The 284,469-nt window shown below is 50.1% G+C and overlaps 5 protein-coding genes across 11 annotated transcripts; 2 read left to right on the top strand and 3 right to left on the bottom strand.

Moving 5' to 3' along the window:
• The first annotated feature begins 58,565 nt into the window (after positions 1 to 58,565).
• On the top strand, positions 58,566 to 68,552 carry EMILIN3 (elastin microfibril interfacer 3). Its single transcript, XM_033003621.2, has 4 exons — positions 58,566 to 58,747; positions 62,414 to 62,536; positions 65,562 to 65,809; positions 66,370 to 68,552. The coding sequence occupies exons 1-4, from the start codon at positions 58,566 to 58,568 to the stop codon at positions 68,262 to 68,264; spliced, it is 2,448 nt and encodes an 815-aa protein (XP_032859512.1). The 3' UTR covers positions 68,265 to 68,552.
• Positions 68,553 to 70,796: 2,244 nt separating this feature from the next.
• LPIN3 (lipin 3) lies at positions 70,797 to 89,759 on the bottom strand. The gene is given in 21 exon segments (XM_033003658.2): positions 70,797 to 71,762; positions 71,881 to 71,984; positions 72,087 to 72,198; positions 72,514 to 72,666; positions 73,650 to 73,736; positions 73,900 to 74,048; positions 74,284 to 74,413; positions 74,678 to 74,739; positions 75,214 to 75,306; positions 75,842 to 75,911; positions 76,100 to 76,193; positions 76,277 to 76,446; positions 76,567 to 76,666; positions 77,523 to 77,907; positions 77,909 to 77,953; positions 78,128 to 78,248; positions 78,694 to 78,801; positions 79,026 to 79,261; positions 80,008 to 80,103; positions 80,440 to 80,640; positions 89,467 to 89,759. Coding segments are annotated over 21 exon segments (2,676 nt in total). The 5' UTR covers positions 89,482 to 89,759; the 3' UTR covers positions 70,797 to 71,617.
• Positions 89,760 to 90,038: 279 nt separating this feature from the next.
• On the top strand, positions 90,039 to 141,763 carry ZHX3 (zinc fingers and homeoboxes 3). Of its 6 annotated transcripts, none has more exons than XM_042800789.1 (4): positions 90,039 to 90,109; positions 108,649 to 108,755; positions 131,497 to 134,420; positions 135,957 to 141,763. In XM_042800789.1, exons 3-4 carry the CDS (start codon positions 131,657 to 131,659, stop codon positions 135,965 to 135,967), a joined length of 2,775 nt encoding a protein of 924 aa, XP_042656723.1. In that variant the 5' UTR covers positions 90,039 to 90,109; positions 108,649 to 108,755; positions 131,497 to 131,656; the 3' UTR covers positions 135,968 to 141,763. The 6 variants fall into 6 exon arrangements, with proteins under 6 accessions (XP_042656723.1, XP_042656727.1, XP_042656722.1 ...); XM_042800788.1 differs by lacking the exon at positions 90,039 to 90,109 and adding an exon at positions 90,119 to 90,773; XM_042800792.1 differs by lacking the exon at positions 90,039 to 90,109 and adding an exon at positions 92,144 to 92,174.
• On the bottom strand, positions 141,171 to 191,819 carry PLCG1 (phospholipase C gamma 1). Of its 2 annotated transcripts, none has more exons than XM_042800786.1 (32): positions 191,556 to 191,819; positions 168,430 to 168,582; positions 167,197 to 167,290; positions 166,581 to 166,628; positions 161,578 to 161,662; positions 160,666 to 160,749; positions 160,307 to 160,329; positions 159,085 to 159,157; positions 157,927 to 158,028; positions 157,027 to 157,145; positions 156,124 to 156,209; positions 155,697 to 155,817; positions 155,094 to 155,262; positions 154,541 to 154,663; positions 153,501 to 153,602; positions 153,080 to 153,267; positions 152,594 to 152,794; positions 152,009 to 152,128; positions 151,538 to 151,718; positions 151,122 to 151,199; positions 150,558 to 150,661; positions 150,209 to 150,305; positions 150,025 to 150,094; positions 149,063 to 149,220; positions 148,399 to 148,495; positions 147,725 to 147,949; positions 146,755 to 146,903; positions 144,770 to 144,884; positions 144,438 to 144,599; positions 144,051 to 144,139; positions 143,279 to 143,466; positions 141,171 to 142,910 (listed from the first exon to the last, which is right to left on the bottom strand). In XM_042800786.1, exons 1-32 carry the CDS (start codon positions 191,755 to 191,757, stop codon positions 142,868 to 142,870), a joined length of 3,849 nt encoding a protein of 1,282 aa, XP_042656720.1. In that variant the 5' UTR covers positions 191,758 to 191,819; the 3' UTR covers positions 141,171 to 142,867. The 2 variants fall into 2 exon arrangements, with proteins under 2 accessions (XP_042656720.1, XP_042656721.1); XM_042800787.1 differs by having other exon boundaries at positions 143,279 to 143,463.
• A 7,534-nt stretch (positions 191,820 to 199,353) lies between these two features.
• Positions 199,354 to 268,071, bottom strand: TOP1 (DNA topoisomerase I). The gene is made up of 21 exons (XM_033003580.2): positions 267,867 to 268,071; positions 267,179 to 267,203; positions 237,571 to 237,673; positions 226,211 to 226,337; positions 225,585 to 225,643; positions 222,741 to 222,836; positions 221,448 to 221,523; positions 220,379 to 220,476; positions 215,782 to 215,897; positions 212,333 to 212,454; positions 211,505 to 211,627; positions 209,998 to 210,185; positions 209,230 to 209,374; positions 208,014 to 208,157; positions 206,648 to 206,833; positions 204,914 to 204,982; positions 204,158 to 204,272; positions 203,326 to 203,453; positions 202,112 to 202,206; positions 201,185 to 201,334; positions 199,354 to 200,772 (listed from the first exon to the last, which is right to left on the bottom strand). The coding sequence occupies exons 1-21, from the start codon at positions 267,897 to 267,899 to the stop codon at positions 200,670 to 200,672; spliced, it is 2,301 nt and encodes a 766-aa protein (XP_032859471.2). The 5' UTR covers positions 267,900 to 268,071; the 3' UTR covers positions 199,354 to 200,669.
• Positions 268,072 to 284,469: the final 16,398 nt, after the last annotated feature.

Here is a 284,469-nt window from a genome sequence, read left to right as displayed (position 1 = left end):
CTGGAGCCATACCACAGCAGGATTTGGCCAATGCCATGGGTCTTGCTGCACTTCACAGAGCCAGATACTACCAAGCCATGGCCATTTTTACATCAACACTATGAACAATGGGGAAAGGTACCATTCCTGGCCTTCTCCACCCCAAATTGCCCATGAAAATAAACAAGCCAGGCAGACTGGGCTAGCTCCAAGCATGGCCCCACACAGCTAAGGGAGCTTTATATCCCTCTCCTCCCGGGGCTGCCGTGAGTGCTTTGCATTCGGCACTGGCTGGGGAGGAGGCATATGCTGCCGGCTCAGCGCTGCCAAACCACATTGTCAACTGCTTCGCTGCTGCCTGTGAATCTTAATCCCGCAGGCAATATATAACCAGCAGGAACTACACCATCTTTGAAGTGCGAAGTGAAATATCAAGAGGAACACTGCTATCTCCTGCCTCTCCAAGAGGCAGTCGCAGGGACTGTCAGAGATCAGGACTAATAGTACTTAGCTCACTTCAGCAGCAAGCTGAATCAAATGATCCTTACATGCCCTTATGTCCTAATGAATCGCATCTGATTTTTCACCCAGCTCCGAGCATGGAGCAGCGGCAGCATAGCTCAGAACTTGCTGCTTTCTTACTCAGATGGCTGTGCAAAAAATCACCCCTCTCATTACCCTTGTAAATCTGGCCTGTGTTTTTAATCTAAACAGCATCTTCTACAGCTCCCACTGCAGATTCGGGTTTGAGCTTGACTTTCAAAGAGAATTGACCTCTCAAAAGCCAAGCTCGGCTGCAAGCATCAAGCTTCAGCTTCAAGACCAAACGAAACCCACCGATTTCACATTATTTCCATGCAAAGCTATAAATCAGCTCAGGCTTGGCTTGACTCTAGGCCAAGGCTTGACTGAAAGGTTCATGAACCTTAAGGAATCTTTTGACAAGCTTGGTCTGAGATTCAAATTTGTAATGAAACCCCAAAACAGTGAAGCTCTGCTAGTTCCACGTAATTTCAGGTTTTGTTGTGAACATTTCATGTAGCTCTGGGGACACAGTTACACCAGCGTAAACCGTTACTCCTTAAAAAGCAATAGAGCTAACCTGGATTTATGCCGGTGTAAGAGCAATCAACCCAGCCCAGAAAAAGAATTATTTTTATTCCTTGCCTTCTGTTTTGCTAGAATCTACCCAATAAAAGTTCTGAGCCTGAGTCCAGACTGTAGAAATGCAAATGCCAGCAGAGCATAAACCCCAGCGTGTGTCTGGAGGAATTCATGTAAATCAACAGGGTTACTCCAGCTGCGTAAGGCTGCGTGTCTCATGTGTGAGTTGATCAAGCTCAGTGAAAACCAACAAGAATTCAAGGACCCCCCCTCCCCATCCAAATCTGCTCATGTGCCCCAAGGGCTGCTTCAAGAAGAGATGGTTACTGGGCAGTTGCCCTATGTGGTGACCATTTCTGAAAGGCAGAAAAATCACTGTGCCCCGTCAGATTGATCTCAAGACAGAGGTTCCCACAGCCCCGAGAGGGCTGGCTCCTGCTCCCCCACTGCAGTGCTGGGCTCTCAGCAGGTCAGCCAGGCTTATTCTCACTGATTTTTCACAGAGCCCCAGCTCTAATAAGGCAAATTGAGTTTGTGCTCTGGAAGGAAAGTGCTGTGGGGCTCAGGGGATGCTGTCCTCCACCCTTGATCTAATTTTATAGCATATCTGCAGTGGTGGGTGAACATCAAATTGCTCCAGAGGGAAGAATTGATGCAAGGTGCTGGGCCAAAGCCCATTTAGCTCTCCTCCGTCCCATCATGGGAACCTAGCTCCACAGGTTCAGCTGGATGGCTGATGGTGTAAGGTACTTCTGCTCCTCTGCTCCCTGGCCTCCTGCTTGCACAACAGAGAAATCCTGGGGTCCAAAACCTGATGCACAAGCAGAGCATGGCAGCCAGGTGGTGAGCTCTATACTGAGCTCTGTACCAGAGCAGTAACATCAGCCCTTTCAGCAGAGCCACTGTGGACGCGTGCTGCAGCAGTGCTTGGCCTGGCACAGGTTACTGCTCATTCCTATGCCAAGCGTTTCCTGCAGTAAGACAGCAAACGGCAGGAATTCCCTGTATTTGCTTATTTTAAAAAGTTTCTTATTGAAAAAGTTTAATACCTGGCAGGAAGCTGGAGCTGTTTATTTACCCAGGGGCTCACAGCAGCCCCAGAGATGTAATGCAAGGAATCACTCTCGCCTGCCTGCTCCCCATCTGCACCCCAGCCCTCCCCAAAGGCTGGCAGGCAGCCCTCCTTTTCACAGCTCATTTTAGTACCCAGAAAGCCATTGGCTTTCCTAGACTAATCTCAGCCTGCCAGATCCTCCTGTCCTTATTTTAATCCCACACCCAAGGGCTAAGGTACTTTGATACATGCTTCCCTCCCATGCCTTGGGAAGGGAGGTCCTATACGGCAGCCAGGCCATTGCTTTGGCAGTCATTATCATCCTACCAGTGCTGCTACGAAGCTGGCTTGGGCCTCTGCCTTCCCTGCTAGGCTCTTCAGAGGTGTTAAGAGGGAATTCCTTGCTCCCTGGCAGCACCCTGCTGACCCTTCACTACACATGCACTGAGATACACGTGTTTGTCCACATCATTGATTTGCTGCCCCTAGATCCGAATAAGTAATGGTGCCCATCTCGGAAGGGTTTGAGGTGTGATCAGTGGGACTTTGGGTGCTGGTTGTGCCATGCTGGCTCCCTCCTACATGCCCTGGGCAAGCTTGGAGCAGGATTTTGGAAAGTCTCCCTGGAATGACTCTCTGTGCTAGGTGTTGAGTGCATTCCCACAAATACTGGGTTGTCCCCTGGCCATGTTTCCTAAAACATGGTCTTTATGTTCCTGGGAATGCTGCTGGGGTGAAGGGACCAACATCACTGCAGGTCTGGTGTTCCCAGCCATGTGCTAAAGGCACCAGACAGGGAGTCAGACACCTCCTGAGAGGACAAGAGTAAGTCTGCTGTGGCCTTGCAGCACTTGCCCAGCAAGTCCAGCATATGCCTTAATGCATGGGCACAACTTCTTCCTCATGTCAGTGGTATCACTCCAACACACAATCCCAACCAGTATGGTACCTGTCTGCTGTCCATTTTGGAGCTTCCCTTTGGAAAGCAGGAGAACACCTGTTGCACAATCTTGGATGACAATTTGAGCTTTAAAGGATCTCCATCTACTTCAGAATCCATCTTTAAGTAGACAGGAGCCTTGATGCTAAAAGGTACCACCTTACTGATCATTAATACAGCTACTTATTTGTACTTATATTAGTTTTCAGCAAAAACCACAACAGTAAAGAAAATCTTAGCTTTTGTCCTACCATGGGTGAAGTCCAGGAGCAAAATACGTGATCAGGGAAGAAACCACACTTCTCAGGGAGTAGCAAGAGCAGGGTTTTTGTGGAGGATAAGCCAGGAGCCAAGGGTGATGACAGCACATGGGGTACCTGCACTGATGGGGTGTAACCCTGCAGATACCAAACACAGCAGGTAGAGTTGGATGCTGGTAACATTGAGAGCCCCAGGGAGTGATGAACCATGCCCAAGATCCATCCAGGGAGCCCAGTAAGAAGACTAGAGAGGACCTTTGACACATAACCAAGATGTGCTCAGAAGCCAGAGCAAGAAGCACACCCCTATCCCAGGCAAGGAAGATGTGCCCTGGGTCTGAGCTTAAATAAAGTTCAAGTCCCATGGGCAGGGGTGTGTGTGGGGTCCCAGGTGAGGCTGGTCAGGGCAGCTGATGTGCCTTGAGGTGCACCTGAAGGTGCTTCAGGGGCACGTGGCAGATGTGGGTGCAATACTGCGGTACCGAGGGGAGGCTAGCCCAGATGTTCAGAGGCGCCAGGTATTTGAAAGTACCTCTCTCCCTCCCTGCCAATAGCACAGGAGAAAATCGGAGTTTCCATCATTCACCCACGTTCTTCTCAGGGCTTTGAACTGGCGTTGGGAAGGTGGTTTCACAGCTCTGCTGTCAGCAGGGAGCAAGGCCAGCCTCTCTCCCCAGCAGCAACACTGAGCATCCACTGCAGCAGACCAGGGTTCCCCAGCAGCAATTCTGGCTCAAACCTGGACCAACGATCCCTGAATTCAAGGGAAGGACTGTGGGTTCAATGCCTTGCAGCAGACACCAGGATTTGGCCCCTGAGTGATACGCATGAGGGGAGAGAGCCCACTGGGGAATACAGAGTTATTCAAATTGGATGCAAGCTACATTTTATCTTATTGGAGTGGGTTTGGGAGTGATGTAATCACTCAGTGTGCTTGTATGTTTGGGATTGGGATGAGATGCTGTTTATCATGAGCTGACAAGTCAAGGAAGGATGCGAGAAAATGATCTGGGACTTCCCATGCAGGACTTGCTGGAGCTGTGAACTGGGGGAGACGTGACTGGAAGCCGTAAGGATTAATGGCCCCTCTGCTGCTGTACAAGGCGCGAATGAATGAAATTCTGTTCCTCTTAGAAAGGAATGCCATTAATTCAAGGGGAGATAGTCCAGATTTTTCTCCAGTGTGATGAAAGCAGAATTTGGCCCTTGATCTTGCACAGAAAGCGCCTGTCTAGCAAGTTTGAGGCTCTTCTTTCCATTTCTCTTTTGTTTTGATTGTATTTTCTTCTGTAGAAACATTTTTTTTTCCAGTAAATGCAGAGAGAAAGGAATAGAGAGAGAGAGAGATAGGCAGGCAGGTTGGTAGAGACACCAGCAGTCAGGAGGGAGGGAAAAACAACTGAGCAGAGGGGAGCTGTGCTGGGAACACAGGGAGCTGCTCCTCCCTGGGGGGGTGGGGGGAGATGCTGAGGTGCAAGGGGTGAAAAGCCTGTGGAGGGGTGGAAGGTCCCTGGCACCTTTGTTGCCTCTTTCACTGGAATTCATAAGTAAATACAGAGTTTATTGAAACTGCTCTGGCTTGCCAGCAGCCCCTCTTCGGTGCTCGGTGGAATTTGGGGCGGGAGGGGACCAGGTGGGGTCTATGTTTGCTCACATTCCTCTTCCTGCACTGGTTTCGGGATGCCGGTGCAAAGCAGGGGATGGTGGTGGGGCTGTGTGTGTGTCTGGGAGGGGCGATGGGCTCCCTTGGCTTCTGGTGCATTCATGCCCCAGTAGCTGATCTGGGATGGGGAGGCGATGCCACGTGGGTGATGGGGAATAGAGTGGAGGGGCAGGGTTTTGTTGTGCAGAGGACCAGGCGGGTGAGCTGGGAGAACCAGGGTTGGCACTGGAAGCCAAGCAGGGATGAATGCCCCAGCAGTTGAGGCTGTGCCATCCCCCAGAAGGGCACCAGGTCCCCGGGGAGCACGAGGAAGCAGTGTCCTTGCTGAAATCCTGTGGGCACACTAATGGAATGGGTTCTCTGCCCCACACGTGTCCAGTTCCAAGCAGATGAGCTCCCAGGAGGGACAACCCAGCACCTGGCCACCCGTCAGCCCAGCTGCACCCAGCCCCTCTCCTCTGGGCTGTGGTCCCATCAAGTTTCCAACTGTGGGGTGCTCTGGGACCCTGCCAGAGCACACCTCACAAGCTATATCTGCTCAGGCTGTCTAACCTGTGGCTTTGCTATCCATCAGAGCAGGGAGCTTCACCTTGTTCCCTAAATGAAGCCAGTGGAGCCTTTTCTTACAGAGCAGCTGAGATGGAGCCACTTTGCTGTGTGTCACCCAGAACAGTGGCAGGCTGAGCTCTCTGCCGAGCTCCACCTCCTACCATGTAGCATCACGTTTGCCACCCACGTCCTGCTTGGAGCTTCTCTCCGCTGGCAGGACGCAGTGGTACAACAGTCTACAAGCAGAAGCAGCAGATGTTTTAAAAAAATAAAGAGGCAGTAATCCAGAATTTTGCTGATATAAACACAATACCAGTACTGAATACAACTGAAGGAAGACAAAAACATCCCAAAGACATAAAACATCAGGCCCCTTGGAGAACCTCCAGGCTACATGTACCAAACTCCATCAGCCTCAGAGAAATGCGTGCTTAACCCCTTTTCAATCTCTGTGGCGATCCAGCCCTTGAAGATTTATGGCAGACTCTGAATGAAGGATCTTCCTTGACTTGTCCTGCTCCTTTAATTATGGGTGAGAAACCTAATAGCCGCCCTGCAGACACCCATCTGACCGTCCCATTCCCCTCCCAACGGGATGTGTGGCCCATTCCTTGCCGTCAGTCCCCATCACCTCCGCAGCTGGGTGCAGGAATCGGTGCAGGGCAGTGAGGGCAGGGCAGGCAGCACGAGCAAGTGGTGTTGTGAATTCCTCTCTGTCGACGCCGCTCATTCCCAAGCCCTAATTACGGCGGTGCTGCAGGGACCGGCCTGGCACGGCTGGATCCCAGGGTCAGGCAAGACTCTGGGGGCCAGCTGCGCTCCAAAGACAGCGCTGATGTATTTTGACAGGACTTAAGGACACCTGCTACTTTCGGAGATTTGTCTCTTTTGCTAGTGAGCTTTTGAATGACTGTGTGTGTGTTGACAGGGGCAGATATCACTGGAGGGTGTTGAGGAGGGAGCAGGAGGGAAATCTCCAGAGAACGTGTCGGGAAGGATTTTTCTTGGCCACTCACCCTACAGTGAGTGATGGGCACCGAGGAACTGGCATCCCTTGGACCTAGCTCACGTGTATTAGCTTCAGTTGCGAGGCCTTACCATATTCTTAATGTCACTTTAAAGCCAATTAGCAGCTTTAATTTATGGAGACCACACACATGCCCAACCCTTGTATTTATGCTGGATGACTTCCATCTTGGAAACTTTCTTGGCTCTATGTCCATCCCCAGGATGTTTCCAGGACTCCACCTTCCCCTGACCAACCCTGTGGCCATGGGGGAACCAAAAGGATTCACGGCCAAAACATCGAGAGGGAAACCGAACTACCAACCTTTCCCATCCATTGGAAGTGTCTCAAGCTGAGCAAAGCACATGGTCCAGGCAAGGGAGGGGGGCGGCTTTAACTCATGAAATAAAGAGCATGTTCTGCTCTGTGGGTGCAATACAGAGAAGGGTGAACTTCTTTCATGCCAGTGCCAGGCCTCATAGACTGCAGCTAAGATGCTGCACCCCAATAGATCTAGTGGTCTTGATGGATTTGCTCCAAACAGACATCAAAAAGAAAAACTGGCTCTGTATGTTCTTTTCACCAGCTTCATTAGAATCATAGAATAGTTTGGGTTGGAATGGTCCTTCAAAGGACATCTAGTCCAACCCCACTGCAGTGAGCAGGGACATCTTCAACTACCACAGGTTACTCAGAGCCCCATCCAACCTGACCTTGAATGTTTCCAGGGATGGGGCATCTACCACCTCTCTGGGAAACCTGCTCCAGTGTTTCACCACCCTTGTAACAAAAAATTTCTTCCTTAAAATCACCCTCTATCCCCCCTTCATCTCTGTCCTGGTTTCCCTAATCTCCTGACCTAAGGGACTGCCAGCCCCGTAGCCCCGTAACCAGCAAGCCCAGACTTGACTCTCCCAGGCGTAGTTCTGCTGGACACATCGTCGGGGTGACACTGTTCAGGGTCCCTGATGCACAGCGGGCAGGGAGGGCAGCTCTGAGCTTCACAGGCCTGTGCAGGAGCAGGGCATGAGAGATCAGCTGCCTGCTTTAGCATGGGCTGGTCCTGGGTGGGAGTGACTGGGAGCCCAGTGAGGTCAAAAGGTGTTTTTCAGCCTGGGAGCCACCATCCCATCCCACACGGTGTTACAGTGCTGAGCTCCCTCCATAAAGTGCCTGGTGGGGGATGTAGAGCCATGTTGGCCAGATCTCCTTGTGAGTTTCCAGACACGTTCTATCTATCTAATCTATCTATCTATCTATCTATCTATCTATCTATCTATCTATCTATCTATCTATCTATCTATCTATCTATCTATCTATCTATCTATCTATCTATCTAATCTACATACCTACCTACCTACCCATCCACCTACCTATCTATCTACTGTCTATATCTATCGCTCTCTATCTCTTTATCTCTAGATCTGCTGTTTTTCAGCCAGTGGGAAATTAAGGCTATTCTCAGCCTTGTTCCCTTTCTGTGCATTACCTGCATTCCCCCTGTGAAGTGAAGGTGCTTGATGTCTTCTCAAAATGTTTCCCTGCCTCTTCAGGAGTTTTTTGCTTGGCCAGAGTGGTGGATTGTGTGAGGAAGGCTGGAACGAGCATTGCTGCCCACCTCCCCCAGCGTCAAAGCCTCTCTGTCTGACTGCTTTCATGTGCAAAATGAAAAGCAAAAATACACCTGATCTATGAACTTTGGACAGGCCCTTTCACCACCTCAAAGCAGTTGACATTATCTCTGGTTTACCTCCTTCCTCTCTTTGCTGCAAAGCCTGGACACTTACGCCAAGTCCAGTTCTCGGCTCATCTGCTCTTTCAAGGAGTTGGGAGGTCCCAAGACCAGTCACTCTCGGCATCAGGACTCTGACATCTGGTTCAGCCTTGTCTATGAGTCACTTGGGGAGCTTGGGAAAGTCATGTAACTATTCCTAGCCAGTGCACCTGACTGCTGGGGTGGCGTGAGTCCCACCCCAGTGGGTCCCAGTTGGCCACCCTTCTCCAAGTCTTCACCTCCAAGCACATGCCAAGCTCCTTGAGCTCTTCCAATGGAACAGGCTTTGCAAATGCCCCACGGGCTGATGTCCTATGGTGGGAATATAGGTGTCCTATGCCAGCAGTCCTGAGGCAGCCCATCTCCAGAAGAGAAAGGTGCAGAGATGCTCCATGTAGTCTTGCATCAGCCATCAAGATTTCAACAGGCACTTTCATGTAATGCCATTTTGTGGTATTTGCCTGCTTCTCGCCTTTGCCCTGTGGTCCACTCCATCCCACTATTTTAGGGAGATTTCAACTATTTTATTGCATTCTCTTCTCAAGACCAAAGACTGCTCACAGCGTCCCTGGTGTTGAGCTGGAGAAACGCCTCTAGTCCCAGCTTTACACCAAGGTTAATGGAGCAGTGCCTGGCCCCATGTGTGTTAATTGTTCACAGACTCATTATTGCCCTTCCCTGGTCTTTGTTCTTTCCTCGGAGGGGCTGGGAGCCATGGACCTCATGCACACTGGGTCCCAAACACAAGAACACTGCAGGAATGGGAGCTGGCAGCTGCCAGCCAGGGGTTGTTGTAGGGGATTTTGTTCCACTGCCTCTGCTGGGGCTTTGTTTTTCCATCTCCATCCAATGAAATAAACACTTGCACATGTTGCGAAGTCCTACGGAAGGAGCTTGGGAACTTTGCTTTTGGTTTCCACATCCTTGTGGAATGGCTGCCCCCACTGGCCTCCCCACCAGCCCAACTCGCTCCAGTGCCACACCCAACACCCTCAGCTGAGCGGGACCTCCATGCTCTCCCCCCAGGGAATCTGGTGGGACTTTTCCCCAAGGATACAATTCCCCCTGAGGGACAAAACCTGGTGGCTGTGGGAGATGGTAGCAGGAGCATCCCCGCTGTGCATGACTGGGGACAGAGGTGAGCCTGATGCCCGTCTGGAGTGGGGTGGGGGGATGAGGAGCACGAGCATGGCAGGAGGAGGAGACCCTTGAAGAAACACCTCCGGGACTTGCTGTTCCTCTCACCGTGGGACCCCAACCGTCCATCCCAGCTCCTTGGCGGAGCTTGAGGCTTTGTGCCCCTGGGATTCATCCAGACCTTTCCCTCAACCTCCCCCTCCCCTTTCCTGTGAGCCCAGGGGCCGTATGGGGAAGGAGGAGAGGGGGGAAAGGGGGAGGGAGCAGTTTTAGGCCCTGTTGCTTCTGCTCACAGACGTGGCAGTCCCCGCTCGCACTGAAGCTCCAGCACTGGCAAGCACAGCCCAGCCTGCTTTTATGTTTCCTGCCTCAGCTCCCAGTCAGCCCTGGGACAGCTCAGCACCAAGGTACTGTGCTGGCCAGGACCCCCACCAAGCTGGCCACACTGGGGGGGATCCGAGCCCCGGGGGAACTGCGAGCCCCTCTGAGCATCACGGGATGCAGGCAGAGTGGGGTGAGAGTGGAGAAGAAGGGCGAGCCAGTCGTGGGAAGAAGAAAATCTGATGCAGTCTCCTGGTGTCCCCTCTCCTGGTGTGGATCAGGAGATGCTCACCGGCCAGGGTGATGCCACGGCCAGCATTAACCCCTTCCACGGGGGGAGCCCAGGAGCGGGGCTGGGGCTTACACTGGCCTCCCCAGCCCCTCTGCTGTGATGATTTACATCAGCACAGCCCAGATCCAGCCCCGATCCCGTGGGGAAGGTCCTGCCCCTCCTGCCTTCCCCACTTGTACTTGGGGGGTGTGGGGGTCCCTGGGGAAGGCTGCAGACCCCAGCAGAGATGAGGGAGCTGGGACTAAGGCTGCGTGGTGCATTGTGCCCACAGGAGCGTCCCAGCAACCCCCAATGCAATTAGCTGTCCTCTGAAGCAAGCCAGGGGTTTGCCTCTCCTGGGACATCCAAATTAGTGTCACCATCTGCAACGCGTCACAAATCAGGCAGCCCTCTCTGCCCTCCACTGCTGTCACCAGAGATGTCAAGGTCTAACCCCGACCACAGCAGAGAGGGTCAAATTCTCCTAGAAGTTGGGTCTGTCGTGACCTGGCTGTTTCTGGGTCCTTTGCTGCATCCCAGGCAGAGCAGCTGCACTCGCATTTGGGGGGGATTCCTGCAGAATTAGGGTCTTCCCAGAAATGGGACCTGGGTGCCACATAGGACACCTAGAGCAGGGAGAAGGCAGACCCCCCATCAAGGAAAAGGCTGGGCTGGGAAATGGGGCAGCAGGTGGCAAAGGGAATAAGTAGTCCAATGTCCCCAGTACGAGGCAGGCTGGTCCTTTTTTGGGTGCTCAGCATTGGAACCCAGTTTCTTGGAAAACTGCAGTTTTCACAGCATCCCTGCCAGGCAGTGGGGAACCAGACTGTGGCCCAGGTGGAAGCCTGCCAGCTCCTCTCCTTCCCTCCACATCCCTGACTCTGGCAAGTGCCACCAGCAAGATACAAAGAACAGACATTTCGTGGCAGAGAGACACTCACGTCCCCGCCGTGTTTGCAGCTCGGCTGCTTTTGCTCCCCCAAACAGGCGAGCCCGAAGCTTCCCCTCCACCTCTGCTGTGTTTCAGCTCCGCTTTTCTGATGCCATATATAAAAGGCAGGACATAAATAAATAATAATAACCAAAAAACTGAAAAAAAATCCCCACACAAACACGTAACAAATCAAAATGACCCCGTCTGTGAATGAAGGGAAAGAAAAGGCGGGTCCCTCCCTGGAAGTCTTGAGAGCTTCCAAAAATAGGCTGTGGCCCCATCCAAGGCGAGCGCAGCCAGGGTTTGCTCGGTCAGCGCCAGCACTGGAGGGGAGCAGTGGTTTCCCAGCCCTGCTCCAGTGCCTGTGGATGGATGGACCATGTCCCCCTCCCACAGGCACAGCAGCCAAGAGCCCCGTGGTGCAGTGAATGGCAGCGTGGGTTGGGTAGTGTGAAATCCCTCCAGTACTCAGGGTGAAATTTTATTTTCCTGCTTACAGCTGAGCAGCCCATGGGCCACAAAACACTTCAAGCCAAAGGTGGGCATGGGTGGTGCCATAGATCGGATGGCAAAAAGGGTCCCATGAGGAAACACGCCCCAAATTTCGGTGCCCAGCTGCCTCCCAGACCTTGTATTGTCTGTTACACAGACCTGGAGGATTTTCCCCATTTTCCCAGGAGTCTCCATGATGTGCTCAGAATGTGCAATTGGATGTTTTCTGCCTCCAGACACCCCTGAGAGCGGTGGCTGCTGGGGGTGGGAGGGTGCTGGGGTGGCCAGGGATGGCAGAGGGACCATGCTGTCCCCGCAGTGTGGGGTGATGCTGGCAGCAGCCCCTCTCCCCACTGTGCATCTCCCCAGGCTTTGGGCTTTTCCCAAGCCTTGCTGCGGGAACGCTCCTCACGCCGGTCGCTGCCTCCCACATCTGGGAACCATGAGCAGAGCCATGGGGCCGGGGATGGAAATTTGGCCTTGGCCTTGCTGGGTCACCTGTCTCAGCCCTGCACCCAGCCTGGGGGCTGCACAAAACCCCCAGCAGACCTTGGCCCCCTTCCCCTTGCCGGAGGCACCTCAGGCCTCCCACGTCTGGGCAGGATCTGCCACCCCTCTGGGCGCAGGCAGGAGGGGGAGAGATGGAGTTGGAAGTCGCGCTGCGCCAGCGGCTGTCTGCGCTCGGGCAGCACAGCCTCCCCTCTCCTGCGGCCGGAGCCACATTCCTGCCTTAACCTGGCGTGCCGCAGTTCAGCGAGTGTGTGCACGAGCGCACACGTCCTCCAAGAGCTCCAGCCGGTGGCCAAGAGGCTCCAGATGCTGGAGGAGCTGTGCACAGCTGCTGGCCAGCAGCGGCAGAGTGGGAAATAAAGAAATAAAGAATTGACACCCTTTCCTTTCCCTCTCCTTTTTCCTTTCCCCTCTTCCAGACGGACAGAAAGGAAAAGCAGCGCCCAAGTCCGGGCTCCCCTTGCTGGCACCATCCCTCTCTCGCAGCTCTGCACTCAGCAGTGGTGCTGCCTGACCCCAGCACAGCAGTGGGGCATTCCTGTGTCCCCTCCATTCTCCTCGGTTCATCCTCTTAGCTCCCAAGGCTGGACTGTGCCTGCAAGGTCACCCCGGGCAGAGCTGCCTGCCTGGCTCGGCGAGGGGAACCAGCAGGCTGTGGCATTACTGGAAAGAGAAAATCTCCCTGAATAATTGAACGGGAGCCTCGTGAGTTGAGCTGTGCAGGGCCTGCCTGAGAAATGAGAGCATGGAGAAGGAATGTCAGGTATTTCCTTCTGCTCTCCAGCACTAGAGCAGCCCCAGAGAGCGGGCAAGGGCAGAGGAAGGGACCAGTCCTGCTTCTCTGCATCCCTTTGCTGCCAGGGAGATCTAGGGTAGCCTCCAAATCACAAGCAAAGATGCAGGGGTGGAAGCAAGACTGTGTCTCATAGGCAAGATACAGATCTGATGCTGTCAGCTCAAACAGGAAATGAAATGGAGAAAAAGCCTGCAAGAATTGCAGGAGGTTTTATTCAAAGATTAGATCGATCAAAACATTTCTGCAGTGTAGGAGCTGGGAAGGAAGCTGCCTCAGAGGGGGCCAAGCTTGGTATTTAAAATGGAAGCGTTTCCTGGGCCATCAGCCCAACGTGCTTGCAGGAGTGGGATGGGGAGGGTTTCACACTGGCATCAAAACCACGGAGACCCACAGACCATCCGTGCCTCCTCGGCTGGGCTGAAGATCCCCCCGTGGGATGTTCATCAGGGATGGAGAGGAATCACTCCTCAAAAGCAGAGGGGAGATGGAGGAATGGAGAAACACCAACCCCCAAAGTTGAATTCAGGTCACGGTCCTGCTGCCCCTTGGTTTTGTTTCTTCCTTTGCGTGGCTTGCGGTTGAAACTCTAAACCGGCTCATCTGGCCGGCCGGCCGATTGGGAGCGGGGCTGCAAAGCTGGATCTTGGCGCAAGCCTCGCATCGGCTCCGCATAACCCCCAGCCATTTGCGCACGATGGAAAAGCACAGTAAAGCTTTTGCTTCCTAGTTTGCATAAGCACCGCTGCCATTTCCAGAGAGGATGGGGAGGATAACAGGCAGCCGGCGGCTGGGGCAGGATGGAGAGGGGCTGGTGCGGAGGGGCAGGAGGGAGAACGGCAGCTACAGCGAGGGGCTGTGTAAGCAGCGGGGTTTTCATCCTGCTGAGAGCAAGAGTTGGTGTGTTTTGCACCCACAAGCACCACTGATGTGGAGATCAGAGGAGACAGTTCAAGCACCAGCAAAGACACTAATGTCCCTGTGCCTGTGTAGGGTTCCCCGCTGCAGAGCGCGGCCAGCGTGGGCCTGAAAATACCCCCCAGCTCCCCCGATTTTCCTGCCCCAGTGTTTCCAGGCTTAGGTGTGCAAACACAGCACTTCCCTGCAGCTGCACAGCAGATGAGCGGTTTGCTCGCTTGTCTGGCAATGCTCTGCTCTGCCTCCAGACACTCCCCGATTACACGTGGTCTTCCGAAATGCAACCAAGCAGCAAAAGAAACGAGCAGCTCTGTCCTTCCCTTTACTAAACTCACAGGCTGAAACTTCATCACCTCTATGCTTGTATCCAGGGGTGGGGGCAGGTCCCAGTTTCACTAGCTCCCAGGAGAAAATTATAAAATGGAAAGCAAAGGGAATAGAACAAAGCAAGAAGACAACCCCAAACTTAAAATCTGTTACTTTGCTTTTACTTTCTTCTTCCTCCTTATGTTTGTTTCTGAGCATCAGTAAGAGGACTGGCCATGCCAGCTATCCCACATGTGAGGTTTGGCTTAAATCATCAGAAATACAGCTGCTTTCCATGAAGAATATTAAGTTTTTCTTAAAAATTTGCAGCTGAAGCTTTTGAGTTTGGGACAATCCCCAAATCCCTTCTGGGGGCTCTGCAGGCCAGGGCACCCACACCTCTTCCTGGCAAGGTCATGTTGGATGAGTCCTGCTCTGCCCTCTCCTCCTGGGCCTCTTGGCAAGGAGGACCCCAGAGAAGTGGCCTCCTTGGGGTCACCAAGGAGCTGTGACATCTGCAGGTGCTCTGCATGTTGCAAAGCCCTGCAGCGATGGTGCCAGAGCTGTTTGCCTTTACTACTCTGCCCAGGACGCAGCTCCCAGCTTCAGCTCTCTATAACCTTGTGCTTTACAACTCAACAGTTCCCACTTTTTACCCTTTCCCAGATTTACTCCTCCCTGGGTGTCCATCCTGCCTGTTGCAGGATGCTTTTGTCAAGCTCCTCACCCCAAGGCAGATGCAGGTGGGGCTGGTCCAACCTTGGACCTGTGGTCTTGCTGCCTCCCCTGTCCCGGCCCCTCCTGCTCGGCTGATATCCAATATTGCAGTCTCTGCTCCAGACTCCTCGAAGGCTGTTTTCTGCCGCTTGTCTGTTCTAATTTGGGTCTTTGGCGGGACGAGTCTGTCTCCTCTCTGGGTGTGGAGCCAGCCCTTGCTCGTGGCTGTGGCTTGGACCCGTCTGCCTGTGGCCAGGCTGCTTGGCTTTGGCCCCGCCTGGGGATGCTCCTGGTCCTTCCCAGGGAGAGCTCCAAACCCTGTGGCAAGAGTGGCAGCGGCAACTCAGCACCCTTTGGCCAGGTGTGAGCAGGGGCACGGCCCCTTGGGTCCCTGGGGGAGAGAGGGAGCCCCCATTGCACCCACCGTGCCCCTGGACCCATGCTCCAGCACGCATAGGGCTGTTGGGGTGTCCACGTTGCCCACCTGCCCTTTTGGCATTGTTCTGGGTTGAGTGAGTGGTGGGGTTTTTGGTGGCAGGGGAGGGGGCTATCAGGGTGGCCCCTGTGAGAAGCTTCTCGAAGCTCCCCCAGCTCCAAGTCAGCTCCACTTCTGTTTGGGAAATTGAGCCCATCAGCTGCGCCTCTGCGATAACGTATTTAAGAAGGGACGTGGTGACGGGCAGTGGGACTGGTGAGGAGGAGTTGCTGCAGCTGCGTGAACACCAAGGTCAGTGGAGGAACGGAGGAAGAAAGGAGGGGGGAGGTGTGCCGGAGCAGAGACCCCCCTGTATCCTGTGGGGAGACGGCAGGGTGGCCCCCCCCTGCCACCCATGAAGATCTACGGTGGAGCAGACATTGATTTATGGCCTGTTGCTCCTGCTCAGCTGATTAAGGTTCTGTGCCCGAAGAAGGCCAGTGTCTCATGGGAAAAGGCAGCCCTGCTGCTGTAATTCAGCGCTGGGAGGATTGCAGCATGCGGGGGAGTCCCACGCTGGAGCAGCTCGGGAAGGGCTGCAGCCGTGGGAGGGAATCCAGTCGGAGAAAGTTAGTGACCCATGACGGAGCAGTGTGGGGAACACTGTGGCCCATGGGAGGAATTCAAGTTGGAGAAAGTTTGTGGAGGACTGTCTCCTGTGAGAGGGGGACCACGATGGAGCAGGAGGAACAAGTTCCGGACACTCCCCTCACCGAAGATAAGGGAAGTGGCAGCGCTGACTGCACCCCCCATTCCCTGCCCCTGCGCCACTGGGGGAGGAGGTAGAGATATCGGGAGCAGAGCTGAGCCTGGGAAGAAGGGAGGGGTGGGGGGAAGGTGTTCTCAAGTTGTGGCAATGCTTCTCACTGTCCTACTCTGTTATGTGTTGTTAGTGTCTGTAATAAATGTATGTTCCTTTTTTTCTTCCCCTAACGAGTCTGCCTTTTGCTTGTGACCATAAAGGGGAATTTTCTCCCCATCCCAGTCCTATCTCGAACCCCAAGCCTGGCTCTCTGTCCCTTCTCATTGCCGGAGGGGAAGGGAGAGAGAGCTGCTGCATTGTGGTTGGCCGCCAACCAGGCCCAAACCATGACAGGCATGAAGACCCTTCCCCTCCTTGCAGCCGAGGCACAGGGCTGAGAAAAGACTGTCCCTTGTGAGCCAGCACCAGCTGCCCTTGTGAGAAGAGCACGTCAGCAGGGACAGGATTAGGCCCCTCTTCCCCTAGCCTCTGCGATCGAGTGCAGTGGGGATGCCTGGTAATTATACAGCCCACTGAAGTGTTGTAATTAGGGTATCGAACCATTTGGCAGCAGGAAAATGAGGACACAAAGCAGAGGAGGAGGCGCTGGTGCTCCAGGTGGACACATAGGTCCAGGGGTGGGGGGAGCTCTGGGACTGATTCTCCATGGCTCTCTCCTTTGGGGGTCTTGGTGTCCCCCCACAGGGTTGCGAGGTTTTTTATCAGTGGGAGCACATCCTTTGCTCTCTCTTTTTTACCTGGCTGCAGGCACGCAGGAGCTTTTTCCTCCTGAGAGCTCTGCCCTGCTTCTGAGTTGTGCTGGGGCTGGGTGTGATGATGCTCACACCTTGGCTGCTCCCATTGGATAGACAGAATGAGACAAAATTAATTATCTGGGATGATCTCATTAAAGGAGTGGGGGGGGAGTTGGGTAGAGGAAAGAAAAGCAGTGGTTCTGTCTGGGGTCCCCCTCTCTACCCAGCAGGTCCTGCTGCCTTCCTCAAGAAACAAGGAGTGCTCACCTTCCCTCCTACAGACCCCAGCTCTCACCCAGCCCTTGGCTCCTTGGAGGAGCTGTGCAGTGCCGATGCCACCACTGCTGGGGCAGGGAGGCATCCCGGGATGAACACAGGGAGGACAGGGACCGCTGCTGCATTTCTCGGGGGAGGGGATGGTGGCTTGTTAAAAAAAAAGAAAAAAAAAAACCACAGAAATCAGGTACCTGCCAGGAAAAAAAAAAAAAAAATCAAACATATTTTCCATCACGTCTTGGCTGTGGAAGTGGGGATGTGACAGCCATGGAAAATGGGAGGGATTAGGTAATATGCTGGGATGTAAATAAATAAATAAAGGAGGGAGTGAAGGTGGGGGAAAGATCCCAGAGCAAAACCCACCCTCCACCCTGTCACTCTCTTCCAGACCCAGCACTCCCCCCCCAGCCCCGAAGCCCCTGCGGTGCCGTAGGGAAGAGGCTGCTCCGGGAGGCGTGCTGTCCCGCCGTGCGCTGGCATGAGGAGCACGTTTTGAACTGTGGAGAGAGATTCTGGGAGCAATAAAAAATGGCTTTGCCTTTTTCTTCCTCCCCCCTATTCACTTCCCTCTCTGCTTTCCCCCCAGCTTTTTTTTCTTCGTGTGCTGCATTTCCTACAATCTGATTTTCTTCTCTCCAGCAAATACAGGTTTCAGGTTCCCAAGCATGGGGCTGCGGTTTGAGAGGAGCAATGGAAACTCCCTTGTGATGGGAAGGGGCCAAAGGCATGGGGGTGCAGGAGGGGAAGGAAAACGGGGCTGTTCTCACTGGGATGTGGAGGCTCATAGGGGCAAGGAGCTAAAAACCTTGTGCTCTGCTCCAGGCATGTTTTTCATTCAGTCCATCCTGTCTGAGGCTGAGGGTGGTGATGCATCTGGAGCTGGTGCCATCTCCCATGCTGGAAGAGGAGACCTCGGAGGGTCCCATCAGCCCAAGGCCACCCCAGGCCCCACAGGTCACCCACAGGAGGGTCTGAGTGGGATTTGCTGGTGACCCCTACCCACCAAAACCTCCATACCCTGCCCGTGCATATCCCACAAGGCACCTCCCTGCCTGGCTGATGGCCAATGCTTCTCCTTTCCCAGATGGCTGGGAGAGAAGCGAAAGTGCTTCTCCCCATTCTCAAGCAAGATCTTTATTTACAGGGACTTTAAATATTTATCTAAAGCGCAGGGCTGCGGTGGGGGTGTCAGCACGCGGCAGCCGGGTCCCCCCATACAGCCCTCACTGGGTGTCTCAGCTCCGTCATCCCTCCTCACCCTTCAGCCATCTCCTGCTCTTTATTTATTTCCTTAAGGAAATCACTGCTGGAGTGGCTGGTCTGGGGGTGACAGGATTCAGCTGCCCACTTGGGATTTTGGCTGTGATCTGCAGGAGCACCTCTCCTTTTCCTTACGGAGGATTAATCCTCCAAACAAGAATAAGCACCAGAATCTCCAGAGGCTTTTTCCCTGGATAAAGGAGCTTTGAGGCAATTTGGACAAAAACTTGAAAGCCATCCATCCTCTTTCCTCTGCCTCTCACTTCCTGGGCATTTAATTCACCACCTGCTATAAAAGTACCATTGCACTGGTTGGGGCAGCCCCTCCTTGCCCAGTATCATCTTGACGCTCCTTCACACTCCTTATCCTGGCTTCTGAGGAAACCGTTTCAACCCGGGGCTTGCTTTCCAATTAACAAATTGTGATCTCCGGCCCTTTGCAGCACCAAAACAAGCAGGTCTTTTCCCATTGCTGCTTCCTCGGTGGCAGCTGCCAGGGCTGTGTTTCCTGACAGCTTCAGCAAGGGGTGAGTTTGCAACCCAGGGTCTGACTGCTGGGTCTGCAGCTGGAAATGGCATCCCTGGTCCCTCATTGTGAGTGTTGGAGGAGAGAAGGGGGTTTATGCCTTCTCCCACCCCTCTGCAGCCCCAGCACCCCCCAGTCCACTCTTCAACCTGAGTCCTCAGCACTGTCACCCTCTGTCAGTATGTCCCCCTGTGCCCTGGGTGTGCACCCCACGCAGGAGCTGGTGGATGGAGACTCCTTCCCAGCTCCAGCCTCACCTTAACAGCACTTCAGGTTTTCATGTTTTCCCTGTTTTTTCTTCCTTCCTCTTTGAACGCTTCTCTTCACAGCCACAAAGGCAATGGGCAAAGGTGCACAGACAACGGTGTGTGCCAGGTCAGACATAACCCAAGGGGGGAACACTTCCTGCACCGTGGGGCTGGGGGAGAGAAGGGGGCAAAGATGCTCTTGCAAACAGGCTCTCCCACAGTGCCTACAAAGTGATTCTCAGAAGGTGGGTTTCACTTCAGATCTGCCCTGCAAGAGCAGTTTGCCAAAACCCTCTGGAGAAGACCCTGAGAAACTCATATTTCTCATGAGTCTCCAGGTTCCTGGAGTGCAGATGTGACTCACCCCCAGCCCAGACCTGAAAGCAGTGCCTGGTCCAGGTGGTGCAGCCCCAGTGTGCAAAACCATCCAACACGCCTCAGTAAAACAGGGTGGACTTCAGGAAAATGACCTTGGTGGAAGTCCCCAGAGGCACTGTGACCCCCATCGCAGGGAGGCTGCCCAGGGCACATCAAGGAGCATCTCTCCCAAGAGGCCCATTGCTGCTGCTGGGCATCAGATGGGAAATGCAGGGACAGGAACAGGAGGTGTCTGGTGGGTGGGTCTGGAGCTGGCCATGGGCTCACTAGGAATTCATTCCCAAATGATTTTCTGAATGTCTTCCCCTTTCCATCACCCATGCAGGCTCCTCCAGTGGTTAGGCTGTCTGAGAGCAGCTCGGCCTGGTGAAGACCGGGCTCTGCCAGCTCACCACAGCCTGTGCTCTCATCACATAAATTATCCAATAAGAAAGAAAAAAGAGTTTCTGGATTAGATTCTGGCATGAATAAACACTCATGCTAGAATTTGCCAGTCTTTCAGGAACTGCAAGTATTTTCCCAGTGTCAAATGTTCATGCAGATAATGTATAAATAATGACCCCGATTATGTCAGATATTACAATGAGCAGAGCTCTGGGCTTTGGTTCATAACAGTATCTGCAAATCAGTGTCTTAACTTTTTGCTCTTCTTGGTAGATTCCTCCTGCTCGAGCGCTTTGAGGCCAAATGCCTGTGTTTCTGGACAGGACTGTGGCAGCCTGCCAGCACCTTCCTTGCAATGGGAACAAGTGGTACATCCCCATGAGATGTCCAAGGGTCCCTGGGCAGTTTCAGGAGAGGTGCGGGGTGTGTGACCTCCTGGGGGGCATCTGGCCACATACCATGGGTCAGGCAAACATGTCCGAGGCACCTCCTGCAGCTCCCTGAGATGGAAAGCCCAGGCTGATCTGCAGCCCAGGAGTTGCAGCAGAGGACGTGGGAACATTGCTGGGTGCAAGGGCTCCCCACTGTGACCAGTCCAGGAGCATTTCCCTCCCCAGGGTGGAGGAGGGACAAGCAGAGCAGGGGCAATGTGGCAGTCAAGTGGATGTGCTTTGGAGAGAGTAACACCATCCCTGGGGCTCCTCCTTCCCCCGTCTATCCCCACACATCTCAGGGAATGGACCTGAGATAGGAGGCGGAAGGTACCCAAGGGAGCTGGGAACACTCCTGGGCGTGATGAGCAATTAAGGATCCCCAATTCCCCTTGGAGCACGTCTGGGGATCAACCTCTGCTCCTGACTCCATCACTCAGCACGTGCAGAAATAGCTCTTCTTCCCTCATCCCAGTCCCAGGATCTGCTCCCCAGAGACACGGGTGACTGGGGAGGAACTGTCTGCCAGAAGCACAGAAAAGCACCAGGTCCAGCAACTTTTCTACTTCTCCAGCTAGAGAAATGACATCCACAGGTTGCGGGTGAGGAGAGCACCAGTGGGAAATAGCAAGGCAAATGAAAACGGAAGCTAATCTAAGCCTCTGTTTTTTCTCCAGATTACTCTATCTATTCACAGTCTTTCTTTGATAAAATTGGTAGAAAATCACAGGCAACTTACACTGCCTTCCAAATGCAAAGGGAGGGACAGAAAGAGAGGCAGGGAGAGAAGGCAGCTCTAGCAAAGACTGTGATGCAGAGGGGCCATCTAAGAGGCATGAACAGAGTAACTGGACTGAAAACTCATCTCTCAGCAGCTTCCATTTGCTTCTTCTTCCATGCAGGACTTTCCCATTAATGTCCAGTGCTTGAATCTGCAAACTATAAAAAAAAAGACGGAAAATAAAGACCTTTTGTTCTCAAGGCTTGAAGCAGCTGGACAACATCTCCCAAGATGATGGCTGCAAAGATGAAACCAAAAGCAGGCACCAGTTTCATGTCAGCCTGGAGCAGTGCCCTGGAACTGGTGTACTTGTCTCATCTCCCACTGTCCCTTCTTCCTCCTGCCCTCAGCTTCTCAGAAGCTGGTTGTGCATTGCCCACTTGGGATGCTTACAAGGTACAGGAGGGACTTCATAACAGGTGGGAAATGAGGATGATAGTAGGACAGCTTTGATTTTAGCCAGAGACTGCAGAATGGGAGAGAGTCTCTGAAAGAAAGAAAGGGAAAAAGAAAAGAGCATTCTTACAAATTTCCAGCAGTTTTTATTGTAGGTGGAACTAGTAACCCCATTTGTAATGAAAGTAGCCTGCCATTTCCAGTTACAAGGCTCTGATTTCATTTGCCTTTAACTTTGTCAGACTCCAACCACTTGGCCCGAACTTCTCTGGGCTGGCTGCACATTAGCCAAAATAACAGCACTATTTGCAAGGTCAGAGTTAAGGAAAAAGCAAAGCATTTTCTGCACAAGAGCTCTAGCAGCCTTCTACTCTGGCAGAGAGATGCACTTAAAGATGCATCTGCTGGCAATGAGATGAAAAGCTACCCTGGTTATAACCTCTGGAAAACTGAAGTCTGGCTGGTAGATATGGAAATAAAAAGGAGAGGCTGGGTTTAAATTCATGTCTTTTATAGCCTGATGTGAAAGGAAATGGTGCAGCCTTGCTCTGAGGCACTGAAGGTGTTAACACTGAGCCCCAGCCCCTGTACAGAAAACAGAGCTTCTACTGCAATGTGGCAACACAATGGCTAAAATCCACACAGAAATTTACCCATCCAGTCCAAACAGGGGATGTGCTTTCCTTCTCCTCACTCTCCACCTTTGGGGAATTGCATGGCAGGAACGAACCCAGCCGACATCACGGGGGGCAGCCGGGACCCAGCCCCGCGTACCCCAGCTGTCTCAGGGGGCAGCAACGTCCTCGCCTGCCAAAAGCTTTTAAGAAAGTGTTTGCAATAATCAGTCACTCTGCTCTTTTATTACTTGCCAGAAGAGCTTTTATCACACGGCCTCACGTGGAATTGTGTTTCAGACGTGTCCAGGTATCATTTAAAACCCTGCTCCCGTGACTGGCTGCCTGGCCATCAGTGTGGGGCTGGGGGAGATGTGGGGACCCAGCCCCGGGCCAGGGCTCCCTGCTCGGCTGCTCTCCATGCAGGGGGAAGGAGGAGGTTTTTCTCAATGTGTTTGAGGCTGGCATGGAAACCCCAAAGCTTTTCTTCCAGTGGGTGAGGATCCGCCAGGCAGCAGATGCAGCCGGAGCCAGATGCCAGCCAGGGAGCTGTGGGCACGCTGAAGATGGAGATTGTTTCAGCATCAAAAGGCAGCAGCAGGCAAGGAGCTCGGGATGAGCTGGGAATGAAGGCCAAGGCTCACCCACCAGCCAAGAGTGACGGGGCCCGGGGTTGGCCTGGCTCTGCCTCCTGCCTGCCCAGCAAGCCCCAGCACAGCTGCTGGTGGGACCAGTGACGTGGCCTCACTGACTGTGAGGAGATGGACCTTGCTGTGGTGGGGTCTCAGGCTGGAGCAGGTTCACTCTGGGGGTTTTCCCCCAGCTCTGCTCTCTCCTGATGCCTCGGAGCGTGGAAAGCAGCTGATGGTCTCTACGCTGGTGTGCACCCCTGTGTGCCCAGGGCAGGAGGACAGGCAGTGCTGCATAGCCCCCCACCAGGCACCCCATCCCTCTGTGGGTGCCCCCCCGAGGAGGATGGGGCAGGCGATGCCTGTGCAAGAAGTGCAACCTCACAGGGCCCCAGGGAGGGGCTCAGGAGGGTGGGGAGCATTCGGCTGGTGGGTCAGATGTCTCATTTCTCCTTGTGCCAGGGCTTGGCCAGCCATGTTCTGGAGAAAGGAGCACCTAGCACCTCCTGCATGTTCTCTGGGGGTCCTCAGGGCTGGCATCTTGATGCAGCAAAAAACCACCCTGTCTTTTGTGGTTGCCCTGACTCCAGCAGATGGGACCCGTCCCGATCCAGCTCCATCCATCATTTAAAAAGCTTACTCACTTTCTTGCAGATAGATCAACAGCAAGGAAGGGAGTTTCCATTATTTTTGTGCCAGTCCAACTCTGACCTGTGGAGGAGACTGATTATTTGTGTCAGGGTAGCCAAACCCCTCCTTGCTTCTGCTGCCTGGGGTCTGCTAGCATCAGGCAAAACCTCCTCAGCTGCAGGGCCAGCTCTGGGCTGGGATCCGCGGTCGGTCGGCATGTGGCCTGGACCAGCTGAGGAGCTTTGGGGGAGCCAGGATCGCAGCGGCGACGCTAGAGAAAATTGCACTGTTAAAAACCTACGGAAGGAACAACGGGTAGATGCTTAGACCGGATCTTGGCCGTGGCACCCAAGTTAGCCCCTCGCCCTGGCCGGCAGCACCGAGGTCTCCTTAGCAACCACACTTCAATATTTAGCACCAAGTGCATGTGCCCAAATGACCTTCCAGGTCCTTTCCAGAGCATTGCTGCTGAGCCAGCTCCAGGAGCACTGCAGCAGCTGAGTCACTGCCAGCTCAAGATTTCCTCTGCTTCTCCCATATGAGCACTTACTGGGCTTGCCATGGCCTGGTCCACTCAGCACTGGTGAGCTCATGGCCAGGGTGGAGCCTTCAGGAGAAACAAGGCGAGATGGCCCGCTGGGGAAGCCAAAGCCCAGAGAGTCCATGGATAGAGGCCATCCTGTTGTAGCCACCAGATGGAGAGGAAGGAGATGTGGTTGGACACGCAATCTGCAAAAGGGTGGAAAACAACAGCAGGAAAGCCTCAATCCCATCATCATCATCACTTGGACAGGGGAGTTGGTAACTGATGAGCACCAGGAGCAGAGATGAGACCTGGGGAAGGTCCATAGACAGATTGCACCATGCCTATGAGGGCAGTGAGTCTGATTTGCAATAAGGAGCTAATGGAAGCTGAGGGAGAGAAAGGCATGGGCTGAAGACTGCTCAGCCAGGATGATGGGCAGTAGCACCTTTGCTTGCAAAGGCTGGGACAGCAGAGGCTCAAGAGAAAGTTGGCAAAACAGAGAGGTTGAGCTTGCAGGAACTCAGCACCTGGACTACCAAGGGATAGAGTGAGTGGTGTAAGAAGGAGACTTCTAGGCATATCTACGGATGACACAAAGATTACTAGTGACAATGAAAACAAGTTGGGGCTCTCAGTCAAGACTAGCCAGAGAGAGGAGATGGAGTGATGTGCCGGAGAAATATGTGGCCATGAAGTACTTTTAGGCTAAGGACTTAGCTGAGAGGATGGGTTTTTTTGTTTGGCAAGTGAAATACAATTCAGTGAGAGTGAGAGCACCAGCATCCCTCTGGGCACATTGCAGAACAGGTTAACAAAGCTTGGGGCACAGAGATGGATCTTGCTGAAGCATTTACAAAATTACCTGGACAAGAAATTTTGGGTTAGCCAATATCTGAGGAAATCGAAACATGGGTTCATTTATTCTGGTTGCCAAATCTTGCAGGGAAAAGGATCTGAAGGCTTTCACCTGAAGCTTTGGGAGACCAGCACCAACTCAAGCCAATGGTTGCTGCTAACTTCCTAAGCTCCCAGACCCACAGAGGTTACAACCATTGCTCTCCCTCCTTCACCCATTTTAGCTATTGCTGTTTTGGGTTTTGGTCACCCCAACATCTCACTCCAGTAAGTGGTTGCTTATTCCAGTTGTCATGAAAAGCAGGCTTGACACTACTCTTTGAAAACCATGGCTTTCCTTTCTTCCTTCTTCCATCCATCCATCCATGCACCCCTGTAGTACCTAAGCACTTTCAAAGCAAATTGTGTTTACTTTCTATAGACTCATCCAGGAAGCCCTCTCCTCCAAGCTCCAGGAGGCTAAGGGGAATGTGCTGAGGCATGTAGCTCCTGGCCCTCAGTTTGGAGAGGTTAGCAAAACCCACAGCTTGCTTCATCATGCTACACCTTGATGACAAAAGCAACCATGGTTTCAGCTAGCCCCAGCCCTCTGTGGTCTCCAGCTTTTGGTGGGCTCCTCCCTATGTACAGAGACGCTGTATAGACATGCTGCTCTCCACTCCCATGAGCTAATAGTCTCCCGCACTAACAAAATGAAATTTTGGGTGCAGGCTGCCCAATTCTCTTCATCTCAGGGGAGCGTGAAGCCTATGCAGACCGCAGGGCTTGGGACCTGGTGAATGCTTCAGCTTTTCCCCTAGCACTGCACCTGCCTTCAGCCTGAAACCTTCCCCTCTGTGCCTCCGAGCATCAGCATGGAGGCACGGTGTGTGCACCGGGAGGAAACAACCCTGCCCCAAGCAGGAGGTGGGGGATGTTTCATGAGAAGCAGTTACAGCCATTCTTGGAGGACTTTGGCTCCAAGCCCCTCTGCCACATTCTTAAGAGAGATCATATCAAAAAACTATTTTTACTAAAAATGTAGTGGTAACAGGCTCCAGATGTCTGTTGTTATGTAATAGGGTTTGTTTTAATGGATCTGACTTCCAGATGTGCAGCTTGGACTCAAGGCGTCTGCTTGGTCCTCGGCGGAGCGGGAGGGAGCAGCCAGCTCTCCGTGCCGTGCAAGAGGGGGCAACTGCCTCCATCGCAGACGGGAACTTTCCTGGCTCGTGTGTGTTTCCTGAGCATTGCTTTTCCTTGTCCTTCTTTCCGGTGCAGCGTTAGTCATCCTGGGCAGCCGCCTCAGGTCCCACATCACATTTTGGGAGGGAGGAGGTCAGCGAGAAGGGTTTTCTCAGCTTCGTGTAAGAAAGAAGGGGGCTCACAGGCAAGGCTGGGGTAAGGAACAATTTCTGGCAGCACTGTGGTCTCCCGTGGGACTCACTGTCTGTAGGCATCACATCACCATCACATAGGTGAGAAATACTACTTGTTTGGGGATTCACAATAACCAGGGATTGAAGCCTGGAAGCTAAAGGGAATTAAGGGACTGACAGTGTCTTGACTTCCCAGTGCCCATCTTGTGCTTTCCCAGCTGTGAGAAAAACTCAGGCAGGATGGATCGTAGGAGGAGGGAACCAGACAAGGATTTCCTCAGGCAGAAACATTTTGGACCTGAAAGTGGAGAGACCAAATGGGGGCATCTGAGGAAAGAGACTGCCACCTTCCCATTGAGCCTGTGGGAACAGCTCGATAAACACTGTTGGGACCAGTCCACAGACTCTTCTGGACCAGTTTCTATGCTACCACTGAAGTTTACCAGCTGAGCCTTGGTTCATCTTGTCTGGTAGAGGTCCATTTCCCTGCTGGAGGCTGGCGAGAAGGTTTTTGAAGGCATTTTGAGGCATGGTGGTTTCTCCTTCCCTCAGTGCAGGTCTGGGTGCTGCAGGCTCAGTGTCCCCCTTCTCCAGCAGTGCAATTAGCTGGAAACATTGGCTGCTCACACCTTTGGTAGGAAGAGCACCAAGCAGGAATGCAAGAGACATCTGGATCCTAGCTGCTGGGTGGACAGGGGGACGAGTGGTGCATGCTGAGCTGAGGAGGATTTGAATTCAAAATATGTGCATCTGTGCCATTGCTACTAGCATCTTCTAATAAAATGCTAAGACTTATTAAGTGCCCAGATGCAGGGGGGAGATTTAAGGGCGTTGCACTTGAACTGGAAGTAAGAGGCTTAGGTACTTTCTGGAGAGCACAGAAATGTGAGTGGCCGGGGCCTGACTCGCCTGAGAAGCAAACATAACCACTACCTGATGACAGAAGGAAAGAGCTGGAGCGGCAATACCAACCCTGTAACACCCCACGAGACAAGGAGAAGGAAAGGTTAGGGGGGGCAGTGACAGATCTGCACCCTGTAGAGGGGGACCTGATCCCTGCAAGATCAGTTCCTGCACCAACATGACAGACCTCCTGGGCTGAGATTTCTCAAGCAGCTCAGGCAAAAGTGCAGCAAGAGAAGCTTCCTTCAGGTGTGCTGAGTCTCAGTTTGAACCTCCCTAGTGACAAAAAATACACAAAGTCTAGTGGGACAAAATCACTGCTCAGCTGGAGCCTGGGAAGCCCAAGGGGGAAAAGAGCTGCTCTGGGTTTTCAAGTTCACATCCTGTCTTGTGCTTGATTTTATCTGCAACAAGACTTTATGGAGTTGGTTTTGCTTTGCATTATAGCCACGTGCTTGTCTCAGCATTTTGATTTTCTCTCACCTCTTTGCAGAGGAGTGCAAGGCAGGCTCTGGGTCTCTGCTGTGCACATGCAGGCTGCCTCAGCCACGGAGTCGATTGGAAAGCCATCTGCTCGCACACGAATGAGGAGGTTTCCATGGTTTTGTGAAAGAAAAGGACTCTTCTTCTCTTTTATTTTTTTTATTTTTTTTTTCTTTCTTCCTATGATGAAGCCATACATGCACACAGATAACAGTGCCAGAAATGTGGTGTTTATCAAAGGTGTATTCCCCACACTGCCATGGGACAGAGCCCCGGTGGAGGGGCGAGAGGGGAGGGAAGGAGAGAGTGGCTGAAAAGGCGTACCCAGCCCAGGGGACCGCTGGTGGAAGGTGTGGAAACAAAGCTGGGCTGGGGAAGTGAATGAATGCTTCAGCCTCCCCCCCAGCACGTCCATGTAAAATGTGGAGATTAGGTGGAAAATCCATATAGAGGGGAAATGTATGCCTTTAGCAGAGCAGGGCTCCAGACAGGCCAGCTAGCTGTTTTGAATGGATGTCCTGGCACACATAAAGTCCTTAGTTTCTTTTCCTACTTCAGCTAGTGTTTCTGCTGTTAACCCTTCCTCTTTGGGAGGACAGTGGGTGGGAGAGATGGGACAGCCCTTACTCTGCTTAACCAGGGCAGCAATGCCCAATCCCTCCAAAAGCTTCCGAAAGTCACAAGGAGGGAAAACATTTTGCGATGAGATGTGAGAGGTAAACATATGGGGCTGACAACAAACAGCCAAGGGGTGGAGGAAAGCACTCTCACTTGTTTTCTGGCTAGCTCCTGGACTGGCAGGGATGAGACACTGAGACTGAATTAACTTCCAGGCTTAACCATTAGTCTTTTTTATAGTGCAAATGGATTTCTCCAAATACCTTTAGATGTCAACGCCTTTGGGGGAAAGAAGCCTCATGTGGCATTCAGGGAGGGTGAGTAAATGTGAAAAGATGAGCATGAAAGAGATATCCAGGCACTTTGCAAACAGATCACCTCTGCAAGTGGTCTGTGCTGGGCACACTGGTGCAGATGCTATCGCCAAGGCTTTGCCTTGAGCCACTCCATCCCCAGGTAGGGCTTTCACACATGATCCCTTGCATGGTAAGAGGGAAATGCAAGGGGAAGAGAAGGGAGTATTGTCAAATGTGGGCTTAGACCAAGGTGGGGAAAGCTGATGTTCTGGAAGATGTTCTCCTGGGTCTTATCAAATGCTCAGCTCATCCAAGAGCCAATGCATCTGAGGTTGCCAGTATCTAGGGCCTGAGCTGCTCAGAGCAACTTGGGAAGGGAGAAGGAAACATCTACATGAGGGGAGAGCAGAGAGCACAAACAAGGGGTACTTGGTGCTCTGCTGAGGCAGGCAGGATCCTCAGCGAGGTCTCAGCATCGCATCTTGCAGGCAAAGTGGGGAGGGTGGGAGGGCCCAGCTCTTGCTCAGATCTGAATGGATCCATCAGATTTCCCACCAGGTACCATGGGGAGTCCTTCCAGCTGGCCTCAGTGAGGGCTGGGGAGCCGGGTATGGGCAGGCCGGAGGACACGGGGTAGGACCTGCAGCCCTGCTGTGGCTCAGCTTCACAACCTCCCTGCAGCCCTTGGGGCAGGATCTCTTGCTGCAGTGCCAAGCTCTCAGCAAAGGTATCCCACGGCTGGGGAGATAGAGATTGCTGACAACTGCAGGCAGGCAACGATGGTTGTGAGCTGGATCCTCCAACACAGGACCTCATCCTGTCCCCAGGTCTTCTCCTGGCCACCAGACAGGTTATGGCCGAGCACATCCCCGCCCTGGCCACCTCTGAACTGGAGGCTAGAGGGATGAAGGATCTGGAAGCCCTTATCTCCTACTTTGCCATAACCGCACTCAACACTTCTTTGATAGATGCATTTTATATCCCTGCCACCCTCTCACATCCACAGACTGGGGGTCCCAGGAGATGCAGTAGCATAGGAGAGGAGGGCAGAGCACGACGAAGGCTGCGTACTGCAGCGTGTTGAAAATACTACTGCTAATTACACAATGGATTCCTTATGTTCCCTGGAAATGCAATATGTGGGAGGACTCCCAGCCAATTCATGTTTTAGGACAAATCAGGGCAATATATTACACGACTCAGCTCCTAAATTTGGTCATACTTTAGCTGGTGTTTTCAGACATTTGTGAGTAAGGTTGGCCAATGCCACAGAGAAAAGTGATGGGGCAATTATCCTAATTAGGAACAAATGCATTACTTCTGCAAGTTATTTGGTGCTTGGAACAAGCCCTCCCTCTTGCGTGACTGCTTTGCACAGTTAACCCCTGCCGAGACCTCCAGGAGGGCATTTTTCTGGAAGATGAGTAGGAACTTCAGTGGCCATGAGACTGCTGGGGTTAAAAGCCATACAACACGCCAAGCTTTCACAGCACCCAACAGCAGCCTCAGTGGCTTCAGTGCTACTAGGGAGCTTTTCTCCTTCACAGGGGTCAAGGACAGGCTGTGTGTCCTGCAGAGGGGTGAGGGACCTGCCCAGGAGAGCCCAGCTGCATTCGAGCCTGGACCAGCACAGCAGCGATCAGCCCAGACAGCATCTTCACCACACAGATAAGCAAGGGTCCTCTTGCCCCATCCCCAAATCACAGCCTGCAGGTGCTGGTGACACCATGTGGTGCATGTGGCCCTGTTTTTGAGACCCTAGAGAAGAACAAGATGAGCTCAGCCAAAGACCTGACCATTCCCAGTCAGCCACTGGCTTTGTAGATTTGTCCCAGCACCCAGGGGGTTTCCTGCAAGGGGAGAAGAGCAGAAACTCCTGACCTTCTTCACCCTCACATTTTACTGTGTCTTCCCCCTTTTTAGCATCATCCCCAGGTGATTCTAGGTAAAGTAAGGGCCATCCTGCCTCTGACTGGAGGCAGCTGGCTCTGCTTGCACAGACCACACAGGATTCACACCTGCACCCACTTGCAGCAGCTCTTTCCCGAGCCCCATGGGAGAGCCCATGGGCCAGTGGTTTAACGAGACATGTTCAGGGTCTTGGGTGGCATAAGTCAAGGAGGAGACACAGCCTCATCCATCCCCCGGCCCCACTCTAGTCCCTATTATGGAGCTCTTAAATGGGCTACCTGACATCCCAGCATCATTTTGGGGCTCCAGCATCTCAGCTGTGTCTGGCTGCTGGCCCCACGGCGGGGCATTATGCAGCAAGGTGGGCTCCAGCACCTTGCTACACCTTTCTGGCAAGCAGCCCTGTCCAAAGACAGACCACCAGTTTCTGCATATCTACCCCTACTCTGTGTGAGTCTGTGGCTCACACTGAGATCCCATTGCCTGTCTGAGCCCCATGGGAAAAGCCAGGGGGGTGACAAGGAACATGGGGGGACTTGCTGGGAGCAGGCACGGCCTGGCAAACCCCTCCCTCCACAGAACTCCCTGGCCCCATCCACAGTGGGTGCAGGGGCACAGGCTGGAGGAGCTGCTTGACTCCAAATCCTTTTTGCTTTTGTATTTTGTCTTTCCTTCTTCTTTTCCTGCTTTCTCCAGAAGGGCCCAGATGCCTTTACTTTGGCTGGGCTCCCTTGGCCAGCAGCCCGCGGAGGCACCAGAAACGCCGTGTGTGAGTGCGTGAGTGTGTGTGTGCAATATTAATACGCAGAAATGGAAGGCAACCAGCATATAAACATTCTTTACCGTTTGGGTCACAGCCCGGGGAGCTGTAAGGGCTTTTGTGCTGAGTTTTGTACACACAGACTAAATAGAGAGGGAGCGAGAAGGGCAGAGAGGACAAGAGGCTGGGAGAGACAGGGTGGGAGGATGAGAGGGAAGGAGGAGCGAGGAGGACCCTCTCCAGCCCATGGGACCTGATGGGAGCAGGTGGGGAGGGTGTTGGTGCATGTCTGGGAGCTCCTGAGGACACCCACATCTCCCCACAAAGGGCTGGGCTGGAGGTGGGGGAGAGATCAGCTTGGGGCCGGTCATCACCTGTGTATTTTTTTTCATTAAAGCAAAAGATAAATAATAATAATGATAAAAGATAAATAATAACAACAAACAGCTGAAGGCTGAAATAACCAAGATTCCTGTGCAAATCTGGTTAGAGGGGCTTAAGTGTCTACTTGGGAATAAGGAGGAGGTGGCTATGCTGGAAGCATTTCTGCAGCCGCCAACGGGAAGGACGGTCTCTCCAGAGCTAACGAGACCCAGCTGGGTCCCGACTGCAGCCGAGAGTGTTAAATCAGAAACTATTCCGTCAACAGCCAGTTTGGCCAAATATGAAACATTTCCAGGGAATCAATGGCCGGTGCTGGTGACGCAGAAGCCAATAGTCTTGACTTCTTTTCCAGAGCCTCCAGAAATACACTCATCATTTTGGACTTAAAGGGACAGACGGCGCATTTTCCGCTCATCTCGGCAGTGTTCGGCTGAGAAATCCACATCCCAGCAGTGAGAGCGGTGGCTGGGCTGGTTTAATCCACTGGTTAATACTTGTGAAGAGCCCCAGGGGCTTTTAGACCTGCCAAACTGCTCCACATGATGAATCCGAACTGGACAAATCCTCCCCAAATGTTTTCCGTCGAGATGAGCTCAGATGGAGGACTTGAGATTCGCGCAGCTGAGCTCGGACCACCGTTGCTCTTGTCCTCCGCCGACGTCTGAGCCTTTGACCCTCACCTGTGCAGAGCCTGCTGGAAGCAAAATGATCAGACCTTGCACATGGGGGTCCAGGAAAGCAGGGGTTCACCAAACCCCCTGGCACAGGCGGGGCTGACTAGTGTCCACCTTTGCACTTGATAACACTTTTAATCCCTTGTTCTGCAAGGGGGAAAGCTCAGCACATTTGGCTCTTTTAGGAATAAACCAGGGGAGATGGTGTATCTCTTCCTCTAGGTCTCCAGCCTCTTGGGTCTGCTCCCACTCCCCAAGGCACTGGGGCATCCCAAACCTTCCTGCCAGCCTGGGTCATGCTCGTCCCATCCCAGCAGAGAAACAGTATTGGTGGCGTATGCCAAGTCACAGCTAAGCAAGACATATAAATCATTACTGTATGAAATAACGATCCCTGGCGATAACACGGGGAAAAATTGGCAAAAAAAGAGTATCAAATAAATGTAAATTGCTTGGACAACAGAACAGTAAGATTGGTGGAGCAGTATTTGCTGCAAATCAGCCTGTATTGCTGTTTGGAGCAATGCAAAACCTGCCCAGCTCAGAGCTCTGCAGTGCACAATGTATCCGTGGCCTTAGGCATCCTTCCCATCTCAGAGAGATCCTTCCTTATTCCCATCTCTCTCCCAGTCATGTCCTCCATCAGAGGCAATCCAGTTGTGCTCTTCCCCCCAGATGGCTGCATTTTAGTTGAGGGCATGCCCACGTCTTCAGCTTTACTCTGTAAGAAGTCTTGAAACCAATCCCTTGCCATGGCTAACCACGATTTTCCTCCATGTAGCCAAAAGCTGCTGACCAGGACACCCCGGAGCAAAGCTGCCCAGCTGCTGGCACAGCGGTGACGTGGTCTCGCTTTGCCCAGGGTGTGCTCAGACATACCTGGGTCATCTTGCTCTGCGTGGCTCACAGCTCCAGCAGATGAAGGCCACTCTGCATCCACAGCATCGTTAGCTGAACGTGAATTCCCAGTTGCGCATGGACTTTAAAGACCTGGTTGGTGGTCTCTTCTGGTGAACATGGCTTTTATCAGGGGCCAGGGAGCTGGAAAAAAGAGCCAAGCATCTTGTTTCTCTTTTCCTGCTGTAGGCAGCCCGCATTCCCACCAGCTGCTCCGGCCACAAAAATAATCCTGGGAGTTCTGCCGTTGAGCAAATTTTGGGAAAAAGCAAAGTAGATGAAGAAGTTAAGCTGGGGTAGGGAGGGGTGCACCCAGAATCTGGGAAAAATTAGAAGCAGGAGAGGAGGCATTTGCAGCTCCCTTGAGAAAGGGGTTCTGCTGGAGCATGGCAAGTGTTTCCCAATGCTTTGGGGGTGACAATGGAGCAACCTGTGTCTGGAGGGCACTGGAGTGACACATGCCCTCGAGATGGTGAGGAACCAGCACGGCTCCCAGGCTCCCTGGGGTGGCTCTGAGCAGGGCAAGAGCTTGGGATTCGGTCTCACCTGGAAAAGGCAGAGTGTTGGCAGGGTAAATTGAGCCAATGGCTGGAAAAGGAGCTTGTGACCACGCTGGGAGGCAAACGGGGGAGCCTGTCCACGAGCCATGTCCCAGCCCTTCCTGTCCCCTGCACCCCAAGCACCTGCACCTACCGCTCATGCTGACGGCTCCCCCTTCACTGTGTTTCCAGAGGTACTTCCAGCATGGAAAGTTCTATTTAAAGGGCATTTTTCCTCTCTCTGTTTTTTTTTCCTTTTGGATGAGAAGCCAAGGGGCTGTAAAATGCGGAGTTTCTCACCTAGCTGAACCAGAGGAAATGATGCTGACAAAAAGTTTAATTTGCCCCACTGCAGCAGTAACAGGCATCAGTATTTGGAGATGGAAAAGTTGGAGTGGATGAGGTGGGCCTTGGTTTGGGAGAAGAGGGGCTTGGCTCCCCCATCCCTTTCCTAAGCTGCAACACAAGGCAGAGCTGGGAAGATCCAGCGGGGCCATAGCGAAACTTCCCCTGCAGCACTTCTGCTTCTGGCAGGTCCCAGGGCCAAGAGAGCTGTGAAACACCTCGTGTCTCCAGGCACTGAGCAGGAGACCTTCCCCGTTTGAGCTGAGCATGCCTTGAGCTGAGCAGAGCATGCTGAAACCATTGCATCTCCCATGGCTTTGGGTCACCTCCTCCCCACCGGTTTCTCCTCCCAGGATGTGGCTGTGGAAGGGTTGCCCATGCAGGGCACTGCAGCCCACAGAGCCGGTGTGGGCAGATGAGGGCTCCTCCATCCCAGTGGGCTCGCAGCGGGCTGATTAACGAAGCACGCACCTAATCAAATCCGGTTTGACTCAGCCCCACATTTGGTGGGGAGGTTAATGAGCTCCTGGGAAACGTCTGGAAACCAGGCAGGGGGCAGGTCTGTCAAAGGCACCAAGGGGGAGGGAAAAAGCATTAATATTTTTCTTCTTTTCCTACTCTCCCTGCTGGCTGGAAATGAATAGCTCACATCAGAGGTCACCATTCTCGGGGGCAACACTGGAAAGTCACCAGGGTCCCTTGGCCAGGGGCTGCCCAGGACCCACCAGCCTGTCTGGGATACAACACGCCTGTGTGCCATACATTGGGGTGATTTCCTTGGAGGATTAGGCTTGATTAATGCTAATTCCTCTGCTCTGCAGCATTTTTCCAGCCTTACCAGCGTGCTTGGTTTTAACACATGCTGTGGGACCCTGCTGTAATGAGTGGGTAGTTTTCCTGGTGGGGCTGATGGATCTCCTCCACTGTTCCTTGCCATTGGGACAGCTGCTTCAAGGGGTGCTTGGGTCTCAAAGTCACCCAGCCACTGGTGGGACATGAGTGGGGACCAGAGAGGGACAGTGAGAGCCCTGTGTCCATCTGCTGCTGCTCCGAGAAGGCAGGGATCTGAGCACCAGGAGGGCAAGGAACACCCCCATGTCCCTGCAGGCACCGAGAAAGTGATGTGCATGGATGCAAAAGTGGTTAGGAGGAAACCTCTGCTCCCAAGACAAGGGAGGTCAGGTGATTGAGAGATTTCAGGGATTTTGGCTCTCCTGAAAGCACAATGGCTGAATGTCAGGTCTTGTGAGGATCAAAGCCTCCCCACAGGGCACCCATGATACCACACACCCCGTGCTGCTCCTGACCCTGAGCACAGGCTGCTGGATGGGGCTGCCCAAACCCAGGGGGGTGTTATCCAGCACGAAGAGCTCTGCTGCCAAGGGCTGAGCTGGGGAGTTAGCCAGGCCCCACTGGGATCTTGAATTTCTCCCTCCCTGTCAAACGGAGCAGCATTAGCGAGACAGCGATACCCCTCCGCACCGGGCCGGATTCTACCCTAGCCCAGCCTGGCTGTGTGGCTTCAGTCAGCCCTTTCCAGATTCCAGACCACTGCCAACATCAGGGTTGCAGTGAAAAGGAGCCCTGAGGCCATCCCGTGCAGCAGAAGGGGCAAGCTGAGAAGTGTCAATGCAAATGCCCGGGGCAAGAGGCCAAATCCAGCTCCAGCTGGAGGTTCAGTTACGTTGGCACCGCCAAGGAGCACAAATCCTGGCCCTCATCTGGCTGCACTAGCCAGCAGGTAAATAAGAGGCATCCCCTCCTCCCTGAGCCTGAGACCTCGATGCTCTGCAGCATTTACAGGCAATGGGGTCTGACCAAATGCTGGAGGTCAGGACCTCCTAGAGTCACTTGTTCCCAATTAACAAGTCAGCTGCACACCAAGATCTGCCAGGTTTTGCAAGAAAGCGGTCAGGGACACACGCAGGTTGGCTGTGCAAGCACTGCACACCTCCGCCGTGGGACCTTGCCTCCGGCTGCAGCCAGGGAGCTATTTCTGGGCCACGGCCAGGCCCCCTGGGGATGCTCTGAAAAGCAGCTGAAGATCCTGGACTTATTTGCACCATCCAGGCCAAATACGCCAGGATCTCCCTCCTGCGAGTGAGCAGATGGACATCTCCCTCTGCTTTGCTTTCATTCTTTGTCCTGGGTGTGTTTTCAGACGGCATAGTCTGTCCTTAGGGGTAGGCCAGGGAAGACGAGTTCAGACTGGGATGGGTGCTGGGGTGTTGTATGCCACTGCCAAGCTGGTAGCCGGGACATCCCCCCCTGCACAGGGCAGCCTCAGCCTCTGCCACTGCTCAAACTCAATGATTCTTCAAGGCAGCTTCAGTTTGGGGAAAATGCTAGCACTTGCCACTTGTGTCACCCTTGTGCTGTGCTCTTCCCATGCTGAGCTCAGCAATGGTCCTGTCACTCCCACAGCTCCCCCTTTTATTCAGAACAAAGCAAATGAATGAACATCTTCAGGTGTTTTAGTTAATGGTACAACCTTGTTTACTGTCCTCTTGGGTATGAGGAGCTCTGCCTTGGCTCTGCACCATCTGGATGATGTGTTAGATGCACCTATGATGGCAGTGGTATCCAAAGCAAGAGCTCTCCTGGAGCAGCATCCTTCCTGCAGGCTGCAAAATGTCTTGGGGAAATTGCCATTGTTTTGCACACCAGACCTCAGAGATGGGGACATTTGCATTCTGACTCTCGGTGGTGAAGCCTGGAAATGCTGCAGCTCTGCCCCAGCAATTCCTCTAAATGCTGTGCTCTTCCAGACTGTTAAATATTTAGGATCTAAGCGTGAGGAGCTTACCTCCCCCCCAGATTCAGAAGCCACACTGATCAGCCCAGCCGGCTTTGTACGCTGCAACACTGGGAGAAAACGGAGATAAAAACATCCTGTAGGGCCTGAGCAGGATGGTGATTAATCCTTGGAAAAGGCTAACTGACATGACCATCAATAACTACAGTAACTTGTTATGGCTGCCTCATTCCAGGAGGATTACATGCCTGAACACTCCTTAAAACATCTAATGAATGTCATTTTGTTTTTACTCTCGGTGCTCATGCAAGTGAAGCACTTGACAGCTCTGGCCAGAACCATGGGGAGAGCTGGCAGGGCTGCTCCAGCTTCCCACACGCCGATCCGCCGCACACCTCCTCGCTGACCTGAAACATCCTCGCTGGGGGCTCCTGCCACCAGGCCTGTCCCACCAGGATCCTCACAGCTGGCCAAGTGCTGGGGGACACCCACCCCACGGTATGGACACCGTGGCTCTTCCCATTTTAGTCAAGCAGAGCATGGGCCAGGTTTTCCTGTCTGGTCCCCATTTTGGGGGGTTCTGTGGCAATCCTCAGGGAGGAAGATGGCAAAGGCACGGGTGCTGACACAAGACGTGTTTGTCTGCTCCACATTCAGACTTCTCCTCCTTGTTCCTACTGAGAACAAACCAAAAAGGCAACAGACCTGCCATTAAAGGCCAACAGCCACGAGCCCTGCAGGTGTCAGTAAGCCAAGCAGAGGTGTGGAGTGTCCAGAGAGGGTTTCCCAGGCACAGCTATGTCTTGGCATGCACCCCAGGCACGCCACTTACCTTGGTCTCTGAAATCCATGCTAACTACAGTTCCTCTTAATTTTTCTGAGGAATGTTCTTTGGAAAGGAAGAATAGTAGAAGCAAAGCTGCAAAAGTCATTTTTTTGTGCTGAAGGACCACGTTATTTTGCCTTTCCTGCACAGACAAGCCATGATGCGCTGTGTCCCGTGGCACAGCCGCGGCAGGCTGGGGCTGGGAGTCACTGCGGAGATGCTCACCCAGCTTGCGTGTACGGCATTTCGGGAGAGGGGGAGAGGGAGCTTTGGCAAGGGTTAGGTACAGCTCCGGATCCCGAGGGTTACTGCTCTGCCTTGTTCATGCTGTACGGAGACGTTATCAGTGAAATGCTGGGGCCAGTGTCAGGTTGTCCAAAACCCCTCCATGAATCCCTCGATGTCAGGGAGGGCTCTGCTTAAGAGTAGCTGACTGTGGTCTCTTGTTTCACGGCGGACACGGTGGTGATTTTCAGCCCCCGTGAGTCACTGCTGGTAGCTGCTCCTGAGCGTGCCTGGGTCTAGCATTTCCCTCTCAGACATGGGGCTCCAGAGAAGGTATTTTTATTTTCTACTGGCAATGCTCTCTGGGTTCATACCAGGCTCACTCCTCATGCCACACGAGGGGCAGCCAGCAGTCCTGCCTCACTCCCCTACACTTTCATTTTTCCGGGGTGCTAGCAGCTTCTTGCCTGCTGATGCCGTGGGATACTTTCTGGGCCCTGAACAAAGACTCTTGAAAGGTGTGGAGATGCTCTCCGGACTCATGCTGCCTGACAGTGGTGATGGCCTGAAGCCATCTGAAGAGAGACCCCAGCACTGAAGGGGACATCAAAGTGGCCCCAGCCACCAGGATCCTACCCCGCTCCTCCCTGCATCCTGCAGTATAAGCAGCCTCACCAGTTAGTTACTGGATTTCCTAAAACACTAGACTGTCTGTGGAGACGCAGCCCGAGCCCAGCCCTGTGCGGCAGCTCACACCTGACCTTCCCTGATTTCCTCAGCCCCGGACGGCTTGGCTTTTCCTATTAGCAGAGGACCTTTTTGCCGCTTCTTGTACTCTCAGCCTCATATTTCAAATTCCTTCGGAGCTGTATCTGGTTTTCATTTAAACATATTACATTTAGAGATATATATATAATACAATGAGAAAGGATTTTCAAGGTAATAAATGGAACATGCGAGCCTAATTATTCAGGATGACCCAATGCAATTCAGTAACTCCAGCGAGTTGTTTATATTGGCAAGATGAGAACAAAATATCATTGGATATGGTCATTACTCTTCTAAGATTTCAATATATATACATTGTCAGGAGTCCCTGAGTTATGAAGTCCTCCTTGCTGGAGGAATAAACATGCTGGGTAGTAATCCTGGAAGCAATCAAAATGCCTTCAGCTCGGTGCCTGCAGAGCCCCTCTCTCCCATGATGTCTGCAGTCAGCCCTGCGCCCGCGGGCTTCGCTCACAGCCCGGACTCACATAGACAGTTTATCCCACTCTGAGGCCATGGGCAGAGTTTGGCGAGTGAGCAGAGGCAGAAATAGGATTCTTGGCATTTCAGGTTGAATTACTGGAGCTGTCTATGACCGGCCCCACTGGTCAAATAGGAAAAAATAACTTGAGGGAGCTGGCTTCGCTCTCAGTATGGCCGGAGGAGACTGAAGGGTGTCTGCTCCTGTGTGCTGGCCTGGGAACGTCCTTCAGATGCTTTGGTTTTGCAGAGGCAGGACTGGCTGCTCTGCGGTTTGTTCAGGACATCCCACCTGGGGTGCTGCTGCCCCCCTCTCCCCACCCTGCTGAGCATGCCGGGGCAGCTCCTCTGGCTACGGGTGCAAGAGCGGGCTGCGGCTGGCTGCTGGGGAAGATGCGAGGGAAAGGGCTGGCCTCCGTGCCCACCTCTTGTGCATACCTTCCCGCCACTTGAGAAAAGCCTTCTGAGCATCCTTATTGCTAAAATCTGCTCATGATCCAGGGAAGTGGGGCACTATGGGGCTGTGGGTCAGGGCAGCACCGAGTGCAGGTGCTAGCAATGCAACAGCAGCTCTCCAGCTGGCCGTGGGGGGCCTCCAACCCTATAGAAACCATTTTGTGATGGCGATACACAAGGTCCTCCATGAAACAGGGACAATGGCAGCCGAGCTGCACCCTCCCAGATCCTGTGCACATCCCCAGGTTTGCCTCTCCTGGGACCCCAGGGACCGTCACAGGGTGCAGGGGCTCTGGGACTGAAAACACTCAGCAAGTCAAAGCAGTGGCTACTGCCTTTGCAGTGACACACTGCCTACCCCATGCAGTTAAACTCCAATGGGGCAGCCAGAAAAATCCTGGCAAGGCTCTCTGATGGGAAAAGGACCCACCCTTCAGCTGGTCCTGTGTCTGGGAGGTATAAATCAGCCCAGAAGACAACATTTCTGTTTCAGGGAGAAGTTAACTTTCCACTGAATGCACTGAGCTGACAAGCAGTGAAGCTTTGGCTGTTTACCCCAGAGCCCAGGCGTCATGGTCCACATGGCTGGAAGTCTCAGTGGGGCTCTATTCACTTTGATTTTACACCAGGGTTAACTAGACCCCAGTAATTATTTCCTTTTAACAAGGCAGTGTTTACACCTATGAGAAAGGGTCAGCTCCTGACTTACTCACTGTGTCTGGAAGGAGGGTATTGCTCATGGCAACTGGAGAGGTGAAGTGACCATAGAGGGGAAGGAAAAGATGGGAAGAGAGAAAGTGGAAATAGGAAAGGTGATCTTCCACCTCAGATGAAAAATATCCCCCATGATCCTTGACTCCACATCTTGCTCCCTCCCCATCGTTTCTTCCACCTACCATGCTGTGATGCAACCTCAGAGTGCACACAGAGATAGTTGGAAGCTGGGATAGGTTGATGGATTTCTTAGCTCTTGGGCTATTAAATGTCTGGACCAGCTAATTTTAAAACAAACAAGCAAAGGCCAAATGACAAATTGTTTGGGACGCCCTTCAGCAAGAGGATGGAGTTTTATGACCGCCAAGGGCACAGTTGCTGCCATTAAATCTGTGGACATGAGGGAAAAATAAGAGCTGATTTATTTGGTGATGGTGAAGAATATTGTCCAAGCTATAATTTATTGATCATTGCATCCTCCTGGTTTTCAAGGCCTCTTTCTTGTGCATGTGGGACATATACTTATTTTTCCTTGCATATGAGGCTAAACACATCGTTGCTCCTGCACGTGAGGAATTTTTGCATGCTCTGCTGGCCATGGCGCAGGAGCCGGCAATGCCAGCAGCCCCCATGGGGCAGGACTGGGGAACAGCTTTCTGTGGCGAGGGACAGGTCACCTCGGTGCTGGGGTTTGATTTTTGGCAGTGGGGCCGGCGAGGAGCTGTGTGTTTACAGGGAATACCAACACTGGCAGGAGCTGCCGGTCCTGTGGGGCTCATCCAGGTCCAAGGTCTACTGGGATGTCCAGCTCCTCCTTCCCACTGGACACCAATCACCAGGTTCCTGCCACGGGCTCCTTCTTCTCCCATCCTGCTCCCCTCGTCCCTGTGACTGCCCTCCCTCCTGGTCCCCAAGGTGTCACGGAGCTGCTTGGAACAATACTGTCCCTGGGGAAGGATACATGGGTCCAAAGCTCCTTGCACACCCATGGTGAGGAGAAAGCAGACCTTGAGGGTGTTTATTATTCGTAAAGGAGAGCAGGATCATGGTGTTCTCCCAGTACAGCACTACCACGGCCACACTGTACCCCGAGCCATCGCCTCGCAGCAGCCCCACTGCTCACCCCAAACTGCCTGCAGCAACACTTCCCAACCACTTCCAGCCACGGGCTGAACACAGTTTTCATTTCCCAAAGCAAATGAGGGCTCGGTGCCTCCCAAGCTGGGGCCCGCGGAGCCCAGCTGCCTCTGCTACCTGGCTCAGGGAGCGGGATTGCTTCCCGCTGCAAGCCCAGGTGGTGGGAGAAAAATTCAAGATGGCAAATGAAAAGAGGGCAGGCTCGGGCCCCCGGGAGCCTCGCTGGAGCTGGAGGCTCTCTAAGCCAGTCCATCTGGTGAGGAGAGAGCCGGGCTCTGCAGGGATAGCCGGAAATAACAGCAATTTATGCAGTTATGTTTCCAGATTTTTTTTTTCCCTAACCATCAAATAATACCATGAGAAAAAAAAAAAAAAAAGAAGAAGAGAAAGGAAATAGAAAAAGCAATATAGGGACCAGAGTTTTTAATCCTCCTTGCGTTCCCAGAGAAATCCAGGGCCTCTTTCCACCCTTTAACTCACTCCTGCTCTCCGTTAGAGCCTCCTCCAGCCGACCCGGCAAGAGGAGCCCAACAACTCTGCAAACAATCTGGGCTGCCTTTGGCCTGTGCAAAGCTATCAAATGCAAAAACTGATCCCTGCAGCTTTAGGAGGTGACCTTGGTGGCCTTTCTGTGGCAGGTGCCCTTTGCAGAGCATCGCACCCCCTCCAGCCTGGCAGCCCAGGGAAAGCGGGAGCCGGTGCCGGGTAATCCTGGCGAGCTGAAGGCTGCTCCTGGAGCAGTGTGGGGATCGTGGCCTCCCACTCTTTCAGGATGATGTTTGCTCCCAGTCAGATGCTGCATTTCCCTGAGGTGTCTCCAGGACTGACTCCCTAGCAGTTATCGCCGCAGCCCCGGTGTGCTGTTGATCCAACGGTAGCTGCAGCCCTACATCACTGGCGGAATTGTGAGAAAAACAACTTATAGAGGGAGGCAAAGCCTCCCAGCCTCTGTGCTGGAGCTGCTCTCCTCTGAGCCCTGCACAGGCTGTGAATATTACAGCCTGTCCCAGAGCCCAGGACATGTTTTGGCTCGGAGCAGAGCCCTGCTCTCCCTGCAGTCACCCACCGAGGGGTGCAGCCCAAGTGCCAGGTGCAACGGCACGGAGATGCTCCGAGCTCCGGGGCCAGCATCCACTTCGGAGGAGAATGCAGGAGAAAAGCAGCCAGGAGGTCAGCGAGGCAGAGCTCCCGGGGGAGCACAAAGTCCCTGCGGTTTGCAACGTGGCTGCTGCTCATTTGTTTTCTTTGATTTGGGAAGCAAAGGCTGGGGGCAAAGGTGGGTCACTCAGACCACCCACAGCCCATGGTGGTGACAGGGAGCAATGGGGCCAAGAGGAACCCACCATCCCCTTCACACCAGAGCCGCAGCCAGGCCGGGGGATGCAAAGCTGATGAGCACAAGCTCACCATATCCAGACAGCAGGGCTAAATCCGGCTGTGTGACAATACACTACGCAGACTATTTTTCCTCTAGCATCTGGAAATAAGGTGAATAAAACATTTTTGGGTGGACTGAGGGTTCCTATCACACCTATCTGTTTGGGAAATGAGGGAGATGATTGATAGCTGCATCCTCCCATTTGTCAGGTAGAAAATGAACAATGCCCAGAGAGCTGCTGGGGCTCCTGCCTGAGACACAGATGGACCACGGTATGTGTTCCCATGCCCAAATCTCCTTTTAGGAGACCAGTGAGAGAATTTGACTGAATGAACATCCCAATGAATGCCTCCTCTTAAGGCTTCTTTCTTGCTGGGGGAAGAGGATGTGGTACCTGACCAGGCTGTCCCACATCAGCAGGGAGAGGGGGCCCTGGAAACAATGATTTCCTGCATCAGCCCTGAATTAAAACAGCAAATATTTTCTCCTTTTTTTTTGGAACAAAATGGGAAGAGGGCTGTGCTGCTTCCAGGAGAGAGCAGCGCCTTTCAGCGTGCTCATGCATCAGTTGGACTCGATGCCCAAAGCGCAGTGAGGGGTTTCTTGCATCACCCAAGCCTGCTGGACGGGGGTCCCAGGGGACAGACCGGGCTCAGGATGAGCCAGCCCCTGTCAGCACAGATCCCTCTTGATGGGAGCAGGCAGAGGACATGCAGCCCTCACACTGTGCAAAGAGCAGAGGATCTCTCTTGGCACTGGAGCTGCTTTCCCTTCCCAGAGTAAAATGCCCAAGTACTTGCTATATTTAGACACCAGAGTTTTTCAGGAAACAGAAAGAGGCTTATATGAAACTCCATGTTCACCTCTGGAGATGGCTCCTGGCATCCTGACCAGGGCTGGCCTGAAAGCCCATCACCGCGCCAGTGCCAACCCTACGCATCCTCCCTGCCCCTCCAGCCCTTCCCGCAGGCATCAGGGGACCCCGAAATGCCCTTGGACCATGGCAGGCTCTGTGAGCCCCAGAAATCCCCCCTTTCACAGGGAGAAAGGCTTAGAGAAGCTGGCAGAGGGCCAGTGCTACAATGGGAAAGAGCAGCGGTGCCTGACTCGGGCTGCCACCGAGCTCTGGGAGCTAGGGCTGCTGGTTCTGGATGGCAAAGGGCACAGAAGATGGCAAAGCCATCCCATAATAAGAGATTCTCCAACTTTCCTGATGTTTTTCACTTGACAGTGAGAAAAAGAAAAAAGATGCCTTTTTTTACTGATTTATTGTTAAAGGCTTGCCACAGCTCCTGGCAGTGCCCAGGCTGGGGTCCCCGTCCCTGTCACCCACCCACGGCTGTGGGGCAGCCCTCCCTCCAGCGCTCCCCTTTTCCAACTGGATGGCTTCCCAGCAAGGAGCAGCAGCAGAAATCTTGGCTTCTGGTGGGGAAACGCAGCCAGCGCTGGGGAAGGGCGGGGAGGGAAAGCGATGCATTTCCAACGCTCAAGCACACCATCCTCTCAAGCATCCCTGTAATTGCAGCCACATGCTGGCTCTCACAGCCCTCGCCTCGCTCGAGCCCCAAATCCCCTTCTCCACTCCTGGGGCTGCTGTACACACCCCCCCATCCCCTCCCCCCCCCCCCCCAGCCCAGACATGCCTTTCATCTCCTGCTTTAGGCCAAGAGAGAGCTGCACCCGTTCTGCATCATGGACCTGTAAACCCAGTGGGGCTGGAGGAGAATTTCCAACACACACTTAAGCTGCAGAGAAAAATGATGGACCCTGGACTATACTGGTCCCCAGGCCCTTCTCTCTCTTTCTTTCCTCCCTCTCTCCTCCAGCATGAATATTTATCCCTTCGCCTGGGCTGCCTTCGTGCTGGCCGTCGCCATCAGCATTCCTGCAGGAATTCCTCCTTCTCCCACCGCTGAGTGCAGCCCGGGGCCGGGGCGAGGGGGAGGCAGCCCTTTTCATTTCCAATCCCCCCATCCTTGATGGAGAGTAAACATTGTTCCACTCACAAAGGCGGGTATTGTAACGGGATGGGGGGGGGGGGGGGGGGGAAGGCAAACGGGAGGAGGCGCGGGGGAGATGAAGTGCGAGCCGGAGGGAGGGAGGGCACAGGAGAGCCCCCTGAGACGAGGGTGAACGGGATGTGAATATAAATTCTGTAAATATTTTCTTTAAGGTGCTGCATATAATCCCAGGAAATAGATCCAGTTTCACGGAAGAGTGGAGAAAGCGGGACTGACTTTGCCACAGGTTTCTCCACGCTGATTAAAACCGTGATGGAGAGGTGTGGGGGAGCATCCTGGGCAGCTTGGGAGAGCACCAGGACCTCCCCCTGCCACCTTCCTGCCTCTCCCTAGGTCCAGGCACCAGTCAGACAGTGCCTGGCCCCCCATGCTGTCCCCAGTTGTGCTCCCCAGGCCTTTCTCCTCCTGGATAATGCGTGGCCAGGCTGGGAAAGCAAAGAAAAATGGAGTTTGAGTCCCACAGCACAGGGTTTACTGCTCATCAGCCACATCACCCTGAGCCAGGGACAAGCTCCTGAGTAGAGGTGGAGGCACGTGGCACACAAGGCAGGGTGCAGGGGCACCTCAGCCTGGCCATCACCTGATAAAAGTCAAGCATAAGGCTTGAGATTTGTTTAAAAGCAACATTCCCAGTGATATATGTGAGCACTGCTGGTATATCCAGCACCAGCAGCAGCTGTGGGACAGCTCCACCGGCCCCACTCCTGCCCAGGAGCTGTTGTGTCCGTCCTTTGCTCACCCCTGGACCAGCTCCCCTTTGCCCAGGGAGAAGACAGGAGGAGGTGGGATGCCCTGGACCAGGACTGGTGGCCATGCTGTTGGGGAGGGTGGCTGTCTGCCCCCTGCTCGATGGGGTAGGGGCTTTCCCAGCCCTCCCGCGGAGCAGCCTGGAGCAGATGAGCTGTTACCCCACTCCGGTCGGACAAGCTGTTGTGTCTCCTTCAGAGAAGGATTACCAAAACATCCAATTACACTTTCCTTTCTGCCTGTCTCACCTCCTTTTGATGTTTGTATGAAACAACTGTGTCCAGAAGCCAGGATTTCCATGGACACTTGCCTTAATGGTGATTCTTCACTTGCCCAGCTCCATCCCAGGAGCCCAATTTACCCTCCTGCAATCTCAGCTGCTCTCCCCACCCCACAGCCCGCTTGCCTTTGGGCATTGAGCAAAGCACTCACTGCCGGGCAGCAGCTGGGGTCCTGGCATGGCTGGGGACCATCGCTGCATCCCATCGCTCGTGCGGGAGCTCAGCCCGCACCCCTGCTTCAGGCCTCTGGGACAGGGGATCTCCTGATGCCTTTGACACCCACAGCTCTCCCGCAGCATCCCCCAAAGAAGGGCAGAGGCTGGCAGGCCACCACATCTGACCTGCTCCCTGAGCCACATGCAAGCGCAGAAGTTCCTAATTCTAAGGCACTTCTATGAATTAAACAATTATTCTCTATAATTATGATTTTTTAGCCCTCCTTGCTCACAGGGGATCCCTGCCACCACCAGCTGGTCCCCGCATGGTCCCAAGGGAATGGATGCTGCGGCCACAGTCCCCTTTCACCCATGGTACCATGAAATCTGACATTTGCTGGTCGGGGTGAAGGGGAGGTCAGAAAGTATAACCACATTGCAAAAGAGATTAGACCCATTCGGGGAGGTCCCAGGGGGCTGCACAGCAGGCTGACTCAGAGGTGTGCCTCACCCTTTCACTGCCAGGAGGATCACGGCACACTTGCCTCATCCCTCCTTCCCCAGTCCCCGTCGCTGGCTAATATCTGAGAGGGGACGTGGGGCTCCACAGACCTTTGATCTGCTCCAGCACAGCTGTTCCCAGACCTTTATATCAGGGATGAGAAATGCGACTGAGATAACTGACAGAGTGGACAGAAGCAAGTGTGAAAGCTTATAAATAAATATGACACAATAACTGTGATCATGGCTAAATAAGTTTTAAATTGAATTGATGGTATAAATAGAGTCAAAAGCAAAAATACCACCAGCAGGTGACATGGATTTGAGGTGGGGAGTGACTGGTGTGATGCAGGTGCAAACATGGTGAGGTCCCATGCGTGTTCTAACTGCCCTGTTCCATCCCTGCTGGCTGTCAGCCATGGAAGTGATTATTTCACCTGCTCCTGCTTTGGGGGGGTAGATGAGCTACAGGCGGTATTTGGGAATGAGTCCTCCTGAGGGTGAGTGTGCCCATGAAAGGGGAGCTGGGCATAGTGGGATGGGGAAAAACCTGCGGGACCCAGAGACTCCCCAGTCCTTCCATCTCCCAGATGCTCTCCCATCCTTACCTCCCTTCGGCCCCGCCAGACCTGGAGGAGCTGGACAGGGTGGGATGCACAAGCCCATCCCTTGAGGGGCATGAAGAAGGTCGAGCCCCTGTGGTGGCCCAGGCCCCTCTCGCCACCCCCCCAGAGCCCACCTGGGCAGCCGGCAGCCTCGCGTGTGGCCTCCAAGCAGCCATAAAATGGGGTTCAAATTTCACTTTCAACGTTCCAAATATTTTCTGCCTTCCCTTTCGTTCCCGGGCAAATGTGTTAACTCTGCCTCCAGCAGATCTTGGCCCTTCGTGGTGCTGTTTATGATCCTGTTTGCAGCAGGAGCTGGGCATGCCTTGACTCCCTTGCTGGCTGATGCAGAAGCCGTGCGAGCTCCCTAAGCCAGTCACTTTGCACCTATCCCTCACATTGCAGGTACTCAAATGCTCCGGACACCCCAATCCTGAACCCACACAAGCATTAAAGAGCTGCATCTGGTATAAGCCCTGCAGCTCTCATGTAGCTAGGTCATCCTGCCATGTCCTTGGCCCCAAAACACAGGAACCTGCCCCTCCTGGCATCCCAAATTGCTGCTGCAGTGTCACCTTGGTTGACTTTGCTATTCTGAGCACAGCAATTGGGCAACGCTCCAGAGATGCTCAGCAAACATTGAACACTGAGATCAGCCATGGGAGATGCCCATGGGCACAGGGACGGTGCTGCTGTCTGAGCCATGCCACAGCTCACGCTGCCAGCCCCCCTTGGTGCCAGCGCAGGATGGGGCCAGCACCACGATGCTCAGCAGCACATGGGAGAGGACATCCCACCCGTAGCTGGTGGAGCAGAGACCTCTTCCAATTTTATCCACAGAGGATTTGCCCAGCTCAGATTCACAGCAATCCTGGAAGGGTGGAGAACTTCCCCACCCTCTTCTCCCTCTTTTCCACCTTCCTCACCACGAGCCCAAACCCAATCTACCTGCAGCAGTCTCCCTCCCGATTAATATTTGGGAAAACACCCCCTTGGCATGAGAGCATCCAGCTGGGTTCAGCTCAACACGGAGGGCTGGAGCAGGGGGGAGAAGGGGGGGAGCATGTGTGGGAAGGGGCGAGGGGCTGCAGATCAGGGCTGATATGGCCTGGCATTTTGGCAGAATTTTCTAGGACAGTTTGTACAGTGTCTTCCCTATACAATGGTTATGTCTAGCCACCGCGCTGCAGCTCTCATTTCCATGAGCAAGGAATTCAACCGAAAAGTAAACAGGAAAAAACGTTACATCTCACAGTTTATAAATATATACGGAATTATTTAGGCAGTCAGGCCAATTTGCACAGATGCCGCATATATGCTGTGACAGATCTCTATGTTGTTTTGGAGCCACCCCTTGTGAATGGGAAACAGGGCTGGTTTCTCGCCATGTCTGCATGAAATATCAGTATCGTCCTGCAAGCTGGCTGCCAGCAGCGAGTGCTACGGCTCTTGGGAACAGCGCTATGAGCTGATGCGAGCTATTTGCACGTAGTGCTGAGAGACTTGAGCCCCCACGTTTCCAGCTTGGGTTGCACGAAGCCTTTGGAAGAGTCAGGGGAGCTTTTCCTGAGGACTGCATGGGGATTTCAGCCTGGGATGTGTCGGGGTGACGGTGGGGTGGGGGCAGGACCTGCCCTGGGGCACACACCTCCACGAGGGCGGGGTGGCATTTTGGAGCCCCAGCTCCCCATGTCTGATGGGCTGAAGCTGCTGATTCCCAGGGCTTGGGGGCAGAGAGGGGTGCAGGCAGGGCAGACCTGCCTCTGACTCCACGCAGGGCACCGAAAAACTGCAGCCCATGGGAATGAGGGACCTGAGCCCCCATCCCATCAACCTCCTCCGCAGTGAGCGTCCCAGGGCGGGTGCCCTGAGCCCAGAGCCACAATTCAGATCAAAACGGTGGCACCGGGCTTTTCCCAACAACGTCCCTTCCTCCCCCTCTCACACCCGGCCTGAGCCTGAAGGTTTATTCAACCTGACAGCCGAGTGACTTGATCGTTCGAAGCGACATCTTAATTACAGGACATCCTCCATGGTGTTTTCTGGCTACAGACGGTAAAAGAAACTTCTCTTCCCCGTCTCCCTCTGCCCCCCCAGCTCCGCCGAGCCGTGCCGAGCCACAAGAGCTGCTCAGACAGTGGGGATATTGTTTTGGCCATTGCCTGAATGGCCCAGCCTCCTCAGCTGTAAAATTACCTAGAGGATAACTAAACAAACCCCAGACAAACACTTCTTTAAAGGCACTGCTTACTTTGCAGCAGCCATTTCCCCCTGCCCACCACATGTGCTCACGCTGGGTTTTCTTTTCCTCCCTCTCAAGGGTGACACAGTTGCAGTGCCATTGCAAAGCAGTGCATGGGGAAGGGGGGGACGGCGAAGCGTGGGGAGACACGGGGGATGCCGTGGGTTTTTCTGGACCAGGCTCTGCTCAGCTCCAGCCCCAGCGCAGGGCTGCAGACCTCGTGATGCAGAGGCATCAGGAGCAAACAGGGAGGCAGAGACAGCGACTTTCTGGGCTGGTCCGTGTCGGAGCTGGGAGGAGGTTAGTGCTTCAAAGGGTTCAGACCTGACCCATTGCCTGGGAGGACTGGGGTTTTCCCCCAGAATAGCACTGCTGGGCCACAGGGAAACTTGTCCCACCAGCCTGGTCCAAAGTCCACTGAAACCAGTGGAAAAACTGCCCCAGTCTCCAGCAACATGCACGATCCAATGGGATTACTGAGCTCCTGGAGGCAAAATCAAGCGATACGGGACAATAAAGCCCCTCTGGACTGAGCTGGATGAATGGGGAGGTCAGGACAGGTCCCCTCCAGGAGGTTTTGCTGTTTCCAACTATCCCTCATAAATAGGAGAAAAGTTCTGGCCAAATCCTCGTTTAGAGTCAATCTAAGCATTTCCTGACTCGGTGTTGATTTCACAGATTAAAGCTGGTCAAAAACAACCTGGTCGAAATCCAGCCAGCATTAATTTTTGGAAAAAGACCTTGAGGAATTTCATTCGAGTTTGTTCTGAGGGGAGGGGCTGCGCTTTTCCCACCCAGAAGCTTGTTTTCTTTTGAAATACGTGCAATAAACACATGAACGCTGAGCCCCAGCTACAAACAAAGAGGCTGTCTTCTGCTGCAAAGGCATTATTTTTTGTAAAAGTAGGGGATATTAGTCAATCTGGGGTTGTGCTTTTAATTCCAGGTCTGCCAGTGAGCCACTAACCTAAAGTATTACAACTGCACCCAAGTTTCCATGTTCACATGAAGGCTGCAGTAACAGCCTGGGGTTTGGCACAGGGAAGCAAGACAGGAGTTTAGAATCAAAAATCTGATTGATCCCAAAATACAGAGGGGGAAGGATGTTAAATAAATCCCTGAGTATTCCTGCAGCTGGTCAGAGGGAGGCTTTCCTTTCTGGTCTTGTTGACCCATTCAGATAGAGCGTGCCCTCTCAAAGACACGGGTGGAAACCCAAAACACAACACCACAGTGTGTGCTCTGAAAATATGTGCAGTCCAACCGAGGCAGATCCCAAGTTTTGGCAGATTCCTAAGATCAGGAAATTCCTTGAGAGTTCGGGAAATTCTCCAAGACTGAACCCAAGCTATTTCACTTGCAGAAGATATCAAGTTCTCCTCCTCTTCTTTTTTTTTTTTTTTTTTTTTTTTTTGGTGATGGGTCAGTGGGACCTTGGCGAGCACACGTTGCTGTACAGTGAGAAAGAGGATTAGCAAAACACTGCAGAAGGCCAAACACAGATGCAGGGCCCGCAGGAACAGCTGCTTGCAAAGGGAAGCCGGTGAAGTCAAATATCAGCCATGAGGTCCCAGCTCCAAGCAGGGCTGGAAGGAGCCCAAGCTGGTATCAGTTACACTTTCTTCCCTGCTCCTTTGCCTGTGCATAAATAACCACCCGTTATTTATGACTATTCACAACGCACACCCTACACATGTGACTGTGGGATCACCTCAGAGGACAGGGCAGAGCTGTCTGCAGCAGAGGGACATGAAGGGCCCCTCTTAGATCCCCAGAATAACTCCCACTCATCCCCTTGCCTCAAGCGACATGGATAATGGCAGGGTTTCTACCCAGCTGTTCCCACATTTGGTATATCGAGAAGTCACCCGGTGCTTGGGGACACGTGGGAGCCGCGCTGCCCGTGGTTTGGAGCAAGCAGCTCTTGACTACAGCCAAGGAAAAGCAGCCCCGAGGTGTGAGAAACCTTCCTGCTGCCCCAGGACTCCATCTCTGGGCAAGATGTCCACAGCTAGGCAAAAATAGGCACAAAATAAGAGAATCAAGTGTGTAGGATAACTTATCCCACGTGGGCTCGTACAGTTGCTCTCCATCATCCACGCCAGAAGCACACGTTGCCACTGAGACCACCCTCATCCAAGCAGGCTGTTGGAGCAGCCAGGAAAGCTCCTTGTGGCTCCTGCCCTCAAAATGCAGGAGGTGGGGGAAAACAGAGGACAACTCTCAGGCTGCTTCTTTGCAGAGCCCTGCAGCATCCCCCGTGCTTGGCCATCACCCTCTCAGGCCCATCACGTGCAGAGAAACCTGCATCCACAGCTGCCTCTGAGGTCCAGCTCTCTTGCTGAAGTCACCCCCAGCAGACCTGACTCCCCACCTTCACCTTGCCTGCAGGGTTGGGTGCCTGGGGGCAATCAGCCCTCCCAAGCATCCCAGCACCAGCACTTCAATGCTGGGCAAACTGTTTGCCTTACAGGAGTGTTGAAAATAGTGCACAAAGTACTACTCAAAGGTTACACTTAGCTCAACCATGCTGTGGTGCTGGGTGACTTTTTAAAAAGAAAAAATCAGCAAAGAGGTCAGTTTGTGCTAACGTGCTTCGGTATCCCCCAGGTCCCAAAATAAAAGTATTTTCTTTCCGCTCTTGTGGTATTTTTCTTCCACTGTGTGCAGCAATGAGGTCACCATGCAGAGGTTTTGTGGCTAAATTGCTGGGTTGCTGCCATCATCCTGTTCCCAGGAAAGGCAGAAGTTGACCCTGCTGGACATGAAGCCAAGGAAGAACATGGATCTTCCTGAAAGCCAGAGGCACAGCTCTGCAAAGGACTTGGCCAAGCCCTGGAGAAGCAATCAAACATACCCATTCTAAGAGCATTTCTTTAAACCGAAATGCCAGGCTGCTGTTCTTTCCACTTCCAGTGAAACTGTTTCTGGCACCAAGGCCAGTCCCTAGAGGAAAGCATTCATGCAGGAGAGGTGGGAAGGACCATCTGAAGTGTAAGTGCTGAAGCACTGCAGTGGTGTGGAAATGATTGAATTATTTCAGTAGCACATGAAGTCATCTTCTCCTGCTGAAGACCACCTCTCTGCAGCCCTGTGGCATGCACCAGCTGGGGTGCAGCCCAGAGCTGCTTTGGGAGAGCCTTCCCCAAGCACATCCCCCGTGCAGGTCAGGCCAGCAGGTAGCCCTGAAGCCATGCAATTCCCCCAAATCCAGAGCTCCTCAGGCAGCGCAGCCAACAGGCTCTGTAGGATAACATGTTGGCGTTGGGGGATGAACTGGCACCAAATCCCTCTCCTGGAGCTGTGGGATGGGCAGCTCAGGCACCTGATCACATAGGTGACCCTGCCTGGAGCAGGTTGGACCGGGGAACCCCTGTGCTCTCAGCCAGGCTGAGCAAGCCCATGACCTGCTGCCAGAGCCCTCTCCAGCAAAGCCAGGAGGGACACGTACCTCCTTGCAAGGGTTCATGCTGGAAGGACCCCTCCCACAAAAGCTTCCCAGCCACACCAGGGCCTTGAGCCCTGCTCCTGCCAGCACAGCTCCGTGCCTGACCCAGCCTCAAGCCCCCACCCCAAGGCATTTGCCTCCCCTACCACCTTCCCTTAGCTTCAGTGATATCCTTGCAGGTAGACAGGAGCTCACAAACTTTTTTCTTGCAATAGATCCCTCTGTTCACCCTGGATCTTTACCTGCCTGCAGAGCAGCCCTTTCTCCCATGCCCTGGTTGGGGAAACACATATCCCCTGCCCTAGACACTGCCTGCTCCTCACTCCCAGCCTCTCCAGCCCCAGGCACCCAGTCTTTTCTAGCATTTCCCAGCTCCTGCTCAACTGAGCCCAAGCTGACAGGGACCAGCTGAGATCAAGGCTGCTCCTTCCTGGGCCTTACAGGGCCAGCCCACCCCAGCGCAAAGCCTGGGTCCAGCCAGGTCCCCAGTGCCTCACCAGCAACATGCTGGGGTTTGCTGGGAGGGTGTCACCTCCTCCCTTGCTGGGTCTTCATCCTCTTCACCCTGCATCCATGTGCTGCTGAATCCAGCGGGTACTGCCTCTGGAGACTACTGCTCCCTCTCCGTGGCTGTTGCCTGTTAACTCTCTCTTGTCCCTGGGGTCCTGACATGGCTGGGAAAGGGTTTTTTTAAGCACATCACGTCCTGCTTGCTCCTTGCCCTTGCTAAATCTCCCCTGCCAGACTCCATGTGCATTTTCCTGGAGGAAGGATGCTAACGGATACATAAATAAAGCAACCTGTGTATTCTTCCTGCTCAGAGATTGTGTAACCTGCGGTTGACCTCTCCTAGTCCTCCCCAAACCACAGCCCCAGTATGTGCTGCCTGCCGCCGCCGCCGCCGCTGCTGCTCTGGCATTTTTATGAATGGCCTTGAGCCCAGGGAAGAGATGTGAGCATGGATTTGGAACCGCTCCATCCCTTCTACCGCATGCGCTAATCTTGACAAATGATCAGCGTGTGGCTTTCGAAACCAGAGATAAGGCTGTCTGACCACTTCAAGTCACTACACTTTCCCACGAAGAAAGGGATTTTGTTCTCAGCCCCTGGCCGCAGCTTCCTCCGTAGCCTGGGCAAACCCAAGTGCCCCCCACACCACAGCTTGGGGGGGACACACATGGCAATCACACCCCTTGGGAGTGGGGCCAGGTCTGAATCAGACCAAAACCTCATCAGCCTCCAAACAAGGCAGATGTTGTGACATTGCCTGGGTTTCTGATGCCACCGGCTGGACCAGGGCTGCCTCCTGCCTGCACGCCTGCATCTCCTTCCCATTGAGGCCAGCAGGAGAAGTGGTCCATGCCCAGCATGGAGCTGGGATGTGGCAGAAGCATGTGCTGGGAGCCAGCAAGAACTTCCAGTCCTGCAGCTGAGCCATGACGATGGTATGATTCCCTGAGCTCAGTTTTAGCTGGGAATCGGAGCACCTGGAAGAACTCCTGGCCCTACTGGGGTCATTGCTTTCCTTGGACTGGTACCCCACTGCACTGCTACGGCATTTGGGACATGCATCTTGTCTTCCAGTTTGGGCAATGCAGCATCCCCTTTCCTCCCTGGGGCTGGGGAAGCAGCCGTGGGGTAGCTGTGGTGTCTTCACAGGGACTCTGAAGTGGCAGAGCAAGCCCTGGGTACACCCTGTTGGATGTGGACCTGGGAAAGCTGGGCTTTCCAAAAGGCTCCCTCTCTCACACACAGACCCGCTGCCAAGGGAAAAGGCCTCTGCGAGTGCCAATTCAAGGAATGCCTTTGATCCAGTGGGAATCATTAGGGAGAAACTCTGCCTCTAAATTGAGCTGCTCTCTTGCCTTGCCACTTTGGGAAATGAATTTGTACTTGGAAAAACTCAGGCTGGGAGATATCTTGGGAAGACATCCAATCCATTTCTCTACCCCAAATTGGTCCTGATGGATTTTTTTTTAATCTAACCTTTCCTTTAAAATCTCCAGATGTCTTAATACAGTCTCCTCCAGGGCAATATTCATTTTACTACCAGATATTTTTTTATTATTAATATCCAACTTAATCTTCCCTTGCTGCAATCTGCTCCTATGCCATGGCAACACAGAGGGCAACTGTCCTCTCACCACCCACACAGCGTGGTGGGTGCTTTTCCAGCAGCAGTACCTATTTAAAGCTCAGGATTAAGGAGGACAAGGCTGATCCTGGCAAAGAGCAGGCAGAGTTGAAGAGCCCCTGGACTGTCCTATCACTTTTCCTATCGCTACGCTGGCCCGTGGGAGGGTTTGATGGTGCAAGAGCGCATACCCACTGCGCCCCGTGCAGACACCAAACATTGTACCCAGGTGGGAACGGGAGGTCAGAGGCTGCTGGCTTGTTGACCCATGAAGGGAGGCAATTATTCCGCTGTTGAGGCCATGCAGGTGTTAATTAAAAAGCATGAAAAGCAGAACAGGTCACTGTTTGGTGTCATCCGCTCGTGAAATTAGCCTTGCGGTGGCTCACCCAGCCCTCCCTGGGAGACAGAGCAGGGGAAGACCTGTCCGCAGTACTTCTGCTCTCACTCTCCTCTCCTCCAGATATGCTCCTATTTCTGGGTGCCTTCTGGGTCCTGCATAATGTCCCTGCTTTTCAACTAAATTTCTGCTGGATCTTTAGGAGGGAGAAACTTCCACCTGTTCATTCCTGGCCTGGCCTGGTGCATAGCTGTGCAGGAGTGAGAGGTGCAACCAAAATAATCAACTCCTGGCAGTCCAGGTGGAGAAAAAAGCTCCTTAGTCATATGCCGAGCTGCTGCAGGAGGTGCTCACATGGGGACACTGATGGACACAGCCTCCCAGGCCAGGCATCCTTGTGGGTGTCTCTTCGTAGGGTCTCAGGTTTGCCCAGTATCCAGATTTTATCATCATCATCGGTTCTGATCTGATCCCTTTTACTTCCCAGCCAAGGCCAGGCAGGAAAGCAGAGATTTCCTCTGGGAAGCACCAAGGGCTGTTGCTCCCTGGCCCAAAGGTTACCAGTGAGCAGGTTTGCAGAGCCTTTCGGCAGCAGTTCAGGGTGGCAAAGCCCTTCCATTCTGCTGCAGAGCTCTGTCCTCAGCATGTGCTTCACTGCTCTGGGAGATGGGGCTTGGCACCTTCTCTGTTAACCCTCAGGATGTGACCTGGTAGGAAGGAGTCTCCTGTTTCTTCTCCACATGAGCACTTCTCCAAAGCCAGGATGCCATGCCAGGCTCCACGTGGGCACCTCCTGCGCCCGGGCAGAGCTCGTGGTGCGGCGGGGACCGGCAGCAGCACGGCTGAGCACCAAAGGGTCAAACCCGAGCTGCTCCGTGAGAAGTGCAACTTAACGAATCCCAGTTTCCTGCCACTCTGTGTCTCATGGTTGGATTAGCTCACGGCTAATAAGGCACATGAGAGCTTTTCCCATGGTTTGGGGCACTCGTAATGGCTCTCTCCTGTGTGGATTCTTTGATGTCTTATAATAGAGTTGGTGATGAATCCATTTCCTCAGTGGGGACCCAAGTTTGGCACTCTCTTGTCTACCCAGATGCCTTTTTTCATAAAACAGTTAGACAATAGAATGACAAAATGGAATTCGGTCTCTCTGAGGAGCCTGCCTTGCTATGAAATCTGGCAGAAAGTGACCCAGAGCTTCAAAAGTGGGGTTGGGCAGGAGGGACAGGCAGACACATAGACCCACGCACCCACACAAGCGCGGTGGCTCCCACCTCCTTCCCTTCCACAGCCAGGCTAGCGAGAGCAAACGAGCGTTCTTAACTCTGCCCTGTCGTGCCCGCTTGTCACCGCACAGGCCAGGACCAAGAGCTTTTTCTGAAACGGTGCAACACCAGATGTTTTTTTCCTGAGGCCTCACACACGTGCAGCACACTGTTATTAAAACTGGTTCATACTCCCTGCGCAGAGGGAAAAAAAAAATTAAGGCTGTGCGCAAGGTTAGTTCTCAACTTTGGCATCCAGCATTAAACCATGCAGGCTCGGTCGACTTTTGTTTGTTTTTATAGAGTTGCTTATAGACCGTCCCTCCTGCAGCATCCCAGCAGAGTGGAACAATCCGATGCACCGGCTGGATGAGAAGTGCTTCATGTGTTGCCAAATATACCATGTAAAAACCATAATGCAGCCACCTCGGGGGTGCAGCCTGACAAGCGCATGGCGGCTCGCAGCAACACCCTGCAGCAGACTGAACCGAGAGGAGGGAGCCGCTCGAGAGGATGCACTGGTTCATTACACAGACTTCCTCCTCTTGGTTTTCCACCTGGTCTTTCCAGCCTGCCTTCCCCGGCACAGGTCTCCTGTGGATTTTTCTTCTCCTGCTAATGTTTCTGTATTCACCTCAGACTGAGCCAAAGGCTCCTTTTAACTGAAAAAGGCCGTTTGTCTCAGTATCTTATCATCTCTGTCTCAGTGTCAGCCCAAGCCTTGATGCCTCCTTCCCCCAGCAGCAGGTTTCACTCCCGCATTTGGGATTCCACCCAGCCACCCTTTCTCAGCCGCTTCTTGTTTTCCTTCGAGAGTTTTGGAGAAGCATTGCACGCCTCGCTGTGGTGCTTCCCTGTCCGGGCTGGTTGGGGCTGGCCTCTGCCAGCCAAGGAAGGAGCCTCATCAAACCCCTGCTGCGCTCTCAGTGCGATGCCCGACGGTGTAAATGTCCCAGGGACAGCAGGATGCTCAGCCCAGGCTCTGCTTATATGATAAAACCTCCTGCTCCCTGACATGGCCTCACGTCTGCAGGGCTGTGGGCTGACCTCCACTGGATAGCACCAGGGATGTTACCCCCATCCCAAATTGCCCAGTGCCCTGGGTAGGGGTCCTCTCCCTCTCACCCAACAGCAAAGGCTCCCTGTGGCTCACACAAAGGTTCTCACAGTGCTGTGGTTGATGGTGCGGTGCCTGGGGAGTGCTGTTGGGGCAGGGTAGGGTGCTCAGCGCCCAGCACCTGTAGCTGTGGGTGGGGGCATCGGGGTGCAGGTCAGCAGGGATCTCTGCAGCGCTCAGGAGGGTTAGGAGACCTGAACCTTCTGTCCACAGGCACCCGTGAGAAAATGCCCTTGGCTGTGGGGGGTCCACGGGTTTACAGCAAAAGGCAACTGATTGCCCCCTCTCTCCCGGAGCCTGGAACCGAAGCCCAGATCCACCATGGGGGGGGCTGAAGTCAGCTCCAAAATCGCTATTCCTGCCAAACCCCAGTGCTGGGTTCACTGGGCCCTTGCTGGTGCTGGGTGTATCAGGCTGGTGCCAGCCAAATGACTGGCAGCTGCCAATCTCCAGCAGCAAATTTCGCCTCCAGCCGAGCTCGCCCAAAGGACGCGGTTAAGGTCCCTCCAGTCTTTCCCTTCTCCTGCGCTCCGGGGTGAAGCTGCGCGGGCCCGCGGGCTGGGGGTGCCCTGCGGGTACCCCCCGGCGGCTCCAGACGCCGCTGCACCTGCACGCAGCACCCGGGGAGGGGGGGCAGTGGGAAACGAGGCGGCTTCGGGGCGGCGGTCGGGGTGGGGGGGGTGCCCCTTCCAGCCCCCCCCCCCCCCGGGCCGGCAGCGCTCTGCTCTCCCCCCACCCCGGGCTGCGCGGGTCCGGGCTTCAGCACCGCGGGGGGGCTGCGCGGGGGAAGGGGTCGTGGGGGGGAAGGTTGGAGCGGAGGGTGGTGATGGGGTAGGGGTGGGTGGGGGGGAGGATTGAGGGGGTTTTGCGCTTTGTCTCCCCGCCCGCGGGGCCGGGGGTCGGCGGCTGTGGGAGGGCGGGAGGAGGAGCGGGGCCCGCCCCCGCCGCCGCCGTACAAAAGGGGTCGGGCGGGCGGCGGAGCAGCGTGTGCCGCCGGGCAGGGCAGGGCAGGGCAGGGCAGGGCAGGGCAGGGCAGGGCAGGGCAGGGCAGGGCAGGGCAGGGCAGCGGGAGGTGCTCCGCTCCCCTCCCCTCCGCAGCGCCGGCCCGGCGGGGCCCCGCGGCCGCCCCGTCCCGTCCCGCTCCGCCGCCACCGCCGGGCCCGGGACCATGCGCCGCCGCGGAGCTCTGCTCGCCTGCCTCTCCCTGGGGACGCTGCTGGCCCTCGCCGACGCCAAGGGTGTCTTCTACCCGCCCCCCGCCGCCCCCCTGCCCTACGGCGGCAGGTACAGCCTTTACACGGCCGGCTCCAGCCCGCAGCTCGGCCCCGGCAAGCCCGTGGGCAAGCACAAGTAAGCGACTCTCCGCGCGGATCGGTGGGCACCGGGAGCGGGCACCGGCCCCTGGGTCCCGCCTCCCGTCGGGCATCCCTTACCGGGTACCGGCCGCACGTCTGGGCTCAGCAGGCAGCATCCCCGGGGGACCGGCTGCCGCGGGGACCTCTTGGAGGGTACCCATCCCCCAGGGCTTGCCCGCGGGCATCCCCGAGTGGGCAGCGGTCCCTGGGTACTGGCTGTGGGCATCGCTGGGTGGGCAGCGGTGGCATGCGGGGCAGGGGTGCCCCTGTGTCTCCGGGCACCCCCCCCCTCTGTGTAAAGCAAGGCTGGGGGGGGCGTGGGGGGAGGGTGTGTTTCCAGGAGGGAGAGGGCTGTGTGAGGGGGCACACGTGTGTGCTGCAGTCCCGCGTGGGACAGGGCTGGGTGGTGAGGACAGGATGCCCGTGGGCGTCCGTGGGGTGGGTGCATGTACCTGTTCTGCAGGACGCGGGCGTGGGGCTGTGATGTGCGGGAGGGGAGGATGGCCGTGCGCAGAGCTACACGTGAAAACGCGGATTGGTTTGGAGGGAATTTGCTCGTTTGCTTGTAAAGCACAGACTTACTAGAGTTTAAATATGTTTTCAAGTAACCTGGAAAGCTCAGGCAGGCGAGGAATGTGGGCTTAACACGTAGTATAGACTTTTTCCATTCAATTGCAAAAGGGCTGTTACATTGGTGAGGGGCTCACTTCCCTCCCTGCTTGTTTGCTAGAACCGTTTTGGTTGGGCTTCTTTGAAAAGAGGAGCTTGTGGTGTTATGAACAAGCTGAAATGAATAAAGTAACATTCGAGAAGAACAATACTGGCAGTGCCAGTGAGAGCTTTCCAAAAACTGTAACATTTTCCAGCTGCTCACCCTTAAAACATCAGGCTGGAGCTATAAAACTGCTAGCCACAGGTGGGTAAGAAGGAAAGGGGTTTTTGAGAAAGAGAGTGAGACAGACCCTAACCCAAGTAGTCACAGGTAGGCAGTGTTTATTAGTCGTGGCTAGTAGATCTGCCTGTGTTGTCTACTAGCTTACTTACAGGTTTTGAAGTGTGTTTGTAAGTGGATCCTGGATTTATGGATAGACAGTGATTCTAAATTTCCACATGCACACACACACATGATCTCCCTTCCCTCCAGCTAAGAAGAGTGGCTGGCCCTCGCTCTTGTGTGGCCCTGTGCATGGATAAATGACTCACTTTTGGAGGAGCAGGGATCCCTGCACACTCTGAGCCTGGCAGCCTCTCGCCAGGGCAGAGCCGCTTGCGTCTGGGCAGGCTGGAAATGCCAGTTGCTGCTGGGAGTTGCAGTGCCCATCCCAGGGGAGCAAAGAGAGACGTCAGCGAGGGGCTGGTGCTGCTCCTGGGGGGAGCGAGGGGGATGCACTAGTGTCAGGAGGTCTGTGCTGGGAGGAAGGAGGGAGAGATGGAGTGTTGGTGAGCCTGCTCACACCTTGCCGCTTCACTGTGCGAGCTCCTGCCCCATGTGGGCTGTTGGAGGTGGAGGAGCCTGCTGGGGGCCTCTGAATGGCGGCACTGGGGGGCTTGTGGTGGGTCTTGGCATGAATAGGGGATGGATTTTGTTTTCACATGTTTGCGGTTGGTGCTTGTCCCTCTGTCACTTATTTTTCCTCACTCAGGGTGAGCCAGAGACTTGCTGCTCTGTCGGCAGAGGGTGACAGTGGGGGGGCTGGGGAGGGCTGCACACACCCACCCCCCTGTGCATGCACATACACACTTGTGCACGCTTACTCCCCTAAAAAGGAGACACAGTAGTCCTTCCCAAACCCTTCTGCTTCATCGTGATGGTCCCAGTCCCTTCCCTTGCCCCCACCTGCAAGAGGTGTCTTAATGCCGTCTGGACCATCATCAGGCCAAGCCTGGGAGAGCTGGCCTGAGGCCCTGCAGCTCGTTTCTCTGGTTGGCCCCGAGGCTGCTCTCCACAGGCCATGCAATGGGGACTGGGGCACCCCGGCTGCTCCCCAGCCTGCGCTCAGGCAGCCGAGCTGCAGCAGCCCCAGCTCGCATGGGGAGAGCCGGGTCCTCCCGCCTCGCTGAACATCCCCCCGCACCTGCAGCTCACACCAGCCCATCTGCTCCATCCTGCTGACTCTCTGTCTCTGCCTCAGCTCTGCACTCTCTGCCTGTGCCCTCCTCTCCTCCCGCTCTGCCGTCTGCCACGTCCCTGTGTCCTTAATCCCTGCCTCACTGCACATCCCTGCTGTCTCTGCCCCTGTGGACCAAGTCCATCTGCTCCTGCCAGCAGCCCTGCCTTCAGCTGGAACAGCCTTGGCCTCCATCTCTCCCACCAGTGATCCCACATCCTTCCCACGCAGCCTTCCTCCTGGCCACCTCATCCTCAGCACCAGGGTTTGCTGCTCGGCTCAGGAGAGATCCTGTGCCTGGAGCTGGCTGGTACCCTGTGGCATCCAGCTGCAGGCACAATGTCAGGAGGGAAGAGGCTCTGCGCCTTGCCCCACCCATCCGAGGGATCTGAAGAGGCTCCCAGCCTCCATCCAGCTTGGACATGGGTCGTGTCCCTGCCTCTGTGTTGGAGGGAGCTGTGATGCTTCAGCCCTGCAGAGCTGCCAGCCTGCATCTCCCCTCCCTCTGACTGTAGCATCACACGCTTGGTCTGAGTGTGACAGTATCCACAGCAAGGTCCAAGGGCTTTTGGGCTGGCCCTGGCGCTGGCAGCTCTCCAGGAACTGCAGGAGGACAGACCACCCCTGCCAGATGCTGCTGGAGCTGTTTCTGGGATGCTATTCCCATAACTGCTGTTGCTGCTGGGGTTCTGCTTGTCCTCCCAGCCCGTCTCACCACCCAGGCCACGCTGTGCCAAGCACAGCCCAGCTCTGGGGCTGGGGCTCTGGTTGACCACAGCACTGGTGACAATGTGGCCGTGACAGCAGCAACTGTGCTCAGAACCCTTCCTCCTGCAGCACAGGGGCACTGCAGACCTGCCTGAGGGGGCTCAGGGTTTCTTGCAGACAGTGAAATTGCTGGTGAAAAATCAGAAGGCGAGGGTGCTCAGCCTGTTCCCATCACCAAGACTGATTTCTCAGGCAGGGCTCGACTGTGGAGTGAGCACAGCTGGGGGAGGACTGGGCAGCCACCACCTCAGAGGGACATTGTGGGTGAGCAGAGCTGTGTTGAGGGCGCAGGGGTTTAGCAGCACCCCCTTAACACAGAGGAGAGATACCTGGACTGAGGAAAAGGCTCCTCACTGCTGGGGGGTGGCACCCTGGCACCCGGAGGTCAGCTAGAGGGGCTGGGGAGTGCTGGCACCTGGGGAGGCTCTCGGGGCTGGTCGGGTGAAGGCAGGTGAAAGCCGGGGTGCCTGGGAACACCAGGAGCAAAGGCCAGCTCGCCTGGACCAGGAGCACCTGTCTCCCCTTGCCTGTGCACCCAGCAACAGGCTGGGCACTGGGGGACTTTGCTCCGTCCCCACTCGCTGCATTCCTTCAGGCCCCACTGCTGTCCCCATCCCCAGTGGGTGGGTGGGCGATGCCCTCCAGCTCCTGCTCCCCCCCGCTCCGAGACCTCTGGGGCAGTGTCAGGCAGGGTGGGCAGACCTGCCTGGGGCCTGGCTGACTAGCTGGGTGCTGCTGTCTGCAGGGGCGGGGGGGTGATGGTGTCTCCCTGTGCTTCCCCCTAGGAGCTACTGTGCCTACGTGGTGCAGCGCAATGTGACGTGCACGCTGCAGGACGGGGCCGAGAGCTACATCAAGGCCGAGTACCACAAGTGCAGCTGGGGACCCAAGTGCCCAGGGAAAGTGCTGTGAGTAACAGGAGATGCCGGGGCACGGCTCCCTTCCCCTCCCAGCTTCAGGTTGCAGCTCTCCTCGGGCTCCCGAGTCCCCGTGCTACCCTTCCGACCATGAACCCACACTTTCCAGAGGGAGGTGAAGGGCTTTTGCTGGATAAGGCAGTTGATGGCAAGGTGCTGGGAGGAGGCAAGATGGGGTCTGTCAGGAGAGAGAAGGAGCTCTATTCCTCATCAGAAATAAATCAGGAAATCATGGGAAGCCCGTGGGGTGCATGTGTGCAGGGAAGCGTTTTGTCACAGACCTGCAATCTGGCAGAAAGATGGCAGCTAGGTGAGAGCCTGACCGAGAGGAGGAGAAAATGGAGACCATGGCTGGGGGTGGCTCAGGGCTTCCTGCCCCAGGAAAATATTTGCAAAATTCTCTGTCACCCTTGTCAGTGCTAGAAGGAAACACCCCACGACGCTGCAGCCAGGGCAGGCAGACACTGGGGCTTTGTGCTTCACCACCCTCCACAGCCCGTGGCCGGGGATGCTGCTCCACGCAGAAACGCCGCTCTCCTGCATCCCCCCTGGGCCCAGCGAGAGCAGCAGAGCTGAGCACTGAGGAGAACTGGATGGAGAGGGGCTTTTGGCAGAGCCTGGCACCCCTCGCCCGGCACTGCAGCCAGCTGGGACTCGCCACGTGCCGGCAGTGCCACGGGCTCCACACGCAGCCTCTCCTGGCAGAGACGGGCCGTCGGACCCCCTCGCTGACTTGTTCTTTCCTTCCTCCCATCACAAGTGATTTAAGCAGCATTTGGAGATTTCAGGACATCTTGCAGCCTTTGGCACCCATGGAGGAGATCCCCAAAGCCTCTCCCATCTCTGTGGTGTTCGCTGCTTGGCCCCTCTGGCCTTTCAAACAAAATCAGGGTGAAACCAGGGTGTTTTCTGAGAGCAGCGGGACCCACAACTGATCTTCCTACACAGCGTCGGATGCTGCATCCACACATGAGAGGGAAACATGGTTTTTCCATGTGTTGGGGCCATCAGCTAATGTTTGTGCAGCTGCAGAAAACACTTCCCCTTGCTGCCATTTGGAGAAGGAGGAGAAGGGTTCGGAGGTGCCAAAGGGCTCTGGGCTCCTCGGCAGAGGCTGGCATGACACAGAGAAGGTGCCCTGCCTTCTGGATGCCATCCTCATGCTCACTTCACCCCCTGACAGTGGCTAGCTGCAGGAGTCTCCTGCTGTGGTATGTCCAGGCAGGTTTCTACACACTAAGACAGAAGCAAAAACCATAGAAACTCAGCAGCGTCTGTGAAGAGGAGTAACAAAAAGAACTTGTTCTGAAGCTGTCCCGTGCCTTTGGGAAATTGTTGATGTTGAGAAATTTTGAAGTGATTGAAAGAACAGAGGATGTGGGTTTGCTTTCTCCTCCTGCCCTGCGGTGCGTATGGAAGGGGCTGTATCGCACTGGGATACAGTGTGGAAGTGGTATTGCCTGGAGGCTGCAGCCTGGGCCGGGGGCACTGAGGACCCGGGGCAGGGACACGGATGACAGGGGCTCGGCCCCTGGGCTGCCCTGAGCGATGGGAAAAGTGCGGGTGCCTTACGCAGCCCCTCTGTGCATCACAGATCGTTGTGCCGCCTCCTCCGAGACCTTCGCTGAACATGCTGGAGAAGAACAAGGGCCCGATTGTGCATGTTGTTGCAAAACAGCAGACTTTGAGATTTTCAGGCCCTGGTAAATTCAGATTGGAAATTTCCAAAGGGCAGTTTCAAAGCATTGACGTTTCAGAGGTGGTAAAACACGTGCTGTCTTCAGCCCTTTCCAGCTCGGCTGCTGCGGGCAGCGTGGGTGGTGGTGGGGTCCTGTTCCAGCTCTGCCACCTCACAGGAAAGTGCCACAGAAGAGCTGGGAGCATCCCAGTCCTCCCCACTGGGCTAGTGGGGACCCCAGGTAGAGCGAGAGCAGAGAGGGAGGCTGCTAGTGTCCCCCTGGGCAAGGCAGTGGGCTCGCACCCTTGTTTGCTCTGTATGGGGGGGGGGGGGGGTGGGGATCCATGTTGCAGTGCCCAAATTGGTGATGGAGAAACCTCCCAGGGCATCGCAGCTGTGGGCAGGAGGAGGCGTAAGGAGCCATTGCTCTGTGCACACCACAGCATTGCCCCGGTGAACCTCGCCAGGGCTCTGCTGCCCCACTGCCAAAGCTCTCGCTTGAAAGGCCAGCCCGAGCCACTCAGGCTTCCCATCAAACTGGTGCCCTCCATGCACACAGAAAATACCTTTCCAAAGGTATTTCAACCCTCCTGGGGGCTTCAGGACAGGATTTCAGTTGAGAAGAGGATTTTTTTACCCCACTAGGAAATTGTCTTGATCAATTCAAAGTGTAAAACACACCCACAAGCAACCCAGACCCCTCTTGGAAGTGATCTGAGCTTGCAGGGGTTTTGGAATCACTTCCATAATTTCATCTTGTGCTCTTCTGGGCCAAAAGTTGCCAAACTGAGTGGCATCTGTCACAGTGGTCATCTATCAGGCCAGAGACCAAAGCAATACACTTATAGCTGTTTTTCTAAACTAACAATGGGAAGCCCAGGTTAAAAAAATATCCAACAAAAAACCTCTCCAGAAACCACAGATACATGAATAATGGCTCTGCTCAGATAGTCCCTCCTCACCCCTGGGCAGTTTCTCAGGCTTGACTAGTTGTGTTACGAACCTGTTGGGGAGAATTGTTCTGTCACCATGTACTGTCACACCCACACCTCATGGTCCAGTCCTGGAGAGGGTGGGCATGTGGTTTTGGAATGCTGGTTAATGAGCTGTGCCCCAGGACAGGCACTGTAATGCTACACTGAGCTCTGGTGCAGCAAGAGCTCTTGGAGGAGGTGGGTCATGGGCTGCAGGTGCAGCACACGGGTTTCAGCCAGGCTCTCCCCCCTGTGCCCAGATTTCCCACACCCAACAGGACCCATGACCCTGCTCTTCTCTATTGCTTGGCGTTGCGGTTGTTTCTCTAAACTGTCTTCTCTTTTCCTCCTCTCTCCTGGAAAGGTACCGCACCTTCTTCAGACCAAAATACAAGATTGGATATAAGACAGTGACCGAGCTAGCCTGGAGGTGTTGCCCGGGCTTCATGGGAGAAGGGTGCCACGACACCCCAACTGACCAACCTGGCCTTCTGCCCCAACATCCCAGCCCTAAAATGCCTCCCGGACAAAAGATGTTTCCAATCCCCAGACTTCCTCCCTATCCAAAAAGCCACCCTGACCTGTTTCCAGGACCAAAGAAGAATCAGTATGGTGAGATCTCGCTCCTGCTTCACATCCCCAGGTTACCACACCACTGGCATGCCCTCAAACCTCCTGGTTCTTTCTGTTTCGGCACAGGGCATGAATTTGTCAAACCAATTTGAGTTTTAGAATCTGGGTGATGCGCTTTCTGATCAGAGACCTGACATTTGATGGCTTTGAGGATCACCTGGTTTTTCAATCTGGTTTCTTTCAACATGTGCCGCTTCAAAATTGCCTTTCCTCATTGCTTTAAAGCATTTTTTCATTAATTTTGGGGTTGGTAGATTGTGTCTTAAGATGAAGCTCTCCCGGGCCGTTCTCATCATCTGCTGTTGAACTTGTGAGCAGAGGACTTGGTCCCAAGAAGAAAGAGTGTTTCCTGTTCAGCTTAAGAAGAGATGTAGAGGAAAGGAGGGAGGGTGGGCTGCTATTTCTCTGAAATGGCAATAAGAGGGAGGCAGGAGCTGATGTTAGTATGGAAAAGGACTCAAATCTAGAAGATAGCCAAGGAGGGAAGTTGAAGGAGCACCAGCCCTGACTGTGCCCTCTCTATTTCTTTCCCTCTGCAGGCAGGAAGCTGCCCGGTCTCTTCGGGGACCGCCTGGCTCGCCTGGAGGAGGAGGTGAGGCGCCTTTCCCAGTCCTACGACAGCCTGCACACCATGGTGAGCGGCCTGGGAGACCGCCTGCGGCTGGCCATCCAGGAGGACACCACCAAGATGATCGGCTCCCTGATGAACAGCCCAGGCACGCCTGACTCGACGGTGGGCTTCGGCATCATTCCTGATGGCCTGGTGGATGCGGCGGACAAAGCCGACATCACCACGTACCCTCCCGTGGGGGAGATCCTGACCAAAGTGACGGAGGTGAGCGACGTGCTGAAAACCAAGGCGGATTTGCTGCACGAGGTGCGTGGCATGGTCCTGGACCACGACGGGCAGATTAAGCATCTGCTGGAGTCAGCCCGGCCCTCGCCCCTCACCTCCATCGACCTGCTGGAGGAGTACGTGGACACGAGGCTCAGCAACCTGCGCGGAGAGCTGCTCGATGGCTTCGAGAAGAAGCTGGGGAAGATCCAGACCACGTGTGATTTCCGGATCCAAGAGGTGCGGCAGCAGTGCGAGGAGGAGAAAGCTGCCAACCTGCGGCTGCAGCAGACGCTGGATGGGAAGGAGCTAGAGATCAAGAAAGAAATCTCCCAGCTGGAGACCCAGATCCAAGGGCTGACGGTGGTGGAAAGCTGCTGCAGCAACCTGGACTACCTCACCGATCGCATGAATATCCTTGAGAAGGGCCTTCACAGCATCTCTGAGTCCCAGAAGAACTTGCACTCACGGCTAGATGGAGAAATCTCCACTGTCACCCTAGGGAACCTTTTTGAAGGGCGCTTTGAGGACCTGGAAGCCAGGATCAATGCCACAGAGAGAGAAATGGGGAGCTGCTGCTCCGGTGTAGAGGACAGCATGAGAGGTACGGTGGTGGCAGAGGTGGATGGCATGAGGACTGCCTTTGAAGATAAAATGCAGACCCTGGAGGACAGGTTCATGACCATTGTGGGGGAACTGAACAACGTCAGTTCTCCCGTGGGCATGGATGGAGCAGTGGTGCCCGTGCTGGAGGGGGAGCTTGCCAGCATGAGGAAACAGACGGATGAGGCACTGGAGGTGTTGCAGAATCGCCTCATTACGCTGGAGAGCACTTGTTCCCTGGGCTGCACCTCTGCCTCCAGAGACGTGGAGACCTTCCGGACAGAGATTGAAGACTGCCAGAACAAGAACCAGGACCTGCTCCTCCGGATGGACAGCAACTACGACCTCCTGCGCAAGCTGAACGCCACCATCCTGGAGATCCAGCGGCGAATCGAGGAGGAAGCCTCGGGGGCTTTGCAAGGGGAGATCACCTTGCTGAAGATCAACCTGAACACCGTGAGCAAGTCTCTGACAGGGCTGAAGGACTCTGTCTCCCAGTACTCGGACACTGTGACACACATCAACTCCTCGCTGGATGAGCACGAGCGGAAGATTGAGGATGAGGTCCACTCCATCCAGGAGAAAGTCAACGATCAAGGCTCCCAGCTCTTCTTCAGCAACCGGCGCGTCCTGAACCTCAAGGGAGACTTGGAGCGACTCAAAGCCAGGATCGTCAGTGACCTGAGCTCCTGCAAGAGCGTGGCCCATGACCTGCAGCAGGAGATTGCTCACTTTGATGACCGGGTGGCCCAGGTGGAGGGTGTCTGCGGCAGGCTGGGTGCCGTCACAGGGAGCCTGGACGGCATCAGGGACGAACTGGAGAAACACACGGGCAGTCTGTGGGACTACATGGACCACATGAACGGGACCCTGGCTGCCCACTCTCAGGAAATAATGGGACTGAAGGACAACCTGCTTGACTGCCAAGCCAAGGTCTCCGAGCTGGCGGAGCAGGTCAGCCACTTGGAAGCGCAGGCGGAGGGGAAGCAGCATTAGCCACTCCGCCACGCGCTTCTTCCTTCTCCTCCCCGGGAAGGACAGGATTAACTTATATCACACAGACTCACTCCAATGTGACAACAGTTCTTGGGATAATTTTTTAATGAAAAGATAAATTAAAAGCTGCTACAAACCCTTTTTTTTTTTTTTTTTTTTTAAATCTTGTTGGTCCTATTTTTCCATAACTTTGCCATTATGGTACTCACCTCCTGATGCTCAGCAGCTGTCCCGACCCTGGTGCAGCAGAGTTGCTGCCTCCTGGCCGGGGGCGTTGCTTTGGCTCCTGATGACCCCAGAAGGACAATTCAGAAGGAAGCTGGAGGCGGGAACTTTTTTTTTTTTTGTGGATTTATCAATTCTTGAAGAATAAAACCCTGCAGTTGTCAGCTGAGGAATAGAGTTTCTCTGACTTAAAGACCACCTGCGTCTTAAAATCCAGGGACTGAGCAGAGCCAGGGCTCCATACAGGGAAAAGAACTTACCACAGGAATTGCAGATTTCAAAGAACACACGTATTCGTGCATCCCCCTGGGAACTGCCTTCCTTTCTCCGAGATGGCAGCCCTCCTTGTGTATGGTAAATCCATTTATACTGCTCACTCCTTCATGCAAATGCACATGCCTTACAGAGCATATGAGGATATGCATTAGGAAAACACACATATGCATATATATATATATACTGTATGTGTATGTATATTTTTGAACAATCCACTGTTATGGTGCTCATCTGATTGCAGAGTTTCCCCTTGCTGCCCCACCTCCCTTGCCATATTTTGAAGAACCACACTGAGCAGCTACAAACCGCCGCGGCAGCATTTGGGGGGGGGCCTGCGGCCTCTCGGGGCTGATGTGCTTTGCAATCCCACTTCGCTGTGCTCTCTGGTTACGCCTGGGACTGACACAAAGGGTTATGGAAATCTGGTGTCTTCCCCAAAGAAATGTGTGTCTGTAGGTCTCTGCAGAGACCAAGCTGGGCACGGAGCAGTCCTGGCCTCCGGCTCTGGTTCGCTCCTGTTTTATTGCTTAAACTGTGAACGTGGTTTCCCTCATCTCACCCCGGGGCAGGAGAGCTGCAGCTGCTCCAAAGTGTGAGCAAGAGACTTGCTCTGTGCAGCAGTGCGGGAGCACGGGTCTGTGTCCTCCTCACCTTCCTCTGAGCCTGCTGGGGTGCCGACAGCCCCAGGGACCTGCACAGACATGGAGCACCGGGGAGGGGGAAGCAGGGCACCTTTGAGAGGACCTTTCCTCAGCTCAGTCTGGGAATGAAAAAATTATTTACTCACCTTGACTCTAGTTTCCCCATCAACAGGCGGGCTGGAAAAGGTTGTACATGTTCCTCAGCAACTCCAGTCTTGTCCTACAGAGCAGGCGCCTGGACCACGCAGCTGTTGCACTCAAAACCCACCTCCCCCAGGAAGCCCAGCATGCGTGTCCTCCATTCTTCAGCCAACAGGGACTTCATTACCAGAAAGGATGAAGAAATCATTAAAGAGCCTCCATCTGACCAGCTCTGGCACTTTATAGCATCTGGCAAAACGTGCTCTTAGGCAGCAAAATTTTTTTTTTTTTTTTTTTCCTCCCAGCCCATGGAAGGAGTCTAAATCCAACCCTCGGCGCTTTGCAAAGGGCCAAGGGAGCCCTCACCCCACCAGAGCATCCTGCCCCAGCCCCCTCCCCATCCTCCCACAACAGGGAGAAAAAGGGCTGCAGCAACCAAAGAGAAAAATTAAGCCAAGGACCAGGCTCACCCCTTCCTAGGCCAGGGCTGGGTTAGAGAGCAGCTGAACAGCAACAGCTTCTTCCAGCCCAGAGGGGGCTAGGACACCAGCCCTAACAAAACTAGGACAAGGAAGAAGGAAGACCTTCCTAAAAATGGTGCTATGTTTGGACTATTCCTGACTAGTCACTTGAAGCTACAGCATGTATTTCAGTTCTCAGCTACTCATGATTCATGTTTAAAAAGTGAAAGGAACTTTGTACAAAATAGGGCATTTTTTTTTTTTTTGCTTGCAGAGAGGGAAGGAGATGGCGCCCAGGTGGTTGTCCTTGCATGGGCAGCTTTCCAAGGCAGTTGATAACTGATCCTGTTAAAAGGCTGTGTTTTATTGTTTTTAAAACCTTGTACATTTGTTCAGATTTTAAAGGCTGAAAAGGTGTTTGTACTGGAAAGGAAAAAAATAAAGTATTTCTTGCTGAGGTTTCCAGGATCAAAAGGACTTGTGTGGCTTTCAGAAAAGCAGAGCTAGTATTAAAGCTTGGAGATATATAGAGATGATTTACACTCACACAGAGTGGTCAGGACAGGAGAAGGTGGATGCCAGACTGGAAGAAGGAGCCTGGCAGTGCTCCTGCCCATTTTATTCTGTGTCGCTACAGCTGAGAGCTCCCAGCACAGGGGCACCAGGCTGGCTGAACACACAGCAGTGCTGGCAGCCACCTTTCAGAGAAGTCCCACACCCAGCCTGCGGCCAGGTTGTAGTCCCAGCTCAACCCTGCTTTAGGACAGCTGAGCTTTACTTGGGACACAGGAATAAGCTCCTGCCCTGGCGTGAGATTGTGGCAGGTTACTCATACAGGAGCAATTCACCCCCATCAACACACATAAAACCAGGGTTTTCTTCCTGTATTAAATCAATTTTGCAATATTATCTGAAGGTAGTAGGGAGAAAAAACACCCAAACAAACAAAAAAAACCAACTCCTTTTCTACTGCAGCTGCCCCACAGTCTGAGGAAGCTATAGGTCCTGCCTCTGTCTCCACCAAGACCAGAGCCCCTTAGCAGGGCACTTCACAGGATAAACCCAACGTGGAGCCTGGCTCTCCCTTCCATGCACAGGGCTAGAGCAGACAAGAGGCAGCCTAGATTAAGGCACTGTTTATTAATTATTGCTATTAAAGAACACTCAAAATCCCAACAGCTTCCATCCACTTTAACGAGTTGTCAAGCCAGAGGGCAGCTTCACTCCATCTGCTACCAAACTGCAGTTAGCTGGAATGTCTGGGAACACTGGTCATACTAGAGGTAGCAATAGCTATGCCAGAGGCTCATCAGTAAATAAGACAGTGACCCATCACCACCTTCAAAAAAGAGCCAGGCTTTAAAGGTATTAGGAACATTACGAAGAGACACAGCTTACCAGAAATTTAGTTTAGTAAACAGAGTTTTTTATAGAGCCAGAGCTCCCTCTTACCCCCTTTGGCCCCCAGAGAAGGGGTGTTTCTAGTGCTGAACATGACCCGTATTAGAAGTGCAAAATGCCTGAGCAGCAAACAGGGAGGAGGAGATGCATCTGGAGCATCCAGTCCTGGCAGGACAGACAGGAGGGCCCTGGGTCAGGTCTAATGGGGTCAGGAGAAGGCATCCAAGTCAACAGCAGGCAGTGGAGGTCTCCAATAGGCAAAGTGGCTGTACTCTGGACACACCAGAGCAATGCTCCCACTCTGTCCCAGGGGAGGGAAGATCAGTTCCACCAGCTCCGACAGCCGCTCGTACCTATGGGGTAAGAAAGAAGTCGCATTGGGGTTTTATTTGCTTTTCTACCCCCCGAGATGCTTCTCTGGGTTAAAGCCAGGCTAACCCAAAGGTGCTGAGGACCAAGCATGTTGCTTACGTTGACTTGTGGTTCTTTGTGAGCTCCTGGATCAGCTCTCCCTTGGGGTTGACCGTGAATATGCGGCTCTCCGGCAGGCCCACTTGCTTGTAAGCGTAGACGTCCTGCCCAAGGAAGGCCACCGAGGCATGAGAGCTGCAGGAAGGCACCACCACCAACCGCCTCAGCCTGAGCCCTCCCGCTCTCCCCCCAGGGCACCCACTCACATTGGCTCTGTTCCCAAAGGCTGCATAGAAGGGCAGCTTCGTGGCAAACAGGTTTCGGATGTCCATCAAGCAGGCGATCTTGAACACCTCTGGCTTCTTCTCAATCACTTCCCTACAGCACAAGACACATGCACAGAGAAGAGGTCAGAGTGGCATCAGCTGGCCAGGGCTGTGGGAAGCCAGGCTGTGCAGGGCTCAGAAGTGATTTGAAGGGGGGAGAGAGATTTTGTGCATCAGGAGCTTCACTGTGAAGCTCCAGGGGGGGCAGGCAGTTCCCCTTCTGCCTCCCATGAAAGGCATCCGGCACCAAGGAGGCCAGAAGCAGTTTAAGGTTGTGACATCCCTCAGCATCAAGCGGGGGAAGGGGGGTGCTGTCCCCAGGTCCCCCAGACGGTACAGGACTGGGGAGGTGGAGAGGACACAGTACCTATGGAAAGCAGAGAAAAGGCTGCTGGGGGCAAGCAGGATGGGGCCCTTAGGGAGGGCACAGCCTTGCTCGTTGACCCATTTGAGGTAGCCTTTAGTGATGTGTGCCATGCCAATTGCTCTGGCTGAGCAGTAGAGGAACTTGTAGCCATTCCTAGAGAGAGAACAGGGAATCCCTCTGAGCTGTTGTCCTGGAAAAGGTGCTTTGAGGTGGAAGAGGAAGAAGAGGGAGGATAAGGCTGAATACCTGGCCTAAGCCCAAACCCTGTTCATCCCTTCAGCAAGCAAGGTGGCTTCACACACAACTCACCCTGAGACTGAGGCTAAACCAGAACCCCCACTGCTGGGGGACCCCTGTATCACCCTCCAGGGCCTTCCCAGCAGCTGCACACCCATCCTGGCTGAAAAGTTCCTTTTGCTGCTCAGTACTCGTGCACCCAGGCAGGACCCCCGGGCTGGCACCTTTATCACACGGGGCTACCTGTGGCTTGTGGGGAGCTGGACACGGCCCCTGCAGACCCCCCCAGCAGCCAGCACAGCTGGATGGGCAGCTTGGGCACGGTGCTTTTGTGGGATCGGAGGTGGCAGGATGCAGCCGAGCTGCCAGCGAGGGCAGCACCAGCCCTGCACCCGCAGCCCCCCGGGGAGAGGGAGCCCCGTGTGTCCCCCCCACCCCGGGGCCAGGACGAGCCATCCGCGGGCCCACAGTGCCTCTTAGTGGCCACAGATGCCAGGGACGGAGCTGAAGGCCGGGCTCCGGGGGGACCCACCGACAGCTCCGTCAGGTGTGGGGACAGCATCGCACCCCGGGGGTGGGATGGGCCCCTGGGGGTGTGGGAAGCCGCAGCTGGGCACCCAGAGAGGCAACTGGCACCCAAATGCTGGGTGGACCCCCACAGCGACCAAAAAGGTGTTCAGGCTGCGCTTGTGGCCTCTCAGGTGTGATCTTGTGTGATCTCATCTCCTTCAGTGCCCAGCTACATCTCCCCAGCAAAGCCTCCACTGACACACTCCTCCTAGAAAATTAGGCTATTTTGGCCAGCATCAGCGAGTAAGGAGCACTGACTCTGACTCCCACTCAGCATCTCCTCCATCATCTTTCCACTTCCTCTTGGCCTCACTTGATCTGATACCTACAGGTGGATTTTGTGGAAGAGTTTAGCAATCCCATGATGAGTCCAGTCTTTTCCTAGATGTGGCAAGATGTGCCCCAGTGCATCCGACCTAGAAGGAAAGGGGACCAGGTGAGGCTAATCCAACCTGGTAGGCATCCACCCCCACCACAATGGGGTTTGTGGTTCCTCCTGGCTGCTTAGGTGAGCCTTGAAAGGACACTTTCCCCTAACGTGGGGGTGCAGGGATGCAGGGTGGGAGAAAGGCTCTTTACTTGGTGATGGTGCCATCGATGTCCGAGATCACCACCTTGTCATCCCAATTCCACAGGTAGATGGTGGCCTCGCAGCGGCACGTGCCCTGGTACTGAGTTGTCACGCTGAACGCCACCTCGTTGGGGCCATCCTGCAGGTTCAGCCTTCCCTGGGGCGGAGGGGGAACAAAAGTATCAATTCACACCAGTTCAAGGCTTGCCAGAGGCCAGACTGCCACCTGGCCAGACCAGAGACCCCAAACCTCTACAGGGTGGCCACCCAGGGTGAAATACTCAGATACCCTATAAGCACATGAGGTCAGGAGTAGAGAAATCCCTGATAAATGGGTGTCTCACCCCTATGCACATAAGCAGGCAGTGAAGGGGGAGGAGTAAAGTACATACGATTTGTTCAGAGGAGAGCCGCAGAGATTTCTTGTAGGTTGGCAGAGATTTCTGTGCAGGGGCATCTATTGCTAACATGTCCCCAGGGTGCGGGGGCTCATTGTCACTGGATGACCCCTCTTCTTTCTGCCTATACAAGGAAGGGAAGAGCATGTTGGCTTTACTCTGCAGACCACAGCTTTCCCCATGAGCACCAGGGCAGATCTGGAGGGGACCCAGGACAACCCACCCACTAGGAAGCAGCCATGCAGGAGCTTGGCTGGGTCAGCCAGAGCCTTAACAGAGCTTTCTGCCCTTGTACATCAGGAAGCCTTGGGAATAACTGGTCATTTAGGAGGAGGAGAGATCAGGAGCATGTAGACTCCTAAAGGCAACCTGTGAGGGAAGCACTCACCTCTGCTGAGTGGAGTCAGGCTGCAGCATCCTCACGTTGGCTTTCCCTGGCCTTGACTGCTGCTGCGGGCACAGAGGGGTGTCATTAACTCCAAGTGCCAAGGGCAGGAGCAGGGGCTGCTTTGCTTTACTGCCACTTGGAGCAGCAATACCAGAAGAGAGGTGGCAATGCATCACCCCCCCTCCCCGCTTCGCGAGCCCACTGCCCCATGGAAGAGGAACCACAACCTGGTGCTGCGGTAGGGCAGGGAGACCAGCAAGCACACGTGGTGCCTGGGCTGTGGCACGAGGGGCACGCGGCGAGAGGCCTCACCATGACAAGGTGCACCTTACTGCACTACCAAGCGGTGTTCTGCTGCTCAGGCATTAACAGACCCAAGGGGACAGCAGCAACTTTCAGAAGTCACCTGGCCAACAAGTCCCCCTGGCTGGTCCTCCTCAGCCTCAGGCCATCCCCAGGACCCTGCTGTTGCCAGCCACCAGAATGGTGCCTGTCACCTGGGGACACAGCTGTCACAGCCACTGCTGCCAACACACCTCCTCTGCTGTGAGCTCTCTCCTCCTCCAGGAGAACCACCACCTGCTGCCTTTCTTGGGCATCTTCTCCTTCACCAGTTGGTCAATGGTGCTCTGTCAACATGGCAGAACACGGGATGAAGTCAGTCCTCAGCCCAGGGAGGCTCAGCTGCCAACAGGCTAAGGAGACCCTAGTCCAAGTTTCCTTTGCAAAAATATTCACAGGATAAGATTTGTGACTCCTGCCACATCGTGAGCTGAGATGGTTTTGGGGTGAAGGGTACAATGACTTGTTTCCTTCATCATCTTGGGGGGGGGGTGGGGGGAAGGGATCTTGATGCCTCATGCAGTCCCAAATCCTCCAGACTGCCAGGGCCCCTGGTTCTGGCCAGCCTTGCACAGGTACAGTATCAAAATACAAGATTTTTGACAAGGAAATCTCTGCTCTCCAGGTGTCAGTGGTACCCATGTATCTAAAAGCCACCCTGAGGTCCCTCTGGGGTAAGGACAGACCTCAGGCTTTGTGGGCTGGAGTGATGCCCCAGACTGTCCGCAAAGCCCCAGATAGGCAGCTTGGGCCCTTGCAGCCCCACTGCCCTCTTCAAGGCCTGCTGAGAAGCATGGCCAGTAAATGTGTTGCGCTACTGACCTCAGGAATGTTCCTCTGGAAAGCCTGCAGGGACAGGATCATGGGAGCAGCCACTGCCCAGTTGTAATACCTGGAAGAATCAGGAGGGATGGGATCATTCTGAAGCATGACCAGACAATCCCCTCCCACAAACAGGGAATACTGCAATATAATCATTGTCTGGGTTGGAGTCACACTCCTACAGGAGTGTTTCTGTAGGGACAAAGGGGCCACACTGGTCATCTCAGGATGAAGTAACAGGAAGAACAGGCCACTCACTTCTTGTTGATCAGTATCACCAGGTTCGGGTCATCAATGAGTCCTGGATTCTCAGCAAACTGCTGGTAGGAGACCATGTGCTCCATGAACTTCTCTGGTGGGACAGAGGTTGTGTCATGCCACTGGTGTATGTAATGGATTTCAGGACAGCAGAATCCCCCCTCCCTTCCCACCTACCATGAGAGATCTGCCTGCTGCTCCCCAGGCCCCCGCACAGAGACAGGGCAACTGCAGGCATCAAATCAGAGTTGGAGTCCATGGGGCTGTCAGCGGGCAAGTTGAACGGCAGCTGGACACACAGAGGGTTGCTGGGGTCTGCCACAGGCTTTGAACTCTGCTCTGTGTCACTACCAGCAAGAGAAGAAACAGGAGCAACATCAGGCAATAGCTTTAGACATACCTCCATCCTTTGCTGTAAGGGAACTGCTCAAGGACGTCCAAGCTTGGCCAGCTGGGTCAACCCATACCTCCTGGGGAAATAGAGAGCCACCTGCTCTTCATCCAAGTTGGAGAGGTCTTCCAGATAAACATCACTGGGACCCAAGTGAGGGCTTCTTTTGATGGATCCTCAATGCACAGACAAAAAGGAGAGAGGTTAGCTGAACCACCTTTCCAACCATCTTGGCACCTATTGAGAAAGCTAACAGCATTTTCCTCTAGCATATTCATATATCATATAAGGAAGGCCTATCTTTTCCTTTTTGAAAAGCTACCTTAAATCGACATTAACAGGAGCACTTCAAGACACCTGCACTGGCATGAGACTGCTTGCCAAGAGGACACAAAAGACAGGCCAAAGTCCTGCCTATGTTCTACTATGACAATCTGAAGGTGCCATCTGAAGTTAACACCGTGCAAGATAACACTTTGTGATCTCTCTCTTTGTACAATAAGGAATCCCAAGCATCTCTTCTTCAGGGAAACAATTTTGTTCTGAATTTACGCTGGCTGGAAGAGTAAGGTTGGTTAGGACAGGTAACAACATAAAAGTCTGTAAATACACCATCAGGGAGACATATGCATGCTTTGGTCTGTGTGATTTTCCACCTGACTTTGTGTGCTCAGGATGAAGACACAAGTCAGGCCAGGTGCTGCCAGACATTTCAAGTTAAGGTATGGTCTACACTGCTGAGAAATCTTCTAAGCATGCAAAAGCAGAGGCATCCAAGGATGGACTTCAGGAAACTTATGGCAAGAAAGCCTTCCTGGGGAGCTGGGTGGTCTGAAAGGAAGAAAACCTGAGGAACTTCTCTTCAAAGCAAAGGAGCTGGTAGCACATGGGGAGGGAAAAGCAAACACATACACCTTGGCTACCCAGGGCAGTCATGAAGGAGTTACACTGAATGAACAATCCTGCCCCCATACAAGTCCAATACATCTGCAGGCTCAAATGTGCTTCCAGCAGCACCGGTCACCCACTCACCTTGTCTCCTCTGGCCTTCCAGCTGGGGCTTGGGGCCCTCTGAGCCCACCTGCCTCGGAGCAGCAGCTCCCTCAAAGGGCTCCACATCTGGCTGAACCTCTGGCACAACACTCCCACCTCCCTCCTGTGTCTCTTGTGGGGCTGAGGAGGCCTCCAACAAGCGCTCTGCCCCCATAGCACTGGCCATGTCCTTCAGCTTGGGGAGGCTGTTCTCACCCCAGGGTGTGGGTGTTGGCTCAACAACAGACACAGCAGAGGAACGAGGTATGCCCTGAGGTTCTGATGGGCTTGGATCTCCTCCCAGACCTTTGGAGGTGGCAACAAGATGGGTTGCCTCATCCACTGGGACCAGTGTCGCAGAGACAGCGGTTGCTGCAGTAGCAGTCGGTCTTTGTGGACTTGGCTGGTTCAACTCGTTCCAATTTATTCACCTCAAGGAAAGCAGAACAAAAGGTTTGAGGATGGGAAGTTGCCCCAAGCATCAGGCAGAAGATGCCTCAGAACTCCTCTGAGGGTGCCTGGCCACGGCCACCTCTACCTTCTGCAGGCCTTTCAGACATCCCCCTCCCATCAGCTGCAAATGGAGAACAAGAGCAGGGACTCACCTGAGGGAGCCTTCCCCAGCTCCACTGCATGTGGGATTCAGCCCCTAGAGCAAAACTCTCCTGCTGTCTGATCTCCAGCTCAGAGTCACTTTTGGGAGAAGATGGATGGCTCAGGATGGGGCTACAAGAAGAGAAGGGAATCTGGACCTCATTTACCCTACAGCCCCATGCTTTCCTAACACTGCAAGGACATTTAGGGCCAAGAACCCTGTAAGGTTGGTTTCCCATAGAGTCAGTTCTGCCCCATAAGACTACTGCTTTCAAATGAGCAAGTCCTATGGGAAGCAGAGGCCCAAGGAAGCAAAGTGCTATGCCACTGGCTGTCCAGAAGCAGCTCAGCAGCAGAGGCAGGACAGCCCTGTGCATGCAGGCTTCTTGCATCTGTGACCATGACCAGAAGCATCCCTGAGGGGCTCTGAGCTTTCAGCCAGCCACACCGTACCAGGACAGGAAACCCCTCCTTTCCTGGAGGCCCCCAAATCCCTTTTCTTTACCACCTCCCCAACAGAAGGCACACACCCTGCTCTCACCAAAGCTGAGCAGATCACCTTGGCTCTGCCTGTTACCTGTCCATGGAGGCCAGCTCCCCATCAGAGTAAGGGTGCATCTCTGGGGATTGCAACGACCCAGCTTCTTCTTCAGGGAGATCAGTGAAGGAGAAGTACACTGAATCACTGCAAAGAAGGAAAGATGTCAGTTATGCTACTCTCAGGCACCAGCCTCCCCACCTGGAAAGCTGGCAATACCCAACGTCACCATTTCCACTGGCTTTCTGCTCCACAGGAGGATGGGTTTCAACTCAAAACACCACACTGGTGGTTTCAGTGCTGCTGGGCATCACCAGGCAAACACAGAGCCTTGGCCCACCGGATCACCCTGCCCAGACCAAGCAGCTCACCTCGGGGCTGGCAGCTTGCACAGCTCCTCCACGGACACCTCGCTTTTGGGCTCCTCACAGCCTTCTAACTCGGAGTCCAACGCCTCCTTCCGCTTGGGCTTCCTCCTGCGTCGCCTCCTCTTGCGCGGGGTCACTTCAGCGCTGGAGGCCTCCTGCCCACGGGAGAGCTGAGCGGCATCCTCCGGGCTCTCTTCCCTGGGGATGGGGGACGTGCAGAGGCGGGAGGGGATGCTGCCCTACAACAGGGATGGGAAGAGCCCACCAGCTCCAGCACCCTCCTTTTCCAGCCTGACAGCTCATGGCTCTCGTCTGTGCAACATACGCCACCAAACCCTCAACTTGGGGGTGGTTTTGTGGCTAGGCCCAAAAGGAAAGATTTTGTCCATATGACATGAATAAACAGAAGCAGGGCTATCCAGCCACAAGCTGACTTCTTTAACGTGGGCAAGGAGAGGCAGGCAGGAGATGGCACCATGAGACCAGAATTACAAAGGCTACAGATTGGATTCAGCTCTAGAGCCCTCTCCCTGCTCTCAAACCCAGCCCAAGCTAGCAGCGACCACAAGTCAGTCTGGGAGAGAGCTGCCAAGATTTCTGAAAGCCACAACTAGTCTCATCCCGCTTCCCAGTGGAATGGGCAGCCTGCCACAGCATCTGGCTCACTCTCATCTCTGTCACAAGATCCCCCAAGAGGCCAAGCTCTGAGATATCTGCCTGGCTGGCCAGTAGCCATGCCCATTGATGGAGGCCAGTCTGGGATGCAGATATTCGGTCTAATGCTCCCTCAGGGTGCTCCAGTACTCAGATCATCCACACTGGTTGCAAGATCCTTCAAGTAGGAACCTTTCTGGCACACAAAGCAGAGGGGATAATGGAGCCACCCTAGGGAAGAGTCCAAACCTGGTCCTTCCACCTAAAGCCTGCACTTCCAGGTAGTCACGGGAGAACACAGACCAGCAGCACCTCTTTCTTCATCACCAACCTCATTCTCCTCTGATTCCTGGACGAAGAAGGCCTCTCCATTGTCACCCAGCTTCATGTGCAGGTCCACAGGCTCCCCATTGATTTCAATGTCAACCTGGCAAGGGGCAGAAGCAGCCTGTCCATCTGACCCCGCTCACCCATCAGCATACAGCAAGGCACTTCCCCAGGGAGGGAACAGGTTGGGGTTGCTCAGAGGGCTGACAGCCACCCAGCCTTTCAGGCGAGGGACCTCTCCCAATTTTTCTGGGAAGCACAGTCTTCTTTGGAAGACTATGGGTTTCATCCAGGTGCATCATCTCCAAAAAACCTTGGCAAGCACCCCTTTCAGCACGGCTCCCATTCCCCTCAAACATAAACCCACAGGTTTTGGAAGATCCTAGGTCTGAAGACACCAGAGAGGAAGCAAAGTCCCAGGGCAGGCGCCACTTACCACCTTCTCCTTGGAGCGCAGCACACCCAGCTTCCCGAAGCGCACGTGGAATGGGGAGCACTGGAAGGAGTTATCAGGCTGCCTCACCACGACGACATCGATGCAGCCTGTCAGGGTGGCGGGGTTCAGTCCCCGGTACAGCTCCTTCACCGTGACGAAGACGGTCTCAGCAAGCTGCCCCACGTAGTTCATTGTTTGAGACTGCAAGAGAGAGACAGGACTAGACTCAGGTGGGGAAGAAGGCTCCAACAGCTAAATGTAATGCGAGTTTACTCCAGGAGAGTAATTTTACAGCTGCAAACACAGCCCTATCATGGGGACAGATGAGCCTCTAGGGAAACTGAGGCAAACATATGAAGGGCCTTGATGGAGATTAGCCAGAGCCTCTGTGAGCACCAGTGAACAGCACAGAAGCCAGAGCACTAGTTACTGCATTCAGTTTGGAGGAGAGAGACCTTTACCATTGGGATGCACCACCACACTTGCCCCTTGGGAGGGCAAATACTACCTCACAACAACACTTTGCGATCAAGCTGCCGGCACCTTATTCAAACAAGAATTTGGTTGGCAGGAGACTTCCTGCCCTGCACTGTCCTTAAAACAAAAAAAAAAAAAAAGAAAACCTCTCAGATTGGAGATGTGGGAAGTCCGAGGAGCTGCTGCATACACCATGTGCTCACTTTGAACAGAATCCAAACCTAACATGTCCCACTCGGAGGGGAAGGCATCCCACCTAGGCATTGCCAAAGCAGCCAGACGTGGCCCTTGTTAAAGCCAGAACTCCCTGGTCTCCATGCATTGGCCCCTGCTGACATCATCCATCGTCCCAGGGAATCCCAGCAAAGAGGCTGTGCTGCCTGGAGGACACCCGCACAGCTCTGCAATGCCGTTTTCACAAGGCCCTGCTGCATTCTGAGGTTGCACAAGCTCCTGGTTTTCATTAGCAAGAAGGAAAGCCTTGCCTGCTTCCTGCTCATCTTCTTGCCCACTCACGTCCTCCAGCTGCTCGCTCCCCGAGCAGGGACAACTCCCCTCCGCCGTGCTGGAGAAGAGGCACGGCTGCAAAGGCGGAGATTCGTGTGGTCCACGCTGGGCTCGCAGCACAGCCGTGCCTCCAGCCACACGAGGTGGCATGCAGGCTCCAAACGGCTCCCATGCAGCCCACCGCTGGCAGCTGCCTCCTGGTCAACTCATTGAAATCCCTGGGTTATTTTCTTGCAGATCTGTGTTGGGTTGCTGGCTGTTGGTCTCAGCCTCAGGGCCGGAGGACCTCCTTGCTCCGTTTGCTCAGCACTCGGTGTCAGCAGGACAGCAGCATCAGCAGGACAATGCCCTTAGTGTCAGCACATCATGCCAGAGGCTGAGCCCAGCTTCCTGAGCTGCCAGCTCTGCACCCCACCTTGCCCCAAGAGGAGGGCAAGGACGCAAGGTGACCACTTCAGAAGGACCTTGGATGAACTAAAGGAAACCTCTTGTGCCAGCAGGATCCTCAGCCTAAGGCACAGCGTCCCTGCGGGCTCTCAGCACAATTCCCAGCGCATGCCCATCCCAAGGGGCGGCCGGTGAGAGTTGGTTCCTTACCCAAAGGGACGAGGACAAGCAGGTGCCACCTGATGAGCCCTCTGCCCCAGCAGGCACCCAGCCTCTCTGATCCGTGTTGCACAAGCTCAGCCCTGTCCCGTTCCCAGACATCCTTCCTGGAAGGCAGGCTGCGTGGGGAGACACGGTCCCCGCTCCATGTCCCGTCCCCCTGCCTCTCCCTGGCAGCCAGGAATAAGCCCAAAGCCCAGATCCTCCCCGGGGGGTTGGGGAATGGCAGGACAGTGCTAACCAGGCTCCCGAAGCTTCGGTGCCTCCATCAGCTCTGCTGCGAGCAGGGCCAGGGTCACGGGGCCACCCACCAACCTGCTGAGCCCAGCTTTCCTGGGCATCGCTGCCGCTGCGGGCAGCCCTCCAGCTGCCTTCCCCGCTGCGCTGCAGGGCCTGGCAGCAAAGAGGAGAGAGCTCCTCGCTGGATAGGAGGGGATTTTCAGAGAGGAGGAACAATCGGGCTGGCCCCAGTGCTCCCAGGGCTCCTGGCTGGGGTATCAAGACAGACCTGAAAAACAGCACAGGGAAAATAAACCTGCACAGCCCACAGGGTTTGGGAAGAGTCCCCAGGAACAGCCCCACGCTGAGTGGCACCTTCTCAGTAAACACAGGGTGCAAGGGCTTAATGCAGCGCTGCAGCCACCCAACAAAACACGCTGCCAAATGCCTTGCACCAGCACTACGTCCCCTCTGCAGAGCCAGCGCTCCTCCCTTGGAGTATCTCGTCCTGTTGCCTCAGTGGGCAGAGTGGGCAGCTGCCCCCTCCCCAGGCATCTGCCTGCACCTTGCTGGGGACCCCCTCAGCCCCAGAGATGGGGGCAGTGGGAGGAGGATGGCGCTGGTACAGTTTTCAGCTCAGGGAGTTTAACCCCCTGGGGGTTTCACCCAGGACAGCTGGGAGAAGTCAGGGAACAGAGGGGAAAGGCTCAGACTCCCCACAGCTCTCAGCCCCACTGTGGATGGAGCAAGACCAGTAAGGAGATGAAGAGTAAGTTACACTCTAGAGAGAAATTAATAGGTCGATAAGGCAGGAGAAAGGGTTTTCAAGCCATCCCAAGGACATCAAGCTGCATTCAGTAAATAAACCCTATATAGGAACGGGGCACGCCCACCCTTCAACCTCAGAAACTGGAGGATCACAGCCCTTCACCACACAACTCTAGCAGAGGGCAAAGGGGGCAACACAGCTCGCACCCACCTCTTCAGCTAAAAAGCCTTTCAAAATAAGCCAGATCTCTTGCTGACACCGGCCTGCTCTGCTCCTAGGTGGCGGCAAGCTGGGCCATCCCACCAGCAGCACACCTTTCCCACCCTGCACATGCACACTCCCCACCTGCCACAAAGTGCCCGGGACCTTCCCCATTACCTGGGCAGCTGCTGAACCTCAGCACCTCCTCAAGTTTGGGGCAACCAGCCCAGAAACCCCAGGAGCTGCTCTCTGCCAGCAGGAACACTCCGTCACCCTCAGCTCCTCCTCTCCCTACGCTTCCTTCCTCTCACCTGAGCAAGGGGAGGGCCCGTCTCCCCAACAGCACCCAGTCCCTGAGCTGAGCCTCCCGCTGAGCCTATGTGTGCTCCTGGGAGGGTGGGTGTGGGGAGGCAGCTGACACCCGCACGGAGCAGCTGAGTCTCGTTGCAACCAGCTCGATTGCTCCAGCAGCTCCCAGCAGAGCTGCCAGCTGCCTTGCACTGACTGAGACCCTTCCTCCCTCCTTCTTCAGCCCACCATCCCAAAAGGCCACTGCAGCCCAATCCACCAGGCTGGAATTCCTAAAAACTGTCCTTCTTTTATTTTCCAGGCTAGATCTCCCAGCGTTTAACCCCTCAGGACACAAACTATACAAAGCCCCAGCTCTCAGTATCCCAGGGGATCCTGAGCCCTCTGGAAGACGTGCTTGCAGAGGCTGAGTGTGCAGCTCTGCTGAGAGTTCTGCCCTTTAAAAACTGCCTTGCAATGGCTCATGCAGCCATGGATGGGCTGAGGACAGTCCAGAGGGGGAATTTTCTTGCTAGGGAGCCTATGCCAGAGATTATTCTTCATAGAGCTATAGGGATTGCTATAGGGTCATATGGACTAGGACCATGAAGGATGGGTAGAGCAATAATTGCTGTGTTGCTCGCTTAATTGCTCCTGGATGTAAGATTGGGTGCACCTTGGCCAGGTTCAGGCTGGGAAGAACGTGGAAGATGCTGGTGTGAGGTGCTTGTAGGGAGGAACAAGGCTTCACCAGAACTCAAGGTTTTGGGGGATTTTGAGGGATAATTTTAGCAGCCTCTCAATAACTGCAAACTTTGGAAGAGTGAATCTGGGTGAGTTTATTTCATTGTGCAACCTGGGACTGAAACACCGGGGCCTCTTGCCCAAGCTAGCCCATGTCCCTGGTCAAGCAGGGGAAGGCAGCGTTTCCTACCAGAGCAGCACCAGCTCACACACAGCTAATGTCACCCACCTTCCTGCAAAATCCTCCAAGGCTGCTGCAGTGCCATGGCATACACTGCAGGGAGCCTGGCCTGCCTGCTGCACCTACCCTCAGCACCCCTGGGCGCAGCCTTGGTGGCTCTACAGACCTGCCCCCTCAGAAGGGTGGCTTTCCACCCCCCTCCAGCCCCCCCTGCCCTTCCCCTGTGCTGCAAAGTCCCAGGGTATGGGTATCCTGCACACCCATTTCACCTCTTCACCTCCATCATTGTGGCTTTCTGCTTTTGGTGATTTTGTTGGGTGGGGTTTTTTTTGTTTTTTTTTTTTTTTTTGTTTGTTTGGTTGGTTTTTTTTTCCCCCACTGGCCTTAGGAAAGCTTTGGGACACAAAGAAGCACTGAGCATCATTTTACAGAGGCACCACCAGAGCCCAACAGTGAGGCCTTAACAAGACATGAAGGGAGGGAGTGGGTGGCCAAGCCCCAGGGGCTCCTCTGCCCTGCATTATCTCCAGTGGGATGAGAAAAGAGAGCATGAGTTGAAAGAAAAGCACAAAAAAGCGAAGACTTTAAGAAAACTGAGGCTCTCCAGAATCTCAATGGGCCTGACAGCAGTGGGGAAGTGACGCGCGAATAGCAGTATGCACTCAGGTGAGAAACTGGTGTGTGTGTGGGGGGGTGTCCCCCAAAAAAGTGCATTGGCTCCCACCAGACTATGACTCCCCAAGGGCAGGGAATGTGGCTAGTGTGGGCTCTGCCCCATGACCGCCCAGCCCGCTGTGCTGGTGATTGCCCAGCACCCTCTGTGCTGAGTTTTGGAGTGACGTGGGTCGAGTGGCTGCGGCTCCTGCTCCACACAAGAGCTGGTGGCACTTTGGGGACAGAGGCTCTTCTGCTGGTGTGCACACAGGGCTCTCCCACCCATCGCTCGTGGAGCTGACGTTGCGCCATGAGAGCAGGGAACTCCCAAAGCTGCAGGGTGGCTCTTTAGGACCTCCTTAGTCCCCAAGAAGGGTCCAAACCACCCAGATTGGTGACAGCTGATGGGTTAATGTCACAGCTCATTCCCAGGCAAGCCCTGTTACCTCCCTGTGCCATACTGGTAAGGTTAATGGCAGTAGGACGCACACAGATCCCCCTGTGCCTGTGAAGCACCAAATACAGCCCGGGCACGAGGTCCCAGACCCCACATGGGAACTTCCCTAAAGGCTGTGACAAACCAGCTAAGGAAGGAAGCTTGTTTTCCAGCATAGAGTATTTCTGAGAGCTCTACCCCTGGGTGAAATTGGACTGAAAGCAGCTATTGTGGGTGGCCAGGCATGGCTGCGGTCCCCGAGGAAGGCGGGCTGGCACCAGGCAGCCCCGGCTGCTGACCCCAGCAGGGCTCACGGGGAGCCCGGGGCGGGCGGCTGCCACCAAACCCCACAGCCCCCGAGCAGGTCACCAGGCACTCACACTCAGCAGGGAAGGAGCCCGCTGCAACCTCAGTCCAGACACCTCGGGATGTGACACCTCAAGTGCTGTGTCCTCGTCACGACACCTCAGACTAGTGCTCAGCGATGCCAGGGGAGTGGGTCTCACTCAGGGCAGTGGTTTACATACTGCAAACCCTGGGGCTGTAACACAAACCCCAGGGCTGGAACACAAAAGGACAAACCCGGGCTGCAGATGCCTGGTACTTGGTCAAAAATGCTGCAGAGGACATTTCAGCAGAGGACACCGTTTCTCCCTCAGCCAGCTGAATGCATCCTCAGGTGAGCATGGAAGAGGAAGGCAAAGCCAGGATGAGCGCGCAGGCAGCTCAGCCTTGCTGTGGCTCTGATCCCCGATTCCCTGGGCACAGGGGTGAACACTTGGTGCTTGGGCACCCTGCAGAAGTAGCTTCCTCCATCATCTACCTCCACTGGCTCCTTGCTCATATGGTTTTCCCCACTGGCCCTTACACCTGGCTCCCCATGCGCTGGGCTTTGCTCATCCCCCAGTGCCCCAGCAGCATGTCCAGCTGTGCCATGGCTGCACTTGGCAATATCCATTCCTCCCTCCATGCTACCCTGCAATCCAGCCCTGGGGCATTTTACTTACCTCTTCTTTCCTTCCTTCTCCTCCAAAAAGCTTAAAGTACTTTTAACTGCCATGGTATTTTTTTGCAAAGCCATACAATTATTCTTGGTTCCTGCCAGCTGCTTTTCATACCCCCTCTTGCTCCCCCCTCCTTTTTTTTCTGGAAGGTGAGCCCTGCAGATCCATCACTCCCTGGTCTTCTAGCCCTGAGCACCCCAATTTCTCTGTGCATCCTGCCCTCAGGAGCTGCTCCAACAGGGAGGGGTTTCTTTCCCCTTTTGGGAACTCCACAACCCACAGATGTTTGCAATGAGCCTTTGCAAAACAAGACGGGGTTTTTATTAGTCAACGGAGATGAAAAATTTTCAGCTCCATGCAGTTCCAAAGAGCTCACACCCGTGTCCATTTTGGTGGCATTCATCCTGCATCCCTGGTGCTCCCCCCCACCTCAGATCACAGCCTTCATCCCGCATGGGGCAGTGGCATGGCCAGCCATGCTCTGGCCCCCCGGTGCTGCCTTGCAGGCTCTGCCATGCTTCTGCCAGCCAGCAGTGCTGAAAACCACAATCCTGCCGTTTCCAGTGCCTCACCAGAAAAACTGTCCATCCACTTGGCAGCTGGGAGCACCCCAGGCACTCACTGCCTGGGAGACTCCTAAATTTTCCTCTGTCCCAGAAAAACAAATCGTGTCTTTAGTCGCAGGGTGGGAGAGGGGACAAGCTTGTTTTTCCCCCTCTGGATTTCGACAGCTGCTGCAGATGAGCCAGGACACAGCCAATTCTTCAGCTGCCTCTGAGGTGGAGGTTGATGGGGGTTTTGCCTCCTCCCTCAGTGGTCATATTATTTCTCTGGGATTTTCCAGTTGCTTAAGCTCATCTTTGAGCAGCCCAGCAGTCCCTCATGCTACTTCTCTTTGGATTCCTCCCCCCGCCTTGCTGCCTGCTTCTTCATGGGCCTGGGGTGAAACGCCTGGAGGAAGGACAGATGATCCAGCTGCAAGACCTGGGAAGCTGGCCAACCTGCTTGCCTCCGTGCTGGCTGAGACCTGACGCAGCTCAGCTCATCAGAGATGCTGCAGAGGCGCAAAAACTTTTCCTGGACAGGAGGGAAACTGAGTTGACAGAAAGGGTCTTGCTTTGCTATGCAGACAAGCGAAGCTGGGGCTGGGACAGGAGCAATCTTTCCAGCCGTGGGGCTCAGTGAGTACCTGGGGACACCAGTACGCCCGAGGGCTGGCAGCCCACCTTGCCAAGCCGCTTCCTGCAGCGCCCAAATCCTCTGCCCAGCCCCAGAGCCAAGGAGCCGCGTTCTGCCCCCTTCCCACACTGGAAGGATGCTCCGGGAGACAATTTCTGATGGCCCCTAGCCTGGCTCCTTTCTCCTTGGGTCTGCTCTGTCCTTTAACTTCACCAGGATCTCCCCTAAACCGGGGTTTCCTGAGACACCAGCAAAATCCAGCTGGCAGCCAGCCAGGCTGAGGCATGGCTGCAAAGGTGCCTTTTCCTGAACGCCGTGCGCTGAGCAGGGTGCTGCAAGTCCCAAATGTCAGGTGAGAGATGGTCAGAGCTGTCGAGTTGATTGGGCTGGGCGACCCAGACGCGAGGCTGACAGCTGTCAATCAGCCCAGCAGGTCCCAGTCATCCCCAGCTGAATCCCTCTGCTGTCACCCTCCAGGCAATCCCCACCTGAAGCTGGGATTGTGAAAGGGCTTTCCTGTTACCAGGCCCCTGCTCCCAGCAGAGAGAAGCAGCCTTTTAAGAGCAGGAGGAGCGCAGGGAAGGCTGGCAGAGCTCCCTGCCCCTCTCAGCTGGCTGGACAGGGGCTCCCATTTCCTTCCCTGGATCAACAAAGAGCACCAGAGGCTTGTGAAAGGGGTGATTCAGCAAAAGAGGATGAGAGGAGAAGCAGAAAGAGCAAGTCAGCACAGCTGGATGGGGTGAAAGTCCCATCCCATGAAAGCCATGGGAAGCAAGGCTCACGTGTCCTGCTCCCTCTGGGATGGGGACAATTCCTGGAGGTCCAGCCACTCCGAGGAGCCTGGAGTACAACAGGAAAACAGTGGTGTTGGATTATTTTTTTTTTCTTTCCCATTCCCAGCAAGATCAGGTCAGCCTGGCCTGGCATGTGATGGAGTGGGTGGGAAAGCCATTTTGCATGAAGAAGAGGAAATGCCATCCTCAGTTTCCAATCACAAGCACTGAAAAAGCTGAATTATGGCCACAGGACTGGTTGAAAACTATCCGTTCTGGCATATAAGCATGCTCTGCTGATTTGGCTCCTAGTTTCTGACCTGTTAAAAGTTCACATTTCTTCCGTAAACACAAAGGGTTCGAGCTTACTTAAAAAGAAAAACCAGAAGGCTGCAATTCCCACGCAGTCGTGTGGCTCCAAGAGCCAGGGCTTGCAGAGGAGCCCAGCCACGCTCCAAACCCAGGAGAGCCGACAGCCCTGAGCACCAAACGGTCCCAAAAAATGAAGTGTCTGAACTTGCGATGAGCCGAGAGCCCTTAGCTTCTTTTGTCCCAGCTGCTGATAATCCAGCCAGGACCCACGCTTTAAAGCCAACAGCTTTAGATCAGCGACATCATATTTACATCAATGTAACCGTGAGCAGAGTCCGACCATTAGCTCTGAATCCAGGAAAAGCAGGATGACGTGCGCATTCAGGCAGCTGGAAAATCTTTTATCTTTTGTCCAAAGCTGGTGTCTTATTTCAAGACAGACAACGTTTCCAAGCCACACTTTTTTTTTTTTACAAAAAAAAAAAAAAAAAAAAAAAGCTGGTGTTCTGTTTGATCCCCGACCTGCTCAATAAGCATGCTATCGTTAAATGCTGCCAAAGCCCTCGGGGTGCAGCGGCTGGCCACCCCACGAGCACCTCTGCAGCCTGGGGAGCTCTGCAGCCGCCCCCCCCCGACCCGCAGCAGCCCCCGTCCTGCACCCGGCGGCACGGACTCACCCCACGGGGGGCCATCGGCCGGGAGTGGGAAGGGGCCAGGTGCTCCCAGCCACCCGCGAATCGCCGTGGGCACAAGGCGCGGAGCTGCCCAAGGCCGGGTGGGTTTTCCTTGGCACCACCGGCTGAGCCTGCGCGGCACACGCGTGGCCCGTCACCCTTCCGGCAGCCCCACGGGCGCGCCGACAGCGGGTCACACGGCCCCCGCAGAGCCGGTTCAGCTCCCGAAGCCGGCAGGAGCTGGGGCACAGCGCTGCGCCGGGGCACCGGAGGGTTTGGGGAGCAGCACCCACGCATCCCCCCCCAACCCCACGAACACGCGGGTGCCGGGCGCACGCGCCCCCCCCACCGCGCCCGCTACCCGCCGCGCGCAAGCGCGCCGCCCCGCCCCGCTCCGGCTCCGCTGACGTCACCCCTTCACCCCGCCTCTTCCCGCCCTGGCGATGGAGCCTGGCTAATGCCGGTGTGTGTCGCGCCCGCCCGCCCCGCGCTCCCCCCCCCCGCCCCCCCCCCCCCCCCCGATGCCTGGGCTCGGCGGAGCCCGCCCGCCCGCCCGCCCGCCCCGCCCGCCCCGCGCTCGCCGCCGGGGCCGGGGCCTCCGCCGGACCGCGCCGAATCGCCACGGCGGCCCGGGGACCTGTCGCGGGTGAGTGCTGAGCGCCCGGCGCGGAGGGGCGGCTCCCTCGCCTCGCCGCCGCCGTCCCGCCCGCACCCGCTGCCCCCGGGGACCGCAGACACCCCCTACCCCCCCCCCCCCCACACACACACACAACCCGGGCAGGTGCGGGGGGCCGGGCCGCGGGCCCCCACTCGGGGGTCGGAACACGCGTGTCCTTCCGCCGCCGCCCCGGAGCGCCCAGCCCTGCCGCGGGCCGGGGAGCCGGCGGGCTGTGCTGCCCGTTGCGGCGAGCGGCTCGTCAGCAATTACGATTTAAATTAAAATAAATGGAATTAAAAATCAGCCGCCCGGCCCGCTCTGTGGGAGCTCCGCGTGAGTGCTTGGCTGCGCGGAGCTGCCCTGGACTCGGCTACCTCTCCCCTGGGACGGTCTGCGTTGTGCTCTTTTTTTTCTTTTTTTTTTTTTTTTTTTTCTTTAGTCTTTAGAGGGAGAAAAGTCTTTTTTTTCCAGCCCTCGCTGGCTCCTTGCTTCTGGAACTGAGGGGTGGCTGATCCCACTCGTGTAGCAGTTGGGGCTTAAGAGGGTTTGGTCACTGGTGGGGGGCATTTTGTGGCTCCCGGTGACGGGTTTAACGTGTCTGGCCTTGGGACAAACTGGGATGCGAGCAGGCGGCATCTCCATCTTCACACAGGTAGGAAAACGGTGCTGCTGTTAAGTGACATGCCCGAGGCCGCGTGGGAAATCTGTGGCAGAGCTGGGGCTAAACCCCAGGTCGCTCTCTCCCGATTTCCCACTCGGTGCTTTCCTCGCCTGCCTGGGGACAGTGGTTTAACCTCACAGCCTCGGGCTGCTGGGGTAAAGTCCTGCCTGGGTTGTGCCAGCTCCTGATCGGGGCTTCTGCGGTGGCAGCCGGCCCGGGGCCAGGTGCCAGCGGCCTGAGGCCTTTCCGCTCCGAGCGACGGATTTGGGGAGCGGGGACGTTTTGGAAAGGGGGGTGCGGGTCCAAGGTGGAGAGCGGGCATCGTGTTTGCTTGGATGGCTGGTGTGTCCGAGAAGTGACTACGCAGCTTGTGCTCGGGGCTTTAAACTCTGTCCCCTGGTTCGGGGCATGCTTAGTCTGTGCCCTCAAAACTCAAGCAATGAGGTTTTTCCAAGGGGTCCTTTTTCTATTCTGGTTACGAGATGGGAAACTTTTGGGGGAGAGGTAGGTGATGGGGGTGAGGTAGGTAATGTGTGTTGTTAGGCTGATGGATGTACCTGGAAAAAAAAAAAAAATACAAGCCCTTCTTGAGCCGTGTTTTCCCATTTCTGCTCCCCTCAGAGCAGGCTCTACTCTCACCCACTGTGGGGGGGTGGCTCTGGCCACGCAGGGGGGGTTTCGCTGCTCTTTTCCCTTCGCCTCCTGTCTGCCATCCCCAACCAAGGATTGCGGTGTCCTGGGGAACAATCCTCCACGGATAGGAAGCCAGAAGTTTACTTCATTATCTGGAACAGCTTATTTTAAACTAATTTCTCTTTAAGAGATGAGAAGGAGATTAAAAAAACCTCAGAAGATCAGAATAATTTTATTTACTGTAGAAGAAAACAGCAATTTAATGATAACTTCTATTAACTAGGTTGGTTCCATGACCTTGATGTATTTTACAATTTGGGATGCGTAGCCGAGAAGAGGGAGCAAACTGTTCCAGTCTGTTTATTGTTTTCCCTTAGTTCATCTCACTAACTCACAGAGTGCAAATGCCCACACAGTTTTGGAGCCCTGACCCACCTTTGGGGGTGGGAAAGAGGAGGCTGTTGGATTGCATTCTGCTTCAGATACAGCCTGATCTGTAGCTTGTGTTAATTATATTATAGATGGGTTGGGGTTTAGCATAGGTTTTTCTGATGGGGCTCAGCCTCTGCAATTCCTGCTACCGTAAGAAAGCCGTCGTAACTTGAAGCCCCAGAGTCACTCGTGGGAGCACATCTCTATCAATAAAACCCCTTGTTGCAAAGCCAAGCAAAACCAGCCCCGTGGGGGCTGCTGGCTGTGTTGGGGAGGTGCAGGGACGGGCGCAGGCAGTGCTGACAGCCTGGAACAGGGACACCTGAGGTAGGTGAGCTGGGCTGGGGGTGGGACCCGGCCGGGTTATCGCTGGGGACAGATTTAAACAGCAGCGTGGCTCTGGTTCTCCGTTGCGCGAATGTGTCCCCTCGCTTTGCAGGAAGGTTTTTCTTCTGTTGAGACCTCCTCTTCTTCCCCTCCAAAAATGTGGTGCCCATGTGTATGCGAGCTTTATCATCTGTCTCGGTTACTATGGTGTTACTATGTAAAAACAGCTCGTCTCGTAGCTCCTGGAATTATCTACAACTTGGGTTTACGGTCCAACCCGGGGATGCGGGTCTGCGTCCGTCCCTTGTCCAGCTTTCCCCCGTTTTTGTGGTGGGACGGGTCGGGAGCATCGTTTGCAGGGCCCGGTGGTGGCTCGGTGCCCTGGGAGCCCTCTCCGGGTTACCGGGCACGAGGAGCCCGCGGCTCCGTGCGAGGCTGTCGCCTCGGTGCGTCTCGTGCGGTGTCCGACTGTGGGGCCGTGTCCTGGAACACCCACTCGTGTTCATCCCCTCCACAGACCCGGCCGCCTGCGCCCTGCCAAATGCAGGCAGGGCGTTAGCTGCCCCAGAAAACTGTTGGGAGTGGAAACAAATAACTGAGGGTTTGAGGAAATGTGTGCAAACAAAAGATGGGAGCAGACATCCCTTGCCCTCCACCCCCATGCCACTGTCCAGCTCAGCCCCCCCCAGTTTGTGCAAGCAAACCCCCATGGGCTGCCTTGTTGCTGCCTGCTTTGCTGCAGCGGGTCCCTTGCTTCCCATCTCCTGATTTTTTTTTTTTTTTCCTTTCTGTCTTTTCCACCTGATTTGCATGTAAAAAAGTGTGAGGGAGATTCATCCAATGGAGAGGTCCTTGGTTTGCTCATGTTTAATGTAAGTTATGATCACCCTTGTTCTTGCAGGGAGCTGATGTGGCCCTGAAAAAGAGGGACTTGTTCAGGAAAACAGGAGTCCAGAGCCAGGTCCAAGTTCCCCCGACCCTGCTTGTCCTAAGAATGATTCTCCCTGTGCAGACTTTGAGGTGTCTCTCTCTTTGTGTTAGTCATCCTGGGCTCCTATTTATTTATGTTTGCAACTGAGGCATCTGTTCCAGGTGGAATGAGTCTAGTCCTGCTACAGAGGCTCATTTGGAGAAGATCCTGCTTGCTGGTGCTTGGATGGTTTTTGTGGTGAAGGTCTGCAGTGTCTCACTCTTGCAGCTGTGATGGCTTTTTGTTGAGTAGGAGAGGGGTAATGTTTCTAATTAAAAAGAAAAAAAAAACAAGTTTTGTGCTTCTCCCCTTTGTTTGTTTGGTTTTTCTCTCTTTTTTTTTTTTTTTTTTTTTTCCCCTGAACAAATGTTCTAAATAACAATGCTTAAAATGCAAATGGAGTGACTTTGCGTGAAGTGAAGTCACTCGAGAAGCTCTGGTCGGATGAGGATTGCGGTGGAGTTAGAGGAGCTGGTGATGACACATGGCACAAGAGCAGAGCCGAAGCGGTTGGGTTGTCACCAGATACACTCACAGCCATTGCAGCCGTGGCTCGTCTCTGTGTGGAGCATGTTCTCATGTGTTTCAAAGACTGTGGTTTCTCTTTCCTCTCCCCTTTTAGAGGGACACAGTGCGAGGGTACCTTCTGTTTTTTCTACGTGTATGCTAGGGTGATGTTTAACTGAACTCCTCTTTTGTCTGCATGCGGTTCACTCCTTATTCCTACTTTATTGTTATTTTTAGAAATAGAAAAAATGGAGAATGAGCCTTCTAAACTGTGTGTTCAATTGCAGTGATGGCTTTTGTGATGTTCCTCCTGCTGAAGGCGAGCGCTGCCCTCACCGCTCCAGACAGGCCCCCCATGTGTTTTAGCATTTGCTTGGGGAAAAAAATGAAATAAAAAAAGCATGGTGTTAAGGTTGCAAAAGTTTCCAAGATAGCTCCACCCAAATGCTTTTGCCCAGTAATGCTCAGAAAATCCAATCTGGGTGATGGGGCTTCACTGCCTGCTGTGCCGCTGGGCTGCTCAAGGGGAAAGGGAAGAGCTTTTTGGGTTTTTTCTTCTAATACAGAGATGCTTGAGAGGGCCATGTCAAGAATAGGGTGGGGAATGAACCCTGAAATTTGTTTGTCAGTGTCGTTAATAGAGCCTGGGTAGGACAAGTTTAAATAACGAGCACTTAAAAATTCACTGAGACAAGAGGCAGATGAATCAGTTGAAAGGGGATTCCAGGACGGGAGTTGGTTCTCTGCTATTTGTGTTGGTGTCTTTTAACTCTTCTTCTCTTGAATAGTTGTCTTGAGGTTGTTTTCAGGACTTTTTGTCCTACAGGTAGAAAGGGAATCAGTTTGCTCCCATGAGGATAAGACAGGAGCTTGGTGTGCAGGATGCTCGTGTGTGCTCTGCTCTTGTGCTTCAATAAATAAAGAGTTCTTCATGAAACTTATAAAAACTTCTCTTTTGGAAATAGGACAAGCAAATATTTATCTCCCTAAAGTGTCATGCTAGTATTGCATAAATACTTGAATGGATAGTAATTTTATTTTTCTCTGCTTTGTTTCTTTTTCAGCATATTCAATGCTTTTTCCAGTGGTGTAGAAACACACACATTAATAATTGTATGTAATCAGTCCTGTCTGTTTCTCTTCCATCTGGAAGTTTGTGCATCTCCTATGGACTCGTGCTCTACAGTGCTGTAAATCAGAAGCCATGACACATTTTTCTTTATATCCAGGTGCATATCAGAAAGCAGGGTGGGTATTTTTTGTTCTGCAGAGGAGTTCAGGTCAGTGGTGGGGTCAACTGCCTAAATCAATTTGAAAACAAAACTCACAGAATACATCAAATCTTAACAAAGATTAAAAATCTTTGTTAATCTTAAAAAATCTTAACTTCACTTTCCTGTCCTGCAGCCCCAGTCATGATGATGTTGCTGGTGTCCCTCTGGAAAGTCCAATGGTTGGGTTGTCCCACAGGTGGAGAGTGTGGTTACTGCTGAAAGCTTGTGCCCTGCTGCTTTGTTCTTCTCTCTTCCACAAATAATCAGGAATCAGTTGGTGTCTGTCTGTCTTCAGAGGGATTGAAAGTTCTTGTCTGCTCTTGTCTCCTTAAATTAAACTCTTTAGTCTTACTATTTTAAAAGTTAGGCTTGAGGTCTTCAATACTTGAACCTGTAGCTTTTTATCTCCAGATCTCCTCAGCACAGGAGTAGCAAGGGTCTTTGCTGTAGCACACCAGAGTGCTTGGAGTATATTGTATGTAAGAGGACATTCGAGATGAGATTGTCTTGGGTGCTTTTTGATGTGTAGCATATTTCATGAACTGATGTCTTGGGTCTCTGCATTAAGGATCCAATGATATCAGTGGCTCCTTGTGAAGCCTCATCCAGGCTGCAATGGCTGGAGACCTTCCTGGTGGCTCCAGGTCCTGTCTTAGGGCACTGGTAGCACATTAGCTCATGTGCTAGGCTTTTTCTTGCAGTCTGTGTCATGCCTTTTGGCTCTGGTCAACCCTGTAGAGATGGTCACCTCTAAACCAGCACCTTGAGCATGGTGCTCAGTGGCTTTGGAGACCTTGATGGGTTGGATGTGGCACCAACGGGGCTTCTTGATATGTGGATTTTTTGCAGCCCTGGCAAGATGGGTGTGTTTACTCTTTGCATTAAGGTTAATTGGGTCTTATGTGTGTTCCTACTTGTAGGGTGGTCCTCAGAGGCAATTCATCCTGAAATGTGTGCAGGTGGTTATTTGAGCCTGTTGTGTTGTGCTTTGGTTTGTTAAGCAGTATATAAATACGGACTCCTCTTCTGAAATGTATCCTGTTCTTTCTTTGCTAGGAGTCATTTCCATGTTGGAAAATACTTGAGACAAAAGGAGTGTCTCTCTTTTATAGAGGCAGAACTAATTTAAAATAAAAATCTGGGCAACCCCCCCCTCAGTTGCGCTAGCAGAGGGGAAGCAGACTTGTGGTCTGGACTCAGAGCAAGCAAATGAATCTGAATATTTCATTAAGACCATAATCCACCTGTTAGGCTCTGCTCCTCCGGTTGTGTGTGTACCCTGAAGTGCAGCGGATGTTTTAAATAGCAGCCTGTGCTCCCTGCTCCCATGTCTGGCATTTTCATGCTGCTTTACAGGCAGGAAAGATGGAGACCAAGGGTGATGTAGCAACCATTGAAAGTTTGCAGGTCCTTTGTTCTTAGCTTTTTTCCCCGCCCTGCAGTCAATGTCTGTCTCAGTGACATGGTGGTGTCCTGCTCACCCAGCCTGGGTTGGTGGTGCTGAGCTGTGTTTGCTCTGCCACGTGCTGGCACCGTTTCCGGAGGTTGGAGATTTGGCTGTGGCAATCATGGCACTGCTTATAAAAGCACTAGAAATTAAGATGCTTTGGAGGAAGCATCTTTGGAGCCAGTATACTGGCGGTTAATTGTGCAAAAACCCTCCCCAGTGAATAGTCATTGCTGTGCCCAGTGTCCAGCTGGACCTAACCCTTTCCCAATCTCCATGCTCTCCTGTTTTTGTCAGCATCCTCTTCTTGCTGGTCTGCATGTCCGGATCACAGCAAGCCCCCGATCCCATTCTGCCTTAATTCAGGAGTGCTGGCCCCACCGCCCCACAGCCCTTAGGAGGTTGGTGCTTTCCCTGGGCAGACGTCCACATCTCTGCGTGCCACCCACGGGGACCCTGCTTCTCAGACGATGCTCTCCCCAGCATCCCGCCTGGAGCTGGGCTCCTCTCACTGGGCTAAACTGGGGGCTCTGGGGGTGCCTCTGGCTGCAAAGTAAGCCTCACCACGAGCAACCCTGGTACCCTGCCTAGCCTCACTGCCAGTCCATGCCACTGCTTCATCATGGCTATTCTTTAGGCGTGATTTTTTTTTATTATTTATTTATTGTGGTTTTCAACAGGACGGTTGGAGCTCAGAGGATGGAGGTGAGAAGGTGCCCTTGCTTTCAGGGGTAACCACACCAAATAAACAGCGCTGCAACTCAAACATGAATTCCCTTGTGTGCTCAAAGCCCTGCTGTTGACAGCACTGGCCTATATGCTTGCCTAGGTGAAACGAGGTGGTAAATAGTATTTGAGATTCATGTAGCAAAATTACGGATTTCTCTGCCAGGTACCTTCAAAAGAGGGTCTCCACCAGGGACCTGCGCTTAGCTGGTAGACCTGATAGCTGGAGAACCCGGTCCTTGCCAGTGGGTGGTGTGGGCACGTGTTGCTCTGTCCCTCTCGCTCTTCTGGGGTGAAGATGAAGCCACCCGAGCCCATCAGAGCTGCTGCTGAGGCAGGGGCCATGATGGGACACGTCTGCCATCACCACCTCTGCTCCCCGCTCGGGCAAACCCCGGTTCTTACCTCAGCACGGGAGTTTTGGCACTGCTGGAGTCCTGGGCTTGGAAATGGGGGCTTATTTACCCATGCGTGGGGAGGTCTCCCTTTTTAATTACAAATGTTGGCCAAGGGGAAAAGGGTACGGTTGGTGTGAGGCGGTGGAGGATGGGGTGAACAACAGAGGTATTGATGAAAGTGGAAGCATTGCATTGCCTTCCCATAATGTCTCCTCTGAGGTGTCATTGCTGCTCTGCCCCTTAACACTCGGAAGCGCTGCCTTGTGCATCTGTTCTGCTGGGATAGAGTTTGTCAGGTCCTTGTAGGCATGAGACTTGGAAGAAAATTAAAAAAAAATATGTTGAATTTAAAATGTCATTGATTTCTTTCTTTATTTTTTTTTGGTATTTTTCTTCTAATTTAATGAATTCCCTACTGTGCTGTAAATTCCAAATGTGAATGGGAAACAATCCCACCAGTACAATAATTAGCATGTAACCAGCAGATGAAGAAAACCCAAACTGCTGAGCTGATTGGTGAATGCTGACTATTTTCCGAATTAATTTCAATAATCACATCTCCCATTAAAAAGAAGACAGGGCGGGGAGGAAGTCTTAAATTTTCCTCAAGCTCAATGTAGTGAAAAATGGTATGTGCAATGAAAAATGCAGTGTAGCTGTTCTCCATGTGATTATAAAAAAGAAATGAGGGAGGTTCTTGAAACAGAATTGTAAGTACAAAGTATTGCTAATTTTGCAACCAGGAAGCATAATTCCAGTTGCTTCTGGGGGGTGGGGAATAGAAATTGTAAGTCAAATGTCCATAATTTTATGAATGTATGTGACAGTAAATAGTCTACTGGAAGAAGACATTCCGTTGCAGTGGTGCTTTGCTGCAGAATGCAAAAATAAGTCCACTGGAGGCCATTAATAGTGAAATTTGTTTCTGTGTTTACCATGCAGCCATCCAGCTCACGAATATTTTGTTGTTGTGCTTTGAAAGGATGGATGGAAATCAGCATTTGGGAAGCGGTGATTTCAAATCATCCGGGAGCTGGGCACCCTCTTACCACGGGGATTTGTGGCTGTTTACTGCCCTGCTTGGTTTTTTTTTTTGGCCCATTCTGCCCCAAAGGTGGGTGATCAGAGAAATCCTCTCTTTGTCTTGATGCCTTCATGGTGTCATGTCCAGACAGCACCAGGAAAGATTGCCTCTGCGGAGCTGTACCTGGCAGCTGGTGTAATGCAGCACCTGAATTTACATTCAGTATTAGCAGAGATGATTTAATTTCCTATTGGTGGTTTTCCCCTCCTAGAGCAGCCTTGGTCATCCTGGCCATGGCCACCTCACCCTCAGGACTTATTTTCCAACAGCAAAGCACAGGCGATGCTGCTACCAGGTGTTGAACCAGAGCATCACTTCAGAGATGCTGTTTTATTCCAGTTTAAACTTTATTTTAGCAACATTTGCTAAGTTGTGATATAGCTCAGTGCTTGTAGGCCTGAAAATATTTCATTTAGAAATGCAGGGGATGGTCTGTGGAAACCCCAGCCCTACAGTTGCTGCTGTTAGTGTACCATGGTGTGCTGCAAAGGCAAGAAATCCCAGTGTGTTTGATGGAACAACCTTTTTATTAAGCTGTTTGCAGGATTAGGGCAATTGAAGGTGCGTGTGATGTGAAATGCTCACTCTGGCATCAAGCCAGTGATCTGATGTGTCCCCTGTTTTTGGTGTGGGGAATGAGAGTTGCCTGGGGTCACCCTGTGGTGTGACAGCCAGGAGGGAGACCAGGTCCCAGTGAGCATCCCTGGCATGTGGCTCTCCGGTCCTCTCCCTCCCAAAGGCTCAGGATATGGTGATACTGTCTGATGTTATTTAAAAAAAAAAAAAAAAAAAAAAAAGTCAGGCCAATCCAAGTGCTTTGAAACAGTATTTATTATTTTATAAATTCAAGCCCAGCGCTCTGTGGGAAGGTATGCAAGCGGATCACTACGGTATTCTCTTTGCATATTTTCCTAATGTTAGAGGCAGTCTCAAAGAAGTATTGCATTGTTTCATTTCCCCTCCACACTTCATGTTTTTCTAAAAATAAAAGCTAATGTCAACAATCCTACAATAACGAATGAGTGAACATGCACGTCCTGCACCTGATTAATTTTTTTTTTTGGTGAAAAGCAAGATTTAGCTGGTAATCACATTATGAGCTATGGGTAAAAATGTATCTTTTAAACCACCTTACTGATGGCTTTTACTTTTTTACCTTTTAAAAACGCCATTAATCAAGTTAGAGGCTGAAAATACTCTCGCAAACAGGAGACCAAGAAAAGTCACTTGAGGTGAGTAAACAAGTTGGCTTTTTTTTTTTTTTTTGTGAAAGCCAAGAAAATGGCTTGCTGCCGTTATGTGTGTTAAGGGTACCTTAAATACAGAGTCTCCTTCAGTGCTGACAGGCATCCCAAACACCTTTTATAATAAATCTCTAATTATAGCTTAGTGACTCCATAGGTTCTCTGGATCAGCTTGGGAATACTGCACCAAAAACCAGGGAGAATATTTATATTTTCTGCAACTAATGAGTGAACCAGATTTAGAGCTGGACCTGGTGAGCATGGTACATAGTGATGTATTTATAGAGTATTATAGAGTTGTGCTTGCTGCTGCATGGTACAGCTTTGGGGCTAAACTCTGCATTTTGGGAAATACTTCCTGAGTGCAATGGTGTGGATTCCTGAATCCAGACCCCAGCTGAGCTGGTTGGAAAAGGGTTCGGCTGGTGGCCAGCTCCTGCAGCCCATCACTATCTCCTGCTGTCTGACACTTGGATTAAAGCCCAGCACTCAGAACCAGGGACTTCAGTGAAAATCTCAGCTTTTTAAAGTAAAAAAAAAAAAAACAAAAAAAAAAAAAACAAACCTACAGAGCTTCGCAGTTATGGAGAAAAGCTGGAAAATGGGAGTTCTGGGGCAGAGATGGATAGGGAAATGCCTTCCTCTCACCGCCCTGTGCTAGCCTGATTATTTCCCAGTATCCCAGACCAGGAGCTGGTGCCGTGGTGTTCGGTGCTTGACTTACTGTTTCAGAAGTTGGCATGGCTAATACTGGCAAGTTGATTCTTTTCTCCTCCGTTTATTTATTTCTTCCCCCCTTCATTTTAATACCGTCTCCTGGGAGATTCCAGCTGAAATCTATTCATTGCTGAGATGTTTCTTTTCCCTCGTGCTCTGGATGCCGGGTCTGGTTTGACTGTGGTTTGTTTCTGGTGTGGAAGGGAAGAGCAGCAGGACAGAAGAGCTGTGCTTGCCGTTGGGTGTGCGTGCATACATCCCTGCAAAGATACCCTATAGGTGTTACACGCTTGCGGGCTCAGCCCCTCTTCTACAGAAACAGCAAAGCTCTCTGTCCATGCCACCGGGGCTTGCGCTCCTCCGTTGTGACCTGCTCACCCCCGGGGCTTTGATGGACCTGCCTCGCTGCGCTGCTGAGTCAGCGTGGGGTCTTATTTCCGTTAATATTTCCCTTGCAAGCTTAAGTTTGAGGTTTGTGAGTCAGCTGGTCTGATCTGATGGTCAGGGATAACAGTGGACAGCTTTCTGCTGGTGCAGAAGCTCTTGGAGAGGTCTGGCACGTGCGAAGGGATACGGAGAGACCGCAAGGACGGGGAGATGTGGGGGGGTAAAGGAGAGGAGAGCAAGACTTCCTGCTTTTTTTTTTTTGGCAGTGTTAAATGGCTAGATCGTGGACACATACCCTGTCTAGGCAAGCAAAACGTCCCAGTTCATCTGAGCTCCAAAGTCAGGCGGGACCTCCGTGGCTCTGCTCCCACCCGTGAGGTTGGGCACTGGCTGAAGAGCGCGGCGGCACTGGGGACGGCCGCTCTCCCCTGCGTTGGCAAAGCGTTTGACCTGAGGGTGCTGCCAGGGCTGAGGTTCACAGCATGGTTCCCCCCAAAATACTCAGAAATCACCAGTGAGACACTGCAAAGTCCTGAAGCTGGACCAAATCAAGTGATGATCCATCAAAGGTTCCTTCTGCTTGGTCATCAGTCCTTGAAAATCTGGATCACGTTACACTCCTGCATGAGAGGTGTTCTCCAGAATTGTGTCTAGACACTTTTTTGTTTCCTTTTTACCTTTGATGAAATCTGAGGTTCTCATGACCCTAAGAGCTGAAGTTTCTCCTAGCTGATGCTCCCAGCAAGAGCATCTTTTCTTTCTCTGGGTATTTTGACGCTCATGATAAAATAGCATGGCTTTGGCAATGCCAGTTTGGGTGCTATTTGTGTGCCAAACCCTGCTGAATACGTCTTTTATCACAGATTTGTAACAGTAGCTGTTGGAGGGGGAGCTTCATGGGAGAAGTGCTTTCAGAAGAATGCTTTTATAAAGGAACAGTGTCCTGCACAAAAAAAAAAAAAAAGTGGCTTGCAGGAATAAAAAAAAAATCCCAAGTCCAACATTTTTCTTGTGTTCATGTTGTAAAATTTGCCCATTAATTTGGGTGAATAAGGTTTTGCTTCCATTTCTAGACAATTTTGTTTGTCATCTTTGTACAAACAAGCACTGTTGTGCTCCAGGCATTTTTTGGGGGAAAAGAAAAAGGCATTAGATTCTGACTAAGAAAGGCTGAAATCCTTGTTTTGTGTAACTCTCCCCAGGCTGAGCCCCAGCCAGGTCCCTGCAGGAGCTGGGATTGGGTCCCAGCTGGCAGTTTGCTCAGACAGAGCTCGTTCGTAGTGGGAAGAGCAAACCGGGAGGACCAAAGATGGGTCCGTTCATCTGTTCCACCTAAAGTAGAAGGAGAGTTTAGGGAGAAGACAAGGCAGTAGGGTTTCTGAGCAGCAAATGTAGTAGTAAGGGAGGATGTATAGTGTCTAGGAGTGTGCTCAGCTCTTCTACCTGCTCTGGTTCCCACTGACCTTCCCGTTGTGTCCCCTGTTGAGTTATGAAGTTTCTAGTCTCTTCAAGAGTTGGGTATTTCTCAATGTCAGAAACATAAAACTTGTCCTCCCGTGCATTTGCCTTGCAATTAAAAATGCTGCTTCTTTAAAATAATATTTTTTTTTTTCATGGGAAGACCTGCTTTAAAGTTACATTGGTGTTTGAAAAGCATTTTGGGTGCTGAGTTACAGCCAACACATAAGGATGCTCTTAATGAGCGTCCCACCCCGAGGAGGAATAGCACAGCACTTTGCTCCATTTTCAGTTTTGGTTTGGATTGTCATACACTGTTCTTAAGTAGCCATTTACTCTCTTTCCCATCTCTTTGGCACAGAAACAAGAGAATAAAACATTAGTAGAGGAGTGTGATTATAATCCTGTAAAAATTGACGGAGGAATTTGGCAGTGGTAACAGCCTGTGAATGTAATACATAATATTTTATTCATTTTTTAAAATTATTAGATTTCAAACTGACAGTTTAAATGACAAATCAACTTAAAAAGATATTATGGACAGTGTAAAAACTGACAGTGTGGTTTTTCTTTGCTAACTGTGGAGTTTGCAAGGTCCGTGCACCACAAAAAAAAATAGGATCCTTTGGTTTTAGCCAAGCTGCATGTGGAAACTGAGAGCGATGAGGTCCCTTGTATTAGTAATTTGTATTATAATAGTATCGTCACTGCTGGCTCCCAGGCTTTTTTATACCTGAGTTAACAGCAGTGCTGCCTGTGCCAGAGTGCTCAGGGGAACTTACTTTTGCTTTTGTTGTCCCCTTGCTCCCATAAAGGGTTTGTGAACAGGAGCAGTAATTGCAGCTGGAAGAGGCTGGAGATCAAGGCAGAGAAACTGTCCACATGTTATTGAACGTACTGACTGTTCAGATACGTTACCCAGCATGGAAGGCAGATCCCAGGGGATTGACAGAGTTCCCCATCCCAGAATGTCCCAGCTCACAGCAGGAGCTGGAGCTAACGATGCAGAACCTTCCAGGCAGTGCAGGAATGGAGCCGCAGCTTCCCACGTCCTGCGGGATGCTGTGGGCTTGGGATTTTTGGGTGAAAGCAAAGCCAGTGCTCTTCGGTTTCAGCTGAACTGGATAATCACACAGATGATCAGAGCCCTGTTAGGTCTTGTATAAAACATGTAACAGAGTGACGATTTCTGCTCTCCAATAATAGACAGTAAAATTTAGATATTTGTGTGCCCTGCGGTCTTCAGAGCGTCCTTGTGGGCAGTGAAATGAAAATGAGAGGAGTGGGAGTCTGCTCTGTTGTCTCCTTTTCTTGGAGCGAGAAGCTGAATATCATTTGCCAAGCTTTAATGCTTGATGCTGCATATACCTCTTTTCTTGAAAATCCAACCTGAATAGGATTTTATTTTTGTAACTCTGCAATAGGAATTCTTAGGTTAATGAGAATATTCCATAATTCGTTCTCTTTGTGATGGAAAAAATTACTAAGGTAGATGTGAATTGGACCATGTCTCTATCTGCTTGTAAATTCTTGGAGATTGGGTATAAAACTCATCTCTCTCTAGCTGAAAATAAACATATGGGGGTAGATAGGTCTGTAGTGCAGAAGGCTGGGGGTAGGTGTCCTCTTCTGGTTGTGGCAGGAGAGAAGAGGATGGCTGGAGGAGGTCCAGAGAGTTGTAATGAGATTGACTGGAGGCATAAAACCACTGGTCTGAACAAACCTGTGTTGTTTGGCTCTAGATAAGAGAAGAGGGAGGGAAGAAATACATCTTCAGGTGCCTAAAAGGGCAGATGTTTGCTTTTTGCATTCACAGTGGATAGGGCAAGAGGTCATGATCCTAATATTGTAGAGAAAAAAGTTCAGATTAAATATTGGGCAATACTTTCCCTAAAAATAACAACTGGATTTGATGGTCTGAACAGCTTGTGGAACATCAGTTGTTGAAAGATGAAGATGCCTTGGAAATATTTTTCTAATATTTCTTGATGGTCATTCTTGCATGATGAAGGTGCAGTTTATTCTCCTGCAAGTGGGAGTTGTCTTGACGCGCTCCTGTGCTCCCCTCCTACAGCACTGGCATGGAGTGGTGAGGCCAGAAAGGGTTGTTTTCAGTCTAAAATAAGCAAGAGATGACAAATGATGTTCTGGGGCTTAATTTTCAGGCACTTAAAAAGATTGAAGTGACTAAAGATAATATAAGTTTGCATGTCTCTCTACAAAAGCAGGTGTTGGCTAGAACTATTTTACGTTCTTTGATTCTAAAATAGAATGTTATAGATGTTAAATTGTATGACTTGCCTCTCTCGATGATATAGCCTTTCCAGGACACTGGTTCCCTTGAGTTGGTAGAGACAGGGAGGGGGCGTGGGTGATGTTGCCTTTAGTATAGCTATTTCTTGTTAAAGAAATATCACTAAAGACAAGTTCCCAGCTCTGCGTAAATAGCAGAAAAATAGAAACAGCCGCTTTAGAGATTCTAAATGGTAGCTTGTCAGTCCTTTAATTGTACCTTGGGAATGGGAACCTTTTTAAAACGGCATCCCACGCGCAGCAGAGCCCGTGGGGCGGGATGGTCTCTGCTGGGCTGTCTCGGGAGGCCCCACGAGGCTGAGCAGCGTCTCCTCCACGCGCATCCTTTGCACGTCAGGACTGTGCTCTGCAGTGTCCTCTCTGCACTCTTTCCTCCAAGAGTCTTACCAAAGATGCCAGTCTGACACCAACTTCCCTTTTTTTTCCTGTAGGGAACAACCGTTTTATAGTCAAGAGTGGGGAGCAGATCTGTGCTGTTGATTTGCAAACAAGGTACAAAATCTTAGGCCGAGTAAGAGAATTAGTTTTTCCTTGGCCGCAGCTGTGCATCACTGCACATCACCTTTTTGTTAGATCCATGAAAATCCAGTCAGGTTTCAAGGTATAAATGAGCTTTTTGTTCTGTGGTAGGTAAGAGAGCATCTTTAATCAACTTCAAGACGCAGTGTGAGAGCTGCTAAATCATAACTTTTGTAAACTGGACTGCGATGCTCGTTGAAGGGAACCAGAAGACTTTTTTTTTTTTATGGGTGTCGGGATGCGGAGTGGCACGGTGAGGAAATTGTGCCGTATTCTTGGCTTTTGGGAAAGAAGGTCCCGTGGACCACAGGAAGGTGCCAATCTCTGCCACAGCTGGGGTCTTGCAAAGTGCCTTCATGCCTGTGCTATTTCCCAGTCCTGGGAACAGCAAGAAAAGGTGAAGCATCCCCAACAGCATCCCCTTTGGGGACCAGCAGGCAGGGGAATTATTTTTGTCTTTTTTCCGGATCATTTTCTTCTTCTTCAGCCCAACCTCTGGTGGGGAAGAGTGCCGAGAGCTGGGCTCAGGGCTGCCTCGCCTGCTTGGGTGACCATCAGGTTGAACCAGGCTTTGGTCTGCGAGGAGGTTTTGTTCTGGGACAGCCTTGTTCTCTCTCCAGCTGTTTGTTTTTTTTTTTTTTTTTTTTTTTTTTTTTTAAAAAAGACAAACCAAAAACCAAGAAGAGAGCTAACAGCTGTTGAATAAATAAATTTAAGGTAGGGTTGCCAGGTGAAAGGAAAACAGAATACACTATATTCTTGAGGCTTTGCAGCAGTTTTGACATTTAAGTGTGTAGCCCCTCAGTGGATCCCTGCACAGAGATGCTGCTGGGAGGCTCGTGTTTCTTCCTCCCTTTTCATGAGCCTGCTGTCCCAGCTGGTTCAGGTGTTACGTTTTTAAATCCCCAGGTATATGAGGATGATTTATTCTCTGTGTTGACTCTCATATTTGGGGAATATACTCTCTGTTCTTGAACTGTTTACAGGGTTAGAGCTGCTCAGTCAAGCTTGATGAAACCATAAGACTTGGAAAGGATGGCAATGGGATGGTAACGATGATCAGAGGCTCTGGCAGCCAGAGGAAATCCCAGGGGCAGAGGGACCCGAGTGTATCGTGGCTATCAGATGCTGGGATTTTAATATCTGAAGGAAGTTAGGAAAAAAAAAGCATGCCTTGGTTGTCCTTGTTGCTATTCCAGTTTCAGTGATAAGCAGCTGACGTGTTTGCAAGCGCTACTCGGAGGAAACCCCAACCCCTGCCCCCTTGCCCTATCTCTCTCCTATATCAATTTACTTGAAGCAGCAACTTCAGGCAATTCAGGGAGGAGCTGCCAGGGTAATAGTGGCTCATGGTGCCAAATTTGCAGGGGGCTTGCTCCATATTTCAGAACAAGGTTTTGGGAAACTCAGATTTTTCTCTGTCTCCAGCTTAAGTTTCTATTTAAACCACCTTTAATTTCAGAAAGCGCGAAGCCACTCAGACTGTTGTGATCAAGGTCACTCTTAATTTAGGTACTCCAAGGATCGCGAAATCTTGTCTGTTAGAATCTTAGCCATATGTTGAATCCCTAAAGGATTGTGTGAATGATATTAAACCTACCATAGCAGAGAGAGCTCATATAATACAGCAAGAGGACCAGTAATGTTATTGAAGGAGGAATGAGAGATAAGCAGCTGGGGCTGTGCTGTTATCACTTCATTTGGGAGACTGTAGTGTTGTGCAAGTTGTTACAGGACATTTACACAAATAACTGGAATAAAAACCCACTCCATCAGCAGTCTAATATTTGTTTCTTATTGTATGTTAAACTTTTTCTGGCGTAGAAAAGGTTGTCACCTGTTATGTCAAGGTCCCAGCATTCAACACTGCGATCTTTCCAAGTGTGTTGAAACCTAATTGGTTCAGAATAAGCCTTCCCTTCATCTTAGGGGAGAAAAAAAAAGCAAGGAAAAAAAGAAAAAGCTGTGGCATCTAGCAGTCATTTAAATCATTTTTTTGTTGTTGTTCTCTGAACTCTTGTGATTTGCCAGACTTGGGGCTGAATTTCCCCCCAGTTTTGTGCTCACTTTGCATTTCCTGTGAATTAAATTGGGAAAATAATATGCATCAAATAACATATAGCAAATAACATATAGCAACCAGCACCATGGGTCTGGGGGGAGCTCTGTCCAAGTGTGGCTTTGCAGAAGGAAGCGTTGGGACACCTGAGTACTCAGCGAGAGAAAACCTTCATGCATCCTTCAACACTTGTCCAATTCCTTTTCCTTTTCTTTTTTTTTTTTTTTTTTTCCCCCCCCTTTTTTTAACTCCTGCTGGGGTTTGGTCTGTGCTATTACAGCCAGAGTGGATGCTTCTTGTCTGCAGGATTTTGGATGAGGTCGGGGAGCACCTTCCCACGTTGCAATGCATCTGTGCTAGTTATTTGGTTAAATGTCTCCATACCGCTTATTTATTTTAGTCAAAGAAACTAACTGGTGGTATGCAAAGGGTATGGTCAGCAGGATCCAACCTGAGAAGCAGACCAGCAGGGCTTTGGCAGAGGACTTCAGCCTGAGCACACACGCTGGCTGAGGCACAGGGACACTTGGGACATGCTGCTGGGGGAGGAGAACCTGTCACTGGCCATGCTCGGGCAGGAGCAGCAAACAAACGTGAATTTTCCCTTCCTCTGGAATCACAACAGAATTTTTCTTATTTTTCATCCTTATTACGAGCTCTGGCTCACCTTTTTCCAGGGTGACTCTTTGTTTTTCAGTACGCTGTTTTCTCCCCCGGTCTGAACTTAATCCCAGAAATCCACTTGGCTGGTTATCCCTTTAGACAGTTAAGTTTAGAAATTATGAAATACATCAGGCTGGCTCTGCTGCTTCTCCGTGGATGAGGGAAGAGGGAGTGGATGGCAGCAGAGGAAAATGGAGGGCAGAGAGGAAGCCCACAGCTACAAGCAGAGCTGTAGGTTATATATAGCTGCAGGCTGTGGCGGTGTCGGCCAGGGTGCTGTGATTGCTTCTTTAAATATGTTCTCGGCCACTGAGGTTTCCAGTCCTGTTAACGAACGGAGCCCATGAGCCGAGAGCTGGGGAGCAGCGTCCCTCGTTTCCAGCATGCCACAGCTGGGAAGTTTTTGCTTTTACTGGGTTGAGAGCAGAGCAGTTGGGTGCTTGGTGATTAATTCAGCGAACTTAGTTAACTTCTGATAAATGATGTTTTTGCTCATTGAGTGGAAAGAAAAAAAATCAGAGATGTGTGTTTTGGGATGCTTTGGTGGGGATGTACTGTGGGGGAGCACGGCAGGGTGGATAGCATGAGCTGGAAGACACCTAAAACTGATCGGTGTTTTATTTTTACTTTGAGCCTTTACTAACCACAGGTCGCCTTTTCCTGCAGAGGTGCAGCAGTAATTTTTTGATGTAACGTCTTCTCTTGCAGCCCTGAATCCCGGCGCAGCTGAGGCGACTGCAGGCACTTCAAAGATGCGCGCGAGCGCGGAGGAGGAGCTGGAGAAGGACAGGCCAAGGTCGTGGTCCCTCGCGCAGGTAGGCTGCCGCTGCCGCCTCGGGCTGCCTGTGCAGTGCTTCCGTCTTCTGGCACGTGGGCAGAGAAATTTGGCATATTTCAGCGTGTTGCAGGATTCTCCTACAAAGGCTGTTCTGGCCCGAGGGCTGAAATGAGTGCTCATGGTTTGTTCTGTTAACCTTTGAGCCCTGCTATGCTCCATGGTTGGTACACTTGGGTTATACTCTCAGAACTCTGAGAATGGGGCAATTTTTTTTTTTGCTTCCAAACATCACACCTTGAACAGGACAGAGTTCAGATGTCCTGTGTATTTGTACTCTTCTCCTGGCTGGTATTTCTCTATGCTAGACTACTGATTTATTTTTTACCCCACCCCCTAAGAAGCCATATAACTTAATAAATGTTCTTCTGTCCCGTTTGTGGATGAGGGGTTAGGAGATCGATGCGTTTTCCCCTTGGCTTCTGTGGATGGAAGAAGTGTGCTTGGAAGTAGGACTCCAGTTTTCCATTACGCTGTTCCAGGTTTTTGTAGAAGCAATTGGGTCTCATACCAGAGCAAAGCCGTTTTATTTGTAAGAAACGAAGCTCTATGGTTAAGCCTTAGTGAGCAGACTGGCAGGGAATTCATTGACCCAGCTCATGGCTGTGTGATAAATGACAGTGTCCCCATGGAAATGGGAATTTTCAAACCCTCGAGTGATTTCTACCCAGCTTGTGGCATGCCTGAAGTCTGCTTTTTAGACATGGTTCTAGACTTTATTAAGTAATTGGTGTTGGGAGTACAACAACTGGACTGATGCTGTTTGCTGTAGCTTTCCTGACACACTTCCAGTTCTGCAGGCTAAATCCAGTCTGTTAAACTGGTAGGAATAAACTGATGGACCCTGCTGTAGCACATGATGTGCTGGGATCCACATGCACCCTCAGCCTCCTGAGAGCTGTCCTCCTTGAAGCTGCCTCAATTCACTGCACCCGAAGTGGATCCTCAAATATCTTATAGCAGTAATCTTGCAAACGCAGTGAATGTTGTTGCTTTCTGGGTTGTCTTACCATTACAGATGGAGAATTCAGCAGGAGGAATAGGGTAAAGCTTTTGTACCTTCACTCTGACTTGGTAAACAGAGTCACAGTCTCTTGGGAAGGCAAGTAGAGAGAAGGGAATTAAATTTTGTATTTGCCACTGAAAGACAGTAATAATGTATTTGGATGCTTGGTGTGGAAGGTCAGCGGATAAGTGGGAAGGACTCCTTTGTGTTACATCTGCAGAAAATAATGTAATTTATTACTCAAAGGCTTGCACCCAGAGACAGACCATGGCATTGTAGCAACATGTGTCATCCTCCCTGCCTGCTCGCGGTCCTGCACTGTCACACAAAGGCTTTCCAATATCTTCTTAGGGAGCTTAAAGAGCCGAACTCGGGTTTTCTGCTCTAGGACTTGGACCCTTTCTCTCCACTCCTCCTTTCCCCCAACCCCCTTCTGGTGTCCTCTCCCGTCCAATTCATTTGTTTTTAAAATGATTGTGCTATTGTGTGCATCAATATGCACATAGCCTGTCTTGTTTTTCTTTTGGACTGAAAGTGGAAAGCAAATCTGTTTATGGTTTTGGTGAGCTAATTCTTCCCCACCCTAGATTTTTAAATAGACTCTTTCTTTACCAAGCTTGCAGGTCTTGCAGGATGTATTGAAGTAATGGGAAAAATATGTTGTGTGTTAACCTTCCTTTTTTGTAAAACTGTTTACAACACCCTTTTCCTAGCAGTGCATTTGGGAAATGCATATCTGGATGCTGTAGCAAGTAGAAGACTTTGAAATAAGAAAATGGGAATTTAATGTATTCGGGGAGGAAATGTTTTGTGTTTTCAACTTTCAGCGCTTGGACTGTAGAGCAAAATCTAGTGAACTGCGTTTAGTTGTCCCTTCAATTATTTAACTTCCCCTCCTGCAAACCCCAGTTCTCAGGCTCGGCTGTTCCCTGGGCTGCCTGGTGCCTTCAGACAGGCTCATTCAGAGCCACTGTTGACTTGGACCTTACAGATGAAGGTAAGAGCAGTGAGGAATGCTCTTGGCCTGTAAATAGTCTGTTGGATAAAGTGCTCGGTATGTCACTGGTGTGTTGGAAATGTTATTTTTACCTCTTGATTTCATCCTTCCTACGAATCAATCCTAGACCTGCCTGGTTAGGTTAACAACCTTTTTTACATCCTTGTGGAGGTCTGCAGAGTGCAGTCCTGCTTTGTACGCAGAATTTTCACCAGGGTGTTCTGGCTGCTGGTGGGACAGAGCTTATCTCTGCTATGGGAGCACTAGAAAAGCCCCAGGGACACCAGTGTCCGCGATGTCCGGCCGGTGGCTTGGCTGCCAGCACTTGTGCAGGAGCTCTCCTACAGCCTGCCTGCCCCACTGCTGCACCTCCTCTCCTCAAAACCTGGCTATTATTTATTTGTACTGTAAAACGATGAGCTGCTTGTGACTGGTCATGGGGTGGGAGCTCTGTGTGGAGGTGGCCATTACATGTTCAAATGCATTTCTCCAGCCCAAGCTTTGTAGGGCAGATGTTGGCTTGGCTTGAGGCCTCTGGTTACTCGTGGAACATAAATAAGCAGGGGTAGGATTTCAAAGCAAGCAAATTTTTGACATAGTTGATGTCACGCTTCTTCAGCCCTGTGTTTAAGGCCCATGGATCTGGAGGCCCACAGTTGCTAGTTTGGTCTTGTTGCTAATAACCTACTGGAGGTGCTTCTGCTGAGCTGGTTGTTGCACAGGGCTGAGGGGTTCATCCCGGTCAGATGGTGTGGTTGTATTGAAGACAGGATCCATGGCATGAGAAGTGTGTGGTGCTTTGACAAAACTGGGTGTTCTGCATGAAATCTCTGGTCCCAGCTACGGCATTGAACGTGTTCCTCACTGGGGTTTATGGTCGGGTGTTGTGGAGTGACAGCAAGGTCTTCTGGTGAGTAGCTTTAAAGCAAAAAGGGTTGGGGTAGGGTTATCGTGCTCATATGACTGACATCAGCTCTTCCACCGAACAGCTGCCTCTGCTCTGCCAGTAAAGAAGAGATGAGGAAAAGACATATTTAATTTCCCCACCCTGAGAGAGAAATTTTTTCTGAGAGCAAATGTTCACCTGCAAATCTACAACAGAGGGCAAAGAATTCCCCGCTCAAATGCTTTGCAAAACAGAATTGTCCTTTATTCCTTTTATTTGGTAGTGTTTGGTTTTGGTTTTTTGGTGTTTTTTTGTTTGTTTTTTTTTTTTTTTTCCTGTAAGAAAGTCTTTAATGGAGGCAGAGTTCTCTTTCTTTTTCTTCTCTCTTCCTGTTGAGCTGATGGAGTTTGGTGCTCCCTAGGAAGGTGATGGTTAAAGGTTAGCACCAAACAATGCTCATCGTTCCCCAACGAGGTGGCCGTAGCCCTGAGCATGGAGCTGTGAAGCTGTTCTGGGATCTGAATGAAGTGGTCTACCTCTGTTTTCATTTTCATATCTCCCCAGTTAATACGTCTAACTGTAAAGTTTTCCCAACTTGCAGCTCAGCTGTTTTCCTGATGCCCTTGCAACCCTTTCCCTTATCCTTCCCTTCCTACTCTTATGGGCCTATCTGCTTGGGACATGTATACAATATCAATGTGACAAATTAAATTGCTTGTACACAGAAAGATGAGGCCACTGGGTGCTTAACACTGCATAAACCTCTTGGCTAGACCCGTGCTAACTGTTTTGACTACCCACCCCCCCCCGTCCCCCATGCAGCCCATGTTGTATTGCATGAAGGGCGAACTCCATCCTCCATGGCCCTTTCCAAGCCTACTGCCCAACACTTTCACTGTTTGTCATCAACTGAGAATTATCTGAGCACTCTAGATATCCATGGACGTGGTTTGATTGTCTGTTGTATTAAAAATTGCATGTGTTTATCATATTTGGGTTTTGATGTTCCTGTTTGCACGTGCATGGGCTTCTCCCCGTGCCGGAGGTCAGAGGGGTTTGGGATGTGGAGCAGTGCTGCAGCCTGGGCTCTGCTGTTCCTCCGTGCTCTGTGTGCGAGGTGAGCTGCCCCCCAGGAAGGCATTGGGGTACATGGGGAGGTGGCATTGCTGGGGTGCCAACAGCAGCTGTCCCCATCCCGCAGACTCTCAGGAGCCACCAGCGTGGATGTCACCAAGATGCCTTCAACCAGCCCCACCTGGTGAGGGTAACCTGAGGGTATGGAAGGCTCCTGCGAAGGCCATTTCTAGTTTCTGTGAATGGATTGGGGTATGCTGAGAGATGCTGTAGGCAGATTTTCTTTAGGAAGGCAAAGAACTGTGGCGTGGCCCCATGGGTGAAGTGCATTCGGGTGTTTCTGTAGCAACACAAACTGATGACACACCAGGTCAAGGAGAGGCCTTGTGTGAAGGGAAAGGCTTTTTGATGTTTGGCTCACTGCTAAGGCTGCGATACTCTGTTTCATCCAGAGGTATTTATGAATGAAGATGCAAATCCAAGGTGAAACTGGGGAACGGGTAAGCTCTTGCTCACTGGAGGCCACCCTTCAAAACAAAGTGATTAACTGCAGAGGAAAAGCACCTCCTTATCTCCCAGCTTGATCTGGAACCTTACAAGCACTTTGGTGGTTCAGCTGTCTGCAGCCCTCGGGGAGTTGTCTGTTCCAGCACTCAGAACATGCTGCAAGTTTTATTTTATTTCCAAAACAATCCTTTGAGCATGTTGAGCTGGAAGGGAAACTTGTAATAGTCCTCTGTGCGATATAATTCAGCGTAATCTCTTGGTAGTGCTTTTGAATGTAAACTGGGAGGGTTTCTGACTAAAGGTGACCCATTAAAAGGACAGTCTGATAAATAACTAGAGTGCGGACTCACAAGTCCTGGGTTCAATTAGTTGCTTTGCTATAGCTTCCTGTGACCGTGGGTGAGTTATTTAAAATTGCTCTGTGCCTCATTGCCCTTTCTGTAACATGCTGGTGACAGCATTTCCCTTCCAGCCAGGAGCTGTGGCATTGGGAAAGGCGGTCTGTACCCTTTTGCATAGCCAGTGTGTGAAGAACCTGGATGGAATAGAAAGCATGACCATCTCATGGGCCTTTCTCCCGTTTCTTTGGGAAAACAGAACAGGATGATCTGTTTAAATGGTTTTATAGGTGCCCAGAGAATATGCTCTCTGAGATCCTGGGGCTCCCTGCATAACTGCAGACATGCGCTAGCAAGGTGGTTGCTCCTTGAGCTGAGAAGCCTTCCTTAGCATTGTTTTCAGTTCTTTCTTTAGCTTTAAATCAACGGCCAGTTTGGGTAGAGCAGGTTTCTTGTGCTCTTTTGGCTTCAGCATTAATTTTTCCTTTAATGTGTTCTTCTGCGTTTGCGCCTGTGTTGCTTTTCTGCTTTAAACCTGGGTGGATGCTAGGGAGAGGTGATGGCTTTGTGAATAAAGGTGCTGCTGGCCCACTGCAGCATGTGGACGTACCTCAGGCAGGTTGTTCCATCTCTCCCTGCTTTGGTTTCCTCCTTTACAGTGGGGGGTAACTGTGCTGACACCCCCCCCCCGCTCCCCCCTTTTACCACTTCCTAAATGTCAAGAGAGGCTTTCCAGCATAGCTGAAATGTGCTGAAACCTCCTGGTTGGAAAGGCAGACAAGTGGGAGGGGCAAGGGATTTGCTGGCTCCTGCACTGTGATGTGAAAATTCCTTGCCATTCCCATGGGATAAGGCCAAGAGAATCCTCCATGTGACAGACATAGCCAGGTGCCAGCAGGAGCTGCCTCCAGATACCTGCGTTTCAGGTGCAGCAGAGCTGCAGGAGTGATGCTAAACCGCTGTTACAACCCAGACTGGGAGCCCAGGGAGCTGTAAAGGTTCTGTGATCTCCTTGGGTTAAATTAAGGTGAAATGACACCAAACGACCAGTTAAAATATTTTGCTTGCGATAGAAACTTAAACTTGGAAAAGGATAGTAGGCAATGTGGTCTCCTATTGATAAATCTGTAAGAAAGAAAAGAAAGGAAAGGAAAGGACAGAAAGAGAGGAAAAGAGTCTGGTTCACCACCCAGGTTCCAGCATCGTCTCAGGTCTGGTTATCTTGGATGGTGGGTGCACACATAAGTTTTCTGTCGCCTTTTAAGTTAATCTTACCAGCTGATTAGCATAGTAGACAGAGAGGCAGGTATGCCACAAACACATTTCCATGAGAGACGAGGAAAGGGTGGAGCATGGGTTCTGCCCATGCATCGAGGGGGGATGAGGTGCACCAACCGCCTTGTTCAATTGAGTCAGTGGTCTTGCCTTCCTGCCCCCCCCACCCTTTTTTTTTTTCCTCAGTTTTTGCTTAGGTCCATCTGGTGCTGGTTATTTATCTCTCTTATCAGTCTCTTTCCCCAAACATACAGTTTCAGTCAAGCTACTTTCCTTCTTTTGAGGCTTATCTAAGGAATTTGGCACTACAGCAGCAGGGAAGTGGAGCTCTGCACCCTTCAATACACTCCGCTCTTCCCTGGGCTGCATTGCTGAGAGTAATCACAAAGGCCCCAGCTTGTCCTAGAGGCTTTCTGTGTCGATGAACATTCGAGGCATTGATTCCTTCAGTTCCTTACAACCTCCTTTGTCCTGATGGCATGCAGCCCCTCTTCCCTCTGCTAGAGCCTGATGGTCTGTCCGGGCCTGGATCTGGGAGAGCCGCTGCCATGAGACCCCCGCTCTGTGCCAGCGACCGAGCTCCAGCCGGTGTGGGATGCTGTGGGGTAGATAGAAACGAGCATCTTTGAGATGTGGCAGAAGATCAGGCCTCGTGGTGTTTGTGGGTGGGCAAAAGTGATCCTGGGGAATATCTGACTCTCAGAAATAAAGACAGGTATCTGTATTTCCCTCTGGTCATACAGTTGGGTTCAATGGCTTGTGCGGGGTGTTGAGAAGCACACCAAAGCAACTTAGAAGCAGAGTGTAAATTGGGGCCAGCTCTTTCATCGTTGGTGTGAATATCTGTTGTATGAAATTTTTATCACCTGTGCAAGAAGCATAGCCCAACAGTTGGAAAAATCCATCCCTTTTGGACAGAACCTTTGCTTTCGTTTTGTTCTGCCCTTCCCAAAACCCCAACTGCTTTCCCCTGCAAGGTATCTTGAGTTATTTAATAATATGGGAGGTGGGATGCTGTGAGGCTGGGCAGCTGGCAGCGTGTGCTGTCTGGGGCAGGTAACAGGTTGGGGCTGCTTCTAGACTGGGGCTTTGTAAACCTCAGACTTCAGGTAAGTCTGCCAGCTATTCCCTTAGACCCTGTCTCTAGACTCTGTAGCTGGGAACCCTCCCATAGTAAAACTGTGTTTTGAACAGCAGGACTAACTCTGGTGAAAGGGAAGAAATCAAACTGTATAGGGGATGTGGTGTCTTCAAGCACTTATCCTGTATAACCTACTTCTTTTCCCCTAGTGTGGTTTGTGTGATCCTTATGCTGGGACAATGCATATTTAAAGCTGTAGACTTTTCCCTAAGTTGTGGGTCTTTTAATTGTTCAAGCCGCTTTGTGCACTGGGGAGGGTGAACTCCAGGCTGCCGTGCATGTGTGTGTGGAAGTTCACACGGATGTGTGGCTTCTGAGAGCCTTCAGAGTTGGCTCTTGGAGGATCCTAAGAGGAGATGCTATGGGGAGGGGCTCAGCAAGCATCCCTTGAGGAGAACTAAAATGCCATGGAAGTAAAAGTAACTGCTGGCAGAAGAAAGGAGGGATGAGAAAATGCCAGGCAATGAGGGTTAGCAGCAATTTCCTAACACAGGTGGTCCCTGGTGAATGATTTCAGAACACCTGTATGATCTAGGGGCCAGCAAGTGGTGTGTTGCTCACTGTAACTTGAATATCCTCCTACAAGCAAGGCTTGGCCAGGGGGGAGTTGCAGTCCTGTGGGACATTGCCCAAGATGGCAACTTGTGTAACCTAAAAGGTGAGGGTATCTTCTTCGCTAGCAGCTTTTCACCACTCAGCAGCACTTGCCAGGTGGCAATGAGACTTGTGCCTGATTTTAGAAGGCGGGGAGAGGGTGAAGGGTACAGATAGGAGCAGCTGGCCCTGAATTTTGGGTGCTGCCCCTGGCGATTGCTGAATCCTTCTGATACAAAAGCAGGTGGTCTAGCAGAACCTTAAAAAGAGTGACAGTATACCTCTTTGGTGCTTTGAGCATTGCTGCAAACCAATTTCCCAGCTGTCGCTGGAAGGTATGTACAGTTTTACAGTGTTAATCCAGGGAGAATTTGCTTAACGAACCCTCTTGCTCAGCTGCTCTGACTGATCCTGGCCACTTGGGTAAGCAGCTTGACGCAAGGATTCGTGTGATTGATCTGAAGAGCATTAGCCTTGCGGAGTTTCACTGCAAAGTTACCTTGTCTGCTTCTGACTTCACTGGGGATGAGTCCTGCAGACTGGGAACACTTCTTCCCCTCGCACCTCTGACACTGCAGATATCTATTCACTTAATCTTCTGTTGGTGGGTGATCATGGCTTGTGTATGGAGGGAGTTCCTGCTGTCCTGAGCTTTACCCAGTGTGACACACTCATTTTAGCGCAATATTGTTGAGATGCTTCCAAGTCTGCTCTCTCCCAGCCCGAGGAAGAAAGCACGTATCTGGAGGACCATGTTCTAACATGACTACAAAATGAAAGTCTCCATCATGCCATTTCCAAGCCCCTGAGCCAGCCGGTCATCCCCATTCCTGTATTTGCAGACTGCCTGCTGACACAGCATAAATGTTATTTTTACATTATCATCCCCTGTGCTGACTCCTCCTGCAGTTCAGTTTATCCTGCTGTTTTGTTAGTTATGTTAAATAGAGTTAATAATGTATACTGTGCCATTCACCCTAATGATGATGATGATGATGCATGTTTTAGACTGGTGTAATGAGACCAGCCTTCATTTCTTTCTGAAAAAGGAGGAGAAAGTCTTGATTTCTGTTTCTCTGAGGTTATAACATAGGCTGTGATGCTTTTTGTGGTGTAAATCAGGAATGTTTCTGTAATCTCTGGTACACTTTGCAATGAGAACTTTTCCCTGTTCAGTTGAAGGGCTGGGAAATTTTAGGCTCCTGAAAGACAGCTTTTCTCCAAAGCCTTCAAGTTAAATCAGCTCTAACGAAATGAGAGCCTTCCAATAGGCAAACTGATTTATTTTTTTTTATTGACTCTTATTTCATTTCATTCCTTGGTTATTCCCTTAATTCCATGGAGGGATGTTGTTCCCATTCTGCTAGTCCTGTACCCAGCCTTGTCTAACTCACATAATAGTTTAAGAATGGTGGGATGATTTTGAGAGGGCAAAATGCAGCAGTCGGCTCTCTTTTAAGAAGCATAATGATAGAAAACAGTCACAAATCCTTTCCCTGTTTTCTCCTGTCACTCCCCTTTATGTCACCTGTCTGCATGTCTGATTTGGGCAAATAAAGCAGCTATTAGTGATCTCTATTTGCTGTTGTCACAGCAAGGGCCAAAAAATCCTGGGACCTGTCTACATTTATGGCTTGTTTCTTTTTCTCCCTTTTTTTTTTTTTTTTTTTTGAGCAATTCATCTGGAATTTTAAAAGAGTATTACTCAACGGTCTCTGCAAATTACATAAGTGGCCAGAAAGCTGTTTTGTACCCATGCAGCAGAAGGCTCTAGGAAACATCTCTGTGCTGATAGGCAGCTTTGCCCACCTGGTGAAGAACTGATGGAAGCTCTTTGCTGGGAGTGGGGGGTTGGCCCAGATGTCCTTCAGCAGTCCCTCCCAGCTTGAGTTGTATGTTTTTGTGGCACCCACAAAAGCCCAAATAGGCCACAGCCTTAATTCTGCAAAGGGAGCTGCGCAGAGCTCTTTGGAAAAAAAAGGGGTGTCATTACTTCAAGCTGAGCCAGACACCCACTGGTGGGGACGCGACCGAGGTTTCTACCACGTGGGCTGAGAATATGGGAGCAAGACCCAAACGGAGGTGGCAGGAGCTCTTGGGGTTGGACATCGCTGTCACAACCCAGAGCTGCCGCTGTCCTCTGCAGGCCTGTCCTAAGCAGGCAGTGAGGTGGTAGCAAGCCTCTTTGCACTTGTATGAACATAAAAAATATTCAGAAAACTCATCTAATACAGCTGTTGGAGACGTACCAGTAGCTTCACACCTGGCTGCATGCAGGAAAAGTGGGGCTTTCCTTGGGTTATAATGTCTATGGGTGTATTTTTGAATCCTATGGCCAAGACCTGAAGATAGGTTCAGTATGGCTTGGCAGTAATTGGGCAGTATTTGCATAATGATAGTAATTTCCTTGTTCTTATTTCCTAAATTTGGTTTACAAGACCATGCTGCAATGTGACTTAAAGCTGTAAGTATTTGTCTCTGTTGGCAGTTGGAAATGTAGTATTAGCTGTGACTCTTTACAGAAATAATTGTTCAGTGTTGGAGCTAAATTGAATAATATGGTGGTGTTCGTATCTTAATCTTCCAAATAGCTCTCTTAAGTTCACTACACTGATGTCTGAAAGGCTAAAAAATAATAAACTTCATTGTATAGAGCTTTGAATACAGAGTGGAGGCTTAGTAATTGCTGGCAGTTCATGGGTAGACTCGCTAACACATGGCAAGGAAGCAATTCTCCCAGCATGCCTGAATTTTTTAAAAGAATCTCCTTGTGTCAAGGCCTTGTGATCCACAGATGAATGAATACATCAATATTTTGAATAAAGGCTTGCAGGAGACCTCAATCCAAAACCCCAAACCCTTTACTTGAGCCTGCATACTGTTTTAAAACACGTCTTGTCTTCCTTATCTGTCTGGCAAAAGCTCTTTCCATCGCCCAGCTATTGAGCAGGGTAAGTGGAGTGGGCTGGTGAGCTCGTCTTCCAGCCAGCAAAAGAGACTCCACTGGCTAACTGTTGGCAGAGAACTGAAGTCCTGAGCCCCTGTCCCCTGTAGGAAGGTAACAACCCAACTCCCAACCTTCTGCTCGAGTCAAATAACTTGGTGGTTTGGGTTCTTTTTTTAATGGTGTTCAAAAAAAAAAAATGAGGTCCCTGGGGAATCAAGTGTCAAGGGGAGAGCTTTGCTGATTTTTCTCAGGTGATGTCTATAGTTCCCCTTCAGCCTTGTGAAAGAATTTTTAAATGGAGGGTTGCAGAGGGCAGTTAAGGAAAAGGCTGGTTAGATCAGCAGGCATGAATTGAAAAACAAACAAAAAAACAGGTGAGGGAAAGGGGGAGAACACAATTTGTTTATCACAACTGTACTTGAAACTAATTTTAAATGTCTGTCTGCTGAGAGTAAGGAAATTCCTTTAGCTTCCAGCAGTAAATAACTGGGATGCTTTCAGCTCACAGCTGACCTACAGAGGATGGTGAGTTTTCAACTAAAAAAATAATTGACTCTCCAGTAAGGACAATTCATTCCAAGTGTCACTAAACAGCTGGAGGAACAGAAGATTCCTGACAAGCACGGTTCATATCACAAATAACCCTTGAACTTTGTTCTGTATCTCTGCATACTGTCCAGAGTGTCTTGACAAATGGCTTTGAACAAATACAGTTTTCAAGCCAGAGAGCAGATAACAAGGATTGCGTTTGGCTGGCAGGTGTGTGATTTGGATGCCTGAATCTTGCCTGTGGAGATCTCAAGTGAAATCCCAAATCCATTTTTCTTTTGCTATGAATCCTAAAAGAAATGGTGAGTATTTCAGAGAAAGGTAGAAGGTTGTCCCTTGTGAGCTTTTGGGGGGGTCAGTGGATGAGTGTTTGGTGGTAGGGACAATGTAGTTCTGCATGCCCGCTCTTCTTGGCAGCTGAATAGTGGAGCAGCTAATGTTAGCTGTGGTGAGAAGGACTTTAGAAGCTGGACTTCTCATCAGGCACGTCTCAGCAAAAGGTTTGATCATTAGGATGCTGAGCTCTTAATGGTCTGCCCTGCTCTATGCCAGCAGGACCTACTGGGAAGTGGGGACATCTGGAAGTCTGTCACTTATGTAGGTACTAAAAAAGAGCTGGACTTTTTTTTTTTTGGAAAATGGTGTTCCAGCTGAAGGAGCTGAACATTTTCCGGTCTGACCATACGCTTCTAAAGTTCTTGTGGTTCAACGCTTTAGGCCAGGGTATTGTCTATTTAAGGCAATGGAAGAAAACCCTGTGCCACTCTTGCAGAGTAGGTATGTGAACTGTAAGCATCAGGACCAAATGGTAGTTCTAGAATTAGATGGTGTCCCTGATTTCCCTCTTTGGTTTTAAGAGGATGCAGCATTCTTCACTTACAGTCTCAACTGTTGTGTTGCATTGTTGTATGGGGTTGAACATCTGCCCCTTGCAGCCACAAAAGTGGCTGCGTTCCAGTGGTGGGTGGTTTCTTTCTATTCAGGGATCCTCTAAGGCCTGGAAAAGCTTGAGTTTTAGACATGACATACTGTCAACTATTGCAGATCCCCTTGGCTCCCCTCCTTCCAACATCTGCAAGGCCAGAGTTGGCCATCTTGGTTTGTCCGTGCACCATGCATAGCACAGAAAGACCCTGATCCTACCAGTTGCTGCTGCTGCTGCTGCTGAACAGGGAGTGGGGCCTCACCAGGAATCCATCCATCCAATGCCAGAAACTTTGGTCCCAGCCTCTGGAAGAGGAGAGGGGAGATCTGTCATCAGCTCCCTAGGGAAGGCTGTGCTGCTGGGACCACAGTGCCGGGGTCCTTCCCCACCCAGAGCACCCTCACTAGTGGCTGCTCATGCTCCATGCAGCAGCTCCGCTCTAGCAGTGTTGTCCTGCAGTGTGGCTGGGAAAGGAGCAGGCAGAGCAGCTGTGACAGCCAGCAAACCTCTGCAGGAGTACCCTACCCCACATTAAAAATGGTTGGGATGCTAGAGCAAAGCAGGGGGACGAGGTGCCAGTCCCACACGAGGATCTCAGTCCAGTATTTCTTTCCCCCGGCATTGTGCTGGTGACTGACTGGTGTTTGCTTGGCAAAAGCATTTTGAATATTCATTTGGCTGCGGGATATGAGGGTATGGTAGCTCCTTGAAATCAGCTTAGGGAGGAGAAGAAAGTAAGGCTGCCTTTTTCTTGCTAGTAGTGCTACTTGAACTCTCTCAAATGCATACTTCACACAGATAAATGATTGCGGAGACCTCAGCCTACCTAACAAGCCTGCTCTTGTAAAGCAAAAATTATAGTGCCTGCATACTCGCCTTTCTCATTCAAAAGCCCATTTCTCATTAATATCACTTTATACATATTATTGCAGCTCGAAATGCCATTTTTCTTCTCCCCACCCATTTCCTTGACTGGCTGTGACATACAGGAACTACACCCAGTGCTCGACTCGCCTCTCCTGACCTTTTGTAACTTGGCTTCAAACTCCTTTTTTTGGGTCTTTTGCAAAACACTGTCAGAAGGGAAAAATCCTTTGTTAAAACACAGCCAACTCCTGCCTCAACGTGGAACAGTTTGTTCTGCTAAAAGAATGAGCCAGTTCAGTGAGCAGAAAAACATTGCAATAAACCAGTGGACTCAATAAGCTGCAAAAGCCATCGGCTGCGCGCAAGGTCTGAAAGGACGACTCTGAAGCAGGATCCACGGGGGAGAAAAAAAAAAAATCCACGATCCCAACCTGCCAAACCCTGTTTCCTTGCTTTCAGCTGAAGTATTTTGCAGTTGTCTTTTTGGTTATAGCAACTGTAAGTGGGGGAATGGGAGCTGATGCTGAGCCAGAACGTAAGGCATCTCTTGAAGCTAGCATATTGCAAAAGGGCATGGTGGATGAAGTAATCCAAAAATGCTCAGCTGGGAAGGGGCTGCAGCACTCTAACAGTCTTCAGTCTGTGCTGCAGATGATCAGCTCCAGCGCCCTACGCTTGCTGTCTGGTACTGTTTAGTAGCTCAGTTTAGTCCTTCCCACCCACGTCTTGTTTTAAAGCTCTGGACACTTTATTTCCCTGAAATTGCTGCAGGTCTGTCACTTAATGTACACTCTGTTACTGGTGATCATCCTGGCTCCAGCAAGCGTTTCTTTGTTGCACAAGGGACTTGGATGCTCAGTGAGAAAACCATGTGAGCCTCTAGCAGGCTTTTGGGTTTGTGGTTCTGCAGCAGGATCGTTTCGGTGCTGGTATAAAAGCTGACGCTGGTTTTCTTTTAACAGTAAATATTGTGCTAGCATCTAGAGCTCTGGTTCCCAAATTTGGGGTGCTGGCCCCCAAACAGGGGCACCCACGTGGAGGTGGATGTCCAAACCTGGAAGTGGGGTTGTGAGCAGAAGTGGTTCAGGAACACGGGCTCGGAGGCTTCCCCCAAAATGGGTCCTTGGGACTGGGCATGCGGCAGCGACGCTGAGAGCACGGTGGGCTTCTGCCGTCGGGTGCTTGTACCTGTGAACCCCTCGCCAGCTTGGCCAAGTGTTTCCTGCTGATTTAAAAGACTCGAGTGCCCTTATCAGAAATTTAACGTGGACCAGTATCTATCTATGGTTCTCGTTCTGCTTTGGGAACCAGGAGTCTTTACTCCAAGCTTCCCCACAGTTTTTTTGGCTTGGAGCCAATTTAGCAATTTCAGAGAATAAAAATACAAAGAAGTGTATTTTAGGTGTAACCTACTCCTTTTCACATGCATTCCAAAGGGCTGCGTTTGCCCAAACTGGTCTTGCCCTACCTAAATGATGGTACTTGACAATAAGCTCTAGGTGTTGGATTGCAAGGTGTGTAGCAAGTCTGAACGTGGTGTGGCAGAATATTACTGACCTGTGTGGGGCCGTTTGAGGTGCCTGTGATGAAGCTGCAATCACAAACAGATCCCTGACAATACAAGGAAAAGAAAACCTCTTAGAGAAAGCACAAGGGGCTGAAATTGGAGCTCCTGTGCGTTTATAAACATGACCAATGTTCTCGTACTGTCCTGTTCAGGCACAAACCAGCCCACTGGTATTCACCAGCTGAGCTGAGGTGATGGGAGACCCAGATACCGATGAGCTGAGGGACTTCTTGAAGCTCCATTAATGCTATCTGGTGTCCTCTGCTGGTAGCGTTAACCTCGGAGCCGGCTCTGTCGAGAGATGATTATCTGTCTGCTGGACCTTTTTCTTTGGGGGAGTGCCAGGAATGTTTTGCAACATGGACAAAATGTGAGGATTGAAGCTATGGAGGTGGGTCCCTGGGATGCTGGGACTCTGAACCCTGCTAAGGTAGTGTGACTCGGAGCAAAACTGTAATGAAGCCTCTATGCCAAAAGAGATTATTATTTTTTTGGAAGATGTTAATGGTGTGATTTCATAACATTTATTTTGTGCTTGATCAAATGGATGCGGGCAGAGGAAAAGGAGTGAGTGAATTAATGTTAGTGATGTTCAGACAGAAGCATGCAAAGCTCCGAGGGATGATCAGTGGTTTTGTTTTGATGTGCGTTGTGTTTTGGTTTGTTTTTTTTTTTTTTTTTTTTTTATTCCTGACATTCTCCTGAAATATAGCACACAGGCTTGTCTCTAAGGGGGGCACATTGCCAATAGTCTAAAGGTTATATTATCCTAGTGACCTATTTTTATACTCTAATCGCGTTCTGTTTCAGCTGCCTCTTTCTAGCCCTCCATCTTGCTCAGTTTTGTGCTCATCTGAAAAAAAAGCAGAGATAATTACCGTTAGTCCCCAAGTGCTAAGGCAGCAAGCCAGCCTCTACCCAGGTAACGATGGCAAAGGCGAGTTGCTGCTGTTATGGAAGCATGAGAGCAATCTGAAAACACAGCTTGTAAATGGGTGACGGCTTGAAACAGGGTGATGAGGAGTGTTGAGGGGCAGAGGAGAGAGATCTTCTCTTAAAGGCAAATTTTAAATGGAGAAGTACAGCAGTTTGTAGAAGGGTGAAATTTTAATGAATAGCTCTGTTTAACTAGCCTAAATGGAAAAGACGCTTTTCTACTCTAGGCCTGCCAAGTAATGGAGAATGAATGTGATTGTTCGGTCAACCGGCTTCCACTGCCTTTAGACTGTACCCACATTTTCAAAGCCAGACTTAAGCTACAAAGCACCCTGACCAGTCGACATAAAGAGAAATTGTTCCTTAGTACAAACGTTGACTATGTGATGCTGCTTGAAGCTCAAAACTGCTGAAACTTGTACGTGTGTTTGTACATTTATGCAGTGCGAAATAATAAGATGCGAAGAGGCTTTTCTTGCCTGTGTGGCTTCTCAGGTTGCAGTTATTTTACTGCTGGTTGCTTTCCCTGTTCTTGTTGAGAGCACCTGAATTTTGAGTGCCTGCAGCGTTAGTGTGGTAGCGATCTGCTCTGGAGGGGAAAATCTCATTAACTGTTCATTCATGGGAACTTGCAGTCCCGTACAGGGTTAAACCCCAAAAGAATTAAGTGGGTTATGACCTTGGTCTGGCTTAGGAACCAGGCTCTGGGTGGCAGATGCTACCTACAGGTGCCAGCCCTAGGCAAAGGCATGGCATGGAGATGTGCTGGGAGCCGGGTGATGCTCTGCTGCTGGCAGTGGTCCCATCCCGTGACTTCCCTTCCAGCTGCAGGCTTTGCAGAGTTACTTGAGGAGGATGCTGGACCCCAGCTAGCCGGGATGCCCAGCCGCAGACCGGGAACAGAGGAGCTCAGCCCTGCCAAACCTTGCCTTCTCTTCTCTGTTAGAGCCATGCTGGCACAGCTAAAAGAGAGGTCCCGTCCGCACCTGGGAAGTTGGGATTTGCTCTGAAGAGGTGGGCTGTTCGCTCTAACCTTCTCTGTCTGTACTGAACCACAGGGATGTAGCCTGGAGCGGTCTTTGCTGGGTTGCTGGAGCATGCCCATCCACGCAGTGTGTCTCTGGGATGGATTAGCAATAGCTTCCCTGTTCCTGGCAGGGGAATATGTTCTCGAAGTCTGTTGGTGGTGCTGCTCCACGGCCTCTCCCTGCGCTTTGTTATGCTTTTGTTGTAACCAAAGCCTGTGACTCCAAGTCCATGGTGATGAAACCCAGGTGAGAGCTGGTGTGGGTCAGAATCAGTGAGCCTTTGCCTCTTCTTACCTCCATCTGGAAGGTGCAGGAATCTCCAGCCTTCCTCTCTCTTGCCAGCTCACACCAGGTACCTTTTGGCAAGAAATTAATAAAACTGGTGAAACTCCTACATGTCTGCTCATGAACAGACACCAAATGCAGAACAAATGTTAATACCCAACAGAAGATAAAGAGTCCCGGGATTGCCATGGCTAGCAGTGGCCATGGCCATGGGACTGTGCCCCATGTATGCCGGCGCTCGCTGCTGCATGGACCTGGTTTTCCTCCCGCCCCAGCACCCAGGTAGAAAACCCAGTCCCAGGCTACTGAACTGGCACCCAGTACTGCCCAGAGCAAACTGGGTGCTGTGCTGGGGGGGGACCTGCTGAGAAACAGGGTGGGATTTCCCTCTCGGATGCTTGGTGGTGAAAAGGGGAAGGCGGATCAGCTCTTGCATCTGGGTGCTGCAGAGAGCACCTGCTTGCCGGTGCTGGCCACGTGGGCCATTTATCTGCTGGCCTTTACTTTCTCGTTACCAGTGGGGAGTTGGGAAGTCATCTGTGGGCTTCCCACAGACAGACATGCGCTGGGCCTGGATGGAGGTAGGCCCTAAAGGGGAGAGACAAAAACTCTCAAACATCAACTTTTTTTTTCCTCCTTTGATTTTTTTTTTTTTTTCTATTTTTTCCCCATATTATGCTATCAGCTGAGGCCTGCAGAGTTTCAGCTTAAAAACAAACTGCTATTATTTAAAGTGCCAATATTGTGCTTGGCTTCGTATGAGACAGAAACATCAACTTTGTCCCTGACCTGGGGAGTGTGTCTGCCTGCCTAGCAGGCACCGGAAGTGTTGAGAAAACTGTTATTTTACTTCTATTTTGGTGTTGATTTTTTTTTTTTTTTTAATTTTATTTTTAATTTTGTTTTTTTTTTTAACTGAGCATTCAGTCTTCAGCAGAGCTGCATCAAACAGCAGAACCTGCAGAAGAGCACGTAGCCATCCTACATGTCTGTGTGGAGCCTTGTCCCCAGTGTGAGCGTTGGGCACCCAGGAGGTGGTTGGGCTGGGGCAGAGAAGGGCGACTGTCCCCTTGTCCCTGCGCCGTGGGACCGGAGCTGCTGTGCCCGGCTCTGCGCTGGCTGGCCGGTGATGCTGCCTGGTGGGTTTTCTGGTTGTTGTTTCTAGGCGAGGTTTGCAAAAGGTCACAAAATTTAATCTTCTAACTGGGGACCTTGGCACTGCGCAGAATGAATGTTTTGCATTAACAACCTAACTCATTAATTCACTGAAACATTTAAAACCAAACCAGTTATATCCAGCCAAGCTGGAAAAAGCTGAAAGTTCATACTCAGCAGTGCAGATTTCGAAACCTCCCTTTGTTAATCTCTGCAGAAGTAAATTTTCTGAAATTGCTAAGCTCACTTTGACTGGCCTCAGCATTGTTTTCCTCAGCGGAAGGAAAGCTGCTTCATGGAGGGTTGGCGGTGTGTACCTGGACCCGCCGACGGGGAATCTTGGGTGCCGAGGGGGTAGAAGGGCTGGTACGGGAGGTGTTTGGGGAGGGGAATGCTCAAAGCACCTCTGTAGGTTTGGGGCTGTCTCTAGCAGAAGTGCTGTGTTGTTTTCGTAGGTTGGGATCCCAGATTTCCCAGTTTCCATCTTCCTCCTCTATTATTATTTTCTGAATTGCTAGGGGTAGCACGTCTCATGGTGCTCCTTGTGCTTGTTTGTAAGCTGGAGCTGGGTCGCTGGCGTGTGGCCGTTGTGGGCCTGCTGCATGGAGGAGAAACGGGCAGACGCGGGCAGCGTGGGAGCGAGCTCAGCCCGCGGCTCCCCCTGCCCTCGCCGCTGGCTCCGAGTGCGGGGCTTGCCTCCTCTGAGCCGCAACCCTTGAGAAACTCGTGAGTGGCCACCAAGCTGGCTGTCCCTATAGCCACAACATGGTGGCAGCAGCGGAAAACTGCATCTACCAGTGGAGCAGAGCTTTCCCGTGGTGGTTTGTTTTTTTGAAGTGCTTTAAGTTTGGAGCGGCGCAGACAAGCAATCACAGCGGTACTACGGGGATGGGGAACCACAACCCAACCCAAAGCGTTCACCGGGGTTCGTGCCCGCCTTGTGCCGGGGCTGCTCGTCCCTGTCACAGGAGCGGCGTGTGCGTGGTTGTGTCGCTGTCGTGTGAGCCAGCACGTATCGGCCCCAGGGGCAGATCCTGGTGCTTTAGGTACAAGAGAAATGTACCCGCAGCCATGTGCCGTGCTGGGATCTGACCTGGCCAAAGGCGCCTTTGGGCTGCCTTTCCTTCCAGCATTGGATTCTCTTGGAGCATCACTGGGAGTGAATCAGTTTGACTCCGCTTTAAGTCAGTTTTCCCTCAAATTTCCAACAGTAGTGGCCTGTTTAGGTGCCCAGGTCATTTGACCTGCTTACTCTACTACCTCACTATTAAATTAGCAGGTATAGATTAAATGGGAACCAATAATTTAAGTACAAGGGGTTTGTCTTCCTGGCTGCCAGGTAGCTATTCTGTTCAGATAATGTCTATTTGCTCCAGTTAATCATAAAATAATGTATAGGAAATAAAGTTCTTCACACACGTCTGTACAGTTTGGTCTGAGGGGTTTGCAGTGATGGTATACTGAGCTCTGTTGTAAGGCTGGTTTTTAATTGATGAGTTTTTCTGCCATTAATTTACCCTATCTGTTAAAACAGCCTCAATGACAGAGAAATCAGTGAATTATCCATCCTGTTATATATTAGAGGTGTATTAAAGTATTAGTGCATTCCAGAAGGTGAGCAGTGAATAAAACATGCTTCGATCATGTGGTTATGCAACTGTTCCGTGGAAATGAAACGGACAAACAGTACACTTGATTAATTTTTTTTTCCCAGTAAATTGGCACTGTGATTCACTTCCAGCTAAATTTGCAATCTGTGTTCTCAGGTGGCATTAATATTGGAGCCCCAGCAGGAGAGCTGTGGTGGCTGGGGCCGCTTTGATTGCATTTTTAAGGAAAGTTGTTGGAGAGAGCACGGAGCTTGATGCAAATGTGCTGGTAAATGAAATGCAGAGCTTTTAAGTTCTCTGTAGGTGGGTCTGGCCATTCACATTTACCCAAAATAATAGTGACAGCGTGCTCAGGAGAGGCACTCTGTTAACGTGGCACAATGGGGGTCTTTGTGTATCTCCGTTGCTCTGTATCAAATTTACTCTGTTGACAGATAAAAATCATCTTTTTTATATCAGTCGACTCCATAAACAGTAGGTAAGATCTGCCTGGGACTCGAGCTCTCTCAGTAATGGAGACTCTGGAACTGGATCTCTATCAGGAGTTTGCTGGAAACTAAGAAGCTTGCAGAGGGCTCAGCAGTTTCTCCCTAGCCTGTGCTAGAGCTGCAAAATAAAATTAAGGAAGAACTCCCTTTTACCGTAGCTTTCCTGACGCGAAACTTCTTTCAGCCTTTAAAGCTGTATTTTATAGGCTTCAGGCTGGTCTTATTGTTTTTTCCTAATTGACTTGACTGAGAAAGGTCATCGTACCCTGCTAGATTGTGTAATATTTAACTTAGCATCAAAAATGAGGATCTTGGGATTGGTGTCAAATGGATGCTGTTCCCCTCTGAATAGCAATCCCATTCATAGTCATCCAAGTATTCGACTTGCTAATGCTAATGAATAACTTTCTGGCCCTCTGCAGAGGGAAAGACTAACCATAAAAAGGTGGGATGAGAGTGGCATAAAGCAGGTATTGAGAGCATGCAATTCACACTGTCTAAATCCAGATCACAGATTTAATACATTTTTATTTATAGATTTTTTTTTTTTTAAGTTGTAATTTCTAGCTTTAGCATAGCAAGCAGTCTTTTCTGATGCCAAGTTCAGTGATGACTAACACTATTTACAGGACTGTTTTGTAATCTCAGATCAGCCCACATTAACGGGAAGTTACGTTTTCCCATCAGTCTTTTAAACGGTGACTGAGAGTTGCTGAGGCCAGAGTCGGCCATCCAGGCTCTCCTGTTCAGAAAAAAACTATGTCAGCTCTCAGAACAATTTAAAAAAACCTGTCTAATGAAGTTAGGGAGGTCAGATTGTACTTCCTCCATTTGCGTTTTTGCATTAGGACCTTTCATTCCTCTGTTCTGAAAGCTACCAACAAAAATAAGCAGAGGAGGTATTGCATAAGCACCACAAAGTCATTTGCCCGATCTGCATTTCTCAGTGCATGACATCAGCTCAGAATATCTGATATGAGAAAGCTACTGGTGCACAACTGCAGTAACTGATAGGAATTACCTCTGTGAATCATCTGGTAGGATGGTAAGTTGGTCTTTTTTTGGTTTGGTTTTGTTTTGTTTTGTTTTTGTTGTTGTTTTTGTTCAGTTCAAGTTTTTATGAGTGTTTTTATAAAGCTCCATCGCTGTTACTGTAAATCCCAGGAAAATCTGGCACGGAGTCTTTGTAATATGAATCAGTGCATCCATATGCTTCCAAGTGACCTTGCAATCTGGAAAAATACCATTTTATCCCTGTGCTTAAAGGCAAAAAAAAAAAAAAAGTTGAGTTGCTGTAGAAAAGGTTGACAGAGGGGTTAAGGCAGAAATGTTGTTCTCTCAGATGTGCTGCCTTTCCTGTCATGGGGACTGTCACCAGGCGAGTGACTCCTGGTGCCAGCTACAGCAGACAGCTTTACTGCCCTTGGGTCGTGATCTCAGGCATGGAGCATCCTCTGTGCAGATGGTGAAGCTACATCAGGCCAGGAATAAGGTTGTGCCCCATCCAGCTCTGGACTTCCATAGGCTGGAGCAGAGTGGTAGCTGCTTTAGCTTCAGAAGAAATAATAATAATTAAAAGAAAATTTAAAAAAAAATTTTTTTTTTTTTTCCTTCTGCCTTTTTTTTTTTTAAATGTATCAGGTCTCTGCTCACCCCAAGCCCATGAAAATGGGCTTGCATTGCAGAGAAATGTCACTTTCTTAGGAAATAACCCCAGGGCACTGAGTTGTGTGAATGCCAAAAGCTGCAGAGGTGATGGGAGGGGAAGGCTGGGAGCCAGGAGAAGCCTGGAACATGCGTGTGATGCTGCCTTTGAGTTTTAGGAGCTTACCTTCTCTTGCAGCACCAGACAAAGACTCAACAGCTGCTGTTGAAACAGCAGTGAAGTGTGCAGGGGGTGGGGAGGGAATCTCACAAATGCTTTGTGGGCTTGCTGAGCGAGGAGGGCTAAAATATGTGGCCCTGGCTGCAGCCTCCTTGCTCCCTGCAGCACAGCTTCAGGCGTCTCTGCAGGCAGAGGCTCTTGGCACAGGCACGGTGCTTTGAGCTGGTGAGAAACTTCCCGACAGGATGGTTGGAAAATGCTGTTTTGAAGAAATTGAAAAGTTCTGTGGGGGACATGTTGATTTTTTTTTTTTTTTTTTCTCTCGTCAGTTTTTTCTGATGGAAAGCAGGTGGGTTTCCCAGGGTGAGCCTGTCCTGTATCAGAGCTGGGAGCCTGGGTGCGCAGGGAGCCCAGGCACTGCTCTCTCTGCCAAAACACCAGTGACGGCTCTTGGCAGGGCAAAGTGAGGGGAAATTTCAGTTTTTCCTCCTCAAATAAGAATTTGATGCAGACTGTAAAAGAGTCATGCTTGTGTGTTTGTTTTTAAACAGGTAATTCACAGGCGGTATGTGTGAAAATACAGTAAATCCAGGGTCAAGTTAAATTTTTCCAGTGAAAGAGGCTGAAAATAATTTATCAAGTGAAAAAGTTAAATACCAGGACAGTTGTGCTTTGTCTAATACCAAGGGAACTAACCCCTCCTCCCTTTCCTTGTCCTCAGGTTCAGAGGCAGATATGAACATTTGTCAACATTTGACAACAACTCCTTGGGACATCATGAATTTGCTGGAATCTAGACCACAGAGCACTTGCAATAGCGCTTTTTAAATTTGAATTTAATTTAAGTGAAAGAAAAATAATCATCTGGATCAATTGTAGTGATGGCTAGCAAAAGAAAATCCACAACTCCCTGCATGATACCAGTAAAAACACTGGTGCTTCAGGAGACTGAACTGGATGCTGTAGATGATCGTGAAGGAACGCAACAAGATGCTCCTGCAGAAGGGCCAGCAGCTAGTGATGCTGGTACCAGTAACAGTAATAATGGTGCTTTGTCTAATGGGCACCACGGTATTGCTGATAGCGACACTTATATCTGCAAGTCTTGTGACTTTGGATCTCAAGACGTTCATCACTTCTTTGGGCACTTGGACTCTGAGCACTTAGATTTTAGCAAGGACCCTGCGTTTGCATGCGTTGCTTGCAACTTTCTGGCAAATAGCCATGAAGGGCTCTCGCACCACAATGCAGAGTCACACGTCGGCGAAACAAGCTTCATCTGGAGGGTGGCTAAGCAGGACAATCATACAACTGTGGAGCAAAGTCTCTGTGAGGCCGCCAGCAGCCACGACCTTCCGGGAGAGGTCCCTGAAGAAGGGGTGGATGGCCAGTCCGAAATTATCATTACCAAAACCCCCATCATGAAGATAATGAAAGGTAAACCGGAGGCCAAAAAAATCCACACGTTGAAGGAGAATGTGTCAAGTCAGCTAGGCAGTGAGCCGGAGGTGAAAGAAGGAGAGCATTCATTCCCAAATGGGTGTCTGCCAGTCAGCCAGCCCACTGCGAGCTCAACAAAATCATCTCATATAGTGAATGGCTCCATCATAGGAAACGTGCCTGTTCTGCAGGCAGGTGTTGCACAACTTGTGTCACTGCAGCAGCAACCCCCTTTGCATCAGCAGCTACCTACGTCCAAGTCCCTTCCCAAGGTGATGATCCCCCTGAGCAGCATTCCAACATACAACGCCGCCATGGACTCCAACAGCTTCCTCAAAAACTCTTTCCACAAGTTCCCCTACCCCACCAAAGCCGAGCTTTGCTACTTGACTGTGGTGACAAAGTACCCAGAAGAGCAGCTGAAGATCTGGTTCACTGCCCAGAGGCTGAAGCAGGGCATCAGCTGGTCACCAGAGGAGATCGAAGACGCCAGGAAGAAGATGTTCAACACTGTTATTCAGTCCGTGCCACAACCCACCATTACAGTTTTGAACACACCGCTGGTCGCGAATCCCGGGAGCGTCCCCCATCTTATTCAGGCAACTTTACCGGGCCACGTGGTGGGGCAGCCGGAGGGGACGGGGGGGCTGCTGGTCACACAGCCCATCATGGCAAACGGGTTGAAGGGCACCAGCTCCTCCTTCACCTTGGCGGTGACTTCGGTCCCCAAGCCACAGCCGGCGGCGCAGCATGGCACGGTGAGCTCCAGCAACGCGTCGGGGGTGAAGGTGGTCAACAGCGGCCAGTCGCTGCTCACCGCCTGCCCGGCAATCTCCTCGCAGACTTTCCTGGATCCCAACGTGTACAAAAACAAGAAGTCCCACGAGCAGCTCTCGGCCTTGAAAGGCAGCTTCTGCAGAAACCAGTTCCCAGGCCAGGCCGAAGTCGAGCGGCTGACAAAAATCACGGGACTTTCCACCAAGGAGATTCGAAAATGGTTCAGCGATAGGAGGTACCACTACAGGAATGTGAGAGGCGGCCGGGCCGTCTTTCCTGGAGACAGCGCTCTTGATTCCCTGCCCGAAATAACCTTCGACGTCTCGGCCAGAGGAGCCGAGCTGAGCCCCGCGGCAGCGGCAGCCGCGCCGGCCCCTCACCACCCGCCGCGGCGGCAGTCATGGCACCAGGCACCTGACTTCACGCCAACCAAGTACAAAGAGCGGGCGCCGGAGCAGCTGAAGGCCCTGGAAAGCAGTTTTGCCCAAAACCCTCTTCCTGCAGAGGAAGAGGTGAACCGCCTGAGGGGGGAAACAAAGATGACGCGGAGGGAGATTGATAGCTGGTTCTCAGAGAGGAGGAAGAAGAAGATGGCGGAGGAAAATAAGAAAGTGGAGGAGGCGGCTCGGCAGGAGGAGGAGGAGGCGGAAAATGGCGGTGGGGAAGGGGAGGACTCCTCAGATGAGCTGAGGGCTGCAAATGAAAACGGCTCAGTCGACACCTCCGGCAACAACCCAAACTCGGTGGAGCGGAAAGTGAGTCCCATCAAAATCAACCTCAAAAACCTGCGAGTGACCGAGTCCAACGGCAAAAGCGAGTTACCGGGGGCCGGCACAAACGAGAAAGGGGACAGCAGCTCCAGCCGGCCACCCACCCCTCCAAAAACCAAACTGAACTTTAAAAAAACGGCCCAGCAGCGGCATCTGCTGAAGCAAATGTTTGTGCAGACCCAGCGGCCCACGAACCAGGAGTACGATGCCATCGTTTCCCAGACGGGTCTGCCACGGGCCGAGGTCATTCGCTGGTTCGGGGACAGCCGGTATGGCTACAAGAACGGGCAGCTGAAGTGGTATGAGAACTACAGGCGGGGAGTTTTCCCCCCGGGGCTGGTGGAGGTCAGCCCCACGGGCCGGGAGGTGCTGGAGGACTACTACGAGAAGCACAAGGGGCTGCGGGAGGAGGACCTGCCCGGCCTCTGCGAGCGCTCCCACCTCAGCGCCCAGCAGCTCAAGGTGTGGTTTGCGGTGAAGGCGGAGGAGGAGAGCCGGGGCGCCGTCCCCGAGGAGGGCGAGACGGCGGGCAGCCGGAAAGGGCCGTGCGAAGCCAGCTCAGAGGTGCTGGAGAGCGGCGAGTCGTGGGAGCCGGGCGGCCAGGAGGGCAGCGCCGGGACCCCCGACGCCCCCGGCCCACCGACCGCTGCGCGGCTCGGTAAGGCCCCCCCCCAGCACCGGCTCCGTGGGAGGGTTTGGGCGAGCATGGGGCATGGAGTGCTTACTGTTTGGTTGGGAAACTGAAGCTTTCAGGGAAGGGTTTAGTGCCCAGTCCTGCTGTTTGGGGTTTAACCAAGGAAGTGGTGAGGAACGCCCTGGGAAAGATGGGGGGCTGGAGAAGGAGGATGGGGAGGATCTAGTGAGATGCCATGAGTGCCGCTGCCTGCCTGCCTTGGTCACTGGATGCTGGCTCCACGCTGAAGCCAAATCCTGGCTTTATTTTAAGCCTAAGTAAAACCACTGGAAGTGTCTGGTCCCTTTACCTGCCCCGAGGGAAGGTGGCCCTTGGTTTTATTTATGAAGGGGAGGGGTATTTGGGAAGAAAGGAGCCTACCTGCTGTCCCCCATGCCACTGGCTCCTTCCATGCCTCCCCCCAGCCTTCGGCAGCAGACATAACCCGTGCCTGCTTGTGCAGACAAGAGCCTCCTCCCTTCCCTCTCCTGTCTCTGGCTCTTCAGATGTGAGCATCCTTCTTTAGTTCAGGGCAAGGCTTGGGTGTTGAAGATGGAGGCTGCAAGGAGGGAGAGAACATGAAGGATTGGTGTTTACAGCCGCCTGCCCTACCTCCTTCCAGGACTCACTTTTGGAAGGCATGTGTGTGCATGAGTGTATGGAGGAGAGGAGAGGTGGTTTCCAAGCCCTCCGTGTGCTCTTCAGAAGTGCAGCTGGGGGCTGTTTCCTCCCTGGCAGGGTTCCCACCAGATGGGGATGGCCGAGCACTTGCCCTGTCCCACCGTGGGCTGCAGGGCCCCTCGCCTGCTCCACGCACGCAGCCCCGTGCTGGGCAGCTGGAATCTTCTCCAGCCCCACTGCCTTCCTTCGGAGCCTCCCACACACTTCTGCCATGGCTGCAGGCCTTAAAAAAAAAAAAAAAAATCAAAAAATCCACTAAAATTCATTGCTTCTCTCCCCTGTCTAATGCAGAGGAAGCGGAATGTGGGTTTGAATGGGGCCCTGCCCTTCTTGCAGCTGAGAGGTCTGGATGTGCACTGCCCCATCTGCTTTGCTGGGGAGCAGCTGCAGCCACAGGAGCAGGCTGGGGAGATGTTGCAGAGGGAGTGGTTTGGGGAAGGGTGGTGGGCCAGCTTTTGTGCCCTTGCCAGGGCGATGCTGTGCCCCTGCTAGAGCTCTCTGAGCATGGCTTTATGCCACTGAGAGTAAGGCGGTCCCGTCACCCCTCATGGCACAGGAGCAGGAGGTGCTCAGCGAGGGTGCACAGCTTTGGACCGCCATGGGCTGTGTCCTGCCTTAGCCCTGCTGCTGGCCAAAGCCCACCTCTGCTCCCATGAGGATTTGAGTTTCCTGGCCCCTCTGAATGGGACTGGCCTTGCTCTGCAGTTGACTCCATCAAGGCTCCCAATTTTACCCATCCCAAGGCACTCCTGCACCCCTTCCTCCCCACCCAGCACCCCACCTGGGTTGCAGGCCCCTGCGGCAAGTCGGAACGTCTCTGACACCTCTGTTCTTTTTCAGAAACAGACTGAACTCAAACCACCAGCTCTGGAGGATCTGCTCTTACCCTTGAGAAGAAATTTTTGGTCTTTAAGAAACCCATGGGCCAGCCTGATCCAAACCTCAGGAGCGGGACGTGGTGATAAAGCACTGCCATAAATAAGACCTTTGAGCACAGCACATGAGAGAGCGCGTGTGCAAAAACTGGGCACTTAGCGCAGAGCTCTCGGTGGCCCAGCCGAGGAGATGGCTGAGAGCTGGCAGAGGCGGGGGCTCAGCTCACACCCAGGAAATAGGATGCTCTTGTTTGCTTTCCAGTGGACAGACTTTCAGATTTCATATTCATATACCGATGCCTACAGCTGCCTATACAAGCATAATGAATCTCAGACATTGTGTAAACAAGGTCATTGCTTAGATATGAACTATCATGGCACAATACTTTTTTTTTTTTTTTTTTTTTTTCATCTGTCCATTAAGGTGTTTGTTCTCTAAAGGTTGGCATGGCTGCATATAGGCTCTCCGCCCTTTCTGGTCCTTAAGCCCTGGCAATGAAGTGCTTTGTGGGCACACAAGTGTGTGTGTGTGTGTGTGTTTGTGTTAGGAAAGCAAAGGTATCTGAGAAGAAAACTGCCAATCCTGCATTAAAGTCCACTGGGAGCTGAGTGAGATTATCATCCCTATGGATGAGGTTAGATTTAGCATTGCATACTCTCCAATAAGTAGCAGGTTCCCAAACCCATACAACCGAGGAGATGGAGTTTGGTGTCTTTTGTCCCTTGCTGGATAGAATATTTTCCCCTGCGCTCCTGGAGACTGTAGCAGGCTATTAAATCTCCAAGTCTCCCTTTAATCACTGAGAACTAGCACATAATAATTTTTCCATCCTGACCTGGAATCCTTTTCATTGTTCAGAGAGAACAAGCTGTTCTTCAGAGAACAAACGCAGAGAATACGCAGCGTTGCTGTGAGTGGTTCAAGTCATTGTTGTCTCCAAGGGATCGGCGAGGCAGCAGCTCTTCTGCAATCAGGAAGTTTCCCTCTTGCAGCCCTACATGACAGATCTTCCTGCAGCAGCGCTGGTAACTTCAAGTGTTTGCTCCAGTCCTTTTTGGTTTTTGCCCTTTTTTTTTCCAGTCTATCTGCAGTAGTTCTGGTGAAATAGCAAAATAAATTTCCCAGTTAACCTTCCTGCTTCCTGGTACCTGTACATTTTTAATGTGCCCACGCTGTCTTGGGTGGTTGCTGTGTGATGCAACTACTTGAAGATTTTTTTACTATTCTTTTCTAATAGAAAACAAGGTCTAGAAGGGAAACTCTTGAGCTGAAGAGTCCAGCCAAATGCTGTGTCAAACCATTCTGTCACAAACTAATCAAATCCCAGCTCAAAATTGGTTCCATGTCTTGCCTTCACTTTTGCTCTTGGAAGGCTATTCCAGAACTTCACTGACTTTGAATGGTTAGAAACTTTATTTAAATTTCTAGTTTGAATTAATTTGTGGCTGGTTCATTCCTGGTTTGTTTTGGAGCCAACATTGTCCTTTAACTTAGTTTTTGGTGTTTATCCGCTGATGTATTTATGGAGAGTAGTCATAGCTCCTTACTTTTGCCAGGCTAACTCAGCCAAGCTTTTTCAGTAGAAGGTTTTTATTTAGTGAGAGCTTTTTAATGTGGGAGACTTTATTGTTGGTGGTAAATGATATTTATTAGAAGGGTGGGTAGCAAGCCCCAAAGGATCGGATCCAGAGATTTAAAAAAAAATCTGGTTTAAAAACAAAAAAGCTCTTTCAGAACCTCTTCCAAAGATGGTGTCTGATTTCTACCTTCAATTGCTCTTACTTTTCCAATTCTTTCTTCGTCCCCTCTAAGAGGCCACCTTGTTCAACTGCTCGGAGGTGCTTTATCTGCTTAGTGCTTTGCAAGAGAAGGGGCTTCCTCTTGCCTGGGAGTGAGTGCCTACGTGGTAGGTGCCTGCGCCTGAGCTCGCGTAGCTCCCCTGGCACACGGTGTAACCCCTGTGGCCAAGCACGAGCATCTGCTGCGGGAGAAAATGACCTGCACCCTAAAGAGAGCCGGGGCAACGCGCTCAGATGCAGACACCGGCGCTGCCACCATCCCTTAGCAGTCAGGCAAACCCTCCCCAAAACGCTGCTAGCAGGGGTGGTGTCGACCCGGAGCACCCTGCTGTGACACCAGGCTGCTTAAATCTCTTTCTCTTTAGAAGCACTATTGCCGGTCACGCCGTGGCTGGAGGCATAACCGGCAGCCGTCCCGCCTCGGCCTCAGCCGGGCAGCATCCCCGCGGCTCTCCTCGCGGAGAGCAGGGGCACCTGCACTGCCAAGACAGACAGAGCCCCAGGGGTTCACCCTCGCAGGTGCAATCCTGTGCGCCCTGAAATGTCACAGGTGGCGGGAGAATCTGGGTGGTCCTAGAGCCGGAGGTAGCAGATCTGCGAGTCGTGTGGCCTGAGAGTCTGAGTGTATGTACGGTGTTACCTTCAGAGAACAAATACAGGTAGGTCAATTTACTCTCTAGTGTCTATGTACATGCAGGTTTATTTAAGTACACATATATACAGTTCAGATATGCCATTGATTCTTTATTGCATTAAGATGTACATTAAAAATGTACACTGTTACTAACTACTTGCTATATAAATATGTTGGAAGCGTAGTTTGCCCATTCAAGGTGATTTTCTGTGGGATTTTTGGTGTACACTTAAAGGCCTATGGCTAATTGGAAGAGTGATCCCCGCTCCATCTGCAGAAATGCTTAAGGACTATGGTATGAACTGGTCCCTTCGAACCATTTTTCCATGCACTCGCCGAAATTTTTTGCACTTGGATTGTATTCGGCCAGTTTTCCAGAAAAATTGAGAAGTCTTGTGAGCTAGAGGGAGAATTTCCCGGTGTACACAGAAAAAACAGCTTTGAGGGTTGGAAGCTGCTGAGGTTTTTGAGCTTTGTCTCCGTGCATTCATACAAGCACAGCAGGAGTTTTCTTTCTTTTGGGTCGGAGGAATTTTAAAAAGTGGTTCCATGCAGACTCCCCTCGGATGCAGCAACAGGGCTGGCAAGCCCTATTGCATGGGGAGGGTAAGATTTAGAGTAAAAAAAATTGAAAAGCAATCAAGTTCTATAACTCCTACATTCCTTGTTATCTGCATTTTTTAGTTGACTTGAAATCTCCATGAAAGTATAAGCTGAAAATTATTGAGTGTTTAGCTCTGTGGTCCTCTATTTCCCTATTGCATCATTTTTGAAGCTGAGGAGAAGCAGGTGTCATCTCCGAATAGGCTCAGGTTTTGGTGCAGGACATCAGAAATGCTTTTGCATCTGAAACTGAAAGGAAAAATTAAGGGGTGACTTGACTGTCCTAGCAGCTCTTCTGGTGTAAAGAGGAGGTGTCACCACAGTTCTACACAGTGTATGAATATTTATCATCATCTAATCAAAGATGACTATCTTGACTTGAAAGGAAGGGTGTAAGATAGAGGTCATGTAGCCAGCATCAGTAAGGAAGGGAAATGAAATTCTTCACCTCCATCTGCTGTGTGTGAGCCTGGGCTTGACAGGAACAGTAATAGCCATCATTTTTAATCCGTGTGAATCTTGTTACTTGTGTCTCGGAGGCTGCTTAGATTAAGGACACAATCCAATCACTTAATAACCCAAAACCCTGATTTGTGCCATACCTGGCTCGCTCATGTCAAGGGCTGCTGGTTCTCCTGATGCAAGGAACAGAGTTACTTTATTCATTATCAGCAGGCCCTGCCATGACATTTCAAGACACGGCTCTTTCATGTTTCATTTAGGTAGCTTATTTTTCAGCTCCTTAATTAGCATCCTGGAAATCATTCTTTTTGGTTTGTTTTGTTTGTTTGTTTTGTTTTGTTTTCAGCAGAACACTAAACGAACCATGATTTACAGGCTCCTTTTTCCACTCTCCTGCGAGCCGAGTGCCACTGCAGCCGTGGCGAGAGGAGCGGGCACAGGGCCTTGCTTCGCCGCGTGGCACACAGCGGTCAGCGTTCGCCCGCAGGAATATTTAGTGCAGCTGCACGTCCCCTCCCTGCCAGGCGCTGGTGTTGGTCACCACGAGAAGCCACCAGCCAAAGCAGTAGCTGCTGGCAGCTGTGAGGAGAAACCTGTTAGTCAGCCCACAGCTGAACGCAGAACCTTAACCTGACCGGGCCACGCTCGCACGGATGCTAGAGCTGGCAAGATACCGGCTTGATTACTTTTTGCTAGGTGTCCTGTCTGTTCAGGAGGTGAAGGAGGATGTGGAAGGCTGGTTTTCCATTTAGGGTTTTGGGTATATATATATATATTTTTTTTTTGTAATGAAAAACAACAATTTTTGGTCACAAGTAGAAGTGTTGTATTCTGTCTTCCCTGCAGCCCCTCTCTTAGAGACATTACAGAGACAACCTGATCAGAAGGTGATCTTTGGAAGCTGGGTCACTGGAAATCAGAAAAATGATTTTTCAGCACTTAAGCACAAATTAGAAAGTTAATATGATGCTGCATCTTCCTGTCAAGTTGATAGCGTTTAAAATGCTTGTAAACTTCTCTCCTGTTGCCCAGATAATTTTGGCTTCGCTCTTTTCAAATCAGTCGGTGGCCTGATGTGATTCAGCTCACTGCAGTAACCTCCGTTGTCATTTCTCAAGTCAATCACAAAACCAGCAGGGTAAGATTAGGCAACACTACAAATGGAGGTGGGGGGATGAGACGCTTGCAAGTTGTACCTTTTTTTTTTTGCAAGTTCAGTTTCTGCTGTATGTTTTACTGGCAGTGGTCCCTGCCAGGAATGCTGGATCGGCATCACAAAACTTTAAAGCAGAGCAAGAGAGCTCTGTTACCTAAGCAGTGATTTATTTTTTTGTTTTCTTGTTATTGCCTGTTCCAGTAAAGAGTGCTTTGTTGGCTGACATTGGCCATATTTTGATGGCACAGTTAAAGCCACTTTTCCCCTGTACTGATGGAGAGTGGCATTAGAAGGCCTCTTGCTTACTGGTGCTAGTGAAGGTTGGGCTAGGAATCCATGGCATAGAAAAATTCTTGCTAAAATTGCACTTTCTCTCTGCCCCATCTGGCTCCTGGTGGTGTTATGGGTACGTGGCTGTGATTCCCCTTGCACATACTAACATTGCACTAAAAGAGAGACTTTGGGAACAGCGTGTTGATCACTTTGTTTCTCAGCAGACCACAAAGTCAGCCTAATGGGGTCTCTTTTTTTTTTTTTTTTTTTTTTTTTTTTTTAATTAATGTTATTTAGAAATCATGCTGGTGCTGAATGACCTGGAATTTTTGCTTGGATTTATCCAAAGGAAAATGTAATTGTAGCTGCAATGGGACCTTTCATAAGGGTGGCCGTGCAGCTAGGGAGCAGGGCAAGGGCTCTGTTCTGTAAACCGTCTTTGTACTGGGGAGGTGTGGGGGGTTCCAGTGGGGTTATTATTGTGTTTTTTTTAAGACCACAATTTTAGATGGTCACCTTGGCAATCGTGTGAGACAGGAAATAGTTTTTACTTTTGGTAAAGGTTTTAAAGAGAAAAAAAAGTGAAGCTGCCTGTGATTGTGGGCTGTGGCTATTACTAGGGCTAGGGTAGCTTGTACCTGCTATGGACTTTACCTGCTCTTATTCTGAGGGCAAGAACTCCCTGTAGCAACAATGCCACTTCTGAGAAGTGAACGGCAAGTTTCCCTTCCTTTTGTATATGTGGATGTGAGGGTGGGCGAGGGGAAGAGCTTGCTTGTACAGTTTGTTGAAATGAAACCAGACATTTTTGGTTGTTCCTAAATAAAGAGTGTAAAAAAACGAATGTGAATTGACCTGGTGATGATTGCGCTCAGGTTTGGGGAAGCCCCAAAGCCACGCGGGGTGTGAAATGACCAGGGATGCCCTATGTCCGGTGCCGACACCGGGCGATGGCGAGAGCTGCCCTGTGCAGGGGGATGTTTGCTTTTCCACGAGCAGGGAATGCTCAGACACAACCCTCCCATTCATTTTAAAAGCACGCCAACTTACCTGCGGGGTAAGGCCCCTGCTCAGGTCACTGCTTGTCCCCAGCCCAGTTCAGAAAAAGCATTTAATACCCTTATTTTATCCTTCCCGAGTGATCAACATTGAACCTGGGGCTGCTCCTGGTGTGGTTTTTCCACCCCCCTGGTAGCTGCAAACTCCCTGAAGCCAGGAGGAAGGAGGGAGCAGTGCAGCCCCCCCCCCCCCCAGGCAGGGCTGCACCCCAGCAGCACCAGCCAGCTCTACAGCGGGGCACAGCACCAGACACCCGAGCCACCACGCATGTAATACTGACACTTTTATTGTCGATTAAAGCTAGAGCGGCCTTGTAAATGTATAGTTTCACTACTGGGCCCACAGGCAGTGGCTATACAGGTAGGCAGATGCGATGCCGCCAGGACACAGGCGCTGCCTTGGTCGCTGAAGTCCCCCCTTGCCCGGGGCGCTGGGAGGGCAAAGGCTGGCTGCGACGGGCCTCCGGCAGCCGCGGGACCTCCGGGAATACAGGCAGAGCGGCGACAGCAGAGGGCTGGTTGGGTTTGTTTTTTTTTTTTTTTTTTGGGGGGGGGGTCTCTTTCCTTGCAATTATAGACAGTTTTGTCTCTCACCTCGGCGGCTGGCAGGCTATACGCACCAATGCGCTTCGTTAAGGGCTTGGTGGTGAAGGATGGTGGGTGGTTAGGGTTGGTTAGGGTTTGGTTTTTGTTGTTGTTTGTTTTTTTTTTTTTTTCCTTTTTTTTTTTTTTTTTTTTTTTTTTTAGTTCTCCACTGGAACACCCTTCAGCAGAGAAACTGGAAAAGCTGCCTGAAAGTAGGCCATAGCAGTGCCGTTTCCATAGAAACCAGTTCACAGCGTGCCGTGAGATTCACAAGCACTGGAGGTGCCTTCGCCCGCTGAGATGGGCTACAGCCGGTTGTCCCCGTTGACCCGGGTCCTCCGCAGTACCCTGCAAGGGGGCACAGAGAGGGGACACGGCTCAGGCTGACCAAGGCATGACCAAGTGCAACGCTCCCGTGTCAAAAGCTGCCCCGGGGGAAGAAAGAGGGGGCTCAGCATGTTCCCCACAGCAGGGAAAAGTGCCACTGGCTGCAGCGTGGCAGCTCCTTGTCCCACCCTACTCCCATGGACCCCAAAGCAGTGACTCCCCCAAGGACTGACACAGATTTCATGCCGAAATTTAGGGTTTTCACGCAGCAAACACGGCTGCAGCTCCTCTCTGGGTTGGTGGGAGGCTGCGTTTATTTGCCTCCATCGAGGAGACTAAATGCTGGGAGGGGTCTCACACTGGGAAAAGCTCAACAAGCATGGGCCTACCTTCGCTCCCGGCTCTCGAAGTGGTCAGCTAGCTGCTCCTGCGACATACGAAAGTCCTCAAAGGGCTGCTGGTACCGCGACTCGAAGGACCCCTCTCTGCCTCTGCTCGCCAGCAGCTGGCTGGAAGCATCCCCTGCTCGCTCCCGTAGGGCTGAAGCACTGAAGAGGTTTATTTCGCCATTCTCCTGCTTGGATCAGAAAAAAAAAAAATGCAGTAGTAAAGGGCTTGGGATTTCAGTGTCTTGTAGTAAAGGCAGCCCTGGTGCAGGGCCCCGGATGCCCTCTGAGCTGCCATGTGGGGTGGCCAGGGCTCACAAGGTCTCGGGGGTTTGTAATGTGCAGCTGCTCTGCCTTTTAACAACCATCACTGGCTCCCACCACCATCACTTTAAATGAAGAAATAAATGAAACCTCTGTCTCTGAAGGAGCCCTGCTCTCTGCTGCTGCCAACACGTACGGCCCTGGGCCAGCCGGGCTCTCTGATACTGAGCTGTAACTTCCCTGGAGCGCAGACGGGGACTGGGACGAAGCGGATCTGCCGCCTCCAGCTCTTGCTGAAGGGATTTCCAGGCAAGTCAAACACAGCCCAGGCAGGACCCTGCCTGAATCGCCCCAATTCTCTGCAGGAGGCAAGCCCGGCGCTTCCCACCCTGCCAGGCCTCCGTGCATCACTGCAGCGAAACCCCGGCCGTCCCGCACGCCTCCGCTGCGCCCACCCGCCGCGCCTCAGCCCTGCGCCACAGGCACCCTCTCGGCCACCACCCGGCCTCACCTTGCTAGGGAAAATGTCTATCTTGACGAGCAGGGAAGCCAGCTCCAGGTTCTCGCTGTAGTTGTTCTTCAGGGGCACAGCTCGGAAACCTACAGCAGAGACAGCCCCCGTGTCACTCGCAGCACAGGCAGGGACGTGTCAGTCTCCTGGCACAGAACTCAAGGGGGTCTCCAGACCCCCCAGGTCCCCCCAAGTGGCAGTCGGCCCTGAGGGCTGTTAGCAAATGGCTTCTTCCTCTACCTGGCATTGGGACAGGAGGGACTGAGCCAGCCTAGGGACTGACAGCATCCTCCCATGAAACTCAGCATCTCCTTGGCTAATGATGCAATTAGCAAACTGGTGAGGACCACCACGACACAACCCACCCCGCTTCCCCCACTGCTTTACCTGTCTTCAAGCCTTTCACCAGGAAGGTGGCCTGAGCCAGGAAGTTCTCATCGCTGAACATGTCCTCCTCATATACCACGAAGCGGAGGAATGCAAAGTCAGGGTTGCTGACCTGAAAGTGGAACTGCTTCGGGGTCCAGAGAGGGTTCAGGCCGTTGTCCGCTAGTTAGAAAACACTGCCGTCAGGCGGGAGCCCCATGCCCCCCACGGCTGATGCTGAGCTCAGGGGCAGCCCCCACCCCAGGGCCAGGCTTTGCTGCAGTGCCCACGGCTCCCACCACGATCAGGAGCGGTGGTGCATCTCTCTCCCTTCCCTTCACTAACCCACTCACCCACGATCTCAGTTTTCTGCTTGGCGTTGTCATACTCGGCCCCGGACACTTCCACCTCCACGAAAGGACAAACAATTCCCCTTCCGTTTTTGGGAAGGTGCCGGGCTCCCAGGACCTGGGCAGAGAGCAGGAGAGACTTGGTAAGAGACAGGAGCAAAGGGAAAAAAAAAAATGTGTTTGCATACCAAGACATTTTATTTCCAAATAAATCACCCTGGCTCTGCTAATTGGACAGAGAAGAGACACTGCCAGCCAGCCCAGCCCAGCCTGCCTCACGGAGAGAAACAGCTCCCACCCCTGGAAGCTGCTATGGTGTTACCAATCACCAGTTTGACTTGTAAGCCATAAAAAGAGGCGGCTCAACCTGCCCAGGTTCCTGTCTGCTGCTTGCACAGCCAGGCCTGGGACCACAGCATCTCTCCTCCAGCCTGCCATGCTGGAGCTGGGCTGCCAAGCCGAGCCGCCTTCCCCTGCTTGGAGAGGTACACTGGACACCCCCTGCTTTGCCGAAACTTCTCAACCCTCTTGCTTTGGCTTAAGGACGAAAAGGAGCTTTTCTCCACTGTTGCTCTGCCTCCTGTTCGTAGCACAGTCTGTGCTCAACTCAAATGACAACCTGCTTCCTTGCAGGAGAAAGAAATCCCAGCTCCCTCTTGCCAGTGGCCATATGTCACTCCAGCGTGCTGTCGGCATGCTGCTGTTGCAGGGGAAGGACATGCTGCCAACGCTGGATCATGTGCTTTGAGTCATGCTGGGCTCAAGACGGCTTCTCCATCCATGAAAGCTGGCTTATGGTGGGGACATCGGGCAGTTTTGCCAGAGGATAAAAGGCTGAGCCTGTCTCTTAAAGGAAACGGTGACAGGCTACAGCACAGTGACTCCTGACACCTGCCCATTGCAGCTGCATCCCAGGATGCAGGAAGAGTTTGGAAAACAGGGATTTTTAGGGAGACAGTGGATACACGGTGGATGGTGCAGATGGGACGTGATGGGGTGTTCTCCCTGAGCAGAGCAGTGGCTGTCTGGGGTGGGATCACTCTGGTGAGAGGTGGCCTTAGAGAAGCTACAGTTTGTGCATGCTGCCAGAAACCTGTGAGCACCTAGAGGCAGATCTCTGCTGCCTCCTCCCCAAGGTCTGTTTGAGACCAAGGGCCTTGCAGAAGACTCTGCTGACCCACAGATAAAAGGCCAGCTCAGCTCCGAGACCACTAGAGGTGCCTGAACAGGCTAGTGGGACAGCCACCAGTCCAAACATGAGAGCTATCTGGTTTGGCACAGCCAGGGCCTTCCCATCCCTGCAGGAGCTTTGTCTGGTGAGCTGTCCCATACCCCTTCTGCCATGCAGCCCCATGAGCTGACACGGGAACAGTCCAGCCCCAGTCCCGCCATCCTGGAAGAAAAAGGTTCAACAAGCATCCTCAGTCCATCCTCCAGTACCCCCCACCAGCAGCCCCCCATCCTCTTATCATCACCAGCAGAGCAAGACAGAAATGGAATGAATAGTCCGCTCAAACCTTGAGCATCTTCCCGAGTGGGAAGGGGACACAGTAAGGTTGGGAATGTTGAGTCCGGAACAACTCAGTGACGAGGAGGGGACAAGGCACAGCTCGTGTTACCCTGTTGGGAGCCATCGTGCACTCGGGCAGTCCCGGCCAAGCTCTGGGGACAGGGATGTCACCTCTGCGGCTCGTGGATGCCACCTGCCGGCACTGGGCCCTGGGCAGGAGGGGTCGTGGGGGCAGCATCCAGGGATGCTCCTGCTACTCCTCTCCAGGCACCCAGGGAGGCCGGTGGTGCTTCCCTCAGCAGCACCCGTGGGTCTCCCCCTTCAGCGAGGGCTCTCCAAGCAGAACAGCTCTTAAGCAGGGGCTGAGGGGTTTGGTGAGGAGCGGCTGCAGAGGCCAGAAACCCAGAAAAACTACTGTATCACCCCAAGCTCGGTACAACCGCCTGGCTCTGCCCCCACGCTGGGGTGAGGTACTGACCTCAATGGAGATGGAGAGCGGCTCCACCCCCCGCAGCGTGCTCTTGTCGAAGGGGTCGAAGACGTCATCCCGCATGTTGGTTGGCTGCAGCACGTACCCACACTGGCCGCTGGACATGAACAAGGCCTGGTTCATCTGCATGGGCTTGTCTGGAGAGCACAGGCAGGAGATGGAGGGAGGAGACCCTGTGCCCTTTCCCCAAGCCAGATCACCTGGACTATTGGTGCCTCGTGCGAAGCCCTTTGCAAGGGGACCTGGCCTGTCCCTTGGCAATGCCTCGTGCGCCTTGGCCTCGCTGCAGGCTGTGCACGTGCAGGAGCCATGGGGTGACTTTCTCATGCACAGTCTGCTCAATCACCCAGTGCTCCATGGGTCACCCCCCTTTTTTTTCCCCTCTCTCTCCTTTCAGCTTTTCTTGTGCTGGCTCCTAGCATTTGCCAAAATGCACTGTGAGATGCTCGAGTTCACAAACGAAAGAGTCAGTGGGGAAAAAAGAGGCAGGCAGTTTTCTAGTGGGTTGGTGAGCTAAGCAGGCTCACATCAGGGTTTGGCAAGGGTCAGGGAAGAGGAGAAGCTGGACTGCATGACAGGAGCAGGAGTGGAAGCTAGGGAAAGGTGAGCAGAGAAGCGAGCTTGACTCAGACCCTGCAACCATCCAGTGTCCCAGGGCTGGGGCTACACCGTCCCCTTTGGCATGTCCCCTGCCCACTCTGTCTGCTGCCAAGGACCTTGGAGGAACTCCTGCTTCCTCTCTGTTTCATCATGTTCTCATGGCACCACAACCTCCCGGGTCAGTCCAGCCCTCTGGAGCACATCCCTCCTGTGGCAACCACGTGCCTGGACATAACCACCAGCTCCTGCTCCCTGCACCCTGCACAGAGACGGTGGACCCCCCTCCTAGACCGCCCGTTTGCCAGGATGGGGTTAGCAGGGGTGCAGGGTACCCCAGGAGCCCGCCTGCTGCCCTCACCTGGGGTTTGGAAGTTGAGTGCTACCAGCTGGCTGCCACAGATCCACATGGGCAGGGGGTCGTAGTTGGAGGAGTCGAGGCGCTGGCCCTTGGGGTAGATGCGGGAGAGCTGCAGGCGGTTGTACTGCAGGAACTTCTTCCCTTTGATCTTGTTGACGTACTTTTCCGCCTTGGTCTCGGGGAAGGAGGACATATCTCGGTAACAGGCCCTCTCTGTGCCGATCTCTGGGAGGAGACAGCACAGTGTAAGCCAGGAGCACATTCCCTTTCCAGACACTTCAACCACCTCGGGCTCCTTCCTAACATCATTCTCTTCTCCCTTGGCTCAGCCACCATCAAGTCGTGCAGACCCTGCCCTGTCCTGGCGCGTGTTTGCTGGGTGCCCAACACCAATGTCTGAAAGCATCAAAACCGCTCTTGGTGATCGGACATGATGCTGCCCAATCCCAATCCCTCAGCAGCTGCTCTGGATGGTGACAGATCCCAGCAACAGAGGGATGGGAAGGGAACTTCCACCCTCTGGAGAAGGACATTTCCAGGGCTCCAGTGTAAACTGGTTCCAACTTGCTTTGGACACCTGGAGATCTAGCCAAAGCAGGACCTCAGGGCACACTGCGGGGTCTGCAACGCCAGGGTGACTGCCTGCGGTGGCCACCAGACCAGCCGATGCTCACTCTCTTCATCGAAGGGCACAGGTCGGCAATAGACCACCAGCTCTGAAAGCTCCAGAGCAATCTTCTTCCTCCTCTCCATCATCTTCCCCTCGGAGAGCTGCCAAGAGAGAGAAAGAGAGCTGTCAGGGCCAGGAGGCAGCAGAGGCGTTGGATAACCCAGCTCACCAACTGTGGTCAACGGCAGCGCTGGCCTGGTGTGGCTGTTCCTGCCCACGCTGTGGGAAACACCAGCAGCTCTGCCGGGTCTGCATGGGGGGACACCACAGAAGCGCCCATGGGAAGGGCCCCTGGGGGGGTCCTGCCTCCCATCTGGAGGAGGACTGGCACTGGTACCAGTGCAGGGCAGCTGTGACCTTGCAGCTGAGCCTTGCCACCCCCACAGATGGAGATCCCCCACCTCCTGAGGCTGCAACACCCTCCCGAGGGACCAATCTTCCCGGATGGCCAGCCTGAACCTCTCAAGCCACAATGTGTGGCCACCACCCCTTGCTATAGTGTCCAAGATGACTCTGGCTTTATCATCTTTGTAACTGCTCTGCCAGTTGTCACAGGCTGCCATCTCGCCACCCCCGCCCCAGCCTCCAACCGCTCCGCTCCTCACCTCCTGGAAGATCCAGGACTTGGCAAGGAGATGTCTCCCCTGCCAAGGGCTCTCCAGACTCACCCGTGCGTCAGCCGTCTGGGCTGCCTCCCGAATCTTCTTCACCCAGTCCTGCAAGTCCTCGTGCGTATCGGCTGCCACGTCAAGGGACAGGCGCGACACCGAGGCCATGCTGATGGAGAAGACGAAGAGGCGGTTGTTCTTCCCCTCGGGGCGGATGGCTGTGTGGGGAGAGGGAGCAGAGGGCAAGGTCACAGCAGATGCTGAGCCCAGTCCTTCACACCAGAGAGGGAGGGAGAGGACAGACAGAGGGACTCTCATGGCCGCGCCAGGACTCTTCAGCTAAGAGGAGAAGCTCTCATTTCTGATCACCGGGAAGGAACAGATGGAGCCCAGGAAGCGATGGGTGAGGATGCAGAGTGTATCCTGAGGGGGCTGAAAAGCCCTCTTGCTCCCATTCTTGCATCTTCCTCCCATTCCTGCATCTTCACTCTTTGCCCTGAAGTGCTCAGGTGAGAGCAGCCACCCGGAGCACAACATCCTCTGGGCTCCGGGGAGCGGGGGGACAGCGGAGCTGTGGACTGGATCCAGCTTGGCCAGAGCCCAGGAGCCCCAGAGCCTGCGGCAGCCTGGCAGGGAGGCTGGACCACATGGATGGGAAGGAGGACAAATCCTGGCAGAAAAGAAGGAGCCTACAAAATTGATGTGAGCTCCCTTGCCCATGGGGTGGCTGCCCCCAGAGAGCAGGTTCCAGGCATGCTGGAGCGGCTCCTTGGCATGACCCTGGGTGCTCCTCGGCTGTACTCAGGCTGCAGGGACACACCTGAGCCCCAAACCCCGAGGCACCCTCTGTGCCAGGAGCAGCAGAGCGTGTCACCGCACGGCAAGCACACACCGTAGACATGCATTCACTCGTGGCAGGCACAGGGGTGCGTAGAGACAGAGGGAGACCAAAGCCCCTGGGCTCAGAAGGGCTGCAAACAGCTGTAACACCCGCCACTCCTCCATCCCTCCCCGGCACTCACCGATCTGGCAGGAGGGCACATCCAGGACGCCTCCAAGCAGGTCTCCCAGGGGACTGTTCTCATCCAGCTGCTGCTTGGAATGAAGCACAGGCAGGATGGTGCTGGGCAGGGTGCCGGGCAGCGCGGCTGGACACACGCACCCCTCCCCACCACCCCACCTTGCTCCGCTCAGGCACAAACTCACCTCCCGCTCCGGCTCCAGGCTGCTGGGACCAGTAATCTCCTCTACGTAGTTGGAAGGGAACCACAGCTGCTTTTTGCCACCATAATCTCCCCTCCACCTGGGAGAGAGGGAAGGGGCAGCATCAGCACCCACTGCGGGGTCCCAAAGCCTCCTGACTGGGGGTCACGGGTGATGGGCAGCTCCTCCATCTTCTGCTTTTAGGGTTTGTGAGGCTTTGGGGCTGAGCAGCTTGTGGGCAATCCCCAAACAGACCCAACCCCAGAGGGGACACACCTTTGTATGAATGGTGACACCGAGGTTTGACTGTGTCCCCGAGGGAAAAAAAAAAGAAGGCTCAGGACACACTCACCAGCCTCCTTCCTGTTTCTCCACATTCTGGATGATGGCGTTTTTGGTGAAGGTGAGCTCGTCCTCCCGCTGTGCCTTGTAGTCAAACAGGGCTTTGACTGCGCACTGCAATGAGGAGGGGTCCCGTGAGGCCGGGCAGCGGGTGGTCACACAGACAACAAGCCCAGGGGATGAGGGGTCACCTCCCGCTGCAGAGGTGTTTGTTGGGGGGGGTTGTGAAGCACATCGTGCGCAGGCAGCTTCCAACCCTGATGCCAAAGGCTGCCAGACCCTAGTAATCCTTGCAGAAGAAATCAAGGCCCCCATTGGTGCGAAAGCAGAAATTACAGGTCTGGTATGGCCCCACACAGGCACTTTCCTTTGGGCCAGAGCCACTGACAGGTTTAGTTTGGAGAGTTCAGAACGAGAGGCAGCCCAGCCTGGGAACCTGCAGGCTTAGCCTAGAGTACATCTTCCTGCATGGTCTAGAAATGAGTGTGCAAAATAAAACTTTTGGAAAAAAGAGAGATACTTGCTAAACGCTCAGGCTCTGCAGGTTGTTTCATGCCAAGCAGTGAGAGTGTACCTTGAAGGTGGGCATGGGGTTGGCTTCCACGTAGAACCCAGGGTGGCGTCCCTCATAAAGGGCTCCGTAGTCCGGCTCCTGTTGAAGCAAAGGGCTCATGGTGACAATTGTGGCTCTGCAGAACAGGTTCCCTACCATGGGGGAGGTAAGGAGAACACCCCAGGGAAGGCACAAGACCAAAGATGATGCTGCACGGAGCAAACAGATGCCCAAACCCACACTCACTGCTGACCTGGGTCAGAGAGGCAGCAACGCATCTCACTCAGGGTAGTGTTTCCAACAGGGCATGAAGCCCCAAGAGGTGCAGACTGTGAGGCACAGAGATGGCTCACACAGCACCACTTCAAGGCACCAGCTCGAAACGGACCTGACCATCATCCTTTGGCTTAGCTCTTCCAACGGCCACCCACACTCACCGCTGTCCCTATCTTCTCCAGCGTCTCCTCGTTGATGGGGTACCTCAGCTTCATCTTGCGGTACAGCGGGTGCTTTTCATAGTAGCTGATCAAGTCCACCAGGCTCTCGAACTCGGAGTTGCCGAGCAGCACGGTCTGGCTCTCCTGCTGCACTCGGCAGTGTTTGATCTTCCCTTCCGCCCTGGCAAGTGGAAAGATGGAGAGAAGCTGCTTAGCACCTGGCAAGGGAGGGTCTCTGCCAAAACAAAGACACCCAAGCACAAGGTGCCCCCAGGCTGGCTGCTGAGCACAACCATCAGGAGACAGAGGAGGAGAGGGGTCCAGAAGGCTCTCAAGGGGCTGTAAGGTCGATCCAGGGCCTTCCAGGAGTGAGAACAGCTCTGGGAGGGCTCACACCAGGCTCACAGCCCCTCTCCTGCTCCCTCACACACTGCAGCATCCCAGCCCACCGCCCTCCTCCCGCGGACGCACCGGAAGGAGATGGCGTAGGAGCTGGGCTCACTCCTCTTGCGCACCAGGAAGGCTCCGTCGCGTGGCACCCGCATCAGCATGTGCTCGGCTTGGGTCCGGGTGAGGTTGGCGTGGTACCACCTGTCAGGAAAGACCCATCACTGTGCACCGGTCTCCGTACATCCAGCTCATCCCACACCTCTGCCGTGCCACACAGTTTCCTCTCCAGCCCATGAAAGGCTGCCTGAATCCTCAAAAGGAGGACAGGGAGCACAGATCGTCATATATGTGACACTGCAACAGGGCTGTCTTCTCCTTTCTGTGGGACAGGCATGAACAGAGCCATCTGGCGACATGCAGCACGGGCAAGGGCATCCCAACCAAGCCCAGTACCTCCTTTCTTTGCACTGAGCTTCCAAGACAACCAGCTCCATCAACAACAAAGCTGGCCAGCATGGCTGCTGTGACACAGAGACCCACGGGGAGAAAGTGGGGACCAGAGAACCCCAGCAGGGAAGGAATGACAGCGGAGAAACCTGGGAGGGTTTTCCATGAGGTCTCAGCTGCCCAGTGGACACAACACACCCTCCCCAAACACACACTCACTCTTTGCTCTCATGGGCGTTGGTCTGTGGCACCGGCTCCGTCAGCCTCATCTCAAACTCGTTGCACCTCAGCGGCACCTCCTGGTAGTGGGTGATGAGGTCGTAGAGGCTGTCGAACACCAGGTTGTCCGTCAGGAAGAACTTGGGGCTGCCGGCGTCCTGCCGCGAGTGGATCCGGCAGTGCTGCACCTTCCCGTTGCGCCTGCGGAAGAGGAAGGGGGTAAACCAGGGTCATCCACGGAGATTTTGCACCTGCCTGGACGCAGCATTCCTGCTCCGCAGGACACCCATCACACAAAGGTCCCAAGGGACTTGACCCTTCTGCACCAGGACAGTGAGTTGACATGATGCTGGGGCACAGAAAAAGGGCAGAAACCTCCTCGTGGACCACTGGGGAATGAGACCCACCCCCCAGTGAAGATGGTGTCAAGATGAAGACCACGCCAGGAGCGACACCGAGCAGCGGGCTGGCGCCTGTGGCCCTCACCAGAAGGAGAGGGTGTAGTCTCCAACAAAGGTCTCGCTCTCTCTGACGAGGAAGGAGCCGTCGGGGGCCCCCGTCTCGATGCAGTACTCCGTCAGCAGCCGCTCCGCGATGTGCCGCCCGTCCCGTCCCGCTCCCAGCTTGCCGTGAAACCACTTCTCCGTGGAGTGAAGCTCGGTGCTGTTGCTCACCTGGCAGGGGGAAAACCCACTGTCTTGGGTGACTGAGGGCAGGCTCGTGGTGCCAGAGCCTGCTCTGATCAGGGCTCTTCCAACCAGGAGCAGGGAGTTTCTGCAGCAGCTCCCACCCTTCCCGCCACTGGATCTCCCGCTGAAGTCAGCTGGCAGTGGAGATGCTCAGCCTCTTGGGCAGTCAAATCCTTTTTTTAGAGGAACAACTCACCGTCATGCAAAGGAGCCCTCACCTCCTTTTGTTCTTCCTCATCCTCGTTTCCTTGGTCGCTTGTTGTCTCTCCAGAGTAATAGATCTTGCTGCTGGTCAGGACAAAGTAATGCGGGTTCCACTCCTGCAAGGAAACAAACTCTGGGCAAAGAGAACCCCTGAGGAAGCACCAAACTGGCCCACCACCCATCCATGGCATCTTCCCTTCTTGATCAGCACAAGCAGTAAGGGGTGATTGGGTTTGTGAGGGATAGTCACTGACAACACTGATTTCAGTGGAGTCACAGGAACTTCCAATATATCTCCTAGATCTGAAGCATGGGTTTATCAGCAGCAAAAAACCAGCATATGATAGGTCTTACATACAAAGTGACTGCAGATCACACTGCAAGCACCCCAGCACATATTAAAAGAAAATGACCAAATGAAGAGCAAATCAATGCAAAAACACTCTGCATGGACTCAGCACGGGCACTAGCAGAGATGAAGATATTGGAGATGGTTATGCAGCTTTACTATTGCACTTCCCTATTTTCCAAAAATCTGTTTCATTCACATGTGACTTCCTGACAGATCCTCAGCAAAGCAAAGCAGCTGAAGAAGTGGACTGTGTATAAGTAAATGCACACAGGAAAATGAATGCTTGGCGCTTTACAAAGCAGAATGCTCGTTTAGGTGTGTTAAGTGTGTAGGCGCTTGGTAGGAGGCAGGCAGGTCTAGAAATGCAGGCCATCGCTCGAACTTACTGCAGCAACAGATAACAGGCTATACGGATTACACAAGAGCAGCTGCAGTGCATCAGCCCAGAGCTCCCTCTAGCTCAGCCTTCTGCCTCTAACAAGGGCCAGCGGGAGATGCCTAGGGAAGAGCACAGGAGAGAGCCAGCACAAAAACTCCTCCAGCCCTCAGAGACCCCTGAGAAACAGGATAGACCAACGGCCTCTCAGATCACTTGCACCACAGCCCTTCCTTCCAGCACCACACGGCGCCTCACGGAGTTTCCATGTCGTCTGTGGAGCCCGCAGAGCTGGGCCAGGGTGGCAGTGGCAGAGAGAGACATACGTGATTGATGGGGTCTTCCAGGTAGAGGATCCCGTTCTTGATGGAGTTGCTGATGTCATTCTCTGAATACATTACGGATGTGGGTAGCTCCTCGTAAGCACTGCCCTCTGCCAGCTTTTTGTGCTGTGGGGTGAGAGAGCGGGTCAGGCACCTTGAGGGGAGCAGGCACCCCAAAAGCAGCATGGATTTCCTGGTGAACAACCCTAAAACTACAGGTCAGCTGCACTGGGTTCCTCTGGACTATAAGGACCAAGGTGAGACCCATGACACAGAGATCATCAAATGGCACTAAAGTCCCACCCTTTCTTCCCAGAGGTGATTTCTGCAGCAGAAATACCAACATCGTCTAAGCTCCCAAGAAAGGCAGCACCCAACTGCTGAGCTCATTTCCCAGCAGCTCCTCTCAAGCAAGAGAGTTCTTTGTCTCCACTTCCACCTCATGCACTGTCAACCAACCCCTTCCAGAGGTAAGGGGCTCCCCTTGGTCCCACACCCTCACCCCATCTGCCCTCAACCTCTCCACTTAGAAGCCTTGCTGGGGAAGAGAGTTCACCTTGATGAGAATCTTCCTCTTGAGCTGGTTTGGAGAGGGAAGGCCGTCAGCAGAAATATCTACTGGTTTGGTCAAAAGCATGTCCCCAAAGACCTTCTTGAAGTTCTGAGCCATGTTCCTCTGCTGAGCGATGCTGCAGTGGTCCTCGATGGACAGAATGACAGGGAAACTGGGAGAAGGAAAAGAGCCATCAGAACCAGCACGGTGTCTGGATGGAACCAACATCTTCTGAGTTCTGTTCCAAAGCCTGGCCTCTGTGCCCTCAAGGAGCAGTTTGCATCAACAGCGATCTGTGCTGTCTTGAGCATTCAGTGTAGCCACCCCGCAGGAAAGTGTCCCCACCACTGCTGGCAGTGCATAGTGGAGAAGGACCAGCAAACTACTGGGGTTTACCCAAGCCTTCCCTCCCACAACTTTTGTGGGAGAAATGTCCCTTTGGCTGGGAGACACGACATGCTTTCTTCCCACTGAATCCCAGGTGCATGGTCTTGTGCCGGATCTCTGGGTAAAGGTGGGCTTCACTTTGCTACAGCCTTGGCTCTACCCACTCCCTGCCTTCCCGGCAGCTCTGCTGGCTAAATCCCAGGCCCCTGCTGTACTCACTCTGAGGTGACAAAGGCATGCTCCTTGATAGTGACCAAGACATCAGAGAATTTGATCTTGGTGGTTAAGGTATGTCCATGGTAGATGACCGGCATGCCATCGGGACCATCCCAGCAATCCACTGAAAGAGACCCACGGGGGAAACTTAGCCCAAAGGCTGGAATACAGACAGGGCACAGACTGAACTAAGCACTGCTGGGAACCGCGTTGGATGGCCGTGAAGGAGCGAGGTGAAAGTCAAGATCTTTCTGGGGGACCAAAAGCTCAAGCACCTACCCCCCAGTCCCGCAAAACAAACGACCTCAGCCCTTTCAGCACATCATGGTGACAACGCTGCCACTGGCACGTCAACCTTCCACGCAAAGCCTTCCCCGACCACCACAAGCTATCGCGACGACAGACAGAAGTGCCGGCTCCGGGTACTCACGTTCAATGCAGCGGCATCCCATGCGCAAGCAGCGGGCGTACGCCTCCAGCGAGGACTCGCTCGAGAACTGGTCCCCCGTCAGGTACCTTTCACGGGAGAGAAGACATCAGCACAGCAACACGCTCACCGCGGGCCCCGGCGCTGCTGGGGCATCGTGGACCTGCCTCTGCGACGTAAGGAACGGCGAGAGCGACTTTCGCCTGGACCTGCCATCATCCCCAGGTGAGGGGCTCGGCTCTGCCCCTCCTGCAAGGGGCTGCGAGCACCACCCTGAGGTCCAGCCTTGCTGCTGGCTCTTGAGAAAAGCCTCAAAGAGCAGTATCAGTGTTGGTGCCACAAAGAGCCCCCTGCGCCGGGCAGAAGCAGGGTTAGCCCAGCTCTTGCAGGCAGACAGGAGCTCGCCGCCTGCCCTCCAGGCTGCTCAGCTGGCTTGGGCTCTCAGTCCTTTAAATATGGGCTAAGGTGCTGCCACTGCATCCCATGAACAGGGACAACAGACAGAGCCTGTCTGCAGAGAAAGCAGTTCCTGCAAGATTCTTACAGCAGCAGAGAAATAAAACGGCTAATTTCAGCTTGCCAGGTTTTTATCACATCTGTCCTTAGAGGCTGTGGAAGATGACACTGCTAATGGTAAGATACCGTCAAAGTGACAGCCTGAGACCTGAAAGCACAGTCTGTGCAGATGTGTGCTGCTGATAACGTCTGAGCAAAACATTGATGGTTAAATGCAGGAGGGACGACTGGGACACCAATAGGAAGGTCTCTGATGTACTGACCCTGATTTGAAAAAGTCTATTTGACCCATCACTGTGATCGGGCAAAGTCAGGAGAATGCCACCCTGGCACAGAGGGAGAGGACACTGGGAGTGGACGGGGTGAAGCGAGCCATCCCTTGGTCCTTACGTGTTGTGCGAGGAGGAGATCCAGTAATGGGAGAGGGGGTTGTTCATGTTCTCCAGACACACCATGTCCAGTTGCGAGTTCCAGATGCTGTTCTCTTTGGAAAACAGGAAGGTGAGAAACTGCTCAGGAAGAAACAGAAGCGTGTTAATGATGCAGAGGAGCCGGGTGCGGTGCTTTAGCTTCACACACATCTTGCCCTCCACGTCAGCAGCTACCGTGCAGGTAGCTATTTTCTAAGCTCAGCACAAACTGACCAGAGGCAACCAAGACAGCACACAAGCTACCTGACCCGCAGTGCTTGAGTAACCCTTGAGTAACCACAGCTTAGGCACTGCCACCTATCCTCTGAGCTGTGCCAGAGATCTGTGTACAAATCCTTTGACCCAGCTGGAGACAAACGAATTGCTCTGCATTTTATTTTGCAGCTCACATGGCAGGCAATAGCTCACCAAGGCCACATGGATCAAGAGACCCTTGTGTGGGAGTCAGTCCAGAGTGACAGCGACATGGTCATCTCCAGCTGTTTTTATTATTTTGTTTTCAGCTCTTCTTGTTTTGAAAAGATCCTTACATGCCCCGAAGGGGCATTAAGCCAAATGCAGCCCCTTTCCTCCTCCAAATGAACTGCCTGATGAGCACTCCCAGCCGCACGCATTCAGCACAAGAAGAGAGCCCAGAAGTCATTCCCTTTGCCAACCAGCTCTTGTGCAATGTAGTGGTGACCCACCATGTTCATCTTGTATAGCGATGCAGCTTACAGGAGCTGTGATCCTTCAAGCACCACCACCCCGCAGTGAAAACACAGATGGAAGAGCTGTCACACCTCAGCACACACTGCACTGAGGACGTCACACCCTACTCCACCCTGCTCCATATACACTAGCATTCAAGGTGTCTTACTTCATCCAGGGAGAAATAAGGCTCATCAATCTCCCTCAGAGGGTCTCTCAGAAAGTTGAACATGAATTCCTGTACCTGAAGGGTATCTGCAGCCCAGAGCTCCTGCAAGCCCCAAGAGAGACATAAAAAAAGAAACCATTTCAGAAAGTTTTATTCAAAACCACGTGCGGCTCATCCAACTAGAAGCTTTAACCATTAAGGAGGCAGTTTTTAATGCAAGACCATCTCTGCCAAGAATCCAACTGTCAGCACAAATACCGAACAGCATGCAACTGCAGAAATCTGCCCTGTTTCTAAGTGGTCTTAATTTTCTCAGTGCCATGCATTTTTCTCTCCAATAGCTCCTTTGCACACATCTGCCATCCCTCCTCCTTCGGCAGCTGAAGCCAACTTTTTGCTTCTCTCTCTCCCTGGGTGTCTCATTAGGCCATCAAAATGGCTGCATCTCTTCACTGGTTAACCCTCCACTCGCTGCAGACCGTGGGCAGGGAGGTGGCGGTGGGGATGGGGAGGACGGTGCAAAGCAGGAGGCCCCAGGCTCTGGTGCGAGGCACGGCAATGCTTTCATAAGCCGCTCCTGTCCCTCTCGAAGAAGGAGCCCAGCAACGAGACGGGAGCCCAGCGAGAGTTGAAATAAAGGGTCTGCACAGCCCACAGATGCGCTGCTTGCGCCTGCGTGCATGCCCGAGCATGCATACTGTGCTTGCTAAACAACCTAAGATTGCTTTTAAATGGAAAGGTCGACAATTGAATTGATTTGCTGCTCCTCAGGACCCGCTGAGACCTCCTGAGCAGACAGGATGGACCGTGACACTTCGGCTGCTGCGAAACGTCCTGTACCAGCCGAGATCACAGGGACTGGGTAAATCTCCACTGACCAGTTCCTCCCTCCTGGGGCCTCCACTCCTCTCAGATCTTCTGCTCCTGGTCCCTCTTCTGATCAGGTGCCTGGCTGAGGCCAGGTTTACCCTCACCAGCGCTTCCCCTGCATCACCTCCTGCTCCGTGAAGGACGCGCTCAGGTTGGGGCCATGCCAGGCAGAGCACCCCACAACCCAATCATCCCACCTCCACAGCAAGGCTACCCTGGGAGTACCGGATCGCTACCGACACTCGTGCCTACCCGCTCGTCCCTCCCCTGGGGCTGTGTTGAACTCACCCTCTGATACTCCAGCAAGAACGTCTGCAACTCCAGCAGCGACACTCTGAAGTGCTCAGACCTTTCTCCACCCCTGAAAAGCAGTGAAGGAGAAGCTTCGGTCACTCATGCAGCACATCACAACCAACTGTTACCGGCATCATGTGAGATACCATCTGCAACTGCCACGGCACATGCAAGCAAGATGTGCCCTGAGAAAGCAGCGCTGCAAGAGCAGGGTGGGATGAGCAGAGAGAGCCAAGGAGGGCATGAGAGAAAACACACAGCAGCTGAGATTATATGTCCACATCTCAGAGCCAGGGGCTGCTCCAGGATGCACACTGCCAAAGGTATGACAACATGAAACTCTCGAGAAGGGCAGCAAAAGTCATCAGAGGGACTGATTTGTACAAAAAATAGAGGGGCTGTCTTGTACAAGAGTGAAAAAAACCAAATAGGTGCAGAGCAGCCAAGGGGTGATTGTAGACAGGATAGAGCTACAGGTACCCAGAGGACATCAAGGGGCTCAAGGAGGCAGGGCAAGGAATGAAGGAGGGAATCATTTGTGGGTGATTATCTCAAAAGACTTGTCCATGAACATACCAAGCCGCAACGGACAGCCAAGGGCCATGTTGGGGACTAACACCAAAAAACCCAGAAATGGAGCGGGCAGTTCTGGCTGCCCTGGGCAGAGGGATGAACCAGATGGTCTGCTGAGGTCCCTGCCAACTCTATTTTCTATGGTTATAAGAAAAAAGAGAGGAAACCATGGGGAATTACCTGGACAAGTTAACAAGTCTCTCACTCTTTAGCTCCCCTGTCTAAATTCAAGCTCTTTTTACCACAGCTGAGATGCACACAGGGCAGGGCAGGGCACGGTTGGCAGTGGCACCACGGGCACTGCCTGCACAGTCCCTGCCACTGTGGCCAACCAGCACCAACCACGAGGACAACCTTTGGGAGATGGCTCAAGGTCTGATTACTTCACGTAAGCCAACTGACCGTTTCTGGAGGTGGCTGACCTGAGCTGGATCTCAGTGGAATGTCTGGGAGGAAGAGAGCCCTTACCGACCTGAGCTGAAGCGTCTACAGCAAAGATGCTTATTCAGAGTGCAAAAACACAAGCAGCACGGTGGCAAGAGGTATGTGGCATGCCTCATCCCTGACACACTGCTGCAAGCACCAAAGCACTTTATGGAGCAAAAACCAGCCCCTTCCCCAGCAAATACAGAGAATTATCCACCTTTCTAGGAATGGGACATCCATCTGCAAAAGAAGAAGCACAAGCATTAGGTTTGCACTCAATCTCACCAACGTATGTGAAAGCACAAATTGATTGAGAAGGTAACAGAGACAGCAAACCAGTACTGTGCAGCTCAGCTTTCCTTACAGCTGCCACCTCCCCTGTCCCCAGTGGCCCAAGCAGCCCCTAACCAGCCTAAAGCAATAACTTCTTTGCTCCCTGTCATCCCTGGCCCAGAGGTAGGAGATAAGAGCTATTAGCTGAGGGCAGCAGGGTTAAAAAGGCAATTAAGAGGGAATGCCTAGTAACAAATATGATCTCTCCCTTCCCTTCCCAGCCCTGGAGAATTCAGCTCTTACCATTTTCTGGGCGCTGAACATCAGGCTGCGGTAGAGCTGTGCAAACTGCCCATACGTGATATCTCCGTTCCGCTGCTCCACGTCCTGTGGCAAAAAACAAACCAACAGAGGTTTTACAGGGGCCATCGACAATTCTGCATGGCCTGAGGGGTGTCTCCTCCCACCAGGATTCCAGGGGGAAAATGAAGAGGAAAAGGTCAAAATCTGGCCAGACTCTGCCTCCTGCCTTTGCCCATCTCTGCTGGGGCCAGCAGGACCCTGTAGTGCCCAGGACACAGGAACGTCCTAAACTGAGTCACACGATTCCCCAGGCTCACCCACGTAAAGGCATCACCGTGCTGATAAAAGCATTACCGCTTACTTGAAGAGTTGCAAAAGGATCATTTTAATTTTCTGTTTGCTGAGAGCATCTGAAGTGCCTGGAAACTGTAAGACCCAAAGTGTACGCTCTCCTTTGGTCTTGGTGCTGGTGGAAGTGGCTGGTCATCACGAAATGACCCTTCGTTCCTGGGTCTGCAGTGACGCTGGCAGAGCCGGCCGCCCGTCACCCGGTGGCAGTGGGATGCAGGAGCTGGGATGCAGGACCCACTGGCCTCGCTGCCTGTCCTGCACTCTACCCCACCAGCGCAAAGCCCACGACCGAGCCAGGAGCAATGCGGGGAGCGAGGGAGGCAGGGTGGGGTGAAGAGAGGGTGCTGGCCACAAATGGGCCAGGGTGCGGCACCCAGGGGGAGCTGGCACCTCTTCAGTCGCCGCCGTGGGTGGGGGCCCTCCCAGGAAAGGCTGGGAGCCTCTGCAGTATGCAAACGCTCCGTGGGAGTTTAACCACCATCAGGTTTTACTCAAAGGCAGGCAACAGGCTGCCGAGGGTCCCCAGCAAGAACGAGGAGAGCGGAGGGGTCACGCACTCACCGTGAGTCTCTCCCGCAAGAACCTCATGTTGGGGACCCGGTAGTTGACCTGAGACAGCATGTTCTTGAGATCCTTGGCGGAGATCCTGGCTCGGCAGGGGAAAGAGGGAAAACACATTAAGGAGGATTGGGATAGAAGGGTCTCCCCCTGGGACCCGGACACCACACGCACAGAACGGCTGTGCCCAAAGGAACACCAGCTGTGAAACCCAAGGACGGACAAACATCCCCAGAAGGACAGCGGGGTTGGGACCAAAGGCAGAATAGAAGAACCATCTTCCACCCCAATGGATTCTGCACCTGTGCTGCACGTGGGGAGCAGAGAGAGGTGCTTGCATCCCGATGGGAACTGCAGACACTGCTTCTGCAAGCTCCTAACACTGCAGGGCGAGTCCAGCACCCCCAGCCCACTCCAGGTGGTGCCGCAGTGGGCACACAGCACCTACTGCTTTTCGGGAATGACCAGGGAGAAGCATTTTCTAAGTATCTGTGCCCCAGCATGGATGCTGGGTGACCAAATCCCTTCCAAAACCCACTCCCTGGCCTGCGGAGGGAGCTGGAGGAGGACAGGCTTTCCAAGTGGTTTGGACCCAGCTAATTTTATCTTAAAGAGAGGAAAAAAGCCATTTTCAGTGTCTAGCCCCAGGGACAGCACTGCCACATCGCGCCCAGCTGCGCTCCCCCAGCCATTGTCACACACATGGTTGGCACGGGGCAGCCAGCGCAGCTGCCCTACCCCTGAGGCCCTTTGCACAAAAATGCCAGTTCCTGGACTGGGGAGGGCTCTGGTGCCAACCCCGAGCAGGATCCCGAGCCCAGGTGGGCAGAGACAGGCAGCAGGGAGCCCTGGGCAGCCCCTGCCCGCTCCAGCGTTGCTCCCCCATGGGGCAACAGCCCGGCAGCGAGAGAAAATGTGGATATCTCCTATCTGCAGGATTTAAGAAGCCGAGAGGTCTGCGTGCCATCGTTTTCTGGCAGCTCCTACCTCAAAAGCAAGCCCTCAGCAATTGCAGATGCTGCTTTTGCCCTGCACTGAGCGAGTGGGAGCTCAGGACCCTACAGGATGCTCCCCCATCCCACAAAGCGCACGGCGGGTCTGACCCACGGAATGTTCACGGTTTTGGGGCACAAATGTAAACATGCCAGGGAAGATGCCCTGTGCAGGGGTCACGCTGTCACCTGCAGTGATGCGGAGGGGCAGCATGAACCGTGTTTCTTTTATGCTCTCCCCTGGGAATGGGGTGATCTCAAACAACACAGAGAGAAGGAGGGAGCCCCAAGGAGAGGAAGAGACCGGCTTGTGTCAGGCGCTGCAGAGACGAGGGCTGCCGCAGCCGGTGGGACACAGAGAGCCCTTGTTTCTGGGCTCAGAGCCACGGCGGACTGGGATGCACACACAGCCAGAGCAGGACCTGGCCCGGCTCCCACGCTGTGCCCAAGGCCAGCACCCAGCCAGCCAAGGACCATGCAGGCAGCATCCTGCCACTCGCTGGCAGGAGAGGAGAAGAAGGGGAAAAAAAAACAAAACAAAAAAACAAAAACAAAAAAAAAAAAAAAACCAACAACAACAAAACCCAAACTGGCAAACGGCACCAGCCTCCCCTTCCCTCCCAGATGAATGAGCTACAGAGCCAGCAACACGCTCTCAGCAGGAGCAGCAGCTTCGGTGTCTCCTCCCTGAACCTCCACCTCTCTCAGCCGGAGAAGTCATCCCTGGGGCTCAGGGTGAGGGTTTGGGGGAAGGGAGCCTGTTCCTTCCCTTCCCCAATGCACCCAGCATCCATGGCCATGCGGGGTGCTATGCAAACCTCAGGGCAGAGGGGTCCCAGCTACGGGGTACTGGGTGGCAGGGAAATGGGGTGATGTGGGAGGGGAGAGAGCCAGGAGCGCAACGGTGGCTCACGAGAGATGCCCTCATGCGTCAAGGACCACAGCACACAGCAGCTCTCGTGGGACTCCCAACGAGACACCCAGAGCCCCCAGGGTCACCAGCACTAACCCCCGCTTGGCGAGAGGCTGAGACTGCAAAAAAACCTCTTGGAAACAAAGCGGGAGGGGCTGAGCAGCAGGCCCAGCAGTAGGCATCGGGCTGGAGACCCGCTGGAGCCAGCGCCCGGCTCTCGAGATGCTGGGCTGGTTTCACAGGGAGGTGCTGGGTCACGGCACTGCTCGTTGATGTGACAGCACCAGGAGAGGCGAGAGCAAACCCTGTGAAAGCTGTAACCAGCATTTCCCCCTCTGCTTCGGTAAGAGGATGGGGTATGAAAGGATTTTATTTACTGTGTGTTATTAATAATGTTAAAGTGTTGGAGAGCTTGGATAAACAGCTTGGTACTATTTTGAGATTTGAAAGTAAAAACTAAATAAACAAACTAATGTCTTCTACGGAAGTTTTTTAAGGTCTTGTGACAAACAGGCCAAAGCAGAGATCCAGTCCTCTCACAGGGTATGAAAACATTCCCCAGTGCTGTAACTCTGCTCCCAGCCATGGGCAGCTCTCCTAGCCAGAGGTGAAACAGTCTCCTCCACAACAGTTAGGAAAAAAACTCCCAGCATCCTGTTATCCTCCTCTTTCCACCTAACCTCCCTTGGAAAAACAAATACCCAAAGGCCCAGCAGCCAGTGAAAACAGCCAACATCTGCCAGCAAGCTGGAAGGTATGCACAGGCACCCAGCCGGGAGAGGGCGGCAAGGAAAGGGCTCTGGCGCAGGAGGCTGGGGCCTGGGGTGAGCGCGGGGCACACGAACACTGGGAATGATTTCTTCAGCTGCCAAAAAACTGCCCGTTCTGGAAAGGACCAAGGATGGCTTGCAAAAGAAGTGTTTTTTAAAAAAACACAACTCACTGTTCCTTTTTCAAATCCTTTTCCAGGCTGAGAAGCAAAAGCAAAGAGCCCAGTGACACCAACGTTAATGCTGAAACACCCCATAAGGGCAAAGATTTAATCGAAGAGATGTATGTGCCCCATAGGTGCTGCCTCTACTTTGCAGAAAACACATGGATGCTTGCAAAATGGGGTGACCCGAAACCTTTCCACATTCCCCTCTATTTGCATTTTGCTCCTTTCACTGCCCAGGCTGGAGCAGCAGCTCTTCCAATTAAGCATTTGGTTTAATTCTGAATGCTAATAGAAAGATGATGAAAAGAAAAACAGGACCGATGTAACAGCCTGGCTTTCAGCTTTGCTGAACATGCCTTGGGCAGACAAATCTATATATCCAATCTCTCTTGTCCTGCCGGGATGCCATTTCATTAGTTTTACTGTATAACCAGATGAGAAAAAGGACCAATTTTTTCCATTTCTCCTGCATTCATGCTCCAAAACCCACACAGAGCCACCCCTGCCCCTGCCTCAGTGCGCTCCACTGCTGAACTAGGAAATATTACGTTCAGTCACCGCTGAAAACCAGTACGCCGCATATAAAACCCAAGCCTGGATTCAAAAGGCGTGTGGTGTGTGCAGAGCAGCTGCAAGAGATTAAAGGCCGCTCTCCTTCCCTTTCTGCCTCTGTGTGGATTTATCTCTCCTCCGCAACAACCCTGTGCACCCAACGGTGTGCTCGCCACGCCACAATATAAATCATTGCAAAGGCAAAAAATGTCCAATGCAGAGGGATTTCTCCCCAAGCAACACCCTCCCTGTTCTGCTCTGAGATGTGGACAGGTTGAATTTAACCCCTGGCTGCCCAACAGCGGGGCCATCTGCCTGTCCTGGCTGTCACGGGCACCATGCTGCGGCTGGGAGGGAGGGAGGGACACGGCAGTGGGGACCAAAGTGGGATGAGAGGACCCGCTCGCTTCTCCTGATGAGTACGGAGCTGTGATTTTTGCCTGCTGATCCACAGGACCGACCTGGCTGACTGTGGTTACCCATGGCTCCCCAGCAGCATGCCTCTGGCACAGCCACCCAGGTTTTCGGGACGAGTTTCTTGGAAGGAGCTTGCTGCAGGGATGAGAAGGACTCTGGGGCTCAGCATGGAGCACGGAAATGGGTAGCAGTGTGAGATCAATAGCGTTGGCAGGGACCAAGCAGAAGATGCTCTGGAGCCCAAAGCTCTGCGGTGAGCCCTGCCTGGGCACCCGGGCACATTAAGGGGGCAGATGGGGCCCGGGTGCTCCACCGCAGCCCGGGGGGGCACGAGCTGATGTGTCAGAGATGTCTGCCTCCTCCAGAGGAGGACTGGAGGAATCCCCCTACTCCAAGGGAGCACAGTAATGTGGAAATCAGTCTTGAAAGGTTAATGGGCTCAGTTAACATCACGGGGGGAAAGCACATCCAAGGGATAAAAGGAGGAAAATAACAGCACCTTGGGAAGAGGAGACTGGCACTGGCATGTGGCCGGGGAAAGCGGGTGACAGCAGCAAGCAGAGCATAGTGGAACTTGCCTCCTTGACAGGGAAACATCCCTTCCCTTATCTCTTCATGGTGGGTCATGACCCACTTCCTTTCCCTGATCTTCTCATGACGGGTTCAAGCGTGACATTTCACCTGCTAGGACGTCACTAAACATTCACCCAAGAACCCCACATGTAGTGGCCCTGCTGCAGCCCATCAGCCTAGAAGGCAAGCAGTGAGATGATCCACGGCCTCATGGACCTCAGAGGAGGAAACAGGGTGGAGAGTAAAAACCACAACCCCGTTCAGCTCTGATGGGGTGGCCACAGCCACTTGTTGGCTTTTTGGTGTCTGCCTCCTGGCCCCAGCTGGGGGTGAAGGTGTTTCACATCTATGAGCTCTCAAGGTGTTACTGGATCCAAACAGCTGGGAAATAGGTCAGGGAAACATGACAATTTTTTGATGCTTCTTTAATTCGTTGAAAATCAGCCAGGGAAGTACTGGGACTTGAATTAAGGTTCCTTGGAAATGAAAATGAAAAACCTAAAGAACCCAACAAAAAATCCAAAGCAAAGACTGGGTTTTCAAGTCAAAGGTAAACCTTTCCAGCTCAAACCCTTCTATGAATGTCCATGTCTGTGCAAGCAAGGGTTTTCTCTCTTCTTACCTGTCTTCCCGGTTGCGATCCAGCGAGTAGAACTGCTTCCGGAGCCACCTAAACAGAAAGGCACAAACATGCACACACTTAGCCCCAGCTGCCCAACATCAAGCCCGTTTGGTTTGCCTGCTGTCTCTGGAGGACGCCCAACGCCACGCCATCCACTCCCACAGCCCTCCTTCCCACTAGAGAACTTGGCTCTGCTCCCCTTCCAGAGGCAGCCTACCCTATTTTCATGCAGACAACCTGCCCCCCCTTTAAAACTGTCTCTGCCTGAAAGCGAGTCCACAGATAAGACAAAAATCAAAGGTATTCTCTTCTACATGCCTCTACATTGAATTGCTACAGATAATACAGGCTGGTCACACATTAAAATATCCATTTCGTAGCAAAGCTCCTTTTCCCTGCGTGCACGTGAGATCAAACTCTGGCGACAGACGATGTAGCACAGCAGGTCATGGGGACGAAGCCTCTTGAGTGCAGAGGCTGGAGTGCCAGGTCAGCACAGCTCAGAGAGGGAATGAGATGTTGTCACTGTGCTCGCCTTCTTCTGTCAAAAAAGGATAGAAAAGGGAAAAAAGAAAAAAAAAAGAAAACAAGTGCAGGACAAGGACAAGTTCCTCACCTTTCAATCTGCAGGGGGGTGGCAGCCCTTAGAGTGTCTGCCACCAGCCAGTTCAGCCCCTTGATCCACATATTGACCTCGTCCTCAGAAGTGGCTGTGGAAAGTGCACGGGAGAAATGGAAGGAAGGGATGTAAAGCTGACCACCACCCCAAACCTCTTGGGACTATTCCCAGCATCTTATATTCCCTATTCCTTCCTTCATCCTATTTCTGATAACAGCTCTTCCCCATGCAGGTGCTCTGGCTGGCTCCTCTCCCTGCCGAGCTCCTGCTCCCCTCCCATGGGATGTTCGGCTGGCTGGACCCCTTACCCCTGCATGTCACACTCCTCCGTTCAGCTCCCGAGAGCTGGGGGGTTATCTTTGTTGCCAAGCAGTAATGCTCTGGCTGGCCTGGGTGACAATCCAGCACCTGCTTGGGAATGTGTGCCGGCTCCTCCATAACCTCCCTGTCAGCAGCTCCATCCCTTCTGAGGGCAGAAATGCTGTCTCTGTCCCCGTGTCCCGTGGCACTAGCCAGACAGCAGATTTGCCACGGACATTAAGGAGTCAACATGACTGCCTCCATCAGTGCTTGTCTACATGGGTTTAATGAGACACAAGATTGAGTACTGTTACCACAAAAAGATATTGTCCATCAGCTGAACTGCAGCCAGCGATTATGAGCCTGTCCTCCATCTGAACAGGAGGAGACTCAATAGCATAAACCTCCCCTCTTTCAGTACCAAAACAGAAGGCTGGGTGCTCCAAGGCCAGCTCGAGTCAACAGACACGGCGCTGAGGAAAGGTGAGACCAACACCTCAGAGGTACCGAGGCTTTGTGAGTTACCGTTTGCCACTGTCAGCATTTTCTCACTCAGAATTGCAAAGCAGATGTGAGATTTTACCACTTCATGTGTGGGGCCAGCTACCACAATGCAGCTGACGAACACCAACATGCCAAGCTGAGATAAAACACTTGATTTCAAGCATACCTTTGAACTAAGGGCTTCAGTTCACCCAACCTTTGGATTTACTGGGCAAATTAACGGACATAACTAGGGGTTGAATGTGTACCCTTCAGGGAACGAGTGTCACCTTCTTCCAAAGACACTATGGTGTGGTGAAAAGAGCATCTGCCCAAGGCTACATTCCAGCTCACTCATGGAAGGATGCATTGGAAGCTTGGGTCCTGTGGTGATGAGGTGTCTGCCCAACCCTGCCCTGGCCAGCCCCGCAGCCACAAGTGCTTTACCTTGCAAGCTGAGGGTCTTCAGCCGGAATTCTGTGCCATAGAGGACAACAAAACAGTGAGACTGGTCCAGTCGGAAACATGGATCCTCCTGGTACCGGTCAAAGTCACGTGAGTTTTTTCCTGGACGAATCTCTTTGATTTCACGAATATCCACTAAGAGAAAGGTAAAACAAAAGGGGAGTTCAGTGAATAGCTTGAAATTCCCATGAAGGTGGAGGAGAAGGAAGGGCACGGATAAAGCGGTTTTAGTCCTATGAAGAGCTGGATTACCACCCATCACATGATGGCAGACCCAGGGATGCCCACAGCACTGTGGTACCAGGCTCCCAACAGCAAACTGCGTTTCCCCGGCTGTGCTGGAAAGCAAGGATGGGACGGCTGCCCCGGCCCAGGCAGAGAGCTGCCAGCCATCCGAGGACAGCGGACACGTGCTGGGGATGGTGCCTCGCAGAGGGACTCGCTGCATTCAGGCAGCAAGTGCCCACCATGGCATCCTCCCAGCCCCCTCCTGCCACCGCTGACGGCACGGGCTGAAGAGGCACCCAGAGCTCTAGCACAGCATCACCAGTCTGGTCCTCAGCACAGCCACAGGTGCCCAGGTCCTCCCAGAGCACGTGCCCACGCTTCTCACCTTTGACAAGCCCTTCAAGAGCCCCAGCTCGCTCCTCAATCTTTCAAAGAAGCACAGAGATCTCACCGCTTATCTCGCGCATCTCTTGCCGCACGCATGCGGCTGTGCATGCACGCAAGCCTGTAAGCACAGCCCCTTCTTGCCAGTCCCCTAGGAAGCCTCCCCAGCCACCACCCTGCTATTCACCTCTGTGTCCCCAAGAACAGTTGGGTCTCTCACCTCCTGCGATCCCCAGGCACTATGGGCAGAGGGCACTGCTACTGCAAGCTCCTTCACCCTTTAGCTTCACACCTCACGTTTTCCTCTTCCTCCACCCAACACACATCTGCACTTTTTTTTTTTGTCTTTCAAGACAGTAACTTTTTTTTTTTTTCCTAAGAAAGTTTTTTTACAGAGGTAAACCCTCTGAGGGCACAATCTCCTGCCCAGCTGGATGAAATCCTGTTTTCAGCTACCACGTCTTACAAAGACCACAGATTTAAGATACACTCCTCTCCAAGTTCAAGTTAGATACTGAAACTTCAGTTGATTCTTGGTTTAAAGAACTTGATGATGCCTCTGCCGTCTCCCTCCCCACTTTCACCCTAAATTATGTCTGCATTTTCTGGCATCTCTCTCCTGCCCCATTAGCATCCTCCCAGCTCCTCTGAGCACCACCAGGATGCCCAGGGCAGTCCCTGCCCTCAGACATGTGTCGTCATCACGAAGAAAATGACTAGGGAAGGACAGCAAAAAGGGACGAAACATTTATCACCCCTTGGGCGGTGTTCAGAAGGCCACAGAAGAAAGAACAGTGCAAGGATCAACCAAGCACAACCTCTGGAGATCCAGTTGTGGTGGATCTGCCACACAGCTCTGGAGCAGATTCGACCGCCGCAGAAACCCACTCCCCACCTCACTGTCAAACATCTTCCAGAGAGAAAACATTAGAAAAAGCATGAAAACAGCCAAATCTCCAGAGATCATTTGAATTACTGACACCACCAGGGAAGTCTGGTATCAACAACATAAATGTATGTGAGTTATGGTCAGAACTAGAGCCAAGGGAGGTGGGATAACAACTCAGGGCTCCCACCTCTCATAGCTTTGTACCATGCATATAAAACAAGTCCCATGGAGTTTATTGTTAAAAAGAAATGTCTTCTTTTTGAAGCTGTGGCAGTGGCAGGTGGGGGTTATTATTGGGGGGCAAGCCCAAATTACAGAGGAAAGCTTAGAAAGTTGCATCTCTTGCCGGATGGGAGATGGCAGGGTCCTGGGTCACAAAGCTGGTAATTCAGTTGGCCAACATGTTACCCTGGCCAGGGCGGGGGCTGGTGATGCCAGAGCTGTTTATTATCCTCACGCCCATCCATAATGCCAACATACTTCCTCCAGGGAATGGCTGAAGAGGACAAGATGAACTGCAAGCAACCAAACCATGGCCAAATGAAAACCCCCAGGCAGCACCCACCAAAGGGTGGCTAGGGCAGTGCTGGCAGCACCACCATCACACCAGGCTTCTGGGACACGGGGACGGCAACGTTCTGAGGATATTCCTGAGGTTACAGGGCTGGTGTCACGCCTCAGCATCTGTCCCCACTGGGCCAACCCAAAGGTGACCAAGCATAAGGCAGCAGTGTGACCATAAGGGACGGCCCGGGGTGGCGAGAGCTGACCCAGGCAGGTCCTGGCGAACGGCGGGGCAAATCCAGGCGTGGGGCTGGCGAGGAGGCAGACCTGCCCGGCTACACGTGTGGGGGATGAATCTGATGGTGCAACATCATCTGGCAGCTTCAGCTGTGGCTCGTGGAGAAGACGAGCAGATAATTTCCACCAGCAACCTCAGAGCCGTGCTCCTTTGCAAAGGGCAGCTGTGAGCATGCCAGAGCATTAAACACCAAGCAAGGAGGAGCTGGAGAGACATTGGTAAGGGAGCATCTCGCAGCCTCCCAAGAGGCTATTCTGGGAAAGGATTCTCATTGCCATAAAACAAAGAGAAAACAACAACAGCATCAAGAGAAAAAAAAAAAAAAAAAACAAAACAAAAAAAAACGAAGAATCTTTGCTTCCTGGAAAAAGAGTTTCTTAAATGCTCGGGGGAATCAAGTAACAACATTTCTGAGTCACGTTTCCAAAGCAGATGATGCTTCTGAGCAATGTGGGATGGAGATTACTGCAAACCTGGCGTGTAATTCATCCCAATTAAACTCCACTTACTGCACACACTGTGGATCGACTCGTCTTTCATTTCAATTTACTGCAGTTTAAAACTAGACAGAAAAACTATCTGCTCATCACCCGCAGCAGCAGCCAACAGCACTGAACTGCATCGTGAGAGATGACGCTCGCTCCAAACGAGCACCACGGCAAGCCAGACACAGGGCTTGGCACTGGGGAGAGTCACAAACCCTACACGAGGAACATGGGACCCTCTCTTGGTAGGATACACGGCGCAGCACCGTGGGTGTGCAGCTGGAGATGTGGGCAGCCCACTCGTTGCCTGACACAGGCCATATCCAGACTGACCACTGCAATAACCCTCCAAAGCCCATCACTAAGAACACAGAAGGACCCAGTTCTTTAGAGCTGCAAAGGGATGACAGACAACCTCCTGAAAATAAGCAAGGGTTGGACTTTTTAAGGCATCACCTACCCTTTGGAAATGAGCTGGCTGGAAGTTCAAACGTTAGAGTGCCCTGCCATAACCTGCCCATGTGCCCACGTCCTTAGTGACACAGCATGTTATTTTAGCCCTTAAAAAAACATATCACAGTTAAGTTCTTTGCATCTAGGACGTGCACAGCAGGGCTGAAGACTAATCCTGTCTTTGAAGGATGCAGGGCTTGACCAAGGCAGTGGGAAAGAACTGGCAGCTGGGTTTTCATGGTAGTTGACCAGGCAATAACTACTTAAGGAAGGTGCCAAAATATTAATGGCCTATCTTTGCATCACACTGCAAGCATCTCTTCTCTGCTTCAGGATGCCACAGCATGCTATGTCCTGCACTCACCTCTCGCTGCACGGAGCATCGGTGGGTTAGTAAGCAAGTAGTAAGGCAGAGATACTGGTACAAACTGCATACCTAAACTCCACGCAATGGAGAGAGCCCTGGAGCAAGTGAGGCACTTATCAAAGACAGAAGCACGCAGGGAATTCCTAGGGTGAAGGGCAGCCTCTGCGAGGACCACGCACCCGGAGGGAGCAGGGTAAAAACCTCCAGCCCACGCATGCTTGCAGCTGCTTGCTTGTCTCTCTCATCCTCCCAAACATGCCTGCATGTGCTGGGGAGAAGGCGGTTTAGGGTTTGGTTTGTGCAGCCCTCCTCTTGCCGCAGAGCAGCAGATCAGCCTCTCAAACCCCGCTGCCTCTACTGACTCAAATACCTTCCCGGCCGCCTTGCAGCATGGAAGGAAATGACTCTTAGCAAGAAGCACAGCAAGCACAAATGCCACCGTCCCAACCAAGCACGCACCGAAACGTTGCTTCTCTGCACCGGCCCCTGCCTCTGTCCCACCCCAAGTACCCCCTCCAGCACAGGACTGGGAGCCACTGTGCATGGGAGAAGGAGAGAGGAAGACGTCTTGCTACAGCCCAGGTCTCGCTGGGGTTTTCTCTCCCTGATTTGGCTCGTGTCAGCCCCGTGAGTAACCCCGGCTTTGCACAGTGCCAGCCAGGACCCGCTGCTGTGGGAGCGCACAGCTGAGCGGTGCAAAACCTGCTGCAGGTGGGTTTTGCAGCCTGGGCTGAGCACGGCTCCACCGCAGCTTGGCAAGTTTGTGAGCAGCTTGTGGGCCTGCAGGCAACGGGGGCAAAGCCCACAAGCCCCATCTCCCCTTGCCATCCCCTGGCTCACACAAAGTCACTCTCTCCCACACCCGGGTGCCGCACTCCTCATCCTCCTGCCTGTCCCCACCACCGCCACAGCCAGGCACATTATTCCAGACGATAAACCAAACTCCAGCCCGTAACTATTTCCACTGCAGCGTGCAAGAGTCCCAAGTCAAACACAGCCGTCTCCTCACACCCCAGCCACCCTCTCGCCAGTAAACAGGAAACCCAGCGCCCGCGGCAGCCTGCGTGCCCTCCCAGGCACGGGCCACCTTTGCCTTTTAATGCCCCCCTGGCTGCTCCCACCGCGGTTGCTTCAGCAAGTGCCTTTGGCTGCTGATCCCACATACGTGGATCTGCTTGCCAGCGCCTGCATTTACTCAGGCAGAGCCCTGCGGCTTTGCAAACCTGCAGGGAGGGTTGTGGGGGCAGCCCTGACCCCCCTCAGGGCAGACAGGGAAAGCTGGCAGCCGGCCTTGAGCAGGGAGTGGAAATTAAAAAGGAGCGGGCAGATGAGTAGAGGCGAGCTGGAAGCTCAGCAGAGGTTCCCCGTGAGTGCAATGAATGGAGGGTGGCAGAGCACATGCTGGAAATGACGTCTAACCACTGCTCCACCACCCTCAGCACCAGCAAGCTCCTCAGGTGAGTGGTGGCGTGGGCTCCGTGACAGCGGCCCAAGTGTGCCACCATGGGTCTGCACCTTGGGTCCTTGCTGGGAGGAAAGACCTACCAGGGATGAGGCCAAAGACTAGGGGATGAGCACCTGGTGTGGCCCCAGCACCACGAGTCATATGCACGCCTGGGCAGAGGAACAAGTGGCAGGTAATACAGGATGAACCCTTCAAAGCTAAGAACCAAGTCACCAAGGTGAGCCACATCTCCTCCTCCCCCCAGCCACCCTCTCAAATAGCATGCTGTGGAAGGCAGCAGTCACACAGAAGGTAGAAACTGGTCTTCATCCCATGAGGACAGTGGCAAGAGGAGGAAGAACTTGATGCAACAGCGACAGCAGAGGTAGAGGGAAGCTCTCTGCTGGTATATAAACTCCGCTGCATCTTGGCAGGGCTGAGAAGCCTCAGAGCCGGGACCAGCAGCAAGCAGGGAGATGCGCAGGGGATGAGAGGGGAGGGCTGGAGCACGCTGGCTGTCCTCCAGCCCTCCCAGGCGGGCATGCAGGCAGCAGCCAGGAGAAGCTCTGGGAAGGAGGCAGCGAAGCCCATCCAGCCCGGAGATGCTCTAAGCTCCTCACATGGTTCCACGCTGCATGCTGAGCCGTGCCATGGCCGTGCAAACAGGTTGTGCCCTTCACAGCCTCCCAAATTTTGCTCCCCCCCCACAGCCTACCACCAGCAGAAAGGCCTGGCCCTCCACTATGGAAATAAAAAAGGACATGGTCACATTTCTGGGCAAAGATCCTTCCCTTCAGCAGGAGCGGGATGCATCAGGAAGAAAAAGTTGACCTCAGATCCACCCTCAACACCATTAAAAAAAAAACAAAAAAAAAAACAAACACCAACCAAATTGCCCTCTGGTTACATGAAAACCAGATCCACCCTTCAAGTCATGTAAAACCGAAACTTCATCTAAGCCTCATTTAACCACTGATGGATGGGGTGTTGTAATGTGTAAGGATAAGGACACCCTGGAACAAGCTCCAAGGGTTGCAAAATCTCCACCTCCAGAAGATTTTTGGAAAGATCTAAAACTGATTAAATAAAAAAAGCTGACAAAAAGAGGGTTTAGCCCAGATTATCTTCCAGGATGGATTTATGGGGGACAGCCTCCAAGAGAACAACCACCCCCTCAAGAATTATTGTTCGGTGCAGTGTGTCTCCCTGGGGACAAACGCTGCAGTGACAGACACATGGTCACTCCCAGCCCAGCCTGACTTCAAGTGGCTGACACGGACTGATCCTGCCCCGGGGCAGCAGAAAAGCCTCCACACTACTCTGGCAAAGAAAAATACTTAAAAAAAAAAAAAAAAAGTCTTCCTGCTATTCAAGTGTGGATCGCAATGAGCACAACTCTGTGGTCATCTCTAGGCTTCCCATCACTGGAAGGGGTGCTGGGCAGTCAGGCCTCCAGAGATAGGCTGCCGAGAAAGAGGAAAAAAAAAAGACATGACTTATATGTGCATGTGGGTAAAAATAAGAGAAATCTATTATGCAACAGCATGGAGAATAATGTAGCTCCATCTCCCTCTTAGTATTTCAACAGAAGCCCCCTGAAATGGATATTCAGGCCAGCGCTAGATATCAGGAGCTGCAGGAGTCTGGAGGAGGACTGCAGCCCACCTCCTCTTGCTGGAATTTACCAGATGGTTTATCACCTCGAAAGCAACCCTGCCCAGCCTGGGGCTGCTCTGCACCCACTCAGCGCTTTGGATTTGCTGACTGCAACCCAACACTGCTCAGAAAGAAAAAAAAAAAATAAAAAAAAAAAAATCCCCCATGACTTCAGGGGAACTGTCTAGTGTGTGCTAAGTGCTTTGCTGGACAGGGGCCAGAGCCCTCAGCACCTCGATGTCTGGAGCCCCGTCGCCTGCCCTTTGCTATTTATCAAGCCCCTTCCGCCTGCAGAGCTCCGGGCGAGCCCCATTTTTGTCCCCACACGGACCCATCCCCACATCAACCCTCGATGCTGGAGAAATTGGGCAGACAGTAACTATCTGAGCTTGAATTTGGCAATTTGAATTCTGCAAAAATTAAGGTGGCTCTTACAGTCTTGTGTTGCACCCATAACAAACGCAAAAAGTGGGGTCCTGCACTTTATATTCCCTCCACAAGAAGCAAAGCAGGATTAATTAGAATCGATCAGAAACATATTTCAGAGGGCAGAGCTGTGCATCTCTCATTAGTATAGGTTTTCAGAGTGACAATAGCTTAACCTCTCAACCCCACAAGCTTCCCTTAATCGACGACACTACAGCAGGCAGTGTAATGGTGGATTCAACGTCTCTGCACAGAGACGCTGTGGGGAGGTTACTGCATCCTCCTCCCCGCTGTGCCTGCCATCAGCGTTGCTGTGCATCAGCTATCGGGTTTCCGAAGGACAACCCCATGCCATTAACAGATGGCTTATCCAGACAGGAGAACAAGAAACCAGCTGAGGCCTCTGATTTGACCTTACTAATTTTTCAGAGGGTAGGAGGCTGAGGCATCCATGGAAGCCAACATAAACAACAAGCCAGCAGCGCCCTGTGCCCCAGCAAATCCCTTATCCTCTGTGAACTAAAAATGGCCATGCTGCCCTTTTAGTGAGGCACCAAAACCCCTGTAAAAAGCTCTCTCACCCCCATTACTGTCCCAGGGAGGGACACAGCCACCCCGGTGCTCAAGGGCCCGTTGGGTCCCACTGCTTTTGTTGCTGCACCATGCAGGTACTTCTGCCTCAGGAGAAGGTGCAGATAAAGCTATTTTCTCTTCCAGACTCAGCTCAGCTGTGTCTCAGGTTGCTCCAGCAAGTTGCCTCATCTCACCTGCTACCTGCATCAGCGAGCAGCAATTTTTGCTCTGAGCCACTGCATCGTGCTGCGAAGCAACTGTTGCATTAGCCCTACCCCAGAGGCAGCAACATCCACACAGAGAGCACCTTCAGAGAGAAGGTGCTGGGGGAAAAAAAAAAAAAAAAAAAAATAGCTCAATGGGCTGGAGACGGGACAACAGGGAGCTCCCAGTTAGCCAGGACGACTGGGAGTAGCCTGGATCCCAGCTCGCATCCTGGCTCACCTCTCAGTCAACCAGCGTGGAACAGGAGGATTTGGCAGAGAGCTGAAACGCCGCCCTGGGAGCCGGCACCTCTGCCCGGGCGCCGGCAGCGCGCACCAGCAGCCCACGCGGGGCACGCGGGGACGCGCCGGCTGCTCTGCGGGCACCGGCGTTTCCTGCCCCTACGCCCCTGGGCCACGTGTCCTGCAGCTCCTCAGCTCCAGTTCCTCCCTCCCCTGTGTCCCCCCACCCCCCCAAATCCTTATCAAATGCAGAGGAAACTAGAGGAGATGCGCAGGGAGATTAGGAGACGCTGCGCAGCTGCATCGCTTTGCAGGTCGGAGGAGAAGATGCAAAGAACCACCCTTCCCTCCTCCATCTCACGCACCCATGTTACAGGCTGGAGCAGGGAGGCCAAGGTCCTGCCCAGACATCCCCCTGCTGCTACAGGGCACTGTGACCCTCTCCCCAGGCTGACCCAGACCTCGCTGCTCTACCTCATGCAGCCTCTGAGTGCTCACGAACATCCTCCTGACGCTAGAAGCAGCGGCAGCTGTGGGCCGGCAGCTGCCTATCCTGTGACGCCAGCACATCTCTCCTGCTCGCTCTCAGCTGCGAGAAAATACGAGTTAAACCAACCAAAGCTGATCCCCCAAGTGAGCCAAGCAGCCTCTGCCTGCAGCCCAGCACAGACCGGGGATGTAAAGGCTGGCAGTTCCCACTCTGCTGCTTTCAGCCTCCCAGGGACCACCTCACCCTCGGACCCCCCTGGCCTGAGCCACCTCCCTGCCACCGCTTGGCCTCAGTGCCGCTGAGAAGGTAGCGTTGGACCCATCCCTACCTCTGGTGGGCTGCACGGCCTCAGGCAAAGCACTCCGGCTCCTTCCTCAGCCTCCGCTTCAGAGCCCCCTTGGTTGTACCCCTGGGGCCGTGGGGACAGGGGGGGACATGTCACCGGGGAAGTGCATCAGCCCAGAGCACCTGCTACAATCGCCACACTGGTACGTCCATCCCAAAGCCAGATATGAAACCACAACAGCAAATAAAGCAAAGGAGCAGAGGTGGGACACTGATCCCAAGATACAGCTGCTTGTTGCAGTCCCAGCCCGAGCCCCTGAAGAAGCACCAGGAGCCCCTCTGGTGCAAAAATCCTTCCACGTCCTGCCTCCAGGCACCTACAGCCAACACCTTTCCAACGGGGAGAGGGAGGAAGAGAGGCTTGGAAGAAATTGGGCAGGATGCACTGGGGGATGTCCTCTACCTACTGTCAGCTAATGGCCAGCAGTTAGTTAGCAGGGTTATTACAGGGAACACCTCCAGCCACCCCCAGAAGGAATGGGTCTCAGCCCTCCCAGTTGCTCTTTCCCCTCAGGCTGCTTTAGTGCTGGCACAGCCTTTGGCAGGGGTGTTTGCAGGGCACAGGGCTCTTGCTCTATGCAAAAAGCATTGACCTAGTCCCACAGCCAGGCTTTCTTTTCCAAGCAGATGAACTCCTCATCCAGGATGCTATGCTGGCTCTCACAGTCTCCCCCAAGCCCTCTCCCATGTCACTGGAAATGGAACATCCCATGCAAGCTGGTCACTGTGGCTCCCTTTGCAGTCCAAGGAGGGATGGGCACTTCAGTCTGACCCTACACAGGCGTACAGGATAGGTGGGGAGAAACTTCTTAGAAGACACATCTCTGCCATGACTACTGGAGAGAGGACATCTGGCCCACACCTCATCTCTGGGGTGGCCAGCAGAGAACATTGTGGGAAGAGCCAAGATCAGGGCGAGCCCATTTGATGTCTCCCTCCAGATATCCTCCCACCATCCAACACTCTGCAGTTTGCGGTCTCTCCTAGAGGTTAACTTATCAGTCTACAGGAGGGTGCAGGCATCCAATTTTAGGACAGGCACTATGAGGAGGGGTGAACCCCGAGCAACATGAATAGTCTGCGAAGTATGAAAGCAGAGTCACAGTTTGTGGTGCAGAATTCACCCAGCTCAGTGCTGGGTCTGGGAAGTACACGCTTCCCCCTTGCTGGACACCAGCAATCCTGACCCTCCAGCATAGCCCTGCTCAAGGAGACAGGCAGCTAGATGGCAAGCATCAGGTGAAGGGCCCAGCAATCCCCCTCCTGGGATGCTTCAGGGTTCCCTCTTGTCATCCACGGAAATTTTGTCTGCATGAAGTCATGGGGTTTCATACCAGGATTTTTGTATTGTGCTGGGCATCCAGGGCTGCCAGCTGTATCCACTCCCACGTGCAAGGCTGGCACCCATGACAGCACTGGACTTGTGCTCCCATATCTTGCACGGTGAAGACACAACACTTCCACCCCAAATACAAGCAGAGGTATCTCCAGGTAGGTTAAACCCCAGTCTTTGCTTGCACAGACGCTGCTCTGAAGAAGTCTGTGTCCCTTCCCCAGATGAAATAAGGCCGGTGGCAGCCTTCAGAGCCACCCTCCAGTCATCAGCCTGGTCTGTTTGAGAGGCACAAGCTTCCACTGACTCAAATGGAAAGGGGAAGCTCGGCACCAGTGCTTCTGGACTGTCTAGGGATGGCTCTGTAAACCACCCTCAAGGTGACCTTATTCCTGCATGGCAGCAAGGGCTCCATCCCCCCCAGCCCTGCTTGGGAGAGAAACATAATGACCTTACAGGAGTATAATAAAACGGTGGGAGGATGGGGGAAGCTGAAGATCTGAGAGCACAGCTCCTCCAGCCCGCCTCTCCTGCTCTCCCTCCCTCCTGGGCGGCCGCGCAGCAGTAAGGAAATCCGAGAGGCACCACAGAGGGCAGGGATGGATCGATGGAGCACCCGACACGGCGCTGCGGCTCGGCATGGAAGGGGGTGAGATGCTCAAGAAAGCTGCTCCCTGCACAGGTGTCTCCTATCAAAGAGCCCAACAGGGAGCACTTCTGTGTAACATCCTCACACCCCTCTCCTTGAGCTCACAGGGTCACTGATGTCCCCAGACTCTCAGCCACCTGGAGGACTCCTACCCACTGACAGCACTGCCTGGGAGGGGAAGGGGATGTGGGACCAAGCAGACTGGCAAAAAAAAAGCAGGAAAGGAGGGCAGACATGGCAAACCAGCAGTTCCTGAGAGCCCAAGGCAGTCAAAGGCACAGCTCACAGTGTGACAGCCGGGAGCTTGGCAGGGCCAGCAAGGAAGCCCTGGCAGAGATGGATCTGGGGACCTGGGTGTCCAACAGCAGCAAGCTCTCCTTGGAGCCCTTTGAGGATTTTTGCATCTAACGTCGCTGCCTTATTGATTCTTTCATGCCTGGGGAGTCGTGCCCCACTGGAAATCAAATGGAGACAAGAGTAGCAACACACTGTCCCCAGGACAGGGCACAAAGGCAAGGAGTGAAAACTGAGGGACAGAAAAGATTGGTCACATTGTCAGCAAATGCCAGTGATGTTCAGATGCCATGACTCAGTTTTCATCTATCCCACCAGATGATGCAATCAAGTTTCCGTGACAGTGATTTAACAGCAAAGATGACTGCTGGCCAGGACATTTAATGAGCAGCAGGGAGATGGCTCATTCCCACCCCTACCAGGGCTTGAGCTCTTCGGTGTCTGGCTAAAGTTGGGAAGAGAAGAGTAGGATAAAGATCCCCTCTGCTGCTGAGCCGTTCGAGGTCACCACAACAGCCTGACCTCTTCCCTCACCATGCTCAACTCAAAAGCTGTTTTGAGACAGCAAGGACTGAGTATTCACTAAAGCACAGATGTGATTTCCAGATGTATGCCCTCCCCTACATCTCCCTGTGTGCCATTATCTGCAGGAGAAGCCCCAGAGGGCCGTACCGTCTCCACCGATAACACAAGGAGTAGCTGAGGCACCTCCTCACGTCACCTCCTCCTCGGGCTCTCCATGCCCGTCCCTTCCACCTGCCATGCCATGAACCAGAGAAAGAGGCTGACAGAGTTACCAGAACAGCTGCTGATGAAGTCAAACCTTCTCTGTCCCAAAATGGTTAAAAATTGAAACAATCAACCTCCTCTTCCCTTTTCACCAGTTTTGCTCTATCCGCACTGACTGTGATGGGACCACTGATGGTGCTGGCTTCACCTTCCACCGCCAAGGCAAGAGTAGGGCTGATAACCAGTCAATGGCACCTTGTTACAGCACTGTCAAACTGAAGATCTCCAGTCACTGAGCAGATGCTACCTAAGCCACACAGTGCCCTAGAAGAGAGCCATTATCTTCAGTTTACGTGGGAGAAGCAGGAACTCTCGGTGATGGTCTTCACACCAGGCTCCTCTAGCACATGGGTTTGTTTTTTTCTTAATGACATCACCTGGGATTTATTTGGTCTGCAGAATTGGAGACCTCCTCCTGCTTGCACACTGACCTGCTCCATGGTTCACACCAAATCTGATGTGACAGTGATCCAAAATTTCACACCCTCATCTCTAAGCCTTTTCATAGTACGCCCCAGAGCCTGAGCTTCTAGCGATTATGGGGACCACACTTGAGAACAGGCTGACACAATGCACTGAATGACATAGATGCGACACTGAAAAGGGGGAAAAAAAAACAACCAACCTAACCAAGTTCTGCTGCTTTTCTGGGATGTAGAGCCAAGCTGTGACCCAGCAAGCCTGGGGAGCTTGGCACTGCTCGGGGCCTGCTCTGGGACCTTTCTGGCCCTCTGAAGTTGAGGAGGGTCGCGAGCTGGCAAGGATTAGCAGGACAAGGACTGAAGGCTCAAAGGAGAGGGCGTATCCAGAACACCCAGGGATCTTGGCCATTGGAACGCGAGGTGGCTGAGTGACGCCTGCGGGACAGGCGCTGGCAGAGGTACCCGAGCACGGCAGCGTGGAGAGGCGAGGCAGCAGGGCCTCTGCTTCTGCTCTGATGCAGCCCCGGAGCACGAGAGCCTTGCCTTCCGCTCACACCGAGAAGGACCACGTCAGGCACCACCCAAACGCTCAGCAAACGAACTGAGCCACCCCCCATCCCACCTCTCCACCAGCTGGAAAGCAGATCTATGGGGTGCAGATTTACAGGGCAGGGTGCCCAGGGGGTTAAAGTCCTCTTGGACATCCATGCTCCTGACACTGCCGAGCCCCCGCCCACAGCCACCCCCGTTATCAGGCCAGGGACCGCAGGTGCAGAGACACCCCCCAGAGAGGGGGAGGAGGAGGGATGAAGGACGCACCGGCACATGCAGGAGGGATGTCCTTTAACCGCCACATCACCCAGCACTTCTGGGAGCAAGTAAACAGGAAAAAGACTCTCAAGCAGCTGCTCTACCCAGCATCCCCACGGAGCACAGCCTGCTGCGACAGCCTTCCCTGATGTCCCCTCTCAGTGACAATGATTTCCAACCCTGGCTGGTCTGGCCCTAGTGCGGATAGATGCTCACGCGGAGCAGGATGGGGCCCTGAACAGTGCGAGCCCGGGAGGAGAGGAGCAGGGTGCAAGTCGGGGAAGCTCCAGCAGGGACGGAGCAGCTGACGGCGTCAGGAGGCAGCGGAGCAGCCCCAGCATCGCTGCGGGGCACCGAGAGCGTGGGGGCCCTCCCGCTCCCGTCCCTCCAGGCACCACGGTGACCGCGCATCCAGCTCCTGGGAGATGGGTTTTGAAGTTACGAGGGAAAAGGCAACCGGAGGCTACTTCAGTCCCTGAGGACAATTCACCCCGCGGGTTGCTCCCCCGTGGGAAGGCAGCAGTCCTGCACGCACCCCGCCCCGGGGTAAAGGCTGGGGGTGAGCAGAGGCTGAGCTGCAAACACAAGGCAGTATAGGTCTGGGCGCGATGATTTCATGTGTCAAGGCAGAAAAAAAAGTCACATTCCAAGAAAAAGAAAATAAATGTGTTTGTAATGGGTTGGGGAGAAAAAACAACCCGTAAAGCACGGTCCTGCCCCTTCTGCCATGGCTGTTAGCCATTTCAACCTCAAGGCCAGCAGACTAAGTCAGTTCAGCAAAGCATCTTATTCATGGAAGCTCACGTGCTGGACCACAACCTTCGCCAGGCCAATTTTAAAACAACGACGTGGGTTTGCCTGCCTGTGGGCGGCCAGGCGTGCATTGGGGCACCGTATTAACAGCACAAGAAGACACGATGGACCAAAACCTCAGAACCACAAGTGTTTGCAAACAGAAGGTAGGAGCTGCAGAGGAGAGCAAGGGAGGGGTCTGTTCTGGACTCTGGAAGGCTTTCCACAGCTCTCCAGCCAGCCCCGTTCAGGACCCCCAGCTCCAAATAGAGCTGAAGAGCCACCAGACCACACAGGCAGCAGAGATGGAGCTGAAAAGCAGTTTAAAAATCACAGAATTATAGAATGGTTTGGGTTGGAAGGGAACTTAAAGATCACCTCGTTCCAACCCCCCGGGCAGGGCCCCCTTCCCCCAGCCCAGGGTGCTCCCAGCCCCGTCCAACCCAGCCTTGAACCCTTCCAGGGAGGGGGCAGCCACAGCTGCTCTGGGCACCCTGGGCCAGCGCCTCACCCCCTGCACAGGGAAGAACTTCTTCCTTGTATCTAATCTCAATCTCCCCTCTTTCAATTTAAAACCATTACACCTCTTTCTATCCCCACACCCCCTGATAAAGGGTCCATCCCCACCTCTCCTGTCCCTCCTTTAAGCCCTGGGAGGCCGCTCAAAGGTCCCCCCAGAGCCTTCTCTTCTCCAGGCTGAACCCCCCCAACTCTCTCAGCCCGGCCCCCCAGGGGAGCTGCTCCAGCAGAGACATTCAGAGTGTGGGCTGCCAACATCGCAAAGCTCTGCTGACTTCTACAGATTTAGAGTTGCCAGCTTCTGCTAGACATGCCAGCCCTTGGCCTTTTGGGTGCCTAGGGTGCTCCATAATTATGTGTCCTCCTGCCATCTGATGTATCAAGGTGTTTGATCTGGGACAGGGATGTATGGAGAGGCAGCAAGGTGCCCAGAAATAAGGAGAGCTGGGACAGGAGGGATGAGCCTGGCACAGCCATTGCGCAGAAGCAGACAGCCATACCTGCAGCTCCACGTGCTGGGGGATCTCCAGAAAGGCAGAAAATTCTCAGAAATGAGGAAGTTTCTCATTTAAATTGATGTCAAAAAGCTTTTTCCATGTAAAACAGCTCTTTGTGCTACATAAAAATCCTCAAAGCTGAAAGATTAAAACTGTCTTGAAGGAAAGATTTCTCCAGCACTGCAGAGTCCCCTCGGGAATGGCTGTTGTCACTGTGTCCCCCTCCTGAGGGCTCTCCCCGGTCTGGGAGACATCCTCCCACCACTGCCTGATGTAACACCTCCGAGAGAAGCCACGTTCAGTGGAACAGATGAGCAGGGACGTCGGAATGGAGGAAGAGCCATGAGATCACCCACCCACCCCTGTGCACGGCAGGATACAGTCACCACGCAGAGGATGTGCTAGATATTAAACCGATCTCTGATGCAATACCAGCAGGAGAGACCCAGCAGTAGCAAACACCGTGACCAAGTGAGCCCAAAAACCTCACAGGTACGTGTTTGCTGGGATGGTCTGAGGTTTCTGTGAGCATCCCTGGCTGTCAGATACCAAATCATTTTCTCCATACAGCTGCAGGTATCTGTTGAACACACAAACCTTTATTCTTTTATCCTTCTCTAGATAGGTATCCTTCCAGTTGCTCTATCTCAGCATCATCTTCCGCCACCTGCTCTCCAAGCTTCTTTGTCCAAGAAGAGGGGAGGATGTGGGGGGGCAACTTTTCAAAAGCATTGTAAGTACTTCAAAATTTAAGCCCAGCTGATTTCTACTGCCCTTAAACCTCAGAACACACAAGAAAAGAAAGTAAGCCTTCTCCACTGACTTCAGACATTTCCTTTTACTGCAGAAAAAGGTTCAGCAGGTGGTTTAAATGCAGAGCTGCACAGGGTTTTTGTGATGGAAGCCCCACACTTCCTCACCACATTCTGCAAGCTCTTCCTGGACTCCCCGCACCCGTCCTTTATCGTGTGCTTTACATGAGGTCCCACCAACCCAGCCCCAGCCAGGCCACCCAGCTTTGAGGAGCAGTCACATACCTCTGAACCCAAACCACCAGCCCAGCTTTTGGTTGACATCCCATTAAGCAGAGATTATTGCTGTTGGTCCCTTCATCTAACGAACTGTGGCCCCCCAGTTGTGTGGTCCTGCTGTATTTCTACAGCCACGCAGGACTGGCAGTCGCTGTGCTCGAGGGCAGGTTGATCAGGAAGAAGTCTCACAGCTCCTTCCAGCCAGTTTCACGGCCTGGATGAGATGCTCAGCACAAACCGTTTGCAATGCCAACCCCAGCAGGATCCCACTTTGGCAGAGACAGGGAAGATGGACACATACAATCAAACATGCTCCACTTCCAGCAGCTTCAGAAGTTACCAGCTGGTGAGGACAGGACACGAGCAGAAGCTTGTAGCCAAAACTGTAAGGCAGTCTCAACTGAGCACTTGTACTCACAGAGCTCCTGCTCCATCCCAAGTGTGGGAAAGTCTTATATCCTGGCCAGACTGCCCATCACGGTGCAGCAGTGTCACTGGGGTCAATTCCCAAGGGACACCACGGTCCCAGCACTCTCTGGAGGGGAAGGTCCCAGCCAAAGAGCAGTGCCCAAGTTCCCAGGGTCACAAAAATTAAAACGAAGGCTGCACCCCTGGGGCAACTCGGTGGTCAAGCCTGCTCTACCACATGCAAGCCTGCAAGCCTTGGGGACGGAGACCTTCGCACTGCTCCGGGACTTTAGCATCAACTCCCCCCCCCCCCCCCCCCCCCCCCCCGCCCCGACTCCTGCCGAGGCTGCAGACAAGCCTCTTCTCCTCCATCTGCAAGATATGCAGAAGGTCACACGCCTGCTCACACAGGGACAAGCGATGGGCATCGTTAACAGCCTGCACGTCCCTTCGGGATGTTCGCAGTGCACACCACTGTGATTAGATAACGGAGCTGAGCAAACGCTTCGCTGATAAGAGTAACTACCCTGCTGTGCAGGCAAGGGAGCTAAAACAAAGAGCAGTAAAAAGATCACAGATTGGGTTGGGCGACTGCTGGCTCAGCTCAGAGATGGGGCATGTTAAAAGTCCTGTATGAAATCCCACGACAGAACTGCCCCTGGAGATGGGAGGTGATGGCACCGAGCACGTGAGGTGCTCCTCTGCAAAGCCAGATGTTCAGATCCAGCTTTTTCTGATGCTCCTCTCACCACACGTGGTGTCCAGCCAACACGGCTGCCTGCAGGCAGGGAGGAAGCCAAACCACATTGCTTCTGCCCTGAAAAACCTGAAACGCTCAGGCCCTCAGCGTAGGTGAGAAGTAATCAGCCCGACACTATGCAAAACCTCTCCAGCACGTTTTAATTAGTGGGATTAAAACCATAAACTGATACCTTCCACATGGCTGACAGGCAAACGAAGGAACCAGATGGATGGACAACATGGGTGCAGGTACCACGGGTCTCCCAGCCAGCTAACCTCTAGCTGCTCTCCAGGTTGCAGAGAAGCATTTGAGATAACAAGGGAGGAAGTAATTTGTGACATGTCTTACTACTGCCTGAGTAGGGGGTCTTCTAACCTGCTCCTCCTGGAAGATGCTACCAAGAAGAGAAAGATGACAAAGGGATGTAAAGCGAGAGAAAAGAGGCTGTTTCAGTTTGGAAGTGGAGGCAGGGTAGAGCTTGTTCGCTTTTCCCAGTTTAACACAAATATCCTAGCAGGAAGGGGACTGGTAACGACACAAAAAAGCCTTCACTCCCATCAAGTCCCGCAGCAGAGCTTCAGAGGGGGAAGCTTTAACCATTACAATGGTCACAAGCCATGCTCTCACCTTCCCGCACCAGCAATTTCAGCACCCTCCTGCTCAAGGCACCTCGGGAGCCAGCTCCCCTCCTCCCAGCCCCTGCCCACCGGAGGGGCCGCATCCTTCAGCCGTGGGGTGGTGGAGCTGGAAGGGGACCCACCGATGCAGGAGCCGTCCTGCACCCCAGGAGGCTCCAACTCTGAAGTTTGTTTATCCTTGAAAGCCATTTCTGGCTTGTTCACTTCTCAAGAGCTCCAAACCCCTCGGCTTACTCAGATGGCCTCAAAAAAATAAAATTATTTTTTAAAAAAGCTGTGCCTCAGTGGAGTAACAAAAGAGGCAGGTAGTTAGAAAGGATGAGGTGAGTACAAGCCACTCTTCAGAGTCACTTTGTATTAATATTTTACAGTTCCTGCCTTTTCTTTTACAGAGGCGACAGCTTTTCTCCACCTCCATGGGACTGAGCTCATTTCACTGAAAGCAAGAATGCAACCAGGGTTTTTTCGAGGTGGTTTTTTTTTCCCCCTCTCTCTCCCCTATAAAACAAACATCTGCTCCAAATTTTCAGCTTGCTCTCTGAGCAAACTCTCTGAATTTTCTGACGTGTTTCAAGGCAAACAGATCAATTAGAAGCTGGCCTATAACCCCCCAGCGTGTGAAGTTATGAATGCAAGACCCTTTTATATTAAGAGACGAATTACGTAACACAGGAAGTTTAAAAAAAAATGCATAAAAGACAACTGACTCGAGGGATTAGCTCTACTTTGCTTTGGGTGATTAACAAAAAGAATAGAGAATTATTAGAACTATTCCCATCGTAACAGCCAGGCCCTCTGCAGAGTTGATTAGCAAGAAAGCAATGCATTGGTAATTAGAGCTGGCTGAAACCCTTTTGGATAAAATCAAATATTAATTGAAATTACTTTTTCTTGCACAAACCAGGATTGCATTTTGCAGTTTCATTTTTGAAAAAGTACAGGCAAAGGAGGCGACCGCTGTTCAAAGCGAAAGGCTTCTGACACAGACAAGTTTGCCCCCTCCAGCCCATTCCTCAGCTGATTCTGCTCACTGAGAGCCACAACACTCTGGAGCGAGCTGAAGAGCTTAACAAAGAGCAGGAGATGGGTCCTTTCCAACAGAAGAGGTTCTTCAGCTGGGAGCCCAGCTGGCTGGAGCCCCTGCTCTGCCCGCTGCTGAGTCAGAGGGGAGGAGCGGGGGGCACACACGCTGACAATTAACGCGCAAGGTCACTCTATGCAACACTCATGAAGCGCTACCCAAGGGTCACAAAGCAAGGGGACGAAGAGGAGGGCTGTCACCCCAGCAAGGGCTCCCCCCTCCTCTCGGCACCAACGTACCGCGACCCCAACACCTCCCTGGGCTGCCTGAAGGTGGCCAACAATTCCTGTACATCTGCAGCGATGCCACCCAACCCACCAAACACAGGCTACTCCCCAGTCAGCACCCCTCCCGTCCCACCTCACCGCCGCTAACAGATGCTGTTCAACACTAAGGGCTTGTCCTTATGTGCTAAAAGCTCCTTCCAGAGGCCAGCTCAGCTCCTGCTCGCTTCAGTAAGTAACTTGAAAGAAAAGACGTCCCATCACCTCTGAGCAGAGGCAGCGTGGCCAGCGGAGCTGGCAGCCATGCACCCGTTTGGTCAGGCAGACAGCACACGGCTGCCGAGGGCCAAAGGCACGGACGGAGGATGGGGGCTTCCTTGGACCTTCCTCCAGGCGCGCTCCTGAGGCGCTTCCAGACACGGGCTGACCTCAAGCCTGCTCGGGCTCTGCTCCCCTGAAAGCCCCAGGTCAGCACGTGCCAGAAAGCCAAGCACCACCAAAACGCAGCTTTTCATGAAGGTGAAGGCAAACAACTACTGGCTGACTACTGCAACCACCCAGAGCTCAGAAGATATCAGAAGTACTGACAGACAAGCGCCCACAGATCCCAGGAGGGCAGCAGCTCCCTGACACCACCCGCAGTGATGTCAAAGCTCTGAAACGAGCCGCACCACGCCAAGGAACGATGACTGGCTGTGCCCCAAAGCCCTCTCCTCCCAGCACACAGCAGCTTCAGCCCATGTGCCCGAGCTCACCCAGAGATGAGCCACCTCTGTCCCCTCGTGCACTGCCTACCACGTGGCAGGAGGCTTCCCGAGCTGCAGCCACGGGGGCTGTGCTCTTCCCAACAGGGTCAGTTATGGAGCCAGGTCCCCCCAGCACTGCCCACCCTTCCTTGGGACAAATACATGTCTTGTTCCTGCAGAACCCACCAGGTGCAGAGAAAGAAGCATGGGTCCTTCATGCTGGGGTGTTCATGGAGACAGATGCCTCTCCAAGACACAGACATCTACGTAGACGCGCCCGGAGTCCAAGACCTCAGTATGTGAGATACTCACCTGTTCCAGAATGACTAAAAGCCCAGGCTCATTCCTACTTATACAACTAACTCACGTCTAGGGGAGTCTGGAGCTCCCTTCTGGTCTCCGTATCTCAAGAAACATAAGAACATTCATTACTGACCCATGAACACAGCAGTCTTTGACCTGCAGGCATTGTCTGGTGGAGATGCTGTTCCATGTGAAGAACACCTCACCTCCTGACGTCTGGCTGCTCTCCTCTGCTCATGGCCTCACTCGTATCGCAAGTTTGGGCCAAACCAGTACTGCCACAAAAAGCAAACCCCAATCCTCCTGCCAGCCCCAACCTCCTGCTCCCCACGCCAGCACGGCTTGTCTTCATGGGGAGAACTGGGTCAGTCCTTGCTCACGGTTAAAACTAACTCGCCCTGAAAGTGATTAACTTGGCTCCAGATCACTTCCCGCTCCAGTTCCCCTGTGGATGCTGTGCCAGTAAGGACTAGTCTTCGAGGAGGGGAATACCTCAGGGTATTTGCCACGTGAAGTGGAGCTGTCACACACCTGGGTTTTCCCAGGCATCCTTTTTCCGCCCAGAAAGCACATCCAGATAAAAATAGGGAAGTTGGCCAACAACCTAGTATTGCTGGCCATTGATCGCGTGGCTTTGCCTCGCCTGCCTAGATACACAGTCACTATTTGTGTACACAAGCCGATAGTTCCACCTGGAGCTCCCACGCTTCTGTCCAGGAAGTGTTAAAGGAAAGCTCTACTTCTCAGCCCCGCCAAGGGAGGATGGGTGCTGCTCAGGGTGCTGGGTGACACCAGAGATGGGGACCGAGGACAGCCTGAGATGCTCGGGTGCAGGGAGGAGGCCACGGGGAAAACATCTGGCATCAGAGAGATGGGGCTGAAGATACAGCGGCTCTTCAGGCTAACGTCCCCTCTGTGCAGCATGGCCCATCCTGCCGCTCGGGAGGGTCGCACGCACTGCAGGAACATCACACACGGCAAAGGAACCCCAAGTAATTTTCCACTGTGACATTTAAAGGAACACGAGGGAACCGGCTGTCCCATGTTCCTCAACTCTTGATTTTCTCTTATTAGAAACCAGTGTATTTTATTATTTTTTAAATTTGATCATCTCGGTCCCTGGGACGCACGCTCTCTGCTTTTACTGACCTGCTCCTGGCTGCCTGCACAGCACAAGAAGTCCTCGCAGCCACGACATTATCGTCATTGTTACCACCACAGTTTTGGTACAGAAGCTGAAGTTCTCTAAATTTCCCTGAAGTTATGGTCCCAGCCTCACAAGGACTGCGGCGCGTGCTGAGGTCTGCCCACAGGAACAGTCGGCCATGTAGACATGGGTGGGACCCCTGTCCCACCACGGGCCATGAACCCACGGGGTCTGTAGACGCTGCTGGAAACCAGTGCCTCGCCAGCAAACCAAACGGGTGCTTTGCCTTAGTTTAAAAACAACTTAAATCCAGGGCCAACAGTGTGCTGCACTCTCCTCCCTCTCCCACAGCCTCAGAGTTCCTAAAGGCCACTCTGGGAAAGGTACGGGGCAGCTTTATGTCCCAGTGATGCCAACGGAGCCCAAGGTTCCTTCCAAACCTGCCTGGAGGCGCTGCTGGGCAGAAGCTAAAGGACTCCAAGGGTCTTAAGACAAACCAAAGCTCCAAACTGGAAGCGCCAGCATTCTGTGGTCCTGCCAGAGAGACATGACCATCCTCTCCCGCCTCCTTTCTTCACCTGAGCCCTCTGGCAATGCCAACAGCACCCAACCTTTCCACCCTGGGCCAGCAGCACTTGCCAGGGGAGATGACAACCCCTCCGGGGCTCGCTGCGCCCCAGGGGCGCCCCTCGGCGCGGGGGAAGGCCAGCGCCAGGACTTACATCACATCGCCTTCGTGCGTGTCCCCTCTTCCTCACCTCCAGCATCGAACAGAGACACTGTCCTCGCGCTGGTGCGCGTGGGGGCGGGAAAGGTAATTTAAGAGAAACAGCAGTAACCTAGGAAACCAACGCCGAGGTTAAAAGTTTCCCAGTGCGGGGCCTCCCTGCCCTCTCCCCCCCCTTCCCACCCGTCTTCGTGGTTTCACACTCGCATTTCTTATGCGTCTTTTCCCCTGCCCTCCTCGCGCCAGAGGCCCACGTCCCACGTGGGAAGCTGTACCCCCCCGTGGCTGTACCCCCCCCCCCCCCGATGCAAAGCGGGTGCGCAGGACCCGGCCCTACACTGACCCTGCTCCACCTGACCTCATGCCGCCAACCTCGGGCAGATGTGCGAAGGGGAGAAGAGGAGAGAGGGAATTACACTGCAACATTTTGGGGTTGGTTTTCCACCTTTTTTGCCCTTTTCCCCTTTCACTTCATCTGTCGCGACCCCAAAAGGCTCAAACTAACCCTGCCTCCTTCCGAGGCTCCTTACGGCTTTCAGGTGCAGTTAGCCAAGGTACCACCCAGGAAAAGGCACCCAGCGTAGCCCCGGAGGAGTCTGATGCCGAAGAGGGATGCACAAAGTTGGGGGGCGGCCACGACGGCACCGGCCGGCGCATCCCCCCCCGGTCGCGGCCGGAGCCGGCCCCGGGCAGGAAACCCGGGGACCTTCCCCGCCACCCCGAGCTGCTGCGCGGGGAGGTGCCGGGCACCGAGACACTAGCGTTCATGGATTTTATTTTATTTTCATTTAATTTCCCCACTTTCTCCTCCCCACCGAGCCCCACGCCGCTTGCCGAGCCGGCGAACGGCGGCTCCCGGGACGGCTCCGCCCGGGGCCGCCCCGCACCCATCGCCCCGAGGGACCCGGAGCGCTTTTCCTCCCGAGTTTCCCGTGGGTTCCCCCCCCACCCCCCCCCCCGGCACTCACCGGCTCCCTCGATCTTCTCGGAGCCGCGGCTCCAGGTGACCTGCCGCGTCTCCAGCTTCACCTGGAAAGTTTTCCGTTCGGGTCGCTGCGACTTTTTGGAGTAAAAGAGGGTCATGACGGTGCCCACCTCCAGGCTGCGGCAGAGGTGCGCTGCCTCCGCCTCGCTGGGCGCCCCGGGGCCGCTGCCCGGCGCGGCCGCCATCAGCGCCACGAACAAAGGGGAGCGGGAGCGCCCGGAGCGCCGCCGCCGCGCCCCACGGCCGGGGGGAGAGGAGGAGGAGGAGGAGGAGGAGGAGGAGGAGGAGGAGGAGGAGGAGGAGGAGGAGGAGCGAGGAAGGAGGTGGGAGGAAGGGAAGGGAGAGGGAAAGGGGCGGGGCGGGGGCGGAGCGCGGCCCCTCGCGTGGGGCGGGCACGGGAGGGCGCCGGGTGGGGCCGGCGTGGGGTCTGCGGGGGGTGAAACACACCCACACACACCCCCCCCACACACAGCCCCTCACGCGCACCCCCCCCCTTCACGCACACACACGCCCACACCCGTGGGGTGACACACGTGCACAGACACACGGGTGCACATACACACACGCGGGGGGTGACACACACCCGTGGGGTCCACGGGGCGTGAGACACACACACGGGTGCACACATGCACACCCCCACACCCGTGGGGGTGACACACATGCACAGACACACGGGTGCACACACATCCCACCCCCCCCCCCACCCCCATAGGGTCCACGGGGGGTGAGACACACATACACCCCCCCCATGGGATGACACACATGCACAGACACACGGGTGCACACACACACACGGGGGGGGTGACACACACGCACACCCGTGGGGTCCATGGGGGGGGTGACACACATGCACACACCCTTGGGGTGACACACATGCACAGACACACGGGTGCACATACACACACGCGGGGGGTGAGACACACACACACACACACCCCCCTCCGTGGGGTGACACACAGACACACGGGTGCACACACAACCCCCCCACTCCCCCCACAGGGTCCATGGGAGGTGAGACACACACACGCACACACACAGGGGTGCACTCACACCCACCCCTGGGGTCCACAGGGGGTGACACACCCACACACATACACATGGGGGGTGACACACCCACCCCTGGGGTCCACACACACACACACTCACGGGTCACACCCCACTATGGGGTCTCGGGGTGCCGGTGTGCACCCCCGCAGCGTGGCGCGCGTGGTGGGGGGGCTGTCTGTAGAGTGTGTCGGGTGTCCTGGTGCTCCATACCCCACAGCACGCCTGGGGTACCGGGGGTACCCTGCACCCCGCGTACGTGGCCCACATAGTTCCGCGGTGTGTCACACGCCCCACAGCGCAGTTTGCGTGGGGCCCTGGGTGTGCAACGCCCCCCGTGGCGTGGCACGGGTGGGGTGCCAGGGGTGCCGCATCCCCCAGCGCTGCATCCCGTGGGCCACCACCCTGGTGCACAGCCGTGGGGCCGAGGGGCTCAGCTCCCCCCTCCCCAAACCTCCTGCCACTGCCCCCCCCACCCCTCGTGTCCACCGTGGGGGCCGTGCTGCGCTGGGACAGCCCGAGCGGGGTGGCTTCTCCTGGGGTCAGTCCCCTCCACCTGGCACCGTGGCACCGTGGCACCGTGGCACCGTGGCGGGTGGCTCCTCACCCCACCCAGGCCTGTGGCTGCTGCAGCTTCCTCCCCATAAATCACGGCTGGAGCTGCGCGGGCAGGGACGGTGGGACGGGGTTCACGGGGCGGCCGGTGTCATCCCGTCCCCAGGGGGATGTGTGGGGAGCCGGGGGTCACAGGACACTCTCCAGCCCCACTCAGGCCCTGGCCCCACACAAAAGCGGGGTTAGCGAGGGGATAAGCGGTTGAATTGGGAAGCCTTCCAGGGCGGTTTGCTCCATTCGCGTGGTTAAAGCCTGCAATTTCCCTCTCTGCGCTGCTGGCCTTCCTCCCTGTGCCCTCCTCCTCATCAGGGTGCCCCAGGGCAGGCAGGGTGGCCCCAGCCCGCTGCTGACACCGAGGTGGGGTGGCGGGGCCATCGCCCACCCCAGCGGGAGATGCTGGCCAGGAGCCGCCCTGCCCGAGGGCGAGCACGGCCCCGCTGCGGGAGAGCGTGGGAGAGGTTGGAGGAGATGTAGCCCTATATATAAATGCATAGATACACCTATATATGTGTGTGTATGCAACATGCACACACACACACACACAGGTGTGTGTGTGCAGGCCCATGGCAAGGCAGCACGGGGCTGAGCAGCCCTTATCGCACCCTCCAGCTCATGGGTGGGTCTGGAAGGGGCGCCGTTTGCTAGGTGAGGTGCCCATCACCGAGTACACCCCAAACGCCAGCAGCCCCCTCTGCCCTGCTGCTTCACCTGCCTTCACAGGGCCACGCACGGGCACATGCGCGCACACACACGTGCAGACACGTTAGGAGCTCTGTAAGGTTCATGAGATGTTTAGGATCCTACCCGATGCCCGGGCATCGAAAAGGCAAGGACAAGGGTAAGAACCTAAACCTGCCCGTACACAAACGACCAGTGGATGCCAGCGGGAGCGCGGGGCGGGCAGTGACAGGACCCCCTGCCCCACTCCCCCCGGGGTGAGCTGCTGCTGGGGAAGTGGCTCCTTGCTCGTTTGACGGCCTCGCTCGGGACGGGCAGGAAGCAGCCAGCTCCCAGTGGTCTTAAAATAGCTGAGCACTATGGGCACACCCTTGTTTTTGAGGGCAAAACCTGCGAAGGGAGCGTGGCCATCAAAGAAGCAAAAAAGGTAACTCCCTCACTCCCAAAGGCTGCCTGGCCGTGGTGATGGAGAGCACCCACCACAGCGTCTCCCCAGCCCCGGAGCCCTGGGTGGCTGGGGCCGGCGCGTGGAGGTGGTGCTTTGCGATGAGGTGCCTGCGATGGATATTTTTTCTTCTCCGAGTTTGACTAATCACTTTTTAGCCTTGCATCAACTTTCCGTGTCCGTGATGCTGCCACGCCAGGGAATTTCACAGTTTAATTTGACAACACGCAAAACTGCTTTTGTCTGTCAGCTGCCCCGCAGCCTCGTGCGGTGTCCCAGCTCCTGTACTGGCCAGGCAATCACCCCCCCTGCCCCTCCGGGCAGCAGAAACTTCCTTCCTATCCCCATTATCCTGTCCCGCTCTACCCTGCCGGGCTTTGGTCCGCAGTTGGTCAGACCTGTTTTGCTTTTGAAGAAATTCCCTGGATCATGTTCATTATACGGCTGTGGAGGGTGGGGGGGCTCTGCAGGTCTCCCCTTGCAAACACCTCTGGGAAAAGGGTTTTTTCCCCTCTGAGTGGCCCCAGCACACAGTCCTGAAGTGTGGGGTGCCGACCCCCCCCCCGTATCCTGTGGGATTCATGGAGCAGCTGCATCCTCTGCCCGGGAACAGGCAGTAGGCTAACGGCCAGGTGACCTCCGGCTTAGGGACAGCCCCCGGCCTTGCTCCAGGGCTGGGGAGCAAAATCCAGAGAAACAAAACACTGAGGCCACCCCACGGGTGAGTGTGTGGGGGGGTTCCCACAGCCCAGCATCCCTCTGGGAATGGGCGCATCCCTCTCCCACCCTGGGGACCGTGCGTTGAGAGAAGGTGCCTGATCCTCGTCTGAGTAAGCGGTACTCAGCGTCTTGTGGTCCCCAGGAGAGACGCACCGCTCTGGGTTACTTATTAATTTCTGCCTGTTCTGCGCTGCTTGGGGTGGCTAACTGAGAAATCAGTCCATGGGCTGAGAAAATCATTGGGGAAGAGCTTCCCCTGGTCCTGCAGCGAGCGGGGATCTGGAAAGCCCACAGAGAACGCAGTGCCGAGCTACCTCCTGCCCCGGTGCGGTGTTTGCAGACACAGAGCAGTGCAAAGCGGATTTTTGCCGGGGATGGAAAGCAGACCCGCCTGGGGCCACAGAGCTGCTGCAGCTGCTGGCACAGTGCCTGACCGAGGAGCTGGGGCGAAGCCGTGCCCGCAGGCAGGGCTGCCTCCCCCCCCCCCCGCCCCCCCAGCCTCCTCCAGCCCCTTCCAGGCATTACAAATCCCTCTGAATAACCAGCACCTGATGGGAAACCCGCTGCAGCTCCAGGTTGCCTGTCCCCGCTCCCTGATGTTCCTAGGGGAACACACACTTTTTTAATATCCTGAATTCACCTGGTTTCCATTTCCAACTCCTGAAGCCTGTAAGACTTCAGGGGGGACGGGGCTGCGCCCAGTGAGGTTTGCAGCCACCGGGCCCTGTCCGTGGGTTTGCGATGCACAAGATCCTGTTTCAACCTAAATTTTGTCCTCTCCGCCGGTCACGTCACCGCTGCCTCAGTTTCCCTCACTGCCAAACACAAGCCCTGCTGCGGGGCAGGCGAGCCGGACCGGGGCGGTGGCACTGGGGCAGGCGAGGACCAGGCGCTGCAGTGGTGGGATGCAAAACGGGAGGTGGCACGTTTTGTGGCTATTTCTGTTTGCACAGTGAGTCAACGAGGTCAGGGAATTCTCCGTTTAAATTGTGGGATGTGTGGTCCTGACCCTGCTGTGTCACAGGCAAAAATACAGATTGAATCCTCCTCAGCTCCCTGCCTGGGACAGAGCCGGTGGGGCAGCATCCCTGCTCCTCCGCCGTTCAGAGGGAGCCGAGTGCCTTTGCAAGGGCTGGTTTTGCACCGACATACTTCTCCCTTCTGCTGGCAGGACGAGGCACAGCACACTCCAGCCTGGGACATCAGCCCGGCCTCACACCTCCAGGCAGAGCAGCGCTTCAGAGCCACGACCCCCAGCCTGGCCAGGAGCCCCCCACCATGCCCAGGGAGAAGGTGGATCTGCTGGCAGCGATGCTGGGGGGGCGGGAATCCCCCTCTGTGGGAGCACATCCCTCCCTGCCGTGTTCAGTGGGGCAGGGGGAGAAGCACATTTCCCTGCTCAGCAGCGTAGGATATGGGAATTTAATTCACCCAGGTCTGAACGTGGGGAGGGAGGACTGTATAAATAGAAAGGATATTTTTACAGGCTGCATTGTTCCAGGCACGGGCAGGTCGAGAGCACAATGAGCCCCTTTCCCTCTCTGCTGGCATTTTCTCTGCTGCACCTTGGAAAGGCCCCAGAGAGTAAACGGTAACTCCTGCCAAGATGTGAGTTTTTGCAGCCACAACAAAGCGTCTGAAAACATCGCAGCGGGCAGCAGGAAGCCTTGCTCAGGTCTGGCTGCCGAGAGGCTCCTGCGGCTGGCTGAGCCCGGCCCCGCAGCCACCCTCGTGGGGTTTGGGAGCCCAGCAAGTGCTGCCCCAGCATCGGGGTGCTTGAGGGGTGCTCATGGAGGAGGCAGGGCCCGTGTCTGCTCCAGGCTCCCCAAGGACACGGGGCTCTGGGCTGCTCTCCAGTGCCAGGGACGGCTGCACCCCCCAGCCTCCTGCCCTCCCCAGCCAGGAGGAGGAGAGGGTGTTGCTCTCACTCCATCCTCTTCTGTCCGGAGGGCTGCAGGTTAATAAAATACAGCAGAGAAACCACGCCAGGAAGAGCAGCTCAGGTCTCACCACATCCTGCTGCTCTTGCTCTCCGCTGCACTGGGCAGGGCATTTCCCAGGACCAGGCGAGAAGACGGCCCGAGGGAGGCAAAGCAAAGGGACACGGGGGTGCACTCGCAGGGAAACCCTCCGTGAGCTCTGGTCAGGTCGGGGTGAAGCAGGAAGGATCAGAGCAAGGCAGACAGGCCACATCCCTCCCAGGTGGGACAGACAGGGGACACCCCTCTGCCAGCAGCGGGGACTGCCAGCTCCTGGGGTCCACCCTCTCTCCAGGAGGAGCCGAGGATCCCAAGCTTGTATGGCACAGGGGAGAGCAGCCCCTGCCCTCACCCCCGCTCCCTCCAGCTCCTCGTGCTTGGGCACCCAGCAGCCGTCCTGCCGCCCCACAGCACCCTCGGCCCCCAGCACCCCAGAGCACCCTCCGCACGCAGCTCCAGCCCCGGCCCCAGCTCCTCTCCTCCACCCCCACCCCAACCCTCCTGCCACAGCTCCAGCACCGGGCTGCAGATAACCTGCTTTTGGCCAGAGCTTCCAGGCTCCCGAGCACACACTGCAACCTGGGCACAAGGATCAAATGCTGCACTGGAAAGAAGTAGAGAGGCTGGAGAGGGTCCGGAGAAGGACCATAGAGATGATCAAAGGACAGGGAAGCCTGTCATGTGAGGAAAGGCTGAGAGATTTGGGTTTGTTCAGCCTTAAGAAGAGAAGGCTGAGGGGAGGGAGACCTTATCACTGTGTTCCAGCATTTAAAGGGTGGCTACAGAGCAGATGGAACTCTCTTTTTACAAGGAGTCATATGGAAAAGATGAGAGGTGATGGGTACAAGTTACTCCTGGAGAGATGCCAACTGGTGGACACAAGAGGAAAATTTTTCACAATGAGAACAATCAGCTGCTGGAATAACCTCCCCAGGGGAGTGGTGGATTCCCCAACATTGGACACTTGAGATTCAGCTGGACAAGGTGCTGGGCCATGTTGGCTAGACCAGGCTTTAGCCAAGAAAGGCTGGACCAGATGATCCTTAAGGTCCCTTCCAACCTGGTATTCCATGATTCTATGATCAATGCAGAGAACGTTGTCATCAGCTACAAGGAATAAAGGAGAACTCACACAGCACTCCTGCTGCCTTTCCTAGTGCTTCCAGATGCACCTGGCTGGAGCGTGTCCTGGCTCTCCACGAAAGCGGCCTCGTGGAAGGAAGAGGAGCTGAAAACTGCCTTACCACAGGGGCCACCCAAACGAGCACCGTCGCACCCCTTCTCCCTGCCAGGCCAGCCTGGCTGGGCCCCGCGCTCCTGCTGCCTCCGGCCACTTCCCGTTTCACTAAAAGCAATGACCCCCACTTCCACGGATGCTCGAAGGGCCCCCAAATACAGATGCTAAGCCATGTTCCTTAGGTTCCCACCAACTCACCAAGTGCAGTCAGAGTCCCAGAAGGGATCTCTACGAGGCATCTGCAGCCACGCCTGGGGGCGAGGGCGGGCTGCGAGGCTTGCTGTGCAGGCTGCCCATGGACAGGGCTCCAGCAGGGACCAAGCAGCTTCTTATTAAAAGGGAGTAAAATCTTCCCGGCAATTCCTGCTGGGGTTGGGAAGAGGAGCTGGGCAGCTCTGCACCCAGAGAGCTTGGCGGGTCGGGCTGCTGGTATTTGAGTGCATTATTCAAGGCAGATTTCCCCTGGGGGTGCACGAAGCAACCCGGACAAGCAGCCTTGCCATGGGGGGAGCGCGCAGGAGGGAACGGGGAACCAGGTGGAGCCACGGACCAGCCCAAGGCCCAGCACCAGGGTGAGCTGAGGAGCAGGCAGCAGGATCGCGGGCTGGCAGACAGCCTGGTCAGCTTTGTGCCCCTGCCAGGGCTCCAGAACACCCCCCCCCCGCCCCCATGCTGTAAAGACCAACTTCTCCACCCACTGAGGGTTTGGCTCCGTGACCACACCGACCCGACACAACGAGCTGCGGGCGACAGTTACTCAAACCATCAGGACAACAGGGGCAGCTGTGGACAGCGTTACCCCTTCCAAAAGCCGGCCGTGGCCGGGCGCTTCACCCCAGAGCCCCGAATCTGCGTGCCCTCAGCTCACCCCCCCCCCCCCCCAGGGAAGACACAGCCCCTGGGCCAGTGCCAACCCACCCGGCCCTTCCCAAGGCCCCAGCGAGCCCCGTGCGGCCCCGGCGCCCTGCTGCCCAGGCACTGCCGGCTGCAGGGGGGCTGCGGGAACAGCTCCCCCAGCCGAGGGGCCCAGGGCCCGAGGTGAAAGAACACGCAGACACCAACACTCAGTTAAGTTGTAGGAATTTATTTTAAATAACCTACAGTTGATTAAAAGGGAATTCATGATAAAAATAGAAGATACTTGTTGAGGAAAGGCTGCAGGAAATGGTCTTCGCACACACACTACGCTAACAATGCCTCTAAGACTAATGATTATAGCAAAAAAAGGTTTCACATTAAAATTCTGCTTTTTAATTTTTTAAAATTTTTTTACACAATTACAAAAGAAAAAATAAAAGCCCTAAAATCTTGATTATTTTCCTTTTTTGGACCAATGCTCATTTCCCTCGAAATTTATTGACCTGTGAAACTTCTTTTTACACAATAAAATCTTTCAAGTAAAAGAGGGGAGTGGGGCTTAGAAAAAAAGGGGGGAAAAAGGTAAAACAGTCTGACAAACCTAAAAAGTAGATATTCTTGAAGTGAACAGAGCATGTTCAGAACAAAGGGTAATGGGAATGTCATTTGTTGCCAATTTCACTTGTCCTCAAATTCCACACACATCTCCCCATCACACGGCCCCCTCCCCCCGCCCGCTCCCCAAATCTACACGATCTTTAAGATCAAGAAGAAAAAAACCTGTTTAAATATTTTAAAATAATTAAAAGAAATAAAAATTCACATTTAAAAAAGGAACACTCAAGTCAGGAGGCCGATTTCCCATCACGCTTTGCTCTGAACAAATGTGGTGGATATTTGTAATTCATGTTCCAATGCCACGACTGTTTCAAGTGACAAATTGAAAAAGATTTGGGTATTTCCATGACTATAGTGACAGCTGTAACAGGTGCGTTGGGTTTCTTAAATTTTGTTTATTTGTTAAATTCTGAAATGGGGTGGGAGGGGGAGGGGAAGGGCAGGGGTTAAGGAGTCCATTTTCTATTAAAATATAGAAGTTATTGCAAAACCCTAACTGTAAAAACGCACCAATATAATTGGATTTTGTATACAGTAGCTAAAGATTCCCACGCTCTCAGTGTGATGGTGAATTTGCCTGGCGGAAGGTTGACAAATCCCCCATCCACTTGCCCTGCCTCAAGAGAAAAACCACACAAACCAGACAGCTAGAATTTGGAACTCTGAAACATTTTTAAATAAGTTGTCCATAGGACAACTGGCTCAGCTCCTTTAGGATATTTCCAGGTTATGCTTTCTGCAAGATGTTGGCTGTTTTATCTGATGCTCACTTGCCCCTTTCCTCCCCCTTCCCCAGCATCCAAGGACAAGTAAGGCTCACAGTTTATCAATCTCCCTAAAAACCAGGCTACTCCCCTTTTTTTTTTTTTTTTTCCTCATAAAATTCAGCTCATTAAAAACAGGTTAAAACTCATAGTCTTCCTCTGCCATGTCGATAGCCCAGGCAAATTTCTCTCGTTGGGTTTTGTTATAAATCTTCTCTATAGGAATTCCCCACTTCTTACACCTGCAGAAGAGGAGATGCTGTTAGAGTCAGCACAGCACAGGCACTGAACCCCTGGCTGTGCAGCAGAACTGCCCTGCTCTGCCCTGGCACCAGCCTAAGCTCTGCCCTGTTACAAGACACCCCACCTGGCCGAGCCCCGCCTGCCTCCCCATGTCAGACCCCGCGGGTTCTCTGAGCCACCACCTCCCAGCACAGTGCTGGCCTTGGCTGGCATGGCACGTCACGCTTGCCTCAGGAGACTCTTTTATAACTTCCTGAAACCATTTGAAGATATAAGGGAAGGCCACAGAGACAGACATCTCTGGCAGCAGAGGGGCACTGCTCTCAGCCACGGCCCTTATCTGCTAACAGCGGGGACAAGACACAAGTGATGGGGTGGTTCCTTCCAGCACACCCCGGGGAAGATGCTTACCAAGCAACAGAGATCCTGGGATCCAGATAGTTGAGTTTGGAGGTGCCCAAAGCAATCTGCTTGTTCTCCTCCCTATCTGTAGCCTGAACCTCCAGCTTCATCAGTTGCTCCTCAATCCTCTGCACTGCTTTCTTCTTGCTCTCCACTGTCCTGAGGTGGGAAAGAATCAAAGCATTTAATTCCTAATGCCCCGATAGGCTGGAGATGGCAGCACTGTGGGAACCCAAAGGGACTCTGCTCAAGGTAAGCAATGGCACCAGCCACAAAGGGCAGCTGTGTCAGCACAGACGGTGGCACAAAACACTCAGCGCATGCAATTAAGAACTGACATTTTCAGAGGCAGAGCAGAAATCTGAAGCAGCAGTTTTGTTTTAAAGGATTGGAAGCAACAGCCTGAACCATACTGATGCTACACCCACTTTAAAACCAGCCCATCTATCCCTCTGTAGTAGTCACGCTGTGATTCTGCTTTCAGAGCTCTCAACTCAGCACCCCTGTGGCTATTCTGCAGAGCCCACACAGAGTCCGAATACATCATCTGCACCGTGGGCTTCCAGCTGAACAGAGCAGAACCCAGAAAAGTGCATGTGCGATTGTGCAACTCCTGGCTCCCCATTAAGATGGCAATGCTGCACACTGGATCCATTGCTCTGCTTGGTCCTGGGCAGCAGGGTGGTTGAGCACTGGCTGGTGTTCAGCTCGGAGGGCTAAGAGACACCGTGGAGACTGATCAGGAACTGCAGCGTCAGACCACCCTACAGTCCTCAACTTGAAGGCCACTTCTTCATGCACAGAATAAGGAGGGGACAGGAAAGTCTGAGGAAGTCTTCCCAGATCACAGGCTGGGGAAACAGAATACAGGGTGAAGGACCCATCTGGAGCCGAGAGTACTGGGAGCATTGCACAGCCTAGTAACACCAGCCTTACTTTTTAGACTTCTCATCCCTCCGGACCTTGGCATCAGCTTTGGCGCTTTTCAGTTCTCTCCTGGCATCAGCTAACTGCTCCTTCTTGGCATCGATCTAGGAGAGGCAAAACCAGACAGCAGCACTGTAAACAAGCTGCTGACAACTGTGGCAGTCACCCCTGGGCAGCACTGACCCAGGGAGTGACCATGTTCAGAATCTACCAGTGGTCAGACCCACTTCTGCACAACAGTTAGGCCATTGGCCATTCAGTTTGCTGCAAAGCCTAGTGTGGTGAAATACTCCCCTCAGAAAACTGGGCCCCACTCATTTCCAAAGACAAAGTGGTGCTGGGAGGTCTCTCACAGCTACAACCAAGCAGGGTGAAGGAATTGGCTTGGCCTGGGCCTGGCCAAGAGCCCCTCCAGGCAGCTTGTCCGCTTCCACTGTATCCCGCCAGTACCAGCTCTCTGATGGTCACATGGAAGGATGATCCCTGTTCCCTCAGCAGGAATCAGTTCTTGCCTCAAATTCCTACAGGCTGAAAGCTGTTAAGGCTTCAGGCAGTTCTTCTCCAGTAAGTTTAGGATTCGGGGAGATTTAGCATTTTGCAGCTCCCGTTCAACCATTCCCCTTAAACATCCCCCAAGCTCTAAGATCTAGGGTGAAGGCAGCCATGTTAGGTGTTACAGAAGCAGGGGACACTGCAGTGCCAAACCAGAAGTCCTTATTGTGAAGGTTATTCTAAAGCCAGACCAGGAACAGACCTAACCCCTTTGGACCTCATGGCCTTCACCAGAAACAATCTGCAAAGGAAGAGGTCAAGTCAGAGGGGCATAATGTACCATGTACACAGCCTGCACTGACAGTGGCCTGGGATTCATGCAACTGGAGTGGATGCCCACTCTGGGTTCTTTAGGGGACATAAATCAGAGCTAGAGACTGCTGCTTGGAAGTTTCAATGGCAGCAGATCGCATAGCTATGGGATGAAGGATGGATAAAAAGGGTCCGGTCTTGGTCTTTACAAGTAAAACACGACTCAGACTGAAAGGTGTCGCTTTCAGCTCGCTACTGCTCTCCGAGCAGGGCCATCTCTGATGCAGCACTAACCAACTCCTGACAGGGAAAAAGCAGGCTCTGCTTCTGCTTCACCCCAAGTGAAAGGAAATGTGACTCCCGAGGTGCAGCGCTTGAAGCCCTGCCCCAACCCAGGAGCTGGGCAAGGGTGAGGGTACCTTGCTCTGCAGGTTCATCATGGATTTCTCGAAGGTCTTCGGCGGGGCCCTCTGGTGGTTACACAAAATGGCAACCGCTCTGTTGGCACGGTTATAGGAAAGGATCTTTGCTGGGATGTTGTCGTCCGCTGCAAAGAACAAGAAAGTGGTGAACAAGTGGGTTCTCCAGGGCTGTGCAGCTCCAGCCAGCGTCCCACCGACTCCGCAAGCTGACAGTCACTGCGGAACTGACCTTTCCCTCTGACAGGCCAGTCTCAACGCTGCGCTCTAATTACAGTCATAAGAGCCTGACCACTTCCATCCTGGGCTCTAACTCTTTCTGGGATGGTTTTTTCGGCAGCAACAAAGACACCATTTGCCACTCAAGAGAGGGGAAGCACATCCATGCTCAGAGCAGAGGACAGCAGGACCACACTGCTCAGACACTTGAGCTTCACAGATTCAGTGTGCCCACTACAGTGTAAGCTACCAGTGGTCAGAGAGGTTGTGAATGAGCAGCCAAGAAACATGGGGCCTTGCTTGCCACCTGCAGCACTCTATAATTAACAGAAAGCAAGTAAGAGATTTGGTAGAGGACAGGCATAAATGAGCAGGCACACCTTGGTGTGCCTACAAGTCAGCTCTGCCCTGCCCCAGCTCTGCGCTGCTCAACTACCCCAAAAGATTCTCTGGCAGCAGATTTTTGGTCAGACCTCAGCTGTCTGACATTTGCACCAGGATAACTACAACAAGGAAGTGGTATACACACATAGGGCTTGTGGCTAAGCCAAGGAAGCCAGGTTTGTGCTGCAGGGTAAGATCTGTTCCACTCAGTTTCAAGGGCAAGACTTACGATTAGTGAGCTCCTTGAGCTGCTGCTGTAGCGTGATGGAGGCATTGTAAGTACGGAATACCTTGGCTGTCAGTCCCTCCATAAGGTCTTGAAGGTGTTTGTTTAAGATACTGGTCTAAGGGAGCAGAAAGGAGATGACAGTTAGCACTAGAATTGACCACAGCATTTGTGAAGTTTCTGGACACATGGCTGATGAAGATATGCAGCTCACGGCTGAAGCTGAGTATGCTCAGACCTGACCACAACAGAATGGCCACAACATTACTGAAACCACAGGAAAAGTGAACAAAGAACCAACAAGTATTAGATTAGTATCAAGTAGCGTAAGTGGCCAAAAAAGTTTTCTTTAGTGTAGAGATTTTGATTCCCAACCAGTAGAAAAGTGCCTGTCCCATCCCAGGGAAGGTGCCCAGACCACACCACCGTGCTCCCACAGAGCCAGATGTGCACATGGGGATGGCATCTGAAAAATCTGTCACCTCACACAATCATCATCTCTGAAAAAAACTCCCCAAGTCAGAGCCATCCAGGCTCACCAGGACCACAGCCCATCACTTCAGGAACCTGTGGGCACAGTGGACAATACAGACACCATATTGAGACAGACTCTCGCTGCTTTTAGGCCGCTCAGAACAGCTCTGGAAGAAAATTGCCACTGAAACCATTTCTGGAACAGAACAGTTGTTATTGCCTGGTGCAAACTGAGCTTGTTTGTGGTGCTCTACCACCATCCCTCACTGTTAACTACGTGCTTACATTGAGGCGGTCAAAGAGGTCATCCTCAGGCTGCTTGTTCTCCATGAACAGCTGAAGATTCTTAAACACCTGCAGGAAAAGGAAACCGGCAGCTTCAGGCACAGAGATCAGACAGTGCTGGGCAGCAGTAATACATACGGAAGCAACACTGCTCGGGAGCCACTTAAACTGTTTTCAGGCAACAGCAACAATGCTGGATGTTACTTCCCAGCGGGCAAAGACCCATCTCTCAATAAAACACTTCTGTTTGAAGGTTCTTCCCCAGCAACAGCAGTCCTGAGCATTCAATGTCCTTTATCCTCATCCTTCACAGCAAGATTAGAAGAGACTTGATTCTGCTCTGGCTTAGCTGCCTATCAGAGAAAGAGACCCCAAAACTACCACCTTTCCCCTACTCTCCATCATTACTCCAGCCAAAGACAACCCTGGGTCATTTCCCATGGAGTGAAGCTACTAAAACCCAACCCTTCTCGTTGCTGAATTAAATGTTTCATACAGTTCCATCCAAAAAAGCTGCACTGGGGTAGGAAAAATAATCAAAGCATCTTTGATTAGAGAGAGACCACAAATCCCAGCTCTGCATGCTCCAAATCCCCAGTTCCCAGCTTCTCAACAACACACCTTCTTCTGTAGACACCTAATACACAAAGATTTCTAGTTCCACAATAATCAATTCCCCATTGTAAGCACTGAAGAAGAGAAACCAAGAGATAGCAAAACCAATACATTTAAAAAGGCAAAATGTTTTCTTCTTTAAACAAAGAAGTAAGAATTCCAGCACATGGTCATTTCTATAGCAGCCATAATTTGTTTTGTTTGGGTCTTTTGTTTGTTTTGTGTTTTTTTTTGTTTTGTTTCCCCCCCCCCCCCCCCCCTCCAGTTGTTCTGCTCCCCAAGAGGCCAACATATACTGCTCATTGTTATTACAATTACCACAGTATTATACATGCAGTATCTAACATGCTATGCTGACTGCAGAGCTGTGGGTCAGATGCAAAGCTGTTACACCCACAAAAACAAAAGTATTTCTGGAGAGTGCCCACCAGGTTCACACTCCTGGATGGGGATTTATTCTGAATATGTCAAGATCACAGCAGATTTGAAACTGGCAGATGACAAAGAAATAAAGGAATTAACGTTACCTAAGAAAGAAGTCTTGGTTGGTAGATACCCAGGTTCATAGACCAGAAGTATTAGTGCACCTACTTTGTATACTCTCCAACACCCAAGATCAAGACTTACCTCAGTGAGGGCTCAGCTCCATCATGAACAAAACCACTGTGACAGAGGAGGTAATATCATGAAAGCCCAAGCCCAACTGCTACTCTAACGGTGCCATGCAGCACTGTATTTCAGAACCTTGTATGCTATTACTTGTCATGCAGGCCTAGAACTCTACCACCTACACGTGACAAAATCAACGCTGCTGAACAGAATAAGACCCACAAAACTCATCTAACATAGCTGTTACAGTTATGTTATGCCAACTCTTGACACTGAGACCACAGGGAAGAGCAGTAAAATATTTAAATATCTCAGTCTGCTGGGTTATGTCACACTACCAGCAGGCTTATCTTCCACAGCACTGCCAATAAAAAGGGAAGAACATTAACCAACTTATTTTCTGGCTAGGTATCTGACCAGTGACAAACCACCCTGTTATTGTCATCAAAGTTGTGTTGACCACATTTTCCTGCAATTCAGTCTGAGTATGTGTTTGTGGAGGTGCCTTACCCTCTTCTCAACAGGGACTTTGTTGTAGTATCGGATGGAGTCTTTTCCGAGGAAGTCGAACTCAACCACGTATTCCTGGCCATCCAGTTCTGGATGCAGCTTGATATGTTCTACTCTCAGAGAGCAGCAGCCCACGGTGTCAGCTGTCTCTCCTTCTTCTTTTTCATTACCAGCTCTCAGGGCAAGCTACATTTATAACAAGACAAGAAAGGTAAGCATTTCAAACCATCTCAGGACTACATAGATTCTGGAAACTTTCAGACACTGGCCTAGAATGAACAGTGTCCATAGGAGAAGAGAAAGAGAGAAAATACATTTGAGTGGATAAAACTGACACAAAACTCTAATAAAAACAACCTTAAGGTCTCTTTCAATCTGTTCCAAATAACCCTACAGTAAAGACACAAATCTACCAATCTACCAGAATATCTATTTTTTTTTTTTTAAGAGAAGTTTAAAGCAAGATGTTTTACCAACTTTTGCTCATCAACTCAAACTGCAAGACAGTTCTGATTAATGGAAATCCATTTCAAAAAGTTTGGCATTAAAAAAAAAAGTAATAATAAAAAAATTGAACTGACTTCCATGTGAACTCAACCTGATACAAAATCATAAAGTTCAGTAGTCCCTCTTCTATGATCCCACCTCTTCACTGCATGCTAAACAAATAGACTTTAAATAGCATAAGACACTTTGGGTTATAGAAATTATCTAAAGGCTGCATCAAAAAAATGTGCTTTAACAGTACCGGCTAAACCAATTTCTAATTTCTGAAGAAAAACCGCCAGTGTTCATATGAAACCACCATTATTCAAATCAAATTTTTGTTTTATACCAAACAATTTAGGACAAAACTTGTTAATTTAGTCGGTAAAGACAGCATACACTACCAGGGCAACAGCTCTCTGGGAACTGGTTTTAAATAGCTTTAAATGCATCAATACAACTGCAGTTTTCCTTACGCTGTGGTGAAAAGATTAGCATAATTATGAAACCTCACAACTGTGACCTCAAACTAAAGAGGTGACAAACCAGCAGAAACTCTCAGCAGGAAAACCGAAACAGTTTGGAGACAAAAGGCCTACACAAACTTCCCAGTAATCCAACTGGGCGATCCTGGAACCAGGCTGTGAATTTTGCCTGAACTGAAACAACGCTGCCTGAAATAGTCATGGTCAGTACAATAGTTTATTGCTCTGGATGCCAGGTAATGGGAAGGAAAAGGAGATGGGAGCCTGCCCACCAGGAAGTCTCAGGATACCTTAGTAACTGGGCCCAGCTCTGCCTCAGGAGCAGACACACAGCGTTCCTGAGTACTCCCAGCAGGATGGGAAAGGTGAGGTGTGTGCTGGGGAACGAGCCTTACCTTATCGATGAAGTACAGCGCCACAGCCCTCTGCCGTACTTTCATCTCTTTGGATTTCCAGTCTTCTCGGTACTGATTTCGGATTTTATCTACACACTTCTTCAACCTTCGAGCTGTCTCATACTTCTGCCAGTCCTTCTCACCCTGCAGAGAAAGTTGGACTACAGTCAGCGCTAGAAAGCAGGCAAAGGACCAGTTCCAATCTGCATCTCAAGGCTTTGCAAGCCTGTGTGTGGCAAACAGTCTCACTGTACAGAAGCACTGAGATTTTGCTGCTGAAGAGCTCAGCTTCAAACAATGCTGCCATGCAGCTGTAGGTAATTCAGATTTCCATGATATTAAACACTTCCATGGAAGCAACTATAAAGACACAAAAGGCATTATGTCTTCCATGCTTCTCAACAGATAAATGGTTTCCTCTGCTTTATTCAGATGACACTTATGTTCCTTCAGCTGTGTAATTGAACACCCATAAAATGTAAAAGCAACATCAACAGTTCACCATCATTACTATATATTCAAGCCATGGCAAAAAGGGCATGAATTCACAAGGAACAGAGTTTTCCCTATACTTGTAGGACAAACCACTTGTTTCCAAACCAGGGAAAAAAATATCTTAAAAAAAGACTTCATGAGAACAACTTAAATTCCACCCCTAAAACTGAAGGCTACTTATCTTTCAACAGGTTTATCACTGCTTTTATGGAATTGATCTGTTGATTGGTTATCTGCTCCCACACCAGAGTTTGTTTTCCTTCAGTCATGAGCTCCTTAGCAGCCTTCTCAGGCAGTAGTCTGGCCACATTTTTAGTTCTACAATTGACTAATTAGCAACCCATGGTTAGAACTTCACTATGTGATCAAGCAGGGGAAGTTAGGGCCAAAAGCAGGTAAAATATCCACCAGAGCAAGTCCATTATTGGACAAATTGCTTCTTTTTAGATTTACCCAGGGTAAAGGATTCCTACTAGGAATGATACAATGATGCTTTTCAACAGACATTTTCCAGATTTCCTCTGCTCACCTGTGCAGTAATTGTATTCTTTCTTTTCAAGGGGGAACAGAAGCACAGAACCTTTACTATGTTTTTCAATCAGCGTAGAATGAAATAGCAAGACAGCTTTACTTCCTATCTCTCTCCTAACCAACAAGCTACATTTGCTTCTTGGAGATATGACCAGTAAGATTTTTTTTTTTTTTTAAACTAGATCTTTACCTTAATTCTTGAGCTAGGGTTCAACATAATGTATTTGATAGAGCCTTGGATGTTCTCGGTCCATGACACCAGCCAGGTAACCTTGTTATCGTGCCGGACCTCCTTCCATTTGTGTCCTGGTGGAGGGGGAGGGATCTTGGAATCCCTGTAGAGAATTACACAACAGCAAATAAAAACTATTTAAAGAGACTTCCGCAGCATCAAAATAGAGAAAGTAACAAATACCATCACACAAAGAAAGCACAGGGAAAGAAGCTGAGGCAACATAACTACATATTTTCACAAGCAGGAAATCAAGTGAATCAAAGTAAACAAAGATCAAAAATGTAACTGCTATCAATATGTATCTGCTGAAGAATCATACTACAGGTGGGAAGACACATTGCTAGGATCAGCTCTGATTTGTGGACACCGCAATAGTGTAGACACTTAGCAGGACAAGATGGAAGAGAAGCCCACCAAACCTTAGCCTTTGACACCAAGGAAGACAAAGTAGGGCAACCTACCTAGAAGAAAATTACTGGCAATACTAGCGGGACTGTTTAAGCAGATGTAGGCCATAGGCATGAAGAAGAAAATATGTTGACAAAGTTCTACATGAAACCCATGATAGACTTGTGCAGTCTTTGCTCATATGACTCAAGTTTCTTATTCATTTAAGTAGCACACGTATTTCTATATGCTTGAATATCAACCTATATAGAATTTTAAAAAAGAGGCTATCCTATCTAGAAAGCAAAGCCAAGGTGTGAAGCATCCAGTGCTCACTTGCTGCAGTTAATGATGATGTCTTCTGGCATGATGCGTCTCTTCAACATGCCCATTTTGGGATGGTTCCCACGACCTCGGAAGAGACCTGGGGGTTCAATCTTAAAGTTGGCAATCCTCTCCTTGTGGTTGTCCATCACGCAGTATCCATATTCCTTCAATAGCCGCTCATTCTCCTCTTTGATTTTCTGGAAAAAGCCAAAAGCAAAGATGATATGGGATACCCAGCACCATACACACCTCTGAATTCCAAGACTTAAGAAAATGTGCACCACACTAATGCTGAAGACCCAAAACAAAATCAGATCCCCGTCATGCCGAGTGCTGTACCAACACACCGAGCAGCAGGCTGTCCAGGAAAGCATTCATAAAATGCAAGCAGCACAAATTGGAAAAAAGGAAAGAATGTGCAAAAACCCTCTTAAAACTTGTGAAGACAGCTACAATTTTGCCACAGATCACAGCTACAAGAGCAGCCACAGCACAGTACTGCTGCTTTGTAGTCTATATTCAGCATTTGACATCCACTGGACTTTACATCTTGTTTACGCATAAAAACCAAACTTCTGTGTTTGAACTCAGCATCGGAAAGTGGGCAGAGGAATGTCTCCAGTCTGCCGCATGTCAAGCCTGTGTCAGCAAATGGTATCATAAGCAGAACAGAGTCTCCTAAGTAAAAATGTGCTGAGATTTCACTGCATACTTCTGTGCTTGAACTCTAATTATACAGAAGGAAAAATAAAAACACTGCAGCTCAAAAGAAAACATCTGACCCATAGACAGCACTGGTGTGCCAGCCAAGAAACTAACAGGAAAAGCTGCTTCTGCTCCATTGTAATAGCTACCATGGGTGGGAACTGAGAAGGACTCACCCACACATTTATCAGCAGCAAGACATGGGCTTTCTATTTTGCTGGGACCCCTCTGACCCCAAAGGCCATGCTTCCAAGTTACCAAGCCCCTCACTCAAAGGACAATTACCATAGTGTTGGCAAAAGATCAACTGAGAACTTGGGGCAACTTTCCAACTTCCATTGCAGTAAGTCTCAGTCATCTGAAAGCTATTTAATTCTCTCCCCATAAGCCACTGTAGCCATGTTACTGGAAAATAAAGTTAGCTGTCGTTGCTCTATCCCTTCCACCATCCCCAATTTTGCCCTCCAAATCCAAGGAGCTTCTAAAATGAAAATCTATCCTTAACTGAGTATCCACTGCTCATTACTGGCCAGGGACCAAGGCTCCCATGGAAGTAGCACCTCCGATTCTCTTTACTTAAGCCGGATCAGAAGCCATAGTCCTATCAATATCATTTTAAGTCAGGATGAAACACAGTGCTTTGCCCTACCTGAGCTGCACAGTAAAGATTCCTACAGTTAATGTGAAAGCAATAATTTGAAAGCTAGTAAACACTGATTTATAAATGGCAAGGCAGGCAGAGGACTCATTACACAAAGATGTTTACAAGGCAGCTAAGAATCAAGAAGTCCCCTAGAATTCCCTCTGGTACCTGTTTCTCCTCCTTGGACATCTGTTTCCTAGCTTCCGACTGAGCTTTGAAATACTGGCTCATGTGGGTGAAGTCACACTTGCTGAGGCTGGTGATAGTGCTCTTCTCTTCAGAGGTCATTTCCTTGCAGAAAGAAAGTAGTGCTTTGAATTTTCATGCATAGTAGAGCTTACCCTACCCCAGGTAGCTTAAACAGGAACAATAGACAGGTTCTCACAATAAATCCCCAGGAATCCCCAAATTCTTGCACATGCTCACTCCAGCTAAGGTCAAAGAGAAAATGACAAGCAGCAGAGCGTATGGAGTGCTGGCCTTCCAGCCATCTGATCTCTGCGAGCACTGGGCAATGCTGTACCACCTTCCAAAGTGCTCTCATGCTGAAGAGTGGCTGGGAATGTTAAAGGATAGGGAGAAAAACCCAGTAACCCATCTAGGAAAACTCCATCAACTGTTCTAAAGGACTGATTTTACGGGCGATGACTGAGGTGAAGTTGTGAGCTTTAGGTCTTTGGGAGGGGTTTCCTTCTAATATAGAGCTGTGTCTTCAACAAGGCATGTAAGAAATCAGCTATACTCCGTCATGCTGTAACAGGCAAATTTGTTTGGGAGAAGTCTGGCTTTGTTGGTTTAGAAAGGTGCTTATGATACAGTCCTTCCTGGTTGAACTACAGGATAAAACGGAAACTGAAACCGCTATGATCTGAGGCACCTTCTAGTTACCTCAAGCTAACTTTCTTGTGCACGGAACAGCAGCCCCTTTTCACTGCCCAGTGCTGAGGAGACACTGGCCACGCCTGCAGTCACTGCAGCCCAGGACTACACGCATACCTTTCTCCAGTCTTTGAAAAAGTTTTTCCTGAAGATCTCCTTTGTAGTGTACTCATGATCAAGCATTTTTGCAAAGAATGTGGCAACTTCTTCTGCTTTGGTACTCAGCTTCATGACTTTACCTACAAAGAAAGGTTTTTCTTTTTAAAGAAAATGGTAAACAGCAATTGCAGGCAGAAAGAGGCCATGGCAAGTACCTTAAAGGACACTATTTTTATCACAGAGAAGTTTTTCTTAAAAATGTTATATAGTACAGCAAATTGGCTGAACAAAGGAAACAGAAGAACACAATTGCTTGATTTCCATCATAAACATTTTGAAAAAAGTTTCCTCTGGAATCTAAACATTAAAAAAAAAAGCAATAGCAATCTGATGCAAGACAGGTCTGAGACATGCAGGGCAGGAAGGGGAAAAGGCCTCCTGCAGGAAACCGTATGCTGAGACACCCCACTAGTGTGTACGCTCCTGGGGAGATACTGCTGTTTGAAGTGAAAGAGGCAAAGGATTTTATTAAATTTCTTATTCCAGCACTCAGACATATGTGAAATACAGTCTCTGTATTCATCTTCTACCCACAGAGGGACTCCACTTTGGAACACCCCTTCTAGCCTTTAGCTATTTCTAGTCAGGAAGAGCCCTTCCTATGGATATACCACAAATAGACTGTAAAGAGATGCCAAATACTTAACTAGCCTTCATTGCAGGGAAACACTTCAGGTTTCTGCTAGTCATTCCCTCTGTTGTGGGAATGCACTCCTGTGTTTCCAAATCAGGCTCAAAAGCTAGTCATTTTTAAGAAACATCAAGCTTTCAGTGAATGGAGGGGTCACATTTCAGCTTATCTGCAAGACTGTAGTACAAAGTGAAATTTCTGCAAGGGAAGACTTTAAAACACAAGGGAAAAGAGCCTGCTGCAACACTGATGCTGTGGATTTGACATCTAACATTCCTATCGAGTGTCTTTTTGGTTCAGATTGCACTCCTGATGACACATGAGGTGCCAGTGATCCCTGTGGAGGATTCTGCATGCAGGTCACATCTCCAGCTAGTTGCAAGAAATATTTAAAGTCCCAATGGGCTGGCAGACAGTCAACACCTGTAGATTTTTTTAACAACCATTTTACCACACCAAAGTGAATACAAGAAATACTACCGTTGATTCTATGCTCTTGGAAGAAAAGACAACACACTTCTGAAGCACTACATGTTTTAAAAAGTTGCATCATCTCCGAAATTGAAGCATGGGAGTCAGCTATAAAGCCTTAAGATCCATAAACCCTTGTAAAACAGGACTTAGCAAAAAGGCCTCCCAATGACCTGAGAATACTCCACAATTAAATTAAACCAACAGTAACTCTGCCAATTTTTAAGCTGCAACCTAAAATACAGCATTTGTTTGCTTATAACAGGAAATGGGGGAAGGGAGAGACAGCAAGGGAAGCGGTTTTTCCAGGCTGCAAGTCTAACTTGAAAGATGCTATCGAGTTAGTAACATTTTAAGGAGCTAAAATGACTGATATTTTCCCCCAGCAGTTGAAGGCTCAGTCACCTTTAGCTAATCTCTTTTGAATATATTTCATTGGACTCAATTGCCTCCTTTCTAGAAAGGTGTGAAAAGACTCTCAGTGACAGAGCTGGACATTTCAAGAAAAAAAGATTATTCCAGAGGCATGAACGTTAGTTACCCGTCTTAAAAGCTGAAAACAAGACAGCAAGCGGGGGACATAAGCAGAAGAGACCACACAGCCGTGACTGAAATGGAACTGCTACCACCTACACTCTTACCTTGCCCCAACTGCAGAAAAACATGCAAGTTCAAGCCACCTCTGTGGTATAAGCAGTAGCTTGTTAACCCACAGTCACTCAAGCATACAGTCAGGCCCTAAAAGATGGCTTTGGCATTTCAGGCTCCTTCACCGAGGCTGGTATTGTTGACACTAACAATAGCTCCAGCAGTCATTATGTTAGATGAAAACAGGCAGTCTCACTGCAGTGCAATCACTAGGCAAGGGACAGATTCCTCCAGTGAGAGCCTGCAGCCTGGCAGCTGGCTGGCCAGCCGTGGTGTGATTATTGGACTCCACAAATCATCCTAGGATAATCTTGAAATTAGACAATGCCTTGTGAGCACAGACAGAGGCTCACAGCAGCTGCTGTGTAAATCAGACATCTGATTTTTTTGCCTAGTTTCTCAAGGAAGGCTTATGTGATTGCTTTATTTGCCAGACCCTCCTGCCCGCCCCATAATTACTGAGCCTATTGATGAATTTCTGCCAGGACAGAGACAGAGGTCGCAAAAATCCCTGCGCTCCCTACAGGTTTTGTGAAATAGATGGCTAGATAGAAGAGGAGCTTACTGCTGCCTGCACTGAAGGGATAGCTACAGTGTAATTTTCCCCTCCTGTTCTCTAGACAGCAGGAGAGATGGTACATTCTTCAACAGAGAAAAAAAAAATCCCAACTTTGCATCAAGTTTTTATCAAACCTCAAGAAAAAAGCCTGGACATTCCTGACCACTGTTCTACTTGCTTGGGGATAGCCTTTAATAGGGTGCACTATGTTTATTTCACTACACTGTTGTGGAAAGTTAATGCCACCTATTTCTCAGTATTTAAAAACACTGTGTCATGTCACATGAAAACAGCACATTGCTCCTGGAAGAGTTCCATGCCCAGATGTCCATTTCACCCCAAATTACATTTTCATCCATTCAAATGCCTCCCACTTAATTCAATCCTGGGTTAATTTGATCCTTCATTTAACATGATCATAGGACTAAAAGGAAACACACAGGTCATCAAGTCTGCTCTCCAACAGGCATCACATCATATAATCCCTTCCACATGAGCCTCTAACAAACAGTCAGCCCAGCATATTAGAATCCCACATCAATTAGTTCTACCACACACAACGGTGAGTGGGACCATGACTTACACCAGAGGGCTGTGTCCTTGAGGCCAGAGTTATCCCATGCATCCCTACAAGATCCTAATCATCTGTATCAAAATTTAATGGTCTTTTATTCTGCACATGTCACCAAATGATCATGAATTTCATCACAGATGCTGGAAGCGGCAATTCCTAAGGTTGAAGAAAACAGAGCAAGCCTAAAGGTGACCAGTGATGAAGTAGCTACAATTATGTACTCTACTGGTTATACACTGCTACTCAGGCATAAGACACACTCATACTGCTAAGTAACCTGAGAGATTTTACCACCGCAACAGAGGAGAACAAGTTCATCTCTGTGTCAACTCGGTTTGCACAATTCAGCAGGCTGTTCCTGTACTTCCACAGATCTTTCCTTCACTTAGCTGCTGAAGGACTACTTTTAAGCTAATCACTAAAACAAAACCACCTCCTCATCTCTGCAGTCCCCAGAAGAATGCCACAATACCCTGAGAAAGTTTATTTCTCTTCCCAGCAAGTGGAAACACAGATTAACTCACCATCATAATAAAACTTGACATTTTCAGGCAGAGGTTCGTATGGTGGAGCAAATACAGGACCTTTGTGCTCTAGGAACTTCCATTTAATGCCTTCAGGGTAGCGCTCTTCTTCCCACCTTCAAGAGAGAAATATGAACCAATACAATTTTAAGCTCCTCATCTTATTTTATTACTATGTGGGTACAAGAGTATGCTAAAGAAAGTCAGCAATCAATCACTGCTTTGTCAAGCACTGTCACCAATTTTTTTCCCCCTCCTCCCTACCTTTTATTTTTTTCTGCTTTTTAAAAAACAGTATAGCCATGTCCATGAACAGACCACTTTGGGGCATGGGTTTTCTGATGACACCATAGCCCTCACCTCCCACTTGCTGCTCCTTTGTGAAACTCACACAGATGAAAAAGCTTAAAACTTAAGAAAATGAAGAATTCGGTCTTGTAAAGCAGCTAGGATCATGCCAAATTAGAGTCAGCTGTGATCTAACATCAGGTCCAGGATGACTGCTCAGCAAAGCCAAACAACTGTAGTCTATTATGCAGCTGCTTTCAGATGTGGACAAGTATGCCATTAAGGGCAGAGATAAAGAAACAGATGTTCATTTATGACCTCAACGAGAACAAACCTGCTTCGACAAGAAAGACTGAAACCTGCCCTGTCATTTTAAATTAATTCAAATTATTTGGGTAAGAGAAGCGTACTTGAAAAACACAGTAGCACAAGAAAATTGCAAGCTTGCCTTAAAGCACCTCTACAAAAATGTTTTACAATTGGTGCATTAGGTATCACAACACAGCAAGGTAGGCGCCACCAATCCCACATTCCAACTGAACAAACTCACAGGGTCAGCAACTCATCTACAGAGAAAAGGGGTCCCGCCAGGCCAGTATCCTCCCCCCAGTTTCCAGTACCCTGCCACTGATTCCACACTCCTCCCCTCCTCTCTACACTTCTTTCATCATTACCAGAACATTACTGCTACATGCTGCTGGCGTAGGATCCCCTGCTGAGAAAGGCTATTTTACCTTAGTGATTAATCAACTGGAAGACCATTAACCTGTCACAGCACTCATTCTTTGAACTGCCCAGACAACTTTGTTGAGCAGTCATGACAATAAATAAAAGTTTCAGCTTTCCTCTAGTGTCAGCCCTATGAGTCCCATTCTGGCTACAAGAGCAGTTGAGAAAAGACATGCATGTACTGTGCACATCTCAGGAACTGTGATGCACAAATACAGATCACTTCATCCCTAATGAGGTATCAGCATCACTGCACAGAAGATAAGCGCTGTATAAAGAAAAAGACAATCCTGTACATGAAAAATTTAGAGACAACAGTAATTGTATGGAACACAGAACTTCCCTATAGTCAGAAAGGCACCGTCTTTGACCATATCACTAGACTAAACTTTTTCTTAAGAGTAGCACAGTTAAATTTTTAACAGCAAAGTGCACAGTATCAGCTACCAGTACAAAACTTGCATGTCAGATTTCAGTCCATATCTAGGAAGAAGAGTTGAGTAAACTATGCTGATATAAGAAACTAATATTGACATTTACAGTCTAGACCCCAAATATTTATACTCCTAATCATTGTTTTTTTAAATTAATTAGAAACTATAAATCTAAATATTTTGTCAACCATAGGCCTAGGTTCTTCTACCCAGAAGCTCCTTCCAGCAAAATAAATCCAAACCACTTGCCTCTCTTCCCAGCCAGGAAAAGGTTATCCTCTCTGACAATGAGTATTCTTATTCCAGTCAGAACTATAGGGGTCATTCACAGTAGCTTCTACTTTACAGGACAGGTTTGCTATTCTTGGTTTTCAGCAGTGGCTTTTTAAGATTTATTATTCTTGTATTTACTTGATGACAAATCCTGTTCCTCTACCCATTCCTGTTCTTTTATAAAGGACGCATGTAAAAGGAGTACTAGAAAAGCAGTAGTTTAAATACATAGCTGAAGCACATAGTGCCTTTTGGGAGGGCTACAAGGAAACATGGGATCCATGGGGTAGTTTCTAAGCCCAAAGCTAGCAGAAAGTTTGCCACAAGATCATACACCATTCCCAATCCCACCTTCACCTTCCTAAACCTTGTACATAAGCATTAAGACAAAAGGTAAAGGTGAGCCTCCTGCGGTTAGCCAATTTTTCATCCTCATTTGGTTTTCAACAAAAAAAGCATTACAGTAACAGTAGCTCCTGGTCCTAAAGCAATGTTCTACAAATTATTATTCTGTGCTAGCAAGGAGAATGCTGCCTATAAAGCTGCCTTACTGATTTCAGCAGAAACTGTGCTAATCAGTCATACAAGTTCCTTGATTAAATCCCATAACAAACCTGCCTAAGAATGCCAGGGTGGCTCAGGAAGGTAGAGTTGGGGAGGGTTTTTCAAGTGGAATGAAAATAGAGAGGATTTACTACAAAAAAACAAAACAAAACAAAAAAATCCCAAACAGAATATACCTCAGGGATATGTTATTTCAAGGAAATGAACTTGCTATAACACAAGGTGGGAGAAGTGCTCATAAGGTATGCTTCTGGATCACGTATTATTCACACACTGACAGGGTGTGAAAATGACCTCTAAAAGAGCTCCACATGGTGATGAACGAGGCCAATGCCTTGGGAATGTCTAGCATTAAGTATTCACATAAGTGAGGATGAAAATGCTCAAGGCAGCAAGTACTTGAGGAAGCAGCCAAAAAAAGGTATCAGACGTTCAGAGAATTGACTCAGATGGAACATAAAATGCCCTTAAGAGATACAACTGAAGTGCAGATGAAACCCTGTCCAGTAAAGACACACTATACAAAGCTGCAGATGGACGACAGGAACATCAGCAGAAGGATGCAGTTACCTACTGCCAAATTTCACAAAACATGCTTTCAAAGACAGTTTTCCTCAGCAGTAAGCACAAATCGCAGAGCTTAACACAGCTACCCAGGACTGTGCTGCCAAGGCAGGTGAGGGGAGAACAGAACAGCTTTCCAACGAAGGCTCACTGTTGAAGGATATGGACTACAATACAAGGGAGCTGTGATAACAGAGTATTAAGTTAGACAGAACCAGCAAGAGCAGCTGAAACAAAGCCAAAAAGACAACAGATTGTTAAAGCTTAAAGAGACCTTCTGTAACCTCCTATTGCTTCACGTCCCTGTAGTTTGTTAATGTCAAAGCACATTAAAAATATGCTGTCAAAGTGATTTAGGAAAAAAAGTGGCCTAAAAAAAAAAAAAAAAAAAAAAAACTATCAGGGTAGTTTTGGAGAGGGGCCTGAAAGCTAAATTCCTAAGACAGTATACAAATATGAAAAAAAAAACGTGCAAGTGCTGCTGTTCTGAGGAAGCTGTGACAATCAAAGAGAAATATGCAAAGACTACAAACACTACAAAAGAATTTTTCCTTTTAAAGGTGAATCAGTAAGTGACAATAAAGGGGTAAAATACTGAACCTGAAAGGATTGAAGAAGACTGCAAAGGCATTCCCCAACACTACAGATCTATTAAGAATAGCCAAGTGATCTGAGAAAACACTCACAGAAACATCATCCCCAAAAGGTCATAAAAACACATTACAGGAGGTAATGAGTGCAGAAAACACATATGCTCTTGAAAACCACATACACATTAAACTGAGGGAAGTACTAAGGCCCAAACTTCAAAACACACAAGTAATAGCTCCTCAAATCCAGCAATAACAATAGCTTAAATTACTATGGATAGTTAAAAAAAATCCAGCAGGTTTTTTACACAGAGCACTACTGATGCAGAGCAGGCCCGTCTTCCAAATGAACCACAAAGTTCAGATTTATTTGAAGTTTCTAAAAAAACTGAAGAGAGAGTGAAAGCATAACTTCAGTTGCTTAGAAATGTTATTTGAGGATCCTCGGCAAGACAGAAAATACTTTCTATTCAAAACTTATTTTCAAAATTAATTTTCCAAACAGTCCAAGCTTAACCGGTCACTTGACAAACTTTCATTTTTGTGCCAGAGGCAGAAGCAGTTTTTAGAGGTACACAGTTGACATCCAGCTAGAATAAAAAGGTAAACACTCTCTCATGTTGTATTCTCTGTATAACACTGATAAGATCTACTAGAATACTAGTTAATACATCTGCACATATGTATATATTTCTGCTGATACCCCAAGCCCACAAGTTTTCATATTGCTCTGAAGAGTGTTGCAAGGAGCAGGCTCTGGGCACAAGAACACTGGTATCTGATCATTATGGGTAGCCTCTACAATCTATAGGAAAAAAAAAAACAACAAACAAACAAAAAAAAAAACAACAAAAAAAAAACAAGCCCAAACAAACAAACAAACCAACCCAAGCCAACCCAAACCACCACCCAAAACCCACAAAAAACATTTATTGTTTTAGGTATACCAAAAAAGGTATTTTATTTCTACTTCAGAGGATGAACACAGTGAATGAGATATTTATTTAGAGCTTACCAGAACATAAGCCAATTATTCAGAACAAATCCTCATGAATCAATGAAATAGAAAGCCAGATGTGCTTATGCAGTCAGCATGGGAGGTACCAGGGAAAGTCCAGGTGCAGAGGGTAGCCTACATCATTGATATATAGTTACCATTTCCATTTTTGCTCCTCTTCCTTTTTCGGCTTCTTTCTCTTGTCCGCTTCAGGGACTTTTTTATCTTTGCTCTTAGCTTTCTTTGCTTTGCTGTCCTACAAAATGAGTAAGAATCTGTTAGAACAAGCTACTGTATTTTCCTCCCTCCCCGAAAAGATGTTTTAAAACTAAAAGTCTGTCTCTTGGGGTATGTAAGTTTGACCACAAACAACTGAATTCCTGTGGCCTCACTACATAAATGTGCTCTTAGATCATTCTAAGTGAAAGTCGGCTGATGGACCCACTTATGTTTTAAGCCAAATTCTTTTACTTTACACCTGGGACATACTAAGTGCACACACAGCCTGCTATTCTGCCTCACCTGGTAAGTGGCAGGTCTTGGCTATAGTAACGTGATTGCTTAGTTATAGAAACACTCTCCTTTGCCTGCACTAGAGGATCTAGTCTGGCAAATGCTACAGAGCACACGAATACCATTGAGGTGGCTTCTGGGAATGTACTGATATGTGCTTACTATAGAGACACTTTCAGTGAAGGGAAGAATTAACCACGTTGACAGAAGGTGCTTGCAACATGTGCCTCACAAGGGTATCTTTGCTAGATGTGGAGCATAGTTCATTAGTCCCAAATTATGGATAACCCCTCTTTGCCAAGTCCCTCTCCAAAGAAATTTCCACCCTAGGCTCCATCCAAAAGCTTTAAGCGTCTTTCTAGCAGCTAATCTTGGTTTCATCTCCTCTGCTTCTGAACTGTGCTACATCAGCTGTGCAATTACCAGATGTTAGTAAGGCTCCTCTATCCTCCGCAAGCTACTTAACAGAAGGACTGTGAATTGCCTGGAATGGAGACATCTCCTCCATCCGTTTTAAGAGTAGGAGAGAAAATTTTCATGCCTCTTAATATATTATGGCTCAGGTAAGTTAGCCTGCACCATAGATGGGGATCTACCACATGCAGCTTTGCCCCAGACTGGCCCCTGCCTCCTTACTGTTGAATCAGACTCCCCCCCGCTCTACATAACACCAACTTGTCAGCCTTGCTCTTCTAAACTCATCTTTCACATTACCTCTTCCTCCTCTTGTTTCCTTTTCTTTGCTTTCTTGATGTCTTCTGTTTTGATTTTCTTGGGTTTGTACTCAGCACTGTAAGAACAAAAAGACTAGCTGATGAAAATAATCAATTTTTCACTAGAAAAAATAAGAAGTCATACACATGCACAAGTTCACAGTATTTCTGGCATGTTTAGTTTCTAAAGAATATAATTTTACGCCCCAATGTCTGAAGACTGAATAACCCCTATGCAGCAAAACAGCTCCTACAAGTTTCAGACTGCTGAAGCAAAAGTCCTCCTTCATGAAGAATCAATTCAAAAGCACTAGTAGTCACCCAGTGATTACATGGGATGGGATAAATGGGCCAAAGCTTAGTGGCATGTTCTACCCCCCACAACTCCTTTTCCAGTTGTCAGTTTGGGATCTGCCCACAGGGCTTACTTTTTGTATCTCTCACTAGTTCAAACAATAGCAAAATTGACTACTGGCAAATTCTTAATCTTTCCATTGCAGACATGAGAGAGGAGGTCACAAAACCTTAACAGAAGGCAGCAAATGATTACACAAAAGAAAAGATGTCACACCCATCTCTCTTGGAAACTGAGCAATACCATGTAAGAACAGAATGCCACTATGCTTAAACCCTTCCAACTCTTTAACTCCAGACTGCTAATAAGGTCACACTATCCAAAGAGCTGGATGCACACAGATGGTGATAGATCAGTGTGATGTAACGGGGCTCTTATTTTCCTGGGTAGGCTACTATATCAGGCAAAGCATGTGTACTTTCCTTCTGATTTAGAGACAAAAATCCTCAGCATAACCCACAATACATTTAGACTCTAGGCAAATCATGCTAAGCAGTGCAGGCAAACCTCCTCTCCACCCTCAAACAGGCTGACAATGCATTTTCTTCCTCTTGTGCAGTCATTTCCTCACCCAGCAGAAACCACTGCAGCCACTTAGCTAGCATGAATACCTCACTTGCTCAGATTTATGTTTTACAATCTTTATTGGTGTCTTTTCTCTACCTTCCTTCTGGGTTTTTCCTTTTTTATTTACTAGCTCTGCAACATTTCACAGCACCATCTGCTGAAGCAGGTAATGGTGTTTTGCCTTGGAAAGCACAAATACTATCCTTGCCCTGCTCAGAGAACTTATAACAGCATAAAGAGTCTGGTCTCAGACCTTCAGTCACCCATCTGAACAAGTTTGTACTGATGACCTGAAATCCCACCTGCTCCCTCAGTGCTATCTTTTTAAAACTAAGGGCAAGCATCCGAGTCACCAGCACCCACGCCACTTACTCATCATCTTCTCGAGGTCTCTTCAGGGGTTTAGAGTCCTCTTTAGGAGATGCATAAAACCCGTCATCATCTGGTTCATCTTTAATACGTGGTGGACTAGAAAAAGAAGCAAAGAAAGGTGGTTCTAACTTCAAAGAAGAAGTTTCTTGGAAACCAGCAACAACTCAGTTTTAAGAAATAATCATCTGCAAGACAGGCATGTCTTCCAGTCGTGCAACATGTTGTCATCTTAAGGCCCCAAAGACCTGAGGTGTGTCATTCTCTGAATATCCAAAGACACCATATAAGGAGAGTCATTCAGTGTCTATGTATTTGCCATTTCTCAAGCAACAATTTCAACTGCTTATATTTCACTGTGTTTCTTTCAAGTCTTGAGTAAAAACAACTGCAGCTTCCAATATACTTGAAACAAAACTGAAAATGCATGCATGTGTGCAGTGGAAGAGAGGACATTATTTAGTTTCAACTCAATATCCTTATTAAGCCTGATAAGAGAGAAAAAGATTATCAACTAAACAAAGATTTGAAAGCTATTCCCCTGAATCTTTTTCCAACTCAATATTGAGGCATGTGGAAACCAGAAAAGCAAACAAAGATTTGGCAAAGTTAAACTGTTCAGTCTGTTTTCACTGTCCAAACTGTGAGAAGCAGTCCTGTCCCTTTCAACAAACCACAAAAGTTAAGGCAGGCTCAGTGTTTTCAGCCACAATGTCCCAAGACATAATAATAAAAAAAAGAGTGCAAGAGAGACTATTCCTTTAAACAAACTCATTATTCCTAGATTTCACAGAGGCATTTCACTTCATAAAGAAAAAGATGTCTCAGAGTCAAAAATTACATTTTGAAGCACTTAGCGCTGCTCCATTCAGGCAGAAAAATAACAGTGCCATCCTGGGCTTTCCTATTCATATTCAATCAGCAATTTCTATATCAAATTGACTCAGTTTCCAAGTCAACATGCGGATTTTGCAATTGGACAGAGCCCCCCCGCCCCCCCAAAAGCAGCATTCTGCTTTGTAGATCACAGTCTGGAAGAGACATTCTGGAGTCTTATTTTAGCTGGTAATGTGTCCACGAAGCAGAACAAGGCAGTTTGCTCTTTCACAGCTGTAAAGCCACTGCAGTGCTAGCAGATGCAACTCAGGGGAAACAGATATATGCTGCTGTAAGAAGCCATTTCTGCGGCACCCCTTATGGTTAACTAAGACACAAGTCTGCAACACATAGACAACTGCAAAACATCTATGGAAAAGGAGGTATTTGTCCCATTTAATTTATTCTCTCTTCCAGGCAGAAATTTACAACTACTGTTTATGAAGGTGCTAGTAATTTTATCCAGTCTATTTTAACACTGAAATATTTTGCAACATTTTGTAATAATGGGAAATAAAGTGTGATTATATTAAAAGCAAGGAGCTGTATGACCAAGCTGAACCTTGACTTGCATTGTTCCCAAGACTGTAACATTGCTCATCATACCAAGTCTTAAGGAAGAAAATCAAAACCATGTGAGTGAGGATATTTTTCTCTGGTGAACTTGTAAAAGAAGATTTCAGCAGGAAAAAAATAAAATAATTACTTTACTCTTAGCCAGCTTTTGGCCCTGAAGAATGCATAATTGTGAATGGCTCTTCCATGATTTCTTCAAACAAACAAAAAAAAATGCTCTTCGACCTAAAGAGGACCCAGTTACCTTGATATGAGAATACCCAACGTCCCTGGTTAGATTAGTACACGCATGCAATTCTGATGAATAGTATAGGCTAGAAAGAGTTATTATTAACTGTCTCCTACACCATGAAACACCTACATGTCATTGCTTTCTATTTCCAGAGCATTCCCAGAAGGGCCTGGAGAGGGCGCCTCTTCCCTGTGCCAAGCATAACTACTTAGTTTGCATTTTTAAATAAGAGTAAGGAAATTAAACAGATGTACTCATGTCAAGAGGGCACATTCAAAGTATGCAAAGAATAACTAACAGGCAAGGACTAGACAGGTGTCTTCTCCCAAGTCCTCTCTGTGTACAGAACATGGTGAGACTGGAAGGATTTAAAAATTTTTTTTAAAGTGGATTAATAAAACTGGACACATGACTGAAAGCTTTTCTTAACTAACAGATACAAACACAAGCATCCAGCATACCACAGACCTCCAATAAGTCAATGGACTGGATTTAACACCTCAAAAATAACCAATGGCTGGATTTAAACAAGTCACGAGATCTTGGTCAGTCAACTATTAAGAAAAAGTACTCTCGTATCAAATGCTCACTTCAGGTTTTTAATAAGACTACTTAATGATGACTGATACAACACCTAAGTCCAGGAGGCTGTATTATTAGCAGAAATTTAGTAGAGTAGGACACCTAGGCATTTTCTGAAGGTACTTCTGATTTTACACAAGCACCCTCCTTACTTGTCACTCCTCTGCACACGCTTTAGGCTGTAGTCACTTACAGCAGAGACACTCAGAGGCAATCTGGACTGTCTTTACAAGGCCCAGCCTCCAGAAGCAGTCTGCAGGGTTCAAGTACCAATTTTACAACAGAGGTTCTTGCGACTCCAGCCACCAATGTTTCCACAGTTCAATCTGTCCTTGGGAGAATTCAACTATTTAATACTCAGACAGACCCAGCATGTGCAGGCAGATACCAGATATTCAACAGCTCCCATCTCCAGTTACTAGGTAAGTAGATCAATTACCAATTCCCTTAATTGAGAAGAATATATCGTCTGAAGGGGTCAAAACCATTCCAATTTTTTTCCAAGACTAAGTGAGAGGACTCAAACACTGAGCGCCTAAGAAAAGTCAAACATTTTCCACATCATAGACCTGATTTCTTACCTGGAAAAACCATTTTCCTTTTCCTTCTTTATTTTTATATCACCAGAAGATGATTTCATCTGAAAAACATAAAAAGTAGGAGCTGATTAGCACCGCCCAGAGCACCTTATGCCTTTCCAACATGCAACACAGGCAGGATATTTAACTTGTGGAAAGAACCAAAGGGCACTGTGACTGTGTATCTTCATCCCCTGTAGCCCTTAGTGACCCCTACATGACACAGGATAAATGCAACATTTTCTGTAAGTCTTAGTCAATTCTGTATTTTCTGACCCTCTGATTTCTTCAACATAATGGAGTTAAGTGTACAGTTTGTCCTTGCACAGAACAAACATGACCTAACAAATTTTTCTCCCTTGTCTAAGCTTGGCAAAGTAAAGGGAAAAAATGTGGAGACAGTGGACACAGCTCCACTGTGGAACTATTTCCATTCACAATACCTGCAGATAAAGCCCTTAAAAGTTATTATCTAGCACTCCACAAACCAAGTCTCTGGGTTAGCGCTGGGATAATTCTCTCCAGGTAGATAAAAACCTGTAAGTATGTGTAACATCTAACCCAACTTTGTACCATTCAGTAGTATAAACCAGAACCATCCTCTTGTCTCCCTTATAAGAGACACCTACCTTCTCTTCCTTTCTCTTCTCCTTGTCTTTATCTTTGTGTTTGTCTTTGTGTTTCTCTGAGCTGCCATCTTTGTGTTTGGTTTTCTCCTTGTCTTTGTGTTTCTTTTCCGAGGAATCTTTGTGCTCACTGCAAGACAAAACAGTGTGTTTGCAGAGGGGAACACAAGGAGATTTCACTAAAACAGGCAACTTCCATTGGTAAAGAGTCACAGATTTTGATGATTACAAACCCTACAAAATAAGGGATCACCTTAACAGGAAGATCCACCACACAATCTCCTGTCACATGTCATCCATTCTCCTTGAGAGGAAGAGGAACAGGAGGGGAACATACCACAAAACCACAGCCACCAAGCGCTCCACTTCAGGAAAACCCCCATCAGCCTGGATTGCCGAGGAAATCCACAGCTGCTACACTTAAAGCTCAATACTTTAGGTTGAATTCCCACTGTCTCTGCTTTTCTTCTTTTTCCTAGTCCACGTAAAAGGTCACTGGAATAGAGCTGCCAGTCCCATCAATGCCCATGTCAGCTTTTGCTCAGACAACAGTTTGTCATTGTAGCAGCTCTCATCTCTGGAACTTAAAGAGAAAACCGCTGATCTCTATTATTCCCGAACAGATGGGAAAACCAGAGCAAACAGGATATGTGATGTCCTTGTGTTTATGCAAAGTCAAACAGAAAAGGCAGGAATAATTCTGCAGTCCTCAGTCAGAGCTGTTTCATCAACTGTGCCTCACCACTGTGGTCAGCCCAGCTCTGCTCAGCTGAGATGACCGTGCCATGCAGGATGGGAACTCGCCAAAGGTGTTTCCCAGCAAGAATCTGATCTGCTACTACTCGGAGTCTGGTGCTATGGGCAACAGTTTAAATACCCAGAATTCCTCAGTCAGAAGAAAGTTAAAGATGCTCCCAAGGAGAAGAAAATCAACCTTTTAAAATTCCGTTTCTACCCCCTTCTGATTTCTGAGACATTTGGATAAATTTGAATCACATTTTCAAGTTTTTTGTATCAACCAGAAAGACACATGGCTGCTTTCAAATGAAAATTAGTTTTGTCATGGAATGACTTGACCCTTGGAGCCAGAAAGAGAGGAAACACTCTCAGGAGACTCATGATAGAAACTGCAAAAACTGGCCATGAGGACAAGCAGCACTGTTGTAAAAGCCAAACAGCAAGCCTGTCAATTCAACAGGCCTTCAATACACATTTATAAGGTTGTGTGGAATCCCGGAGGTCGCCCTGGGCTTAAGCAAGCCAAAGACACAGTGGAAATCAGGTTCTCCTCTACTGGGCACAGCTAGGCACCAGGCAAGCCACCTTCCTCAAGCTGGCAGTTCATGTGCCTCCTTCCTTAGCACTTGATTCCCATCACTCTGGGACGTACTCTGCTTCTCCTCAGGACTATGCAATGCAATGCAATGCTTTACTAAAAATAGGTAGCTTCCTTATTTCCGTTATTTCAACACGCGAATGCAAGCCCAAACCAATCTGGGGGAACATAGCCCTAAAAAATAGCAGGCCTGGAACACCAATTAAGAGGATGATTTTCAAAAATGATATAGACTCAAGTCTTCTTTCTATCATAAAAAAAGACTGCAAAAGTGTTGGATGTATGATGGCTACAGAAAGTAAGCAGCACATTAACCAGCTCCCATAAAGCTTGCGTGTTATTAAGAAGGCAGCCACAGTCACAAATATGCCAACCCACACCCAGCTGTAGAACTGCAGAGTAAAGTCCAATGGGGAGAGTCTTCAGAGCCTCACATAACACTAGCACGAATGGACCTGAACCCGCAGAAGGTCTAAATTATTTGAGCTCAGAGTAGCACACACTCCAATAAATACACACTGGCCTTCCAAGCCCAAGCAGCTAAAGCATGAAAATCCATGTCTGAAGGAAAACAGTATATTCATGAACCGTGTGGCATTAAAAGAGATCAGTAGGAAGATAAACTAGTTTCCTTTTAACTCTCTAGCAACCTCTTTATACTACATGTAAAACTGTAAAGGAGTATCTAAACATTAAAAGGCAACTGGCACTCTAGAAATTCTTGTAGATAGACACACAGCACCACATGTTGCCTGTGAGTGAAGATTTAACAACTGCAGACTATTCTTACACAGCAGATCGTGTTATGTACACTGCGTGATTGGGACATGCAAGTACGTACAGAGAACATCCTGACACTGGATCTCGGAAAGCCACGAGATGCCTGCTACTCTTGCCCAGATTTGACATCCCAGTTCCTGTACCCTGTTTATTCACCAGTATTTCAGACTAAAGACACCTATTTTCCTTTGCTCCAACTAGATTAATTGACTGTCTGAAAGTACACACCCCACACATGTTATTAATCGGTTTTAAACTCAGGAAGGTCTGCAAAGTCTGACTTGGTATCTTGTACTGTTATTTGTACGCTGGGTACCTCATTTACCAAAGATTTAAGTTTTAAAATTACAAAGGCATATCATCATACAGGGAAAAACATAACAAACAAACATGCAAGTCTTAGACCCATCTTGTTCCCTGCAAGTCTGCTTGCTTCTATTTTCTGATTCTCTCTTGTTCTTATCTGGTATTTAAATCCTACCTGAGATAACATGTTTTACTCAGACAACAATTTGCATCTGCAAAGCATGGTACACACTGCAATCGATGGAGTTAGTTCTCTAAGGTAAAGTTCATGGCAGTGTCTGTTGCTTGGGAGTTTGGAATAGGAAAAAAAAAAAAAAATTTAAAAGCACCATACTCATTCTCATTAGCAGCCAAAATCATTAGCTTTCAGTATGTGACTGGTAGAGCCCTGAGATGTACACAAAACATGACTAAAAGCAAATTAATAGATGACAACCTACATCTGCAAAGCTAATACTGAATAAGGCAGAAAATCCCATTGGCCTAGGGAAGCAGTGACAATTTATGTGTTGAACGCTTACAGACTACAGCTGGAATAAAAAAAGTGCTTAAAAACTCCAATTGCTTAAACAAAAGCTCAGATGACATCCCTCTTGAAAGAGAGTATGTCCACCACTGAAAGGCTGTTATACAATCTAGTCTAAAGCTAAGAATTTTCAGCACCGGAGTCAGAATCAAGAAGTCTGGATTCCTGACTCAGTAGTTGTTTCTTCAATTTTTATTTTTTAATCATATGACTATCCTTCGCCTTTGCTCTGCACAGAGCAACGTGGGCTCAGATAACCCAAGGAAACTCTTGTCTCCAGTTTCACTCTGCAGCTTCATTTTCAAAACAACAGTATTGGTGGCTAGACCCTGAGGTCCTGCTTGCTGATGCTCCTGGTACGTGACTAGAAGAAATTCCCCAGATAAAAATCTGATTTCATGTGCTACTTGCTCCAATGTAAAAAAAAGAGAATAAATTTCTTTCCCTCATTTGTAAGTAGACTGCTTGTCAGCCCTATATGTTTCTAGACACCAGACCACAGGTCTGACTTCCAATAACTCTGCCCAAAATTTCCTGACGTGTTCAACGATGAAGGCATGTGGCCCTCTTCCCTAAGAGGGCCCCAAATCTGCATCTCCCAGAAAAGCTCATTTAGAAACATGCTGATGACAAAGACCTCAAGCAACAATCCTGAGAAGAGCACATTTTTTTTTTTCCTCCAAAAGCAAAGCAAGTTGCTCTTATACTAACTTCAGTCAGCACACTGAGCTGCTTTGGTCTTTCATTTGGCTAAGATACTTATGTGATCCTCCAGGGGAACACAATTTAACTACAACAGTAATCTCAAAAGAAAAGAGAAGGCAACAGGATGCCATCCTTACTCTGAAGAAGGAGTTTCAGCCTTCTATCAGAAAGCTATTTCCAGACAACCCCAAAGGGACTGGGAACAATTTAAAGATCAGAAGTCTCTCTTCCTGGCCAATTCAAAACTGAAAAAAAAAAATCACTTTAATTCTTTAAAGAAACCAAACACAACCAATGAAAAAGGTCTCAAGACCTCATGCACCCAGATAATTTTATTCTGAAATCCTTTCTCAGGGCACTCTGGATCCTTCACTACCTTTCCTGCACAGACCACTCTGCCAACAAGCCAGCTTGAAGCCACTGAAGTAAGACAGCAAAATCCCCTCTAAGGTAGAGGGAAGCTTCAGTGCAAGTTAGCCTGAAAAGAGGACAATTGGATCATAAAACAGTTGCTCACAATCTGTTTTAGAAACACCCAGCTTTGCCAGCAAAATAAGATCTTCCTTTTCACTCAGTCCCTTAGAGTTGAACTACTGCAATGGCACTCAAGAGTTTTACACCTGCACTGTTTTGGGTTTGGGTTGTTTGTTTTTGTGGTTTGATTTTGGTGTGGTTTTTTTTTTTTTTTTTGCTTTGTTTGTTTTTTTAAAAAGGTAACAAAGTACAGTAGGACACCATACTAATACATGTAGAACCAAGGATTACATCATCTAGAGATATCATGGTACTGGCTTAGTTCAGACAAAGGCCAGACGAGTAGAAATGCATCTCCTGAAGCACTACAACCTTTTTGCTAGCTTGCTTACTGTCTTTCATTTAGAGTCCAAGTGCGAACAAGGCCTTGGAGAGCTCTGGCTTGAAGCAGTAAATGCAACAGAAGCAGCCATCTCTTGAGAGCATGGCTGTTATTTCCCAGGGAGGATGCCTGCAGGAGGACAGGAGGGAGGAGCGGGAGCGGAAGGGAGAACAGGCACCTGGCAGCAGCTGCTCAGGCTACAATCACATGGGAAAATCACAAGTGGAAAGTGTTTCCAAAGAATGGCAGATGTGCAGATCACAGCTTCCTTCTTCAAACTACAACAGCTTTGCAGTAATTTAACACCGCATTCTTCAGGTGCCATTTATGTATGTTAATAATCCCTTCCCAGGCCCTTTCCATTCCAGCTTCAAAATCACAAGCTGGGAAGGATGCTTTATCTAGAGTGTCTCTTATTTCCTCTCTCTCATATTCTCAGTTGTAATTAGGTCGTGACTGGGAATCTGCTACTAGCAAGAACCAGAGCCTGCTGCAAGCAGAGCTTTGCTTGCCTACTCAGAAGCTGCTACAATGCAACTGAAGCGTAAAATAACAGGGAGCTGTGATTTTAGTGAAATGTGAAAACACAATAGGGACAGAGCATAGGTTACGCAGCCCATGTCTTGTCTGACGTAATACAATAGTAATGGAAAACTGTGATCAGCTTCAGATTAATGCATACCAAGGAATGGCTGACTGTGCAGGGAGCATTTCAGAAGCAGAAGGCACACCAGTGAAGGACAAGTTTTCACCTGGCTTGCAGTATTTTATGTTCACTGTTAGAGGGTTATCATATGGTAATACAGGGAATGAACACGTGAGCCCCAATGGTTCTGCAGGGATTTCAGCAATACAATTAAAAAAAAAAAAAAAAAAAAAATCACCCAAAAAACACAAAAAAAACCCAAACCAAAACCCTGAAACCGCTTTTCCCAGAGTTGAAAGGAGTCTTTTCACCAGTTTTCACAGATAATAGATCAAGCCTTTAGCAAGAGGCACGAGATAAAAAGCTAGACTAATCAACAGCTGACAAAAATACTAAAAAGTAGAACAATATTCACACATTGAGACTAGGATCAGGCTTAGCAGGCATTTTCTAGGGATGTGCAAGAATTAGGTATACTACTAAATGAGAAGCAAAAATTTTTACTACTGGAAGGCAGTGTCACATTAGAAAACTGATCAAGGTGAACTGTGCACTCAAACAGGGAATAAAAACAAAACCACCTATGCTAAAGAACAGGGGCTGCTGAAATTTTTTTATAATTGCTTTTTCCCCTACGTCAGATATCCCTGCCTCTTCCTGACCCCAATGCACACAAATTCTTAGCAGTCTGGGATCACATAATAAACCAGAGGTGTGCAAGAAGTCTGAACTGAAATTTATCTTCATTCACAACTAGCAAACACCTAGAATCTGTGTTTTTCCTAGCAAAACTATAAAACTTAGAAATTGCCAGTGTAGATCAGGTCTATAAACCCTTTATGTGTTCCACACTTCTGTTCATTTCAAGCTGTGATCACAAGAGATTTAGTAAATGAAGTAAATATGCAATCTGACAGAAGATTTTTCTTCCTGTAGCTCAGATGCTTGTCACACTGACAATACAGATCAGTGCTGCAAGAGCAGCGTCTTTACTCCCATTCCCTGTCACAGCCATTTCTGCACTCTTCAGTCTGCTGGCAGCCCACACTCCATGCAAAAAGCCCAAGACACCTGGCAGAAAGCCACGTGTTACTGCGATCACTTCTAAACCAACCTCTAACAAGTCCTGGCTTCAAAGGACCCATTATTTCATTATTTTACAGGGTCTACTTGTTTGAAATGCTTGTCTCCCACAGATCAGAAACCTGCCATATCAGATTTATTTCATTTTATTTTTTTAACCGCTGACATTTATATTTAATGGGTATATATTAGATTTTCATTTGGGGATCAGGAAGTACAGGGCTGAGAAAAGGAGCAGAAGAAAACACTTTTCTTGATAGAGATTGCTTGATAGCAATGTGGATTTATTCTTTGATATGGATTTTTCTTAAGTGGGCTTTGCATTTTCTTTCCTTGAGGGGTGACGGAGAAGATCTGAGGCACACAAATGTTCTCTCCCAGTTTACTACAGCTGTAAATGAGTGGTTAAGATACAGGAGTGTCATCTTGTGAGTGGGAGAGGAGGAAAGCAAGAAGCAAAATTAAGAAGTTCCACATACCACTCCACACACTTCTGCCATATGAAATCAAAATTATCTATTTTAGGTGTTTCTGAGACTTATCTTGGCAGTTTAGATCCTTCAAAGTCTGGATACAGGAAACACTTATTCTCCTGCATTGGAGTTGTTCTGTCTTCCTGATGCAGGTTTTATTTTAAAAGCCTTTTTTAAGTACAGGACAGGAAATGAAATTGTCAAATTATTAGAGACAGACATAAAAATGACCTGCTTCAAACACAACCAGACAATGCTCTTAACTGTGTACAATGTCCGATGCAGTGCTGTACTTCTCAGAATGCAATGAGGGGACCCTTCACACACGCCATGTAAGATGCTATAGAAGTACAAGCCCAAGTTTCACTGACAACAATGGCTTGAATTTCTACTAAAGCACCGTTCAACCTCCGAGAATTATCAAGATACAGCATGTCTTTTGCAGTGACACAGCAGCTTTTCTGAAATACAGAATGGATTTTCTGAAGATTTACATGCAATTCCATTAATCTAAGACAATATTTTCTAAAGGATTAATTTTCAATTTTAGCACAGGTGACAGGCTTTTAGTAAGTGCTTTAAAAATTCCCCATACAGGAAAAAAACATTGGAAAATCCCACATTCTTGTTACCTTGGAAATTTTTTGTTTCATTTCTAATGGAGTAATGGCTATTTTTCACGTGTTTTTCATTGGAAAAAGAGAAATGTCAGTACAGACAGGCAGGTTTTTTTCCTTCAAAATTCTTCTGTGAAGAAATATCCTGTCAAAATGGCTGTCAATTCTCAGCAGGGCAGAGGTTCTCAGAGGTCTGCTGCGGTCCCCCACAGATGGATTCAGCTGACGTTTTTGCTGCAGTCGGGAAGTGCTGGACAGTCACAGTGGAGGGACAGTAATGTGGTGGCACTGCTGCAGGGCTGGGTTTTGGGAAGGGCACTTTGTCACCTTTCTTTATAGAAACAAGACCTTTGACCCAGTAAAGGCTTTACAATAAGTTGTAGTGAGATGGTGAGCAACCATGAAAATCTCTTGTACCACATATCTGCTTACCTCACTGCAAAGGGCTTTAAAGAGCTGTTGAACTTAGAGGGTTTTTTTTTGTGTGTTTTTTTTTTTTTTTTTTTAAACTAAAACCAAAGACAAGCATTGATAACCAGTTGCTGTCAGTAGTATGCTACCTAGCATATATTATCCAAAAAATAAACACCCTTAATGTGGCCCTTCAGGGTGAAGGTGCCATGTGAACAATGTGTGAAAAAGTAACTGCTTTTTGAAAGAAAATCATGCTATGTAGACAGCATCATGAGAACAGATCCATCAGTACGTACTTTTGTTGCCAAAACTGACGCAAAGCGTGTCACCGAGAAAAACTCTCCTAGCTGCACACTTGAAAAACTTGGAAACAGAATTTTCTAAGCAGTCTGAAAAATCTTCCAAACCAAGAGTTTACGGGGGTTTTGAACCCATTTGCTAAAAAACTAAAAATGCACAACTTTGTTAGCTTGCAGGCACAACTGGTTGATGCTGGGGAAGATGGGCATTTACCAGCTCAGTGTCAAGAAAACCCCTTGCCTAAGCATATCCCTGTTCAATAAGCACAGTCGACGATGTACTACCACCATTTGCATCTGCACGAGGAATCTTTTTCAGCAGTAATGACCATTACAACCAAGTATCAAAATAAACTGGACCTAGAACCAGCCCTTTGAATGGCTCTCTTACAAAGGGCTAAGCCAAGATAGTAAAAATTAATGAAGCATAGGCAACCACAATCTTCTCTCAAGAACAATTTTGCTTTTGATCTTGTTATGTCACAGCTAAGAGTCCTTCTGAAAGAGGACAATCCCCCATTCCCAGTGCAACCCATCTGCTTAGCAATACAACAGTGATGGACACTGGACAGTCATGCAGGCCATACTAAAATTCAGACTTCTCTGTTCATCTTGGCTCTGTCCAAGAAAGGGTTTTGGTACAGTGACGGTAGTAGTAGAGCCCTAACTGAAACTCATCTTGCCTCAGCCCTTCCCCATCCTGTCCCGAAACTCACCAGTCTGGCCTCTGCCATCCTTGGATTCACACCCTCCATGGGAACACTTGGCAGACTCCTGGCCACAAGCACATGCTCAATTCAAGTCCTTCCAGCAGCTCCCTTTTAAGCAATTCCCTGGTCACAACAAATCTTCCTCCACCTCCACTCCCATGTTGTGAATTGCTCAGTTACCTCCTTCACAAGACAATAGTTACCAAAACCTAATCATCACAGACACAACTTACATTTATAGAATTGCATGGATGACAGCTGAATTAAAGGATGTGGGGAAGAAATGCTTACATTTCAATTATGAGGTTAGTTATTTCTAAAAAGTTGTCTTAGAAGTCAGCTGGCTTTACACAGCAAGCAGCCATATACCCTGTGCGTGACTGAGCATGAACGGGGCAGTGAAGATTTTGGAGCACTCCTGAAGGAACAATCCAACCAAAGCACCACACACGTGTCTGCGTACATTATCTTCCCTGAGTACCACCTTTCCAGACCAGACCGCATGATTCAGCACTAGAATACATTCATTTAAGGTGACAGTTTTGAAAGGCAGAAAACACACTACAGAAAACTTTCACAAGCTGTGCACTTAGCCTAGGGAAGTGAAGTCCCACCTCGTGTGTGGGCCTGAGGAGCAAAGCAGTATTATGTAATCTCTCCCCAAAATACACCTTGAGCAAAAGCCTTGCATATGCATGCACTCAGTCATGCCATCCACACAGGTGTACCCTATTACAGGACTCAAAGATGCAGTATATCATGCTCACAGCACAAATGAACACTTACTAGATAAATGGGAGTGACTAGAAGCTTTAGACACAGTGCCTTGTAAAATAACGTCTTTCTCATAGGGATTTCAAGGCAACACTGTAGGGAGAAAGCAATTACTTCAAGACTGATTATGTATCATATCATACAAGCATGAATACGTATCATCTCGTGAGCTACACCTCAAAAAACATAATAGCCATCCTTATCTCCTTTCCACTGTTTTGGTATTTATTGTTTACACAATCAGTAGTGTGCAGCTTCAAGTCACAAGCCATAACTAGTTCTTCCAGTTAAAAATGCACTGACCATTTCCAACTCCTACACAAATAAGGCCAAATCATTAATGAATTCTGGAAATTTAAAGATAGTGCTTACATTGCTCCTTACAGAAGGATGTACTTTGATAAGATTGAAGGACAATGTGTTTTTTCAAGCAAAGCACTGAATATGTGGAAATGTGAAACTGTCAATTTTGGGGTGCATGCTTGAAGATCAGAAAATCAACGCAATATAGATACATGAGCAATGAAGAGTGCAAACAATGTGTCCAAGGCACTTAAGCTTTCTTGTGGAAGCCAGTAAATGCTGCAAGTTATTTGGCCTAGATTTTTTTTTCCCCCCTGTCAACCATTTACTTTCAAAACAAAACAAAAAATATATTATGGAACAGTAAGGCTGTATAACTTCTCAAAAGGTCACAGAAAGCTCAAATAAAGTGCGACCCCAATAAAACAAACCTACTGCTCAGCACAGACCCTCTCCTTATTTCTATGCTGCTTTTTTAATAGAAATCATTGTTAACACAAGCTTCTTTAATTCATTTTTAGGTTATCACACTTGCACAGCAATTAGTTAATAACACTTGCTTGGCCATAGCGTAAACACTATCTGCCATTCACCAAGTGTCACAACAGAAACTTACCCTCCGGGGACTGTTTTCTGCAAGTTTCATTGTCAATGTAGGCTCCATGGCACTTGCATGTCAGGAGTTACAACTAGGAATGCCTTCCTGAGTAACATCCTGTGTGTGACGTACTCGCCCTGTGCTCCATCACACCAAATCACCACAGACAGACCTGCATATCTGGTTTTTGCAGTTCACAGACTAGGCCAGGCTATTAGCTGGACCGTGGAATTCACCACCACCTCAAGAGCTATAGGTCATCACAGACTAAGTAAGTGTTTATGTTCAGTGTGGATGATATGGCAGGTGACTGGCATGAAACACCTTTCTCATATACTGACAACGTAGTGGCTCAATCACATCAAACAAAACAGCATGCAATCCTGTCAAATTCATCATCTAAACCAGCAGAAGTTCATTATACTGCCCCACAGTGTTGAGATACTCAGCTGTTCTAGTAGCAGGCCAAGGACATCATCATCATTCTGGGGGACCACCTTCCCAGAGACTTCTAATTATTAGGAGGCTTAGTAGTCACATTAGGTTCACCTATGCTAAAACAGGGAGGTTTATACCAACACTCAGAGTGCTCCACATTTCTGACAAACAATTGGAGCCACGCACATAAAAAATTACGAAAAAAAATGATCAATCTTCATGAAGGTGGGGTTAAACTAGTTTTTAATGCCTTTAATAACACTAAGCTACAATAATCTCTTACACATTAGTATTAGCTCACATTTGCAAGATACACTACTTCAGCTACCCATACGGAAATGCATGCAATTACAGAAGTTAGGCTTGAAGCACCTACACTCATATAAGCCGCACTCAAAATGTAGTAATTCCATCCTCAAATATTATCAGAGTAATTCTTGTAAGACTGCATGTGAAAAGGTGTTTTAGCCTATGAGCACTTCATCGATTTTTTCCTCACCTATTACTGTGCTTGGACTTTTCCCGGTCTTTTTCCTTGTCCTTCTTGTGCTCTTTGTGCCGGTGTTCTCGGTCTTTGTGTTTATCTTTGTGTTTGTGAGAATCTGCAAGCAGAGAGGCAAAAAAAATTAAGAAACAAAGTTGGGAGAAAACTCCATGCCTCCCTCACGAACCTCTGAATCTTTCCCCACCCCATACAAATATGCTCTGTGATTCAAAATTTGTAACAAAAATCTCAGTTGCAGTGGTCCTAAATGGAGTCATTGTTCCTGCAGCACAAGTTAATTAATCTTGGCAACAGCTGCGTTTATATGGTCTTTAGTTCAATGACCTTTAAATGCTTTACAGACCTGAAGAAATGCAACCTTTCTTATTAAATAGGTAAGTATGGCTATAGCAAGTTCAATCTGATTTGGCAGATGGAAAACCTAGCTTCCTATGCCTGTAAGTATTTCATGTCAAATAGATTGTAAGGATACAGAAACAGAGCATAAAGTTGAAACATTAGGCCTGCTTGATCACAGAATTTAGTGCTACCTCCACAAGCATCTAGTCTAGACAAACCAGCACACACACACCATTAAAATAATCTTATTTTTTATCCCAAACAGTGCATGACATGACAGGCACACAGAAAGTGAAAGGTGGAGTCAGGAGGGAAAAGGAAAAGAAAGGGTGAAAAGAAAAGAGGACTAATAATTCTCTCCTCTTGCTCCTCTTTTGCAGGAGACACTTACCTCCCTCCAATAACAGCCCCACCAAGGAAATCCAAGATGACAGCTGTAATGAGTATGTGCTGGTGGTAACCCACCTACACAGGTGAGGACCGGTCCAAATTAAGTGACAAGTCAAAAATAGGAGATGGCACTCAAGTAAATCTACATGAATGCAATAATTTTATTGGTATCAATTTCTACTCCAACTGACATTTCCTATCCTCAGTGACAACTGTACTGTACAATAAAATCCTTTAAAGCACCAAGGAAATAGATCTAGCACAGAAAGAGAGCAATATAGTTGAATTGTAAACAAACTCATTTACAAGCATGTTTGGGTCCTTAAATGTTCTTAAGTAGATCAAAAAGGAGTTGAGGCTGAACTAGCACCTCAAACCCACCTTAAAAGACATTATCATTTATACAGTCAAGGTCACTGTAATGTTGGGAGGAATGTGTGCATGCCCAAAGACACCCCCCAGGCTTTTCTGGTGGAATGTTTTTGTTTGTTTGTTGTGTTGGTGGTTGTTTTGGTGTTATTTTTGGTCTTTTTTTTTTTTTTTTTTTTTACCATGCTTCTCAAAGCAACTAAAATTAAGCAAGCTCCTCAGGACACCTAAAAGGCCATGCTGAAATTGGCAACTGTTTTCAGATCACAGCACCAGAATTTCCATCAGCAAACTTGGGTGTAAGGTATTAACGCTTAATTAATCGTAAAGATGTTACTGTGCCTCTAAAAAGGCTACTATCCCCACACTAAGAATAGGAAACTGCAACACAAGGATTTTGTGACTTTCAGTCACATGGGAAATGCATTACAGAGCCAGGAACAAGCCTCATCCTCCTGACTCCAAGTCTTTCACCACAAATTCATTTTTCTCCTTAACTGACACCAGCTCTTCTAACCTCAAAACATTCAACTGGTTTTAGTGGAAACATACCCACAGCCACATTTCCACAGAATATGATTTTAATTTTTTGTTTTCTATAACTTCAGGTATTGTTTTCAAACACCTGCAGTAAGACAACATAAAACAACATATGAATGCTGACATTTAAGCCTCCAACTTGCCTTCTGCATCTTTCCTCGATCCTCCTGAACTTGGCAGCACTTCCTAGTGCTTTGGTATATACAGTATATACATTTAAAGCGCAAGATTTAGTTTTCTGTATTTTGATATACAGGCATGTGACAGGTTATGTGGAACATTTGGTGTTACAGCATAAAACACCTAAGAGTTTTCAAATACCTAAACAGCAAAATCTATTTCACAGCAGGCAGAGCTTTGCAGTCATCTCTGGCAAACTGTGTGGGGACCGGACACCTACACTCTCTGAACTGCCAAGAAGCAATTTCTCAGAACCCTTCTTCCCACCAGGACAACACACATTTCACTGGCAAAAATGTTTTCGCAGTGCAGTTCACATTTAAGATTCTTCAGTTCAGCCAGTAGCTGGAAGCTCAGGCTGTTTGCAAACTGCCTGGGTTTTTATTCCACAGAGAGTTTACTCACTGATTCCTAAAGCACCAGCTCAAGTGAACAGCCATCTATTTACACTTGATGAATAGGTAAATTGCTAGAAAAAACATCATGATGCTATACATAGAACTATGTACACTTATTTTATAACATACTTGCTTTTTAAGGAGGCACATACCAACACTGAGTCAATTTTTTTCTACCAACCAATCGATGGAAAATGTGTGCAACTGACTCAATGATATTCTCTTTAGAACTTAGAACCACAAGATTATTTTTCAGCAAAAAAGTGGAAACCAGAATAGTCTTTTACCTTCATCACTAGATTCCCTTCCAGCTGACTCGTGCTTTCCAGCTGAATTTAGTATTTGCTCTTTAAAAGTAGTTCCAGGGCTATACCCTGGAAACACTGGAGCCAGACATCTCTTACCCCAATCCTCTGCACTGCTTACGATTTGGTATTTTCAGACAATTAAAGCCTGGTACAGCAGCAAAAAAATGTGCCTGACCAGTTAAACTAGCTCTGCTTGATAGTATTTGTCACTGCTCAACTTTGCTTTGCTGCCTACAGAAGGATTTCTAGCAGGAAGGTCTTTCATAGAGGTATTCCGGCTAGAAGGCGGGCCAAAACTGCTGGGGAACAGGAGGTTGTACGCATGGTCTTGAAAGCAGAAGAGAAAAACTGGCAGGAAAGCTTTCACTCAAGTGCAGTCAAGGCTGGATAGGTACTTGGCGTCTCACACCGGACAATGCTTTAAATTCAGTACCTCCATGGAGGTAAGTGTACCCCCTCCCAGACATGACTCCTAAGAACTAAATTACTCTGGAGTATTTGCCTGTTATTCAGACTCCACGGTGTTGCTTGCTGACACAATGCCATGAGGTAAGTTAAGAATGAAGACTTCAAAAGACTTTATTAAATAGTCTTGAACTGACATATGTATGTCTTCAGAAGGCATTAAAGTTCCTGGTCTGTCTTTTTTTTATTTTATTTTGAGGGTGGAGCTGGATGAAGTTCAGGAGACTGGGTCATTGAAAAAGATGGAATTCTTTTTTTTGGCATATCACACAAAAATGCTTTGTTCCAGACTGGCTTTATCTAGGAGTCCAAGTTGATGGTTATTTAGTGGCTGACATGAAACATGTTTAGGCATTTCACTCCTGTTTGTGTACCCACTTCACAGAAATCAATACAGCAACACCTCCAACCAAATTACACAAGCAACAGATGACAGAATTGGGAACAAATAAGACACAGTCAGCCACCTCGCACCAAACCTCATCAACACAGAACCAAATAATGGAAGTGCTCCTGTCTAATATATCTTCTTCGATAGCGTTAGCATATTGATTCCTAGAAGAATCTTCCAGCCTCCAGTAACTCTCTCCCAGCTTGCAGCTGAGTAGCAGTTGATTAGGTCCAGCCTCACATGAACTACAGAATGAGGTCAGACATTATCACACATTCAGATTTGTTTCCTGCCTTTTATGTCTTCCATTAAGTATGTCTGCTCCCTTTAACACTAAACAAGGAGATAAATAGTATTCCTTCTCCAAGAGCATTAGCAAAATCCACTGTCTACTGCAAGCAAAGTTCAAACCCCCAAAAGCTTGTGTGATATTATAAGATTTCAGAAATTTAAAAGTATCTCTCCAACATCAAGGTTACAGTGGGGACAGGGGTTATGCTCACTGGGCAAGGATCCATTACCCCTAAGGCTCTCCCTTCAGTACCCTCTAACCCAAACAGAGCTTTTGGCATCTATTCTGTTCTAGAAAGCTTGATGTCTCTGGCACTGGATCTCTGTCTGTTAATGCTGAGCCTGGTATATCTCCAAAAGATTACTGCAGTCCCTGTACTATTCCTGCCATTCCCCCTATACCTCCAACAATCACGAGCAGCTCTGCATTTTTGTATGTTGATTCATCTTTCAACTCTGTTTAATTACAAGGATGCCTGATTTAAGGATGGGAAATTCTAAGCACTTTTGGTCCGTGACTCTGTTTTGTTCCCCCCGCCCCCCCGCCTTCGCTCCACCACTAAGTCTCTGGGGAAAGGCTGAGTCATAACCCTATTTGCAATACTTGTATATACGTATTACTGGAACAGTGCAGTTTTACTCTTTATCCAGGAACAGAGCTGTAAAAGGTTAGGCATCTCTAACTACAGCATAACAAGAACAGAGATGGAGTAAAAGAAAGCCCTCCTCCAGCAGGCAGTTGCCACCTGGAGAGGACGAGTACCAACAGACAGCAAAGGCAAGCAGGCTCCTTTCCTAAAGAGAACAACCCTTGGCTTCATGGATTAATCTGGTAACAAAACAATTATAGTAACAAAACAATTATATGGGACTATAATGTTTGTAATCACAAGACAAATTCACTTGCTTTTAAAACACTTCTGAACACCCTTCTCTGTACCCCACCCCCCACAAAAGATTACTTACATATCACAATCAAGGGAAGTAGGCCTACTTCCTACATTAATATTTCAGTTTTGACAGTAACTTCTCTAATAAAATACTGAAATCACAGAGAAGAGCATAAATTCTTGTATGCCCAATCAGTGCAACTATCAATATTTGGGAAAGTACCACTGGCACATGATACAGGATACTATAGATGCTATTTTATCCCACTCCCACGCCCCACTTATATTCCACTTCCATTTTATCCCATTTTCACACCTTGGCATTAGAATTTTTTTATTTTTTATTTTTTTTAAATGTGAGCAAGTCTGATCCTTCTCATTTCTCCTAAATTAATGGAGATAGCCAACAAATTAACACCTGGTAACCCCAATTTCTGGTCAACAGTAGTTTTTCCAGATAAACTTAATAGCCTTCCATATTTGCTGTCTTTCAGTTCACTATCTTGTAAGTTTTTGTGGGCACAATTTGAACACTTCATTAACCTGCTTACAGAAAGGTTTCTTCCAGCAGCCTTTGCAACACCAATTCCTCTTCCTCTCATTAGACAGCCTAGAAAAACCTCTAGTGGTACCTATGCTGGTATTTTATTCATTTGAAGGCTCATCTCAATGCTTCTCTACACTGATGTCCAGAAAGGTGATTGAAGCTTACTTGATTCTTGGGACTGATATCTGTGCCCAAATCTGAAGACACAGCATGAAAAATTCATCACATTACCAACTAAGAAAAGCATTTTTAACTTCTTGTTACTCCAACAACATTTCTGCTTCCAGATGAGTGACTGAAATTTCTGCCCCAATTTAAGTCCAAAGCCTTGATATTAGATATTTGTTACAAGAGAAGCATATAAGCACTCAAGACTTTTTCAGGATCATTGGTCTGTGTGAGTATGGTGCTCTCTCTATTATTACTGGTACATTCAGCCATCCTGAACCTGAAGCATGAGCAAGAAGCCCCTTCCTATAAGCACAGAGGACATATGTGATGAAACTACCCAGGTTTTTTTCAGCCTCTCATCTGGAAAGAAGAATAAAGTCTTAAAAAAAGACTTCTCCAGTTCCACTGCTAAATTATGCAGCTGAGAGGCAGGTAATTCAGTAACACTGGATTAGGTTCAGAAGCTGGTCAAGTTCAAAAACTTCTCATGAGTCTTCCTGTCACTTGAGAAATAGTTAGCCCATTCTCAGCTGAAACACTATTTCCATATTAGACCATTTACTCCAGCCTTTTTACTATTTAGGCTGATTTCCTTCTCACCTGTTGTGATGCAAAAGTAAGCAAAGCATAAAGACTCTGTATGACCTAAATGAAACAATTTTACTCATTTTTTCTTATCTCTCACAGGCTCTCCTCAAAAGTAGTCATATTAAAACTGCAGATTATCAGAAAAAGGCCTTTTACTTTCAAGTTACTCAATTTTTATCATTTGTTACCATTTATTTTGTCAAATCACATTACTTTTAGAGCTTTGGTTTCTTATATGTTGGGTATAAGAAGACTATTAAAGTTATCAAGGTTCAGTTGCTGAAATGATGCCAAGAAGGGCTATGAATGTTCAAACATGTAAATGTATCTCAAAGTGTCCAAAATACTCTTCATATTCCTGGCAAAGAACATGTACTTTTGCCTTGGGCATCTGATCAAAATAGTTTAGTGTTGCACTAACTTCTACAATATACACATTATATCAGAAAGTAGAAAGACGGTAACATTTAGTCATTATCCCAGATCTTTAACACCAGTTGTGACAGGGTTAGCAGATTACCTAAACAAGCAACAATAATCCCATGTGTAAAGGCTGCTCTGTGAAGTTCTGGTCAATTTATAAACCGTTTGCCTGAGAAAGCAACTACTGTGTGGAGATGAAAAAACCCACTTACAGACCTCATGTGGCTCAGAAGAACAACCATACAGAGAAAGTGGCATGGTCTGAGGCATAAGGGATCACGATCATCACTGTTAGACAGGTTATGATTTTTGACTAGTAATTGATTTAACAGTTTTAAAGGCATGTACAATAATCCCACCTAACCAGTCTGGAAGAGGTTTAAACTTTTCTAAAATATTTGTATTCCAGTTGGAGGAAGTGACAGTGTGATCATGGTGTTTCAGTAATTGATTACACAGTGTTTCTAGGGATTGTTTAAGTGGATTGACATTGCTGTAGCCCAAAAAAGGGGGAAGAAAAGCTACTGGACAGAAAGCAGAGCTGCATCCAGGTATTGGAGACAGCACCCTCCCCAATAATGCAAGGCAGACTGAAAGAAAACAGAACTGTAAGGATGAAAGATGCAGAAACTGTAAAATATCTATATGCAGCTAGAAGTGTCAAAAGCAGAAAAACATACCCAGGAGGCATTGTTCGAGAGATGATGGTACTGTGGGAGATACACTGGAGCAGAAAGCCATAATCTAAAATAAACTTCCCATGTGAAACTGGGTATGTCACTTACTGGCCTAATGGCCCTATTTACACAACTACAGAATACACATAAAACATTTACCCTGGAAAGGTATTGCAGGTCTGTTTGCTATGCTGTTTTATTTCTCCAACAGCTGACTGCAAGACATTTGGAATCCTGAAATGAGAGTGACCAAAACATCGAGACCATGATTTGAGCACTCCATAACCTAAGCATTAAATTCAATAAAAGAAGAAGGACCTGGGTTTTCAGTAGGTGTCCAGAAAGGAAACTACAGTGACACTGAAACAACACTGCCAGGCTTCTGCTTCTTCAGGGTGCTATTCTTAATGGCACAGATATATCTTTCAAAAGCACTCAACCCTTTACCAGTGCTGAAAGACATCTCCATAGTCAACATTGCTACAGAAAGCTATTTCTAAATACTTAAACTCCTTCTTGAAGTCAAATTCAAATGAAGTACAATTACTGTGCTATCACAAACTTACTTCACTTCAGGTGCACCACTGGGTCAGGTGCACCAGTGCAGGGAGGCTTACACTTCAACAGTGCTCACTGCTTCCCTCCATAAACCAGAATACAATTTGAGTTTTGTATTTTACAACAACTAAATTAATGTTGACTAAGCACAAGGAGAACACATCAAGTAGCTCTTGGTTGTGAAGCTTAGATCCTCAGTCATTCATTTTCCAATCATACAAGGGAAGAAATAGGAAAAAAAGAAAAAGCATGAAAGCTTCACAAAAAGGGAACACGGGAAAGTACAGCAGAATAACCAAACAGTTTATCCTTTCTAAGTTAGGAACTTTACTACTGTAAGCCAGACTCTATCAGAGTGTATTCTTCCTTTTTCTAAAGTTTCAAATGAAGAAATATATCATCACTGAATAGATTTGAGTCAACCTATTTTCTAGGCTATCTGAGATGAAATTCCTGGGCTGAACCAGAACTGACCACACCACATAGCGTCCAATTCAGCCAAAGTCTGAAAACTTAGTACTTTTGATAGAAACAGAGTAAAGCCAATGACCTTACAACCCATTTCCACACTTCAGCAGTTACTTGAGGCAAAAGATACTACAAGGACAGACAGATATTATATCTTCTTCCTTAAAAGGACTGAGCTGAGAAACTTGGCTTCAGAACAAGACAGACCCCTTAGTTATTGCATTCTTCATTAATCTTGTAATTTGAAGGCCCTGTATTCCTTGCTGTAGAACAGAGGGAAAGAAAGAAATGTGTGGAATGAATTGGTGATGAATCTTGACAGGGGAATAGAGACAGACAGATACATAGATAGATAAAAGAATTGTCTCCAGCCATACTCTGTCCTTCAGAGTAGCTCCTACCAACTTCTTGAGAAATTCCACTTACTCTCCACCAAAGTTTTATCATGCAAGCAAGAATCTTACACAGCTTTTTAAAAACATGAAGTTTGCAAAACAAGATCAACGCACCTTCTGCTCCACTGAAACCCCAGGGCAACTGCAATCTAAGGAAGAGAGGTAAACAATGTGACAGAACTGCTAACAGTGAGAGAGCAAGGTGGGCACAGGACCAAGTCTGCAAACTAAACTGTACACTCACTTATCCATCCCAAACTTTAAAAGCTTATCATGGATAGGTTAATAAGGCCAGAAAAAACCCACAGAATGATCACTCCTATCTTGTGTGACTGAAACCTCTGGGACATGACGTTAACCTGAAGCAAATGTCATTGCTGGCATTTCATCTAAACCAACCAGCAGGAGCTGGGTAGGTAAGCAAGATGTGCTGCATGAGCCAGTTCAGAAAGTGAAGGACATATATTCTTTAGTGGAAATGTTTTGAGCCCTTCAAATTTTTGCAGCCACACTGGATTGTTTATTTTCTGTGCACCTAATTTTTTCACCTGCTGGGGAAGTACCTAATACTCTGTGGGTAATTAATGATTAAGTAATCGAGATAGCTACATGGTATAAAGGGATGCTGATCTGAAGAAACCGCTACACTTCAAGCATTTTGCAGCAAAACAACTAAGGGGTGTAGACAGCAGCAGCAAATTTAATGACCTGTCAGTGCTGCTTTCTGGAAGAGGTGGCACATTCACATATGCCTATTCTGCAGCAGATCTTAGTTGATGTGTAAGAAATGCATAAAATCACTACAAGTAGAATTGCAGTAGATTATATTAGACAAAGGACGAGACTGAGGAAGCCTTATAAAGCATGAAAATACATGTTTGATCAGTACAGAAAGGCTAAATTAATAGCTGCTTCTTACAGATGCCAAAGGGCTCCCAACCGAGAGGCAACAATGAAGTTTCAATCCATTATTTGCATTCAAAAGAAAAAAAAAAGTTCAATGTGAACTGAAACATGTGTTTCCAGGGATTCCCAAGATGTAAAACATTCTCCTGTAATTGTATAAATAAGAGAGACTGAAACCCATTAGTATGTTTCCACTAACAAAGCAGAATAAAACAGAAGAGCAAGTTAAAACTTCAGGGAAATGACCAGTGTCAGTGTACAGCTTAAAACGCTGCTGTGCTGGCATGGAAGAAAGGGAAGTCCAGAGTAGTCTCTCTTAAGGAAACAAGATAAGAGCAAGCCCATCCTTCTCCCTATTGATATTTAGTCTTCTAAGGCTACACTCTTATGAGCAGAAATACTTAACTTTCCACAGCCTCCTCCATTCAGAATTTGAGTACCTTCCATTTTAACACTCTTCCCTTCCCTTACCAGGGTAGAAATAGTTTCAGCAATTTTTTCCTGTTGCTTTATGAGTCTACACCCAAATGAATAAAAAAAAAGTTATGCACTGCATGTGCAGCTTTCAAGCAGCAGCAAAATTGAAGATACACTTTTTCAAAAGCCATCGTCCACCATATCTCTGCACATCAGGCAGCCAGGATGAGGCTGAGAACAGCATCTAGGGAAAAATCCATGCAGTGAGAGCTCGAGGACTCAGAAAAGCTCCAGGACACTCTAGAAATAAAGCCATGTTGGAAGCATGTGCAAGTTTATATGGTATATGCCCACTTCACTCCTACCTGCTGTCACGTGCAACAACTGCCTTGCTTTCACTAAGCACCTACTCCTCCCACCTCAATCTCGCCCAGAATTACTTTCCACTGCCAGTGAAGGGGTCCAAATACATAGAAAAGTGGAAAGCTAGGTAACTGTAGCAGCTAACGCCCCTTTCAAAGCCAACTCTGCTGAATCTGAGTATCACAAACCAGATCCAAAATGCAAAAGGTGAGAGCAAACAAAGGACAGCCACAACAAGCTTGAGCTTCGTTACCTCTCAGATTTCAAAAGCCTTACACTCACTGCAACTAAATCTGTGTTCCAGTTTGCTAATACACACATATACATGGCCGAGACCCTGGAGGACTTATGGGTATATAAAGTGAATGTGGCTGAAGGGAAACAATCTATTCAGGGAAAAAAATTTGCATTAAAAAAAGTAGCTACAGGTAGGTTACCTGTATTTCTTTTGGTTCCACTAATATCAAAAAATTTTCACTAGAGCATCTAACCTCAGGATTTTTCAAACTCGCACCCACTTCCTCCCCATTGTGCAAAATGCAGTTAACATAACTGGCACAGCAGGAAGGACGCTCGCTGAGAAGGCCTGGACAATTGTTCACAAACCAGCCTAGCATCCAGGAGTGTAAAACTAGTTTAAAATTATGAAAGAAGGTAAAATTTAAGGGCATTCAAATAGATAATGCAAGGGGAACTAATCCTATTTTCAGAGTTAGAAAGCGACCAACCTTTAGCACAGATCCAAGGCTTAGCGCAGAAACCGTCAGGCGGTGCTGTCACACACAATCTACTTTTGGGAAGAGACAAAGGGCTGGACACACGCACCCTGCGCCCCCCAGGGCTGGATGGATGGGGGCCCTCACCCCTGCCCCGGGGCTGGACAGACAGCAGGACCCACGCCAGAAAAAAAGGCAGAACAAACTGCCCAGGGCCACTTGCAAGTTGCTGCCAAAGGAGGACCAGAGGTAGTCAGGCCTCTGCTGGCCTTCAGCCCTGGCTCCCAAGTGTTCACTACAGTGGGGCAATTGCAACATTTATGGTTGTGTTTAGACTTTGGAGCTATCAGGGACAGAAGAATACAGCCCATCCCTTACTTTAACACAATCTAAAGCAAAACAGTTCACTTAACCCTTATTTTTCTGTTTTGCAGGAATCCTTTTCCTTAAGAACAGCTTTGCTAGCAATCTGGGTTGCAGAATTTCTGGGACAGCACACAACACACTACTCTTCAGCAATCCTCTCTCATGAAGGATGTGCAAGCCAGGGTAGACTGAAACACTCACTTTTGCTCGGTCACCAAGCACACTTAAACTAGAGACACTTTTGCTCTTTGGTTGCTTCACAGCTCAGAGAACCCCAGATTATGTTCACGTGTAGCATAAGAATCAAGCCTAGACCTTAAGTGAGGAGTGCCGTGACTGTGCTCCTGCCTGCATTGCTGTCACAGGCAGGTGGGCTGAATCATCTTCTGCAGATTTTTGACAAAGAATTGCCCGGGGAACAGCTCTGAGTTACTTCAGTAGACTGGGTCAAGAGCAAAGAAAATCTTTTGGTGCAATCTGTGACAAATTCACACCGCCGACAGAGAACTTCATGTACTGTACTCCACTGTAGACTGAGTCAGTGCCCCTAGCAGAAGGTTTTTCTGCCACCAACTGCTCTTTATACCATCATTAGAAAGGTGCAAACAACACAATTTGTGATGCAAAGTCAACAGCTGCTTACTGCATGCCAACTTTCAAGCCCGTGAATCAGGAAAAAACAGGGGCAAACAACTATAACTCCTAGTCCTTAGGATAATAACAGACACTTCAGTTATATTAAAAAAAACCCAAATAGATTGATATTATTTTGGGGCATAAGAAAAGTTTCAGTTCTAAAAATGGCACTAACCAGCAGGAAAACTGCTGTGTTGTCAGGAATAATTACACTGCAATGATGTCAACTAGAAAAATATTTTCACTTGCTGGCTGTGTAAATCACTAGCGTTTTTGGATTCACTAAAAAGAAGTTTGTAAAGACTCCCTGAAATCCTGACACTTCCTCAGTGCGAGAATGATGTCTCAACAGTAGCTCACACAGAGCCTGTATTCGCACCAACAACACATGAGGACAAGGCTGGCATGTTTGACTATCCTGGGTTTGACCCAGAACAAGGGCTCCCCCCAAGCAAAAGTTTTACAGAGGATCAAAAAAAAAGCAATTGCATTGAAATGCTTCTCTTGCAGCAGTCAATGAGTAGCCTCCTGTCAGCAGTCAGGATCACACAGAGTTTATACACATGGGAGTGGTATAAGCTGTGCTCAGCGTCCTCAGAGGAGAGGTTCTAATGGCATTTGTTCAAAGCCTTTTATTAACCATCCCTTGACAACATGATGTGGCTTTAGCCAGTGCTGGCCTCCTGCTTGCTGTAGGGAGGAAAGACTTGAAGAGGCAGCACCCTTGGGAACAACATAAGGCCCCTGCAATCATCAGTATCACAGCATAATCGAGTCTACAAAACAGAAGAATGGTTGGTACAAGCTTTAAATCACCTCTGCCAAGCACTATCCGTGTTTTATGCAATGGAGTCAGATATTTCTCCTATTACTTGTTTAATATTGTGCTTACTAAACTGAACTGATGGACAAAGCATGGGTAAAGCCTTACAAGAAGTTCGTTTCAGAAGAGCAGGCACTTGTTTTTATCATACTCAAGCTGGTTCCTCACTATAGGAGCAACTCCCACACTGATTCCAGCTGGTAGTCTGTTTGTTTTGTTTTTTTCCCCTATCTACAATCATCACTTTCAAGTATAATAGGGCTGCATTGGATGGATACAGCCCGATGTCACTCCTGTTCCCATTGTGGCTGAGTTAAGTGATCACTCACCCACACCAGGCTAATTCCAAAGGGTGTCTGCAAGCATCTTAACACCAGCGCCTGCTTTGCAACAAGTCCCACTCTCAAGACAAGGGAGGGAATGCAATTCCCTGCGCCTTAAGGGGACATTACTGCAATTAGCATATGAGAAGAAACCTGATTCCAGCTAAAACACACAAGAAAGTAAACAAAAGGTAAATGTTTAATGACAGTTGAGATTTCTGCACTTCCAACTGTCTTCTAGTCTTAAGAAAGGAGGGGATAGAGGACACAAAGAAGCATCAGCACAGATGTGTTAGGTCGAAGTAGCTTTAAAACTGAGTTTTAAAATAAGGCTATGATTGCAATACTTAAATGACTAGTAAGTACAGCTCGTAGATATGGTGCACCAAATTCCACTTGAGGTCTTCAATTCGCATCAACACACACAAAATGTTACTTTATATAACGGATTTTAATCTCTTTATGCACCTGTAATCTGTTTATTTTGTTAAATCCAGGTCAAGTCTCACTGGCTGGCAACTGTTAAATCACACTGATACAGATACCTGAATGTAAAATGTAACCTGTTAAAGTAACCACAGCATGTTATCTTGCATTATTATGCATAACAAACTCATAACGTTTTCTATTTAAAAAGCTCCATGCAAATGGCTTGTATCTTTGGATGGAAATCAGAATTTTATTAACACACAGCCAACATTTTCAGATTCCACCTTATGAAAAATTCACATCTTCCTTGAATAAAACTTATGAAGGGGATATCAACATTAATTTGTTTCACATCCAAAGTCTACTAAAAGAAAGCAAGCATAATCCTTGGAAATTGAACTGAACCAATTGCTTCTGGTTACCTCGTTCCTCAATTTTAAGAGTTGTTCTTTCTTTACCTATGCAGAAATAACTAGGTGTGAAAAGTTAGCTTTCTTTTTTCAGCTTTCAAATGGCTTCCACCACAGTCACTAAATGAGCTGTTTAAACTGAAGGAAATATGCTGCAGGTGCAGAGTCATCAAAAGTTCATTTATCACTGCACTTCAAACTCCAAGTGCTTAACTAATGACTTCCACCATATCAGAGGTTCTGCTTTACAACTAGTGCTACATGATCACACTCTCTACTTTTCAGGTTTTCTGAACATGAAAAATAACATTATTTAAATATTTTAAGAGGCTGGTTGGTAGGAAGATTAGACACATTAAATACTACGAGCGCTACAGAAGCAATCACAAGGATTCAAGACTTTGTTATTCCTCCTTAATAAAACCCCAAGTGAGAAAATGAAGTTATATAGACTGTTTTCAGGAGTATTCCAAATGAAAAATTAATAAATATTTCATTCCACTTGATAATTTGACAGCAGAGACAGGCAAAGGAAACAAGAGGAGCATCTAAGACTTTTTACAATCCGATAACTTCTTCCTGAATGATTCAACTGTAAAGCTAGGAAGAACTATTTTAAAGTTTCTTGGCTGCCAGTTTTATATATGTTGAAACAAATTTTTTAAAAGGGTATTATGATTGTTACTAGAGTAAAAATTAAATCAGTACATCTGTTAAAATTTATTACAAATTTTACATGAAGGACTAATACCACCTTGAAATCTGTAGCCACTCCAGCTGATTCAGTAGTTTGCTCCTACGCAAACAGCCCAGAGCAGCAGCTGTACTCTTCCCTCCTACCCTCCTCTTCCAAGTATTTCAACCCTGTGCTAGACAAAATCACTTCTGGGAGTGAAGGTGCCATACAGGTACCCAGGAGCACAAAGCAACACTCAGACTCTTCAGAGTAAGCTCTGCTTTACCCAAAAGAACACAGAAGCCCCAGCGGTTTCTGAAACTGCAATCCCTCAATATATTTAACCTGTTTGAGTTTGCATTCATTTCAGCAACACTGTTTTGTAAGTTTTAATGTGTACCAATTTATTTTTGAACTTGGATCTGCTCTACAATTATCAATTACCTTATTTCCTGTACTCCAGTCCCTATCAGACCAGAAAAAAACCTCCCTCTTTCCTGTGATCACAACTGCAACCTGTGATCAGCTTTACCTGATACTATCAGATGTAAAAAGTCACCAATACTGTAACACTGGAACCTTGAGCTTTCATTAATGCATAGTGATAGTACTAAGTAAAGCCTAAAATTGGGGAAACTGCATGATGAGTAGCCCTAATACCATAAGAAAAAACGAATATGAATAACCTATTCTGAAAATCAGCAAATGACACGAGATAGTTAACTTCACATGCCATTCCCCAAACTAAGAAGCTGCATGGACAAATCAAAATACTCCTGGAGAAAGAGGTATAATAAAATTAAAAGTTAAGTAATTATTTGTAACAGTAACATTTCTCTTCCAGTGATGGTGTACTAGATATCCCAAATTTGAGACAATAAAAGGTGAACCTGGTTTTCTAAGGACATTTGTTTGCATCTCCAAGGGGTGAAACAGTTCAGTAGTCTCTGCTCAAGAAAGGATCCCTAACCAGAAAAACAGTTCAACATAGGTTTTCACAACAAGACTTTAATGTACCAGTTACCTTGAGATTAAAATACAAAGCAAGATGCTTTCTGCCAATACAGTCTGTGACAAGTACTGGAATATTGTCTGCTAGCACTTAACTAAGACAGCTACCCTGATATAGAAACAGCATTTTTTTTTTTTTTTTATGTGAAAGTAATAGACACAGACAAGTAAAACAAGGAGACAATTTGCTAATACCAAACAGCCCATTCTCAGGAAAACCTAACCACTACAGTGAATAGTGTGCACTTAATGTCAAGTCCAGCATTTGTCCATCAAGCAGTGCGTTAGAAGTCACTTTATGAACTACATACACATCTGACATACAAAAGTAATTCTGGTTTGACTTAAGTGCAAGGGAAAACTGTAGTCATCAATAGGGAGGAAATATCATTTGACTCAGTGCACAATGATGCTTGACAACCTATTTCTGTACTGATGCCTTTTTGGAGTACCAATCTTCTCAAGTAATTTGATCTGAATTTAGTTGTGTGTGTAAATAAACCCATTCAGATAACAGGATTTGGGAAATCACATACCTGTAGTTAGCAATGCACTAACCACACTGCCTAATAGTATACTATTAGGATACCCAGCAGTGACAGGGAGGAGACAGTTAAGATTTAGGAAATAGTTTATGGGATGAAGAACTGAGCATGTGCCACTGGCACTTCAACCAAATGACACTGACATCAGAACATGGAAATAAGAGACCTATGAGAAACCTAGAAATGACAAATTTGCATTCATTTTTAAGCCTTCAAACGTTTCATGGATGCTTAGAAGAAAGCCTTTCTGAATAACACAGTGTCCGAACTGAAAACTAGTGGAAAACTTACCTTTCCAGTCCTGAAGCAACTATGATAAAAATCACCTTTATACTTGTTTGTACTTATTTTTAATTATTTTTATTTTATTATTTTTAAATACTTTTCTCATACTGGCAAAAACATCTAAAGTGAAGGCTTCTATGACTCTGTGCTCTTATAGAGCTAATTGCCAAAGACTAATTCCAAAGCTCTGCTGAGATCAGACTGTTAATACACAGAAAAAGACACTATAAAAAAAACATCAGCTTTGAAAAAAAAAAAAAAAAAAAAAATCAAATAACATATTTATTTCAGCTCCATTTAAAAAGTAAATATTTACCATGTACAAATCAGTAGACTTCTTCCCTAGGACCCCTCTATAAAAATGAAACTGAGAAGTGTTCCTTTCCCCAGCTCAATGGCCCTCCCAAAACACAAACACACTGATGTTATGCAAAGAGGACTCCTTGAACTACTAAAGAGTTCCTTTAAGGGATTTAAGGTTTCTTAGTCTGCATTAGAGACCAAGCATGAGGCTCCTGTGCCTGGGTAGATGGGTGGGGTATTTACAAAAACAGAGGAAAAACACAAGAAGTTAAATTAAAAACAAACTAATTCTGAAATTAATAATGAGGCTCACATCTGTTTTGAACACTGTTTCATGCTCTTGTGAAATAGAGCTACAGGGGACTTTTTTCACAAAACAATGCTCCACAGCTTCATTCTCTATAAAGAAATCCATTTAAAAATGCACACTTTAACTTCAGTACACAAAGACTTAGTAAACCTCTTGATCCTTCAGAAATGTGGCCGGGGCATTAGTATTGTTTCTCATTCTAACCAAGTACACTGATGAGAGATGGGCAAAGCCCAAGCACAGATCAGTTCCTAGGAGATCCAATCCCCCTTTGGAACTAGCCATCCCTGCTGTCAACACCAAACATAACCTGTTTGCTAAACTGCATGCAGACCAGACTCAGTTGCTGTGCACAGACAGCACCAGCAGCTTTGAAAAAAAAAAAAAAAAAAAAACCACAAAAAACAAACCAACAACCAAAAAAACCCAAACAAATAAATTATCAGATTCATGAAAGAGGCAAATATTGTACCGGATGAATGCTGTAAGAGTGGCCTACTCATGAACATAGAGAAAGACAGAGTATTTTAACTCAGATTATGGTTCAACAATAAATTCACTTTTCCTCTACACAGATGAGGTCACGCTTTGACAGTGACAATAGCGAAACCATAAACTGAAGATTATGCATCACTGGACAAGAGTCTCAACAACAGGGCTGGGCAAGAGGGAAGGGACAAACATGTTAGACACAGAAAGCAATGCTTGAAAAAGCTGAAGAATGACAGCTTTACACATTCATTTATGAAACAAGAAACTGATGGACTCATCAATTCAAGTGCTTCTGCCTTTTGCCTAAGATTCAGTTTAAGAATTAAATGACTGGGATAGCCAGCTCATTGCTAGCTGCAGTCTCCATCCACTGCAAGGCAAGCTACAGAGTGGGTCAAACAAAACTACACTATGCTGAGCTCTCCCAAGAACACGTGCTGACAACTAAAGCAGCCAAGCGTAGAGTACCAAGTGCCAAGCTTTACTTTCCTCTCTACATCCATTTGATTAGAACCGTCTAAAATCCAGAAAGAAATTTCCTTTAGATACAAGTGATGCTGAATAAACCTACTTGATGGTAAAAAAAAAAAACATTGTTTATGACAGCTAATAAACTCCGGCATATTTTAAACTGGAAGGCTGTATCTACTCATAGAAACAGGTATTTCAAGGACAGCTTGCTTAGGCTTCCCTAATGAAGTGCAGGTGGCATACACAGCTATCATATTATGACTGAAGCAAGATGCTAGCTCCTCTGAGAGGTTTCCTGGTTTCAGAGTAGGAAGAACACAGGAGGATATAAGAAAGCAAGAGTGAATAAGGCTCTTGAAAAAGATGTTATCCACATTCACGTCCAAAGGTACAGCTGGAGAGAAGTTCCAATCTGCTGGAGCAAGATGGAGTAATCCAAACACCTACACAGCTCCAGTATGACCACTTGCAAATACCAGAATTAACAACACTGATATCCTGACTCTGATTTGTGACAGTGTTTGCTTACTGAAAAGATGGATCAAGGCAACACTTACAACAGGATTGGGAAACACTGCAGAAGTTAATTAAGGTCACTCGTTAAGAGTTCATTTCTTGCATTGTATTTGTGTTCACATGAACCTACTGCCTCTGGATCTGGCAATTTACACTCATACACTGGAATACAACATGCACCTTCCTTTTTCTACTGCCAGAAAGCACTCAAGACATTTTGCTCTTTATCCCTGAGGCGCACTGTTACCAAACTGAAGGAACCTAATCTTCAGTCAAAACCAATGCTAAAAACTAAGCATTGAAGGGAAATGCCAGTAAGGAGACCTTACTCTGATCCACACACAAAAGGGTTTCCTGTGCACAAGCAGCATTACAACAGATACAGCACATTTTAACAGCCTCAATGACATTCTCGGTCCTCAAAAGAAGAGCAGGCAGCTTTTTATTCCCCATCTGGTGGTCATTAACTCTAGAGTACAAACCTCAGAGTACGTCACTAGTACTACTCCATCCCTCCATTTTGTACACGCTGCTTCTGTTGCAATGAATCATACCCTCACATGGATCTCCAAAGAGCTTCTGCTTCCAGTTTCCCAAAAGGCAAGATTAAAATGAAGATTGCTCGTCTAACTTGTAAGTGTACCTTCTTAGGCAAGTTAAAACTGGTATCTGCCCAACCCAGCTGTTTTATCTCTCCAATAATTGATCTTACTCACACACTTGCTAACATTCACACATTGGCAGAAGACATAATATGCTCTTCCTATTGCTCAAGGCACAGTTAGGAGATACTCATACCAAGGTGGCATGGATGGTGCAAGAGACTAACCTGTAAAGTACTTGATGCTGGAACCTCGCACACAGACCAAGAAACCACTGATCTCCCTACTGTAAATCCACTGATTTCACTAACAGCAAAACCCAGGATGCAGCATGCCACCGGGGGAAAAAAAAAGCATGCCTTAGCTCCTGAGATGAGTTGTGCATTTAAGAAAAAATTATAACATATGCTAAAACTGAAAAAGCTTTTCTTTTTTTTTTTTCTTTGTACTGCCCTTTGCTAACCACCTCAGTCTTCAGCTGGAGAGAGAATTAAAAATCAAAAACAAATGTCCAAGTTGGAATTGAATCTTAGTTCTAGCCAGACAGCTTTGTATCTATTTCTGTGCTAGAAGAAATCACTCCCACTCAGTTCTTGTTTCTCCACCTCTGAGAAGAGCATAGTACTCCCTCCACTCCCACCATGTTGCCTATTTAAACAATATGGCCTTAGGACAGGTTAACAAAGTACAGCACAAAGGACCTTAATCCCAGGCATACAGTCCATGTGTAACAATGTTCCTCCCAATGCTTCCTGCCTTCAGCTTCAAGAGTCTCTCTTTGTATTTAACCCTTCATCTCCACATAGCCTGACCAAAGCACCAAGCAATACAGACCGTGCTGATAGCTGGCAAGACAGCATCACACAAGCCCAGAAGCTGGAATAAGAAATGCCAAGGTACTCATCTCCCCAAGGAAAGAAAGAAGTCCTTCCACTTGCATCCACTGCAGAGGCAGACTGCCCTCCTACCTGGTTACTGAGCCTCCAAACCACCTCATGTCACAATCTATGTAACAGGGTATCCCCTGCCACTAACTGTACTTTTCTCCTCCTAAACTCTGCTTACAGACCACAAAAAGAGAAGTTGTGCTACCCTGACTCCAGAAATCTCTGCATTTCAGTGAGAAGACCACTGCATGTTTCTCAACTCTACCTCCAGATATTTAAAAAATCTGCAACAGATAGTTACAGTATTTCAAAGAGAAAAAAACACAGAAGGTGAGAGCCCACTTTCACTCATCCTCTCCCCTAAAAGGTCTTTTTTGGCCACCTCTCCAAAACAAGAAACTGTAACCTCAGAGGAAGATGAGCAGCCTCTTTTGACAAGTCTGGCTCTTGTTCAAATACTAGAATATAAATAAGCCTTGAGCAGTAATACACTGCCATCAATAAAAAGTTCAACTAAAGTACACTGCCCTGGCCCTAAACCACGGGTCATCTATTCCATGTTACATACAAAGGAAAAACCACCACATTGTCATTCAAATTGAAAAGGTATACAGAAGAAAAATGGTTCTGGATAACACTCTACAAGTTCATATTCTCATGTGTCAGAAGCAGGATTAGGCAATAGATAAGAGGAAGTAACAAATGCCAGGAAAAATTAAAAAGTCATCTATACTTGCTTGACTTTTTACCATGAAGCCACATCTCTGGTCAATCTATAAAAAAATCTTCTTAAAAATTCTTAAAATTATTTCATTTACACACTGCCACACATCTTCTAGCTGCACCAAACTGACCAGACATATGGACAGAAACAAGACAACTTCTAATCTCATCCAGTATATGCTTAGTGGAGTGAACCCAACACTTCAGAAAATACAAAGCATTTGGTAAAACTCATACCAGAGCAGTCAAACAGTGCTCATGCATTAGACCAGTGGGTTTCAGACAGAACAAGCTGTATGCAGTCTTAAGAGGTCTCATGTTCAACATGGGTATTTCATTTGTCCCTGTAATTTATTTCCTAACACAGTAAAATGCACTACTACTGAGGTCCCAGGTGTTTTCTACAAAAATTAGTAAGACTTTGCAAATCAATGATTTCAAAATGAGCAGTCACCACGGTCTTATTTTTAGAAAAATCACTGAAAAACAGGATTATGGGAGAAAAAGGACATTCTTAAGAATAAGAACTATGCCTTCATCGAGTATGTAAGATTATTTCTCCCCCAAATAAAGTTGTACTATCTCTAAACACTGTGTCTGTAAGAGGCTATGTCAGCTGTATACTGCAGCTGATGAGCTCTAACAGGCACTTAGCTAGTACATCCTCACCATGGAGCACGTCTTTAATGGACACAGATATGACCTAGCTGAAGAGCAGTTACACAGACTGATCAAAGTATTTTAGTGAAGCTGCAAGTACACTCCAAGCTTTCCTGAGGCAGAAATCAATCTCTCTTCAGCCATGGAAAGATACAGAGAGCTGCAGAATCACTCTGCTGCAGCACTGAATTCCATGAATGTCCATCTGTCATACAACCACCTATGTTGGGCATAATTATGAAGGAGCAAGTCTTCATCTTTTGGTGGGCAGCATGCAGCTCAGTACTCTGCAATACTGCTAGAGAAGGAAGCCATTGTCTTTACAACACTCCCTAAAAAACCCCTTCTCTGACGAAGGTATAAGATAAAAATACATACAGGCACACCCACACAGCTCACAACTGCACAAAGCATATGGTAAGCTTGTGAATATGAACAAATACATTCATGTCAAAAATATCGATAAGGAATCCAAAAAGATCTACCGATCATAAGATTTGTGGGAAGCAACTTTTGGCTCCAAGACTGACAGAAGTCTTCTAAATAAAAGAATATCCCAATGGCCTGATGCTGTCCCTCTTTACCCTGCAATCATCCCAATTTCAGAAGCTACTGTATTCAAAAGTAAAAAGGGATTTAAAGTACATTAGGTGGAGACACAGGCTGTTTTTCTTAATGAGGTATTGTCTGCTGAGGCTGAATGGCAAGCACCTACACTAACTTTCCAGCTATGCCTCCTGTATTTGAGTCTGCACTGCCCCCATCCCATCAAGATATGCATTTCAGACATCTTCCAGTCCCCACCTCTAAAGCCTTCCAAAAAAAAGAGTAAAGCATGCTCAATGCTGCTTGTCCTTGTGACTCCTTCATGTTGGGACCTGGCAGTTTTGAAACACACAGCAGCTGTCAGTAGAAGTTGTCTAAACTGAACTATGACTGAGACCATCTTCAAGTGAAGCTACTGAAATATAAGTAACAGTTATGAACAAAGGCAACCTCCCCAGGGTGAAACAACAGTATCAAACGTAGTATTCATGAGAGCTGTCTGGCCGTATCTTCTTTTTTCTCGCAGTTATTCTATCGGACAAACAAGCCTTGAGAAGATGGAAAGCATCACTAGAACTTTGTGATAGCACTAGCAAATTTGTGAGGCAATTCTTATTTGAACCACTATCCTGCTTCTACTCACCTTTCCCCATTACAGCACTCCATCTCTATCACTAGCTATTAATAGGGAACTAATTGCCAAGGTTTCTCACTTCCCCAAAAGCATGAAGTCTGATATCCACCAGTTGTGCTGGAGGGTCTCCCAGAATACTGTTTGTTGCAAGGACTGGCACAAACTTGGGTATTTCATATCACTGCTCCTGCTGACACAGACCGAGGTTTAACAAAGTCCAAGAACTGTTGATGTTGAGCAGGTGTTACAAATGAACAAGTTTCAAGAAGACTGACTGCAGCTCCATAGCTTGCACTTTTATGCTCAGGTCTGGAGCTCTCACTTATTCATCAGGTGAGTAGCCACAAAAGCCAAATGCAGAAACCAAAATTCAATTTGAAAATAGGCAAGTATGTTCATGTTTCTAAAACCAACAACAACTTTCTACTGTTCTTTATAGCCTGCAGGTCACAAGAATACAAAATTAACTTCACTCTTTTCCCATCACCTTATAAATCTCCTAACTCTGAGCATGACATCAGAAGGTATTACTGCAGTTCACTTTCTAGGATCATCCATTTAAAAAGCAAGCATTCAAGATGAAAATATTTCTAACTATAAATCTGATTAAATCCACTGGAATTATTTAGTATTTATGTCAGCCAGGACACTTTGAACAAATGCTGTGCTAAAAATACTGCAGTCTCATACACACCAGAAAACCACTACTACAACTTGTTCAGCTGAACTACTAAATAGCAGGAGCCTGCAGTAGAAAAGGCACTCTCTGCTCTGCCCAGAACATGACTTCGACACTATTAATTCCAGTGATTCAACCAGTGACAGACAGTGGAAGCGACCAGAGGCACATGCAGTGGGAGCTCCCCAGCGCAGACAGTCAACAGCAGAGCAAGGACAGCAGTAACTGAGAACACTGTTTAAAAGGAATAATCCTACTATAGCTCAGAACTGGGTTTTAAACTGATTTTCCAGCTGTTCTTCCAGAAGAGCAGGTCAGCAGCAAATTCACTGCTGAAACAACAGCAAGTCCATACCCTTCTCCTGTTCTCTTAACAGGAAGGAGCATTTTGAAATCTAATGATGATACATATTTAAATGCTGACAGTGCTAAACAGCTCAGAACGGATAGTCATGCAGGGAGAAGGTATGGCGAGGCATTATTTGTCATATGCTTCTGTCTCAGTCAAATGAAAGAGTCCCAGCAGAGCAAGGTGATAAACACCGATTTCTACAGCGAATATCCTCTCTCAGATTTGGAAACCTAAGACACAGTCTTCCAAAACTGCAGGCATGAGCGGAATATATAATGCTAAATAGCATTTTGCTTCTCATGTTTCGGAGTGTGAGGTTTTCTATAAAACCTGGGGCACTTTCTATAAAACTAGCAGCCACAAAGGCAATTCAATTTAATAACCCAATAAATATTTCTGAATGACTGCGTGTCTTACAAGGATATGAAAAATTATTAGCACAACCAGCTCTAGCAGACTTGAAAGAGAAACTATCCCACCTTGAAAAGCCACAGGAAAAAAAAAAATTGCACTGATTTCTTATGTTAAATTGTCCTTCTCTTAAATAGTCACTGTATCACTAAAGCCCATTCCCGCAGTCCAATAACAAAAAAGCAGATACACTGTCAGAGCTCAGCTGATTTTAGCAGAACTATAGCAATTTACAACACCAGTAAGAATCTGACCTAAAGCCTCCGTCTAATAGTGCAGTGGCTTGTGCTATTTCAGCAGGTATTACTTTAACAGGAATCCAGTGAAATCATTAACAGAGGAATTTGAGTCAATGAGATGTTAAGTACTTGCTATAATTACATATTATTGCAGTTTCTGCTGACAGTGCAACTCAGGAGGTTGGAATTCAATGAACTATCCAACAAATATCCGAAATCAGAGTTGTAAATGAAATTAAATCTGAATTTGTGTTCCATAATGTTTATGAGTTGTGTGCCTAATTTATGTGAAGCCATGTAAAAAAACCACACTTTTACATTGGTCTAATGGTTAAAAATTTTTCATGTTTTGCAAAGTAAACAAAGTAGCCCTGATAGTATGTTAATAACAGATATCGCTTAACACTGTAGTAAAAGGAAAAACATCTTAAGAAAATCTGCTAGAAGTAGGAAGCACACAGGCCATTAACCCCCGAAACACATCTTCCAGCACATTTAGGTAATTCTGCTGAGTTTTAACAAAAACAAAATTTGGCCACAGTTAACAGAAATGCATTCAACTCCCCACTCCCACAAGACAGCCATTAAGTTTTAACCTGAATGCTGAATGTGTCAGAACAATTAACACAACAGACCTCAAGGTCTTTAGTAAAGCCCTTCTGAGGCTACTGCTGGGAAAATAGATGCAATCAACTTACCTAGCACATTACTTAAGAGCAGGTTACCAACAATGCATTTATTTACATTTCTGAGTCTGCATTTGAGAGGTGTCATAAATGATCAATTTATTTCAGAGTGACCTCACTTGTAACAAATCTCAAGATTCCTATAGTAAAGTTACACTGTTATATTCTACAAGCCCTGCAACAGATTGCTGTGAACATATTGAAAATCAATGCAAAAACAAAGTTAAAAAATTTTGTAGAGATTGATGTCTGACGTTAAATACTTCTAAAATAAAAAAGCTACATGTTTGCAGACCTAAAACTACCCCAAGTACTCTTCTGAGGCTGTGGGCAGCACTTCTCACAATGCAGGCTCATCACCCAGCACGGCAGTCTGGAAGTGAAGGCAGGGAGTGACTCAAGGCTTGTGTTGGAAGGAACAAATTACATTCTTCAGGATTCACGTCTCCATGTATTACAAAAAAGGGAAAGGAAATTTTCAGTGGAGATATCAATCAGCACCTAAATACCATTAACTACCTTTTGTATTTTGGATCCCTTGCCAAGCATTTGACATTTAAACGCAGAGACAACATTCTCCCAGGGAACTTAAAAGACAGTTTTGCCCCGATGTGCACAAGACATAGATAGACTACAAACGTTTACCTGCAAGCTTCCTAACTTCATGAAGCCCGTTTAGTACAGTGGCTCTAACAGCAGAGCTAGGGTACACAGCGTCCCATGTCAGAAGTGGCCTTGCTCTCCTTCAAAAAATACTCTCACCCATCCAGAAGTCAGCAGAGCAAGGAAAAACAAATCTGGTCTCCAACAGACTGTTTCACAACCATTAAAAAATCTTAAGATCTCTGTTACGGTGCTCTTCAGTTTGTTAGAATTTAAGTCACTCCCACCTTACACGTCCAACTCTATCACACATGAAACACGAATATAATGCAAAACACAAAACGTGCCATAAATCCTTAACTTGTAAGGTATTTGTTCAGCACTCTTAGTATTTAATTTAAATTTTCTTCTTGTTCATTCCCCTTTGTATCTTCACGCTGATATATACAGAGGTGCCATACGAGTGCTCAGGCCAACATAAAAAACCTGCCAGTTTCTGATAAGATGTTGCAGTGGCAAGGGCTTCTTCCCCCACCACAAAAAATTCACTGTTAAAGCAAGTCCCTCCTTCAAGCATGTTTGACTTTCAGAAGCCATATCTATGATGCTGGACAATCAAATTCACACTTAACTCCTCTTAATATACTGTAATGGTTACTACAGTGATACTGGCCTCAAATTGCACCTTAACATAATTGGTCAAATCAACCAGAGGAAAAAACCCACTGCTTAGGGTGATGCCTTTGCTTTCTACGCAGAATAGTTCTGCATTTTACAGACATTCTGACCAAAGGCTGATGAACAGCCAAGACACTAACACCAGTTAGTGGAATTTAGTGGCTTTGGAACACAATTTTATTATTTTGCAAAGAAAAGTAATTTTTATCTACTGCACTCTGCAAACACAATGGGAGAACTGAAAGTCAAGATAAATTGCTTTTAGTCTCAACATTGTCCTCTGTAGTTAAGAGGTTGTTACTTTCAACCTTAATAACAAAGCTCTTCAAGGGAAAACTCAAAAGAATCCAAACAGATTTTGTATCTGAAGTGATCTGCAATTTTACCAAGGGAGAAGAATAAAATCAGAATGATTCCCTCCCTGAGTACGTAGTTGTGACTCAACATTCACATCTGTGAAGGGGTCATTTTCAATGACCAAGTTGTACTTAGAAATGACAGTTTTAGACTATCATTTCCCTCCTACAATGCTGAAGACTGCGAGGACATTACTTGCTAAAAAGGCTCGCTGTTTCAGCACAATATTGTTCTCAGGATGGTTTGCAAACAGGCACTGCTAGGGCTGAACATGGAAAATTCTTTGCAGTGCATACTGATACTAAAAATACAGTTAAGGTGAAAAAAATACACACTATGGCCAAATTAAACAGGAGGGAGAATCTGGATATTGAGACAGAATGCAATTACCCAAGTTGGAATTTGCCCAGGACACTCTTGCTTGGAGTGATCTGGCTATTTAATGACAAGAAATAGTGAGGAATACATATTTACTGCTGGCATCCTCTCTCATACCTAACACTACCCTGCTGTCAATGAAACTGGTGTGTAATCAGATCCAAGTTCTCAGCTACAACCTGGGTGCTTCTTGGTGACCTGCAGTGGGCTAGCAGATCCACCTCCACCCACCTTACTTCAGCTGCAACAACTTGTGTCATCACCACCTGAGGTAGCATGTCCATTGACCCAGATATGAACATTAGCAACAACAGGAAGCTTCAAAATGCTTAAGCTGCTCTATTTACCAATACACTATCCAAAAGTCACCCAAAACATTATTTTTTAACAAAAATGTTTACTGCTGGCACATTCAACATTTAGAATGAGTCAGTGCCAGCCCCCAGGAAAACTTCCCTTCCCTCAAATGTAAAGGGGAAAGGCAGCCTAAAAGGAGACTCTGGTTCTACTGTTAAGCTCTGCCTAACAATAATCAAAGTACAAACCAATTCTAAACATCTGGGGGGGGGGGGGGGGGGGGGGGAAAGTACTTGAGATTCCTACCACCCACTCTTAATCTTTGCCACTAAATAGGATCAAAACAAGAATATGAGCTAGAGCCTCACCGCCATGCCTAAATGAGAACCACTGATCTCAGATCCGCACGTGACAATTCCCTACATAGAAGTGCAAAGAACTCCTGTGTAGAGGAAACAAGACTGTGAGCAAGCAGAGGTGACAGGTTTTCAGGAAGATCAGTTGTGGTCACAAGGTCAGAGAGGACAGTGTTTATTCAGCATTATTCCCTTAACAAGACTAACAGAGTTACACGCACCTTTCAGCGCTGAAAAGGATTTGGGATTTTAGGGGCCTCTGATCAGTCACCATGATGTTACATGACTGCCATAAAATAATTGCTATAGAAGGAAAAGGGTGCCAATACCTACACTAGTATGAATTTGTTGGGTATGCCTGATTTACAAGGAATTTAATTTTCCCATCAAGGTGTTTTATTTTGAATTTCTGTACTGAATTCCTCCAACACATGGTAGAAATAAAAACTGAAGGAGTTTTAAGTGCCGGATGCCTAGAAAATCTTAAAGGAATAAACCAGCACATGGTCACAATAGAGGAGAAAAATCCCTCTAAGAGGTTCACGGGAAGCTGGAGTGGAAAGGTCAAATATGCATCATTTCCCCTATGTAAAGCAGTACATAACTAAAACTTACCAGGGAGTACTTTTCCCTAAATAAAGATGAGCCTTAAGCAAATATTTCCCAGCATAAGAAAGCTACAAGTATTCAAATACATGCTTATATTTAAGTTGCTTCAAGAGTTACTCCTGCACTTGGCAAATGCACTGCACCCATTTTTCTGTTAAGTTATTCACAGAGCCCTACTATAGAATCAGAATGGAAATAAAAGTTGAAAAACTGCATATTCACTACTGTCTGCTCCTACTGCACACATACAATCACATTCCAATGGACTGACAGAAAGGTGCACACAAACGAAGATTTGTAAATATTTACACACAGTAGCCTACAAAGCAACCAGGCACATGGACATCATCCAGAAAAGCATGCTAAAAATCAGTACAAGTCAAGCAGATATCTTCAACCGTTTTTTTTTTTTTTTTGTTCTCTATCACCTAACCAGTCAGAGGACAGCTCTAAGTTCCTTACACATTGACAATAACATATACACACAAAGGTAGGTTGCATGTCCTCAACTCCCCTCCACCATGCTTAAGCCCTTCAATTTGACACCTCCCAACTAGGGGGGGCTTGCAATTAGCTTACTTCCTAGAAAAATTAATAAATAATCAGAAGAAGTTAGTAGCCATCAGGCTGATTAGAAAATATATGTGTATATATATGAATATAAATATATATAGAAATATAAGTGTGTATATTCATATATAAATGTATACATATATATAAAATTACAGGACTCCTATAATGTTTCTGAATGAAATGAACTGTTAGCTTGAAAACTTTCTGAAGTGATGCTGTCTACCTTTCTGGAATTGTCTACACTGTAGAGTGGCTTTTTTTTTTTTTTTTTTTTAATGTGGGCTTTTATTTTAATTATATAGCCCCACCCAACAAGGTAAAGTTACATCAATTAAATAGCAAGGAAAGAAATAAGACTGATCTTAAAATGGATGCAGCAGATTCTTTTAAAGAGCAACATGTTGCAATCACCTTTCATTTTAGGGGAAGGGAGGGATTCCCTGAAAGGAACAGAGACAGAGAGCAGTGGGGGGAGGGAGGCTGCGATAAAAAACGGCTCGGGGATTTATTTTAGTTAAAAACTTTGCCTTCCCCTCCGTTAAGAAGGGGCTGGGGGCCGGGGATCGCCACCCGGTGCCTCTGTTGACGGCTCCTCTCCGGCAGCTCGGGAAGGAGGAGAAGGAGAGAAAGCCACACAGAAGAGAGGAGAAAAAGAAAATGGCGCAGAGACTAAGTCCCGACCGTCGACAAGGCGACTTTCCAGGGAGGAATCGGGGCCCAAAGGGGACCCGGGGAGAGCCGATGGGCTCGGATCGGGGGCCTCCGGTGCCCCCACTCCGGGAAGCGGGGGTCGGGGGGCGGCGAGGCCGCCGGGAAAGGGGGGCTTTTGGCAGCTCGATGGGAACAATGGGGCCGGTGAGCGAGGAGCCGGGACTTAGTCTCTGGGACGCCATGTCTGTGCGCGGCCGGCGCGGCGAGGCGAGGGGCGCGCCGGGGCCACACTCACCGTTCGCTCGGAAATCCGCCTCGATCTGCGGGGAGAGGAGACAGGGAGAGACCGTGAAAAACGCCGTCCTGCCGGGGGATTTTTTTTTTTTTTTGGGGGGGGGGAGGGGGTTGTCGCTGGATTTTTTTTTTCTCCCTTTCCTTCATTCTCATTTTGAGGAAAATTAAATATCAAATGAGAAATGACCAAAGCGATGCAGAAAGTGCCTTCCGTGGCGGGGGGGGGGGAGGGAGGCAGGGTGAACCGACACCCGCACGGCTCCTGGGGTGACCCCCCGTCTCAGAGGGGCGCAAGCCAAGGGGAAGGTGGGGGGCCGCCCATCTCCCCTTCTCCCTGGCAGGGGGTCCCACACGAATCCCCTCTTTTCCCCTCCACCCCCCGTGGGGGCAGAAACGGGTGCCGGGGCGGGGGGGAGGCTCGGTGGATGGGGCGCCCCAGCACGACAGACCGGGTTGACAGGGCTCTCCCCAGACGCGTGGGCTACCCGGAGCGGGGGCAGGCAGGGGGCAGCGGCAGGGCACGTCTCCCGTCACGGCGGTTAGAGGGAGGCGGGGGGGGGGTAGGGGGGGTGGTGTCAGCCGGTCCCCCAGGGCCGACCCTGAGGAGAAATAAGGACCCCGCAGCCTCAGCGGTGAGGGGCCGGGGTCCCCCGGGAGCGGGCCGCCGCGGGCGGAGAAGGGTCGCTTACCTGGGAATCGTTGTGCAGCTGGTCCCCGCTCATGCCGGAGGTGCGGGCGGCCTAACGGAGCGGAGCAGGAGGAGAGGAGAGCTGAGGAGAGGAGAGCCGAGCCGCGGCGCGGAGCCTGGACGCGAGGGAGAGCACAGCCCCTGGCTCCGCCGCGGTTGTGTAACAGACTAAGTCCTCATTTCGGCGCACTGCGCAGGCGCGGCGGCTTTTACCGGCGGGGCGGGGCCAAGCCGGCGCTGGGCAGCACCTCGGGGCGGGGGGGGGAGGGAAACGGCCGCTCGGGTATTTGCATCCGGGCCACGCCCCTCGCGCTCGCGCCAGCCGGCGGGATTTGCATACAGCGCCACCGCCTTCCCCTGGCGAGCTCCCTCCGAGCGCCGTGCGTCCCCCGCCAGTCCCGCCTCTTCCTCCCTCTTCTCCAATCGCGACGAGCGGAGGCCTTGCCCCTCATTTACATGCGGGGCCCCGCCCCGCCTCTCCCCTCCCCGCCGCATTGTGTAAGAACCCTTGCCCGGCTGGGCTCGCAGTGCGCATGCGCTCCAACCCCGCCCGTTTCATTAGCATGCCGAGCCCCGCCTCCCTCCATGCAGGCCCCGCCCCCTCGCGCTGCGGGAGCATGGCGGCTGGCTGCCGGCAGGCAGCGGTGCGGGAGCGCGTTCCCCCCCCCCCCCCCCCCCCCCGCTATCCCCGCGGTAACCGACACGGTTACGCACCGAGCACCCTGCGAGGCCCCCCCGGGGCCTGTGGGTTTCCTCGGGGCCTGCCCCACCGCCCCGTGCAGCGGTTGTGTCCTCACGGCGTTCAGTGCTGCTCCAGCAGTCGGTTATGGCCGCGCTGACGGCACCCTGGTCAATGCCAGGCCGGGCTGCAGTGTGTGGGAAACACGGTGTTATTTGGGCTGGATGGCTCCACCGGGGTTCCGCCTTCACTCCAGGTGGGCCTGGGTCTGACGGGCTGTTCCCTTAGGCCGGTGCTCCGCAGCAGGAACTCTGCGAGCTCAGCTGAGCCGCGCTCCCACAGAACCTCTGTGAGTGCAACCGGCCTGATGCGCAGCTGGATTTTGAGCATTTCCAGATGGCTCAGTTGCCCGATCCCCTTGGCAGGACAGGAGCTGAGCGCGGTGTGCGTACCTGCCCTGCGGAGAGCCCCAGCGTGCACCCAGCCTCTCCTTCGTCTACACGATTGTGCCAGGCTGAAACACGGAGGTTGCAGCAACCGCGCAGGGATTGCATTGTGCCAGGTGCTGCACCGCTGCCCTGCGTCCAGAGAAGAGTGATGCTAAGGAGGGACGCAGAGCAGGCAGGTTTGGGCTGACTTGACTTGTTAAAGCCAAGGACAGCAACTGTGCGTTGCAAATAAGAGCTTTCTGCTTTAAAAATGGATCAGCCAGCACGATTTTTCTTCCAGTGTTAACAGACCCTTTATTTTTTTTTTTCTCTCACGAGGAAACGGAGGGTAAAGAAGAAACAAAAGCTTTATTTTCTTTTAGTTAATGTGAGAATGAATCACATACCTTCCTAGAAGAGCACACCCCTGCCCCAAACCAAAGGTGAAGACATTTATTTCTGTTCTGCAGCAGCTCTACTGAAGGGGTTTTCTTTTCAGTGTACTAAATGTCAGGTTTAGTATGCATGGCTGGTACATGTCTCACAGGACTGCCTCCAGTCTTCTTCTTGGAGCTTCCATCCTATGCTGCAACGCAGACTGTACCTTTCCTCAGCTTCTTTACACAACCAGAGCTTTGATTTGACACTAAAATAATCTGGCGCTGCCAGGCTATCTGAAGAGATACATCAAAATGTAAGCAGAGACAGCAGCCACCTATTTGCACTGAATATTTATATCCTGTAAAGGGAAAACTCTCTCACTTTCTTACAGTCTTCAGAAGAGGATCTGAGGACTTCCTTTTTTTACCAAGAGCAGGCAAATATTTCTGGCTCTAGAGCTGTTTATTATGCAAACTGCTTTAGTCACTGTTAGCTTTTTAAATATAAACATAAAGAAAAGGCTATTTCAGACACCTCTCCCCTTGGAAGAGGTGTTTGCCCCTAGCTCACAAGAATGAGATGAAAGGGGGCTTTGCTCTGGGTTTGAGCCCCTCCTCACTGCCACCCGGGGGTGTAGAGGCTGTGTCCCCCAACGTAGGACAGCCTGCAAGCGGGCTGGCACCTCCAGCTTTCAGCATGAGAAATTCCTAAAAGCCCTTTCTTTGAAGCAGCAATTTCAGTTTAAATCTGACATCTCTCCGTCTCCCCCAGAGCCTTGCTCAGGTGGCTGCAGCCAGCCCCGTGCAGAGGAAAGGATCACTACCTCTTCTAGCAGCTGCCATCTTCACAGGCATTTGCAAGCGCACGTCTGGTTGCAAAACAGAGCCTCCGAACTGGCACATGAGAGGCTCAGTGCTGCGCCAAGAGCCTGCCTACAGCCAGATAGGAGAGCTTTGAATGTCACAGGAGCTGCTGGGTTTGTTAGCTCAGGCCCTAAAAACGACCACTCCCATGGCAGCGGTGCCAGATCCATTACTGATGAGCAAAACCTTGTGCCACAGCTGTGAAATACCACTCATATGGTGAAGGAAACCTCTGGCTGAGACATCCGTACCCAAACCAGGCAGAAGTATCTCCCAAGGATCACCTCCCATCGGCTACATTTTGTGTCCGGTCTCCCACAGCGTCTGCAAGGAGCCTCTGCTCTGCTCTTAGATCCCAAGAGACAGGGAGATATATAACTTGTTCAAAAGCATATTAAACCATAACAGCTGTGTGGCCACATCTGTTGCAATGAGCTGTATGGTAACAAACCCATCTGATCTCATGGGATCCCCTCCAAACCTATAACTGCACCATCAAACACCAGGAGTCCGCACCTCCCTCATCCTTTTCCAGGCTTGCATCCTTTGTTGCTGGGGGAGGCTCTACCAAAACCAGGGAAAGGCCCATACAGGACACGCTGCTGTACAACGAGTCCTTTCAACAGCAGAGGCTGGCAGTGAAGTGGTTAACACGCCTGGACGGCAAGGCTGTGCACACCCCATCAAGATAAATGGGGAAAGTTCACACCTCTGAGTGCTGTTGTCTGTCTCTGTCTCTCCAGGGCTCCCTGGGACTGCAGTACATCACCATCAGGTTAATGTAGCCTAGGTGATTGCTTGCAAAAAGAAACGGCTGGAAACTACGTGTTTAAATTAAATCATAAATCGTTCTGGATATAAAACCTGTAGAAAACCCTCCAATTCTTGATCTTGGTAAATTGTGAGATTTGATTTATTTGGTGTACTCAGGGCTTCTTGCTGTGCTCAGAGTGCCTGTTTGGGGAGAGGGAGGCGGGTGCCTTTTTCTTGACCATCTTTGCAGTCCTGTGTCAGGATGGGATCCTACACCTTTCCCCAGCTTGAGTCCTCGCTCTTGTGCGTGGACGAGATCTGTAAACGTGGGAAATGGCCTTGCCAGACCCAGCTGCTGCTGCGCTGTGCCTGCAGGCTGGCCTCAGCCTCCGCTTCTGCGCGGCTTCTCTCTGGATGCTGGAGCAGAGAGTTCAGGGCAACAGCTTCCACAGACCTGCCTCCCTCATGCAGCAGCTGGACCGACAGCTCTCAGGGGTCTCTGCAGAGGCTGTGTCAAAAGTGACCCCAAAGGCTGGACAGCGCTCCGTGCAGCAAAAGCGGGACTCCTGCCTTCCCCGAGCATTGGAGCCAGCATGGACTCCGTGGGGTCATGGTGCCCAGGCCAAAACAAGGCCATGCTGTCCCAGGCCTGAGAAGTTGAAGATAAATACAAAAGTGAGGCTCTAGGACCAACAGAGGAGATTAAACCTATACATCCAAATGCCTAAACCCTCTGTAGCCCTCTTTCCAAGCCATTGCCTTGATTTTAGCCTCAGGTGAAGCCATTTACATTGTGTTGCTTCAGTTAATTCTCTTTTATATTCAACTTTATTATATGAAGCATTTCACGTCTGAAAGTGAAACAGATTTGGTAATTAAATAAATCCATAACTTGTTATTTTTTATTACAATATAAAAGCTCAGGTCTTTGACCCTCTGTCAGAGTGCAGGAAGAAGAACAGATCATTGCCAACTTGTACAATTTTATTAGCAGTCCCACATATCCAAGTTCACTTGTTTTGTTTTCTTTGATGTTATTTTGTATTATCTCTAGTCTTACAGGCAGCAGCAAATTTCTAGTACTTACGTTTTAGGAAGAAAAAAAATCTTTAAAAAAAAAAGACCAGAATATGAAACAAGTGCATTCTGCTAATGAAGAGGCAACAAAAGACCAGTTACAAAACAGATTTTAACCCCGAAATCTCATTTTTAAAAACTGGTCGTGATATTCAAGTCTTAGCTCATTTGTAAAAGCTGTGGTTTGGATACTTGTATTGCTAGTCTACAATTTTTCACAGCCAGAGACACCTGCCTGATATGCAGGATTCCAAATCAGTGTAATCCTGTAAATGTGTTGTCATTAGAACAAAGTGACACTTGTAAAAAACAAGAACAGTCAGATATACAACTCCCTCCTCATTTTTCATTAGGATAACCTGCTCAAAACACTCATACCTATTATGTACTGTCAAATGTATTGAAACTAAGTGATCTCAGTGCTTTGAAAACTCTTTATTTTCCTCTTTAATAAACTGCAGCAATTATTCCCACTTTTATATGTAAGACAAGGGAGCAAATTAAGCGGAACCAGCAGATAACATTGTAAGTGGGAGCTTTCAAAGGTCAGTCTTAATTACCGAGTTTCACCTGGGATGGGAGAAGCCTGCAGAAGTCCTGGGAAATTATTAGTTAGAAAACAATAGCTGATATCACTTGTACTTTATGTCATCCTCATTTGCCATGGTTAAGGGAGCCAGGAGTGGCAGAAAGGTTGGTATAATGGAAAGAATAATATTTGGATCATAATCTAACGAGTACGTAACTGCATTTTCTCCTGAAGCCAGCTAATGTACACAAACCCATATACATCTGCTGTGATAGTTTGTGGCTGCTGTATGACCGTTGCCTAACGCTGAATGCAGTCAGGTATTTATATTCCACTATGCCACATTGCCTCCCTGCTCCTAACAAATAAAAGCAACTCTCCTGCTTGCGAAAGCAATGGAAAACCCATAAGCAGCACCTTGTTTCAGCCTGTCCTCCTAATTTTACTGTGTAGAGCAGTGCCTTCCTTGTATTTGGAGACTACTCCATCACCCAGGCTCCCAGCAGCAGAGCGTGGGTGCTTTGGGAGCCCCAGTGCACACAAGAAAAGCCACCCTTGCATAATGTGGCAAGTGTAGGAGGCAATAGGATGGCTCTTTTTGAGCATTAACATGTTGCAAATATAACTACGATAAAGAGCCATTTCATATAATCTGTGCCCCTGGAATGAATTTCTCATGAATTTAGGCTAGCCGGTTTCACTTCTTTTTTTTTTTCCTGTAGCTGATTTCAGTTGCTATTTCTCACATAGTGGCATAATTCTGTGATGCAGATTCCTGACATTGCAAGGAAAGGGTCCAAATAGTTCTATTCATATCAGAACTGCTACTAAAAAAACACCCAGAGTTAAACTTGGTACCCACAGTTAATAAATGGTTCTCCTTCACAGTACAATGAGATAATATTTCCCCTGTCTGTAGTGTTTTCCATCCAAAGGAAAGAAGAATCCCCATTTTGGGAAAGAAACTGCTCACTTGGAGTGCTTCCATTTCTGGAGTTGTGCCACGTGAAGAATGCTGGGCCCAACTCCAGGAGATCTGAGCAGCCTAAACCCATCCAAAATCCATGGGAGCTCTGATACTCATCACTCCAAGCACCAGGCCAGACGTATCCCAGAGACCACCCCTGCTAAACCCAAGAGCACTTTTGAAATGGAGCCTTTCAAAACTTTGCTCATCAGTGGCAAAAGCTGAAAATTCAGCAGCGACTCGGTACAACTTCCCATCTGACGTGCCAGCATGCCATTGCCCTCCTACCCCAAGATTCATGCCAAAGACCTGCCTTAGGCTGAGGGCTTTGAGATAGTCTAAATTCAGCCTAGCCTGGAAAACTCAGCAGGAGAGAGCCCCCAGATCTTGCAGAACTGCCCTTTTGCTAGCTTGCCTAGCAGGCTGGAGAGCAGTCTGACCAAATGTGTGAGCACTCAGACTTTAAAGCCTGACTGAGGTGTGAATTGCTTGTGCCTTAGTCAGGAGATGACATGTGTCCCTATTAGTGGCTTTATTATCTCCAGTGGTCCCGTGCAGTTGGGCGGTGCTCGCCAGAGAGGAAGGAAAGTCCTGTGCCCACAGGGCTTCAAGGGCTGCTCGGTTCCTGCTCTGGCACAGACTTACTCTTGGCTGATGCTTGCAGCCGTGGCAATGCTCACCAAACCGGTGCTTCCCCATGGCAGTGGTGGATGGGAACAGCAGGGCCTGCCATGAAAGCACTGCACCCTGCTTGGTGCACCAGGCTGCTTGGGGGGCCCACCCTGCACCCCCTGCAGCCCAGGCCGCTGCCCTTGCATCGCCATGCCAGCGCTGGCAGCTCTGACGTTGTGCCTCGGCTCTCACAGTGGCTCGAAGGGTTTCTGCCATGTGGGATCTCAGCAGGCAGATGCAGCATCTGCCCTCTTCTGTGGCTTTTTCTAGGCTCTGGGTAGACCCGTTTCCCTCTCAGCACAAAAGGAAAACAAGCCAGAAGGCTTTTTGCAAGTTGACACTTGGTAAAGTTCAGATGGAGACAGGCCCTGCTTTTGGGGTTACAAACCCCCTACACCAGGGAGAGGGTGCTACAGGTTACCCTGCTTTTGGCCTCACTGTGCTTCTACTCATCATCCGACAAGTGAGGCTCATGGTTCTTCCCCACCAGCACAGACGATGGGGTGAGAAACGCAGGTGTGGGATCTTCTGCTGATCAGGTGAGAATAATTCAAAGGAGTCCGGGTGCGTTCAGGTCCAAGGTCATCAGCCTGATTGGTAGTGCCATCACTGAGCAGAGGTAGCTCAAGGCGGGGTCTGGTAAGGACCACCCTCTCCCTGCAGGTGGGTTAGACCTAAGCACCCCTCACAGCCCTTCAGAACATGCCTGGGGACCAGGCTGGGTGCAAATCCTTGTCTTAATATCAAGATGCAGCAAACGATTGGCAGAAGCAAGGGCAGGGCATGCCGGGGTTGTGCATTTAGGGCAGGACTGCCATGGTCCACCCCACAGAGCAAACACTTGCACCCATGGGTGCCCATCATGAGTGTGATGTCGCAGTGGGATGCAGTGTCAACAGGCAGCATCACCTCAGTCTGGAGAGGTTTTTGGGAGAGGCTTGTGTCCAAGCCTAGCACTGCCCTGCTACCAGGCTAAGGCCACTGGCTCTGAAAATCTAATAAGCTGCTATTTCAGCTTATTAGCTGGCTCTATAAAACAGAGTTTAAAGGGCCACTGTTGGAGTGAATCTGACCAAATTTGTACATTTTATCAAATTAGATGGTTCTGTATAAAAATGTCTGTATCACTGGTTTTGAATTTATTTGTCATGGCTTTAGCTGGAACAGAAATCTTTCCTAAAATAACTTGCAATGTTAGTATTGTAACAGAGCTACGAAAGCCTAAGCATGAACCTCTGATCAGGAAATCCACCGAAACCTCAAGTGGAAATAATCACTTTAAAGTAATTCTGTCAGGGAGGAAGTAATGAAGACACTTTATAAGGAAACCATAATCAATCTCAAATAATGAAGAAAAATAATTATGAAACTTACTTTTAAAATAATGAGGGTTTTTTGGCTTGTTTTTTTTTTTCTTTATTTTTAAAAGAGAGTTGTCATCTTCAATGGACTTTAGATTTGTGAACTCCTTAGACCCTCTGGAATATTAATAAATATTTACATGTCCTATAGAGGTCTTAATAAAATATGAGATGAATATTGCCAATGCCAAGGATTTCATAGCCCCTTTCAAAAATCCACATCCTCAAAATAATGAGACTGGATTTAAAATAATGAGTATAACTTTGTGTTTGAATTCTTAGCACTGATGTCTTGAAGGTGCTTTTTATTATAATTTTTATGATGAGGTGCAATAGAAACTTAGACCTGATCTGCTCAATATAGCTGCACTGATTTAACACAGTAGCAAATCAATTTAATTAGATCAGTGATTAGACTTTATGTGAACACACCTCCATGTTAAGGGAGGATTAAACTACTGGGAAATTACATCTTTAAGTCAGAGAAACAAACTGCTGACTTAAAAATAATAATAATAATTAAAAAGAGGTTTTTTCTTTAACATAGATCTTCTTTTGGACCCATCTAGAGAATGGGGCAGGTAAGCTGTGAGGAGGGAAGGTGCAGTCACCCCCTGTGTCAAGATGGACAAGAAAAGGCAGTGGGAGAAAATTCTCACAGTGGTAACCTCTGGATCACTGACACATCCACGTTTGGATGTGCAAGATGGAGCAAGGCAGAACAGCATAGACCATGACTACCAAAAGGCTGGTCCAGCAGATCTAGTCCCTGGGTCAGTAACATCTACATCAGCATCAATGTCTATATCGAGAGAGATAAACAGACAACAGTCATCATGGCATTAGAGAGCTCAGATGCTATGGAGATAGCACAGAAATGTGGGTAACCAGCTATCTAAACTGATGTTTAACTTAATCTAAGGCCTGCTGCCCGACACTGATGAGGGTGCTTATTTTTGCTACTGTTCCCACCATCTGCAAGAAGCTCTGTGCAAGCAGGCCCTGGTGCCTGCGTGGGAAGCTGGGGGTGCAGCAGCTCTGGGCACAGACTCAGGCAGGCAAGTGCAGGATCCGTGCTGCTGCTCTCAAATCAGGAAGCCTCTCCTGGTGTGTCTGAGGGTTTCTTCTGTGTAGCCCCAAGATCACCTGGCAGCAGGCTGTGACACGGAGAGCAGACGACTTCCTAAAGCTTTCATCAGGACTGTGCACCTCTGACAGAATTCATCATGGAGATGTGTTAACATTAACTGTAAGTAATAAAGTAAGGGTGTGCAGAGCAGTTATAAAGAGAGGCTTAGCCAGCCCTAAGTAGCAGGTTTAAACATCTTTTCATACAGCTAGTGTAGCTGGTATGTTTATATGAAAGCACTGGTAGCAAAGCATAGCTCATATCACAGCCCAACTGCATGGATGTGGAGCAGTCTTAAAAAATAAATAGAAGTAACAAGGAGCCCATGGGAAAGTGTCTCTTTCGAGGCTGGAGCTGGTGTGGGAAGACAGCAATAAGTGTTTTTGTCCAGCTCTTGGTCTCCCTGAGTTTCTGCTGCCATGGGCTGGGGCACATACCTTCCTCCAGGCAGATGTGAGAGGTCCCGTGAGCCCATGGACCCATTGCAGCAGCTGCTGTGAGGAGCTGTGGGTCCCAGGGGAGCAGCCAGTGGTGACAGCCTGGAGATAGTGGGGGACATACGAGAAGGAAAAAAGGTTCAGGAGCGGATGGAGATGCACGACAGCTGTGATCTGCTTCCAGGCACCAACGCAAGTGAGAACCCAACCAGGTGGGACCAACTCCTTCCTCATCCCCAAGCTGAGCCCCATCTCTGGTTGCTACCCGCACCCCTTTCCTTTTCCAAGACCTCCCAGGTGCAGAAGGAAGGAGCAGAGCTGGAGGTGGGGCTGCACAGCCACCAAATGCCAAGGAGCAGCAATTTCCATTCATGCTGCCTACAAAGACCACAGCCCCTGCAGTCCTGGGAACTGATTTTTAATGATCACACTTAGAACAACCTAGATGCAGTAAAAATAAATGCGAATACCCTGACCAGCTACTGGGACAACACTTGATCCAAAGCCACTCAAAACCAGCAAGAAAGGTTTGTTACAGTTCAGAGGGCTCCAGGACAGGGTCCCAAGCCAGACAGGCAGAGGGAAGGGGACAGATGAGACCAGAGAGGCTGCTCAGCTGAAGGGAACAGTGTGACCTGGAAGCACAGGGTGAAATCCTGGCTCCTGGGGAGGCTGTGGGTGCTGGACATCAACTCCAGCAGAAAATGTTTGAAGTGTGAGTCCGGTGCCTGGCTGACTGGGTGCTGATGGGCCTTGGCCTGGCTCAGGGAGGCGCTGGAAGGGTTTTCCCAGGTGTAGGGGCAGAGCTCTGGGCACACAAGATGGTGGGCAAGCAATCGGGCTGTCACTGACGGCTTTACATGACGTGCCTTGAGCATGTGACGCTGCCGAGTGCTTTGCCAGCTCCGTGTCTCCGCTTTGCATGAAGCGTGATGTTGAAATCAGCCATCCTTCATCTGCATTGTGTTAATTAGCAGTAAAAACACAAAGCGCTGAATGTGGCGATGGGGATGGCTTGCAGGGCAGCTGTTTGCATTGCCCGCCTGCCCGAGGTCCCAGCGCTGCGGCGGGGATGCCTCTCTCCCAGGAAAGCCCTCCGACAGCCGGAGCCTCCAGCCCAGCGTCGCAGAGGGAAGCGGCACCGATGGGGGGTTTGCTGCTGCGCCAGGACGTGAGGACTCGGGAGCTGTTTCTCATGCAGCCGTGCCAGCGAGCAGGCACGGGGCCAGGCTGGAGCTGGGAGGGGAGCACCGCACCGTGCCCTCCACGGGGTGCAGGCTGTGCACCCCAAAGCTCTGACGGTGCCACTCCTGACGGTGGCAGAATCCCACTGTGCCTCCGTCCCTGGAGCGAGCCACCCTGGGCTGGCAGGGCCCTCTGTCACCAGAGCAGGGGACTCATTCATAAATCCAGCAGTGCTGGCTGGGACGGGGCTTGGGGAGGAGCTGGGGATGGAGTGGGGAACAGGGGCTGCTTTGTTGCGATGGAGCCGGCGTGGAGAGCACGTGTGTGTGGAGGGAGCCGGGAGAAGAGGATCGGTGGCTTTGGGGTTGAAAGCTCCCAGTCGGCTGCTTGTGCACAGCTCATGGCGTGGCTCAGCCCACCCACAGCTTCCAGCAGCACCCAGAGCCTCTGTCTGCTCACCCAGCCCCTACCTGGGGTCAGCACACTCCAACAGCCCCTCTCCCCTGTTCCCCATCAGAGCAGGCCTGGCAGAAGGGCTCACAGCAAGGAATGGGGTTGGGAAAAGCCCCTTACACCAGTGCACAGAACAAGCCCCCGGAGCCTGCGGGTTCTTGTGGCTGCTTGCTTGCGGTTGCTCCTCCAGGCCTCAGTTTCCCCATCTACAAAATGGAACGGGGTGATGCTGGCCTCCTTGAAGTGCTTCAGAGGCAAAAGCTCTGGTGCTGGTACAGGACAGAAGCCTGCCAGCATTGCTGGCGCTGGGGCAGGGTGGGATGGGTGCTGAGCAAGGCGAGGGGGTCCCGGCTGGTGCAGTAACCCACGGGTAGAGACAGGCAGCCCTGAGCTTGGCAGCCAGCTGGTAACTGCTTATGAGAGCCGGGCAGGCAGTGGGGCAAGCGCTGCCGGTGCCCACGGCCGTCACGCAGTGCCCTTAGTGCCTCAGTGGACCTAGTCAAGCATCCCACGGTGGGGGTGTGACACCCACAACAGGTGAGTGGAGTGACTGGGGCAGGTACCACTCCCGGGTGCACCTGGGAGCAGCACCCAGCCCAGGCGTTTCGGCATCATCCTCTTCTTCACTGAGATGGGCCAGGTGACTGTGAGACTGCATTAAGGATGGACCCCGGGACCCTTCCCCAACCCTCCCACATCACCAGGGCTCATTGCGCTCTGCTGCTCCAGCTCACCCTGCTCTGCTCAAACCGCACCAGCAACTCTGGAGTTACTTCTGATTTACACCTCATCTGGCCTCATTTTTTTTGCTCCTTTGTACCAAATTGCTGGCGTGTGTCTAAGATCCAATTATTTTCATGACCATTATAAAATCTAATAAACTTTAGCAAAGCATCTAAAAGCCCCAGCCGCTCTGTTTGTGCATCTGTATAGTCACCAGGGCAAGAAGCATTAGTGCCATCAGCACATACAGGCCAATACAGGCACCCCAGGGGCAGTCAGATGTGGTCATATTGCTTAAGATCATTCACTGCATTTGCTTGACAGGTAATTTAAATATAATGCAGCTGAACAGCACCAATCCAAATTGCTACAAGCAAGAGACCAGAGGGGCAGGGCTCTGGGAAGTGTTTTCTGCTTCAGCTGGAAAGGATCTCTGCTGACCCCTGAGCATGAACCCAAATTTGTGGGTGAAAAGGTGCTTTGCCCTTTTTTCTTCAGTCTGTTCCTGTTTTGACCATGACAATTCCAGCAGAATGAATTGCACATGTCCCAGCGGGGGAGCAGAGAGGATGGGTGCTGCATTTTTACCGTACCAGTGTCACCACAAGTGTCCCATCACACCTTAGGCGGGGACAGAGGATGCCCATGGCCAGGCACTGGGCTGGGACCTGGCCCTGGGAGCAGCTGACGGTCGCAGTCACCGACAAAGACAGGAGATGCCCCAAATACAAGTGCACCCAGTTGGAAATCACCTTTGGCCCTGGGTTCCGTGACCTTTGGGGCCTCCAGTCTCCTATTAGCATGGGCTTTGTGCTGGAAGGGGTTTTCCTGGGTCCTAGCACTGCTGCCTGATGGAGGAATCTGCCTGCAATCAGTTTTTGGGTGCGAGGAGAGTTATAGACAGGAACAGCCCCGTGCAAACATCTGGATTGCATAAGTCTCAGCAGCTGTGCGCAGAAGCATGGTATGGGGAGCAGCTCTGCAGCGAGAGGCCTCTGCCTGGGCTCGCAGGGCTGAGCAGCAGGAGCCCAGCGCCGAGTCTTTGGGACCTGGCTTGCCACCACCCATCTGCCTGGGTCTGGGCGGGCAGTGCAGGGAACTCAGTGCGGAGTCAGCTCAGGTCTCACCAACTTCATCTTGCTGAAAGTTTTTCTGCCCTCTCTCTGAAACCGAGCTGGTCCTCACCGCAGCAGATCTGCCTTCACTTCCCCTTTGGTGCCCAGCAGATGATTAACCTGCTGTTGCTTGAACCACCGCGGGGAAAGGCAAGAAGCACAGGTGGGTTTGCTGGTGGTCAGGTGTTGCAGCGTAGGTCGAACACTGAGTCCACTGCTGGGCTCATGTCTCCCAGCTGAGCACACACAACCCATCCTTGGCTTGCCAGGACCAGCTCATCACTTGCTGGGGCTTGCTGAAGGGCAGGTGGGGTGGAAATGGAGGCCCCTGAGGCTGGCTGTCTCCCACTGCCACCGGGTAAGTGCTGCCCTTCCATCGCCGGTGCTGGAGCAGCTCCTTCTTGCTGTGGATGCCACCAAGAGCTGGGTCAGGTGCCAGCAATGTGCACCGAGGCCGGAGCATTCGACACTCAGCAAGCAGGTCATGCCCTCCCAGTCCTCCACCCACCCACACACGTCCCATGGTGGCACTACATGGTAGAAAGTGAATTTTCAGGGCAACACCTTGAAATGGGCAGCTTAGATTTGTTTCCAAATTACTGTGCATACCTTCCTCTCTGGAACTGGTGGGGGGGGGCTATGGGAGTGGGCAGCGGTCCTGGAGAGTAGAAGTCTTGAGGTTTTATTCCACTGGTGAAGCTGTCTTTCCTCGTAGCTCCAGTTGCTCCTCACCCTGATCATCTCTCCCTGCTTCATGCAGAGGTAAATGATAGCAAAAGTCATGAGGACTAGCAAGGGTGATGTGCATGGGGGGCACAGGGCTGACCTGCAGTTCACCTTCTCCCACTTGCTGAATTAACTCCTTTTCTGCTGGTCTCTGCTGCAGCTTTTTGTAGCAGGGTTGCAGGTCTGATCCGCCCTCACAGTAGCTCCATCAGCAGTCTCCAGCCTTAGGAACCATAAATAAGGAGCAACAGCAAAGAAGTTAATGTGTCTCAGGTCTCCACAGATAATTAAAGAGCCCTGTGGATGAGCAGATTTGTGTTGTCCCATGTGTGTGTTTGCTGAAATCTTACACTGTTTGCCAGTGGAAAAGCCTGCCTTGTCAGTGCTTGCAGCTGACAGCACCTGCTTGGGTTTTCATGCTTTCAGACTGATCTTTTTTAGAATTCAAAACTTGCAACATATTTTATTTTTTTTTGCGTTTCATTCATCTTGGTGGCTGAAAATAGCCTACACAGTTTCAATTCCTTTTTTTTTCCTCTTTGTTTTTTAAATCGTCAGTTTCATTCTCAGACAATGTCTTTGCTGCAAAAAAATAAGTTTGTCTTCAGATTAAGAGTTCAGTCTTGGTTTAAAAGCTACTTGGATCATGGCCCAAATAAGTGCTACCTTCATGTGCCCAGTGATCATAAATCCTGCCTATGCTCCCTGGCTGCCAATTTCACCCACAGCTAGCCAAACTCTGATCCTATTATTTTTGCAATTAATAAACTGATTAACAAATGTGCTTCTGAATTTCCAGAAAACTCACTGTGTGACCAAGGAGTGGGGCTGTGCGTGGTGGGATTGCCTTGTGTACAGAAAGAAAGCAGCCCCAAGGTTCTGGGCTCAAACCAGCCCAAATCACTGCGCCCCAGTCTCTCTCCCAAGGATGCACACAAACCACGCACAAAGTTTCTAACTAAAAAATTAAAACTGAATGATACTGTAATTTCAGATGAAGAGATGCCCTCGGTGGTTATATATATCCATGTGCATTTGCGCAAAGGCGACAAAACACACCAGGAAACACCCAACGCTGCCTCATCTCAAGAGAAGATAAGGCAGCTGTGTCTATTAATGCAGGGAGAGAGGAGGGAGGCAATTGGAGATTGAAGGCAAAGGGCATCTGTTAAGACTGACTGAAATCAAAACTGCAAGAAATCTTTCCTGCCGGGTCCACACCAGAAGCGTTTCCCACCCCAGTGCTGGTGGCAGGAGGAGGGAGCGAGCGCCTTACCCCTGGCAGAGCCCTGAGAGCTGAAGCCCCAGGAACGGAGCTGGTCCCCGGCCAGGACAGGTTCAAGGGCTCTACTGAGCCCTCGGGTGGGGGGTTAATTATGAGTCACGCCATACATAGCTGCTGTCACCCTTCGCTGTGCATGCCTGACACTAGATTAACATCTGGTAAGTGCCACCATGAGACTGTCTCTTCAGACCCAGCTCCTCGCCTTGTTTCTCAGCTCAGGGCCGAGTCCTTGTCCACTCAGGCTAGGAATGAAAATAAACAGGGAATCGCAGCTCTGCTGCCAGGCAGGCAGAGGGGACAGCTTCAGGTCTTCACTTGGACTCAGTTACAGCAGCAACAAAGTTATAACAGGAACTGATATTTTTATTCTTTTCATTTGCATGTGAAATGTCACTTTGGGGACATTATTGTTATTGTTATTATTGCAAATGTGTGCCTTGATCTTTTCCAATTGTGACTGTGCTACACACACAGATATTGAGACTGATCTCCTGCCCTGCAGAGACTGGACATCCAAATTTTATTGCCCGACAGAAATTAATTGGGGCGGGAGGGAAGCAGACACCCTCGACCTGAAGAGTGTGTTACAGCTTTGCTTCTGCACTCAGGTCCACTTAGCCAAGCTCTTCAAATCAGCTTTGCTACATTAAAGTTCCTCCTAACTGTTATGATTTATTATTAATTAATTATTACACAGCCCAGAGAAGAAGTTTCTATTTTAAAAATATTCTTGTTGCTAGTAATTCTGGAGTAATGCCCATGGGAGGACTGTCACGGCTGGGACTTTTTCTTGTTAGGTGCTCTACAAACATGGGACAGGAGGATAATTGCAGCAGTGCCCCAAAGGAGCTGAATGCTGAGCTAAATCCTGATTTTCTAGGAGACCTTACCAGCCCCCCTGCACCCAAAAACCTTATTGCAACAGCAAGAGGGCCTCATGTGAGCAACGCGTGTGGCCAGAGTAGGTGCAGTTGTTATTACACATGAAAAGAGTCTGGGTCCTGGAAACGAACCCTTGCATTTTTCCCAAGGCAATGTGCTTATAGGAGAATAACAAACAGAAGATCACAGGGGGCTTTGTCAGGTCATGCACCATCTGGTCTCTTATTCTTGGCTCCAGCAAGACTGAAGGGCTTGTCTTCAGCCCACCATCACTCTTGAAAATGGTTAGCATATGTGAAGGCTCTTGGCAGTCCCCAGCGCTGCCCAGGGAGAACAGGGCTTTGGGAGGAGACTGAGGCACGCAGAGATGAGCTGGCCTCCTCTGAACCTTCAGGTTCATGTTGTACCAGAAAGATTTGGGTGCTCAGGTCTGGGCTCAGCTCACCAAACTGAGCTGGAGTTCACCTTGCTGTCTCATGATGCTGTGATGTGGAAAGAGGTGGGCTGGTGGGGCAGCGAGCAGAGGAGAAGACACCCGTTGCACCAAGAGGTTGTGACCACCAAAGAGCTACTCCAGCCTCTCCACTTCCCCACGCCTTGACAAGCACTGTTGCTCTGTGTCTGGCCGGCGATGGCTGGTACTGTCTCACCACGCCAGCATGGTTGTCCTCTCCTGCGCAAACCGACCAGGCTCCCTCTGGTTTTGGTGGCTGCCGGAGCTCTCGCAGCACTGCTGTGACACGGGTTTGCTTGGGGCGGGTAATGGAGACTCATTGCTGGAAAGGGCAGGGATCTATGGTGGCGCTTTTATTTCATATGTTCACATTCTTTCCTCCTTGAAAACACTATTTATTCCCCCTCGTCAGGGAAAGAAAAAATAAAAGGCTGCAGGAAAGGATCTGGAACATGCTAATAACTGCACCCGCCTCTCGGGGCATGTATCAATCTTCCCACGATGT

The sequence above is a fragment of the Tyto alba genome, unplaced genomic scaffold (genome assembly GCF_018691265.1).
Source record: "Tyto alba isolate M040663 unplaced genomic scaffold, T.alba_DEE_v4.0 Super-Scaffold_33, whole genome shotgun sequence".
Taxonomy (NCBI): Eukaryota; Metazoa; Chordata; class Aves; order Strigiformes; family Tytonidae; genus Tyto; species Tyto alba.
The sequence above is the reverse complement of the archived record's forward strand: the minus strand, read 5'-3'. Positions and strand labels throughout refer to the sequence as shown.

Excerpts from the sequence above, each read along its gene's own strand:
- EMILIN3 (XM_033003621.2), top strand. The coding sequence starts at position 58,566 with ATGCGCCGCCGCGGAGCTCTGCTCGCCTGCCTCTCCCTGGGGACGCTG. Across the intron at positions 58,748-62,413 it reads AAGCCCGTGGGCAAGCACAA|GAGCTACTGTGCCTACGTGG; the intron begins GTAAGCGACTCT and ends GCTTCCCCCTAG. Across the intron at positions 65,810-66,369 it reads ACCAAAGAAGAATCAGTATG|GCAGGAAGCTGCCCGGTCTC; the intron begins GTGAGATCTCGC and ends TTCCCTCTGCAG.
- ZHX3 (XM_042800789.1), top strand. The coding sequence starts at position 131,657 with ATGGCTAGCAAAAGAAAATCCACAACTCCCTGCATGATACCAGTAAAA.
- PLCG1 (XM_042800786.1), bottom strand. The coding sequence starts at position 191,757 with ATGGCGGCCGCGCCGGGCAGCGGCCCCGGGGCGCCCAGCGAGGCGGAG. Across the intron at positions 152,795-153,079 it reads GACTACACCCTCTCCTTCTG|GCGCAACGGGAAGGTGCAGC; the intron begins GTGAGGGCCACA and ends CCTCTTCCGCAG. Across the intron at positions 143,467-144,050 it reads TAGACATTTTCCCTAGCAAG|CAGGAGAATGGCGAAATAAA; the intron begins GTGAGGCCGGGT and ends TTCTGATCCAAG.
- TOP1 (XM_033003580.2), bottom strand. The coding sequence starts at position 267,899 with ATGAGCGGGGACCAGCTGCACAACGATTCCCAG. Across the intron at positions 225,644-226,210 it reads AGAAGAGAAAGGAAGAGAAG|ATGAAATCATCTTCTGGTGA; the intron begins GTAGGTGTCTCT and ends TATGTTTTTCAG. Across the intron at positions 222,837-225,584 it reads AAGGAAAATGGTTTTTCCAG|TCCACCACGTATTAAAGATG; the intron begins GTAAGAAATCAG and ends TTCTTTTTCTAG.